Here is a 242,415-nt window from a genome sequence, read left to right on the forward strand (position 1 = left end):
GTGTTCCCTGCAGCCCAGACTTTTATCTGCTTCCAACCAGCACGTCTTGTGAAGTTGATTAATTGAACATTTGGGACAAAAGGGAAACTTTTTATCAACTTCTTCTGTGACTAACCCACTGTGTGAGGAGTTTAGGGAGATAAAAAAAAAAAGCTGCTTTGGTTTATCTCCTCATCCAAAAATGAGAAGTGTTTGCCAAGAAATAAAGGTATCAAAATGTCATATTGCATGTTGGACCAAGAACGATAGCGTGGGGTCTGGGGGTGTTTGCCACCTGCTTTGGGACAGACACAAGGGGGAGTTTGGGGTAAATGTAAGGTCACGGCTGTCAGCAGTGTCTCAGTTATACAGGCCAAGTGGGACTGCTGATATGAGGAGAGCAGAAACTACAGCGATGACATGATGGGGGACCCGGGGGTTATGCAGTCACACTACCACCATCTTCATCCAGCATGGCGTTTCAGCTGTGTGTGTGAAGAGCTGTGTGTGTGTTTGCGTGAGTAAACATTCCTGAGAGGAGTCTTCTCTCAGGACTCTGTGATGCTCCCACAGAGGAAGCCTGTCCACGACCCCTATAAAAAGAGAGGGATGCCCACTTCCTTCAACCCTCAGGCGTGCCAGTCCTGCCTCGAGGGAGAGGGGCCCCATAATTTATTATTTGTTCCCCTCTTGTTAAGGAAATACTTTCTCAATAGCTCACCCTCCTTTGTATATTTTTACTGTTCTTATTTTCATCCTTGATTCAACCCCGTCCTCTCTTATTTATTTGCTTTGTAAACACCAGCTTGGTTCATTACGTCCAAGCTGCCATGAAGAGACTTACAAAAATTACTTTTGTCCTCACTGAGGACAGTGTTTATTTGTCTGGGTGAACCTGAAGGGGGGGGGGGGAGTATTTTGGGGATACCTATGTGTAGGTGACAGCTGAGCGGAGTCACACAAGCTGACCTGGACCACCGTTACCTCAGGCCTTAATCTGATTCCTCTGCTGCAGATTGAAGATATGTGGACTCAGATGTCATAATTTATCAGCCTGGCCCTGCCACTCTTAATGTAAAGACATTTCCGCACCATGTGAAGCTAATGGGATGTTATATCCACAGCACATGTTGTGTGAAATTGTTCCTTTCAGCAAACCATCTTAAATATTCAATCTCACAGCAAACGTTACCCAGAGGAACCAAACTCTGCTTTATTCCCAGCAGAGCCTTCTTTGTTTGTTAGTGTTGGGCAGGTTCGGCTGTTTTCTCAACCCCCCCCCCCCACATCCATCTGCAGATCCAAGAAAAAAAAGGGGATGAAAAGGCCAAGCCACTGGCTGACCACTGATCCATGACTCCGCCTTCAAATCAAATTGTCCGGCTTCAAGGATCAGAGGTGCCACAGTCCTGCCCCGGGCCGCTCGGTGTCACTGACCGGCTTCGAGAGGTTAACGCGCATTTTCCTCAGTTGTCAAGGACGTGTGACGAGGGCAAAGGAATACAGAGGAGCACAGAGGTCACTCACAAATATCAAGTCTTTGAAATACTTAATTGTGTTAGAAAAGAAGCTGCGGGAATTAACACGAGACATTTGACAGACTCTGCTTTAGTAGTAACATCAGTTTGTTGAGTAAAAGCTTGTGTGTGATATTCTTCGTGTTAGTATTCATTACAAAATATGATTTTGAGTTCTATAAGGGGTCCTGTGGTTTGCTTTATTTTACGCAATAAGCATTCTCTAGGTCTTTTTTATATTATGTTGTAAATGGTCATGAGATTATTAAACAATCTATTGTCATTTTGAGAATATTCTATTTGTATTGAATAGAGTGATTTCCAGTGTACCATTGATGTTTTGTATATTGTCAGTGTGACCATCACTTCAGACTGAAATATCCCAACAACTATTGGATTGTCACGAAACTGGTTCAGAAAATCATGATCCCTAGAGAATAAATCTAGAAGACGTTTTTGATTCGTTGACTTTCCATTTAGTGCCACCATAAAGTTGATAAAAGTGTTTCTTGTGAAATATATCAACAATTACAGGATGGTTTAGACATGTTCCACTAAGAGATACTCGTAATCATAGGTCAAAGTGTACATTTGTAAAATACTTTAATATGCTAAACAAGCTTCAGCTGTATTTTGCACTTCGTACGAATTAACAAATGCGCAAAGCTTAGATGGTGAACATGGTAAATATAATACCTGCTAAACATCAGTATTTTTTTTATTATTATTGCAGGCAAGTTAGCTTCCATTTGTTAGCCTTTAGCACAAGCACTGTGCCCACATAAAGTCTCACAGACCCGTCTAGTGGGGCTTTGTTTCCTTGTAAATCTATGCTGCTATATTTTTTTAACCTCTTTACAAGCACAACATGTCTGTTGTTTTTCTGGATATTAATTGTTACCTCTGCTTAGGAGGCTTAGTTCTTGGTTTGGTTTGTCATGAGGATTTCAGAAAAACAACTGGCAGCATTTGATGAATCTTGGTGGAAGGGTTAATCATGGGTGAAGAAGGAAGATACAAGCGTAATTTTTCACTTAAAAACATTCTTGGTGGAGGTCTGCACTTGGGTTTTTTTTATATTCCCTTAACCTCAATTTGCCTTAAAATATTTTTCCTTTAAAACGTATCCCTTCACAGATATTATTAGAGTTGACTCCTGCTACTTGGATTAATAATGTATTCCCTTGCAAAGCTGTTTGAATGCAGGTGATTTGTCCTGTAAAGACGCACATCTAAAAGAGAAGGATAGATGATGCATTTCCTGAAAGTCAAAAGTGTTATTATTGTGGTGTATTTCCTTGTTTTGCAAAGCAGTCAACCACCTTTCCCCAAGAGGCAAAGAATACAAAAGTGGGAAAACACAACTAAAAAGGAAGCCAATTTTCTCCTATGTTAGATACTTTTATATTTACGACGATGCAGAGCCGTCTCATGAGATCAGGAACATTGTGTGGTTCATTTGCTCTTTAAAGAAGAGCACTGAGGGGAAACAATATGTTCTACCTCCTCTCCTCTCAGGTCTCTACTGAGCTTTGCGGCCTGAGAAAAACAGACAAATCTGCTTCCTCCTGAGCCGGCCATGTTTTATGTCGGCACAATTAAACAAGTCACTGTGTCCAACCGTTCCCAGCCCTCTTTCCAGACACTGAACTCAATTATTACAGAGGCCGACTCCTCATCACCGCCAGTTCACTGAGTGTGGCTAATCTTATCTGATCTGTTATTAGCAGCATTTTTCATCTTTATGGCAGACCTAACAAGCCTTTGAGATGGTTAATAGCTGGGAATGTTTGAGTCTCACGTTGAACATGAAGATGAATGAAAGAAGGATCACTGAACATTAATCACTCTGATCTCGCTCTGTATAGTTTTATAGTGCGGGGAAAGTCTTAAGCCCCAAGATTCACAAGCAGTTCTCATGAAACAGAGACTTTCACAAAAGAAAATCACACAGTAAGGGGTGATCTCTCAAGCAAATGGTTTTATTTCATTTAAATCTAAAGCACATTCTGACGCTTGGGCAGAAGCGTAAAGAAAAAATGATTTATCACAGACAGCTTGAAAAGTCGTGTAGAAAATAAGGAAAAGATTACAGAGGAATGCAGATGCTTATATCTGAAACGACAGCAAATTGGGACATTGATTTTCAAAGGAGGAATAATGAATCACACCGGCTTTCCTTGTAGAAACATCCAGGTGCTCTTTGTGTAAAAGCAGAAAAAGCGTCATGAACCATTTGAAAAGCAAACAGTGTGCTAAAGACTTGACTGTCAGTTATAAGTAAAACTAAACACGAATGCATGACTGTAAAAGCAAAAGGAAAGGTCGGAGGCTTTTAAGTACCAAAAGTAGAGCTGTCGATATGTTTGTTAACAGTGAAGGGGTCAAAGGTTAAGAGCCGGTAATCAGACAGAGTTTGGGTGATGGACGAGGTGGTATCAGAGGAGGGATGACTTCACGGAGCCGCACAGTTAAACTTGTGTGTGTGTGTTTGTGTGGAGATCGTTCTTCAAAGAGGAGACAACACTTTTATGAATCATATCAGGGAGCTGGTAGAGATAAAACCCACTTAAGGAAATATCTCAGACAGACACTGAATGGATACACACTCATCGCCCGGCCCCCATCCTCCCACCTCTTTTAGACAGCTCCATCTTTCTTGGAGTCTCGAGGTCATCTGCCAGCGACCTGTTATCACCGCCCGGCTCAGGCCTCCAGACGGCATTAATCTGTTGCGATAAGTTCTATTTTAATTGCTGTGTTGGTACCTTAAGCTTCATCCAAGTGTGTGTTTCACGGTTCTCTTTGGTTTGTTTTCTAATCCATGTGAGAGGGAGCATCCAGTCTGACTCTCGAGTCACTGGCCACACAGGCACTCCTCTTCTTCCAACAGACTCCTAAACCAGAGGAATACATTAACACATAGAGTAAAGGGGAGACAATAACAGAGAGAAAGAACATTGTAATTTATTGAGCTTCAAAGTTGAACCCTTTCCATTGGGGAGTTGAAGCTGCTACTGTATCTATGCTATTGCCAAAGCTACCAGGCTCCATTGACAAAGAGTTGGATCGCATAACTAGGAAGTTGTTGCCTCGATTGGTTTGTGAAATCGAGTTATTGTGTGAATTTGTTGTTTTATAAGATATGTTTGGAATCACCAAAGTCACACAATAACACATATTATCCGATTGAGGCGGTGGTAGACCAGCAACCCCCCGTTTTCTCTGAGGTGAAATGACTGTTTTTGTCAATGGAGTCTGATGGCTTCGGCAAAAGCATAGATCATGGGTCTTAAAAGAGGTTTTGAGCCCAAAGGATCCTCAGATTTACTTGAGCCACAAAACTATTGTTTGAGAATGTTTTGAAAGTTGTTGGTTATTTTCAAAAGTTTAAATATGTCTGAAAATTCACATTTCAGTAACCTGAATCCAATGAATCCATATTAGTAGCAAAGATGAATCAACCTATTTGTAAATAAACACCAAAAGAAGCTCAGCTACTAAATGCTCCATTATGTTTACCAGCTATCTGCTAACTGTTTCTGTCTGTTGTTTGGGACTTTCACTGAAAACAGCTGCCGGCTGCATCTGGAAACGCTGGTGTTGAGGGAGGTGAGAGTGAACCAAAGCAGGGAAGTCAAGAAAACTAAAACAGTGAAGTGAAAGATGTTATTTAGCGCAGTAGGAGCGCTGACGGAAGTCTTTGATTCACTATTAGTTCAAGAATTATAGCAGCTTTAAGATAGGACCTTCAGTGCACTCATCCACCTCACTTTACTTGAAAGGATTTAGTCCTTCGTTTAGCTACTTGTTGCTGAGTCATGCAGCAGCAGTACAGCAGAATGAATTACAGTGTAATATGGTTCACATTAGCAGTGAGAAAAAGCAGCGAGCATCTGCCTAAACTGCTCTAAGATGCTTTCACAGGCGATAAGCCACCCGGTAATGGCAGCCTGGGGTCATTAGGGTCTGTTGTGCAGACAGTTTGCCACGGCACGGAGAGAGTAAACATTTCTTATTCATGGTTTTAATCACGGATGACAAAACATCCAGTAAATAAAAAAGGGAAGGGGAACAAAGTTGGTGTTGACTGTGAGCCTTAGAAGTCTTTGGGACAGTCTGCTGGGTAACGAGAGGGAATTAAAACTGTGGCGAATTTAGAAATGTGTGTAAGGGGAGGCTGACATTAACAGGCTGGCGTGGAGAAGAGCTGGCGTAGGCCCAGCACTCAGCGCTGACAGTGTGAGGTCCTCTCTGCCCATTCTAATGAGCCATTGTGAGGGTCTGAGCACAGCGGGGCCCCCTGGGGGTCAAATGCAGTCAGATCTGCGATGGAGGGGCCGGGAGGAAGTCCGCGGCAGAAGGATGACATGGTTGAACTGCGTCAGTCCACATACCACCACCACCAGATGGTTAAACAGCCTCAGTGGAAGACGGGAGGGACATGAAACGTCGTCAAGGTCACATACAGGAAACTGCATCATATTCAGAAGCCGCTTCCTGTGACCCCAGTAATGTCAGCTCTTTGTTTTTGCAGAAATATCTTCTTATGGACAATGCGGATGTCCAGGTGACTTCATATGAGATAATATTGGACCTATACACAGGATCTTGTGGAAATACTCCTTGCATTATTCACAGTGACGCTTACGCAGAGACTTCTTGTTGATGTTGTGTAAAAAAACAGGGACAATGGACAGGTCATTTTTCACGTGTGAGTCATGATTGACTCATACAGTACGTAAAGAAAGTCAAACAGAGCATCAAGCTAATTTAAATCTAATGAGATCATCGCAGGGTTATAATATGCTTTGCCCCTACATTTCATTCTTCTCGACAGGTCTAAATAATGCGTGGCACCGTAGGGGACATCGGTTTTCATTTGAACCCTACAGCAGAGATGGGAATCTACAATATATGCCATGGAGTACTTTTTTTTTTAATTGCAATCAGAAAGTAGAGCATTCGACTATGACACCTTTGACAGGACATGACAAACTAATCAGTGAAACCACCTGGTGCTGTGTTTTTGTTGGCAGGAAATGCTCCATGTTCTCCAGAAAGACATGGCTGGTTCATAGCCACACTGTGACCGACAGTCTCACTAACAGTCAGACCTCACTGTCACAAAGCCTTCTTGAATGTTAGGGGTCTCAGTTTGTAATAACAACCTATAGCTCTTTTAAGAGGGCAATAAGAGTTGTGACGATCAGAGCTGTACATATGGAAGCTCTGAGCATTACGTCAGTACTCATACATTATGGTTCCTTATGCATTTTTCTTTAAATGCACAATATGTAATTGTATTGCCTCTAGGGGTCTCTCAATCCTTACAATAACAAAAGACGGAGTGTGGTGTTGTCGCTGTCGTCATCAGAGTCAGCTACAGTATTCACTGAAGTTCGTTCAGGATTAATTCATTGTTCAGGACATTTTTACGGAAAGATGAATTATCCTCAGAGGTCTTCTCCTCGCCAAAACAAACGGACCAAGTAATTAAAACCGGAAAACACTTCGTAAAACAAACTCTTTGTTTAATTACTCAATCATTATAGTGTACATTTGTATGCTTCCAAGCTCCCATTAATCATCAATTGCGCTCTAAACTGAAAAGCCAAGTTATTATACAGCAGTTTTACACAAAAAACATCAGCATGACTGTCTGACCTGTAGGCGGTTATTTCCATGTCTCGGGCCATCTTCTCGCTGAGCAGCTCTTTGTAGTCCTCACACTGCTCCTTCATCTGCACCTGGAAGTCTTCCTCCTGCTGCCGCATTTCATCCAAAGTACCCTGAAACACACAGACACAGCATGATGGGATTAGAGATGAATATACTGCATAACCACTGGTCCTTCACATTTTATGATTAGTCTTTTATCAGTCGACTCTCAGACCTCTAACTCAGCGATCTCGTCCATGTACGCAGCCTTCTTCATCTCAACCTCGTCCTCCAGCTCCTCGTTACACTTCTCAAGCACAGCGAGCTCCTTTTGTAGCTCTGCAATCTACAGAAACACAGAATTAAAGACTTCTACTTAGTTATATGGTCAGTAAAAACATAACATTGAGATGTTCCCTTCAGGGTCACCATCATGTTTTTGCCCACCATATTTAGCTTCCCAACAACTGAGAAATACTGTATATCTGGATTTCTAGCTGCATGATATTTCACTTTATTCGCCAGCTAGTTGCTAGTTTTGTCGGATTATGTGAGCTTTTAAAAAGACTTAGCAGTGCTACTCTACAGATGGCAATGTCTGTCAGTCATTCAGTGCAGACATTTTTGGTTCAGACTGAAAAATCTGAACAACTATAAGATTGACTGCCATGAAATTGGTTCATAAATTCATGATCTCCAGAAGATGAATACAGAATATCTTTGTGATCCTTTGACTTTCATTTTGCCCACTATAAGTTTGATGTTTGATATGATAACAAACAATAACCTAAAGGATAAATGGGATCATTCTTAGTGGGTTAGTCACAACGACCAATCACATTACACAGTTATTTTATCCTTTTTGTAACATAAAACTGACTTAAATTTGGCTCTAAGAAACCAAAGTATGCAAATCAACCTGTACTAGACAGATAAAACCGGTTTCTTTACTTCTGCACCCCCTCCTGTGTCAGAGGCTGTGCCGTCCTGCCGTGAGTAATTACAGCAATCACAGAAATTCAACAATTAGCTGTCACAGCCAGATGGGGATCCAGGCGGTCGTCTTTCAGCGAGATCATGTGAGCAGAGGAAGACCCTGATGATGACTATTAAACCTGGGCGAGTCACTTACTCCTACCCTCAGTAGTGGCCCATCAGTGTCTGCTCCATTATATACATTTCTGCGTCGGGGCTGATTTCACTGCAATCTGTTTGTTTGGCCATGTTGTGTCTCAGTGAGAAACCAGACCCGAGGCATCCATCAGCGGCGAGAGAGGAAACAGAGCAGATCAGGCCGAGCTGTTCATCCGTCAGGCTGGATGGAGCAGAACTGAGCACTGCATATTAAAGAAAAGTAGATGATGTCGGGAGAGCTCTGCTGTGGTTACAGAGGCTCACTGTTTATTTAAAGAGCTGGAGGTAGAGCCGCAGTAATGAGAAGCAAACCGCCATGTTTGATACAGATGTGGTCTGACCACTGATGGATGTCAAAGAGACCAAAGTGCAGGAAGAAGAGGAATTTTCTCTGGGTCACCTGCTGATTTTACCTGAGTCATAATTTCCTGTTTCGTCTCTTTTTTTAAGATTCTTCCTTTCATCACAGCAGCTTCATTTGCAACATCGACATGGACACATATTTAAGACAAGAAACAGGGCAGGTAACATTACAATAAAAAAACAATATGAAAACCCTTTAAGGTACATTTGATCTGGGATTAAACTCTGTATTTTATTTTAGGACTGACTGCCGTCTACGTCCATCTCACTTGCCATACTTTGCTATTTCACTCAAAACTCCCGTACTTTATTTTTCTGATGATGAAAGATATCTGATAAAGGTTTATTTTCTCTCTTCCATTTGCAGAGGAAGTCTCCTGTCAGTGTGTGTGTGTGTGTGTGTGTGTCAAGTTTTAAGACGTTTCCGATGCTGCAGGCGCTTTGAAAGACTGTACTTAAGTAACTGAGGACACAGAGGGCAATAAATCCTGTCTGAGCTGAAGCCGAGCCCTTCACATCTCCCGCTGAAAGTGTCCGCAGAGTAAACACTCTGGTCAGCAGGATCTCCCACACTGTTGCTCCGCTGTCACTCAGCTGCTCTCCCCTGCCTTCGCCTGCTGTGGGAACCCATTCATTTTAAACTTTTTGTTTGATTTAGGAGCTGATGGCCAGTCGTGGGTTGTAAGACTGTCAGTAAGGAGCTGGGAAACGTGTCCTGGGAAGATCTGAATCAGCAGGCAGCAACATTCATTTGAATGATGGGTCAATCTGAGACTTAAAGGGTCAGTTCAACCCCCAAAAATACAGATTTTCTTACTCGGCACTATTTTAATTGAACGGAAACAGCTAATTTTTATGATAATCGCTTATTCACTTTCTTGTCAAGAGCTAGCTGAGTCGATTAATTCGTATATCTGTTAATGAAAAATCCAGCTAGCACTAACTGCTGGTTTACATAGCTTAGCATAAAGAATACACATGGTGTTATAATTAAACACATAAAACATAATTTTTTGTGATGCAAAATGTATTTACATTTATCAAGAAATGGCAATGTCTTTGGATCTTTCGTTCAACATGGAGGCATTTGGACCAAAACTGTTTTCAGATTCAATCTAACAAGGGGTTAGTAATTGATATACAATATAATATTTTGGGTGTAAAGTATTCCTTCAGTTCAGAGGTGAACAACAATATTTTCAAAGTGTGCGTGGCAGTGGATTCTCAGAGTCTTGTCAAACCAAACCAAATCCTAAATGTGTCTTAATGTTAGCACTACTTTGTGTGGTCTGCGTGAACAGACCCTCTAAAAACGAATGAAAAAAGTGAGAAAGCAGTTGGTCCTCTCACCAGCTTCTTCACTTCACTGACGTCCTTCATCTTTGACAGGTCTTTCACCGTTGACCCTGTAGCTCCTCCCACTTGCAGTTGTTTTCCATCACCACGGGGAACCACAGCAGAGGATGCTGCACCGCACTCAAACTGCAAAGACAGAAGAAGTGGAATGAGTGCCGCTGTGAAACTTCTGACCTTTCATTTTGAGACTGGAAATGCACAGGAGCATTGAGGTTAGCGCTTTCTTTTGGGCAGTAAGTGCACTCTGACAGGGGAGCAAGGAGCAATCAGAGCCTCTCAGAGCGTCTGATGGCTAAAGCTCTCCAGCACATTGCTGATTAGATGGAACAAATGCAGCAGAACAAGCTACACGAGGGTGCACAGGTGTGTGGGAGCCAGCCAGCAATCACCATTACTGTTCAAAACCCAATAGCAATCATTTTTAGCATCGAGACAATTGCGTTTCATAATCGAGGCCAGACAGGACGGTGTCCAGCTGGCGGGAGGAAAGACATGGGGAGGGGGAATAGATGGGGTATGGGGGAACAAAAACCATCAATTTTGACAGACACACAAATATGTAAATACAAATATATACATAGGCTGAATACCCTGCCTCTAAATGAAGGACACAAACACACACCAGCGTCCACTCCAGTGCTGCAGAGGAGCCTGGGAAGGCGGCCAGCAGTCTGATTACAGCCCTGACCTCTGAACCGGGCAGACATCCTCGCCCCAGAGGGGGTCAGACCCACCGGAGCTATAGTCTGACCCCAATGCAGCACGTCACACACACATAACACACACACACACACAGGTATACAAAGGCATGCTGTTCCTGGTGCAGTCCTGAACCCCTGATTCTCAAGTTCTTCCCTGGTGTTGTGTTAAGAGGGAAAGAAAACAAGTGGGAGTATCGTTGTGTGATTTGTGAAAATTGAGATTTACATCTGGACCTGAGCGCAGCGTGTCAGAGGGAGAGGAGGGGGGGGGGGGGGGGAGCGGTGGTCAGTAGCAGGGTGAGGATGGCAGCTGCTGGTGGAAGAGATGCTCAAATCCTTTTTACTCACATAAGAGAAGCAATTAAAAAGTCAAACAAAAGTTATTCAAACTTATAATGAAGTAAAATTACAGAATTATGAGAAATAAAGTATGAAATGTAAAAGTACTTGTCCCTTTCAGTGATATGTAATAATGTATGAAGTTATACGTTTATCAATACTGATGCATCGAGGTGCAACTGTCATTTTGCTGTTGCTTGTTCAAGGTTTATCTGGTGTTTCATTATAGGCAAGTCGTTTTGTCCTGTGGTTGCCACACCTAGGGGTCGACCTCCCCTTCAAAGGGTCACAAGATAAATCTGAGGGGTCACGAGATGATTAATGGGGAGAAGAAAAGAGAGAAGAAAAAACAAAGTTCTGCCACACAAGTTTGTATTCTTTTTTTGGACTTTTCTCATGTATTTTCTGTTTTGTGTGAATCTAGGTATATTTAGACAGACACTATAGAAAATAACGTTTTTTTTGTTGTTTTACATTAGAGCATGCAAACAACTAGTAGAGACTTAAAATACAAGTTTGAACCTGAAAAGTTACATTTTATAAATCCATATTTAATGTATTTTACCAAGATGTTTCTTTAACCCAAAGATGTAGTTAGTGTGTCCACCATTGGTGTGCATGAGTTTGACTGAGGTCATAGTATGATGAGAACTAAAGTCAGAAATAACTTTGTTGTGATCCGACGGTTGTTCACAGACATGCTTCTGTAAAGTATCCGGCATTAAAAGGTTTCCCCTTCATGACATGTTTATGTATTTTTTGTTGTACCTGGAGGCTCTCAGCCAGCTGGCAGTAGTACTCCTTCACATCCAGGGCCGCAGTGATGTCAGGGACGCCAAATGTAATAGCTCTCATCGCTCCTGTCGTCCCTTCATCTGGCTCCAGCATGCTCTCCACCGCCTGCAACATGGCAACACACACAAACACACAGAAGTGAAGTTTATGCACATCATGCACACAGAGAGTACTTTTTTTTGTCAGCTAAACTTCAATCGCTGGATACACATCATGCCATCTACTGTTGTAGTTGGACTGGGGGGGGGATCTAATTTGATCTATTGTATATGTTTAATAGTTTTGACAAGAACAATTCATCCAATTATATTAGCATATAACATGTTTTCTATGTAAAATCTTGATAACTTAAGCTGAAATACATAATGGTAGTGCAGTCGAAGTGGTATAACATGGAAAATAGTCAAATGAAGGTACCCTTAATCATACTTAAATACAAAACATTAGTAAATGTACTTTGTACCATTCCCCCTCTTCAAATGCACAAACACATGCACTACATTTTAAAGCCTTTACAAACATGAAAGACCTCAACATACATGTATTATACATAGCCCCTTGAGTAAAAAACCCACATCCATTACAGAGAAAATGAACTGTTACAGAGCTGCAGCGGCAATCTAACATTTCTCTCCTTTCCCCTCCACCCAAATAACGACATGGCTGCCGATTTGTCAGGGGAATAGGGGGTATCTGGAAGTGGCGATAATAACAACAGTTAATAAAACAAAGGGAACTTCTGTTTTCATTTGGTATTCAGCTGCATTTCCCGGACTGCGAGTTATCGAGCGTGTCCCAGAGGGAGTGTGTTAAACGCCGGGCGGCCGGGCTCTGCAGAGGGAAACGCAGAGTGATGGAGCTGGTCCCGCTTCAGCTGCCTCCCTCCCTGCCTGCAGCCTCCAGATCTGACACTGGGGCGCGTCTGTCATCTCCTGGCGACGTGGAGAGCATTGCAGAAGGTGGAGGCAGCAGGGTGTGTGTGTGGATGTGATAAAGGTAATCATGTGCATTGGACATGGTTGACATTTTGGAACATGTACTGTATCTATTCACCTTAAAGCCAAGATTGCGTGACAGATGTCTCTCTCATATCTTTGTGTTGAATATGAAGGTTTTTTTTACATAAATAGCCAACATACTATACAAGCTGTACAGATGTTAGCTTTGAGCTAGCCTTTTTGTGTGTTCATGTATATCTATTTTTAAAATTATTATTATTATTATTAAAATTAAGACTTTTTTTGTTGAATATATAAATATTATCGTGAATGTGGATAAATACTGTATTTTAACAATACGGTATTCTGTTTTTCACATTTGTTATTTTTTATTTGTTATTTTTTTGAATCTGTTCGAAATAAAGATTGAAATGAAATGAAATGAAAATGTATATCTATGTTCTTACTATCTTCTTAATTTGAGACATTAACGAGAGCTTTTAATCGGTTTTAGGATCTCAGCTATGTATGTTTCTCAAGATCAAACCTTAAATCGGCCAGCTAAAGCTAAAACCTACTTAAAGGGGACCTATCATGCAAAATGCACTTTTGTACGTCTTTTATACATGAATATGTGTCCCCGTTGTGTCAGGGAACTCACCAAGTGTCAGAAAACACAACCCTCTCTCTTTTCCTCCATACCCAAATCTCTAAAAACGGGGCTGCAACGGAGCGGATACAGACTGATCCAGATTTTAAATTGTTCTGACGTCAGAAACAGGGAGCTCCGCCTATATGGGCAACTCTCCACCTATCAGGGGAATGGGGGGTTGGGCCACGGCCATAGAGTGGCGAAGTCCCTCCCCTTCCGGTGGACCTCCATGGGACCTTATTTCGGAAAAATGATGTATTGAAGTCGATGGAGAGAGAAAGATTATCTTTCGATCCCGTTTGAATTGTGCCACGAATTACACATATGTTGTTTGTCAATTTAAAAGATCATTTTGCAAGTCAAAAAAAAAAAAATGTGTCGTAAAACTGTGAAGTAACACATTTGTTTGTGTGAAACGCTCAATGAACTACATCTCTGGTCAACAACACACGTCACCAAGATGGCCGTCACTACTGTCTTGTCAACACAACGATTGACTACTCACTATCACCACAATGAAACACGTCCTGAAGAATGTCATGCAAAGCTGCCTGCCTGCCTTCCTTTGATTCTCTCTGAACTGCCCGGTCGTTTTAATGTTTAATGTCAACCATTTGTGCAGATAGCATGAAGTAGAGAAGATCGCTAGCGTTAGCGTTAGCATTTCTCCCCCGGGCTTAAATTGTGTATTATAGAATGATCACACCGGTGACAGTACTATTCAAAGGGTTCACGAAATATGACTACTACTCTTACTGTTTAACATTGTGGGTTACTTAATGTTACTTCATGTTAAGGCTAATAAAAATGACAAGGCTGTAATGCTAACTAACGTGCTAGCTACTAGCTAGCTTGATCCAGAGACTCCTGGTCCTTTCATCAGACGGGAAGCGAAAGAACGAGCAAGACCCATTGCTGGTATAATAACAACCTGGTACTAAGCACACAGGCATCTTGTTAAAGTTATCTTATCTTAGCCAGCGCCATATAGATAGAATCTATCTATATGGCGCTGATCGTATATATACGGTATTATACGTATATCGTAGTGTCTCAATTGTGACATCACTTACGCGACTCTGGGATTTGTAGTCTTTCTAGTTACGTATTTTTCATAGTCTTATATTTCAACAGTTTTACGACAAACTGTGACTTTTTTGACATGGAAATGATTTTTTAAGATTGACAAACATCATATGTGTAATTCATGGCACAATTCAAACGGGATCGAAAGATAAGTTTTCTCTCCCCATTGACTTCAATGCATAATTTTTCCGAAATAAGGTCCCATTACCCGGAAGTAAGTGGGCGTGACTTCGCCACTCTATTGCCGCTCGAAAGCGCTGGAGACGCTGTAGTACATATGCCAGGCCTGTAAGTGTCGCTGTAGTCTGCCACAAAAGCAGCGAAGAAGACTTCTCACAGAATCTGCCCTTGCAAAAACAGGGCTGGAAAAGAGCAAATAGAGCGAAATGAGGCATGGCTAAAATGCATGATCTGTTTGGTATTTTGAAAAAAAAACTTCACAGACATGTTTTATATAGGTATGGCCCTACAATATATTATTCAAATATAGCATGATAGGTCCACTTTAAGTTATACTCCTACACAGTATGTGTTTTTTTTTATTTCTTTTACTTCAGGAAATTATCTTCACATTGGCAGATTTCTTCCATACAAACTGTTTTGAATCAACCATCTCCTTTTATTTTTTTGCAATTTGAAAGAGCCCTTGTCTAAATCTCTAACAATGTTAATGTAAATAACAAAGGACTCTGGGAAAATGGAGATGACCCCCAACTCTCTGACTGGGCTCAACCTTTTCATCTTGTCCATGTTCGATTATGAAGCTGATTCATTAAGCCCTAGAAAACCTGCACGTTTTACTCAGAAAAAAAATATTAGCATGAACTAATATTTTACTAGTATCTTTGCCTCAATTTCTGTCTTTCTGATGACTTTCATTTGTGTGCAATGGCACTGTCTAAAATGTGCTTCACATTCTGTCCTAACACCAAGCAGACATCGGTCTTAGTTTAGCCGGAAACTGTAAATGAGAAAAGAGAAACTCTGTCCAAAGGTAGAATTGACCTACCAGCATCTTTAGTTCACTGAAAAACAACTAATGTCATTTGTTTATCTCTGCACTGAAAACTGTATGAGGACTGAAATGAGCCAAACACATTCAATCATGGCCTAACGTTTCCTCGTTGCATGATACACTAGATAACACATTTTAATCCTCTCTCCATATGTTGCTGTTGACGGGGCTTTGTTGGCTCTGCATCAAGGTCATCCCAGCTGTGTTTGTCACCACAGGGCTGGACATTTCTCCAACTTCCCTGTCTAACCTAGGTGCTACATTTTAAGTCATTTTCAAGACTATAAACAATTCCCGTTTCATCTCACTGCGGCTATATTTCCTCTCTCCCCCTCACCGTCTTGTGCTGGGCCTCCATGTTGGCCAGCTGCTCCTCGTAGATAGCCACTTGCTCCCTCAGCGCCAAACACTCTGCTGTCACAGCATCGACATCCTGCACAGAAAATCAAATTAACACAGGCAGCAAGTAAAAAAAGTTCAACTTCATTTCAGGAGGTGTCTGAGAGGAACACTGCAGTCTGAGCAGTAAATCACACCACAGGTTGATGAAAAGTAGAACAAAAGTCTTTGTTCCCACCCTGAACAGCCATTTCAGGAACTATCAGCACATCCACCTGTTTCACTGAACAGCAAGTAGACACCGCAATGCAGAGGAAGGGGGAGGAGGAGGAGGAGGAGGAAGATCAGAAGGAGGCTAACTAGACACAAAGCCCAGTCCACCAATCCATCCACCAGTAGGGGTTCTCAGCTCATCTAGTCTTTTTAAAGCACCCGATTAATTTGTGTTGGAGGCAATTACTGTGGGTGCATTTACTTTGAGACTCACGCAGGGAGAGTTTGGTGGAGAAGATGTGGAGCCTCGCTGGCAGGGTGGCAGTGTGTTTGATGGACAGCAGTAAGCTAAAGTAGAGAAGTCCTGCTGCTACCTGTGTTCAACAATCTCCCAGTAGCTAAGGAGAAACTTGTTGTTACATTCTGTGCAGCTTTAGCTAAAAGCTGTCCGTCAAAGAGGCTGCTTTCCTGTGTGTGAGGATCCACGACTTCACCAGCTCTCCAACAGTAAGAACGTTAAAACTCACTTTCAGGATCATTAAGTTACATTAACATTTCCAAATCCAGTGTTTGTTCTATGCCCTGATGAGGACCCTGTGAACCGGTGGGCGTTTCAACCGATATGCCTGACTAAATAAAGGCTTTTAATATAACTTCTCTCCTTGTTCTGCCCAAGAGTGCGTGAAGAACATTTACTTTTGTCGTGCCCATTTTTTTTCTTTTTTCTGTTCCCATCATACTTTATGAAAACAGACTGAGCACCAGGCCTCCTCATTCATCTACTTCATTGTTTAGCACTGGCTGGCGTAATTATTGTTCCTACGATTATCCTTCACCACTGGAAGAGTCCGACTCTACCAAAAGGTACTAACCAGGTTAAGCTGATGACCGATAATGCTTCATTTGAGTTGATTAAAATGATAAATTATGAAAGAAAATAACCACTTTACCAGGTCTATGATAATTGTTTGGATTACATAAAAGGATAGAAACAGGTAACTATAACATGTAAGAGGAGATAGATGGTTATTTTGTCAAGCATCCTTCATAGTTAAGGATATAAAGGACACAAGTGACATAGCAAAACATCAATTGTGCATCAGTGGCAACTTAGTCTGCGGATGCAAAACAATACTGAACTAAAATGTTTAAAATCCCTTTGAGACAGTGAAAATGGAACAGCTTGGGTCATAAAAATGGAGTAGAGCTGGCTGGAGACAAGCGATACAATAGTCGGCATTTGACTCTAAAACAAGCCAAAAGTGCCGTGTTTCATCACTGTCAGTCTCCCATTATGCTGGGAGGACTGCAGCTCGGAGTGGGTTGAGCTGTGCAGTGCTCGCTCCTCTCCTCCGCATCTATGCTCTTCCTCTACCTCCCTGACAATTTCCCACCAACTCTTGTCACCATGCAGCTGCTTCCAATTCAGCACCAGAGAACTGAGCCAGCAGGAACATTACGGCAACGTATTACAGCCTGCATTACATCTGTAAGGGAGGAATTATAACCTCCATCGCATCTGGCCTGGCTGGGAGGAGATGGGCTCTGGTGTGTGTGTGTGTGTGTGTGTGTGTGTGTGTGTGTGTGTGTGGAAAAGTTGGTGTCTCAGGTTGCAGTGGGCCATCAGCCCAGACTGAATGACTGCTGGTGATCAACACTGATTGGGCTACAGAGCAGCAGCTGTGCAGAGTTTCAGCTGATTCACCAGGAGGAGGAGGAGGAGGCTTTACAACACTGCCATCTAGTGCTGAAGGTACATCAGCACAACAAAGGTCTGAGCATGTGCAGCACAACTAAAGGAATTAAAGATTTACATATTTAAGTAGACTTATGGACTTAACATTCAGCAATTTGTTTAATGAGTTTTAGAGACATAGTAATTACCAGGCATCTGGGGGTCTAATGAACGGTGCTAGTGGTTGCATTATGGGTAAATGTTGCATATGGGTAGTGTTTTTGGAGCTTAACCCACACTGGTGACTAAAACTGTATCTCAGCTTCTACTATACAACTGTTTGTGTCTTTATCATGCAAAAAACTGAGGACAATCTGCATCTGAGGACTGTTCATGTTTTATGGAAAAAGTGTATTTGTGTATTCGTCACCCTTGGCATGGAATATGTTGCTGACTTGAAAATAATGAATTGATTGTTAAATGCTTTTAAATCCAAAAGTAACCCTTACCTGGTTATTGAAACATAGTTTTGTTTTTATTGTTTGTGTTATTTTAAAGAGGACCTATTATGATTGTTGGGGTTTTCCTTTCCTGTAGTGTGTTATAAAGGTTTTTGTGCATGTAAATGGTCTGCACACGCTAAAATCCCAAAGTTTCTCTCCCACACACTCCCCCCCCCCTGCCTGAAACGCCTCCATTAAACTACTTTGTTTACTTCTGTAACATAGTGACATCACTATGTAACACTCGTGCTCCCATTGGCTAGCACTCCAAGACATTGTACGTGATAGGCTAAGGAGCGGGACATCTCTTTGCGGTTGACTAATCACAACAGGAGTTGGCCAGCTAACCAATCAGAGCAGACTGAGCTCTAGTTTCAGACAGAGGGTGACAAGAGGTGCTGCAGCACAGGCAGTATGAGAAAGATAAGGACCTTTTAAAACATTAACCTTTATTGTTATTATAACATGTTATTATAACATGTTTTACCTCAGCGACATCTTGCCGGTCCTGCTGCAGGAGGTTCCTCTGCTGAGCGGCCTTCTCATACTCTGTCACCAGACGCTCCAGCTCTTTCTGCCGCTCCTCGGTGTCACACAGGATCTCGTCCTGCAGGGAGACGCAGAGACGACAGTGATGGATGTTGACAAGGTTATAGATCAACCCCGCCTGTCACTGTACAAACTGAAGTAAAATTGATGGGATGCGATGGGACGTGCAAAAACATTATAGGAATGTCACACAGAGAAATATGCACAGACACACCCAGCAGCAGCAGTAACTTACCCTCTCCCTGCGCAGCCTCTCCACCACAGCATCTAGACTGAAGTGAGGCAGGACCACAGAGGAGGAGCTGCTGGAGGCCTGCCGCCTGCTCAGCTGCTCCTCCAGATCAACTATCTGACATTCAAGAGACTCGTTCTCCTCCTCAAAACAATGAGCCTACAGGGCACAGAGACAGATTATTAAGGTATTATAGGTATACACTGTATATATAAATAATGTAAGTAAGTGCATTACTCTAGGACTGTACTTAAAGTGGACCTATCATGCTATATTTGAATAATATAGTGTAGGACCATACCTATATAAGGCTTATTTATACTTTTTTTTTTTCAAAATACCAAACAGATCATGCATTTTAGCCATGCCTCATTTAGCTCTATTTGACCATTTCTAGCTCTGTTTTGCAAGGGCTGATTCTGTGAGAACAGCACCATCTACAGGCCTGGCATATGTACTACAGCGTCTCCAGCGCTTTCGAACGGCAATGGCCGTGGCTGTCTCCTCCTGATTGGTGGAGTTGGCCCAATAGCCGTAGCGCCACCGTCCTGACGTCAGGACAGTGTTCAAATCTGGATCAGTTTTTATCAGATCCGTTGCAGCCCCTTTTTTAGAGATTTGGGTATGGAGGAAAATAGAGAGGGTTGTGTTTTCTGACACTTGGTGAGTTCCCTGGAACACCGGGGACACATATTCATGTATAAAAGACGTACAAAAGTGCATTTTGCATGATAGGTCCCCTTTAAGTACAAACGTGGGGTACTTGATACAAAATGAGCACAACCTTAATGGGCACCTATAATGCTTTTAGGGGGTTTTCCATTTCCTGTAGTGTGTGTTATGTAGGTTTTTGTGCATTTAAATAGTCTTCAAAGGTTAAAATCCCAAAGTTGAGGTCAGAGGGAGGCAAATATGAACCTGAAAATGAGCATAATAGGGCCCCTTTAAACATGTACAGCAGAAAAAACAGTATATAGTGTACATTAATGCAGCAGTTCACTTTCTATTATATATTAACCTATATATTTTACTTAGGGATTTGAACGACGACTTGAACTTGTGAAGCATTTTTACAGTGTAGTATTAGTACTTTTGCTGAAGTAAAGGATTACAAATATGTATTACACTGGTATATTCTTTATGTAAAGAGTTAGATTCACTTCTTCATTTAGCAAGGGGCAGAAGAAAGATAAAGTGCTGATGTGTCTCGAGCAGTTTGTCCTCACCAGCTCAATAACCCGGACCAGGCGGTCGTTCAGGGCACCGATGACGTTTCTGTCCTGGACAAACCGGCTCAGACCCTCTTTGTTGAGCGCCTTCGCAGCTACAAAGTCTAAGTTGTCACAGTCACACTCATCTATGGAGGCCCCCCTGAGAGGAGGATACAAAGTACCAAAGACAAGAAATGAAGGATCCTGGGGGGTCATTTGTCCACCTTCAGGGATAGTTAATGACTTTAATAAAGAAAAGGTATAAACACAGTAAGTGTTTGACCACAGTGCAGCCTCATTCTGTTAATGCTTCAGTGCTTCCAGCCCTGCCTGTCACGGTAAATTAACATGGACTGATGTAATTATTTCCATGAGCACAAAAGGAATTTGTACAGTAGAGCTAGGAGGGAAGTGAGAAGAAGAAATGGTGATCTACTTTCAGACCATCCGTAATGGTTTTCTCTCCTGTATCTTTTTGTAGATTGTAATAAAAAGAAAAAAAACATTCAACTTTTAAGCAAAAAAAGAAATACATAATATAGCTATACAAAGATGAAAAAGCTGTAAAAGAAAAAAAGAAAAACATTTCCCCACCCATTACACAGGTGAGATGTTTTTCACCTGTTCTTAACAAGCTTTACTTCCATACTTGGACCATATTTGATCAAACTTAGAAAATGGATCACCAGAATGTTTTACCCCCCATACATTTTTCATCAACATTCAGGAGAACATGCAGAACCCCTCAGATATGTTACCCCAAAATGTTTTTCCGATTAAAAAAAACCAACTTCTTATAAGACATATTCTCAGCAGAAAAACTGTCACTAATTGATCAATATTTTTTAAATTGGTAAAGTGCAGTACAAATACTGAAGCTGCCCTCCACCCAGAGCCCCTCACTGACCTGACGGAGGCCCGGTACCCCCCCGCACACTGCGCACTCGACCCTCCATTCCGACTCCAGCGTTCATCCTCGAACAGCTTTCGGTAGGAAGACACTCGCAGCATGGCCATGGCTCTGTGAGGTTCAAACTGGACTAAACACAACAGGGAGAAAGTGGCAGCAGGTCCAGGGCGGGGGGGTCTTATACCGCAGGGACGGAGAATGTAGCGTGGAGGTGAAGATCTCTCACCGTGCACTGAGCGGACTAAATATACCACGAACATCAGCCTGTAAAGATTTCACATGTACCTGAAGAGTGAGCTCCTGAAAAACCTTGTTTATCATCTGAATAACAAGCTGTCAATAATAAGGCAGGGGTAAATGGAAAACAAAAACAGCTTTATACACAGTTTTATTTCTGTTAAATAAATAAAAAAAAACTCTGAAGAGTTGAAAACAGGTGCGAGTGTTTCCTCATGTACCTTTTAAATGTACCTTAATTTTATGAACAGATTGTGACAAAAACTGAAGACACGATGCAGTACATCATTTTGAACAGTAGCATAAAACAACAAGGAAATCAGAGGTTATCGATTATATTGATTTGAAATGAGGATAGTTCTTCTAAAAACAAAGTGAATAAATACATAGAAAATGACTGATCTGAACCAAATCTGAACCACTGGGAATTATTCGTACAGGCCGAGCCTCTTAGTGACAAAGCTCAGCTATGTTAACATCAGAGGAAAATAGTGTATTGATGGCAATAAGGCAGAAAAAAACTACGCAAGAGATGAGCAACGTCAGCCGGACTATACATGACATGATTATCAGTGTTGTTACTTTGTCTCTAAACAATAAATCTTCTGAAGCATCTGAGAAGAAAACCTCTGGGCTTTTTTTCTGACATGTATACACTACAGGAGATACAGAAAAATGTCATACATGTAAATATTTTTGTCGACTAGGAGAACTAACGCTGACATCTCTTGGGTAAAACTATGAAAGAGGAAATGGCTATTACACACAGCATAAAAGTTCCTTATTTCAGTAACCAGGAAATGTCTTTCAACAGTGAATACAGAAACAAAAATGACCTTAGTGGCACACATGAAACAGTTTGTATCCTGTAGAATAATGGGTCATTATATCTTGCACCGTGAGTATTACACATTTGGTTTCACTATGGGGAACAACAGCTGTATCTTGGCATCGCACAGGCCTAAAATAACAAAAATGTGCTTTAAGATGAGGCAGAAGTTTGGAAATAGACACATAAACAAACACAGACAATAACAGTACCACCTTCATGACAAACTGTAGGACACATTTACAGATTTGCATCACTATACGGACAGTCAAACACCCATGAGACAGGGAAACAATCAGTATTACACAGTTTAAGACACCGAGAATCACAGAGGGTGACTCTTTGTTTGATTCCGGTTAACCAGGAAGTTAGTGTGTTAACAGAGTGTTTTGTAACTCAACTACTGGCAAAACTAGATGTAGGGCTCAGGCTTTGAGTTACAAAACAACATCAAACGTCCACGACACAGTTATCTATGACATGATTAAAAAAAAAAGCGATGCATTTTTAAAAAGAATGCAGAACTTGAAAATAAACCACAGAAACCATAAAGTGTTGCAAACATGGAAAAAAATATATAAATAACAGTTAAAATACAAGGATTATGTTAACCAACAGTTCTCGAAGATATCTATAATGTTGTCCCCTCAGTTAAAATGATGATTGTCATGATTTATCTAAAGCTTTAACATTCTTAGCGATACATTTTCTATAATTATCCCATTTCAAACTATTTGAATTAATTGTATTCAGTCTACTTCTTAAAACTTCAGGAATTTTCTTTTAGTGTAATTTAGTATTTTGCTTAGCATCTCTGGATAGGTAGTGTTTTCACATTCACACCACTCACTGTTCAGGGGTTGTTTTGGCATGGTAAGAAGTCTCAGTTAAGGACAGCTGAGGTGTTCACAAAGTGCAGAGGCAACAGTTCAAACCTCGCACAAGTACTAACGAATCCACTGAGCTGTCACACTGTGAACAAACTGAAGATCGGACACTTGGTCTCGAGTTCCTCTGACATGAGAGTTTGTGAAACGGGTTGCAAAACCTCTGCACTGGTCTCCAATAGATGATAATGTAGCACGTGGATCACGTTACACAGCGTCCAGCAGGTCCATAGCCAACAGCAGGTCAGGAGAGGGATTTCCTCCACACCTGACTGTTGTTGTGAGGTACCTTTGTCCTTGGTTACTCCTCGTCTGCAGCCATGAGGAACCCCAGGATGAAGTCGACGGTTTTCTGCCGCTCGTGTGGCGTCTGCCTGCCCATCAGGTTGGGAGGGGGTCGGATGAGGAGGCTGGCAAAGAGTGTAGCTAAAATACAAGAGGACGAAGACACAACTTATTTTACTTTAAAGCCAGAAATATTGAACAATTTTAACTGATCTGTACAACCAGCACTTAGCCTTGTGGTAAAGTTATTTAGCAGAAAGGCTGCCATGAATGTAATGTGCACACAATACCTTTAAAAGCAGCCAGACTCTTAATTAAATGTTTAAAAAGTTAAGTATTTCATTTCCTACATAATTATTCTGCTTGCACTTAAAACCCTGAATGGTCTGTCTTTGAGCTATATTACAGAACTCTATTCTCATACAGTACAGCTACACCCTCAGATCTGCAGATCAAAGCTGCTAACAATCCCACGGTCTCTTTGAAAACTTTTAGAGACAGACAGTAGCTGCACCAACTCAGAGAAATAATCTCTCTGAAAATATAAAAGAATGTTGAGGAGGTTTCATACCTATGAGGCTGGCAGTCAGGTTGTTGTTGTGCGAGTGTTTGAGGAGTTCCTTCAGGAAGGCCATTAAGTATCGGAACACGTTGCGGTGAGCGCGGGGCAACTGGGAGATCAACTGTCAAATGTCAAAAAAAGATTAGTCGAACACATTACTGACAAATCCTGGGATAATGCAAAGCTAAAACATTTCCTAAACACTGCACCTGTTTGCAGAGGCGGCTGTCATGAGAGCAGTCGAGGCACCGCTGGTAGAGTTCGTAACAAACCACCGGCTCCGGCAAGGCCTCCAAGAAGATCAGCAGAGCCTCGGCTACAGAGTGGTTACAGCCGGCTACTTCAACAGTCAGGGAACAACAAGCTCCTTTTTATCCTCATGGTAATGCTAATAATGCTAGCCCATCCTCGTCCATGAGTTACAGGTTTAATATGCATCTTTTCCGTATTAAAATGTTTAAACGACACTAGACCTATGTTATTCTCGACTTGTGTTCTGACATTATATCAAATGATTCCATATCTTTTCTAACCTAGAGAGGAATTTGTCCTTTTAATCAAGTTAATCCATTTCATTTGCACGTTGTCTGTCAGAGGCATTCAGAAATTGACTTTTTTTATAAAATGTGTTTTAAACTTTAAGCCACATTGTTCCGATATACATTTTAGATCCTGGTTGTTTTGGCTATAATACTACTATACATTTTATACGAGTGAAGGATTTTAGTCATTGGTTGCCTGGAACCTAAGTAACTGTGAAACAGCTTCAGAGAAACACTGATAATAAACATTAATAATGTATTCGAAGCAGCGAAAAACCGCCTTAATGTAGGAATCTAACCAGAAGAAGCTGGGTGAAATAATTATAGTCATCCGTTTTTTGTTATTGTTTTGTATGAAAGTAGCTGCTCTTTTATCTTCTGTTTTGTTTGGCATTGCAGTGTTTGCAGGACTGGGTCTGTGGGCCCGGCTTTACAAAGAAGGATACAGATGGATTCTGGGATGCTCGTGTCCAGACAGTCGATGATGCTCTGCAGCTCCTCTTGCAGGCCTGGCGTCTGGAACAAGTCCTCCTGGGAGACACACAGGGACAAATACTGAACATTTAAAAACATTTCCCACCAGTACCTCTGTGCTGGTTTATCTTTTCATAAACCAATATACTCACAAAATAAAAACATGTTGCAACTTCAGTTTTTCTCAATATAGTGCAGCCCACAGTTTTACATAAAAAAAGCACAACATGGAGGTGAAAGCAATGCTTACCCCATTTACATTTTGCATATCATGTATTTTGTTTTTGCTATGTTTGAAAAATGTAATCTTCTTAAATGTTTTATGTGATGGAAATTAGCTCAAAGCTAAATCTGGCACTGTTACGCTTGACACATTTTAATGTTTTAAGTGTTCATTACTGTGCATTGTCCCTGCTAAATAAACGATGAAAAAAACAAAACTGATCATATTCCCATTGTTGAGGTCTACTAGAATAGATTTACATTGTTCAATGTTCCAAAATCACATTGGTTTTCTCATACAGCATCTCTGTATAGCATGTGTATTCACTCTCTGTCCTAAACGGCTTGTTGGAGCTCCTGCCCCCCCCCCCTCCGTATGAGCCCAGTGTGCTCTGATTGGTCAGCTCGCCCACTCTGTTCTGATGAGTCCACCACCGTTACAGCGGAACATCAGTGATTATGTGTTACAATGGCGTTTGTTAGCAACCAGAAAATGACACCAGTAATGACAAACAGATGAGAATGCTGTGTGGGGTCTGGGTGCCGTGTTGGCGGGACGTTGTGGGGCTCGCTGCTCCGCCCTTTGGGGCTCGAGGAGCGGACAGTGTGAGCTGGATTACTGGTGTTGTTTCCTGGCTGCTGCATGGGGTCTGCGAGACATCGAGACACAGCGAAACTCAGCCTGAACTCAGCCTGGCTGTGAGTTTGTGTGTGTGTGTGTGTGCTCAGGCTGAGTTCAGGCTGAGAAATCCGCGGAGCTGCGGCTGAGAAAAGATAAGACTGTGTGAGTGTGTGTGTGTGTGTGTGTGTGTGGAAGTCCGCGCCGTTAGGTCACTATGACCCAAGAAGAAAAAAATTGAAAAAGACAAATCTCCAATGAGGCGTTCTGGGGCAGCACAGACAGATCTTTTCTGTGTTAGAGTTTTACTCGCTACAGGGTGTACTTTGAGGGTTTGTGACTCTGCAGACCGTTTACAAGCATAAAAAGCTACATAACACACAAGGGGATGGGTAATAACCGGAAAAGCATGACATGGGACCTTTAAAATCAATGAGTCATCTAAATATTGATCAGAATAATTGTTCTTATCATTTGGGCCATAATCCTTCTGCCCTAATTTGGCTATATTACTCTTTTTGAGGAAACATTTTGGGGCAAGCACATAAACAAAAAGAAACTACAATATAATGACAACACCCCTCACGTCCATGGAACATGGAGCTGAGATTGTGAGTGTTTATCAGTTGTAGTAAACGTTTTATCAGCTATGGCCTGCTTACCTGATCACAGGACCTGGTGAAGAGATGGTTGACAAGAATCCACACTTCCTTGGGGATCTTCAGCGGTTTGTCTTCTGTACTTGCACCTTCAGACATCAGGAAGCTAACCTTTGACCTCTCCTGATGACAGATAACACAATTTGTTTCACACCGACACATTACATTATTTCCTAGAATAATATAATGACTTTCTGCCATTTAATCACTTAAAGAAAACATATCGAAATGAATGACGTATTATATCTTCAAACTGTGTGATTCCTAGAAACTTCTCGAGTGTCTGCACATGAGACATCTGATCAATTAGTGACGGAGAAGGAGCCGCTGTGAGGTCGAGATTATCTCTGTGATGTGGAAACTTGAATGAAGGAGAGACATTTTAAAAAGGGCAGGATATCACATTATTTTTGTCTCCGCTAATGGATTCCCGAGCCTCAGGAGAGACGTCTAAAAATAACCACAGATAGTGAAGCTGCACAGAAATGCAGGGGAAACTGGAGTGGGCCTTTAATGGGGGGACGACGCTAACATGCAGAACTAATATGATAAACTGTTAATGTTTCAACTCCAAAAGCTTCTACTGTGAATCTTCAGTGTAGTAAATCTTCCAGGGGGGGATTTAAGACCAAGAACGTTTTATAATAATATATAAATTGCTACATGGTTAAGAAACGACACCCCCAAGTGGATGTTACTTTATTCAGCTGCTCAGTTTTTACACTCGTAACAAGTTGTGAAACTACTTGTCGTTTGGCTTCAGTGTTCAAGCTTAGCTGAACAGACCCTAATACTCTTCCTCATGAGTTTTAATCATGTGAATGAGGGAGCTGTGCAGCCGGGGTGACCTGCTGTGAAATGGGATTTAGTGTGTTTGCGTGTTTACATTTCATTGGGCTGGTGTACCCTGTCCTCAAAAGGGCCGGAGGAGATTTAATGGCTGAGTGATCCACACACACAGATTATAACCCAGCTGGCACAGTGAGGTCTGTTAGGTTAACAATTGTTGCCCTTTCCGGGAAATGTAAAGCGAATATGAAACTGATTCAATTTTCTGATTAGCTACTGAAGACATGTTTTAATCAACCTGTGCACAATATTGAAGCGGAGAAGAACTGCTTGTTCATGGAATAGGAAGTATGGTTTATTTTATAAGAGTACAATTAGTAGATGATTAGCTACGAGATTATTTAAGCATAAAGACTAAAAACGGAAACAAATTGAAAGCCTGGTTCCCTAGAAATACACCTACCAACACCTTTAAAGCTTAATAAGTAGTTTGCAGCATTTTGTGCGATGACAAGCCTTGAAACTTAACTCCACTGGATCAGATTTCAAGTGTCCCAGGGTAATTCCCTCCAATTTCTAGCTGCATACTGTACAAATCGTTCAAACCAAAAATTGGTATCCGGCTTCTAATCTTATTCTCAGAAAGAGAGTGAAAGATAATATTTGCCACAACATTAAAATCTTCCACTCCTTTCTGCTTGTTGGTCGGTAGGATACCAATTTACCTTTTATGAGATGAGTGTTTGAGGAAGGTCAATAAAGTGTCATAAAGCAGACATTTGGTTTTGATTGACCCCGATTTGCCCGATAGCTAATCAGTATCGTTAATATGTTACCTTATCCATGAAGCTGTCCTCTTCCTGAACAAGAAGTCAGCCCACAACCACAGTGAAGAGTTGGAAAGGAATGATCAAGGCAGCAAGGATGCGATGATGGGAAACAAGAGAGGAAAGAGAAAAGAAGATGGAAAAAGATATGCGTAAACACAGAATCAGAAGAGTAGATATACAATAGATTGTACTTTGATCAAAGGCACAAGGCCAGTAGGAAATCAAATAGTGCAATTAGAAATGCAAAGGAGTACTGAATGATAGCATATGCCAAAGCAAAACCAGATTAAGTCAAAAATAGCATTTTGGAAACAGACGGAGGTGAACTTGTGAAGATCATAGCAGTGTATTTATAAAGAGCTCTAACTTGAGTCAGTTTTCCCTGTTCTTTAGGAGCTCCCTTTATGAGATGTTGCCACTTCCTTGTTCCCTTGGCCCAGAAATATACAGGTTGAGACATTTCATGCGCTCCAAATTTAGACTCTGTGTGACTTAGTTTACCCTGGGGGGGGGGGGGGGAACAAGCTCTCACACGTCCCCACTCCGGTTTCATGTGGTGAAAAGCGACAGAGTGAGGACAATCTGAATGTAAATACGGTGTGTAAAGGAAGGTTTATGTTTCACTATCTGGTCTTTAACTAATCTGAGGAAAAATATGTCTGTGTTCACTAATCGTATCGCTGTAAACAGGTCTGACTGGATCTCCTTCTCCCTCACCAGGTCGATCAGCTTGGTGATGGGGATCTCTCTGATGGGCTTCTTCATGCGGCACAGGGTCTCCAGCGAGGTGCCGAAGCAGCTGGGCAGGTAGTTCCCAGAGATGGTGATGAAGTAGTCTTTGCCCCGGTCCAGATGGAGCACCAAGATGTCCTCTATGGCGTCCTCTCCGGAGTTCAGCAGCGTGACAGAGTCTTTACTGACGTACACCTCCAGGTAGATCTCCAGGGTCTCGTCTGTTCAGGAAGATGTTTTATTGAAAGATTAAAAAACGTGTAAAGGGCATGATTCTCCACAATAACCAAAATGACTGGGTTTGGATAGGAATGGAATATATGAAACGGCGTATCTCTGTTAGGATGCAAATAAAGGTGACTGTATTTCGTTACCATTACACCTTTTTTAAGACCCTTTCCATACATTTTAAGACCTCATCGCCACTTCGAGTTTTAACCGGTTACATTGGTGACACACTTTACTATATACAGTATTGATTGTCCTTCCTCCTTATCTTCCAACCATTACCCCATAACGATGTTGTTTAACAACCGGCGTAAACAGACCTTCGCGCGCTATCAAGCAGTGAGCGTGCAATGTCCTGTTCAGACGTCAAATCCAACGGGATGCCATAAATAAACTACACAGAATCACACTACACACCTACGCAATGATTACATTCAGGCAGACTTTAGAATACAACCTCTTTGGACAATTTATATACTTATTGAAAACAAGCTACAAAATGTAATACCTTGGAAAATGCCGTTTAATACTTTTTAATAGCCTTCATTTTCGCTAAATTGATTTATCAAGTTTTAATACTTTTTAAGACCCCGCGGACACCCTGGATAGGGATTATAAGGAGAGGAACAATTTTGAAACACACTTTAAACTAAGTGGGCTCACACAATGTTCTTATTTCATATGTAAAGGGGAAAAATATCAAAGTACCAACCAGCGTAGTTTGCTCACTGTTCTTGTTACTGAGAGTCATTCAAGAGTGAATGTGGAATTTGTATGTAGGTTAATTTAGATGAACTCATGAGTAGCTGCTGCTGCTGCTGCCCCACATTTCAATCGAGCAACACCAATGTGCCAAACCATCAGAGTCCTTGGATGATGACACCATTTCCCCAGCCTCAAGGCATGACTTTCACTAGATGTTGTTCCTCTTTTCAGATTTACATAATACAAAGCATAAGACATAAAAGTTGTCCTGGAGAATTGTGTACCTGATCATAGGGCTGTGCAATTAATCGTATTTTAATCTCGATTACGATTTTGGCTTGTAACGATTACGAAAACAACGTAATCGAAATAAAACGATTTTTTTATTTTTTTTTTTATTGGTTTTTCAGTTGAATTATATTTAAAGTTCAGGGTAATCAACTGTTAAAAACATACTGTTCCATTTTTCTTTTTTCTATAAATGGATGTTTTCAAAGTAAATGGATAATCGTTTTTAATAATCGTGACATCAATTATTGACCACAATAATGGTGATTATGATTTTTGCCATAATCGCACAGCCCTACCTGATCACAGATCTAAACTTGAGGTAATAACCCTAGAGACATCAAAAAAAGAAAAGGGGAGTTTTCAGACTTACTGGGCTCTAAGAATCCATCGCTTGGCTCGGCACGGAGCCAAGACTTACAATACTGCGTGTCGTTGAGTTTGGGGATGAAGGCGAAGTGACAGGGGACCTGCCCGTCATTCGTTATCAGGAAGTGCTCCTTCTGAAGCTGGCGGAATTTCACATTCCCAAATGAGAACTGCAGGACAGGGAAAGAGAGAAAACATTATCCACAGGTTCCAAGCGATTGCTTTTTTATGTCTCCAATTTTTTTACGGGAAGTCATAACAAGCTTCTTTGTTTTAAAGGTCATCAGTGATTAGTGCGTGAGATGATATCATGAAGGAAGGATCATAAGACAGTGTGATGAGTATGATGAGTATTGTTTACCTCTCTCCTGCTCAGCGTTAAAGATGGAAGGAAATCATTCTCCATTCTGTCCATCGCGCGCACAATCTCCTCAAACACCTTTTTGTGGCGCGGCTCATTTACCACCTTGACCTGTTACACAAATAACACACAGCCATATTTAGTCATATTTAAGTCAGAGCAGTGCATTTTTTAACTAAAACCAGTCTTTGTGTTTTTGTTTTGTGTCACTATAGCTTCTCACCCCCACAGTGAAGAGAGCACTGACAGGCTTGTGGTCACTAGTTTGCAGCTCCATGTGACTCCGGTATTTGAGCTGCTTGATATTGTTGCCCCTCCACAGGATTCGGTCACACCAAGCCGGGACACGGCACTTCCCACTGCAGGAAACAGTTTCAGAGGCAGAGTGAAGGGTGAGACCTCAGACACACATACAGTACTGCTGACTCTGTGTTAGTGTAACGATAAGCTGGAACAAACTTCCTGACTGGCAAAAAAGTATCCGGATTCCAAAGAACAAAAAAAAAACAGGACAACTTGGCAAAAACAAAACAGAGCCCCGGAGGATTGTTTTGTATATGGGGAGAAAGCAGAAGGTACTATACAGGGATCAATGTTTTCACCTTGAGTCCCATCGATCCGTTTTGGGGTCGTACTTGTACGTGGGAATGAAGTTGATCTCTCCCTCCATGAAGTCTGTGAAGGCTTTCTTTGTCTGCCTCTGAATGTTCAGCTACACAATGGAAAATGGCAACACATCAACGTTTAATTTGGTGAAGGAGTCCAATCAAAATCAGTAATCATTATCAAACAGATAAGTCATAGAGGAAATAATGGCAGATTGCAAACACAGCGAGTGTAGTTATCTTTAGCAATCTGTATAATAATGCTATTTGCAAAACAGCTTCCCTTATTCATTTGCCAAACTTCTATTTATCATCAAATATTTACTGTTTTATTCATGTCACAAATTAATATTTACACATCAAAGGTCGCAACAGACACACTACAGCTACAGCTTAAGAGCTAAAAAGCCTTAGGTCAGAAATACTGAATACATAACAAATGACTCAAGTTATTCTAAAACTGCTGCAGAGGGAAACTGTTATTAAAGAAACAAACGGACTGACATGGGATTTTCTTGGTACGTAATATTTATCACAAAAGCCATTATTTCTAAAAACCTGCTGATAAGTAAAAGTGGTGCTTAGTTTTCAACAGACTCTTACCTGATCAACATCCTGAAGCTTTTTTAGGTCATTCTGAGCAATGTGATGTTTGACCTCAGCAGCATCGTACAAAAACAGACGGTAGTTCAAATCCCCGAGCCAGATTACTACACTGAAACACAAACAGAGACAAAGACGGCTTAACACAACAGAATCACAGTAACACGTTTGTAGTGATAAGGATTATCCTCGTGAAAACTCAAATCATGTCAACAAGACTGGTAGTGAGCAGCTTATGTTTGTAGAGACGGAGACATTGACAAGTCAGTGTATTAAGTAATAAGCTCGGCAGTATAGAATTATTAAAAGGTAGTTTTGTAGAATTCTGAAAAAGTTATCAAACCATTTGAAACCAATAATAAAACACAATATTTTTAACACAATCTTAAACTGGCGATACAAGCATAATCCTGAGTTTGCACTTTAATTCAATGATCTCCCTCTGGACATTTAGTGGCTGAGGAACTCACTCGTGTTTGACGATGCTGAGAGGGGGGTGGTCCAGTAAGTGGAAGGTCATGCGGGCGCAGATGTCTTTATAGTCCTGGTTGCGGCGCTCAAAGTCTTCTACGTGTGCTGCTAGATGGGAGTTCACGATGCAGAAGCTAGTGTTGTGGAAAACAAACCTCACTGCCACACCTCCTTTGTTCCCCTGCAAAAAACAAACACACACGAACATTAAAGGATAAAAAAAAAATCAAACTGAGGCTGCTGTATACTGTAATCAGAACAGTTTCACAGTATTACATTATTATTATTATAACAATACAAATGTACTGTAAGTGCCAGACAGCACTCATTTATGGCATTTATTTTAGTAGATTAGCAAATTTACTTGGTATGATAACCGTCGACTTTCATACGATTCATATATCTTGAAATTGCTGCAACATTTGTTGTTCTTAATACTGAACATACAGCCATTTTACTCCTTGACCTCTTGCACTTTAATGGAAAACAACACTGCACATTTATCTCAAGGTTTCATTTCATTTCATTTCAATCTTTATTTCGAACAGATTAAAAAAAAATAACAAATAAAAAATAACAAATGTGAAAAACAGAATACCGTATTGTTAAAATACAGTATTTATCCATATTCACGATAATATTTATATATTCAACAAAAAAAAGTCTTCATATTAATAATAATAATTAAAAAAAATCATATGTGTCCGAAAGGGAGTAGGAGGAAGCAAATGCTTATTAATTCCCACCCCTTACTTGATCAATGATTGTCCTTTAAGTCATTATGCAAGTTATTCCTACTTACATTTACACATACATATACAATAATTAAGGTTACTTATTACTATGTGTATTGTGAGGCAGTTTGTCTGAGTTTGGTGTGAACAAACCATTTTCCCCATGATTCCCGTCCCCACATGCTCTGCAGCCACTTCTTTGATGTGGTTCTTGTGCATCTTTTTGACGAAGATCACAAGCATCATCCCGACAAGTCGTATGATCCGGACCTGTAGACATTTAAAAAATAAAAAAGACATTACACCAGTTATATTTCTTCTTAATCTTTGTAATATTTGTCTATCATGTTTATTCACTTTTTAAGATTCTTAATATTAAAGAACTTATATTTATAGACATTTACTGTTATTTTTCATGTTCAAATAAAAAAAGAAACAAACATATTCATTTATCACCATCAAAAGGACCTCAAATGGCTGCATTTTTAATGGAGTTTTTATCGAATTTGCTTTTGCAACAAGCCAAGCCCTACACATTGTCACCGATTCTTCTCTTAAAAGGTTTTCCTCCCCTCCTCTACTCACCCTTTTGTACTTGAATTTTGAGGGCAAGCACCTCTCGATAGCTTCGACCCACAGCTGCTCTTTGGATGAGTCCATGTAGAAGAAAGCTTCAGTGCTCAGGTCCAACTCTTGAAAACTGCAGTCATAAACCAAGTCACCATAATGGGTGTTAGTGAAGCAAAAGTATTAAACGATATGCATGACTTCATGTTCAGAAAAGGTACTGTAAGTTATATTCTCACTGACCCCAGAGCATAGAGATCTGGAGGCTCTGTGTCGCTGCAGAGCCACGGCTCGAGGCTGCTGTCCGGTGCCTGGCCGTTCACGTTCCACGTACCTGTGAAAATCCTTTAAAAAACAAAAGCAGTATTAATGCACATTGTGGGGTTGAAGTGTCCAGGAGCAGCATTGTTGTATGTCTTTATCACCAGAATGTTCATACTTTTAAAAAGGACCAACTCAAGACCAACAGTTTTATTTGAGGCTTTTAATTTAACTTAAAGGTGGGATAGGTAAGTTTGAGAAACCGGCTCGAGATACACTTTTTGTTATATTCCATGGAATGCTCTTAACATCCCGATAGCAATGAATATCTCAAGTGCTTTGACAAAAAATCCATTAAAAAATGTCATCTGTGGAAGCCGTGATACTGTAAAAAGCACGACCAATCATTTTAGCCGGCCCGGCTAAAATGATTGGATGGCCTCTGCCTGTCAGCCTTCCATCTGTGCACAAACTTATCTCGTGCCCTCATTGGTCATGTGCGCGTTCGTGTGTGTTGGAGGAGGGGCTCTGTAAGGAAGTGGCAGATTTTCTCCGGTTGTGTATTTTAAATTCTACGCACTCGAGCTGGTTTCTCCGAAATGACCTACCCCACCTTTAATGTAATCTTATTTTGTTGTTATAAAGTGCTTTTGATAAGAACAAAGTTTCTCTGTCTATGGATTTGGAGGAAGATGGGGTTGATAATTGTTTGTTTGCGAAGCATTTTGTGTTACCTTTTGTGTATGAAAAAAGCTCAATCAATACAGTTTGATTGATTGATCGATCATGAAGCTGCTGCTCTCACCTGAAGTTCTGGATGTCCACGTACTCGTTCTCCTTCTTGCCCAGGCGGTGCTTGATGAGGTATTCTCTCTGTCCCGCCTGGCTGGAGAACATGGCCTGTCTCATGCTGTTGGTGGTGGGGCTTTCACACCAAGACATGGGCCTGTCGCCGCGGTCAAACCCTGACCTGAAGCTACTGCAATGGAAAAAGTAATTATGATTTAGCACCAGAAATAAATACATACTTCACTTTGGGATAATGAGCCTCCTGGAGTCAAGTCACATATATAAAACCAGAGCAGTTTTTAACAGAAACTATATTTAGCCAGCTCCAGTGTTTGCAGTAAACCTGACACGGTGTAATGAAAGGTCAACTTACTCCGGTCGGGAGTTTTCTCTGGTCTGTAGGGAGACAGCTCTGTCTTTAGGGATTGGTGGAGGAGGCAGAGGATTGGATGGAGCCTGGGAGGCTTTGCGAGGAGGTAGAGGGGGAACCGGAGGAGGATCTCTAACAGCAACTATGCGGTTCTGGTGGTTCTTCTTTTCCTCCACTTTGAGAGCGTGGTTGAAGTTATCCTCGAAGCCAAAGTCTGATGCGAGTGATTGAACTGGATCTTCAGAAACAGGAAATGAACGGAAGATACCATTTTAGAGCAGGAAATGACAACGGAAGATACAATTTTAGAGCAGGAAATGACAACGGAAGATACCATTTTAGAGCAACCTATAACACCTAACACCTATAACGGCAGTGGCTCAGTAAGTAGGGGCTTGGACTGTAGGGTCACCGGTTCAAGTCCCCGACCAGACCTAAAATATGGAGTGTGGACTGCTACTTGGAGAGGTCCCAGTCCACCTCCTGGGCCCTGCCGTGGTGCCCTTGAGCAAGGCACCTCCCAATTCTAATTCTAATTCTAATTCTAATTCTTCTAACACACTTCAGGGAAGGGAAAACCCCAAAGAGCATAATAGGGCCTCTTTATGGTAGCTTCCAAATACGATTTTTGTTAAGTGATGGATTTTTCTAAAAGTTACCACAGTACATGTGTACATTACCTGTCTTATTAGTTGACCTGCTATTGTTGAGGTTGGGAGGCAGTGCAGTGGTAGATTTGGGGGGGTTGACCCCAGAGCCCACTGAGTTCACCGTCTTGTTTGCTCTCTGCGGTGGAATGGGGACTGGGCCCCTCAGGACTGTTGGTGCAAGGGGCTCCATGGTTTTGGGTTTCTTGAGTATGGATTCAACTGGGAAAAAACAGCTTTGTCAGTATGAAGCCAAACTACGATCAACACAAACGTACTCATCCAGAAGTGACATATTTCTAGTGATTATTTTAAGCTGTGTTAAAAATAAACAATGAAATGTGTTACAGCTTGCTCATGAAGGATGGATGTCTTTTTAAACCTCTGACTCAACGTGCACATCCTGTTTCAGCTGACCTCACTGAATGTAAATATGCCCACAGATATAAAGAAATAAGCCAACACCCATAAGAGCAATGTTGTCAAGTAGAGTACACCAGCGGCTCCAACTGGCTTGTTGCCAAAAAGAGTAAAGAGGCCAATGTTCCACTGTAATATCACTGATTACTAGGACATTACAGGTATCAACTAAAGAATGAATGAGTGCTATCAAAGTAGTAAGAGAGGAACAGGATGAACAGGTTCTGAGTACAGAAATAATTAACAGCTCACTGACCCGTGTCCATACCGGAACAAAAGGCATTATTTCTCAAGGGTACAGCTTAGTGTGGTAGCAACTTAAACTAGCATCTTATTAAAAACACTTAACATTCACATCAGAAATGCAATTAGGCAAAACCCATGTTAAAACTATTCTTTAAGCATTTACAATATATAAGACAATCACAGGTACCTCTGTATCGAGTATTATAAATCTTAACAACGTCATGATATTTTAAGATTTTAGAAATAGTTGCCACAGTTTGCTCATTCAGTTGAGGAGTACGAGTAACACGGCGACAATATGAATGTAAGATGAAAGCACATTGACGTAAGCCTGGGGGTTCTTTAAAGGGGGATCTGATTTCAAAGAGACTCTCCACAACCATGTGGACGGCAAGTACACACAGGAAATCAGTGAGCGCTGTAATCCACCCTCAGTGAATGAATGTTAGATGAGTGATTTAATAATTAATCACCCAACAGCCTTAGACTACAGACAGTGACGTCTTACCTTGTTGCTGAGCACTCTTCACCTGGATGAGGAAGGTCTGAGTCCGATCATCGTTCTGCAGCTCTAACAGCAGCTCTGGAGCTTTCTCGCCTTTGATTCGTATCCTAATGCAAGCTGGAGAAGAGTACAGAGAACACACACACTCACATGTTGGACACCTTTAGGTTTTGCATACACATTCAAATGCCTTCTGTCTAGAAAACAAAAGCATAGTGATTTAAAGTGAACCAACACGGCATTGTTTCAAATAGCCCTGGTAACCCATGACAAGCGTCTGCTACTAAATACAGAGCATTTGGCTGAAGACATGCTCTAAAAATGCGGGTGTGTGTTGCAACAAATGCCATGTTTAGCTCTCTTTTGTTTCCACAATTAAGGCCATATTATCTGCATCTCTGTTTGAAAACACAGCAGAAAGAGTCATTAGTTAAATGTGAAGATAGGTAAGTCATACTTACATGTTTCTAAGTTAATAAGAAGAGCCTCGGCAGCCTCTGAAAAGAAAGCGGCAAGATAATTTAAACGGTGCAGTTCAAAGGTTGGTTGTGGGAGTAAACCAGAGTGGTTATAAATTATTTCAAACTCAAGTTGTCATCGTCGTCTTCCAGGTCGACCGGAAATGCTCTTTGGACTTTCACTTTAACACTATACTAGTTATCAGCAAAACACTAGCTATCAGCAAAACAATTATTGTAGTAGTAGTAGTAGTAGTAGTAGGTAAGGTGAGGATAATCTCTATAAACATGAAGAAAAGATGGTGGCAGCTGACAACATTTGATTATACTTTACAGACCTTAAAATATTGTGAACTTGATATTAGGGGGGAAGAAAAGTCACATACCTTGCAAAATGTCAAAGTGACCATTGATGGGTATAGACAGCTCAGCGACTGGACGAGACACAACAGCATCAGGGTTGGCGAAAACACGAAATCTACGTGAGAAAAGCATAGACTTAACATCAAGTCTGAGACAATGTTATTAATAATCTGCAATTAAATTAAAACATCTACATCACAAAGCATATACAGACTGTCTGCAGCTATTTCTTTTATTATTCTTATATTTTATAACAGCCAGTTTCTTGCAATTAGAATTGTGTTTCATGCACTGAACATTTATGATATGAGTACATAGTAAGTAAGGATTAGATTGTAATCATCCATTGATTAAAATGTGAATTCTATACTTACACAAATCTGAAATGCACATGCACGCATGCAAAAGCCTCCTTTAGTCTAGCAAGCAGTCAAGGTGCTTTAGTTGAATATGCAAACAATAACTATCAAGTGTCAAGTCTTGTTGATAAAAGTCCAGTGTAGCAACCTAGCACATATTCTGAGGAGCTACACTTTGGGTAGTTAAATAATTAATATGAACATCTTTAAATCTGGGGTGTGGGTGTTATTGTGGGCGAGATCATATTTCACTCTCTAACAATGGCTGACTAAGAGCCAGGGTCAGAGCTGCTCGCTGGGCACTGCCCAGTGCCCACGCTTCCCCTTAGCTTCACAATAACTCTGATTACTGTTGAAGACGGGAAAATGATTCAGCCCTTCTGCTGTGTCAGAGTGCAGATCTCCAGAGTCTGATGTTGAAACCGTCATGACAATCAATAACTGACCAATGAGGGTGTTAACTAAATAATAAGAAAAATAACACTGTGTGACACTGTTAGCAGCATTAAATACTTGTTTTTATAAATGTAATATAGCTAGAAAAAGTCCTGCATCAGCGTTAAAGTCTATTAAAATATGAATTGTGGCAAACATAAGTCTTGAAATTATATCAATAATTGTAACACAGGAATAACTACTCTAACCTTAATGAGATATTGCATTAACAATACATATATTTGGCATAAAAATAAACACAAATTCTTCAGACACTTCAACTTGCAGGGTTGTTGTATTTGATGTGCTTATTCTGGGTTTTTTTGCCGAAGAACTTCACTATGACAGGCTTATGGGCCGGCTATGTTATATAATTTCCGTAAAGCACCAACTGAAACCCTGACAGCTTGGAGTCTCCATGACTCTTGAGTTTGGTGTGTGTGGTTTTAACACGGTTAGCTGAGGACGGAGCACATGTGAGTCTCATTACACTCCAGGACTAACTGAGGAATTCTGGATAACGGTTGAGCTGACTGCTGGTAGGGGCAATTGCTTTCTCCTTCATGCTAGTTGACACCCATTAAAGCGTGCTGCAAACACAAACACTGATAGTTTATCACACCCACAACATCCTCTTTTCAAATCAAAAGCTGAAGCTGCCAAGACAAATTAAAATCCTGTAAGTAAACAGCACCAAGGACTGTCCGTAAGCTTAGTCCATGAAGAGTCACTGATGCATGCAGCAACACATTTCTTATAACTGGAGATACTGAACCTTGTTTCCACTATAACATAGACCATTTGTTATCGGTCCTCAGGTTCTGTCTGACCATGTACAACACAAGATAAACCGACCCTTTTCACCTTAAAAAGCTACATATTCCTGGTGTTTTTTCTGAAAGTACACCTGACCGGAGGGATTTAGCCACACAAACCGTCTCTCACAATATAATTATTTTGTAATGCATATCTATCTAATCTATTCTTTTGATTAGACAAGACAACCAACACGTATACACAATGCCCATAAGACAAACAGCGAGTATTTACATTCAAACAAGGAAAATAAGTTGTCAAAAAAATGTGATTTGACAAGAATAAAGCAAAACCTATAAGGGAAGCCGATGCTGCAGATAAACATCTAAAATATCAAGCTGTTCAGGAATGCTTTAAATCCTTAAATATCTTACTCAATGTATCTACTGCCTGACACAAATACTAAGATGGTCAGCCATCAGGTTCTCTGGTACTTACATAAATTCTCCACTGCGCTCAATTAGAGACAGGAGTCTGGGCTCCTTCTGGCCAGCCCTCAGCTCCTGAGCTTTCACAGTGTGAGCATCACAATCAAGGAATCATCATTACTGAGGGGGGAAAAGGCGCCTGGACATCACAAGCACTGAGATTTTATTTTAACTAACCGCAGACAGACAGAGAGAGCAAAGGTGTCACTTCAGGATTATTAGTTAGTTTGCGTGTGGTTAGATTGAGGATAATCAGAGTTAATGAAGCCATGCCGGTTGAACATTAAAAGGCAAATTCATGTGATACATGTCAATTCATAAGGCACAGAAGAAAAGAGCGGCAAAGGTGTTTAGCTGATGAACTTTTAAAAAAGACAAATAACGTTATTCTGCTTAAAAACATAAGGATTTAGTTAATTTAACAAGATGAGACTGGTCATATTGGAGTGGTTAGTAGTGACCTGATTAAAAAATAAACTGTATCTATAAAATAACCATGTTGCGAATACACTCATGAGTAAACTAGCTACTACAATACAGTAGAGGAGGAAGAAGTACTCAAGTCTTGTACGTAAGTAAAAGTAGAAATGCAAAATGTAGGAATACTCTGTTACAAGTAAAAGTCCTGTATCCAAATGTTACTCAAATTAAAGTACAAAAGTATATGCATCAAAATATACTTTAAGTCCTAAAAGTACTCTTCTTTATGCAGGTTGGCTCATTTCACAATCATATATAGTGTATGTTTTGGTTATAATTATTGATGCATTAATGTGCTTTTCATAGCTGGCCATGGTAGAACTACTTTCAACTAATTGTGAATGTAATCCAGGTGTGTCTAAAGTCGTTTATGAATAATCTATATCTGCAAAGTAACTAAAGGTACTACATAAATGAATTGGAGTACAATTACAATATTTACCTCCTGAATGTTTGTGGGGTAGAAGTCTCAATTAGTAAAACATGTAAGTGAAGTACCTTAACAATTGTATTTAGGTACATTACTTGAGTACATGTACTTAGTTACTTGACACCACTGCACATATGTGGTTGGAAGTGAACTGATACAAAACTGCATTTATAAAAATAAACCATGTGAATACACTCACACGAGTAACCTAGCTCGTACACTACAGATCATGTCTGGTTATCAAATACAAGTTAGCTGCATTGCTAACTGACGTTAGAGCTAATGTTAGCCAACAAGCTAACGGTAAAGCAAATTGACAACATGCACTGAAAACAAGGCTGTAAAATTACTCAAAAAGGATATTGCCAAACAATCCTCGCTGCATAGTCCCAGAGAGGACTCCATCCTTACCGATATATGACAAATGGCTATTTATCATGGGTTATTGTTCTTTGAGTCCAGACACGGAGAGAGAAAGTTAAATTCCCACCCGGTGCAGCGGCGGCCTTCCGGGATGACAGCTGTTCGGTGGTGGGGTGCTAATGCTAACCGATGTTAGCCAGCGGTGGTTGGACGTGGGTAGATGTTCAACAGAGTCAAGACATCAGAGTATCCCGGTTAGTGTGCGCCATTCTTACAAAAACAGCTGAGTATCCGTTTTCCTTTCTGTGTCAGAGAACAGGCTGGCAGCACGACATGTCTTGTAAATTGAGGCTGATGGAAGCTAGCTAGCCTAGTTACCGAGAGTTTGGGAGGTTCACTCCCCTTCTTCTCCTGCCCTCTCCCTGCTCAGTTATTCGGCTTCATCATCTGGATTTCTGGCGGCGGGTGGCAACAAGTATGAGCGAAATAACGCCACCTTCTGCCCTGGAGTGTGGGTAGGAAACCAAATGTAGCTATCAGCCGTGAAGAAAATCATGTGCAATTCGTAAATTCATAAGAATATCAAATGTATGCTTAATCTGTGTGTCTTCTTTTGGGAGTGTGGGAGTATGCCAGTGGTAAATCAATTGAGGCAGCCTAATTTGGCTTCCGGTGTTGTGTCAAATGATGCACCCCCATCATGAAATGCCCCCCTTGTCACGGGAACGCGCATTTCTAAATGACACGTTTACACCATAGACTGTATATATAAAGGTTTACACCTTAAAACGATGTTTAAAACAAGTAAACGTTCAGGGTTTTTATTAATGGTAATTTTCAGACTGTGAGTTGTTTAGTGGTAGCTCATATAGTCTTGATTCTTGTGGTTAAACTTTTCGCTCCGTATTTGATGGTAGTGGTGTCGAAATTCATTCGTCACTTCCTTTTCAGTTTTTGTTTTTTTTAATCTTTTTTTTTTCTTATTATTGTTACGTCCTGTCTGTATACACGTGCTTTAAAATGTATTGTTTAATTTTACATATTTGTCATATAATAATCAAAATATATGTTTACAAATGTTACATAGTCGTTGTAAGCATATTTTTGCCACGTTATGCACCCCTTGCTATCTTACATAATAAAAGTGTCACATTCATGAAACTTGCTCCATTCATTGGTACTAGTCCTACAACTATACCCTGAAAAATGCTTGAGGGTGGGAATAATATAAACATATTTGGGGGGGGGGGGTGCATTTTATGACAGGCCTGGTTTATCATCCGAGTCAGAAATAAAACAAATATGGAGTGAGGGCTAGTCCTGCAATTGTCCAACACATTTACATACACACAGTAATTAATAATACATGTTGAATGAAATAAAGAAATAAAGTGACATATTATCCATACTAAAATTGTGTACATTATCACACATAAAATAAACATTCATTTTGAAGATTAGAGTCCAGTGACATGGTAAGCAATCAAAGTCAGTGTGAACAACATGTCATATTCATCTTTAACCCTTGTGTTGTGTTCGAAAGCTGTTACCGTTCATGGTGTTCGCGGGTCAATTTTGACCCATGATTTATCTCCATCTCCAAAACACTCCAAAATAATGACTATCATCCAATATTGTTTTAACTCCATCATAACCTTTAAATTACAACAGGATTGTTTGGTCATTATTTTGGAGTGTTTTGGAGATGGAGATAAATCATGGGTCAAAATTGACCCGCGAACACCATGAACGGTAACAGCTTTCGAACACAACACAAGGGTTAAAGATGAATATGACATGTTGTTCACACTGACTTTGATTGCTTACCATGTCACTGGACTCTAATCTTCAAAATGAATGTTTATTTTATGTGTGATAATGTATACAATTTTAGTATGGATAATATGTCACTTTATTTCTTTATTTCATTCAACATGTATTATTAATTACTGTGTGTATGTAAATGTGTTGGACAATTGCAGGACTAGCCCTCACTCCATATTTGTTTTATTTCTGACTCGGATGATAAACCAGGCCTGTCATAAAATGCACCCCCCCAAAAGATGTTTCTATTAATCCCACCCTCAAGCATTTTTCAGGGTATAGTTGTAGGACTAGTACCAATGAATGGAGCAAGTTTCATGAATGTGACACTTTTATTATGTAAGATAGCAAGGGGTGCATAACTTGGCAAAAATATGCTGACAAAGACTATGTAACATTTGTAAACATATATTTTTATTATTATATGACAAATATGTAAAATTAAACAATACATTTTAAAGCACGTGTATACAGACAGGACGTAACAATAATACAAAAAAAAAAGATTAAAAAAAACAAAAACTGAAAAGGTAGTGACGAATGAATTTCGACACCACTACCATCAAATACGGAGCGACAAGTTTAACCACAAGAATCAAAACTATATGAGCTACCACTAAACAACTCACAGTCTGAAAATTACCATTAATAAAAACCCTGAACGTTTACTTTTCGTTTTAAACATCGTTTTAAGGTGTAAACGTGTCATTTAGAAATGCGCGTTCCCGTGACAAGGGGGGCATTTCATGATGGGGGTGCATAATTTGACACAACACCAGCCACTTCAGTAAAAACTATTTAGCATTTTTGCTCTCCTTCATTCATTTGACAGCTATACTTGAGAGGTGTTACAGTAGATACAAGATGTATGATCAATTTTTAAAATGTGATGCAGTATCAGGCTACTGAGCTAAATGCAGTACATTATACTTAAATTAGCTTATTTTATTTGCCACACCTTACCAGCTACAACATTAAAAAAAACTCCTAATAAAAAAAGAAGGATTCATAATAAATTAAAACATTTAAAAAGTGTCATTTTTCATGATGAATATTTTTTACTTTTCACACCCAAAACATTTTGCTGAAAATATTAAACAATATTTTGAATTCAGGGCTTTAACCTTTTTTATTAGTAGGCATTGTAGTATTTTTAAAGAATGGTTTGTAACTGTTACTCAAAAAAAGCATCTACATTTGTGCAAGGACTTTCTAGGAAACATCACTTAAAATATACCTAATTTCTCACCCTACTAAAACAACTATTACTATTTACAATGTTGATTGTACACTATATACTGGTTTGACATTTTATATGACATCTTAAAACCAAAACAAATATGCAGAAAACTTCCCGAGGCATAATCATTTGTCCCATTTGTTACATTTCATAAAAAAATACCTTCATGAACAAATCTTCTACTGTTAATCTTCATAACCAATTCATGTAACACATTGTATTGAACTCTTTATTGTTAATAGTCACTTTGACAAAAATGACAAAACATGGATAAAGAAGTTACATTATTTTGAAAGTCAATTTCAGTCCAAAACTTTAATGTAATCAGAAGGATTATTTAGCAATAGTTTCAACTGTACATGTGACTTCTCTCAGTTGTTGTAGGTTTTAATCTTATGAATGGCATAAGGGCTGGAGTCTCGATGTGGCCAAATGTCTCCGTTGGGCAGGTCCCTCGTCTGTTCCACCTCACGTTCAACCATCTCGACCGTCAAAGTGGAAGGACTGAGGATTTCTGTCGTGCGGTAGGATTGTGTCAGGCAACGGAAGGACGCCGTGTCTGAGATGTCATCGTCAAAGAGATCCTGCATGAGTTCCTTTCGTTTCCTGCGAGAAGCTTCCAGCTCCTCCTTCAGGTCAGAAACCAGATCTTTAACATCCCTCACCAGTGTGGAGCGTACACCAAACAGGCAGAGCAGGAAAACCAGACCAGCACAGATGCCAACCACAAAGTACAGAGCCACTCGCTCTGGGAAATCTGAGTGAGAATGAGACGTGTGATGATTGTGAATCACACTAAAATCAAAATGTGGCATGAGACACTGAAAATACACAGATATCCATCCTGTTAAACATCCTGGCCATACATATTTACATTGTTTTGTACACTTTTAACCAGTAAGCTTGTGTGCAAATAGAGATATTCAACATTTAAGATTTCAGAGTTGGCTCTGGATAATAAGAGAATAAAAAAAAGCTTATCATGCTTTAAACTGTATACCCTTTCTATGATGACGTAAAAAAAGACTTTTACAGCTTTCATGCATGTGCCGCTTCATTTTAATTTACTGTAATCAACTGAAAGGGAGCATAAGGCTGACTGATGTAAGGATCAACACAAAAATCTACGACATCTTTTAGAAAATAGTAAGCAGTCATCTGAATATTTTTGCACATTCTGTATTACTGCATAGAAAAATTGAGGAGAGCTCCACAATGCAGAGAAGAAGAAAGATATAGGCTTATACACTTCTAATTATTTCCTTTGCTTTGTGTCACTGTGTCAATTTTGTAGGACTAAAACATGCAATCCAACCTTACAGGCCTTTTTAAAGTATGATCTACATGTACATACATGCAACCCTATAGCCTGAGGTCTACAGGCGTCACTGCACATACCCAACATTTTTTCAATGATCTCCAGAGAGTTGGTTACGAGCACATTATGAGGCCTGTAGGTGGGGCCAGTGTACCATCCGCCTGCAGGTGAGAGGGGTCTGGGCTCAGACACCAGTCAAAGTCTGCTGCATGTTACAAAAACCTGTGCATTTGGAGTCTTTCTCTCACCATGTGTGTAGTCTGAGATCATGAAAGGATCAGTTGACCCTCGACTAACATCTTCCAGAAGATACCGGGGCACTAAATAGAAAATTTGACATTTTGAAAGGTGATGCGTACATTTAATAATTTAAACTTTATTTATATTTGAGTTGAGCATCAACGTGTATTTACAATAACATTGAGTGAATTACAAAATAATATTGAAGGAAAACAAAAAAACAACTCATAGCTATACTTAGAGAGAAAATGGGAAACTATTATAAAAAAAGAAGAAGAATCAATTAGAGAATTTAATTTGATAGACAGATTAGGATAATTAAGATGTTATATAATAGACAGTTGTGTTAAAAGCCCTAGAATAGCGCAATAAGAGAAGTCAATTTGATAGATGCATTTCATATTAAAATGCACAATAAAATACAGTTGTATAGAACCATTACGTGTAGGAGTTTGAACGTTTTTGAGGTAACATTTCTGAAATGTCCCTAAGATATAAATGTATTTTAAGGAGGTGCTGTATGCAGTAACATCGGGTTTGTAACATACCACAAGTGAAGGACACCCGCAGGTGTTTCCTGGTGCCGGGGAAACACGGGTCCCCAAATGTTTGGGTGTCGGCCACCAGTGAGCAGCTCGCTCTGCTGTGACACCGGCGTGACACCTTCCTCAGAGCCGTGGAGGACAGACACTCTGAAATAAATAAAGTTTAGTATAATAAATAATGGTTTTATTCTTAGAAATCTGATTATTATTAACATCATTAACTGGTATAAAATCTAAGCTCGTTTGTATGCTAACAAATGAACCTTCTTTGTTTCCTGTTAAGTAAAAGAATAAGAAGAATTTTAAGCAAATTGTGCTTATTGTGTGAATTATTTGGACAACCTGTTTTTATTACTTTGAATATACATTTGTAACAGTAGTAGTTTGTCATACAAATGGTTTCTAAATTTGCCATCTCTACGAATCATCTCTTTTAATGTTTAAGACTATTGTATTTATGTACACATCATCCTTGATATAACTAAACTAAACCAAACTAAAATAATAGGACCCACTAATTACTCCCCACTTATGCCTAGAACTTATATTGGTTCCACTATATCTTCACTAGCAGATAAGAAGCAGGTTTCAGACCCATGTCATTGTGTGATCCAGGTTCCTGAGGACAGTGAGGACTGCCGTGCAGCAGGTGTCCGAACGAGGCTGAGTAGATGGCGAGGACGGTGTCGTTTTTACAAGTCAGCCTCAGACGCTCATTCTCACACACCAGCCTGCTGCGGTGGTGCTCTGAAGAACAGATAACATGTAAACACCATTAAAGAAAGGAGTATTTCCATGCAAATGTAGTAAGTAGACTTGGCATGTCTTAGCCTTTATATATACAGTCTATGGTTTTAGCTCATGAATGACATCTTTTATGTGAAGGCTAGGCTCCCTGTCGCAATATACCGATAAAGATCATAATTCAATTTTATAAAACCGAGATAATAAAATTATGTTAACTATCAAAATATTATAATATAGTGTAGATAATCCAGTACCTCTTAAAGCACAAATCAAATCCTACATTTCCATTTCCAAATACAGGATTTCCATAGACCCCTTTTTTTTTTAGGTATGCTTTGCTTTTGGGTGTCGTAATACGTTTTTCTGCTTAGTAAATTATGTCAGTTTTTACAAACAGGGTAATGCTGCCCGCCATCTACAGTAAATAGTACACTGACTATGGATAAGTAGCCTATACAACCCCACTTCACAACATTCAAACTATCTCTGTAATACGATAAAGCCTAGATTGTTTGCATGATAATCTTGAACATGCCAAACAAACAATTCTGCTATTGCTTCATATATTTTTTTTAGCAACTAAACTGAATGAATTGTTGGCACACTGACACTACTGTTTTAGTCAATGATTCTCCACATTACAAATATAGGACCATGGCAACATACCTGGTCTGCACTTGTAGGAGACTAGAAGGTACTTGCTGGTGAGAGGACAGGGGTCCTGCCCAAACACTGGACTGAAGACAGGGATGTGACAGGACCGCCGATCCTGACACTCTGACAGCACTTTCTGCAAGGACAGGGAAACTTGTTGACTACAGTATACTCTAAATCTCCAGAGCATTTTATTTAAACATAGTCTGATTTCACATTCAGGATACCTCGGTAGCGACTGGGGAAGTGCATTCGTTATCCTCCTCTGCAGTTGTGTTTGTGTTTGCAGAGGGACACAAATGCAGATTAGGAACACGTCGTCCATAGAAAGCCGAGAGGACGGCCACAGACGTCCTGGAGGGACACTTGATGATGAGCGTGTCTCCTTCACAAGCATGAGCTGTGTGGTTCTTCAAGATGTTGTGAAGGTAGACTACAATAAAAGCAGTTGGTTAGCATACAACTCCTGAAAATCTACATTATTTTTGTCCTGACACTGAGGCTATTATCTTGAACACGTGTTTTTTATCTGTCCTGGTCTACCGTGAAAAGCACATCCTGAGCGTTCTACTGATATAGCACTGACAGAGAACATCTTGGCACATATGGCAGTAAAGGAGATTATTGATCAAAATAAGTGGTCATATAATTTATTTTATTTACAAGAGTTTTAGCTCAAAATGTTAGATCTTATTTTCAAGACTCAGTCCTTTGTAAATACAGTGGGACCTGCTTTTTCTCATTGTGAGACATTTTAGATTTTCTTCAAAATATTTTATATTTGTTTCCAATGTTAATCAAAGAAGGACATTGACTCAACCCTTGTATGGTGTTCGGATCTGTGGGACCCGTTTTCATTATTTATCTAAAGAAAAATTATATCAATTATTTTTTCAAACTCACACTCAATGGCCTTGGCTCATTTTCTGTGAAGAACATAAATCAGAACACATTTTCAATGACCACCCACTGTACACCCCCCTACACATTTATATTACATACAGGATGTTCGGGTATGAAGGAGATGTCTGGTCACCAAGGTGTGTGTGTGTGTGCGTGCGTGCGTGCGTGCGTGCGTGCGTGCGTGCGTGCGTGCGTGCGTGCGTGCGTGCGTGCGTGCGTGCGTGCGTGCGTGCGTGCGTGCGTGCGTGCGTGCGTGTGAGACTTTTGTGTTTCTGCCCCTGCCATTCCCGCACCAGGTTGCAACATTGTTGATAAATGCAAGCACCGACACCTGTCTGCTCTCACATTCCTGCATTATGTCTTGCGGGAACCAATCTTAATTGTGTTCCCACTCTATCCCATCTGCAAGTTTGGGGCGGGACACAATAAATAAAGCTTCGCCAGTTTGGGTCCTTATCACAACTGATCAAGATGGCCAAAAGATTCTCTGCTCAGAGGGCCTTGCAGATGATTTTGGAAGAGAGAGAACCATTTGATGATGATGTAGAGGAAGAGGAAGAGGTTTCAGAATGTGAGGATCACATTTCTGAGAATTCTGAGTCTGACAGTGACTTTGAAGAAGAGGATGAGAGCATCAGCTAGTTACTAAAGAAAAGACGAGCCACAGGACCAGCCGGTCAGCGGTCAAAAAAACAAGTGGCACTTTAATTCATTAATGTGATCTAACAAATGTAAAAGGGCAAATATTAACCATGCTGTTTATATTGCTTGTAATTGGGATGAAGTAAACATCTGTTGAGTATTTTAACATAAAATAGTTTGATTGTGTTGAATTGAAACCCAAAAAGGCAGCGGGTCCACCAGACCCACGAACACTGGCTGAATAACAAAAATATGAACACCACACAAGGGTTAATTTCTGCTAAAGAGGACATCTTTGTAATATATTTCTTATACCCAATTACTTAAAATATGGAAGAAAATCTGTTAAACTTACTTATTAAACGACAGTTTCAGATTTGCTTTTCATTAAGAAGGCATATGGTTTCCCTTCCCCAAAAATAAAGTACATTGTGACCTATAAGATGCTTTTTTTAGCTCGGCCCTGCTTCACTGGGTGTAACTCTGGATAATATTTTGACTACATGACCACACAGACAAACATAGAAGACAACAGAGCATAGACTCTAAAGTCTCCCCACCCGTGTGTGTGTGTGTGTGTGTGTGTGTGTGTGTGTGTGTGTGTGTGTGTGTGTGTGTGTGTGTGTGTGTGTGTGTGTGTGTGTGTGTGTGTGTGTGTGTGTGTGTGTGTGTGTGTGTGTGTGTGTGTGTGTGTGTGTGTGTGTGTGTGCTTCCTGTAATTGGCCCACTGTGTTGTGTACGTGTGAGTGTGTGTGTGTGGGAAAAAGAAAGGCAGTACCAGGCACTCACTCACAATGAACTATTATTAAGCCCCTTAGAGCCTGCAGCCGCACACAAAATGGAAATCTATGATGAGGTCAGATAGAGAGATACACTGCAGTGCTAACAATATATTTGTTTGTAGAGATACCTTTGACATTGTCTGAATATATCAATGTTACCATAATGCCATCCATCATAATAGCCAGGCTGCAGTTTGTCTAATGCTTTAAAGGGATATATTATTTGAAGGTCTAAGTTCAGCACCCTCACTCTGGTCTTTAACCATGAGTTGCAGCAGCTGTTTAGAAAGCAGGATATGCAGAAAAAATTAAAGGATGCTTAATATCTCTCAGAAACTTCCTTTTCAGTTACAGTTAATGGCTGAAAAACAACTGTTCAGCATTTTAACCTACTCAAAAAAGAATAATACTTTTGACATTGAAAACAAAACACTTACGAGTGAAATCGGGAGCTGAATGAGCGGTGTGAATCTTCAGGGCCAAGAGAAGAGATAAGAAGCAGTAAATCCATGGCACTTTCATTGTGTATATCCTGCAGGAGAGACCTCTCCTCTCCTCGTTTTGTTTGAGTTGTCGTGCTATTGACTGTCCGGGAGACGGCGGTCAGTAGGTCAATGATGCCATTGTGTTTCCAAGAAGCAGCCACCCCCTTCCAGCAATAAAAAAATATCTGCAGTGCAGTTAGTTGATATCTAAGCTCCATGTTTAGGGGGATGCATTTACATTTAATCTGTAGTCTTTTGATTTAAAGCTCTGCTGCATGTTCAAACGAGAATAATATTGCAGAAGAAAATCAAACATCCTTCACTTTATACGAGATTAAAATGCTGCAAAAAAGCCTATGGTGTGACTTTTTTTGGTTGGTTGTTTTGGGTTGTGGAACTAAGTTAGTTCATAGTTTAACCTTTTGGGAGATTTTGCCCTAATTTAATTATCGATTTTATTTTTGTATTTGCAGTATTACAGACTGTTCGATGAGAGCATTAATGCCTTTTTCATGTCTGTGTATTAAGTATTAAGTTCAGGAGCTTCAGCAAGAATGCAATTAGCTTAGCTTCATTTAGCTTGGCTTAGCTTAGCAGCAGGTGGGAGCAGTTGACCTTCCTCTGTGCTCATACAAGCACACCTGACAACCTCGCTGTAGCGACAAGACTCCAGTAAGTCACTGCGGTTTGCTGTTGTTTGCTAACATTTACTTAAGACATTTTAGATTTCTGTTATTATTCTGTACGAGCCAACAACCTGTTAAGTTGCTGTCCAGCTGTCTCCCCCTGCTGCTAGTCTTTATGCTAAGCTATTCTATTAACCTTCAAGCTCCATCTTTATACTTGACTCACCAACAAAATAATGGTATTCATATTTTTGTCCTAATCTCTTCTAAAAAATAAACAATAAGTGTATTTTCTAAAATGTTAAACTAAATTAATACCTGATGAATGCTATTTCCAAAAGAGACCATCTTCCCCCGAAAACGAAACTCATTGTAACGTGTGTGTGTGTGTGTGTGTGTGTGTGTGTGTGTGTGTGTGTGTGTGTGTGTGTGTGTGTGTGGGTGTGTGGGTGTGTGTGTGTGTGTGTGTGTGTGTGTGTGTGTGTGTGTGTGTGTGTGTGTGTGTGTGTGTGTGTGTGTGTGTGTGTGTGTGTGTGTGTGTGTGTGTGTGTGTGTGTAATATAAAAATCAAGACTCATTCTCTTGGACTGGGTTCTGTTTAAGGAGATAAGGCACTTTGTTTCCAGGAGGTCACTTCCAGCTGTGTGTGTGTCCAGCGGAGATTTCTGCATCTCTCGGGGCTTTCCTGTCTTTCTGTCTGTGGAAGAGGAAGTTAAAGGTCATTGACAAGTTTTTTCCACAAGTACTCAGGATATCTCTCCTGTTGAATGTCCTCACAGTTTACTTTAAAAGCTGTGATTAACTTTAGTTTGGTCTCTTACCAAACTCTGTGTGTGACAGTTGTTGTCATACCAACCAAACACTGACGCATAATTCATGAGAACTGTGACATTATCAGCTACTGCAGCCACTTGTGATGGTGAATCAAAGTTAATATATGAATGGCCCTCTAGTCATTTATCACACAGGCTCCAAAAAACACTCCCTCCATAGCAGAGTTATAATGGAGGGTGAGAAGGACACACTTTTTAATAATGTGCCTATGTTAGATTGACACTCCCACCTCATACTCCAGTAAATTCCTTTCACCTCCCATAGGAAGTGTCAATAGAGTGACTAATTATTCCCTAAAGCGGTCTACTTGGGAGAGGGGTGGTACCAGCGTGTGGAGGAGAGATTATCTGCAGACATTTGGACAATCCCAGGCCATAACCTCTCTGACTTTGCAGATATTTAATAAAGAAGAGGAGGATACTATATTTTTTCAACAACTTTCTCTCCCTCTTTTACATTTCCTGTGATCATTGAGTGTTATTCATCACATTTCCAGGATTTGTTTGGAATATCAATGTTTTTAATGGCACTCAGCCACCTAACAAAAATCGCACAGAGCGTTAGTCAGATCTGTCTTTCTTAAATTCCTAGAGATGCGTTGCATAACTCTGCCCATGATGTGTTATTTCTTTGGGGAAGTCTGAACCACAGCTTGGGGATTTCACCAAAAACAATACTTTCCTCTTTACTGTAAATGATAGTATTACAAGAAACGGAGATACTGAACTAAGCCCTCACTTCCAAACACATGGGCTATGAGTTCAAGATAAGAGTACATATTTTAATGTAATTACTAATCATACCACTTTGAATATTAAATATTAAATGAAACAGAAGTAATATTTTGAATACTTTCTTGACACTTCAACGCATGCAAAACAAATCAAAGTAAAATGTGCCTGTTGCGTTACTGCAAATACCTCTGAAATATCCCCTTTTTGTTTAAAAAGAATAGTGACAAATCCAACGTGATCTTTTCCCTGAGTAGAATAAAGTAGAAAACAATTAGCAAAATATATACCATGCGGTGGGCGATTACAAGTCCTTCAGTATAAGTCAAAATATTTGCGTATATTCAGGAAATGTGCTTTAAGAACAACTAATTAAACTAATTTTAATGCTGAACTACTTATCTCAATGTCATGTTATTATTCCATACAGTAAATACAGTATTATAATTACCACAGTAAGCTGATGGCAAGATTAGCTGTTCTTAATGAATGACAAAACATTTTTTAAATGTATTTAAAGGAACTTCTTACAATAGATTTTAGCTGTTTGGAATTGAATACAAATGACAACATTTCTGAATAAAATGTATTGGAGTTAGTGTGTCAAAAATATACAATATTGGCAAAAAGTACTTAGAGAACTCTAAGTCATACTTGATAACTTGCGTACATTTCCATAAGGAGAAATCTGAAGATGGGTTAAAGTGAAATCTAGGTTAGGCTATGAATGATATATATAAACCAAACCCTTTGTAAAACCCAGAAAATAGATAGGAATGAAACTGGAAATGTATACGGTAACTGATGGGAAGATTTCTGTGTTAGAAAATCAATCTACTTGTACTTATATAATGTTAGATATCTCATATTACTAGTTGATGAAGGCAAGGCAAGGCAAGGCATGTTTATTTATATAGCACCTTTCAACACAAGGCAATTCAAAGTGCTTTACAAAAATGGAAGACATTAAGAAAATGGCATTTAAAATCAGTCATTAAAAAGAAAAGATAATAAAATAAACATTAAAAGAAAAAATACATGGATAAAAGTTACAGTGCAGTTTAAGATGTGAATAGTTCAATTAAAAGCAGCGGCAAAAAGAAAAGTCTTCAGCCTGGATTTAAAAGTAGTAAGAGTTGCAGCGGACCTGCAGGTTTCTGGGAGATGACTTACATTAAAACCATTATTTTTACTTTCTGAAATATTATTTCATATTTAAAATGCTAATGTTGAATTTGGGATCAGCCTTCCTCCTAATCTAATATTCCCTTCATACCTAACAGTGTTGGAATGTGAGTGATCCATAATGAATCCTCTGAATTTGTGTGTTTTGACTCACACGCTGTTATCAGTTCCTGTGTATTGCAATAAGCAGAGGAAACTATTTTAGGCTCATAGATGTTGCTTTGGGTATATAAGAGGGAGTACCCCGCCCATCTCTCTGGATCCTCCCTCTCCCCTCACTAGTGAAGTATGTTCAGAGCGATAGCCTCCTCCTGAGACAAAACAAACTGAGCCAGGAGGTGTTACACTTTCTCCACAGAGACCATTTAAACCAGAGCAGCACCTATTCACTGCTATCAGACTTCTCTCCATACAGCGCTGTGGGTGCAAAAAGACTTAAGGAGAAGCTTTGACTGGAACAAGGAATACAACAACAACAAAAAGTTGTATTAAATTAGTTTTGGGACAACATGGCACTTCGACAGAACTCTGAAATGGAGCCAAGCATCGAGTTGTTTATTAAGGTCAGTCATTTTCAATTTCAATAATAACTTAAAAGGAGAAGTTGGCTGGAACATGTGAGGGAAAGTCAATTACACCTGAATTCACTGTCAAAAGAGCCTCTTGTGTCGACAAACATTAACCAGTTTTTCTATTGCTTGTTATTACCTGTTTAATGTAACTGCCTCATATCCTCCCTTTTAGAGGAACATATATATTTATGTATTTGATTTAACCTTCGATTCAACCGGGAGGTCCCAATGAGATTAAAAATATATTTTCATAGAAGAAAGAAAACACAAAATTCTCGAACTCATATTGCAGAAATCAATTCTGTTTTGACAGTTTTACTAAAACAACTTTGACATCTTAAGGAATCGTATTCTTTCATTTTGGATTAAAAAATATTTCTCAATTGAGTATTTCCTTGCAGGGAAGCAGAAAACACAAATGCCCTGTTTTAAAATTTCACTTCAGGAATTAAGGCAAACAAAGGATTTTCTGATCACTTATCAGTATTGTATAAGAGGCCAGAGATCTGCACCATGTTGTATGATCAATCAGAGGACAACTCTCATTTTGATGGGTGCCATTTAAAGATACTGTGTGCTGCAGATGCTACAAGTGTTTCTTTCCCTGTTGAGTGTCACAGCGCTTATATTTTATCAGTGAACTCTGACCACAGACAGACAGCCGACCTTATCATTGCACAGCCAGACGGAGCTGAGAGCGAACAGGAGGACTGGTACACCCGCTTTACTTACACATATTTTCAGTTGTAAACCTCTATATCAAGAAAAATTATCAAAAACAAAAAAATATCTTCCTTGATGTTAATAGCCAGACAATAACAACACGTGGAATTTTTCATTCTATTGGTACACAAACCTGTTTTTGTTAAAGGCATCTGTGCAGAGACAGATATAAAACAAGGTCAAGTGAGACTAAAAACAATTGAAGAAAGTACAATATGCTGTAGTAGACGGTACATCATGTCTCTTATGGGTAAGGGTTGAAAAATTCAACAGTTAACATTTAGGCTTTCTGCTGAGAGTGACATCAGTCTTAGGTTTTCACGCGCAAGGAATTTGCATTGGTGCAAATACAGGAAACAAAAGCCAAGAAAAAACGCTATATCACATTTGTTTAGTCTGTACCAAAAAGTAGGAGGATTATAAACACACACAAGAAATAGTAGAGCTCATAAACCTTATTTATACTCTTCAGGCTAGCTGTTTCTTTTTCCTTTGCTATGCCAACAAGCTACTGACTGTACTCATGTTTACCGAACAGGCTGAGAAAGTGGTATCAAACTTCCCATCCAACTTCAGGAAAGAAAGCATATCATTTTTCAAAATGTCAAACTTTTCCTTTGACATCAAGAGGGAGCAGAGCTAATAGTTGTTTTCCGCCACAACACAATGCCTGCTTTTCCCTCAATGGAGGAAACCGCCTGGACACGCCTTTCTTTCACTTTTAGATGTGTTTAATAGCGGATCAGAGGAGAAAATATATTGTGATTTGCTATAACACTTCACTGGCTATAACAGGACATTTATGGCTCATGTAGTCGTATACTTAACATTTACTTGTTTGTGTTTTTCAGGCTGGGCATGATGGGGAGAACGTGGGGAACTGCCCCTTCTGTCAGAGGCTCTTCATGGAGCTGTGGCTGAAAGGAGTGAAGTTTACAGTGACCACTGTTGACATGAGGAAGTAAGCCCCCCTCCGTCAGAAACACTTCCTGAGCATCTGGTCTTGGGGACTTTTACACAGGACTCTTTTAAGAAGCAAATGAGAGAGAGAACTCAAGAGTAATGCAAATAATTTCTCACTTATCAATAGGTGTGTTTCTCCCTCTGTCTCACAGAGGTCAGAGGGAGGAGCCGTAAAGCTCCATGTACAAAGAGCTCTGTGTCGCTGTCAAACAAACACCTTCTTTAATTGAGGCTTTATTGTGTGAATTTCTCAGCGTCATTACTGGTGAGCAAATAAGATCAGGAAACTTTGAAAGGAAGCTGATAATTGAATGATTCATAACACACACACATACACATACACACACTTTTACACAGCCGACCACTCCCAGCACAGTGTGTTTTTATAACTAAACACACAGCCAATGTTAAAAACATTAATCTACTGAAGCACATTTGGTTCTGACAGCCTCGATAACACCACGCTCTCAGTTTTGACTTGCTTGATAACAGTAAGATTAAATACATTTACTGAATACATCTATAAGAAAGACATCTCCCTGCCCTACTTCTTCTTCATTTTTCAAATACCTTTTCCCTTATAGAGGTTTAAGCTGATTGCAGATGACAAAGAAAATCTGCAATATAAATGTCAAACTTAAGGGGGTAAAACGGGCCTTATCTAAAACACATCGTCCATATCTCTTATTTTATTCCTGATATCTTCAACTTGTGCAAATTATACCTTTTGCTACAGCATGTATTCATGACAGGACCCACGTATTTTACTTTCCTTTTGTCTGTATCTCAAAACAAAAGAGAAACCAAAGACAAGCAACCACAAAAGCAGAGCAGATACTGTACCACTTGTAATGCATTTTTTCTACTCTGTTGCAGAACCTTTCAATATTCCGCTTTTCTGTATTTTTCTGAAAAATGTATTCCTCTTTCTGCCGTTCTCTTTCATCCTACTTTTCAAATGTAACCAATATTGCATAATTCTTTCAAAATTACATTTGAGATAAATAATTCCCATTCGACTCCTTACTATATGATGCTTATTCCACATTTCTGCGTCCTCTCTGCAGGAAGCCCGCTGAGCTCAAAGACTTGGCCCCCGGCACCAACCCTCCTTTCCTCCTCTACAACGGCACCCTCAAAACAGACTTCATCAAAATCGAGGAGTTTCTTGAACTAACAGTGGCACCTCCCAGGTATTGTTGCCGCTTAATCACTAAACAAATATTAATCAGGTGTGATTGTGACAATGGCGTATTCTCATCAAACACGTTCACTCCCTTTCTCGCCTCCCCCGCAGGTATCCTCATCTCAGCCCACTAAACAGAGAGTCTTTTGATGTGGGCGCTGATATTTTTGCAAAGTTCTCTGCTTTCATCAAGAACAGTCCTAATAACACCTGTAAGTCGGACATTCATTAATTTAAATTTAAATAATATTTGTACATATCCTCAGATAAGCCTAGTAGAATCCATAACCTTTTTTAAAACCCATTATTAGAGACTTGCTTTTATTGTGATGTTGTTATTTATTGATTTTATTTGTATTTATTTTAGGAAAAGAGATCAAATATATGTTTAATATGTTATCACTAATAACTAATGGGGTTTTAATTCTATCTACAAAACATGTGATAAGCCTCTAAAATATGGTAATATTCCATAATAGACTTAAACAGCCAACAGTGTATTAAATAGTAATTATTAGCATCAACCAATTACTTAACTACTTGGTCCTTATGTTGTTACACATGTATATTATTATATTATTGGAATTGTATTTGTGATACTTTGATATGTGGGCAGTCTGGTTGTTTGAGATAAAGCTGTTATATTTGTTTAGTTAATTTAACCTCTTGAAATCTATTGAATTTTATAAACCTATAGATTTTGTATGGCCATTTATAACGTAAAAAGTAACTAGAAAAGATCAATAAAAGTCAGATAGAAGTCAAAAGTACAATATTTTCCCTCTGAAATGTAATGGAGTCGATGAATAACGTGCCATAAAATGGAAGCACTCGTGCACTTTACTTGAGTAATTGTATTTGCAGTTACATTACACCACATACCATTACAGAAAACATCATCTCTGTGTTTCTGACCCTCCAGTCTACGAGAAAAACCTGCTGCGGGAGTTCAAGCGTCTGGACAACTACCTGAACTCCCCGCTGCCCGAGGAGATCGACCACAACTCCAGAGAGTCCGTCACCGTCTCCAAGAGGAAGTTTCTGGACGGGGATCGCCTCACCTTAGCCGACTGCAACCTGCTGCCCAAACTGCACGTCATCAGGGTGAGACTTCGCATCTAATGGGTTTTCATTCTAGGGTCATCTCTAGTAACTATAGTTTAGTCTAAAGGCAGTGGTGCAAAGTATATAAGTACATGTGTGCTTTCTCCACTTCAGAGGTCTCATATAAAGACATTTTCAATGAGTAATCTTTGAAGTTATTCAATTTACTCACAGTGGAAAAGCTGTGTCTGACGTTTGAGTCTTTATGAAAATAAAGTAGTTTCCAAAAAAATAAAATAGGCCTTCTTAAGAGTCAAGTTAAACGTTTGGCGTTAAACGTTGAGGCAAATTGTCTACATCTGTGCCTCTTCATTGGTTGGGGGGTGTCTTGAGAATTGTAGTTCTGAATCCTATATTGACTCAAAGAGGTCGCTGCTAGGTGGAATCATTATTTGACTACACTAGACAAAACTCGCTCTATGAAAACGTGTACTCACTGCTACAATTCTGAGGAACTGACTTGATACTTGACAGAGGTTGTATATTGTACTTTTTACTATACAATTAATTTATCTATGCATGTTCATTTGTATTATAAGATTTTACATTAAGAAAAAAAGGTATGTTAAGGTTGTATAAAAGTATGCATTATTAGAGATCAAATCAATATTTTACCACCGGGCTTGTGACTCCTTACAAAACAATGTGTGTGGTTGTGGCCCCCTTGTCACCATTTATGATGTTAATTAGTTTCACAAAAGAGACATTTCCCATCCAAACTGTCTGCAAACCAAAGAGGTTAAACGATCGAACATTTCACAGGAAAAGCTAAACCAATAATACCAATGTGTGTATCAGAGCTGTTTTATTTTCTTCTTTCCTCTCTGATCAATCATCTCACAACCATTCAGATATATTCATATTTTTCCATTAATGTGTCATTATGTCCCTGAATTCATGTTAAATCAATGCCAAGTACTTTTGCTGCATTTATTTTATTAAAGGTACTCCACTGTGATAAAGAGAAATATTATCTATATTTTAAATCCACTACATTATTATGAAAGTTATAGTTACTTAATGACCATAAAAATGATGCATTGTACTATATTAAAGTATACTAAACTGTTTAACATGGTCATTTTACATGAAAATCATCTGAGTACTTTCTGATATTTATGAACATAGTATTCTTTTATAATTAAGATTTTCCTTTCTTTGTATTTCAGGTTGCTTCCAAGAAGTACTGCGACTTTGACATCCCCGCAGAGTTCACAGGCGTGTGGAGATACCTTCGAAACGCCAGCGAGAGAGAAGAGTTCAAACAGACATGTCCAGCCGACATTGAAATCGAGAAGGCTTACTTCAGCGTGGCCAACAAGAGGAAATAAAACCTTGGATTCTCTGTAATTAAGTGTTCACTCAGTGTAACTGTGTTGTGATCTGTAGAGGGCGCTACAACCTACTAATCTGTGGCCACAAAACAGACACTATTCCTCCTTAAACCTGTATTTTTTTTCCAGTAAGACTCTAGGACACGCTGAAGTAAAACGTTTTATTGGTTGTATGTATCCACATCCATAGTCACTCAGACAGATCTTCAAGCCATATTGAAAAGGCCAAATGTACAATTATTGTTATTGTGTATAGTGTAAATAGATATTTTCAACACTTTTTTGATCAATCACCCTCTTTAAAACATATATGATTGTGTTAGTGTGAGCAGCAGCTGCAGAAACCTCCACGTACAGTTATTTTAATGCAAACCATGAAATACACTTCTGTATCTGATTATCGCTGTCACACTAATAATAAATATCAAAATGATTTGTCATAATCTTGTTTTTTTTTTGTGCTGACTACTAATACTATAATGCTCTTTTCTTTAGGTACTATAGATAAAAGAAACATCTTTACTTTGAAATATCACAACCAAAACAGGTTTCAATAATGGCATTTCTGATATTCAAGTTTATTTTCAGCCACAAAAACAAAGACAATTTTACAACTTCAAAAATATAACTTTTGATCGTTCGGTGTAGATGGTGAATTAACTGGTTGGTAGGGGAAAAAAATGACGATGGAGAGGAAAGGCGTGGCCGACCAGGCCGTGAAGAAATCACAGCAAACGTCCTGCAGCGGCCGGGCTTTAGTTGGTGACACAGTATTTCCAGAAACATGCTGTCAGGGGGTCAGAGAGGGTCCGACACAGAGCAGAAGTCACATGTGAGATTAACCTAACTCTAAATTGCCAACACTGTGAAAATGTTCATTTTTCATCATCACAAAACCACATTATGCACTGAACAACACAATCCCTTAATGCATGACAAGCATGAGTAAAACAGTTAAATAAAGATAAGTAAATAGACTAAAATATAATAAATAAACTACTTTAAATCATTACCACTGTTCATCGTCCAGTTATTACATTACATTTTATTTTAAATATTAACCAAATACTTTTGTCATCATCATTTGTTTAAATTGATATTATATTCTACTTTACTATATACTATATTCTACTTATATACTATACGTTGTTTCCTTTTCTGAATCTAAGGGTCTAAGGAAATAGATGTTTAAGAAAAAGTATAAATCAAATCTTGTCTATGCTGTGGTTCCCTTGCCTTGCCTTGTTGCTGCTTTTTGGGTTTCATTGTATGTAAACATTGATTTTAGAAAAGCCCAATACAAATAAAAGTTATAATGGTTATACATGCTATAAGCCTTTGTCAAAGACTGCAAATAAAGGGCAGGCGTGTTGAATGATTGATGGAAGATAATAAGAGTCACTCACTTCTTTTGTTTGTTTTTGGCAAGTTCTGCTCTGATCTGAGAAAACCCTGAGAGCGAAGCTTGTCGGCCGCCGCCAGCTTCAAGACGGCTTCTCTGAGATCCTCCACCTAAAAACAACACAGAAAACATGAAGAAAGCACACGCAGATAACATGATGAACTCTGATCTAAAGCCAGAGCTGTAACTGTAACTACGTGATCACATTTACCTCCTTATTTTAACCTGTTCACAGTTATTCATATATTTATTTGAAGGATTACTCTTAAAAAAAAATGCGGTTTAGTTCCTGCATAAATTCGTTCAATCTCAGATTCTGAAATACTTTCTCTTTATAGATTTATAAAAATAATCAGAATTTATTTTCAGCCCCATAAAACAGCCTTCAGATTGAATTCATCTTGTTGCCTCGCAGTAACTACTTTTTCTTCTGCGCAATTTCACTTCTTTGAATTGCTATAAAGATATACAATGCTTTGTTATTATCAGCCTTACCATGTTTGCAAACTTGTCTTGTTGTATTGAATCTTTAGCACCTTCAAAACATAAAAATAGAAGTGCAATCATTATCTTATATTATAACCATTTTGTGACCATTTATCTGCAAGATATTTGTGTTATTTGTACCTTTATTCCAAGACTCCCTTCCTCCATTGTGCTGCATCAGTAGAGGATACAGATTATTCACCTCTCTCTGCTCCCCCTCAGCCGTGTCGGGTCCATCATCCACCTCTGACACTAATTTCTGAATGAAATCTGTTGAAATTTAAAAAGAAAATGTGCTTTTACTTCAGCCTGTCATTATGAGATTAATATCCCTGCAGTGAGTTGAACAGAATAACTTGTCAAATGTATTTTTGGATCATTTTTCAAAAGCCATATCTTAAAGAGCATGTAAGAATACAAATATTTGAGTAAAGATAAGATAATAACCTCAAAGGAAAATTAGGAATAATATGAACAGAGTTTGCTTGAGATTAGATCAAATGTGTATCATCATTCAGATACATTTCTCACATAAATGCAGACGTGCAAAGTAGTCAAATTGCCCTTAAGAGTGCAGCATTTTAAAATAAATGCAATAATATCAGAAGAGTCTTACCTGCCTGTGGCTCCAGGTCGATGTCGGGGTAGAGAGGTAGAGCATGTGTCCGTCTTGCAGAACAAATCACAGCCAAGAGGTAAAACACAGCGACAGAAATCATGGTGCCTCTATCTCTAGATGGTCAGATCTGGATTATAACTCTGCTCGGTAGAGAACTTCACTTATATATCCTCAGTGGCCATCCATCACAACCTGATCGATACATTATCATCACACCCAGTGTCCTTCTTAATGGTTTTGACGCGATGGATCAGGCGTCACAGACACAATTTAGGGGCCCCTGTCAATTGAGCCGGGGACTATCTGTGCTTGTACAGAGAGGCCTAACAAATGTTTACTCTGCAGCAGTAATCAGCGGCTGTCCAGAGCTCTGATGCTTTATGTCGGACATGTTTCTGTGTGATGGGCTGCTCAAACGTGTCATCGCTCATGTCTCAGGTACACAGCTGCTGGAAAGATGTCACTGTTGGTTTCTATGTCACTTTGGGTTGAATGACTGACATTTCTGTTAATTATGACTGTGTGATGAATCAAACACGTCACAGTGTGGTAAATACTTTGCAAATGTTGAGTTGAAACAGCTTCTTTCTTGTGCCAAGCTTTAATGGTTTCCCGTCTCCTCAATATTTTATTTCTCTAAAGATTTCTATTTTTATTCTTACTGTTTCGAAATAAGCATATTTAAGTTTTCTGAAGGCTTCTTACCCTGCTGCTTTCGGTGTGTAAGTCGCATTTCGCACATTGGCCCAACTACATCAAAATGATGGCAAAAAGTAAAATCTGTGTGAAAAATAAGATTAAAATGTTTATTTGTCAACTGCTCCACTGATCTTTTTCCTTTTACTGTTCTGACTTTTTTACCCATTATTTTTGTTATGCTTTATATTTTCTTTCAGAAAGGATTTTGTTTTTATTTTGTTCACTGTTATCATCTTCTGTCTTTATTGTAAACTGTTATTGTCTATTTGATTAAATGTGTTAAATGTCTTGTTTTCTCTTCTCTACAATGCTCTTTACAAAGATGGCTTTTTTGTTCTCTATATAATTAAAAAACTGTGCCTACAAAGACTTACAAGACAAATTAGGATTTTATAGAAATAATAATAATAATAATAATTCATTTATTTTATATAGGCGCCTTTCAAGGCTCTCAAGGTCGCCGTACAAATACATAAAAAACAAGATACACAATAGATAACACCAGCATAAGAAACATAAACAAGACAATGCAGTATATAAATCAATCAAATAACCAAATAAATAAAAACAGAGGATGTGTGATGGATAATGATCAGGGTGGACATGCGAGTGTGAAGAGATATGTTTTGAGGCGTGATTTGAAAATGGGGAGAGAGTCAGTGTTTTGCGGATGTCAGGTGGGAGGGAGTTCCAGAAATGTAAGGATAGAAAGAACATCATCAAATTAAAATGTTGGTTTGATGATGGCGCTATATTAACATTAAAAGTCATATCAGTCTGATAACTGTTGAGATATTTCATGTTTTAGAGCCATACCACCTTAAAAGAATGATCTAAAAAAAAAAATCTGTCAGACAAGGCCAAGGGTCAGAGGTCAGCCCTGATGGCCTCAGGAAGAATCTTTTCACATTGCAGATCTCTCGTTTTCAGATGCAAAGCCCAACAATTCCCCTCTGCCATAAAGAACAAATATGAGTTTAAAATGCTGCACTTTTAATGAAAGGTATTTGAGAGAACAGGCGGTGTCACGTGTCCATTGGGGGAAATTACAGTTTGAGTTTGATCAATAATCAATATTCACCTTTATGTGAAAAACCTTAATTGTAATGAATGTCCCAACATTTGTTATAAAGTCTCGACACCTAACATTACATCTGTCAATAAGTTCTTAAGTTGCTGCTCATCATTTTTAGCCATGGATGTGTACTAACCTAATTATTTGTTTTTAACGTTTATTTGTATTACTAATGTGTGCTTCTCTTCTCTAAATTGTATTCTTTATTATTGGATGTCTTTTTATATCTGCTATGCCACTTTTCGCTGTAACAACCTTACATTTCCCTACTATGGGACTAATAAAGGATTTCTGATTCTGATTAATGTATTTCTTGTTTTCGTTAAGGCTTGTTTCTAAAAATAAAAAATATCAAAACAAGTCAAGAGTTTTTGGCTGTTCAAGGAGGCTTTTTGTCAAACTGAAAGGCACCTAATGCTCTTCAGATGAGTGTGCGTGTTATCAGGTGATTTATAAGGTTGTCTCCACATCGATGGAAACAACAACATTTGATACATCTGTCTGCAGTGCAGTCAATGAGAAAAGGTAAAAGTACAGCAAAGTTTGGTTTTAAGGTCAAGCTGTGACTTTAAATTACTGGACATATTACTCATCAGGAAAAGGAAATAATTGATAGTCCCTGTCAAAACCTCATACAGGATTTATTTTTGATTTGTTCAGCTATTGAATTTAAAGTCACATTTTGTGCATTCAAGCTAAGGTAGCTAAATGTAAATTATGTAGAGTAACAATCTGTTCTGCAGGAATGGCTGTGAATAACATCTGAAAACATTATATCAAGATACAACAGTGAGTGACACATTTACATTGTATAAAACAAAATTACATTAGCAAAACACTTTTACCAAAGAAAAAAGTATTTAACATTAACAAAAACAAATTAACAAACTGCGAAACACTTTTACAAAGCTAGAGACACATTTACATTTTATAAAACAAAATTACATTTTATAAAAAAACAAAATTAAATTTTATAAAACAAAATTACATTTGCTAAAACACTTTTACGAGAACTGAGACAAATTCACAAGTCCCGAAACATTTTAACATTTCCCGAAACACTTTAACATTTGCCGAAACACTAGAGAATCAAACCGGAAACGGAATGTCCATCATACCAGAAGTGACGTGCAAGTGATTGACACAAACTTAGGGTCCCATGTCATGGCCATTTCTACTGATCATAATTCCATTGTTGAGGTCTACTAGAATAGATTTATATTGTGCAATTTTCCAAAATCGCATTGGTTTCTCATACAGCATCTCTGTATAGTATGTGTATTCACTCTGTGTCCTAAACGGCTTGTTGGAGCTCCTGCCCCCCCCCCCTCCCTATGAGCCCAGTGGCCATCTGCGAGACAGCGAGACCAGCCCGAACACACACACACACACACCCGCAGCCTGGCTGGGAGTTTGTGTGTGTGCTCACACACAAACTCACAGCCTCGCCGCGTCCCGCCGTCTCAGGGAGGAGAAATCGGCGGAGCTGCAGCTGAGTGTGTGTGTGTGAGGAAGTCCGCGGATTGGTCCAACTGTAACGGCTCCGCGGACGTAACGTAACGGCTCCACGGATTGGTCCATTTGGACCAATGGGACCATTTGGGTATGGGCACGTCACTGTACCCAGGAAGAAAAAGAGAAATCTCCAACGAGGCGTTCTGGGGCAGCAGACAGGTATTTTCTGTGTTAGAGTTTTACTCGCTACAGGGTGTACTTTGAGGGTTTGTGACTTTGCAGACCGTTTACATGCAGAAAAACCTTCATAACACACAAGGGGACGGGTAATAACCGGAAAAGGATGACATGGGACCTTTAAGTTTGTTTTGGCGGATAGACCGCCAGATACCTATGGACGGTACGAGTGTGTTTATGGTCGTTAAACATGTTTTGTCCGTTCTGTGGAAACCACCTGAGCCATGTGACACGGTTTTGCTCATCACGATATACTGCGCACAAGATAGTTACCGGTTCTCCAAGTAGGAAGTGGAGCTGTGCCTTATTACGCACCGCCTTCGCTGTGTTTAACTTCATTAGAACAGCTAAAGAGCGACTGCAGGCTGCTTCGTTTTAACCACACACACACCTCTACACACATTTAACTGCCCGATTATTCCCCCTATTACTCGTTTTATGAAGGAGATGTCTGGTCACCAAGGCGTGTGTGTGTGTGTGTGTGTGTGTGTGTGTGTGTGTGTGTGTGTGTGTGTGTGTGTGTGTGTGTGTGTGTGTGTGTGTGTGTGTGTGTGTGTGTGTGTGTGTGTGTGTGTGTGTGTGTGTGTGTGTGTGTGTGTGTGAGTCCCCATGAGGGGAATCATTCATTTTAGGGTGAAGACTTGGTTAGGGTTAGGGTTAGGTAAGAAAATAGAGGTCACCTGTCACCATCTAGTGGTGGCACGGGCACGGGCACATGTTTCATATCTTGGTTAATTTAATAAAACCAATGCTGTTATTAGAAAAACCAATGTTGTAAATTGTATGTGGTCATGAAGATCGTAGGTCATGTAGAATTGGTGCACGGGCCGAAGGATCTGTGGATGGGTGTGTGTGTGTGTTATTCGACATATGGTCAAATGTGAGTTTTTAATTCTGGAATATGTGTAAGCTTAAGACTGGTTAAGGCTGAGGGGATCCTGGGGGAATGTGATCTAAAAAGTCAGGAGAATAAAGGGACTCTGGTTCCCAGTGGGAGGAGCAGCTGGAGCCAGAACCAAGTTCTAGAGGTGAGCTGGTCTTGGTAGGGGGAAGCAAAGGGGGAAGTATGAGATAGTTTTTGTGCTTGTGACTGGGTGTAGGCTGAGGGGATCCTGGGGGAATGTGATCTAAAAAGTCAGGAGAATAAAGGGATTCTGGTTCCCAGGGGGAGGAGCAGCTGGAGCCAGAGCCATGGTCTTGAGGCGAGCTGCTTCCCGGAGCGGGCTGGTCGGGCAACGGGAGCCCAGGAGACGGGCCCCAGGAGGGATCAGAGTGGGTTAGTGAATGGGTATATGTGATCCTCTTATACCCCTTTCACACCAAGGCTTTTCCCGTTCTAGCTCCGTGCTAGAGCTTTTCTGGTTCAGAACCGGTTCTTCGGTTCAGCTCCCGCTCTGTTCACACCGCTCAGAGCCCGACTGGTGCTGCCGCTGCTGCGTCATGACGTCACAGTTTACGTCGCTGATTTTCTCCCCAACGGAGCTCACAACAACAACGGGCCGGGGACTGCGTCGGGTCGATGATCGTGTTGCTTTTAATCATACAAAGCCAGATTAAATTAAATAACGACTTCTCCAACCTTATACTTTTCTCCAGAGTGCCGTGGTTCATTGTTTATTAATGTGTTTCAGCGGCATTTACCGACCGCTGCAGTGCTGGCTGCTCTTCCACGGGAGTTTATTCTCCCGTTAGCTCCGGGTTAGCTCACACAGCTCTAAAGTATTCACTGTCTGACTGTCACACAAGCAGCTGATACATATCCCCAATTCCCCATAAGTGAATGTGTGTCAGTCTGAATTGACGCTGTTTGGCATCACAACGCTATTATGAAAGTGTCTCTAATATAAAATGGGTGATGTTAGCATAGCAACCGAAGTTAAACTGACTATAACTTGACTACTTGTTGCTATCCTATTGTGGCATAAGCCGTTTTCTACAGGCACATTTTACCGGCGTATTTTTCATTATGATTCTACTTATGATAGTCGGACATGACAACCTGTGCAGCCCATGTATTGATTCCATCCGATAGCATGCTATAATACAAAACAAAACGTCTGCCTGCTCTCCACAATGATCAATAACAGCGAACGGATGGTTCAATGAGTTATGTACAGTGGTTACCGTTTCCTGGGTCAGCCTGGGGCCATAACGTTTTATGGCCCACCCTGTGGCGATCTGGAAAGCTAGAGGGTTAAATGGGGAGTGTGTGGGTGTATGTAGTGTGTTTTTGTAGTGTTGTTGCAGTATGATCATGTTCGTATGCATCCAGTTTATAGTGTTGGCATGTATCTGTTTGTGTGTGTAATCAGTTGGGGTAGATGGTTTGATAAAGGCAGAGTTGTCTTGTCTTGAGCATACCTGGGGGGAAGATATGTGTGGCAATGGCTTTGTCTGTGGTGTATTTATGGTGTTTGGCCTGGATGAGTGTGAGATAGTGTTTTGTAAGCTTTCTGGTGGCTGGTTCCAGTGGCTGATAAGGTGTTCTATGTATGTAGTTAATAGCAGTGTGTGTAGGCTGTCCATACTCTCCACGTCCACTCAACTGCACATACTGGGCTCTGGATTTGAAAATTAAAACTGTGTGGGCTCTTACCTGGGTAGGTTGTAGTTGGGCCTGGTGAAGACGTTCCGGGGGGTTGTGGTTGGAAGTCTTTGTAGATTTATTTTTGCAGGTCCAAGTAGGATGGTTGTGGGTATCTCCTTTTTAGAGTTCCAGGCGGTGGTTTCGGGAAGGTGCAAGGTCCCAACAGTTTAACGGCCCGTCCACACGGCGGCGTGCGTTGAAGCATCAACGCTTCTGCCCATTCACTTTGAATGGGGTGACATCACGCTTTGCCGAACTGCATTGTGGGAGCGTTGCTTCGCTTTGCTCGCGTTGCTCGCTTCAAAAGTTGAGCAATGTTCAACTTTTGAACCTTCGGCGGAAGCGTCAGCCAATCAAATCATATGCCAGTACAAGCTCTAGCCAATCAAACCGCGTGCTTGTGTGTCCGGGGCGGGAGATTAATGTGATTGGTTGTTGGTCGAGTTTCAGACAAGCTCACCAGCAAGCTTCAACGCACGCCGCCGTGTGGACGCTGCGTAAAGGAAGTGTCTGTTTTGTATAGGACAGATAGAGTGCTTCCATATGAGAAAGGTTTAAAAAAGCTTGCATTTAAAAGCACTTTTATTTGTATTACTAATGTGTGCTTCTCTTCTCTAAATTGTATTCATTATTATTGGACGTCTTTTTATATCTCCCTTTTACATTTCCCTACTATGGGACTAATAAAGGATTTCTGATTCTGATTAATGTATTACTTGTTTTCGTTAAGGCTTGTTTCTAAAAATAAAAAATATCAAAACAAGTCAAGAGTTAGGGTAAGGGTTAGGGTTAGAGTTAGGCATGTATTGGTTATGGTTAAGGTTAGGATAAGTCTCCAGGAAATGCATGTAAGTCAATGTAATGTCCCCTGAAGTGATGTATACGTGTGTGTGTGTGTGTGTGTGTGTGTGTGTGTGTGTGTGTGTGTGTGTGTGTGTGTGTGTGTGTGTGTGTGTGTGTGTGTGTGTGTGTGTGTGTGTGTGTGTCAGCTCTGATTGTATGTGTTCGGTGTGTTTGTTTATGTCCGACACCGGCATTTGTTTTCACAGACTCAGTTCTCGTAAAAGTGTTTTAGCTAATGTAATTTTGTTTATATAAATGTAATTTTGTTTTATAAAATGTAATTTTGTTTTATAAAATGTAATTTTGTTTTTATAAAATGTAATTATGTGTCTAGCTTTGTAAAAGTGTTTCGCATTTTGTTAATTTGTTTTTGTTAATGTTAAATTGTTTTTTCTTTGATAAAAGTGTTTTGCTAATGTAATTTTGTTTTATAAAATGTAAATGTATCTCAAGCTTTTGTCACTTCTGGAGAGATGGACGCTCCTGAACTGTCAACGGGGGGGAGGGGGGGTTTATGATGCCGTTTAAAAAATAAAAGGCCGTCAGCGAACCGGCCTTTCTGCGCGACTGTCACTGAGACATAGGGGCCGTTTCTCAATCGCGAGGATATTGGCTTCCAAGCCAATATTTCAGGGATGCTACGTCATCGAGAACAAGGACTGTTCCAATCTCCAGCATACTTGGAATTCCACCGAGGCCGCGTCCTTGGTTTGGGGGAAATTTCGAGGCTGCACATGGGTAGACTTTGCGTCCTTAAAATCCCCACAATGCTTTGCGCATGGACCAATTTCCCCAAATCTGTGGCGGAAGATGTAAGGCGGGGCCTCTCATATGACGCACACCTGCACACTTGCTAGCCTGTTCCACTCTTCGTTTTCCGAATAGCAGGAAGTATTCTTGCCTTGCTTCTGAAGCAAGATGCTCGGCTCGGCTGTGCTACCAAGCCAGCATCCTCGCGATTGAGAAACGGCCAGGGTGTTTCTCAATCGCGAGTAAAGCTGCTCCAGAGCCACTATTTCAAGCATACTACGTCATCGAGTGCCGCCGAAGTACTGTTCCAATCTCCAGCATACTTGGAAATCTACCGAGCCCGGCGTACTCCGTTTGGAGAAATATTGAGGCTGCACATGAGCAGACTCCGCGGTCTTAAAATCCCCACAATGCTTTTGCGCACGGACCAATTTCCCCAACTCTGTGACGGAAAATGTAAGGCGGGGCCTCTCATATGACGCACACCTGCACACTTGCTAGCCTGTTCCACTCTTTGGTTGCGGTCGAATAGTCCATTTAGCTTAGGAACCTTCCTAACGGAGTGAAATGACCCGGAAGTCCCTCAGTGGCAGCCATGATAAGTGTCGTTCGAATTCTCTAAATTAAAAGGAAAGGAGGTTTCAAACTTCCTTTATAACCTCCTTTAGCTTAGGAACCACTGGACCTCCCTAACCGAAAGGAGAGGAGAAAATGCTGCCCCACAATGCCTTGCGGCCGCGGCATTTGCCGTCACACAACAGTCGGCCGTTCACGGAAACAACCGATTATGAACGAGAAATGATATCCTGAAAGTTACGGTTCAAAACGTATGTGGTAAGTTGCCAAAGTGCTTTGTTTTGAACGTTCATCAGTATTATAATCAAAAAGAGAAATATGAACGTTAGTTTTTACTGAAATGATCAAATAAAGTCAACATTTCACAGTCTTTACTGAGCTGTGTGGGGTTTGTTCAACTTTTAAAAAGATGTTTGAATGGTGATATACACAGTGATAGATGTTAAGGACTAACGTTTATAATAAATACATTTGTATTGATTTTAAGATCTTTTCATACAATCATACGTATTGGGATCATTTGTATTAATGTGGACCGGAGGGAGAGGGTGACGAGCATAAGTTTCACTTTCCTTTTTTATTTCAATTCCAACTTTGGTCATGAAGAATATGTTTCTCTGTTGTCCCCGTTCATAAAGCATAAAACAACAGCATCAGAGCATGGTGCAGAGTCTCTAGATGAGTTTACAGTAGTCCCTCGTTCTTATGAAACATCCATGTTGTAGTCCGCTGTATAGAAAACTGTAGTTTCCATAGTTTCCCCACAGCAGCAGGTGCACATTTATGACCTCCGCTGGCGCATCATAAACACGTCGGATAGTGAAAGTGCAGTCGGATTCTCTAAAGTACCGCAGTCTCTTCTCCTAAGTCCTTTTGAATTCTCCTATCCACTATCCCTTAACCCCGTGACGTTTCACTCAGAGGTCAAGGAAAAGACGATAGGGTTAGAACTTAGGAGCTGTTTTTTTAGAGTATTCGACCGCAACCTTTGTTTTCCGAATGCCAGGAAGTATTCTTGCCTCGCTTCTGAAGCAAGATGCTCGGCAGACGCGATTGAGAAACATAGTCTCAATGTGTGGGACGCTGGACAAATGATAAAAAGCGGCACAAAGCGGGACACCTGGTCACCCTATGTTCAACACTGAATTAAAGGAAAAATGTTGATCTTATAAAGATATTCAGTAACAAATATACAAAATAAATCAAATGTAATGTGATATAAAAATGTTCAAAGATAATAACAATGGTCAAATTATGCTCCATTGTAATAATTTTAGAAACAACCTGACACTATATTAGATCATAATACGTTATAATATAATAGTAGTATAATATATTAATTATTATTTTATAATTGATATCATGTTTAATTATAATTGTATTATGTATTGTAGTAGTATTAGCAGTAGTAACATGCATCAGCACAAATAACAACTTCAAATCAAATCTTCAAAATTAAAACTGGACTTTTGCGCAAAAAACGACAAAAATGCACGTAAAATTAGGTCATGTTACAGAGTTGTATTTCTTTCCCCTATTAAATATGAATGGTTGATCTTTTCAGCAGCTTTACCCTAAATATATCATAATCAACCCAGCAATCAGTTAACAATGACAACATAATACAAATAAAAGAACATTCATTTGTTGGCATATCATAACAACATAAACAAAGGAATTTGACCTCAGCAGAGTCACGTGACTTCAGACCCGGAAGTTGCCGTCAGTTTGGAACATGCACCTTGCTGTTAATTAACTCTCCTGACGACGAACAGGAGCAGTGGCAGCTGAAAGGAGAACGGAAGCAGGACACTTTCTCACAAGGTCGTATTACTCCTGCTAGGTACAGTATATATCCTTTACTTGTTTTATGTATGTTGCTAACAAGACGTTTAGTGTAAACGCTACGGAGACAGGAAGCTAACAGTTAGCTATCAGCTGGTAAGACTTTAAAAACTCTCGGATTCAATGTTATGAAGTGAACTAATGTTAACGCTAGCTGTTCAGACGTAATAGATAAAATGTCGACATTAATAAAACGTTATAACATGTCCGTAATGTCTAATCCAAAAGGATGTCTAGTCCATCTGAGACCTGATCAGCTGCTCAACTTGTCTCACAAGAAAAACAGGCTTACGCCATTTCATTAACGAGTTATACTTTTATACTCAACTATATTTCCTTTGTTGTATAGAAATAGTTTAGTTTATCTGTCAGATCGGACAGTGCACATTAATAAATAGGACTCCTAAACCTACTGTCACAGCAGTAAAGTTGTCACGCATTACACACGAGCTACACAGTTTCTCACATAATTATATTTTGTGTATATATAGTCTTTAAAATAGCTTTCATAATACTATTTGTTTGCTCCTTTCGTATTTGTATTCTTCTTTCTGTCTGTATTCACAATTTACCCCATATCATTTCCTCATACGTGTACCTTTGATGATAGGTCACCTGTCATGTTTGTTTTGTATGTGGACAAAACTTAGTAATTTCATTTCCTTTCCCTAATGAACAATTGATCATAGATACAATTGTTCTATTTTTTACAACTAAGCCAGCAGATCACAGTTCAACTTAGTAAGTGCAGCTTCCTCATTTGTTTTAGATACCGAGTTGTGTCACAGCTGCTCAACTGGTTATAAGTGATGGCCTTTGTGGAGCATTGTGTCTCTGCTTTCACTCATCAAGGTTTAGTGTAATGAAGTGTTTTAGTCTTTCCAGTCATAAACGAACATACATGTTACACAGCTGTTGAATATGTATAAATACACACAGCTAGAGAAATTCACCCACATTAAATGAAGTTATAAAATACTTTACATAGGTTTAGTTTATCAAGCATCTCATTTTATAATTAAGAAACCCTTACAGCAAAAGCTCTATGAAAGGCTTTATAAGTCAAATCTTACAATCATTTCTGTAACAAACGTCTAGCTGGTGTAAAGACAGTCATAATGTATTTGTTTGCTTTTCTATGTATGCAAGCTCGCACATTTTGTACAGTTCAGAGTCTGTGAATGATTTACGCCCAATATGAGACCATTAGAGCAACATTAATGTGAGAAAATTAAAGATTAATTCAGATTAATCAAACTATATTTTAAGATTATTCTGAGAAGCATTCCCTTTCAGCTAATGTTTGGCTATTTATCTCCCTTCCAGTGTCTGCTGTCAACATGTTGTCTGAAGGAGGCTCTTTCATGAAGGGGATGGCCATGGGTGCCATCTTCTGCTTGGGACTCTCACTATTTGGTACTTTCAGCCCCGCCACAGAGCACGGGCCGGGCGAACATCATCATCATCACGTCAAGGCCCCGAGTAAAGACGAGCTGACTCGCCTCTCGGACAGTCACGTGCTGGAGTTGGTGAATCAAGTCCGGGTCTCTTGCATCATCATGGTCCAGCCAAAGATCCTGGTTTACTGGGCGACTGCGCTGGACACCTGGAGTAAACACTGTGACAAGGCTGTGTTCTACACCTCTGAGTCCTCCAAGGCTTTGGAGGCGGTAGACTTAAATGAAAAAGATGACTGGGCGAGGCTACGTAAAGCTTTGAAGCATGCCTATGAGAACGCCGGAGATCTGCGCTGGTTCTTTGTGGCAAAAGCGACCACGTTTGCCATCATTGAGAACCTCAAACACCTGGTGCTCACAAAAGACCCCGAGGAGCCCTTCTATCTGGGCAACGCTATGAAGTCCGGGGAGCTGGAGTATGTGGCGTATGAAAGTGGCATCGTTCTGAGTTATGAAGCGCTGAAAAGGCTAGTGAATGTGTTAGAGGATGAAGAAAAATGTCCAGAAAGAGGACACGCCCTGTGGACGATGAGTGAGGACAAGCAGCTGGCAGTGTGTCTCAAATACACCGGTGTGTTCGCAGAGAACGGAGAAGACTCTCACGGAAAGGGCCTCTTTAACAGCAAGAGTGTGGACAGCTTAATAACGGACAGCATGAGGGACAACCCCACTAATGTGGTGGAGGGCTGCTGCTCCGACCTGGCAGTCACGTTTAACGGGATGTCGCCCAATCAAATGCAGGTTATGATGTTTGGAGTTTACAGACTACGTCCTTACGGCCACGACTTCCATGACTTGTTAGTATTTCAACCTCCTGAAGGTTCAGACAACGACTAGAGACTCTTTCCTTTTAATATGTACGTGGCATTTGAAATGTGTTTTGCTTCTATGATGGCAAACTTAACTGTTGAGATGTTTTTCTAATTATGTTTGTAAAATGGATCATGGGTGGGAATAACTCTTTTATGTATATTTGTACCTTTTGCAGTTGGCACAATCAGCACCTGAAATGTGTTTGTGGTGTTGTTGAACTGAGGTGATGAGTGTGCGGTTCTTTTAAATGAAGATCGAGCAGGGATATTTAACAAACTTGTACCATGAGACTAGATTATCTGGAAGTTGGAATGATGTACCTCAGTGTTGACATCTGGGGAAAGTATATTCACTAGGGCTGCACGATGTTGAAGTATACATACAGGTAGATTCTGTAGCCGAAAGATTTCTACTGAACTGAGCTAACTTTTTTGGCGATTTTTTTTCTCGTGTTCCTCGCCCATTTTCGGGACCCTGCTTTGGTTTTGATTGAATAATTGATGAAAATGATTGTGATTGGTTGTTTGCTGTGCATGAAGAACCTGCTTATCTCTCACTGAACTATGAACAAATTCTTGTATGAAAAATTTGAAAGTTGGAGTAATTTATGTTCTATTAGATCTTCCTTTGAGAATAGTCATGTTAAATTAAAAGGTGATTTTTTTCTTTTGTTTCAAGCAGCAAAGAAGTTTGAGCATGACTTGTTTGAGTTCATTTGTCTTACATGATCACATCCTGTGTTGCAATGGCTGAAACAATATATCGTGCAGCCCTAATATTCAGTATATTTCTATTGTCCTGTGTTACTGAACTACTTTACTTTTTCAGTGGAGCTGTCATTGTTCCACTTTAATTTAAAAAAAAAAAATGTGATTATCAGAAGTACTTTTAAGAAATGTGACTTTTGGATGATGATAATAAATCAAATGAATTACTGATTACATGTTGGGCTGCAAACCTGGTAAACATACTGTGAAGGATTTTTGTTAAAGGGAAATAAATGTACCATTAGCTTTGTTAACATTTAGGTTTTGCCTTGACCAATATGTTCTTGTAATCTTGAAACAAAATGTACATATTTTTCTGCAACTAGGCAATAAGAGAATAAAATATTGCAGTTGTTAACTGAAAAACTAAGCGTTGCCTTAATGGTGGTAGATTTTTTTAGCTATTGTATGAGAATTATTTATCTTAGACTTTAGAATATCACCTGAAATTGACTGTAAAGCATTACTGGAGCAAATAGAAGCAGCATAACCAGTCTAACATCTGCACACCTGTATCACGCTTCCACTCCTTCATATGCAAATATCCTCAGATCCTGGCTAGTGAGTAAAGGCCACGTCATTACTCCAACTACAAACTACGTGAATAGCAAGTAAACACAGTCTCTAAAGGGGCTGGAAACTCTGAGCTTGACATTGAAAAGTGCTTGACATTGTAATGGTTATCCTCCTGTAGATTGCTGTCACAAAACAGTTTAGTTGTGTATAGCACAGTAACATCAACTTAATATAATATCCTGGAAGTTTAACCTGAAGTCAAAAGTAAAACGATCTTCTCATGTTTACCAGTTGATGACTGGGCGAGGCTACGTTCACACCTAAAACTGGAAACAATGCATAATAACTGAGATTGAGGTTTAAAGCAAGATCTTTCATTTATTTGTGCATAATGGCAAATAATTCAAAGCCTTCAGCAGGTTACACAGCTAAGTCCTTAGGTGTAAACAGGTGACGTGGAGCCCATGCGAGCACCGCACTTTCTGTGGGGGAGGGGTGTGGGGGCAGGCGTTGCAGGTGGTGATGTCATCATTTATACGTCTTCATGTGCCACAATCCATCATTCAGATAATGAACGTTCTCAATACCAATTCCCTTGTTGACTTTCTCTCTGTTTGAAAAAAAAAAGATTATTATTCATCAAAAGAGCAGAAGCAGAAAGGATGTTTTAATGCTTTTTTTTTTTAAACGTGAAAGAAAGGCTTACATGCTGTCTGCTGACATCTTCATAATGCCAACACAAAGTGCAAATTGTTTTCCCTCCGCCATTATGGCCTGCATCCAGTTGTTAAAGAAACATTTGTACAATGATTTTTGTTGTAGATTTGGAAGTAATAATTAGCTCTATAGCCAGGGTATTTTTTAAGACCCTTTCCATACATTTTAAGACCTCATTGGCAACACACTTTACCTCACATTTACTATATATACACAGTATTGATTGTCCTATCTTCCAACCATTTGGACGCAAACTTGCATTTCCCCATAACGATGTTGTTTAACAACCGGCGTAAACGGACCTTCGCGCGCTATCAAGCAGTGAGCGTGCGATGTCCTGAGGCCTGTACTACGAAGCCGGTTCAACCTAACCTGGATATGTTTGAGTTACCCGGTTTACCTAATCCAAAACAAACGCGCTCTCGCTAAACTGTCCTACGACGCTGGTTATCAACTCGTTAACTCAAGCCAGCCGTGTCCTATCTAGTTAGGTGCACGTTCACATAAAAAGGGTGGTATTTGGAACATTCGACCAATCACAAACATGGACAAGCGTACTGACAGCGCAGCGCGTCATACTTCCTGAATGAAAAGTGAACTATAATATTAGACAAATATGAAGACGTTAAACTTTAAACATCCATGACTTAAACACTTTATCCAGGATAAAAGCCACATAGCTGCACCTGCAAGCTGAATACAGCTGGTAAAAGAAAAAGTGTTTGAATGCATACATTAACAGTTTTATGATATCACTGCCCCCCGTCTAAGACACGAGTGGATCTGACTTTAATTACATTTGACTCGAGTGTTTCGTCAACTTTATGTGTTGCTTAAAATAATACTTCTGCATACAGTATGTGACACTGTGAGTGTTGCACGGCCAGATACGGCTCAAGAAGCTGACTCAAATAAGGAAATATATGATACATTATGATGTGATATGATATGAATGATAATGGGACACATCGACGTCTGCACTCACAGTGCCGCGGACTGTACGTAATGTTACTTTGATCCGGTTACTTATGTTGTGGCAGATATTTAAGTAAGCTTTCTTAACGCTAATGTTATAATAGTCAGATTGCTCTGAAGATGGGAGGGGATATTCTATTCATTTTCACGTTCACACAGTCGGTGATTTTTGCCGGCCGTCTTTCCTGCAACGGCAATTTAAACTGTATTTCCTTTCTCCTGTAATATGACTTGATCGCTTTAAACTCCGCACACTGAGCTCTGATTGGTCAGCAGGTGGTGCTTTCACTGAGTTGATCTCTTATCCTGCAACCTAACCTGCTCCGGACCAGGCTAGCCGTTCAGCATAAGTTACCATGGAGATCTAGCCCGCTAAGAAGTGAACCAGCATCGTAGGACCGGAAACCCAGAGTGTTCCCTGAAGTTAGCTCGCTAAGCGAAAATCCGGCTTCGTAGTACAGGCCTCCGTTCAGATGACGTCAAATCCAACGGGATGCCATAAATAAACTACACAGAATCACACTACACACCTACGCAATGATTACATTCAGGCAAACTTTAGAATACAACCTCTTTGGACAATTTATATACTTATTGAAAATAAGCTACAAAATGTAATACCTTGGAAAATGCTGTTTAATACTTTTTAATAGCCTTAATTTTCGCTAAATTGATTTATCAACTTTTAATACTTTTTAAGACCCCGCGCACACCCTGGGTGTTTCTCAATCGCGAGTACGCTTGCTTGGTAGCACATGTCTGCCGAGCATCTTGCTTCAGAAGCGAGTCAAGAATACTTCCTGCCATTCGGAAAACGAAGTGTGGAACACGCTAGCAAGTGTGCAGGTGTGCGTCATATGAGGCCCCGCCTTACATCTTCCGCCTTACATCTTCCGCCTTACATCTTCCGCCACAGATTTGGGGAAATTGGTCCGTGCGCAAAGCATTGTGGGGATTTTAAGACCGCGGAGTCTACTCATGTGCAGCCTCGATATTTCTCCAAACGGAGTACGCCGGGCTCGGTAGATTTCCAAGTATGCTGGAGATTGGAACAGTACTTCGGCGGCACTCGATGACGTAGTATGCTTGAAATAGTGGCTCTGCAGCAGCTTTACTCGCGATTGAGAAACACCCCCTGATAGCACAAGAACACTTCACAAATATATTTTTGTGAAGTATGCAGCATCATATTTAAAAGGATACAACTGCTGTGTCAGCTGCAGCTGGGTAGAGTTTAGCGCCTGGCGACGTCAGCCCGGGGCACATGATGTTGGCTCCACTTAAGACAAATTTAATGGCTCCTTTGTCTACTTGCTGGTGGGGAAGAATGAAAGGATCTTGGAAAAAAGAGAAGGAAGACTTTTACTTAGCTTTGTGATTAATAAGTCATAACCAAAACATACAAAGGCACACTGCATTACAGAAATGAAAGATCCTTATAATCACTGCCTTCTGAAGGGCAGATATAACCTTTTTTATTTTTTGTTAATTGTGTGCATGGAGCTCCTTTTTTGTTGATGCCTGCCTCTTCTCAGTAAGATTTCTTAGTCCACTTATTTGCATTTAATATTATAAACAACCATATACTAGTTGGCATTTTAGGATCTTACATTTATGCAACAGTCTGAGGGTCGGGTAGAATGGTCCTTCTCTCTGTCTGAAGAAGAGCAGTTCTCCATTCACTGTCAGGATTTCAATGTGTTCATGGCTGTGGGGATAACAATAGAAATATTAAAAATGTAAAAGGCAATCCACTAAAAACACACTGCATTTAAGAAAACTGATGAAGAAAATAACTGAATCATACCATCTCACGATTTTGACAGGGTCTTTTTTTGGCATTATGTGATTGAGCCATGTCTCGATGTCTGGAAACTGTTCCAATAGCTGATTTTTGATGCCCTTGATCACTGATGTTTTCAGCTGGATACAGTTCGACACATTTTCCTTATCATCAAATCTGAAACAGTAAACAGAAAGTGCTTTTAGTATAGATACAAATACAGCCATTAAAAACAAAACAAAGGCAACTGCTCGTCACATGTTCATCACATGGAGGAATCTTTTTGACAACAGAGCTGTAATTATTTTTCAAGTGAAATAACTCATATACTGTAAGCCTAAACATGTGACAAACATACACAACATGAGCTCACTGATTCCACATTGTGGCCAATATTGGCAGTAACCATTGTGTTGGTTTAATTATGATATTTGATTAAAAAACCAAGAGCCAAAAGCAATGACACCCACCGATTACAGATATTTGGAAAGGGGATTCAATTATAGTTTTAAGAGATACAACAGAATGCTCTAACTTGTTTTTTCTAAAAAGTAGATACATAAATACATACATAAGCAAGTGGGCTTTCTTCTTAAATCTCATCCAGACAAATAAATGAATAATAGTGTAATTCTCACTCTCATTACAACTCAATCTGAACAAATAGATAGCTTTACCTAATTAGAAGAAAGGTGAATTTCATCATTGTGATTACTAAAATACAGGGCCGTATTGCTTAGTTAAGACATATGAATGAATAATATCTAGATCACATATGAATGATACATTTGAACAGATATGTTTTCCAGGCCCGGTCTACTGCAATAGCACAGGACCTTACCGATATTATAAAATATGTCTGTTTGTCTCATTAATTGAACTTGAGCATACAACAAAACTAACTTGCTAATCAGTTAGCGTTAGCCACCTAGCTGTGGTTAGCTAACGTTACAACACAGAAATCATCACATACGTACTTTTTAAACATCCTCGTTGGTCGCTGTAACGGTTACCGCGTTCCTCAATTTCCACAAAGCTTGTCCGGACTTACTGCGCAGATATGTGTATGATAAACACAATAAGATAATAGAAGACAGTTCATATATCAAGAAATGCTTCTCTACTTCCACGCCTGTTTAGCAGTGGAGGGCCAGAGTTGTAAGGGTTTGCTTCATTTTACGACAGTTGTTTACGTTACACGGCATGTCTTCTGTCACCCAAGTAACCATTTTTTTATAGAACCTTTATTGAAATCAACAACTGTAGTTCCAATGTAGGATTTAACCACCTTCTATCTATTTTGGGAATTGTCTTCTTTTCCATTTTGTTAACTTTGTTGTAATGCTTGTACAACGTACTTTGAATTAACTTTCTGTCTGACAAACACATAAAACCAACCTTTAAATGTATGTGCATCGAACTATTTAGGTTTTGATATGCTTTTTAAACTTTTTTTAATTCTAAGTAATGGTAACACAAATGTTGTGAAATAATAGCAAGGTAATACTTTATGTGGTCTAAATTAATGTAAACAAGTGAGCGCAATAAACAAGAGTACAATTAGTCTTATGATGAAAAAATATAATAATGTATACATACTGTATAATGATATATATATAGATAAATTAGACAGTACATTTCCCTTTAAATATATTTCTTTATTCATTCATATTTGCTTAATTCATGATGGTAAACGTGACATCAGTCCATGGCGATCAGTGACATGGCGCCATCTTGTGGCCAGAGCAGATAACAGCACTGTTTTCTGCACGAAAAAAACACGCTTGTGCAAAAAGTACTTTTTGTACAAAGTACTTCCGGTGGGTCACCGACTAGCTTTTTTGAGCGAAATTTCCTCCCTGTTTTCCGACGGGTGTTTTAGTATCACATGAGATTATTTCTCTGCTGTAGTTACATTTATTCTGTGAATAAGTATCTGACGGCTGCTTCAGTTACTAACCGCTCATACTTAACGACTGTGCAACGCGGTGAGACACGAGAGGCGAAAAGAGGAAGCAATAGCCGACCATCTTTCTTCTCCTGCCAGTAATAACAAGAAAGAGACAAGGCTAGATCCAAGTGAAGCTGAGTAGTTTACTGTTTATTATCAGTTTTATACTGGTAAAAAGGACCCTCCGTCCGCGTTGAGACACACACAAGCTATCGGACACTGAGCTCATCTCCCGGCGAGCCTGGACGTTTTGGATCACCAGAAAAAGACAATCTGTTAAAGAATTAGTATCCCCGTTTTTTCATGTTTCCAACAGGTTTATCTTCCCCTAATCCCCCACCACCGCCAACCCAGGAGGCTAGACCAGTGGCTACTGATGTCAAACCCGACAGCGGTAACATCACATCTCCGAAGAAGAGGAAAATAAACGGCTCTGAGAGGGAAGACACTGCTGACAAGTCACTGAATTCCTCCTCCTCTTCTTCCTCCTCCTCCTGCTCCCCGCTGCACATCCAGAAGAAGTTGAGGTTTGAGGATTCAGTGGATATCATTGGACTGGATGTGAAAATGGCTGAGGAGGCTGCTGCGGCGGCCGTCGTTGCTGCTTCTTGCTCCAATAACAAAAGCAAAGCCGTGTTCCTGCCCGGTGTCGGGACGGGACACCATGCGAACGGACTGACGAAGCCCGCAGGCTCCTCCGGGACCTTCTCCAACAGTAAACCCGGGGCGGCTAAGAAACTAGTCATCAAGAACTTCAAAGGTAGCACACACAAAACAGTGAGATACTGTGCAATAAGCTCCAAAACATCAGCAATATAAACTTTTATCAAGTCCACAGTGGAACATTTAATCTGTTATTGTGATGTGAGATTGGCTGTAAAAGGACCTGAAGGCTGTAATTCAATGTACATTTAACAATAATAGAAACCTAGCTGAATAATTGCTCTCCTATATGGTCAAATCTGTCAGGAAATATACATTTCCTTAATTGTGTCAATATGGGAATGACTCTAGGCTCAGTAAACAGAAATGTAGGCATACATATTTTTGATATGTTAGAAAAATAATGTATTAGAGGCACTCATTTATCATCAAATAGGTTCTAACAATCATAATAGGACATCCTAATAAGACTATAAAGACTAAAGTAAAACTAATAAATATAGTTTCTAACGGCCAAGCTTAATGTTTACATATAAAATATCTAAAATGAAGTTGTTATTGCTCTCCTGAAGTAACAGTAATACTCCTATAGAGTAGGATTGGGAACTTTAACCTACGTTTTTTTATAGATGAATTTAATGAGATGACTCATTCTCATTATTAATAGTTATAATAATATAACTTTATTATACAGCACCTTTCATACAGTGGGTGCAGTACAAAGTGATTTACAATAAAGGGATGAAAAGTAAATAAATATACACATCCAAAAACAAACCAGTGCAAATCTGAGGCTATAGCATGTCTAATAACAACATTCAATAACCATGTTTATTTATTTTATAGTCAGGACCATCTTGCTATAATAGTTTTTATAATAGCACTGGCTTAGTGGCATTATGGTTCAATGAGGTCCACTGATTTATTGTTATAAGAACTGTTTTGTGGGGTTTTTTGCACACAGAAAAACCCAAATTGCCTGAGAACTACACGCAGGAGACCTGGCAGAAGCTGAAGGAGGCGGTGGAGGCCATACAGAACAGCACTTCAATCAAGTACAACCTAGAAGAGCTCTATCAGGTATCACTACTGACCTGTTCACCCCCCAGAGGAAACACATTTATAACTAAACTTTCCTTTTTGACACTTTTCTTTCTGTCCCCTCAGGCAGTTGAGAACCTGTGCTCCCATAAGATATCTGCCAAGCTTTACAAACAGCTGAGGGCCGTGTGTGAAGACCACATCAAGTCACAAATTGAGCAATTCAGAGAATATCCTTCACTATTTTATTCATCTTCATATTTATGTCTGTGGATCTATCGTAGTATTGCATTGCGTAGTGATGATCATGCAGTCATATTGCAGAAAATATCTTTTCCTTAACGTTGTTCATACGGATGCCTTGGACAGTGTGCTTTTCCTAAAGAAAATTGACAAATGCTGGCAAGATCACTGCAGACAAATGGTATGTTTCATAACTTTTATAAGTGAAGTGGTGGCTTTCATATCCCTTGAAAGTCTGTTTATGTAAGGTCTGCTTTCCTTGCGATTTGTTTGTCAAATGTTCCTGTTTAAATGGTCTTATACTGATTTGAATATTGAACTTCCATGAAGTTGGGGGACTTAAAACATAAATATTAAATGTATTGTAAAGTCTCAAACCCAATTTAAGATCATGGTTATTTTCTCAAAATTAGACAGTTAACTCACAGAAGCCATCTTACAACTGTTTTTATCAAACAGGGTTAGGGTTACATGTTTGAAAAAGAATAACAATGTGAACACTGCTTATTCCTAACTTTTTATGTCTGTCTTTGTTTCACAGATCATGATTAGGAGTATATTTTTGTTTTTGGACCGTACCTATGTTTTACAAAACTCAATGCTGCCATCTATCTGGTGAGTGATCCCTGAAGTCTGCTGTTGTACATTAGCATGTAGCAGATTCATATGTTTAAAAATAAAATTTTGAACAACTTCTGTGGTGTGCAGGGACATGGGTCTGGAGCTGTTCAGGTTCTACATCATCAGCGATCTGAAGGTCCAGTGTAAAACCATCGACGGGATACTGCTGCTCATAGAGATGGAGCGAAACGGAGAAGCGATAGACCGCACTTTACTGAGGAGCCTGCTGAGCATGCTCTCTGACCTGCAGGTAACAGACTATTACTTTTTATATTAATGATCCAAACACTTCCTGTACTAAAAGAAAAGTGATGCTTTAGCAGCTGTGGTATTTGTGATTATCACCTGCACCAGGGTGTGATGAGTTGTCAGTCTCTTGTTGACAAATGGCTTTAATTAAACCTGTGTTCTCTCCATCCCTGACAGATTTATCAAGACTCCTTTGAGCAACGCTTTTTGGAGGAAACTAATCGCCTGTACGCTGCAGAGGGACAGAGGCTGATGCAGGAGAGAGAGGTGATTTATGTGACGCCCGTACTCTGGGCCCGTTTATATTGTTCGTTTCCATGGTTTCTTTTTACAAGACTGGACACAATGTCACACAATTTATGTCCAGTATTATGATATGTTTGCATCTAGAACATGACCTTTATTTTAGTTACTCAGAATGAAACTGAAAGGACTTCATCACACAAGAACACTAACACATCCATAGCTACAGGAGATCTGAATGCAGTACAAGACTGATGAAGGGTTTCCTTCATCTCAGCTGAAAAAAGATTTAGCTTGATTCAGACAGAAAGTAAGAAGAGTAAAATAGATATTTATATATAAATGTTCTCAATACTTATACTGTGTGTGATATATATGCACAATCAAGATTTAGCCGTCACATATAGTTCATTATGTCAGTATTTACATATTTAAATGACATTAAAAACTGAAACACATGAAATGATTGGTTGCGTGAGAGTTATGATTTAGGATTTTTGACTCAACATAACTTTATTCAAACTGGTCTGACTTTCTTTATTAAACAAATCATATGGATTGATGTATTCAAATATGGCTCCTTTCCGCTCTCTTTTTGTAGGTCCCAGACTATCTCCATCATGTCAGCAAGCGCCTGGAGGAGGAGGCTGACAGAGTCATCACGTATTTAGATCAGAGCACACAGTGAGTCCTACACTGTAGTATTCAATGTGCAGTTTCACAAACACAAAGATTCATTTGTAACATGAGTTATTTGTTTTCCCTGTTCAGAAAACCGCTCATTGCTACTGTGGAGAAGCAGTTGCTGGGTGAACATCTCACGACTACTCTGCAAAAAGGTACACAACTCATATTTATGAGTGGACTTTAATCCCAGTTAGCATGATTGTATAAAAATACCTTGCGCTCATGTCGACCCTTAGGAACCTTCCTAAGCAAAAACATGTTTTTAAACCACAGCCTGGCTCTTGAAAGTTTAAAAGCAGCTTGATTCCTGATCTTTCTTGTTGGAAACTTTCAGGTCTGACTCACCTGCTGGATGAGAACAGAATTCAGGATCTGTCTCTTCTCTATCAACTCTTCAGTCGAGTGCGAGGTGGCGTTCAGGTCCTCCTGCAGCACTGGATAGAATACATAAAGGTACGAAGCATCAACGGAGATAAAAGTCTCAAGAAAAAGCGCCATATAGGTGCTGAGCTCTCAGGAACTGTTTGTCATATTCTGTTGCTAACTGCTGTTTTCAATGTCTTGAAAATCAAAACCTAGGCTTTTGGAAGCACAATCGTAATCAATCCAGAAAAAGACAAAACAATGGTGCAAGAGTTGCTGGACTTTAAGGACAAGGTGGATCACGTCATTGACATCTGCTTCATAAAGAACGAGAAGTTTGTCAACGCCATGAAGGAGGCTTTCGAGACATTCATCAACAAACGGCCAAATAAACCTGCAGAGCTCATAGGTCAGCTAACATGTCCCACATTCATACCTCCTCCTGTGTCATGAAATCAGCTGATAATCCTAGTCTTCATGCATTAACACGTGGTACAAATATACTTTTGTTTCCAGCAAAACACGTGGATTCAAAGTTAAGGGCAGGAAACAAAGAAGCAACAGACGAAGAACTGGAGAAGATGCTGGATAAAATAATGATTATTTTTAGATTCATCTATGGTAATGGTTACTTTATTTTACTATCACATTTGTTTGAGTTTATGAACTCTGTGTTCTTAATGTTATGATGTGTTGTCATTGTAGGAAAGGATGTTTTTGAGGCCTTTTACAAAAAGGACCTTGCCAAAAGGTTGCTGGTTGGGAAAAGCGCCTCTGTGGATGCTGAAAAATCGATGTTGTCGAAGCTGAAACATGGTGAGTTTAATCCTTCAGTGTCACTTCTTTACACACACAAACGTCACAAACAACGTGAGATAAATCTCAGAAGGGGACTCTTGATCCTAAATACTTTTGACTTGTGTTTCCTCAGAATGTGGAGCAGCGTTCACCAGCAAACTGGAGGGCATGTTCAAGGATATGGAGCTTTCTAAAGACATCATGGTGCAGTTCAAACAGGTGAGAACTACAAAAGTGGGTTGAATCTGTAAAAGCATCGTGTGAGTTTCATATTGGATTGTTCTGATGGTGAGATTATGTATAAGGCAGTTTAATATTACAGACATTATACTAGGGTGGTAGGGTTTAAGATACAGGGCTGCAGAACAAAATGCCGGTCCTTGCACCTTGCTAATACTTTGTCAAAAGGAATGTCACCTGGCAATTGAATACTTGCTATAAGGGCTGTAACTAAAGATTATTTCCGTTATCGTAAAATCTGCCAATTCCTAATGTATCGCTTATCTGTTGAGTTTATATATATTTCAGAAAATGTACAAAAAAAAGCACATCATAATAGCCCCTTCAAATATATTATATTTATCACCCGAATAAACTTTAAAAGATTCATATTTGAGAAACTGTGATAGGGACAGGTTTATGTTGACTTAAACTGTTAATTTAATGTTAATCTCCAAACTGGTTAATCAGGCAATCGCTTCACCTCTAATTTGTAGGTTACTTTGTAATGATATAAGCTTTTTATACTGGTTGTCTTGCCATTCTTGCTAGATAAAGCAATTATCACTGCTAAAAGAGTTGTAAAATCCTTCCTCATACTATTACTAAAACCTCTGTGCAGTGTTTTGAAATCCATTAAGCTTTCAAACTCTTGGATTTATTATTGGCTTCATGGATCCTGTTTCCTCACCTCACCGACACCTGAAACAGCACGCCCTCACCACACAGGGTTTCAGTTTCTTATAGTAATAACCTAATGCGGAGAATTGCATTTGGCTGCAGGATAACATCCCATGTGTGTCACTTGTTTCTGCGCAGTACATGCAGTGCCAAAACATCCCAGGCAACATTGAGCTGACGGTGAACATCCTCACGATGGGTTACTGGCCAACCTATGTCCCCATGGAAGTGCACCTGCCTGCTGAGGTCAGTGCTGCTGAGCAAATAGCGATATTTTCTGGAAACATACTGTTTTTCCAACCTGCCGTGCAATAAATATAGTGAGTGTTGCTCTGTAACGCCTCTGTTATCTTTATCCAGATGGTGCGACTACAGGAGATCTTCAAGACTTTCTACCTGGGCAAACACAGCGGCAGGAAGCTGCAGTGGCAATCTACACTCGGCCATTGTGTCTTAAAAGCTGAATATAAAGAGGTACATCACTGAAGCCTCTTTCCCACTTAACAAAAAACCCACCTTTATCTGGCTTTTGACTTTATTGGGAAATGTAACAGTCAGACAAATTAAGATGATGGAAACATTACACGCTCATATTTACCCCTATTTTGGCACGTTTTGGCGCCATTTTGTTGTTTACTGGCAATGATAAGAAAGTCTATTGCTTATTTTGAGCTTATTTTATGTGTTTTGAAAACTTGCATATGCCCTAATTTTGGTTATAATATAGGATGCTCTGGTGTTTTGCTCACTCAGTGAATAAAGCTTAATGTTAAACACACTTCACTCAAAATAAATCACACCTGCTGAGAGACAAATAAAGGCATTCTGATTTATTTCTTCTCTTTGATTTTTCTTACAAAAGGGCAAGAAGGAGCTGCAGGTGTCCCTCTTCCAAACGCTTGTGCTGCTGATGTTCAACGAAGGAGAGGACTTCACACTGGAGGAGATCAAACTGGCAACCGGAATAGGTTTGTGTTATCCCATTCACATCAAAGTTTGGTTGGCAGCACTTCCATGAAGAAATAACTACAATAGTCAAGCACTCGTGATGCAGCACCACTGATGTAAAACACTGTCCCTGTGTGTGTTGGTTTACAGAGGACAGTGAACTGCGCCGGACTCTGCAGTCACTTGCTTGTGGGAAGGCACGTGTCATCACCAAAATCCCAAAAAGCAAAGATGTGGAGGATGGGGACAAGTTTTCTTGCAATGATGACTTCCGACACAAGCTCTTCAGGATCAAAATAAACCAGATCCAGATGAAAGAAACGGTATGATACTATCTCACCGTACTTTCCTCCTTTCATGGTATTTGATGAAGTATTTTAACTGAGTGTCTTCCCTCAGGTGGAGGAGCAAGCCAGTACCACAGAAAGGGTCTATCAGGATCGTCAGTATCAGATTGATGCTGCCATCGTGCGGATCATGAAGATGAGGAAGACTCTGAGCCATAATCTCTTGATGTCTGAAGTGTACAACCAGCTCAAGTTCCCTGTCAAGGTGATTAACACAACACTGGACCTCTTTTATTAACAAACATGTTCTAATTGGTATATATGGGTTGATATGAGTGTTCTAAATAATGTTATCCCTGTATCTGTTGTGTTGTTATCTAATTGGTGTACTTGCTTTATCATAAGCAGAGTCACAGGGTTTATTTTGTTATGAGTCATTTAAAACCAGCTGTTTTGCTTTCCATTTTTTACCAGAATGATATTATTATGTCTATATACAGTATCAGTTATAAAGGAAACATTTCAGAATAATATTAACTTGTTTTTGTGGGTCAGGTCAGTACTGAAGTTTGAGAGTTTCAGTCCTTAAATCCTAAAGAATTTTGACTTTATTATGTACCTAGAGGGTGTCAAACTCAAATACACAGTGGGCCAAAATTAAAAAATCGGTACTAGTCGAGGGCCGGACTGGTTCAATGTTTATTGCAAAACTTATTGAAATTAACTTATTGCACATATTAAACCTGGAACTAACAAAGCTTAAATTATTGCCTATAAAAAAAACATTAAACATTAAATAATCAGTTGCATTCATTTCTCATGGCTCTATCTGCAGCTTTTCCGGAGTCATTTCTTATGATTACATTTTTCCACAGGCCAACAACAGCTTCAAAAAAACTATTTCCCTCAAAGAAAAAACCAAACATGCCCTGTTGTCACAAGAAAAAAAGTGCAACAGGAAACATCCATTTAAACTCAGTTTGCTGCTCTGTGATGCTAGTTCAAGCCAGATACTTGGCATCTCATCTTGGGTGCAAGTTCATCAATGTTTGGGGTCAGGCTCTGAGCTGAGGGAATCCTCAGGATTGAGTGAAGGTGTGCGTGCAATATACCGGCGGGCCAGATCTAATAGTAATTAGAAATTATCCTGCGGGCCGAAATTAAATCCACCAAGGGCCTGATTTGGACCCCGAGCCTTGAGTTTGACACATGTGACCTAGAGGGACATTTTATTGGTAAATATTGTTCAGTTGCTGTGGTGGACAAACCAAGAAGCTGAGAAACGGTTTCTAAATGCACTTAGAAATCGTTTTACTGCTATTTTTGGTTACTTAACAGCTGAACAATTAATCAATAACTGCATCATTGAATGGTATATTCAGATTTTCTGTCATTTTCTACCACTCCATAAGCTGACAATACTGTCAAAAAGTTGAATTAATGTTTGATAGGTTGTGGACAAATCTACTGAAATCAGATCCAAACTGGTTTGTACAAGAAAATACTTTTTTAATAGTCATTTACCCTGGGAAGATGCCTTGTCTTGCATTAATCTTCTTGTCACTGTAACAACCTCCCACCTCCAAGTATAAAAACAAGCAGATATACTGGCATGTGCCTCGTGTGTTAACCTTTACCTGCTCTCTGTCCTTTCTTTTCTTTCAGCCTGCTGACTTGAAGAAGAGGATAGAGTCTCTTATTGACAGGGACTATATGGAGCGTGACAAGGAGAACCCCAACCAGTACAACTATGTGGCTTAGGGAAAGAAAAAGTGACTGAGAAAAAGAGATGCAGATGGTCCATTCAGGCTGAGGTGATCGGTCTCTTTTGCTCCAGTGGATGTAAACCATTATCATCTTCAACCCAGCGGCCGACAAGTGAATGGATACTGCTCCACAGGATTTTTTTGTCAGGGTTCTTGTGATCCTGTGGACTGCATGCCCATCGAAAAGAGAATATTGTCCGTATTTCTCAGTGCCTCTGAGAGAGTTGGGCTACCGTGGAAAGACGAAGAAAACACACAGATGTTGTTCCGTTTGCTCTTTTTTTTTAATGGAGAGGAAAAAATATTTATTTTCAAACTTAGATTATTCTTTGTTCATAGTTTGAATCAATATGCTCTTTGTTATTAAGTCACTTTTTGTCTTTCTGTTCACTCAGTATCCCAAACAAAGGCAGACACTTCACAATGCCCTAAATGTAGTACAGATTGGAGAGGAAAAAGGGAAAAAATGACTTTTTTCTTTAGTTAGTGTCAAATTTGGGACTATTGGATTAACATTTATAGTAGGGAATTGCCAATTGGGTCAAATCTGTGTCAAATGTGTCCTCCTGCAGCAAAGTTTTACGATTTTTTTAAGGCCATGTAGCCATCTGATAAAGCTGTGATCATGAACACACAAAGCGTTCAAAGCAGAGTTTGTGCCAAAAAAAAGCACTTATTTTGTTATAGGGTGTACTAAAGCTGCTAAAACACTTCAGTTGTAAAGACAATGCATTTAAGTTTCTTGTTTCTTCTGTCTTTGTACGTTTTTGTACATACTCTACAAAAGTGACATTTTAAATGATCTCATCTGACACTGTCAACTGCTTTTTAGGTTTTTGTTAACCCTTAGAAAGTATACTAAAAGCACAATGACTTCAGAGCCCATTTTCCCATCTTCCGCGGAGTCATACCACATACACACTATATTTTTTTGTATGTCTCCCTGTGTGGCTTGCAGGCCTTGTTGAAAAATGAGGGGATTGGAGGGGATTGCCTCAACACTTGAGGAAGAATATGATTGAGTAAACATGCCCTTGTTTGTATGAGTATTTTAGATTTATTGCTACAGATTAAAATAACTGTTTTAATCAGGTTTTTCTTTTTGTTAAATGGTTTCCAGAGTTAGAAGAAACACTCAAATTCTCACCTGAGAAAAAGTAGCAATACCACAATGTTAAAATACTCTGTTACAAGTAAAAGCCATGCCTTCGAAATGTTACTTGACTAAAAGTACTAGTGCCCAAATAAACGTTAATTTCCTAAGAAAAAGTACTTATGTGGAATGGCCTATTTCAGAATAATATATATCAATGGATTATGATTATTAATGCACGAATGGGTTCATCACTTTGATTTTGCACCTGGTAAAGGTGGATATTTAAAAATATTTGAACTTCTTTATACATACTAATCAATACATAATTAGTTTATTAATATTAGTAAAATTCTCAATCGGCGAGGTTGAGTAGTAGCCTATAACATGTCCTTGTAATAGAAGTATGAAATTAAAATAAATGGAAATACTCAAGTAAAGTACAAGTCCCTCAAAATTGTACTATACCGCAGTAAAATGTAGGCCTACTTTGTAACATTCCGTCACTGTTTATTTCCAATCACATGAAAGCAGCCCATTAGTACGCATGTTTTCAGCCGGACGCCTTAACATTCCCGTGACCCTTTTAAAACTTTATAATCATTAACTGGGTAAAAGGAGGAGATTTTAAGCTAAACCAGTTCAAACACCTCCTTCTGGTTTGAGACTGTCATATGACTCTCATTTCCTGGTACAGTCTGTGCCTCAGCTGCATCCCAAACACCGCTGACTGAGCGTCACTGTCGGGTTATTTTGTTCCATCTCCTCTCCTGTGGCTGACACTCCAATACTACTCTGCGAAGATGTATCGATGTGCTACATTCGTTGTGTTTCTCGTCCTTGGAATTGGTACGTAACGCCACCTTCATTTGTATTTAAATCGAAAGTAAAAACTGAGAAATATAAAAGGTTTTTTGGAAGTGCTGCGATTAATGGTAAACTTATAACACTAGCCTGGGCCTGGTGCTTCCGTGCAGAGGCTAAGTGCTGCTCTGTTAAAAAACGAGATCGAAAATATGTCGTAATTGTCTGTGGTCTTCAGTTGAATTTATTTGCATTGTCTTTAAGGGTGCCTTAAAACGAAATCACCACTATTCGAGGTGCAGTCCAGGCAGTCGTGATGTTTTGCTAATGAAGCTAGCTCAATTGCTAATTGTTACCTACGTCAACAACATCTAACTGGAACACCGCAAAGTCGCTATAAAAAGCTCAAGAAACTATATTTAGCCTCAGATTTGTATTTCATATTATCATGCCAACGTATTAAAAACATATTGAAAGTGATTATAATTTCACCTTTCACGCTGTACTGCCTTCCCACAATGTGTTAGCCAAATTAGCCGTTAGCTTACTCGTTAGATAACAGTTGTTTTGAAGATGAGTTAATGATAAAATCATGAGTCATGTCTGCTGCTAAACAAGGTTAGCCACACACCAATGTTATTTGGGTAAACTGGCACTTTAAAACAAGTAAGCAACAGAACATGCATCAACAATATCCTAAAGGGCTAAAATAGTTAGCATTAGCAACGGTTATGCAGTTTACAGTAAGTTAGCACGTGACAGTAACGCTGAGCTAACGTCATTATGTAGTTAGGAAACGGGCTTAACTTAAAATCAATGCAGTTACATAACATTAAATATATATATATATATATAGATAGATACATACTTTATTCATCCCAGATTTGAAAATTATTCAGTTTCAGCATCAATGTTTTCAGGCACTCAAATATTTCAAAGGTGGAATATAGTATAATCATAATAAAATAAAAATGAACAGCACATATCTGCAGTAGAAAATACGTATATCAGAATGAGAATAAATGAATTCGTCCCACAGAGGGGAAATGTACATTTGTTACAGCAAGTAAAGAGCCAAATATAGCTCAATTAAGAAGCATGCATAAAAATATTAACGATAAAAGTAGACATTTGACAAAATACATATACGTATATATATTTACAGTTATATATGTATACATAGCAGTTATTTATGGTGTATATATACATATATTGCACATACAGTAGGTAGTATTGCATAACAGGGTTGTTATAGTCTTTGTTATATGTGTGTGGGGGTCTACCATATATCGCAAATAATACCCAATATAAAATATTCTGGATATGGTGGAATGTTCTGTTAAAGACCAATATATTATAGCAGACATATCACATAGAAAAGTATATACATTAAATTACAGTTGTGCAATGTAGCTGTACATTTCCCATGGTTATGGAGAGGGAGAAACTAAAACTATGGAGCAGTGAGTTATCTGCCAGCCAGAGGTGATGTGTTGTATGAGGACTTTCATCTAGGTTTCTAGTGGAAATATTTTCGTTATACATTATAACACGTTTAAAAAGGCGCTTGTATAAACCTTTCCCCATTAGACAGGCTCACAACATTTGAGAAATCTGTGTGAGAGAAAGGATGTACCAATTGTTAGTCAGATAGTTTCAGGTGATGTGAGAGTTAGGCCTATGTCTCTAGTTACAACTCAGCCCTTCAGTAATGATACTGTTTTATTACAGCAAGATAAGACCTGTTTGAGTTGATGTCAGTGCTTTATACTTTTATAATACATCGAGCCGCTGTTGAATTGATGACGATGCTTACTGCTAAAACCATATAGTAATGGACCTCGGTCTCTCTTCTGTTAAATGTTATACTACTTCTCAGAGTATGTAGAATGATACAAGATCTTATTGCAAGTATGACTAAAAATGTTGTTTGGAAGTATAGTGTCATCGTAAAATATTACTTTATTGTTTTCTAGTCCACTGAGGTCGACCTGGGTTAATATGATTCTTCAACACATAAAAATAGCTCTTAAAAACACTTATGTGAAAATGTAAATGCCATTGGCTCTGCTCGTTATCCAATGCCTGATAGAGGATGCAGGTACTCGTCGTGTTTGTTTTTCTGAAAATACGTGGCTTCTTAGGGCCGTTCTCATTTCATCAAATTCCCCTCCTCGACTCCCCTCCTCGACTCCTATCCTCGAGACTTAGTCCCGCCCACAGGAGATGGGAGCGGAGGAGCCGAGGAGAGAGGAGGGGAAGCAGCAGGCGGTTAGAGAAATGAGAACTCCTCTCCTCTGAGCGGTCATTTTAAAAAGACGTCCATTATTGATGACAGGAGGCACAGCAGCCCTCTGTCTGATGGACAGATGTGTTCATGACGACTTATATATTTACTTTTAATTCATTGACAGTGCGGTATAATGAGACAATAACAGGCTACAGATGCGGACACATACATACATACACACACACACACATATATATACTTTTATTTACAAGTATTAAAAGTAAGCAGAGGACACCAAACCAACTAAGACCTGTCTGTCCGCTGCATCTACGCACACACTGTACCACACACACCTACACCACACACACGCACCTACACCACACACACGCACCTACAGCTCCTAAAGCATATAATCAGGCTACAGCTGTTGTGTATTTTATTATGTGAAGCACTAAATGGCTTGAGAAAAATATCGACTCTTTGTTTGTAGATATCTACTAAACTAAAGCAAATAAAGAGAGTAGGCCTGTTATACTGAGTGATATATATTATACACACTGCTCTGCTTTCTGCACGGACCTCACAGCTGTTCTCACTGTAAACATCGCGTCGCGATGAAAGCAGTTAATAAAATAATATCCAGGGGATGCATGCAGAGCTGTCATTGGCTGAGATAAGTCCGTCCGTGCGTCACGACTCTTTGAAACATCTCTGTTCCCGGAAATGCATCCACGAAGGAGCCGTGGAGGACCCATCAGTGTATCCTCGGTTATAGCTCCTCCAGAGAGCCTCCTCGACGCTCGATGCTCGGTCCTCGATGTGCATTTAGAGAAGTTAGATGTCCTTCAACATGGCGCGCTGAAATTCATTTCCGGGTCACTACCGGAGGACCGAGGAGTCGAGGAGGGGGATTTGATGAAATGAGAACGGGCCCGAGTCTCTATAGTATATTTGAGGTGTCCACGAATGCCCACTTGTTGTAACTTTAGATTTACTGAAGATATTAAACTATTGAATTACAGCTGGATTAATAATCATTAGAATATAAGAAATAATAGTATTTTTTCTTTTTCTTTCAGCGGTCCAGCTGTCAAACGGCACTGAGGTCAATGTCAAAGACAAAGACAACAATTTATGCCTCTATGCTAAATTAATGGTCAACTTCAAAGTCTCCTATGAAGTCGCCGTCGATAAGGTGAGTGTGTTGTTTTGGTCACAATAACCTCAAGATGACTATGTTTGGTATATTTAGTACATCAGGTTACACAGTGTTATTGTGAAGTAACTTTAGCAGCTCAGCTCTTATCAGCACGCCTCAGCGTGACTGTGCGAGAACACTCGTCTGATCTCTGTCATCATGGAAAGGGGAAATGAGGGAAGGCCCTACAAAAGAGATAGATTCTTGCAATTCAGCATTTCAGTTACTGAGTTTTCCTGCATGGATATCCTGCAATTGTTAAGTCCTGTCTTTTAAAAATAGTTCCCTTTGGGCAGTTTTTCTTCTCTACACTGAAAACATGACTACTTTAATTGATCTTTCTTATCAGCTGGCCTATAAAAGCATTGTATTTCATGTCATGTTTCAGGGGAAGTATTTAAGTTGATGAGGAACTGGTTATCAAATACGTTTAATTGAAGCTTCAAAATCGTTAACTCTTTTTATTTTTTTTATTTAGATGTTCGTTAGGACAATACAAATGTGTATTCAAATAAAGCAAAAAACAACTAAAGATGCAGATACTATTGCATGAATTAAAAGAATACCGTTCCGAGTTTATCTGTCCAAGTAACTAAAACTCTCCTGAGTTTAGTCTCTTTAAAGATAGCTTTTAATCAGTTTGACATCAAACTTGTATAATTAATTTAAATATTGTCACACTTTACTCTCTTTCAGAGTTCAACAGCGGAGTTTGAACTCCCTGCCAGTGTCGCATCAGATGGAAGTACATGTGATGACACAAGCTCAACGTTGAAGCTTAATTTTGGAGAAGGACACTCATGGAGTGTAAACTTCACCACAGAAGGAAAAATCTACCAGGTGGACACCATCACCTTTTCCTACAACCTCGGCGACGAAAGCATCTTCCCTGACTCCACATCAACCGGTAACTTCTACACCACACAGTGCAAACAAAAAGACACATAACAATGAATAAACAATGATCACAGTCTTTGATCTGATGCTGATGTGTTTTCTGAATTTCTTGTAGAAACCACAACAATCTATGCGAAGCCTCAAATCAAAGATGTAGGAGTGGACACCTGCTACTCATGCAAGAGTGAAGACACGTACGAAACTGATTCGGTCAGTCAGACGCTGCGGAACGTGCTCATACAGGCTTTTGTCATTAACAACAGCACAAGTGAAAACAGTAAGTACAGATTGACTTTTCAGGGTTACATTAAAAATCATCACACCACAGCAGCTGGTGAAAAGGCAAGGGGATGAAACTGTAGGGAACATATCAAATCTGTCTGTCGCTTTGTTGTTCCATAGCACAAAAGCTATCGCCTCATTTCATAACAATGTCTCTTCAAAGTCCTGATGCCTATAATGATATGTGATTTTAGGCTAAGATCTTATCAAGTCAAGTATTTCTTTAATGCGATTGCATAATATCATTTGATCAGGTTATCCACTGCAGGCAAAATACCCGGCAAGCTTGGTGGTGTAACGAGGTTTATCCAACTGCGAAATGAAGGGATGTGGTTGATGACAAAACAAATATTTAATCTGTTGAGCATAAATGTTTTAGATCTCGCTAAATATATGATTTCACAATCTGAGCATAAATATTAAATAACCCGGAGATGTTCAACTTCAATCTGGAAAATATTTAGTTTTTACTTGTATAATAACCCCCGAGCATTTCTAACCTGCCCTTGGAGAGGACCGAGTTCGCCTCCTGGGCCCTGCCGTGGTGCCCTTGAGCAAGGCACCGGACCACTGCTCCTAGTACTAGACTCCTACTAGGATGGGTTAAAAGCAGAGAACACATTTCACTGTGTGTGCTGTGTGCTCTGCATGTGTGACCATTAAAGAGGGTTTCATACCTCCCAATATGATTACATCTCATCATGACACAAACATTCTCTCACTGGTTTACATTAATGTTCTATTCTCTCGCACAGTTACTCCCTGTGCTGCCGATGAACCAACAACTCCTGCTGCTCCCACCACTACCGTCCCCCCAACTACCACCACTGAGGCTCCTGTAACCAACTCAACTACCACCGATGCTCCCACCACCGATGCTCCCGTCACCAATTCTACCACCACCGATGCTCCCGTCACCAATTCTACCACCACCGATGCTCCCGTCACCAATTCTACCACCACCGATGCTCCCGTCACCAATTCTACCACCACCGATGCTCCCGTCACCAATTCTACCACCACCGATGCGCCCGTCACCAATTCTACCACCACCGATGCTCCCGTCACCAATTCTACCACCACCGATGCTCCCGTCACCAACTCTACTACCCCTGCTCCTCCTCCGACACCCACCCCGACCCCCACCCTCCCTGCACCCACCACTGGGAAGTACACGGTCCAGCCTGATGTCAACAGCACGGCCTGCCTGCTGGCCGACTTTGGCCTGCGGTTTAAAATCAAAGATGAAGAGGTATGTTCATTGATGCCGAATTACAAGGTTCAGGTTATTTAATTGTACCCGTAGGTAGATTTGGTTTACAGATAGAAGACAAGGGATCCATTATGACACGCATTTGAAAACAACACGGACATAGTAATAAAAAAAAAAGTACCCCTGCTCCAGCACATCTAAAAACACTTTAAACATTTTAAAATCCACTCGTACAAACATGAGCAATCCAGAGTGCAAATGATCAATTGAAGTAGGGCTGCTCAATTAATCGTATTTTAATCGCAATTATGATTTTGGCTTGCAACGATTATGAAAACATAATCAAAATAAAACGATTAATATTATTTATTTTTTTATTGGTTTTTCAGTTGAATTATACTTAAAGTTCAGGGTAATCAACTGTTAAAAACACACTGTTCAAATATTTTTTTTCAATAAATGGATGTTTTCAAAGTAAATGGATAATCGTTTATAAAAATCGTGATATCAATTATTGACCCAAATAATCGATATTATGATTTTTGCCATAATCGAGCAGCCCTAAATTGAAGTACAAATTATCTTGTATAAATCTATAGAACATACAAATAATATGTATTAAATGGATATAAGGGGAGAAAGGAATAAGCATAGTAAGACATGGAACAGGATGTGTCGTTTTTTTTAAATATATATATTTTTTAATTAAGGTGTTTAAGGTCAACGTTGAGGTCAATAATGCATTTGCAATATAAACAAATGCATGAAATACTTATGTGTAATGAGTTTGCTGGGTAATCTTGTTTTGCTTTCTTACTATTCTTATCTGTTTTTACATGTTCTGAGTAAAAGTCTAATCCAGTCCTTTTTGCTGATTTGAGTGTCTCCTCCTCCCTTATTGTCCCCAGATGAACTTTGAGCCTAATGGGACCGCAGTCACTGGGAAATGTGAGGTGAACAGCAGTGAGCTGGTGTTGACGTCCAGCACAGTAACCATCAAGTTCACTTTCACCAATGTAAGTCTGATAGATTTTAGAATAATGATAACTATGAATTTACTGTCTTTTCAAATTATTTAAAGTTTCACATTGCTTTTATCCAGCTAACTAGTTTATATGTGCTCTTAATGTTGTTTAGGGTTTAAGCTGGTTAAGGTGTAGTTGAAAAGTTACTGATTACAGTGTTTCCCACAGAATTTGATTCCCCCCGGCAAGAAAAGCCAAAGGCCCCTTAACCTATTCGGGTGGCCCACGCATCCACGCCCCCCTCAAATAAGAAAATACATGCGAGTTCATGGCTACTGTAGACAACGTTCTTGTTGCTCTGTGTTGCGTTGTTAATGAGTGAGACACACCGGAGTTGAGGATCTGTGGGGTTTATTCTCCCAAAAATATAATTTACAATTTAGGCATTTAGCAGACGCCTTATTCCAAAGCGACTTACAATGACCAATTACAGGGACATTCTCCCTGGAGTAACTGAGGGCTAAGTGCCTTACTCAAGGGCACACTAGTAGTGGTGTTCCAGGCGGGATTTGTACTCGCAACCTTCCAATTATCAGCCCACCTCACTATCCATTAGACCACCAAAATAAAAATTAAAAAAATCCTTTCCTAATGGCTAACTCAGTGTTCCCCTTTTCGTGTTTGAGAGTGTTCCTAGGGGGGATTATAGTGGGACATAATTATTTTTGATGCATATTTTCTTCTTTTCAGGACACCAAGAAATTCCGCCTTCATGCTCTGAACGTCACAGGAAAGACAAGCTCTGGTAATTTTAAGCCTCATATCTACCCACATAAACCAGACCCCACACCGAGAGTCAAGCTTACGTTGACGTTATCTTTCTGTGTTTCTTTTAAGGTGTGGCGTTTTCTGCAGCCAACACCAACCTGAGTCTGTGGGAGTCGGCCGTCGGCAGCTCCTACATGTGTAACAAGGAGCAGAACTACACCATCAGCGCCGATCTCAGCATCTACACCTTCGAACTCAGAGTGCAGCCCCTTGCAGTCAAGAAGGGTATCTTCAGCACAGGTAGGTTATTCTCTAATGTCTATTAAACTCTGCTGACCAAACTGTTTCATATTTAAAGTCATATAGTGGAGAAAAGGCTAATTCTGGTAAAAAAAACAGGATGATCTTCTTAGTTTGTACCAGCACTACTTACAGTATTTCAGTTAAAAGGTTATTTATTCAGAATAGTCTATGTCTGGTCATATGATCATACATTTTTGGATGGTAAATGGAAATGGTATGCGGAACATTTTATTTACAGTATAAAAATAGAGATTAATATATTTGTGAAATTACAAGTGGCACAACAATCACTGTAACGCAGCGTCCACACGGCGGCGTGCGTTGACGCTTGCCGGTGGGCGTGTCTGAAACTCGACCAACAACCAATCACATGAATCTCCCGCCCCAGACACACAAGCACGCGGTTTGATTGGCTAGAGCTTGTACTGGCATATGATTTGATTGGCTGACGCTTCCGTCGAAGCTTCAAAAGTTGAACATTGCTCAACTTTTGAAGCGAGCAAAGCGAAGCAACGGAACCACAATGCAGTTCGGCAAAGCGTGACGTCACCCCATTCAAAGTGAATGGGCAGAAGCGTTGAAGCTTCAACGCACGCCGCCGTGTGGACGGGCCGTAAGACGATCTCAATTTGGTTTAATCCGATGTTTAACACTTGGGATAGTTTTTTCAAAGACGAAATTACGTTTTTTTATGACCTCAAAGCAAGTCTCAGACTGTTACAACATTTTAAGAAATTAGAAAATATTTTGTGACCCCGCCCGGCCCATCAGATTATTTCCACAGGACAGATTTTTTAATTTTGGATCCACTGGTTTAAATCCTCAGAGACAATCCCATTTCTAATCAAGTCCATCCTAGACTAATGTCAATCTTCTTCATCCAACCTACCTCCTGCATTACATCTCCATTTATAAAAAGTGCATCTATCATCTCTCATGCCATCCTAATTCATTTAAATAATCAGTATGTAATGTGACACCTTTTAAAGTGTTTCAGATGAAATGTTGTGTTTAAGCACAGCTGATCCTGCTGTGTTGTTAATCAGAAAATCACTCCTTCACCTGTTGACCTACTCTCTTTTCATCTGCAGCTCATGAATGTTCATTGGATGACACCAGCATCCTAATCCCAATCATTGTTGGCGCTGCTCTGGCCGGCTTGATTCTCATTGTTGTGATCGCTTACATGATTGGTCGAAGAAAGACTTATGTTGGATATCAGACCCTATAAATTCAGATTGCAATCAAAATCACGGGGTTCCCAAACCTGGTCCTTGGGGTTCAATTGTTGAATTGGCAAATAACTATAAAGGAAATCCAAAACTAAAGTCTCTGCTCGGATAACATTAGACGCAGTATTGAAGTTATTGGTCGTTATGAGACTTGAAATGCAAATGGATATATTTTTTAATTGCAGTATCCTAATCGGTCTTTAATGATACTAGAATCAGGACTGAGATCCTTGTTAAAATTGAGTGTTTGGTGTTTTTCTCAAGGACCTAGCTTGTCTACCCCAAATGTTCTTTTTTGTTTTCAAGATGTTTTGTCTTTCCTTTTTTGTTGTGTTGTTTTTGTTATTGAGCAAGTGCAAAATCCACACAACCTTTAGCTACATTTCATAGTCAAATCCAACACAATATACAAAATATAAAGCTCCTATACAGGCACAGTGCTACATTTCAAATAGTCCCTGCACATTCATTTTAACGCATTCTCCAAATGTATGAGAACATTTCAAATGAGGATTCTGCACTTGCTCTCCAGGCATTCCCTTTTTGATTTCATTTGTCATTATTTAATCTTTGTGCACATTTTTTGTTTTTACTTCCGTTATGGTTCAATTTTTCATCCCCGTGTTTATTTACATAAGACATAAAAGAACGTTCATTTTCAACATTTCATTCACAAATTAAAGAAAGATGGTCGATCAGCTTTTCTTTCTCTGTTCCCTGAAACTCCTTAAGAGGGATGAAGGTCTAGTCTATTTTCAAAGTAGTCAAGGGAAATGTAGCCCATGTTTTCCCCTGTAGAGCAGGAGGAACCTTGGATTTATTGTCCTGATTATGTTGCTACAATCATAAGATGGTCAAATTAAAGTGTTTGTTGATTAAATCTAAATTGACCTTTTTTAATGGAGGACATTTTGGTTTCCCAGGTGGCACCAATGACCCTAACGATGGCTCATTGGCATTAAAGTGCATAGACAGGTCATCATTAGTGGTATTAATTACACCTGTGCTTTTCCTGCTGTATCAAACATGTTTTCAGAGGTCTCTTAAATTTGCACACGCTCCAGTCAGAGAATAGAAAGCGCACTTGTTTTATTTTCTTACAGAATACATTTTGGCATTAGGTTTAGAAAAGGGAAAGTTTGTTGTGTAGATATTCCCCATCATGAAGATATCTACATCTAAATGCACTAAAGCGCTCTTTACTTTTTTGCATTATATTGAGACACTATCTAATCTGTGTATAGATTTGAGGGCTACCGCTGGATCAGGGCAACGTTAAAAAACCCTGAAGACATTGATTTGGCATTTCTCTGTAACGTTGAATATTCATGACTGAACAAATACCGTTAAAACAAAATGTCCTAAAGTTTAATTCATGAGTAGTTTATTACAATAGTTTGACATTTTCTTAAATATTTGCTTGCTTTCAGAGAGTTAGATTACAATAATTATACCGTCTGTATTCAATATTTAGCAGGAGACAGTTAGCTTAGCACAAAGAGATGAAACAGTTAAGAAGAGCCTGGTCTGTCCAGAGGAAGCTACTAAAAAGGCACTCAGAAAGCACATCACTCCTACCAAAGCCGTTCCCTTTAGTGAAAATGAATGCGTGTTTCCAAAAAAAGTAATGGTTTCTTCCTTGGCCAATGCTGCATGTTTCTACCGAGTCACAGGCCAGTCGTTTTTTCTGTGAAAGATAATTTAACCAATCTGAAAAACAGAATGTTGGTGAAGGTAAACCTGCCTACTGGAACATCTAAAGCTCACTTTTTATGTACTAAAATGTTTATTAAGAGTGGCATTGGTCCTCTCATCTAACTCCCTGTACAAAAGCACAAAGGGAATTTCCCAAAATGTCAAACTATTCCTTAAAATGTTCTTCTTATCCAATCCATCATCTCTTGGTGTGGTTTGCTCCGAGAAAGAACAACCCCTCATTTGTCACAAAACAAGGATTAAAGAACCACTGAAGTATGTGATGTGATCTCATGTAAAATAGACACAAATCGTTGGCATACAGTTGTGTTTTCATGTAGTCCCTCGTAGAAAGAAGCTGAAAGCAGGTTTTCAGGCGCTTGAAGGCGAGGGAATAAGTGCAGATTGCAGAATCAGGGACAGAGGAAAGCCCCAGAATGTGTGTTTCTGTAATAATAGAAAGCCAAGGTTACACATGGCATTAGCTGTGTGTTGTTGCTTAATTCTAGCATCGAGTGTTGTTTACTGTTGGCTTTGTCCCAGCTCTTCAGAAGTGGAGCAGAGCAGACGGTAAACTGCACTGAATACAAGTTTTTCTTTTTAAAGTTGCTTCCAAGTGATTGTACATGTGTACGAAGAATCGCTCCTAATCAGATATGAGCTTTGATTTTTGCTTGTGATTGTCTTGATGTATTTCAGCTTTGTATAAACTCAGTTGCCTTAATTACAAAGATGGTTTTGCAGCAATGGTATAAATGTCATACTGTTTCTCAAGGTTAGTCTCTCTTGTTCTTAATAGCAGATTCATTATAATTATAGCTGTGCCTTGCTCAGTGATAGCTTTCTGTTTTGTTCATTCAGTTACTCAAACTATATATATGTTTTGGCTTCACCAGTGGAGAACATTGTACATTGTTCAGTAAAAGGGAATTTGTGCTGCAAGACCATCTTGTTTAAGATCAATTAATGTGTTTTTGTGGATACATTTCATCTCCATTCTCTCACGCTGTTATAGATATAATTCATTGTATTTCAAATTGTGTGTCAGACTGAAGTGAAGCTTTTTAGTCTTTTAAGTTTCAAGGAAATAAAAGTGTTGCTGCCCTGGACGCCTGAGTAAATATTTATTCCTTTTCTTAATCTCTCACTGCTTTAAATACTTCTTCAAGTCAGAGCAGGTTTCCTCTTTCCTTCAGCTGGTGTAACTATTATTTATTTTGGTTCCTCTGTTGCGAGACGTTCACCTCTCTGCTCTCTTCACTCCCGTCTAGCTGAGGATTGCCAGGCTGACGGGGACAGCTTCCTTGTTCCCATAGCTGTCGGAGTTTCCCTGCTTGTTCTCATTCTTATCGTTCTGCTGGCCTATTTCATCGGGAGAAAGAGAAACATGACCGTCGGCTACGAGTCTTTCTAGTTTAACTCTCCTCATTCAGATCTTAAACACTTAATCTCTGCCTTTGTCTTCAAATGTGTTGTCATTTCCATGTAGTGTTTAGTGCTGTTGTCTATCTGACCGTATTGGTGAAAGAATGGTAAGGTGTTTTGGGAAATGTTAAATAGATAGATTTGTAAGGTTAATATGAAGTTTGGAAACAGACTCAACATGTTATCTAATGTGTCTTTAAGTTCAAAATCAGTGATGTACAAATAAAATGTAGGGCTTATTACTGGCAACCTTAAATAAAGTCTTGCATAATTAATTAACAGCTGTTAATGTACTGAATATATCAAAGTCTAATAATATGAAGAATAGTTTCACTTTGCTGACGCTGCAGAAAAGTGTTTTCAATTTTGCACATTTCCCAAAATGTCTGACTATTCTTTTACGATTTGGTTTTTGCTCATCCTGCCTGACATGAATGTTCAACAAGTAATAACCACTTGAGTGATTTCCTTGTAGTGCCTGTGAATATCTAATAACCATGACCTCTAACCTGATACACTTTTGTAGGTTTCTTGCTGCTCTGCCTTCTTCTGTCTCTCTTTTTGGACTGTAAATAACTTAAATCTCTGTCTGAATAACATTTCCTGCTGACTGAACCACTAACCTGCTGTCTGTCTGTCTCTCTGTCTGTCTGTCAGCTGAAGAATGCTTCCTGGACTCTGATTTGAGTTTTTTGGTGCCCATTGCAGTGGGCGTGGCGCTCAGCTTCCTAATCATCCTTGTGCTTATCTCTTACCTGATTGGCCGGAGGAAGAGTCGCACTGGCTACCAGTCTGTATAATCCAACCTTGCTTCTTCTTCCTCTTCCTCTCACTTCCTCTCCACCTTTTACTTCCCCTAAAAGCACCTTCCCTGCCCATCAGTGCATCGAAAGCACCTCAAACTTCCTGCTCATAACTTATTTCTTGTAAAACTTTATCCCAGCAACCAACCCCGATGGTTTCCTTTGCTTTAAAGCCAATAACTAAATCAAGTATCAAAACGTATATGATCAATATTGCATCGTTTGATTGTAGATTGCATGTTTTAAAAATTACATTTACGGCTTCGAGTAGCCGTCCACCTCACCCCCCCCCCCCCCCCCCCCCCCCTCCTTCTGAGAGGCTTTTTCCCCTCTCGGTTTCTGTGCTGTATAATAATAATAATACTATATGTGTAAATGACTCTCTTGTATAGAATGATTGATTTTTGATGATGTGAATGTAATGAGCAAGCTCCACTATTGTTATTCACATCCCAGGCTCTGCTGTTTTAACGTCATTTAAACTGAATTAAACACTTCCTGTTGCTCATACAGTCACATAATTGTAATTTGATGAAAGGGACACTAACTAAGACACTTTACCAGCAATGGGACCAGTTTGTTATTTTAGGTGAGGTTTCTGTCACTTGTGTAAGAAAGATTTATTTTCTTGAAATGAACACTAATCTTAAAATATTTACAATTGCAGTATTTGTTTAATTGGCCTCATCATGGTGTTGTTCCATTTTAAGTCACCTCAAAATTCTCCTCTCACCTGTAGTACTATGTGTTTGTGCATATAGTTCAAGTATAAGTTGCAGGGTGTTGGAGAAAGCCTCCTAGATGGTACTCGGATCTAAAACGCTACATTTGAAAATCTCAACAGTAATGTCTCTTTCTAGAAATCATGGCTGGTCACTCGGGATCATTCTCAGACCTTGTAGGAACTATTTTCTATTTCACAAAACTATACCCACCATCCCAGAGAGCATGCACGCATACTTCTTCTGCAGTTCGGATGTTCTTTTGAAGAAATAAAATACTTCCTTCATGAAACTCTTCAAACATGGGCTTTGGATTATCTGAAGTAACAGATTTGGGATTGCTGTGAAGAGACATTGCTCTTGAGTTTCTTAAATGTATAATTTGGGTGTTTTTTTCAATATAGGCCGAGTGCCATCTTGTTCCATTTTTACTGAAGAAGGCAGACATCTCTACAGCTTAAACCCCAACATTTGGCAACCTACAGAAAAACTATTTATTGATATATAGTACTACAGGTATAGAGGAGAAGTGAGTGTTATTAATTTCGGGCGAACTATCCCGTTAATTTAAACCTACGTTGGTCACCAGGATCCAACTTGGTTGAATGTACATTTCTCCCTGCACTACCCTCCATGTGACAGTTCAGAGACATCAGCAGAGTGGAGACCATGAGTAATATTTAATTTATACGATCCTCAGTTCTGTACATTCGATCGCTCCCCTCTGACAGTTTTGTGCCTTTCTGTTGTGCACCTTTGAGTTTCTTGCTTAAAGCTTGTCTCCACCTGATGAGGATTGTGATATGATGAGCTTGTTTAACACAAGGGGGGGGGGGGGGGAATCAAATAAAGTTTCGTTCTTGTTTTGTCTCACTGTCGTTCTTTTCTCCTTGTATAGTCGCTGTAGAGGAAGCTGCTGAGTCTTGTGACTGAGCTGAACTCAAAGGTTAATGGTTGTAAACATTCATACTGCTGAGGCACTCAAAATGTCCTTTCAACTTTGATCAACAGTGTGATTGTTTGTATAACCTAAAGCATGACTCACTGGCATTCAGGGGGTTATGCAGGTTAACACACAGAGGTCCCACCAGTTGATTTGGTAAATAGTAAACGGACTGCATTTTATAGGGCTTTATCCAGTCATGTCTCATCAAAGCGCTTTAAATAAACAAGTCATCATTCATGCAGAGGAAGAGGCCACCATACATGGGGTCATTTGGTCAAGGAAGCTCGCACACACACACACACACACACACCCCACCTTGTGAGTTGTGGACATTGGCTTTACTTAAATAGTATGGTGTCCCTCAGACCTCACTGTTGTAAATTCTAAGAAATACAAATAAATTCCTGAAATATCTAAAAACCTATGTAAATAATGTCCTACTTATATATTGTGTTAACTGTAATTTCGCCCTCTAATAGTGTTTTATTTGGCAGATAGTTTACAGATTTTTACATTACGGTCAACATTTATATTTTCAGTCTTTTAGTTCTGTTTTCTCTTCTATTTTCGAGATGTTTATAGTGTATACTTGTTTATTTTCTACTCTTTTTTTAATTTCTAATTATGTCCAATACTTTGTTTTACGTGCTGCTGCAACGAAAACATTCAATATAAAGAATATCTTATCTAAAACAGTTTTCAGGGGAATTAACATTTCCCAAAAGGGCAGGTCCGGTTTCACGCTGAGAAAATACTCACATGGCCACTTTGGACTAAACTATCTCCAAAACTGCTGAATTAATTTGTGCAAAGTTTGTCTAAAATAGTCATGTTCGCCCTGATGACCTTGGTGTTACCCTGAATTGCTATGATTAACTTTAACACATGTATGGTTTTGAGCGAGATGTCTATACAACTATAGCAATGGATTGGCTATACATTTGGTACTGATTTGTTACACCATCAATATGACTGAACTAAGTTATAAGATGATCATACAATTAGTCAAAGTGAATATGTAAATGCATTCATCCCCAAAAATGGCCATTACTATATGTATTAATTTATTTATGTAACTATTTGTCTTTGTATTTATATATTTATTTATTTGTATTTGTTGGTTTATTTATTCAAACCATAGTATTTGTTATATAGTATTATTTGTAGAATTATTCTAATAATTACATATCTTAGTTGAAAGCTTTTTGAGTTGATGTCAGTCCCACGTGGAAGAAAACATACAGTACATACCAGAACATTGTATTTATTATAAGAACTATAATAGGAATAAATACAACATTGATACCATGTTTAGTAGCACGTTTCAGACAGGATTAATGCTATCACAAAATAGTTATTTTCAAAATGGTATACCTCTCACAAACTATTTCACAGTACAGTATGTCTCTTTATTGATCAGTCTTGTGTAGTATTTCATTCTCAAATGTTTTTACAAAAGAAGACAAGTGCCATGTGATGCTTTATCATAAATGTAAATAATATATGTAATAATGCTCTATTCAACAAAAATATAGTAATAGTGTATTGGCAGTCATTTATTATGTATTTGTTACTGTGTAAGTACAGTACAAGTCCTGCTTTCAGTGTTTTCATGATAGGAATTCTTACAATATACAAGTTTGAAAAATATAATTCAAAACAAATTAGTACACTTTGTCAAAGAAAGCAGTGCACACAAAACCATAATCTAACCTGACACAATAATATTTCTAATCACCTAGTAGTGTTTAAAGTCATAATTGGATTTGCATAGCCAGAAATGCTAACTAATGGGCAGAGTGTCATTTAGTTTGATTAATCTTGCTAATCATTACAAAATATCAGGAATTGTAACTCACTCTATGCACTTGTCTTGTGCTCTGCACTGTTTGTGTCGGTGCAGGTGCTCAAGGTTCAAAGATACAACAGAAACACAAGAGGAAATATCTACTTCTTGAGAAATTTGTTTCAAAGCAGAAGATATTTAAGTGAAATAGGGAAATTACATATTTCATGGAAAATAATGGTTCAACATAATCTTTTTTTTCTTGTACATTTTCCTGCCTCATTGTCACAGGAGCATCCTGCTGGCAGCGAAATATGTTGCCTTACGCTCCGATATCCAAGGAGAAGCTCACTCTGCCCAGGTTGCGGTCAGTGGGCGAATCGTTGATGATGCCCTTTCCATGCAGTTTGCACTGCACCACGATGTGAGAGTCGTACTGCACTCCTGAAAAACGCACGGCCATCACCGGTGCAGAGTAGTTGGTCTGAGACAGAAGAAATACACAGGTTCAAGACATTAAAGTTGTTATTTCACTGTTAAATATAATCGTATATATGTTATCCCGAAGCATTGCGTTCTCACTCACTTGTCGGAGCTTCCCATAGTATGGATAGTACATCATTTCAAAAATGCTTTTCGGGAAAAATTGGATTTCTCCCAAGGCTTCTGGAGGTCCTTTCTGAAAGAGGAATACATTATAATTTCAGGAGTGTTTTGCTGATAAGAATTATTACAAGTCAGTGTGTAATGATGGTTACTGTACCTTAACTCCACAAGTCACATTCACTGCTTTGCCCTGGCCAGGTAGGTAACCAAGAATCTGTTGAAACAGTACAAAACAAAAAAGGACACATTTTGGTTACTATATTTTATGTCCTCCAACTAAAATCAAATGGGATGTTTGCCAAAGACTATGCCGGTCAGACGGATTAGCATAAATGATATTGTTGGTATCTTGTTCATGTCTAGAAGTGTGTGGACAACCTCTCATCAAACTTCATATTCTACAGGTTAAAAGTATTCACCTTTTGTTCTTTAACCTGAACTACATCAGTATGTCTTCATACATTATATGAATCGTACATATTACATCCAGAAGTTGAATTCTAAAGTGTATGAAACAAGAACATTTGAATGGGATTGTGTATAATTTACCATTATTGTTAACCAAAGCAAAAGGTTGTGCACAAATGGTGTCATGTATTTTCATCCTCTCCCTGAAATGGCCACAAGATGTCACTGAGAGCTTCCACTGTCCTGTGAAACTCTGTTCCTGCTGTTTTATGTTCCCTCTTTTGTTTTGTACTTTTTAAAGGGCACTGTTTTACAGGTTTTTGTGACTGACAACCGTCTTACCCGGTTCATCCGAAGGAGGATGCATGGCCTGCCCTGAGAATAGCCATAGTGGGGGTCCTGCAGCCCTGAGCATTCCCCCAACCAAGACCTCTTGAACTGGCACGCTTTCCGCTCTGCGCTCTCCTCCAAGTCGTCCTGCATGAAGTATCTGTCCTGTGTGCAGCGGATATTCTTCTTCTCCTGAACGCCATCGTTATACGCTGAAAATGGAGGGCAGGGAGAAAGAGGCAGAGAGGGAGGGAGGAAGAGTGAGAGAGTGAGAGAGGAGGGCATACATAAAACCCTCGCTACAGCAATGCCCTGCCAGACTCAGGCCTCTGATTAAAGAAGCTTGACAAAAGCTGGGTGAGAAAAAAAAAAAAAGTATTGAATGGTTGCACTCTGCCCACAAAGAGGCTTCCCTTCCCAGCATGCTCTGCAAGAACCAAACGGAAAAAGGGGGACAAAGGTACTGAAGATGAGGATTAACTCGTTGCATGCCTGCTTGATTTAAACTCAACAACCTCATCTGACCCCCCCACACATCATTTAACATCACCCCCTAAAATCACACCCACTCACGTTTCAGATACTCATCCATAGACCTCGCGTACTTCTTCCAGGATTTGCGATCAGAAGCGTTGAAGGCGATCTCGTGGGCCTCTAAGTCGGGGGCCATAGTCATACCTGCCAGTGGAGACCCAGAGACAGTCAACTGTGCTGAGACTCAAGTAGAAGCAACAGACTGAAGGACAGACGAGCAGAGAGACGACAGGAAAGGGAGGGTGGAGGATGCAGTGGAGAGGTTTATATTTACCTGGTGGCATCACTCTATCATTATAGGTGGGATGGTAGGGACTAATGGACCACATGAGGCAGAACATGCAGCCACCAAACATGGCTGCCAGAAACGTATAAAGTGCAGCGTAGAAGAGGAGGATGAGACCTGGAAGAGAAGGGAAAATGTTTCATTATTCGGGAGCGTATTTTGGATGCAGCACAAAAGTGCTTACATAACAGACCACACATCTCTGATTAAATCATCCCTCCGATCTGAGGGGAGAAGAACAAAGAACCATTAAGAGTTTACTTTTTTGGCTGTCTGGACTCCAGCTACTGTCCCTTAATCAGGACAGTCGTTCATTTGTTTACTCATACAAAAGCACTGTCCTCCCCTCATACCCGCAAATCTTTGAAGGACAGTAATTAAGTGCAATCATTCAAGTACTGTACTAAAGTACAATTTTGAGGTTTATTACTTGAGTATTTTCCTTTTCTGGTACTTTACACTTTTATTCCACGACAGTTCAAGGGCAAATATGTCACTGCACGACATCTATCTGACAGCTGTAGTTGTTTTTGATGATTCAGACCCAGATTAGTAATAGAACATTTAAATAATTCATCAAATATTATTTTAGGTTAAGATCAAAACTGTATGGATACCTTGGTCAACCTGACAAGCTACACTGCAGTTTATATAGTAACTATAATTCAATGATATAACATCTATTATTCTCAAACGGGAAGTTGTACCAAATGATTTACTTAAGTAGATTTTGAGTGCAGGACTTTAACTCCTTGAGTATTTCTAAACTATGTTACTTTTATTAGTTAATGATTTGTCCACCACTCCTCTCCTGGCATGCAAAACCTTTTAAGGTTACGTATAAAATCTACCGTTATAAACATATGTGAGAACCCTGTAACAAAGGAAACCAAGAACTCTAATTGTTGTGCAATTTTCAATTAACAGTCCATTAGCAACTAATCAAGCCAAACGTGCTCTACATTAAATGGCTTTTGCTGTGCAGGCGATTTCACAGGGGACTAGCTGCAGCCAGCCTTGCGTCCCTAGAGCCACAAAGGACTTTCTGTTTGAGCTCAGTGAGAATTCTCCCAGCTGTCCTTTCACTCAGGAACACAGTGAACCTCCGGTTGCCATCGTAGTGAAGGTCTTTTGCAGCCATAGAGGCCTGGCCAGCTCCAAGGAGCCCCCATCACCCTGCTCTGGTATTGTGTCCCCTGTTACACACTCGTCTCACAGGACACACAGACTCTAGCTCAGGGCCTTTCTTCAACACACACATGGGCCCCACTCCTGCACACACTGTTTTTTGAAGCTGAGCTCTCCCTAGGATCCATCAATTTCAGCTTATGCAAGGGACACACACTTTCCTTGGGTATTCTTTCTACACTGAGTTGGATCATGTTTGACTGGCTGGGGGAGGAAGGGGCTCAGCAGCGTCACATGGCAGTGAATACCAAGAGGCTGCTCCATCATCATTGACTCAACAAACTTGTCTATTCTGTCGTTTACTGCCAGATCAAGTTAGCCAAAGCTCAATTTGGCAGTAAGCTGTATAGATAGGAAAAGAAGAGCATCTGTTTCACTGCAACTCAGGGGCCATACCCCTAAGTTCAGCTATGAGGTCGCCGAGGCTTTGGGAAAGAGGCTGTGGAGAGCATGGTAAGATGTAGAGGAATGTGATTCCCGGCCAATGCGAGGCCCGGGACAGTGAGCTCCCGCTGGGAAAACGTCCCCAGGCAGTCTGTTTTTGTCGGGCCACACTGAATTGTCCATGCACCTATGTAAACATTGAGCATAAGGACACACACACACTCGCAGCACAGTGAGCAGAGTCACTAGACTGCAGAGACATTAAACTAATCCTGAGTGCATCTTTTAAAGAGATTCAAACACCATGTCTGCTATTATTGAGACTATTAAAGCATTTCAAATTAGATCTGTAATTATTGGACACATGCAGTAAAACAAAAAGGAATCTTTGCATCAATCAAACACCCCCCCCCCCCCCCCCCCCCCCCCCTTCATTTCCAACAACATAAATCTTCTTAATCATCAACTCACCCCAGCTCTTCCCAGAGCGACCCATGAATTCGCTGGTCTCTGCATTCCACAGGTACGTCTTGATGGCTTCTATTTTCTGGTGGAGCGTCCTCTTGGGTAACGGCCTGCGCTTCCATTTCTCAAAGTTCAGGTCTTCCTGCTCTAGAGGCTTGTGCTCGGCCAACTCCTCCTGCTCTTCCTCCAGCTCTTGGCCATGTTTGAGTATCACTTTGTGAGGCTGGTGGAAAGAAGAAGGAGAGAAAAAGCCCTCACCACACATATTTCACAACTGCTAAGTTCTGCAGCCAACCTATTTTCTTTTCAAATCACTGCAGGAAAAAAATGGCATGCCTTCTGATCCGAGTATGACCGACGATATAACCTGCCAGAGAGTGCTCTGCATATTAATGAACTTCACACTGACCGTCCTGTCCCCTGTTTCTGCAAATTATAAACCCGCTGGTGACCCCTCTGGCTCTCGTTGGGAGATCTGACCTCCTCTGAGTGGACCCTCCTGCTTGGAGCAGCAGCTGCAGACAGCAGATCTGGAGGGTCACTCTGACAGCCAGATGTTACTCACTGACTCTCAGAATCCACAGGCCAGGACAGACAGATCCCAGAGGAACCACGGGACGCTTCAGAGAGTCACGGAAAAGTCACTTCATTCGTGAGAATTTGGCTTTTAAAATAATAAATTGTTATTTTTTGCTGCTATGCTTTGAATCTCGTGCCAATAGATTAATGAGTTAATAATAACTTTGCTGTTATATTGGCAGTTAGATAAAACAACTTCAGTGCTAGTGGGAAAGTTTCCTTAATTACTGCATTCAGTGAATAAAATGATTATTAATTTATACATTTTACATTTTAATGTAAGCACTTACAAGACCTGGTGGATGATTTTTAAGGAGCGTCTCTTCAGCTCCTCCCTCTGTGGAACTGGGCTCCATGTTCTTCAGGAGGAAAAAGCACTTGTTAAACCAATCACATCTCCAATACCCTTCACTTAGAGCGACACACCTTTACATCTGCGAACTTCCACAGTTCAACACTTGCAGAACTTTTCACCACACTCCCAGGTTATCTGACTTAATCTGCAATCAGACACAATGAATATGTATTTCAGTAAAATTAAAATGTTGATGAAAAATTATTCAGACATACCTGAAGTTTTCTTGGCAAAAGCAACGCTTCTTAATACGTCGGAAGCCCTCCTCACCCCGAGAGAAAAAACAATGTTTGTCAAAAAGTAATTGGGGATTTCATTAGAAAGTTTTAGGCTTGCACAGGGGACCAGTTATGGAGAACCTCCTGCAACTAAGCGCGCATCGTAGTGAATGAACGCAGGATAGAGAAAACTGGGGGTGGGGTACAAAGTGCTTTTTTTTGGACCTAGAGACGTTTTGGCATTGATCCGGGACACAGCATTGCATTCAGAACACGCACACCATCAGCCATTGTCTGCTAAACTGGGCTAAACTGAAGCAAAGCCTGAATACAATATTTATGGCTTATTCTAACATAAGACACATGTTGTCAATCATGGCCTGGCTGCAAGGACTACTGTACCGATAAAAAGGACAGTTCACGTGTTTATTAAGTTGTGTATTACACATTTTTATTGAGGGGCATGTGCTTTACATGAAAGAAGATAACCATAATGTGAATATCAGTGATCATCTCTTCGCATGCATGCATACTGACACAGTTGCAAACACCTGCAGCTCCATACTCTGCTGCAGAAACTGCTTACCATAAGCTCCCTCTGGGGAAGTTCAAGTTGTCCTCTTCCCTGATCCTTTCTGCACGCCGGTCACGTAACATGCTGTTACCCCCATCTAAAAAAGTGTGAGAGGGGGACTTTTTTTCTTCCTCTTTAAATGAAAAGAGAAATTGCGTCATGGAAAAAAAGCTGTTCTTTGAGATCCGCGCGGCAAAAACGTGCAAATGTTCTTGTGTGTGTGTGTGTGTGTGTGTGTGTGTGTGTGTGTGTGTGTGTGTGTGTGTGTGTGTGTGTGTGTGTGTGTGTGTGTGTGTGTGTGTGTGTGTGTGTGTGTGTATGTGTATGTGTATGTGTATGTGTTAGTGTGTGTGTGTGCGCATTTACAGTGAAGGCCAATGATTCGTCTCAACCAAATAAGGACATTTGCTGATAAGCAAAAGTCCCCAAAACATTTTGCAGAGAAAGCCTAGAACGACTTCATTTCATGCATCGGTCCATGCAGAGGAATTATCTTATTCTTCTAGTTGTTGTATGCCATTTAAAGTGTCTTGAATTATATATTACATGCATTGTCCCTTAAAGAATTATACGCATTTGTGCAGGGCGAGCTCCATGGGTTAACCTGCTAGAGGGCCCCAGGGATGAATGAGATGCTGGCCTAATGGTCGGCCTGAAAACCCCCACAACTTTCTGTTGCCTCTGAACAAACTTCTCCCTCAAACAAAGCATTTTAAAATAATTCTAAACTATTTAAGAATTGTATATAAACTTTTTTGAATTAACATTTTACCTTTACCTTTCTTGATTTACTGTGTTTCATCAAGTCTTTGCCTGCATGTTTTGGCAAGTAAAGGTTTGATGATTATGATGTTGAAAAGTATTCCTGCCATATGAATTACATTTGTGCATGTTAAGCAAAATGACATTGTGTATGTTTGCATTTGTATTTTAATGACATTTAAAATCAGGCAACTGCGTGTACTACAGCAGCAGAATGAGGACAGTGAAATGTGCAACGTAAATTTCAATGTTTTTACTAATCCCAAAAAAGTGACTGTGCTTTATCTAGATTTTAGAACAATATAATGTGCCCAAGTCTTTCCTTGATACAATAAATCATATTTGATATAGAAATTATTATTTCATGTTAGATTCCCAAAATGAAGCCCTAAAGGTGGTTTGAAACCCTTTTGAATTGATAGCTAAAAGGTCCAAATTCTCCTAAATGCATCGAGATGCAACAGCCTTTTCAATGTGACTGTTACATTTCAACAAAGGTAATGAAGAAAGGGTTAACACTAAGAGGCGTACCTGAAAGCAGCATACAGTCACTTTGTTAGATGATGAATGTGCTGCTCCCTGAATGTCTCTTTGCTCTTGGCTGCTCTCTCTTAGTTAGACTATTTAACTACTTCAACAAAATATGTAATAACTGTACAATTTTGACTTGCTATCTGGCTGCTATCACACTATTTTAAACATGTTACACTTGTTTTTTCCAAAAAATACTTTTACTGGTACTATTGTAAATTGTAATTTGTGTACTTCCTATCTTTAATATTATATGCATGCATCTTATTTAATATTTTGTCATTATACTTTTGCTGTAACAATGTAAATGTCCCCTCTATGGGACTAATGAAGGTATTCTGATTATCTTGATCACAATGTAGTATTTCTGCCAGACGATGGCGCTAGAGGCTCAGCCTGAGCTCCAACTTTTACTTTCTCACACACCATTACAGGAACTCCAAATATATGTGGTACACACAGCAGTATGAAAGAATTTAAACACAATCCAAATGATTTATTTGACGTGTGATGTAAAGAATGCTGTCACGTCGAATTCACCCCTGCTGTCAGTGATTTACCGTCTGGTGGTGACCATTCATGCTATAAAGGGAAGTACTCAGATCTTGTACTTAAGTCAAAGTAGAAGTACCAGAGTAGGAATACTCTGTTACAAGTAAAAGTCCTGCAATCAAAATATTACACAAGCAAAAGTACAAAAGTATTGTCATCTAATTATACGTAAAGTAGCCTACCAAAAGTAAAAGTAGCCTACTCATTATGCAGATTGATCCATTTCAGAATAATACATTATATGTTCTGTTTATAATTAGGCCTATTAATGCATTGTTATTATTATTATTTATCAAGCTGGTCAAGTTTTAATTAATTTATACTGCAGAGTTGCTGGTGAATGTTACTACAGGTGTAACTAAAGTCTTATTTAAGTGTTGATCATATTTAATATTACTAATCCAGTAAAGTATCTCAGAATTGTACTGATATATGATATAAATTATTCTGAATCTGAATAATGAGTAGGCTACTTTTACTATTTGTACTTAAAGTATATTTTGATGCTATTACTTTTTTACTTGAGTAATTGTGATTACAGTACTACTTTTACTTGTACCAGAGTACGCCGACACTCTGGTAGGCCTACTTCAAGTAACGCCAGTGAGGTATTTTTCTTCTGTAGAGAGTGGGGTATGTGTGTGACATGCGCACACACAGCCAGCAGCAGCAGAGACCCACCGTCAGGACACCGACTCACCGAGAGCATAGAGACCGACAGACGCCTCTCAGCGGCGGGGATGTGACAGAGAGAGGCTCGGAGGAGACGGAGGGTTGACACAGAGAATGCCACAGCAAGCCAACACGCTGCCTGCGTTAGCTCACCATTGTACTCAGCTTGCTGTAAAATATAAAGCGAGCAGCAGTGAGTCGTGATTGTCTATTTTTTTTTTTTTTTGCAAGGGGATCATCCTGCGTTAAACATCCTCCAGCCAGCATGCCTTCTGCTCAGAGCCTCCAGTCCAGCAGCATGCCCCTCTCTGAAACCAGCATAGGTAGGTAGGTGTGTGTGCAAGGTCAGCCGCAGCAGGTTTTTATCAATTAAATAATATACTCGGTAATGCCACAATGCGGAGGTTTCACTCAATGCTGAAAGGTTCACTTAATTGTGCCTACTCACTTTTTAGACCACCCTTATTTGTTGTGTTTTCTTGGTAAGAAACACTAAAGGCATGTTTTTATTTTCACAGAACACTCGTTGCATCACCAGACAGTCTGTTGTTTTTTAAGTCCAGGCCGCAGCACGTCACTGCAGGTGCGGCGACGTTGAGAAACCACAGAAGCCTGAGACTGCCTGACAGACCATAGCATGGTGTGAGGCTAACACCATTAACATTAACGGTATAAAATGGTCTAGTTGTGTAGAGGAAAATCCTATTTTAAACATTTCTATTGCAGTCCATGGCAGGTGATCAGTGACTACGTAGAATATCGTTGATTGTTTGGGTCAGTCTACTACACAGCTAATTGCAGCAACATCCATGTTTTGCTTTTCCAGCCTATGGAAAACCATTTCAGTCAATGTTATCAAAATATAAGTCTTTATAATGAGCAACCTTCTTTAAAGTATCTCAAATTAATGACTTAGTTTCTCAAAATAATGACTTGGTATTGCAAAAAAAGGATCAGATAAGTTTCTAAAATAACGTGTTTGAAATAATAACTACACACTTGTTATATTGAGAACGTTTCTTATTATTTTGAGATCCATCACATTATTTTAAGGTCTTACAAGATCTTTTTTCTTCACAGAAAGCTATGTTTTTCTATTTTTTTATTTACTGGCAGAAGATGTCTCCCGTATAACACTTCCTTGTACAACAATTATTGAGAAAGGTATGTAGTAATTTGCATTACTGTACTGGAGAGACATAGATGTGTTGGTGGTGTAATAATATTGAACAGATAATTTCACACAGACCATATGAAATCTGTTGCATGGGGTGTTTTCCAAAGATCTACTATAATACAATGATTTGAGTAATTTATTAAACAGAAGATATCCTACTTACATGAGTAGTATTTGCTTCAAATCATAACTTAGTACCAGACACTGTACTTGTATGTTGAGGCCTCTGGTCTCAGTTAGAACTCCTAAAGTAATAAGCAAAGTCATGCTTTTGAGTAAGAGCCAGATCAATAATGTTTTTGTTTCAAACTAATATTGACAATCAGATAGTATATGCAGTTTCAAAGTGGTTTCATTACATATGACATTTGACTTCAAAGCAAGGTTTGGATGATGTGGAAAGAAATGTGATATCATGGAAACACATAAACACAATTTAATTTCACTAATGCAAAACAGCCAAATGGGTTCTTTCAATTAACTGTAATCTAGAATTTGAGAGCAGGAAATGAACCATGCAGTAGGAAATATTATTTACATTATAATTGTTATTGTCATTTAAATCCCAACCTGGCAAAATCATCCATACATTTCTAGATCATTAAATTCCGGAAGTTGTTGTTATGCCGGCACCCTGGGGAGAAAAACCTGACTGAAGTCATTCGCTTTCCCTGCGCAGTGATTTTAGTTAAACAGGAAGTGGTGAAAATACATGCAATAGATAATCAGTGGGACCTTACTCTACAGAATCTGCTAAAACAAATGCATCAGTAAAGTCATTAAAAAGACTGCAATGAGGGGCCACTCCCTTCCCCCTCTCTACAGTTTGTAATCTTTGACTCTGACTTGAATATTGTCAGAGATGATATCCTGCAGCTCTCTGATGAAATAACATTATACAGGAGTTTGAGGTTCAGTGGTTTTAAAAGAAGTACATTTGTCGAGGCTTATCAACCCTTGAATGGTTGTCTTTGTAGTTTAATATGCATATTCAATATGTTGTGGTTCTTTTACTTCTGACTTGCAAACCTCTCACACTGGGTATAGTATTTGATATTTGCTCGATGCTTTTTTGTTGGATTTGAAACCGTTCTTATGTAAATGAGGCCCCTAAAAGTATTCACTCTTATTTTGACTTTCCAAAAAACTGACTTAATACGAGCACATGTAACGAGGGGTTACGTATAGTAACCCTTGTTATATAAACACAGGCAGAGCCCTCTACTGGACTCTATGGGTACTTCCCCTCGATCCTATCATGCAAGCATTCATCCACTGAGACTTTCTAGACGTAGCCGGCCCCGGGGCGGGCATACCTGAATGCGCGCGCATCTCACCGCATAAAAGGAGGCCTCGCCTCCTTACTGTCATCCTTTACTTCTCTTCAGCAAGCAGCATAGGACAGACAGGGCCCCTGAGTAGAGGGCTCCGCCTGTGTTTATATAACAAGGGTTACCATACGTAACCCCTCGTTATATCTCTCACAGGCTGTTTGAGACACTGAGTGATTACAATAAATTGCTAATGTTAAATAATAAAGTAAGTGTTTTCACATGATGCAGATTTGTTTAGTCTTTCCCTAAAAGATATACATAGTGTATACATTTGCCTTTTTGCAAAAAAGCAGCATATACCAAGATGCCCTGCCCTATTATGCTAATGTTCAGGTTCAAATGTGTATTGTGTGTCTCTACTGTGACATGTTTACATGCTTTAATGTTCAAAAAGCTCTTTATTTTTCTCATACTGCCTGTGCTGCAGCACCTCTTTTCACCCTCTGTCTGAAACCAGAGCCCAGTCTGCTATGATTGGTTAGCTGGCCGGCTCTGTTGTGATTGGTCAACAGCTTAGAGATGTTCCCGCCCCTTAGCCTATCACGTACAATGTGATGGAGAGCTAGCCAATAGAAATGCAAGTGTAACAAAGTGATATCACTATGTTATGGATGTAAACAAAGGAGTATAATGAGGCGTTTCAGGCAGGGAGGGAACTTTGGGGTTTTAGCCTTTGCAGACCATTTACATGCTAAAAAACCTATAAAATACACTAGAGGAAAAGGGAAAACCCCAAAAAGCACAATATAGGGCCTCTTTAACAGAATTACGACTATAGTCTTTAACTACTTTCTATTGCAGCTTGATTTATGAATTTCTCATCATCTCATTTCTCACAGCAGTAATGTTTGCTAATGTGTCGTCTTTAGGTACCTTTAAGAGGAGGAAGAGGAAATCCATAATAGTGACGGTGTTGCTGCTCATTGTGTCTGTGCTCATCCTCATCTTCGGCCTGGCAGCGACCACTAGGACGCAGAACATCACAGTGGGCGGCTACTACCCAGGAGTCATAGTGAGTACACACCTGAATGCAACAGCAGCCTGTCTCCAGTGATACTGAGCGAGGTGTGAGAGAAGAGAGGGAGTTTTCAGACTGCTCTTCCCGCTCGTGATGAACCTAATTACTGAAGGTCTGTGATGGGTGACTCTCCCGACATTCATTATTCAGCACTGTCATTACGGGCTAAGTGAAGCAAAGCATCTCAGTCCATAAATGTGTTTTCCTCACAGAACTCGGCTTTTAGCGTTGGGCCTAAAGTGAAGAGCAATCAGCCTGCTACATTTCTAATGATGCTCCTTCTGACTTCAACCTAAAATTCATAGTTTCAATTATTGAAGTCTGCTGTAAAGAGCAGAGATTTAGAAAACATGCATTCTGTTTATCTCTGAGATGATTTTCTTTTTAATTTCTGAAATGTTATCCATGGCATGAAAGAAACACCTACTTGGTTTATCTCACTAGGCTACAGAATCAAAGCTTTATATTAAAATCTGATAAATGTTAGGGGGGTAAATCACGAGTTCTATCAGGATATTTTCTAACATGAGTCTGCAAAAAACGATTTTGATTGATAGCCTGTGATCGCTATGAGGCAATATCACATGCCCTTTAAACATTAACAGTTACATTCGTATCAACTCGCAAACTTAAAGTGGACCTATCATGCTATATTTGAATAATATATTGTAGGGCCATACCTATATAAGGTATATTTATTAGGGCTGTCAGTCGATTAAAATATTTAATCGCGATTAATCGCATGATTGTCCATAGTTAATCGCGATTAATCGCAAATTAATCGCACATTTTTTATCTGTTCTAAATGTACCTTAGAGGGATATTTTTCAAGTTTTTAATACTCTTATCAACATATGAGTGGACAACTATGCTTTATATGTTTGTTTATTATCATTTGAACAATGACAAATATTCTCATGAATATTAAACACAACAACCTGAACATTACAAATATTCGCCTCAATTCAACCTAGAACCTCTCTCATACAATACTGTGTGTGTGTGTGTGTGTGTGTGTGTGTGTGTGTGTGTGTGTGTGTGTGTGTGTGTGTGTGTGTGTGTGTGTGTGTGTGTGTGTGTGTGTGTGTGTGTGTGTGTGTGTGTGTGTGGTGTGTGTGTGTGTGTGTGTGTGTGTGTGTGTGTGTGTGTGTGTGTGTGTGTGTGTGTGTGTGTGTGTGTGTGTGTGTGTGTGTGGTGTGTGTGTGTGTGTGTGTGTGTGTGTGTGTGTGTGTGTGTGTGTGTGTGTGTGTGTGTGTGTGTGTGTGTGTGTGTGTGTGTGTGTGTGTGTGTGTGTGTGTGTGGTGTGTGTGTGTGTGTGTGTGTGTGTGTGTGTGTGTGTGTGTGTGTGTGTGTGTGAAAATGTGGCGGATCGTTGGAGCTATGTGCAGCTCAAGGCATATATGCCTGTGTGTATGAGCTGTGTTGCGGCACTATCCGTGCTGAGTGTGCTGTCTGGCTACCTGCATAAAGTCAAGTGCTCGGCACAGTTGTCGGCGAAATGTCGCTCCTCTGTTTTCATTGAAACAGCTCCTTATATCCGTTAGCTCAGCTAGCTAGCACCAGATGCTAACAACAACACGTAAGGTGTGCTTCGCTCGCGCCACACATACACACACCCTCCCGGTCCTCCCGATGGCCAGTCCGGGCCTGCCGGTGAGCGTGGAAGTGTGGTCTGCCACAAGCGGGCAGCAGGAGCGGGGCTGTCAGCATCAGCTTGTAGATGGTATTTTAAACTCGATGCGCTCTGAAACTACGGCGGCCGAGGACAAAAAATACACATGCGTTAATCACGTTAAAATAATTAGTGGTGTTAATTTTTTTTTGCGTTAACGCGTTATTAACGCGTTAACTTGACAGCCCTAATATTTATACGTTTTCTTTTTCAAAATACCAAACAGATCATGCATTTTAGCCATGCCTCATTTCGCTCTATTTTGCTTTTCCTCCACCTTTGCATGCGCTGCAGCTGACCACGCCCCCCTGCAAAGGAGGGGGCCGAGTTACGAGCGTCGTGTTACCATGCTGTTACCATGCCACGGCAACCTCTCATTCCCCTGATAGGTCAGCTCCGCCGTCCTGACGTCAGAGGAATGTTCAAATCTGTATCAGTCTGTATCAGATCCGTTGCAGTCCCGTTTTTAGAGATTTGGGTATGGAGGAAAAGAGAGAGGGTTGTGTTTTCTGACACTTGTGCCCCTTTCACACCAACGCAACTCCGGTTCAAGCTCCGTGCTAGAGCTTTTCAGGTTCAGAACCGGTTCTTCGGTTTAGCGCCGGCTCTTTTCACACCGCTCAGAGCCCGACTGGTGCTGCCGCTGCTGCGTCATGACGTCACAGTTTACGTCGCTGAGTTTCTCCCCAACGCCGGAGCTCACTTCACAACAACGGGCCGGGGACTGCGTTGCTTTTAATCATACGAAGCCAGATTAAATTAAATAACGACTTCTCCAACCTTATACTTTTCTCCAGAGTGCCGTGGTTCATTGTTTATTAATGTGTTTCAGCGGCATTTACCGACCGCTGCAGTGCTGGCCGGCTGCTCTTCAACGGGAGTGTATTCTCCCGTTAGCTCCGGGTTAGCTCACACGGCTCTAAAGTATTCACTGTCTGACTGTCACACAAGCAGCTAATACATATCCCCAGTTCCCCTTAAGTGAATGTGTGTCAGTCTGAATTGACGCTGTTTGGTGTCAGTCTGAATTGACGCTGTTTGGCATCACAACGCTGTTATGAAAGTTTCTCTGGTATAACATGGGTGATGTTAGCATAGCAACCGAAGCTAAACTGACTACTTGCTAAGCAGTTTTCTACAGGCACTTTTTACCGACGTATTTTTCATTATGATTCTACTTGTGATAGTCGGACATGACAACCTGTGCAGCCCATGTATTGATTCCATCCGATAGCTGCTATAATAACAAACGTCTGCCTGCTCTCCACAATGATCAATAACAGCGAACGGATGGTCAAAGTAAGGTACAAATAAACAGAATCACACGAAGCCTGGTTAGTGTTGCCTGACTTTATAAAGTGTGTTTTTTTTAACAAGTGTGTGGTTGCGTTCTAGTCACTTTGCTCAGCACTACTGCTTGTTACAACTTTTATTTGCCGTACTCGCCTTAAGTGTTAGCTCAGGTTAATCTCGCCCCCCTCCGACGTAAGCGTGACGTATGCGGTTCTTGCTTCTAGACGGACAACTTTTTGGTGCTCGAAACGAACCGGATTCCGGAGCTATGACGCTGCTCCGCTGCGGTGTGAACAGGAAAACCCGGTGCTTTTCAAGCACCAGCACCGAACCGGCCCTGAAACACCGTTGGTGTGAAAGGGGTATTGGTGAGTTCCCTGGAACACCGGGGACACATATTCATGTATAAAAGACGTACAAAAGTGCATTTTGCATGATAGGTCCCCTTTAAATACGATTTTACAATTTTATTTCTGGACTCAACAATCTATTCTTTAGAAGAAAAACAATAGACTGCCTGTAGTTCACTGTAGAGGGCTACTGTTTCTCTCTTGTGTTTCTTTATCAGTTCAAAAAACACATGTTTAAAATCTTTACACATCCATTTTCCTTTAAAAAAAAAAAAAAAAGAATTCAAGGATTACTCAAGATAGCTTCAAGATAAATGACTATATTAAAATGATGTGTTTTTGAATGGTTATTTAAAACTGTCCACTGAGTCAGAAAGAGACTAACTACTTAAGTGGGTATCCCCAAATGTTTTTGTGGTGACCTCAGGGACAATTACAAGAGCAGCTGTGGAGGATCTGAGGGTTTCTGGAGGATCATAAAACGATAGGGAGCCTGGGAGATAAAAGGGGGAAAAGCCATTTAGTGTTCTAATAAACTAAGAAATGAACTAAAATAAATTCTAAAAGACACAGGGGGCCAGAGTGGGTTGTCCGAAAGTTTAGAGGTATAGATCTCTCATTTTAGATCAACACCACTCTCAGATCTGGAAGAAACTGGTCAGATGGATTCAGGTGCAGTTGAACGGGGTTAATCAATACTCAAGCAAGTACTCAGTACAAGTCAACAATACAAACCCTGACTGTGTTTGTGGTCTTCTTTTATTGCCCCATATTTGCTTCTATTCCTATCCTATATCTTCATGTGGTATATAGGTCTCGTGGGTACAGTGATATGTTCCTCCTATCATCTTACAGTTTGTTTTGGTGTTAGGGTCACAGGGACAGTTTCCTACAGTTTATTTTGATTCAGCAGTGTTTGTTGTTGTGTAACATTGCTCAATACCTTTGACAGCTGCTACTATTACAGTGATACTTTTGTTATTCTACTACATTGAGTTTGTTAAAAACCCGGCATCAGCCTAATGAAGGTTTGTAGTTTTGCAATGACTGTTGTTGTTCGGCCAGTATAAAGAGTGTTACAGTGTTACATAGACAACATAAAATAAAAGCATGAACACTTTCCTGCATCCTGTTAGCTTAGTGGAGGGCTCAGCTTCACTATGTTGCGCAAATGATAACAGTAGTTTGGGTCAATTAATTCAATTGACTTTTTCAGTATTTATTTTCGAAAAATATGGAACAAGCTCCCTTCAAACATTAAACTTGCGGACTTAGAAATCAGGGCTTATCTTAAATACGATGATGTATAGCTGTATTTACTTGAAGAATGAATGATTTTGTATTGTTGTTTATTGTATCTACATATATATCTGTATAAATCCAGATCGATTGATCAATAAACTTAGCTTTTTTCACTGTTTTTCAGCTGGGCTTTGGCTCTTTTCTGGGAATCATCGGCGCTCATTTGATAGACAACAAGAGGCAGATGGTAAGAGGACTTATATTACCTTTTCCTTGTCTGGACTGTTACAGAAAACTATCATTAAACTGCGTCTCAGTCCCAATTACCCAACGACCTGATTATGTTGTTATTGGGGTGACAGACAGAGAGGCTGTGAGTCCCTCTTGGCCTGAGGCGGCTTGCGTAGCGGAGCCTGGGCTTCAAGGGAGATGCAGACAGAAATAGCTACAGGGTGTAAGCTGAGGAGGACAGATGCCCATACAGGAATGTGGGGAAGGAAACTGCAGATGAGGGGAGCAGGTGGGAGGTGTGCGGTGGGGACTGTCAGGGCTCAAATGAATGATGAGTTTGTACCGCGACACCTTTACCGTAACGCAGCAGAGTTCAGATGGCTGGAGTCCCACAACTGACCCGGCTACGACACCTTACACCACACTGCCCACTGCCCACTGGTTATTCCTTATCGCATTTTACTATACAGAATATAATGTGTTGAAATAGTTTATGGGTCGGGGTAGTATAGCCAATTGGTTTTTAGATTATTCCAGTTGTTGCAGAGCTAAAATGTTGAGTAAGTAAAACTATTTTGGTAATCTATTTATAATTTTTTAAGGACAAATCCCAGACATTCACTGCTCACACCCTCTCAAGTGTCAATATGTACTGGTTTTCTTCATTTTGTATCATAGTAAAATGAAATGCTTTTAGACTGTTGTATATAACACTCTCTGATTAATAGTATAGTGATGGACATTTATCTGTATTTTAGGTTTCAAATTAAACATTATAGTAAGGTAAGGTTAAATTATTCAACACATCTATAGGGAGTATTGCTTTATCATCCCGGGTGAGTTTGATCAAATTTAACTGACTTTAATTCAAATGTTGCTAAATGCCTGATACCGCTTAAATTCAATCCAGTAAGAAAAGCACAGAACAAAATAACAGAAATTCTTTCAATTAAAAAGGCTAAAACTATTCTGACTCTGACTACAAAAGTGTGTTGATGAATGACAAGATAGAGGGAGAAGCTAAGAAAAAAAACACCCACAAACCTTTATCCCATCACAAATGTCTCTTTCTAAATCATTTGCCACTGAATGCATTCATGTGAGCGTCACAGAAACCTTGGCGCCGGCGAACAACCCGGTTACCTCGAGGTGTTGGATGTTGTGTGTCAGCTTCAGAGAGGGTGGGCTAATGTGTAAGTGAATACATACCGCTTTCATTGAGGAGTGAAAGGAGAGAGTTAGGCGGATGGGGAGAAAGCGGGGAAATAAGTGTTTGGAGTTCCTTTTAAGAGCCGGGCAGCGTGCCAGGCTCTAACACTACTGCTGCAGCTAGGTGACCAGCTCAGCACTCCGTCACTGTTGTCCTCTCTAACAGCCCCCCCCCCCAAAACCCCCCCACCCCATCCCATTCAGAGCTATTCATACTCAGAGAGCAGCACATGGGCAATATGATACAGGTTACTGTTGGAAGGGAATCCGATAGAAAAGTGGCGAGTAGAAGCAATTACAAAATCAAAGTGGTGCCTGATAGAGCTCCAACGAAAAAGACAAAAGAAAATTGCCAAATATTTCAATAACTGTTCATTTGGTTGAGTCATTGTTCATGTAAAAAGGGCTGTAATGCTGCTTTGAGCTTCTTATAAATGGAGATTTTCAGCTTTTCTCTATTATATCTTATTGGCCTGCATACCTTTTGAGTTTTGAAATGACTTAACGAAACATTTAAAGACATCACATTGGACTTGAAGCTGGGATTGGAATGTTTTCTGACATTTTCATGACCAAACAATATCAATAGCCGCAGTGCCTAAAATTGAGTTTATAGTCTTCTGTGACAAAGAGAATCATAACCTTGTGATGAAGAGTGATGAAGAGCTGCTGTTTTCTTCCACAGTTAGTGGCGTCTATTGTCTTCATCAGTTTCGGGGTAGTGGCCGCCTTCTGCTGTGCTATTGTTGACGGAGTGTTTGCTGCCAGGCACATTGTAAGTATCACTGAAGCTTCTTCTTATTTAACCAAACTGATAAATTATGAATATGGATAACACTCACTGTCCGACTAATCAATGCCATCCCCATTGAAGCTTAATATACTCTGTCTGCATTACACATAGATTCAAACGAGGGCATTGCTCACATATGGCCAGTCTGTAGGAGAGGCTGCACCCTTCTTAGCAAGGGAAATATATTTTGTGGTTGAGAGATATTACTCTCCATGACGCAAGAACTCGAAACAATAAATAACCACTAATGCACTCTTGAAACAATTATGTTAAAATAAGTTATGGCTTTTCGAATAGGGGGATCGGGAGGTTTTTTATTTGCCAGTGACGTCAGTGAAATGGAAAATTGGATATTTATTTTCAGACATTTGTTTGTAAACTGAGCTGCAAAGAGGCCCAGTGTTGCAATGAATATGATGTGATGCTCTCAGAGCAATACATTCAAAAAAAAATCTCTCTATTTCTTGCATTTATCTACATTGTTAATTTTGCTTTAGTATGCATTTGTATCATAGACTGTATATAGGGTTTGTACCAGTGATGAATTGTGCAGTGAAATCTAAAGAATATTGTTTATTGTACTACAGTGTGTACTACAATGTTTATTTTATTATCTTTTCTTTTTAATGACTGATTTTAAATGCCATTTTCATAATGTCTTCCATTTTTGTAAAGCACTTTGAATTGCCTTGTGTTGAAAGGTGCTATATAAATAAACTTGCCTTGCCTTGCCTTGCCTTACAGGACCTCAGGCCGCTGTACGCCGGCCGCTGTGAGTTTCACTCCAGTGAGACTTCCTCTGAACGAGACGTAAGACAAATATTTCACTTTCTATTTACAGAAATCGAATGCATCCTCAGTGTGTGTGGGGAATTAAGTGTCATAAGTCAACCTTAAGTGAAAAGACTAATAATTTGAATTAACTTTTGACCCTCAGGTGCCCTGTCAGACCTCCTCACGCTCCCCCTGTAACCTGCATGTGAAGGGCAACACCTGTTACTGCTGCGACCTCTACAACTGCGGGAAGTGAGTACACCCAACAGCCTCTCCATCACTGGCTCCTCACTTTGCTGTGTTGCTTTGACTGTTTGGATTTTTGACGTGTGCTGATGTGCCATTTTTGTGGGAGATTCGTTTGCACTGCAACGTTGATTGTATCAGAACAAGTATATGTTTCTTCCCTTTCAACCTTTGTTTCAGAGAACATCCTCTTATGGGACTTCAGAATAAAGATGTATTGAAAAAGTTTAGGAAATCATCCATGATTTGGAAGTAGGTCCCTTTTTTTCTAGAACCATATTGGCCATTAATTATCAACTCATGTTTTTCATTTTCTCGACACGTGATTGGAGTAACTGTGTAGTGTGTCAGTGACGTGACTTACTTATGTAATATGTGTTTAGGATCCCATTTCCCCTGCATGTCATGTTTTGCGTCTGACAAAGCTAAGCATGAAACCATATAAACATTTAATGTCATGATTATTGTTGTCAAAATATATGCTTTTCACAAAATGATCATCCTCTTATTACATTGAGTAAGGAAGCATATATTATTATTGCATCACAGATAGAATAACTTGTTAAGTGGATATCTGTTTTTAGTAAAAAACTAATTAAGAATAAAGGAATCGTAAGGTTTCTTTGCATGAATAAACAGCAACATTATTAGAGTCTATTCCTTTTTACATATTTCCTGTTTTATAAAGCGGGCTCTTTTTCACTTCTCTACTATAATAGTGATCTTGACAGCTTTTTCAATAAATCATGAGAATAATCACAACTATCTCAATATTAAAATCCATTACAGTCAGAGTAATGTGAGGGTTTTTTATTACGATAATGATAAAATCATATATCTTCCCACTCTTAAACACCCACCATGTCTTCTGTCCTTAGCTCTCATAGACTCATTTGTTTCTATAAATCAAAACCTACTTGTCTTTCATCTTGCCCTGAACACAACAAGCCATAACACTTTCTCTGTGACTTGTGTGGCTTGACTGTATGCCCCCTCTCTGTTCCGCCCACTGGGCTAGCCGAGTGGAGCTCATTGGAGGCTACCATGAGTACACGGATGTGAAGAGCTGCCAGGACGTGGTGCACCTCTATCACCTGCTGTGGTCCGCTACGATCCTCAACATCGTGGCGCTCTTTCTGGGCATCATCACTGCTGCAGTGCTGGGAGGCTTCAAAGACATGGTGGGTACATGTGCTGCATTCATGTGGTGTCAGAATAAAATGTGTCGCAAAATTCATGTGAAAGCCCCCTTCATAAAGTTAATATGAATTCCCGTATTGCACTGCATATCAATTATTTTTGCTTATATGTCATTTGGAACATGTTTTTAGGTTGTAGCGGTCTGTTGCTGTCCAAGTATCTAGATGTAATGTGAAGAAACAGTTTAATGGTTTTAGGGAATGTACTGGTGCAGCAACAAGTCTGAGACAAAAAAACAAAACATGTTCTTCCACATTAAAACTAAAAGCTCATAAACACACCAACGTCGGTAGAACAACTCTGAGAAACCGGACCATCCAAGGTGCACATTGAATGCAGCATTATATTTGAGATTTGACCATGAACAACTGGGCTACTTTAAGTGTTTGTTCTAATGGGTTTTTGTTTTGTAATCCTCTGGTGTTTGAATTAATGGAAACTGATCAATACTCTTCATGTCCTTGTCAGACTCCGGCTCCTGCCTCAGAGTCTACATCTGAGCCTGAAGCCGTCACAGCTCCAGCCCCCCCTCAGCCTCCTCCCTCCACCACCTCCCTCACCTCGTACTACAACACTGCCCCCTGCCTGCCGCCGTACACAGCCTACGACCTGCAGGTACAGCTACAGACCTGCACTGCTGGTCTTCATCAACCTGGGTGGTTCTGGGGGGGGGGGGGGGTCCAGTGGTCCTGTAACACTGTGCTTTGACCCCCCTGTGGCCCCCCTGCAAAATAACAAATCTATGATAATGCAATTTGTAATAGTGTTGCAGCCTGGGCCTAAGAAAAAGGAAGTTTTTTGTTGTTGTTATGTAATTAAATAAATTAAAACTAAGTTACTGAAACAAATTCTGTTACTAAAACAAATACCAACAAAGAAATAAAAATAAAAAGTGTTTATTACCCCAACTGCATTAGTAATAATGGTAAATTAAGTAACTAAACAAAAATTGCAACTCAGTCATTGACAAACAATAATACTTCCTTTGTGCGCGATAACTTTATACTACTAGTTTAAATCTTGACCACTGTCTTTGTCTCCGTTGTCCAGCATTACATTTGCCCCTCTCATTCAATAACTGGCCCCAGCAGAGCCCCCCCAACCCTGTCAAACTTCAGTTTTTTAATTAAGGAAACCTACAAACAACCGTTATTCTGTGCATCCTTAAAAAAAACGAAAAAAGAGCTTTGAATGTAAAAATGGAAACTGAAACAGTTAATTCTAATAAATGTCCTTCCTGCAGGGCTCCTACCTGTTCCCCGACTCCTCCACCCTGTCGGATGACTCCCAGTCGGGGGCCAGCCACCTGTGGCCCACCATGGTCCCTCCACGATACTCTCCTCCTCACACCCACCCCGACGAGAAGCCTCCACCCTACAGCCCGTAACACACATCCAGCAGAAAGAAGGCACCTGGAACGTTAGCGGGTGTTTTTCAGATGCTGATTGAGTGGCGTGAATGCACATTTCCTCTGGGCTTTTCCTCACAATGAGTGTTGGAGGAAAGGTGGTGAGGAAGAGGAGGAAGGCCACAGAGGGAACTCACCTTGAGTTCAGCCCGACACCAGGAGTGTTTGTCGCCCCTGCCTCCACTCACACATCAAGAGAGAGACCACCGGTCCACAGCAAGGACTGTTTACACATCTATCTGCCTTAATGCAAACGGGCTTCCAGCGCTGCAGCTCTGGGTCTCTGGACTTATTCTGTACTAGGTCAAAGTTCACCTCTCTTCAGGACATATTGTAAATGCTTCCTGCCTCAAGTGGCACCGATGATAACGTAAGGAGATGACAGCTACAAGATCAAACCCGATACATGAATGCTTTTGATGTCCCCCCAGAATATGAATCAGCTAGAGAATTCAAAACTGTAGTAGGCCGAGGCAGTTTCTTCTTTAGCGATTAATTAGGCAATGTTAGCAGTAATGAAGGAATTACAATGCTCATTATGAATGTACAGCAGTATGATACTCAGATGCTCTCCAGCAGTTTAGCTATACAAACAGATGATCAACTCTTCAGTTTGTTAAAAAAACAACTTTTGAACCATGTGCTCGCAGAGCAACACGATGAAGAAATAAGCTATTCTGCAGTAGGGCGGTCAGTTACACTCCAAACTATTTATTCTATTTTCACGATAAGCTGCAAAGCAGGTAAGCGTATATTATCTTGCGCTATATAAGTAGTTGTGATATCACATCTGAGTTCAAATGTATAGTCTCTGTCAGGAATAAACACGAGGCAGGCCGAGCGGGAACAGTCGGTGCTGGATTCACTGACATGAGGGGAGATCATGAAGGGTCAAAGGACTGGTGTTCTCTGAGGAAGAGTGAAGGACAGTAAACTTAGTCCATGTCAATGAGACAGGTCTCCGTCAGCTGTTATCACTGCTTTTTATAATTTAAACTACACTCTCTCAGGGGCTGATTGTCAGTTCCTTTTCGTCTTGCCAGTAAAAATGTTTTGTGTAATTGAAATGGTGTGTTTTACTTTTTAGCAAAACTGTATGCACGGTTGCTTCACCACTTTAGTCTTTACCAAACATATAAACTTCAATAAGATAAACCATAGTGCAGTGAGTTCACCGAGGGTGAATCCTGTTGACTTCAGTCATCCCAACTTTCCTCTTGTGTAACCATGATGTTTGATGGTTTGCCATGACAACTTGATGCAGCCATTAATGTCATTTTCTGATCTTAAAACTTTTGATAAATTGGTGATAGTTCAGCTTTCCGCATATCACCATCAAGTTGATTTTATTTTTTTTGTTGCAAACCTTGTTTTATGACCAAATGCCTGACACCTATTTGTATGAGCTAACACAGCCATTGATAGCATGCTAAATGATGGATGTTTGTTAATGAGTGCAACCTCTGAGCCAGTAGCATGGCTGTAGACTTCTCTAGATAATTGTATTACATTGTAAAATTGAAAAGGGTGTAACTGGCATTAGGTTTGAGAAGTTCATACTTTTTCAACAGGGACTAGTCAAGTTTTGGGAAAGTCCATCCATTTCCTTAAGTCTAACACATTGAAAATCTAAAAATGTTTTCAATCTTTGATATAATCCAGACAATGGAAGATTTAGAAACATTTAAAAACACAGGGAGTTGACATAATTAATAACAAAGAAGGAATATTTAAGATTCTGCACTATTTCTCCTTGAGCATTTGCTCTTAACTCTTCCAACATCTTCTGGAGCTTCATAGATATGTTTTTGTATCATGTGTGACACGTGATATATTTTACTCTCAGCATTTTGACAAAGACAAAGTGACAGTTTCTATGATTTTCATTTTGTACATCACAATGACAACCGTATAGCAGATGTTTATATGCTTACGTAGTGCAAGACAATTAAGTGAAAATAGTAAAAGAATAATTTATTTATCATCAGGAAACCCCTTGTTGCTAATTGACAGAAAAGGGACATTTTGTACAATGCCAACAGAACTGAGTGTTTAATATCTATTTCATTTTATCTACAACTATGAACCTAAAAGATACGTCTGAGACAGTATTTTAAAATGAAAGAAAAAGACATGAACACAAATGCACTGTACATCAAACGCCAATGTTAATGTGTTAATTAAAAAAGTCCTGCATGATTTTATTGAATGACATGAATAGATATATTTAATTGTTAGCACTACTCATCACTACATTTTGACACAATGGGGAAAAAAAGTTAAAAAGTCCAAATGTGAAAAAATAATCTGCTTGATTCAACACTAAGTGCTTTATGTCTGGATTAAATAATATCAACCACATTTGTTTGCAAAATCTGTCGCCTACACGGTGGACACGGCAGATAATAGCATAAAAAAACAAGGAAGGACAGGAATTGGAAATAAAAATGTACAGGTGTATCAAAATAAAACGGGTGTTCAATGGAAATGTCCAAATTGCGTTTAAATTAAATGATCATTGTATAACTTCCCTGCCACAATATCCACAAGTGGGATTGCCAACAATCACAATGAAAAACTAATAATCATTTCTCTTTGCATTATTCCCATATTGGAATAAGGAGTGATGTTAAATGTCCATTTAAAACTCATGGTTAATGCATCAGTTGATGAGGGTTTTAACATTTGAGCAGCCTTGTTTTATTTCATTACGGGTCACATCCTGTACTTTACAAAAATGTGTTGAAACCGCTAAAGAGCATTTATGCATCCTTTGAAAATCCTGGTTACACACTACATGATTTAGGTTTCATATATTTAAATAGGTAAAAACAGAATTTATATTTTATGAAATGGAGCTCAGTGGGGTGCCTAATGTCGGAAACTGATCTAGAATAGTATGACCCAAAGGTTAAAAAAAAACATCACTGTAATAAGAGAATGCTTTTATTGCAGCTAGTGTGTAATGCCTTCATTTCTGGGGCAACTTTTGAATCCTGCATGAAAATGTTAGCATCCATATAAACTATTGTCGTTGTGATTTTACAGCGTGCGAACCACTATCATTATTTCTAATGATAAAAAAAGACAGATTACAAAGGCAGAGAAACAGGAGTAAAGATTTGGTCACATTGCTTTTCCGTCCTAAAACTACTCGCTTCGTCTCCTTTTCACTTCAACAAGAGGGACAAATTCAAGAAATCTCCAGCTGGCTCTGGCAGATGCACAGATCAGTCTCTGCGCAGCACATTATTCTAACATGTATTAGCATCATTAGTACTATATTTAACCACACAATTAATTCAAAGGAAAGGCTAATGTGACCGTAGATTATTCCGATACTATTGAGCATTACAGATTAATATTGTTGACCTGGAAAAAGGTTATGGGGTACCCTTTAAAAAGGCACATGTAATGGAGCAGCGGGGGTTGCTCAGTAGCTCTCTGGTATAACAAAGTCAAACTCCGTGGCTCCCGGTGGAGGAGAGTTCACGGCTGAGCCCCGGTGGGCGTGAGCATCGGGCGGCATGCGACTGTCGGGCTCGATAAAGATGTCGTCCCAGTTCAACATCCTGGTCTGAGTGGAGGAGTGCACGTCCTCACCGGCGCTAGTGATGTGATGCACGCTGCCGTCCTCCGATATAACCGGGACTCCTTCCTGGCCGTCGTTACTCCACGAGTACGACTTCATCTGCACCGTCTTACACGGCAGGAGGCGGTACAAGTTGTTGTCCGTCTCGTCTTTCTCCTTCCTGCCACTGGGATCCTGGTTGTGCGCATGCTTGCAGTGTGTGGACAGTAACTGGTAGTTCACGAACATGTCGTTGCACATCAGGCACTGGTACCTGCGCTCTCCTGTGTGGTGGATTTCATGTTTAGTTCTGTACTCGGCCAGTGCAAACACCTTGTTGCAGTAGTGGCATGGGTACTTCTTTTCCCACGAGTGAGTGTTGAAGTGACGGCGCAGACTCGTCAGACACACGTAGGGCCGCTTGCAGACGATGCAGACGAAAAAAGTCTTCCCGTCCATGATCAGCTCGTAGTGATCCTCCAGCTCTGTCTTGAACTTCTTCTTGTTGGGGCCGGACTTTGGTGAAAGGGGTATTTCATCAAAGGTTTTCAAAGGTGTTGCCATTAATGCTCTCTTCCCTCTATTAACTTTAGAGCCTCCTTCACCTGGATCCTCCTTCACTGGGACAATGTCGTAAGTATTTTCTCCAATATTGGCGTAGACTTTACACCCGGACGAAATTGAATCGATCTCCGTGGCTGTGTTGAGCGTGACTGTCTTTTTTGCGACTAAAGCTGATTTGGAGCTGTTGGTTTGATTTGACTGGCCATCAGACACGTCTATGATCTTTATTTTGAAATCCCCTTGCTGTGACGAGGCAGAAACTTGCTTCCTTTGGACGCCTATTATTTCACTGCTTTCAGAGGACTGGGAGGCACTCATGTGCTCAGGGGTGACTTTTGACCTGGCGGGCGTTGTGGGAACACTTCCTGAGAAAAGTCTGGCAGGAGAGGATGAGCTTTTGGAGCTGTTGGTGGAGTTGTTGGTGGAGCTATTGGTGGAGGTACTGGCGGAGCTGCTGTTGGAGCTGCTGTCTGGACTGCGCAGAGGGCTGCTGATGGGAATAACGGGTGGTGGACAACTGATGCTGAGAGGCTTTGCAGCGATGATGTTAACGGGGGCTCTGGCTTTCTCTTTCAGTTTTGCAACAGCCTGATTTGATTCCTCATTTTGCGTTGATGCTGCTTTTCCTGCATCTGCTGCTTTTCCTAAATCTGCTGCTTCCAAATCAATAACCTCTGAGTTGGCTGTCTGATTGGCTGCTCTGGTTTGAGCATCCGTTTGTGAGACAAAGATAACATCTCCGTCCGAGTCCTCGTCGTTACCCGCTGACTTGCTCGCCTGGTTGAATTCCTCTGAAGATATGGAGAAAGACTCTGAGATGACGGGCATCACCTCTGGAGGAGTGTCACTCTTGCTCCCCGTCTCCTTAGACAAACCAGGAAGACCCTTAACTTGTGATAAAGGGGATCCCAAGTTTGCAATGAACTTGACTCCCAGAATTTGTCCAGCACTGATGAGATCCTCCAGCATGTCGGAGCGGACACGGACAATCTTGGAGCTGTAAATGTAATTGAGAATCTGCTCAAAGATTTCCGCTTTGATGAAATTTAACTCGATCACTTGTCCAGCGACACTGAAGAGCTGGTGGAAGTACGTACTGGAGGCAGACAGGATTGTTTTGTGAGCCCTGAACTTCTTGTCCTGTATGATAATGGTGACATCACAAAATAATCCATGGTTTCGCTGCTCGTTCATCGATTTCAGCACAGTTGCTGAATACTGTGTGTCGGTCGCAGTTATCAGCTTCAGACTTCGCATGGCTGTGGAAAGGAAAGAAACAAATTAGAATCTAATTTCTTAAGTGCACATCAACAGTCACTTAATAACATTACGGTGAAGGAGAGAATACCATTTGACGCTTCTGCAAAAAATATAGGTGTGGCTCAAATTCAATGTTCAGTCATATCCTGCTTTTCCAGTTCCACTTTTCCTTTCCAACTAACTGACAAACGGGAAGTCAATCAGTAAACAATTCCGGATAATTCTTTTTTTGAGTTTGAGCAATACTGAATGTTACAGCTAAGTATTAGCTTGCTTTAAGTTGTTGAATCGTTGTGTATCCACTGAGAGGTGTTTCTATAAAGCCTGAACAATAGATTTTGAGGTCACTATCAATTTGAGAGTAAAAAACTCTGGTAGACAAACTGTCACAGTGACACTTCTAAAATATGTATATGTCTTTTCTGTGCTAAAGTGTCTTACTTTATTGTCTTTAGTGTCTAACTTATCTGTACAACAAGCTAATACCTAGTCTTCCTGCACTAACATAAATGGGTTGGACAACATTTTGGGAGAAAGTTGCTCAGCATAACACTTCTAAGCAACATCACAAACTATGGGCTTCAAAATCACCATAAAGTCGTACCAGAATATTATTAACAAAACTTAATGAAGGCACACAGGGTTGTGCTTTAACTTCACAATGTAAACCATTACACAATTCCATAAATTGAACAGTTCTTACTTTATTTCAGATATACTATAAGTTTTTACATTTTACAAATACTTACACATCTTTTCACAATATTAATTTCATATGTTTATTGTTATGTCATTACATTATTACTTATGTTTTGGGACATTTTATTTTTGAACATAATTTGAATTTCATTTTCTCTTACATTTATTTTATGCGATAATCCAAAATCATTGCAAGTGACAACCCAATAATACACTTTATTCTGATTGAATCTGGCTGCTGTTATGGAACAATTACACAATGATTATATATAGAAACATACTTTCAGTTCCCGAAAAGCTGTGTTTTAGCCTTTGATGCTTCAATTATATCATGATGTTAGTGAACAATAACGTCACCTTCGCTTACGTTAACGTGGTTGTCAAAGTTGCAGAAACTACATTAAATATAAGCCTCGCATGCCCCTGCACGGCTTCACAACACAGTTTATTAAACTTTAATGGGTAAAATAGCTGGTTTGGTGTATCCATTATGTGTTTAAAGTAATATTGAAATGCATTAGATAGATGGCGAACAAAGGTAAAGCTGCTTCCTCATAATGAGAAGCGCGGCCTCCTGTTTAGCATCCTGTTAGCATGCTAGCTTCAAACACAACAACAATGAATGCGTGAAATCTTGCAACATTAAATAACTGCACATAAAAAGCCTTATGTTTACCTGCAACCCTGGTGTTTTCTGCCAAGATAAAGCAAGACCACTACCCCCGGCTGCAGTAATTTAGCTAGCTAATGACACAATGGCTAACAACAGACAGCTCTCCCTACAGCTGCAGCATCACTGACCGGCAGCCACAAGGGGGCGCCATGGCGTGGTTTTAACTACAAACACTGCATAATTTAGAATAAATAACACTACACGATATCATGAAAATAAAAGATTTATTTAGTAATCGTAAAAAGAAGAATTATTTAGTGCCTGGACGTGGTTTCAGAAAGAAATGTTTACTTTTCCCACGCCGGGATCCTTTCCAGTTCCACCAAAAGTTAACGAATCATTTTTAGAATCATGAATGAGATTTACTCTGCAATCATTTCTAACACGACAGATTTACACTTAAATATATGCTCCTTTTGTATCTCAGACATCTTTTATTTTCCTGCACTATAATTCAAATATCTCGGGATGCTTTCCAGTATTGTTTGAGCAAAACACTCCGGTTTTAACATATGATAATATAAAATGTGTCCTTCAATTTGAAACAGAATTAATTATAAACAATTATTTCATCCACTAATGTTGCTTCCAGTATGCCAGTATTTGTTGGTTTCTTAATGACATGTAACTGTACAATAAATCAATTAAATGTTGCAAAAGTAAAAAAGCCCAACCCTTTTACCAATTTCTACACACCTTAATTCCTCGTTGACCACTTGTGTTTTGTTTTGTATAATGCCCTCAATTTGAATTCATGTTATGAACACTAATGTGATGTGGCTTTCTGATGTCTTTAAAAACAAGTGTTCAATAAAATTGGCAGAAATAAAACTGACCGGGATCATTGTTAATATAACCGGTTCACCCCCTTCAGAATAAAAGCTTAGATCTCTACAAAATAAATTGAAATAATAAAAGTAAAACAGTGTCTGTTAAAAAGATTAAAATACCTGGTTGAGGTTCCTTTATGGGGTCAGGGCCTGCAGAAACCCCCACGTTGCGTTTAAATTCTGCATGAAGCTTGTCCGACATGCTCTTCCTCTTTCTTCCCTTGTATTGATCATACTCCCAGGCGTGTTTGGCTAAGTAATGCCGCTTCATGGTAGCGTCATTAAATAACACCCTCTGACTGCAGATGAGGCACGTTGCAGTCTCAGTCAGATCCGTGAAGAAGTACTCCATGGCCAGTGCCTCCTCAACCTTCTTTTTCACCGGAGGACTCACGTTACTTTCCACGCTAGAAGAAGACATCTTGCTTAATGGAGGTGTGCTGTCAACACAGTAGCTACTTGAGAGTAACTGTGTTGTTGTGTAGCCTCCCAAACTGATGTATTGCGTGAGGTTGCTGATCGGTTAAAGGTGTATGGTTTTGAACTTCCGGGGTTGTGCTGTTCTCCCCGCCGAGAAATGCGCGCACCTCGCGGGAGCGCGCACAGCGTAACAAATAGATGCCACTTCCGCCGGCTTCTTGAGTCCAATAAAACTTTGATTTATAACCACTTCAGATCAGAGAGATGTTTGACTATAGAAGAACCCCAAAACAAGATATTGTACCATTCTTAACCGTATCAACACTGTTTACCCTCCTGTGGAAATGTGTGAGCAAGTGTATGTGTGAAGAAGTATATCATTTTACCATTTATTTGATTATATATAATTTAACTTGTAATTAGATTCCATATTTGAATATTAAATTAAAACATTCGAGAGAGACTTTGCTTAATGGCGGTTTATTTATTTAAAAAATAAATAATTCAAACACTAAATGCAAATAAAAAAGTTAACTGACATTCAAAGCTAATAATCTTGTGCAATTTGCATGTTGTTTTATAAGACAACTATTAGAGATGTTTTACTGTGTTGAAAGAAAATTGAAAAACCACTCATTCAGCACAAAGGAGGTTCTTCATTTACCCCCCAGAGGTGGGAGAAGTACTCAGATCTTGTAGTTGAGTAAAAGTAGAAGTACCAGAGTGTAGGAAGGAATACTCTTCTACAAGTAAAAGTCCTGCATTCAAACATTTACTCAAGTAAATGTACAAAAGTATTAGCATACAAATATACTTAAAGTACCAAAGGTAAAAGTACTCATAATACAGATTGGCCCATTTCAGAATAATACACATCATATGTTTTGATTATTGATCATTAAAGTGTTATCAAAGCTGGTAAAGGTGCAGCTGGTTTTAATGACTTTGTATACTGCAGGGTAGCTTGTGAATTTACTCCAGGTGTAACTAAAGTCTGATTTGTTGTTTATATTTCACATAATTAATCCAAATCTGTAAAGTAACTAAAGGTATTGTAGTGGAGTAAAAGTACACAAGTTACCTCTGAATTGTAGTGGAGTAGAAGTACAAAGTAAAATAAAATGGACATACTCAATTAAAGTACAAGTATCTTAAAAGTATACTTAAGTACAGTGCTTGAGTAAAAGTTACATTAATAATACACAAAACACACAATGCATAAATATATATTTGGTCACAGACTCAAAATGCCCCATGGCTGAGTCTGAGATTTGTCCAGGGTTTTTCTTCTTCTTAGTTCGGTAATAACCTGTTTCACGATGCATGTAGCTACTTATTGTTCTCTGATTTAATATAATTTTGCATCTTGTTTTCCAGATCTTCATACATGTGATGCAAATTACAAGCCGAAAAAGTTCCCTGTGTTTTATGTCCATCTTTTCATCAAGAATACAATACATGATTGAAATATATTTGACATTGAACTCTAAACCGATGCCTCGTAGGAGTGACCACACCTCCTCGGCTCTGTAGCAGTCCATGAGGAGGTGCTGTAAAGTTTCGTTCTCCTCACAGTTAACCATTGGACATGTTTTAGTTTTAACATAGCAGCTCCATGAGACCACAGCTCTGACCGCAAGTCTGTTGATCGAGATTAGCCACCTCACGTCTCTCATGCTCTCCGAAAGCTCTTTACATTTGATTAATTTCAAGACTTTACTACCTTCATCAGATGTTAGGTTTTTGTATGTTATAAAACCTCCATATTTGAAATAATTTACAATTTTAAAAATCACTATTCGGTAGTCCGATCCAATCTATGTTAGATTGTTGTATGTTATAAAACCTCGATATTTGAATAAATGTGCAAGTTCAGTTATGAAGTCACTATAAACTAATTTGTAATAGGGTCCATTTCTGGCTCTGCCTCTTCTTTTTTTCCATCCCATTTTTCCATCCTCAACCCAAGGTGCTTTCCTATTTATTGCAGCTGTAATATTTTTTACAAAGGTAATTTTTAGTTTAATGCCCAGGTCTATGGCTCCCAGGCCTCCATATTCCTTACTTTTGAATAATAAATTACGTTTAGTGACTGACTTCCCTTGTTGTACCCCACACCAAATTGACACACTGTTTGTTTAATTGCATAATTATTTGGGCTGGTGGGGGGAAAATATTTGCTAGAAAAGGGATCTTGCTAAGTAAATGATTTTATTATGTTTATTCTTGATTTATAATTTGTATTTTTATTCTCCCATTGTTTAACTTGTTCTTTGACTTCACTTAGTTTGATCTCCCAATTGAGGTCAGCACAGTTGTTGTTACAAATAGTTAAAGGTGGGGTAGGTAAGTTTGAGAAACCGGCTCGAGATACACTTTTTGTTATATTCCATGGAATGCTCTTAACATCCCGATAGCAATGAATATCTTAAGTGCTTTGACAAAAAATCCATACAAAAATGTCATCTGTGGAAGCCGTAGTACTGTAAAAAGCACGACCAATCATTTTAGCCGGCCCGGCTAAAATAACTGGATGGCCTACCTGCCTGTCAGCCTTCCATCTGTGCACAAACTTATCTCGTGCCCTCATTGGTCATGTGCGCGTTCGTGTGTGTCGGAGGAGGGGCTCTATAAGGAAGTGGCAGATTTTCTCCGGTTGTGTATTTTCAAATTCTCGCGCCCTCGAGCTGGTTTCTCAAAATTACCTACCCCACCTTAAATCCAAGTATTTTAATTAATTTTTTCGCTTGAATGTTTATGTCGCGTTTAGCATCGTCGGCGCCAATCCAGACACCTTCAGTTTTGTTATGGTTTAATTTTGCTCCTGATGCCAATTCATATAGGTTTAGGTGGTTTGTTAAAACATCCATTTCTTGTTGGTTTTTCATTATAACAGTGACATCATCTGCATAGGCGATGGCAGTTATTTTGGGCGCATGGCCAACAGTTGTGTTATATTAACTTGTCATTGTTTATTAGTTTAATTAATGGACTTATGGCTAGCACGTATAGAGCTGCACTTAGAGGGCACCCCTGCTTAACCCCTCTTTCGACATTAAATGCACTGGTTAACACTCCGTTTACATTTATACAGACACAAGATTTAAAATACAGACACGTAATCATGTTTATGAAGGCTTCAGGAAATCCGTAGGCCTTCATCACCGACCATAAGTAATCTCTGGATAAATAGTCGAAGGCTTTGTTTTGATCAAGTCCAATAATAAAAAAAACGTTTTCTTCTTTTGGTTTATTTATGATTTATCTTAAAATTGATAAGTTGTCCCACAAGTTGACCTTTTATAGCACATGTTTTCTCTTTATCTATTATTTTATCTAGTATATCTGTTAATCTATTCATTATTATTTTTGCTAATATCTTATAATCAGTATTAGTTATAGTTAAATGTCTGTAATTATCTATATCAGTTTCATCGTTTTTTTTATATAGTAGAGTCAAGACACCTTCATAAAATGAGTCCCCCATACAACCACTGCTGAGACCTTCATTAAACATAGAGGTCAGTAAGTTTAAAACATCATCAGATAATAGTTGATAAAACTCAGTGGGCAGGCCATCAGGACCGGGACTATACAAACATTCAGCTCTTTTACCGCCTGGATCACCTCATCTTTTCTAATTTCACCGAGAAGGAAATCAAAGTCTTGGATGTTGTACGGAGGGATTGTTCCCAACAGAGTTTTAAAACAGTCCGTTTCAATGTCTATTTTTTTATATGCTTCAGAACATAAATCTCTTATCACTTCTCGTTTCTGTTTTTCATTATACACAATACAACCTTCTTGATTTTTTACACATTTGATGAATTTACTTTGAATTTGTTTTTGGTTGATGTTAATGGCTTGTGCCAAGTTGCCTCTTTGATCTATTTCAGATGTTGTATGAATATTATATAATAATTCCTGGTTTAATTGATCAATTTCAGTTTTTAATTTTGACATATTTTCTTCTACCGTTTTAGATTTAACTTTAATCTGCTTTAAATTAATATATTGTTTGATTAATGATTCATATTGACTCGATACCACTGTTACCCACTGCATCGCTCCTTGCCAGGGGGGAAACCACAAAGTAAGACAAAGTTTAATGCAAAGGGTTTGATAGTTTTTTTTATATATAGTAAAACATTTTGGGGAAAAAAGTTTCCCTTTACTAAAAATGTCACAATTAATATGTCATAATAACTACAAACTCTAATATGCTTATAACCAGGGGTGCACATAACTTTTTTAGTGAGTTACTCAGATGAGTACCAGGAGACAGCGTTTGGTACTCACCCCACATGAAGCGTGGTTTTAATAAGTGCAGTCTTCCTCACTGTCCTCCTCAGTGTCTCCTTCACTGTCCTCTATTTACACTTCTTGCATGCTAGATGATGAAGATGCACCTCCCTGTCTCTTTTTAAGCCTCCGCTTTGCTTTCTCCAAAACTTGTTGCCAAAACTGTGAAGTCCTTGCATTTCCTGAGGCCAAGTTGAAGGATCAAATACTAAGAAATTATCACATGACTTGTAGTCATATCTGATTTCAGAGGAGGGAAGTAACAAAGTACATTTATTCAAGTACTGTACTTAGGTACAATTTATGCTACTTTGTACTTCTACTCCACTACAGTTCAGAGGTAAATCATGTACTTTTCCTCCACTACATGTAGTTAATACATTTTAGTTACTTCACAGATCTGGATGAATGATATGAAATATAATCAAGTCTTAAATCAGACTTTAGTTCCACCTGGAGTAAATTCACAAGCTACCCTGCAGTAGCCTATACAAAGTAATTCAAACTAATTTTTAAACACTTTAATGATCAATAATTATAAAACATATCATATACATTATTATGAAATGGACCAATCTGCAAAATGACTACTTTTACTGTCGCTACTTTAACTAGGTGTTGATGATAATACTTTTCTAATTTTACTTGAGTAACACTTCATCCACCTAACCCTGTCTGATTTCAAACTCTTCCATTAACAGCCTGAGTAAGTTTGCAGGCAGCTGTGTGTTTTACTCCACTTTGTTGTAAATAAAACTGCAGCAGCTTGACCACAGAGCGTGAACGTTGTGATCAGCTGATTTTGCGCAGTTCTCCAGTGTGTGCGCGGGGCACAGAATGTGCACAGGGGAGTCTCCCACTGCAGCCAGTTGATGTAGTTTTGGTACAATTCGGTTGTACACACCGACGTTAACAGCAGCCCCGTCTGTGCACACGGCGACCAACTCTGTCGTCCAGTGATCTAAGCCTCTTTCTCCTGTGAAGCTTCACAGGTCCGTCGGTTATGTCCTGCGCGGCACAGCCAGCACCCAGTTCAATCAGTCATAGAAAGTCCGAAGATTTTTGCAGGGAGCGAAACGGCAAAGTGGCTGCTTAATGTCTTTGTTTTTTTTGGACATGTCTAATAATTTACTCCACTGAGTGTTGACAAGAAACACGTATAGACGAAATATGTGTTTTTGTTTTGATAACCTATCAGGTACGCAAAGGCGCGTTGTGACACAAGTGACGTTACGCATTTCAGATTGTTGCCGCGCATGCGTACCTGCGTACCAGTTATCTGCTTATAACCCACAGACTGCAGTCAGCCAGTAGAAAGTACAAGCGGAACTATGTGCACTTCCGGTTTGGTAAGACCGGTGTGTATTTTCGACGGACTCATGTCGACTTCCTGTTATTGGACGCTTTGCTAACGAAAACACGAACGCGTGTTCATTTCTCTCTTAATATTCCTTTAAAAAGTGAATCTTGAACTCTAGTTTGTAGCTTAGTTTTGTTGAGAGTCCAGATTGGTGAGTAGCGATGCCCAAGTCGGACCGGTCGAGCCCTGACGGCGGCGCCGAGCCTCGCAGCCCCCGGGCCCGCAAACCGCGGTCTCGGTCCCGGAGCCGACACCGCAGCGGCAGCCGCGAGAGGAGCCTGTCTCCGTACAGCTTCGGGCCCAAACTCCCGAAGCCCAGGAACCGGGAGAAGGAATACGAAGAGCGGGACCGCCGGTTCAAAGAGGCTAGAAACATCCGGAGGATTCGCATAGGGAGCCGGAGCAGGTCCCGGTCCAGAGAGAGACACAACAACAACAACAACAACCCGATCACCAACAACAACAGCCACGGCGGGCACTGGTCCGAGCAGAGGGAAGCACCGGGGAAACACGGCGGCTTCAAAGAGGATTATTACTACGAGGAGCAGAGGGACGACGCGCAGAGACAGAGACAAGACGCCTTTATCGCCAGGTAACACTCAGATAATGATTCCATCAGAATTCCTTTATTATTCCAACACCGTTACAATAATGATAGAGACAAAAATAAAAACAGTATTTAGTAAAGTGGCATGCACAAACGTATTTATTATATAAAATCAAATAATAGTTGAAAAGTAATGAAGTAGCTGCAGGATTACTTTATTAAATACTATAATTAATAGTAGGGGACCCTCAAAATATAGTCCATAGTATGTGTCAAGCATATAAATGATGGAGTCAACAATTCACGTGGCTCTTTTTAAACGGTAAATACAATCAGTAAAAACATACAACATAGAGGCTTACAGCACTGGAAATGCTAATACAAATCAATTAAAAAAAACATACATATTACTTAGCAAGAAGATAGCAACAGGTTTAAGCAAAGGCAGTCCGGACACACAGAGTTGTACAGTACAATTGATTGTTTTGGTGTTGATGTGGAATTTGTTTTTCTGTTGCAGGCGTCTGCAAGAGAGAGAGAAGATCGGTGAGTCAGGTTGTCCTGAAGTTTGGGGATATTCACCGAGAGTAAAAGAGCCAGAGTACGTCAAGAATCTCTCAAAAAACAATTTTTTTTATTGTATGATATTGTTTTAAAATTCAAAGAACCACACATTTGTTCTCCAGAGTTTTATACGTACATACGCTTTTGTATGTTTCGGTGCAGAAGGTATAATTTTCTTACTTCTGTTTTCCAATAGCTCTGATGAATTCACTCCAGTCGAAGACGAGAAAAACAGCAGTTCAGAATCCAGCTCAGAAGGTAAAGCACACAGTGTTTGGATGTGAATAAATTACATTAAATTGCCTACTGCGAAATGACAAACAAAGTTATTCTTCACAGACGATAAGAAAAAGAAAAAAAAGAAGAAGAAATCCAAGAAAAAGAAGAACAAAAAGCACTCTGAAGACAGCGAGCTGGAGTCAGATTCAGATGGTGAGACAGACATACATTCATTTAAGAAATAATAACCTTTCTTGATTTTTATCAGCTGATATGTTTGTCATTTATTTATATTTCAGAAGAAATAAAGAAGAAGAAATCCAAGAAAAAGAAGAGCAAGAAGTAAGTGCCGAAGCGCTGCTGCATATCCGCTTTCTTCACAAAACAATGAATTAAACAAACCCACTTTTTTCCTTACAGGTCAAAGAAGTCCAAGAAGAAGAAGGAGAAGGAGAAGAAGAAGACCCGCAAGGAGTCCAGCCACACCGGCAGTGAGCAGTCAGAGGAGGAGGAGGAAGAGGAGGATCCCAACGCGGTGCTGTGGGTGGAGAAAACCTGCATCGACGAACACATGGTCGGCCCCGAAGCCCCCCTCTCTCAGCTGGAGCAGGACGACAAACCTTTAGAGTAAGACTTTTTATTGCACTTTATGTTCCTTCAAACAATACACAATTTTGATGGAAGCACTGCAGCAGGTTGCCTGATAACACGTGATATTGTAATGCTGACGAGTCCTTTTTGATGACAAAAGGGCAATCTTCTGTTGTAATTGCAATTGAAGAATACCAGTAACTCCTAAGTGGATGTCATCAAGTTTCTTGTTTTGTCCAATGAGTCCTAAAACACCCAAGAAAAATAGTAAATGTTTTCAAATGTAAAAGTTGGAAGTGGTACCAGGGTATTTTTGTGTTTTTCTGCTTGGGAAATACAGAACTGATAAGACAAATATTTTTGATTGAATTAGTTTATTATTCACACAGCTCTTGAATATTTCCTTTTTTCTTTTTCTTATGAATATGATGACTTTTTGAAATATATAAAAAAGATATATGATGAACTGGTTTTGGATAGTTTGTTGGATAAAACACAACATTTGAAACTGGACTCCCAAAAGAATCATTGGTGTTTTTTCTTATATGTTACAGAACTTATTTTCTTCATTTATGACTGGAGTTTAACAAATGCATTTTTCTCTGTCCAGTTTTGGTCATGCGCTGTTGCCGGGTGAAGGTGCTGCGATGGCAGAGTACGTGAAAGCAGGCAAACGTATCCCGAGAAGAGGAGAGATCGGTCTCACCAGCTGCGAGATCGCCGATTTTGAGAAGTCTGGCTACGTGATGAGTGGCAGCAGGTACGTCATGTTTAGGAGTAAACTCACATTGGAGTTGATAGGATTTTAACTTTCTGGATAATTGGTGATAGATTAAGAATTTAAAATATATGTCTATTTTTATGAAAGAATATATATTTATGTACAAATAAATATATATATATATATATATATATATTTGTTAGTGTTCACAGACAAAATAAAAGCTAAAGGATTGTATTCCAAGAACACTATCAAAGATAAGCGAAGAGAAAAAACAGGACATATTTTATTAAATAAAATAATATCTTAAGATAAATCACATATTTACATACCAAATAAGACACAGAAAATGGGGATAAAAGGAGTCATTTACGAATAGAAATATAATTCCGATGTGAAAGTCTGGGAACATTGATGTTGAGCTTCTTCTGTTTTTATTTTGATACTGAACAATTTAAATGTAACCCCGCAGACATCGCCGTATGGAGGCTGTGCGTCTGAGAAAGGAAAACCAGATCTACAGTGCCGACGAGAAGCGAGCGTTGGCGTCCTTCAACCAGGAGGAGAGGAGGAAGAGGGAGAGCAAGATCCTGTCCAGCTTCAGGGAGATGGTGTACAGGAAGACCAAAGGCAAGGAGGAGAAGTGAACATCACATCTGTTTTTTATACCTTTTACTTTTATCTTGAGGTATTATTCTTGTGTTTCGGGAGAATAACCCCATTCAGTTTGAGTTAAATGTACAGTTTTGAGGGAGGTTTTTAACTATAAAGATATGTTTGTAACTGAGACTTTGAGAAGTACTTTGTCGTATTATATTCTCCATCCCATGTATTCACTGGAAAGTGTCTTCCCTTTTAATTAAATCTTTATTTTCTCTTGTAAATCGTTTGTGAATCATCCTGATCAGAACATTCAATAAAATGTAATAGTGAAGTTTTGGTTTTCACAGTTCTTCTTTCAATTTTGGTCATTCTAGGAGAAACATTTCGAATCAATCATGAGTGAAAAAGCAAAGATATTAGAAACCTATGATACTATATTTTCATATATTTAAAAAAATGTATTACATTTTAATCACCTAAAATAATCCTGTCTAGAATATGTTTTTCTACCTTTCTTGTTTGTTATCAAATCACGACCTCAGATTTTTCATAACCGGATTGATGAAATTATACCACGGTCCAATGATTGTGTTGATCAGTGTGTAGGTCATTAAATTATACATGTAATATTATTTTTTTAAACGAATAGTTAAACATCAGTTCCTCTGCTTCACAAGTTCACTGGTAGATGGTTATTAAAAAAAATTATATTTTTAAAAGACAAAGTGATGTCTTAAGAGTTGTCTTGTGTGGTCCAAACAACATTCAACTAATTTAAAAGAAAGCATTCATTTCTCACATTTGAAAAGGAATTTCCTAAATTATGAGAATCTAAATCATTGATTCCTTGCAGATGACCTTTTATACAGATTCTACAGACTAACGAACACATCTGTCTGGTACAGAGCCCTGCAAAAATTACACCATAACAATCATGTTTTTTTTAATTAAAACAAGACTTAATATTGTTTCTGATTGCAATATCAGTCAAAAATAATCACAATTCAATTTTTAAATCCTTCTGCCCTGCTTCTAAATATAATTAGTTTGGAGTTGTTTTGAAAGCTACAGCCTTTAAAGCATGAGGAGACATTTATATATATATATATACAAAATATTACAGTGTCTAGTCTCACTAGTATAGATATTAATATATTCCTTGGGTTTCCCCTCGTGCGATATAACATCTACAATACGACAGGTGTAAAGGATCTCTTGTCTGTTGCTTATGAAATTCACAAATGAGCCGAGAAGCCTCTGAAGATTTTCAGTGTGGAACAGTTTAATTAATAACAGGGACGATTGCCTTAAAAGACTGAAAAAACAAACAGCTGGATGTTAAATATAATCTTTTATTGTACAACGTTCTTCTCTCTCATCAGGGTCCTTATATCCGTCATCATCAGTTGATGTTCTCGAGCCCCTGTTGAGAAAGAATAGTATTATATTTAAAAACAATTGAAACAAATATTAAACATTAACCAATAATTTCATTTTTTGAGGATATCCCTGCCTTCAAAACAGCTATAGGTTTTAGTTTAGTTGATGAATGTATGGAAATCATTATCTAGGCCTGAGGTTTAAGCATGTTCTGCTGTAAACCTCAGTGTACGTGCTATTTTACAGGTTGGAAAATATGTCATTAGAAAGACATTTGACTCTCCGTAAATCGTGCAAGAAAATACTAAATGATATTGATTCAACAAACGTAATCTTTGCTTATTTAATGTCTTATATTTGTTTCGCCTAGGCTTGTATTGTCAATGTCTTACTACAAGAGAGGTTGGAATCTGCTAGTTAGGTGAGGGATATGTTTTACTTAAAAACACACTAATAAATCCTCCAAACCTTTTTGCATTTTATATTAAAACAGATTTATTTCTTTGTCTTAATGTTACTTACCAAATATGTAATATGGCATTTTACCTATAAATAGCAGTTCTTAACATTTCTGCATGTTGTTCTTTATTTGGGGATCACTCAACAGCAGCAGTTCCCTTTCACCCTAAGTTAAATACTATTAAAGAATGATACATAATATATTAAAAAAAATTAGAATGCAATTATTATTTTCCACTTTCGTTTGTTTCCTGAAATTAATTTCCAGAAGACTCAAGGACAAAGTGATTTTTACCCTTAGAAATATTTGTATAATTATTCATTAAACCAAACGTTTGTTCTCAATTTTCCAGCAATTAAACTCAGCATTAAACATTTATTTTCATAATGTGCACACATACACCTTTCTACATTTTGGCTGAAAATGTGCACATCACTGAGATACAACCGGTTTGTAAATACAGACACTTGCAATATTAATGCCTCGCTGAGACACACTGAGCTTATTGAGCAATAGAAGAAAAAAAGGACATATTTATATAAATATAATATTTCGTTTGATTGTTATGCTCACTTTTCTCACAGAAGGTTATATTATTATCATCGACACATGGACACTAACCTTGGAGTCAAAGTAGTCTCCAGTTCCCGACACCCGCTTGTCTCTCTCCAGCAGATACCACTGCCAGGGCTGCCGAGCGATTCTCTTTTCCTGCAGGAGAACACAACAAGTATTGAATCAAGATGTTTTAAAGAAAAAACATTCTGACAGCACTGTTAGCTTGTTTCTTATTAGTTACATTAGCATCCTGCTCACCTTTCCTCCGTTTGTGAACCTGTGTACATATGTGGTGGCGATGCCGGGAATGATCAAACATATGGTCATGGCCGCCAAACCGGGCAGGATTTCATACCACATGATTACAGCCGGAGACTTTCAGCCCACTGAGAGCAACTTTGATTACAACCGAGTCGCCCTAACAGTTTATTTAGCTAGGAAGCTAACAAAATGTCAACTCTCCTCTGACGACCTATGTTCATGTTCCGCTAGCAGAACAAGGAGAAGACTTCCTGTTGGTTTTTTTTTTCAAAATAAAGGTGTCAGCGCTTTATAGATGAAAAAAGTCATTTTTTACTTACTACTCGACTATTTTGCCGTCAAGCGTTACATACATTCAGATTTTCCTTTCGGTTCCTATATTAGAGATACGGTTGTAAAATATTTAATGCATTGGGAATTAGTACATTTAAGACTATCTATACAGAATCATAACAGAAAGGTTTAATCAGCAATAAACACTCATTGTAATCACTATTTCGTACACTCCTTTAGTTTGTGTGAAAATCCTATCACATACAAAATACACAGCTCTAAAGTATTATCTTAAGCAACCCAGCTTTTATTTTGAAGGTTATAAAAAGGAAGTTGAATTTTCCCGATATCTAAAGTCATTAAAAAGAAGAATACCTCAAAATAAATAACTTTCCGGTCAAATTAAAACTCACATACACAACAAATCGACACAACAAAAATGTGAAACAATTTAAATTATTTAAATGTGAAATTCACGGAATACGATTGTTTTCACTCTCATCGCCCCCCTCTGGTGGTAACGCCAAACTGCAGGTCCGACCAGAGGAAGTTACGGTTAGTTCTGTTGCTACCACACGGCTAACTTGCTAAAAAGTAAACAAGTGTGCGGAATGAGATGAGATACAACTGCTTGACGAAGTAGATTTTCAACCATGAAGGAAGATAAGGAAAACGCTAGACCGAAGGATAGAAGACTGGAATTAAATTGTGACGATGGAGAAAAGACGGAGAGGTCCAAGGAAAAGAAAGAGGCCATGACAAAGGTAGAACTTGCTAGCTCCGTTAGCTACAGTTGCTATACGTCAGTTATTGTTATGGTTACGAGTTATCGTAACTATTTAAATAACAACATGTTTTTACTAGCTGTGTTTTGTCTGATAAACCAAACATAGTCTACTTTGTAATGTTTATAGTGAGTTACACAAGTATTAATATGACTAACCCCAACTTTAAGTCAATATCAGTCAACCCATTCTATGTTAATTATGTTCCTACTTCTTTATTGCACAAGTAAAAAAAACATTACAAAGAAGCAGTTTTTGGCAATGAAAATGTCCCACGAACAGTGCTTTAAAAATAAATGTATAAAAAAGTAAAAAAATAAAATTAGAAGACTATATGAAATCTAAAATAGATCCTTAAATACATATAAAATAAAGAAATATACATGAATGGTAGACAGTTAGCCTATTTCAAAAATGGTTAAACTGAATATAAACATGAATGTAGTATTCATTTCAATATATATTTTATTCTAATTTCACTATGTGTTATTTTCTTTACTTATCTGGATGTCTTTCTTTCCTTCCTTTCTTACCTTATCTTTGTTCTCCCAGCTGTGATGATATATTCAACTTTCAATTATTTCAAAGATTGTGATCAGACGGTTACCACCAAGTCTGACCAAGGAGGAGCTGGAGGAGCAGTTACAACCTCTCCCAGAGATGGACTACCTGGAGTTTTTCTCCAACGACACCAGGTCATTTAATAAAAATATGTTTAGTTATTTAAAAAAAGCATGCTATTATTGACTCTAAACATGTAACCGACATTATTACTCTTTCCTTTCAGCCTTTTCCCACACCTCTTTGCAAGGGCTTACATAAACTTCAAGCACCAAGAGGATATAGTTCTCTTCAGAGATCGATTTGATGGTTATGTGTTCATTGACAGCAGAGGTATGAAGCTCACACATTTTTCCCTTTAATATTAAGGATTTCCCCCGACATGGCTTGAGGTTAGTCCACATTTGTTTTTAAACAGGACAGGAGTATACTGCCGTCGTGGAATTTGCCCCTTTTCAAAAGACTGCCAAGAAAAGAAGTAAGAAAAAGGACGCAAAATGTGGAACAATTGCTGAAGGTAAAAAACATATAAGAATATGTTATTAAGAGAGATATGGCGATGGTTGGACCTTTTTTCCGACCACAAAGAAAATGTGTTTGTCCTCTAAAAAAGCTAGAACAACTGTATCATTTTGAAATACTTGATATTTACATTAATATACAAATATGTTGTTTTCTTTCAGATCCTGATTACAATAAGTTTCTTGAAATTTACAACGGCGATGACGACAAGATGGCATCAACACCTGAGACCCTGCTGGAAGAGATTGAGGCCAAATCAAAGGAACTTGTTGGTATGTGAACAGTCCCTTAAATAAAAAAATGCATCCAAAACATTATTTTGTATCTGTAGAACAAACACACTCTTGGAGGAAAGATTTCAAACATGTGTTTTTCTCAATTTAAGCTAAAAAAACAACTCCTCTGCTGGACTTCCTGAAGAATAAACAGGTAAATTTAAAGGCGGGATAAAGTGATTAACGTTAAATTGCATGATCAGGGCTGGCTTCATGTTGTGTTTGAACACTTTTCAGAGAATCAGGGAGGAAAAGAAAGAAGAGAGAAGAAGGAGGGAGCTTGAACGCAAGCGTGTGCGTGATGAGGAGCGTCGCAAGTGGAGGGAGGAGGAGAGAAGGAAGCGCAAAGACACCGATAAGATGAAGAGACTCGACAAACCGCTGGAGAAAGACAAGGACCAAGTGAAAGAAGAACCAAAGATTAAGGTGTGTGCTGCAGTCAACTAAAGCAGTTTAAAAGGTTAAATCTCCAATATTTCATGATGTCTCCCATTTGTTTTCAAATGTTTAGCTCCTGAAGAAGCCAGACAGAGCTGAAGATGCTGATTCTGAGAAGCCCAAGGAAAAAACCAAGAAACCAGAGAGGCCCAATAAAGAGGACAGACCCATGGGGGGTGCTGATCATAAGAGGCGTCAGCACATTGATAATAAGGAGGATCGAGGAAGGAAGTTAGTAGCTATAGTTATATGGTTTTTGAAAATGCATATCTCACCTTGAACAGAATGCTCAGACAGGATTTGTGCTTCACACAGAGGTGAGGAAGACGGGAGGAAGGAGTTCAGGGAGCGCGACCCAGACCGAGACAGAGAGCGCGATGGAGAGCGCGAAAAGGAGCGCCGCCAGAGGGAGAAGGAGCGCCTCAGGCGACAGGACGAAGATCGCCGGAGAAGGAGAGAGCGCGAGAACACTTTCAGGAAGGATAAAAGGCAGGATGAGGCTAAAAAAGATAAAGAGCGGGCCTTTGAGAAGAAGAAGGGAGATCACACTGGAGAGTCCAGTCGCTCTGAGAGGTCAGAGAGGCCTGCCAAAGACCACAAGAAGGAGGAGAGCCTGAAAAGAGATCGGCTACGAAACAAGGTAATGACTGTGTTTGGAAATCACATTCTAACATACTGCATACTACATACTTGTATTCACTGCATACTGCCAATGAAATACTTCTTCTCTGAATAGCATAACCGTATTAGTATACATTTTTAGTTTATGATAACAATACTGTTATATTTAGAGCCAGTTACCTTTCAAATCAAGTTATATTTACAACCATTTTCAGTGTTATACTACACCCAATCAAAAATAAAATGGAATTAAATGTCAGTATGCAATACTCAAAAAGGTTTGGCTTATATCGTCACGGTTAATTGCACTTATCTTAACGCGCCTTAGATAAAAGTGTCAGCTCAACGTACTGTAATGTATTTCTAAGAAAGTTGTTTTCTTACATCAGGACCGGCCTACCATTCAGCTGTACCAGCCCGGGTCCAGAACCCGCACTCGAGGAGGAGCCGAATCCAGCTCTGCCGACAGGAAGCCAGACACCGAGACGGAGAAAGTGGCTGACAAAGGAGACGATTGAGCAGATTTCTACTTATGGCATTTTAAGTTTGGTGAGGAGAGGGGAGACAGGCCTGTGAGGCTCGGAGCAGCAAGGTGGCGCCTCAGGGCGACGGCACTGCAGCTCGAGCACCCGGCTCTCCCAGTCTCCGGGGCAGAGGAATAATTGCAGAGCCTAGCAGTGCCTGAATGTGTCCCTCTTTAGTTGTATTTGTTATGTAAGGTAACAGTAACCTTTGGAAAGAGTTTGGCTGTTGGGCACATTGGGTGGAGCCAAAGCTTTCTTGGACCACGTGAACTTAAAGTGACCTTATGTCAGTATTGTTTCTCTCATGTCAAGTGTTGCAAACGGTGTCTTTTCAAACATATTCATCCATATCACAGTTTTTAATTTACCAGTTACTCAAAATGTCATCAATGCTATCAATATTGTTCGACTCTGTCTTGAATGAGATTCTGTATTAGCACTGACATTTTCAGTTTCAAGTGTTCACATGTCAATCTTCCTCTGCCTGGGGAACTTCAATTAAAGTATGTAACTCTCATATTCTGTTATAGGCATCCACATATGCTGAAGTACATAGTCTGTATTTACAGGTTTGGGATCATGTGTTTTGTTCATACAGTGTCTGAGGAGAAATAGCCATTTCTGACTAGACTGCCATGTGACAGCTACGCCTGCATGCAAACTTCAATCAGAGGGATCAACCTGTGGCCTTCGCCCCTTTTTCTAATCTGAAATTCCCCTTAAACATTCATGTGTGATGCACCAAACTGAATACAGCATGAGAATGATGTAAACATTTTTGACTGGATTAAAAAGGTATTTGCTTAAATGTACATGCTTTGGTTTCTTTTATTAAAGTGTGGGATTTTGAGCTAATTCATAACACTAGACGTTTAGTTTTGACCTGTTCAAATATTCCTATGGTGGAATACGAAATGATTTGATTTCATTATTTGAAATATCCATAGTTTAAGAACTAGATTTCACAAATGCACCTCCCTCATGAACACAAAATGACCTTAAATGCAGATCCTGCTTTAGGTGGTGATGTATTTCAGTGGTACACAAACAAATGTGCAATACAATTTCATAAAAGCAGCCACAAACTACTTAAAATAGTTTTATGAAGTCCTATCTATAGTATATATTTCTATTAGCTATTCATATGAATTATTTGTAAAGTAATGAGTAACTAGACGAGTAACATCCTATAGTAGTAGAAGAATAACTAAGTATCAGATAAAGTACTAAGGATAGAACATATACCTCAGCATATAATGATATATAACTGTTTTATAAAAGGAAAAACATACATACATAGGGTGTGAAATGCATCACAAATTCAAATATTACAGACATAAATTAGGGTGAAAAGAGGAAACAAGGACAATTAAATAAACAGATACATTTGTATTTATAGAATATAATTTACATGTTACAGAATATATGCCATATTATACATAGCTAAACAAAATTGCAATACCCGGCACATAGTAAATAGCAATATTTTATTTTCACCATTTATAAATTGTTCATAAACTCTGAACAAGAGGTGAAACTTTTCAGCACATCAGGTTACCTTGGCACAAACATTATATTTTCATGTGAATATCTTGCCTATCCATCAGCTTGTAACATAAACTCTGTAGAATGAATGCAACAGGTTGCAACATCTCCAACACAAGCCAGAGTCCATGCTGTAAACACGCATCATGCCTGAAGGCCCTGAGATGCAGGTAAACATCCCCTCCGCCTGGTGTCGCTGTCTGTAGAACGTTCAGCCCGTTCGGCGCGCGCTGATTGGATAAAAGCCCTGACGCTACATCCGTCTTTCTCTTCGACCACCGCCATAGTTCGGGAAAGGATTGTGGGCAAAATGGTAAATGCAAAATCGTTAAACATCCTCTTCTACAGCCCTTGTAAACCTGCACCAATATGTTGTGTGATTAATAGATGTATCACGGGTACCTCATAGAGCTGTATGTTCTCTAAAAATATTTTATATGATGACTTAAAAGGGCTGCTAAAAGATGCTAGCCGGTACCCACTCTGTTGAGCTACGCATGTTAGCTTTAACTTCCTTTGGACATGCTAGATGCTTTCTTATAGTATTTTAAGATTTATTTAAAGTTTTAGACATGCATCATTGGTTTGTAAAAATGTGTTGACGTGGTGTTAATGGCGACCTTTGTTGTTTTTCCAGTCGTCCCACAAGACGTTTAGGATCAAGCGCTTCCTCGCCAAGAAGCAGAAACAGAACAGGCCCATTCCTCAGTGGATCAGAATGAAGACTGGAAACAAGATCAGGTGAGATTATCGTGTGTTTTTGTATACTGTGCATCATGTTTTGTGAGGGTGGAAAAGCGTATGGTCTGTACATGTGGACGCGCCGTATGGAAGTGGATTTGTAGTCATTGTGAGGTCACAGCAATTCACTTCTTTACACTTAGCGAGTGTATTGGGTACATCTATCTTGCATTGATGTAAGTTTTAACATACCATGCTCAACAAATATCAAACATTTGATAATAGCTACCATACTTCATTCTGGGTTGCAACTGAAATTGATGGGGGGGGGGGGAAACTTCCTCAAAGATGGAGCCATTAAGTGGTTGTCAGTCAAAACCAAACAATAGTCACATTATTTCTAAAAACATCCATGTAGCTGAAACTGCCTAATCTGTTTTGCATTGAATATTTTAAAAATATTTGGCTATTTTTTTTGTTACTCCATTCGTCAACTTATAATTGCTGCACTACTTTAAAGGCCGCTAAACTGCTTTTATATTAGCATAATGGTACACTGAATAATGTATACCTAGGCCTTACACTCAATATTTATAAGTAATGATACTACCACTACATAAGTGCTATACAGTTCCTCATGTAGCATTACCTTACTTTATTTATTTTCTTGTGAGGTTAATTGGTACGCCTTATGTATTCTACAGTTGGATGAAATAAACCCATCTAATACGTTACAACTAATGTTCAGTCATTAGTAAGATGACAGAAGTTGAAGTCACGTAAATGTCGTCCAAATATACTAATGCAATATCTTCAAGCTAGTACATTTCAGTTTAAGCTGTAATGGATGCATTTAAGAGGCTGATTTACTGAATTCTGCATCATACTTGGATGTTTATAATCACCTTATAACTTCAACAGTAAAGTTTACTAAGCATTCAAAGGAAGAGTAAAATAGGACAAATATCCTCCAAAGGTGTAGCAGATGTCCTGTATGAGAGGTTGTTGTGTGTTCTGTATTTATTATATTATAAATTGTTTTAAAATCACTCTTAAGTGTTGAGCTGTCTCATCCCTAAGTGCAGAGAGATGCATAACTGGCTGGCTAATGCAGGTTAGAAGCAGGAACTTCATGTCATGTAAAGCAGGTCTGCAATTGCAGCACTCTATTTCATTAGAGTGTTGTCATTATTCCTGCTGAGAGTATCTCTGCTGCAGAGCCCTGATTCCAGCTCACCATGGTGGTGATGAGGAAGCTCTGTAGCTGAACATTCACTTTGTCCCAAATGGCTGATCTGTCCACATGTTCACCTGGTAGATTTCCAAAATGTCTTGTATGGAACAAGCACGCATAATGGCTACAATAATTTGGTCCAAGTGAAAATAAATGATGCATGTAAATATGACCTCAGAGGTTAATTTATAACTATCACTCAGTTGTCAGGGTGGTGGCCTTTTGAAATCGGAGCAGCATCAACATATTTTGCATAGCTTCAACTGAACCCACCCTTCATTTGACTGTTTCTAATTTGAAATGCGAATCCTGGTATACTGTTAGGTGATTTTAGACTACAATACAATTCTGAAAATGTTACACTGCACAGATCTGTAAATATTGGCAGATACATTTCAAATGAAAATAATCACTGGTTGCAGCCTTTAATCCACTAATAAATGGATATTTGTATGATACACAAGTACTTGAACACTGCTAACCTCCTGCTTTTGATGTTGAATTTCAGGTACAATTCCAAGAGGAGACACTGGAGGAGGACCAAGCTTGGCTTGTAGACATGGGGGACCGTGGATCCCAGCCTCCCTCCATCCCAACATCTGCCAGGACCTCCAGCTGCTGGGCCTGAGCACCGGGGGAGCCATGTTATCTGGAGCAGCCGACGTTTTTTACATATACTCTGGTTATGCTCATGTTTGACAATAAAACATCTGATCAAACTTGATATAAGGCTTTGGTTCATCTTTTTCTAATCCATTTACAGGCTGAGTGTTTTGAGAAAACATCACATGGGGAGTGGTAATACTGACACATTCTGCAGAAGAGGGGCTCTGTGAAGGGGTTTCACCCTTGACCACAGCAGCAAATACTTCTGAATCGTGTTTTTTATGGGAGATCGTAGTTATTTCTAGTTGGTTAGAATCTGAACTCTGACTTTGTTGCTTGTGCCAGAGACAGCAATGCTATTTAAGAAGTGTAATCTAGTAGCAAGACCTACGATGAAATGTTTACACAAGTGGTAAAACTGAGGGAAAAATGTGCCACATCAGTGAACAGGAACATCTAGTTGTTACAAGCAGTGCTGGGTCGGCAGCAAGAAATGTTTAGAAAAAGGCTCTGTACAGGCAGTAGGCTTTATTAGTTCAGTGAGTTGCCACAATCATTGAAGTGCAGTACATCAAATGGATGCTTTTCCGTGAGTGTAAATAGAAACATTGATGCCCTATACTAAGTATTGTCAAAATAGTGCAGTGATCACATAAGACAAGCCATATCTATTTGGTGACCCCCTCGTCACAGTAGGTGACATGGTGTACAAATGAGCAGTTGCATTTAAAGGCATGAGGTGAAAGTATTTAAAGTCATTGACAAATATTTGAAAATGGTTATCCCTTTTTGGATCACTGTTCATCAAACATTCAACGGATAAGGAAATCTGTAAAACTAAATATTAAAACGAGTAATACATGTTGATTTAAAGCAACACGCCCTATAATGAGCATTTTGATGAATACTCTTAAGTAGCCTACTCTAAGACTTTTACAGATATAGGCAGAATGTTTGCTTCATTAGACTGGAAATTGAAGAGAATGTAAAATAATTCACATATTTGAAGGCCTGTGTCAAACACTCAGCTTTTGTTTCCAAGAAATGAAAAGGATGGTAGCAGCTTCCTTAGAGAGCCAAACCCCCAGCTGCCCCCCCTCTTAGTCCGGTCGAAGGAGTGCATATCATCTGTCTCCCCATGATCGACCTCATCATATGCGGTCAAGTTCATTGCGCCAGCGCTGTTGTTGTTGACATTTTGTGCACATCCTCCGCAGCCGTGCTCGTCATCCCAGGTCCCCAGCAGCTCCTTCATCTCCGGCGGGGCGTCTCCCGGCAGATACTGCCAGGCTCTCTTCCCATTGTAGTCCATGGCATCTACGTTGGCACTGAAGGCTCCGACCAGCAGCTTGATGACCATGAAGTGTCTGTGCTGGCTGGCCACATGCAGCGGGGTCAGCCCGCCGCTGCCCCGCACATTCACGTTCACCGGGATCCCCGCATCTTGTGCGAACCGCAAAAGTTTGAGCAGAATCTCGTCCTGTCCTCTCTTGGCCAGCCAATGCAGCACCGAGTACCCGCTGATGAAATCCCTCCTGGTCAACAGATAGGGGTCCTCGGAGATGAACTCCAGGAGGGTTTCATAGTTCCCCTCCACTGCAGACAACATCCAGGCGTGCTCCATCAAATACAGAGCCCAGTCTGCGGCGTCCTGCTCGGAACACACACTGTAGGTCTGTGAAAGCACGCTGCTCAGCCCGCTGTGCGACGGGTTGCTCAAAAGCAACTCTTTCAGGTATTTCTTACGCATAGCGGGTGTGAGAGAGCTTCTCTCCGGAGCCTCCCTCTGGTGTGCCCCCGGCTCGCAGCTGTCAGTGACCTCCAGCTGCCTCTGCAGCCGCGACCTACGCTGGAAAGCGCTGGGCATGACCTGCATGCCATACCGAGAGAGTCGCTCCACAACGCTGCCCTGTCTGGACCTCCGGCTGCCGTGGGTGTCGGTGTTACTGACCGCTGGTCCACGGCCAGCTTCACCCGATCTGCCCTCATTCATGCTGCCCGAGTGAGCTCAACGCTACTTCCTTTATTTTAGACAACACACCCCGAAGATATCAGTTTCCCTCTACTCATTCCTGTCATGGGAGGAAACGGTATTAATATATGTAGGCCTATAAACTCATGTCTCAACACCCAGGCATGTAATTCTAATAGTCTTAACATTAAGTCAAGTTCCTCATTTGAAAGTATATACACACAACAGGAAGAATGCATTCCTTCAGTACGATATACCAATCAGTTTTACTCTGTGTATCCGGCTCCCCCCACTCACCTGTGTCCAAAGTCCGTCCAATTGTATTGACCATTAAACCTTAGTATTCCCCTTCCAGTGTAGTGGGTGAAGACACAAAATATGGATTTATGGTTTAAGGATTTCTCAAGCTATAGAGCCAAGTTGATATCCTCTTTTCCTTTACAAGAGGAACTGAGACAAAGTTCATTCTAATCTCAGGCTACACCAATAGGGAGACTGCCTCACATGTGACCACTGATGGACTTCAAAAGCAGGAAGTAAAAACATTGTTACTCCCTTGACACTTAACCAGCCAGTCACCCATTATTAAAAACAACGCTGTTCAGCAAATATAAGAGGTAAAAGGGACAGATAAAAACTTTTATTTCAGTAAAAATGTAGTCATAACAAAAACACGCATCAACATTTAGTCAGTAAAAGATTCTGAAGGAAGTTCAACCGTCAGCTCATCAAGTGTTTGTAGAAAAGCGTCCAGTGCCGAGCAATCGTCTGGAGAGGGGAAATAATCTGGAGAGGGGAAAATACAGCAAAGTTAATCATACAGCAGGTTAATGATACCTGTAGTTTTAAACGTGTGCACCATACTTAATGGCTACACCTGCTAGACAATTGTAGCTTATTCAATGCTGCATGTTGCCATTAAAAGCTTTCCCATTCACGGGAGATAATGTTGCCCGAAGCCTACTATTTGGAGTGCATACACTAGTAAATTATTAAAATGTGATGCTTTAGCCAAAACAATCTGCACTTTCATTAATAAACAGATTTCAGTTATGGCATGAAATTACATATACTGTGATAACATTGTATCCACCCTGTGCTTCAGAGAATTTAACATTGACCAATGCTCATGTTTTTGAATCCATAAATATAGATGTGAAGTCAATACCTGAACGATTTGGCATTTTTACAGGAGACAGGTTTGGAAGTGGGGCAATCTCAATAAAGTCCTCCTCAAACAGGTCTGGAGCCTGTGGGAAACGGGCCAGACCAGGCAGAGCAAAGCTACCGAGAGGAATCAAGTCCTCGGGTATGCTGTACCTCTCAAACTCTGGAGGAAAAAAAAAAAACACAACTTTTTTCAAATACACATTTCAAAACTGTAACACAGCAACCGCATGGGGGAAATGAACATTATACATGTTGACCCATTAACATGTGACATGTGCATTTTTCTTATGTACAGATGGGCCTCAAAGAGCCGAGTCCTGCCGAGTCCTGAGGGAACTATTATTGGACTCAAGGAATCAAAGCTAATCTGATTATGCAGTGATTTACACAGAAAGTCCGTTCTGATTGTGAGGTGGTGAGGATGATCTATGAACTCTGACTTTTATACCAAAAATGAATAAACTCTAACAAAACTGTCAGTGATGAAAGTGTTAATTACCTAGCGGGTCATAAGGGATGCACTTTTCAATTTCTGCATAGTCCTCCACTTTGGTCTTCTGTTCTGAAGCATGCTTGACTTTGGTTTCCTGTAGGGAACAAAAGATTGTGTCAACACACGTGTTGTTTGAGGCATTAAACACAAGATAGCCCGAGTACTTTCTGAAATTGTAACTGTCGTTTATTCCAACCTGTGGTTTTAGGGTTTTCGTCTCTCGTGTGTTTCTAGCAGGGGTTGAGATTTTTTGGTTCACAGCACCAAAAGCTTTGCGACGACTTGGCGTGATTAAACTGTTGGCAGTCATTAAACATCCAATTTGTTCTAGTTGGGGGGGGGGGAAAGGCAAAAATATTAAAGCATGTTTCTATACGGATCAATATTACTGCTAGAAGAAAGACAAATCTTCAAAAATCACAAGGTTGGCACTCATACCTGGAGCAGACTGAATCCGCTGGCGCATCTTCAGTGTAGGCGGATGAAGACTTGCCATTTCACGCTCGGCAAAGATTATATGGGCCATTGTATCTGAAAACACAATCTGATATTAGCTACTGCATGACATAATGTATCACCATGGAAGAGACTCTGCTGTGGCAGACATTCGACACATAGCAAGAGGAGCATAGGTAACATTGCTGCCTTCACATGGCTATTTTTTGCAAGTGCAGGCTAATGGGACACTTGGAACAAAACCATCATTAATGCTTTTGGAGCCGAATCAGTGAGGTAATGTTATCAGCAGAAGAACATGGTAAACAATATCGATATCAATTGTAGTCATATTTACACAAACACCAAGGCTTGGCTCTTTATCTTGAAAACGATGCATCAGGGGATCAGGTCCTGTGAAATCATAACTAGTTCTAGTAGTCCCTGTGGCTGTGTTTACTCGGCATCTGACTGACAACATTTAGGAATAGTAAAGTGTACTGCAAATAATAGCCAATATGGCAGTGTTACAGCACTTAACAGATGTAGCTACCATTAATGAACGACACTGACTCTCGTTTGGCAAGTTGGCTGTCTACGTCTGCCTACCTAAATATTCCGTTTTTCATGTAACACTTCACTCTACATCTTCATGATTGTTCTGTATTAAGCTCAATAAAATCAAACTTAGTTTTATTTGTTTTTCTCATGGAAACGTTACATACAACCTTTGCAAACATAACAATCACTATGCTAACAATAATTAGCTTACTTAAAATGGTCACATTTAACCATAACTAGCCAACATAGTGCCACATGACAGGCAGCTAATAAAGGTTAACGTCGATTAACCTTCGGTTTTACTTATTGAGGTCAAGTTATTGAACTATTCTTGAGCTAAATGTAAGACAGTTAGTTTAGCTTAGTTAGTTAGCTTGCGTTAGGCATCTTATTTTCATTATCCCTTTTCTAAAACGTAAAAGTGTTAACAAAAGACGCAACAGTAACGTTGATATACAGGTGTTAGCATTAACGTTACCTCGGTGTGGTTAGCGTCTTCGGTTGCTGCTTTAGCTCTCGAACCTCGGAGTTGTTATGATATTGATCTGGTCGTAGATTCTGAGTGACCGCGGCTCCTTTTTAAATTCGCTGCCTTCTTTCTATTGGTCGATGTAGCACAGAGGATTTGAATGGGCGTTACCAACAAAATAATTTGCACTACATATGGATTAAATAAAGGTTGATAAATAATCATAAGGTGGAACTTCTTATATGTATGTTGTTAATATTTTAAAGTCATATGAAAAAATTGTAATACTGAGAGTTTTTTCACACTAACCACAAAGTAATTAAAACCGTTTGTAACGTTCATTGACTGTGGTTCACTGCCATTCGCACTGGACGACACCATTACGACCTTCTGTGGGGGAGATCAGTGGGCAGTGCTTTTTAAAAATCATATTAAATTGACTTCTATATTAAAAAAACGAGGCGGATTGTTTATAATTGTAATATTTAAATAACACCCAATGTGAGCCCTGTCATCATATTATAGTATAATTGCAAAATATCCCTTTGAACAATGGTACATTCCCAGTAGGCCATCTTTCGGTGTAACTTGAACGTTGCAGCTTCCTCTGCTAACAGAGAGTAGTAGATGTTCCGTCCTCCACCTAGCAGCTACCACCATGGCGTCAACTGAGATAGCAAGGCAAGCGGTGAGTAGCCTCATTTTACTCTGGGTGCCATTGTCACTATGAACATAAATCTCTGTTATTTCTTTGCTGGCCTATATGATATGAAATATATAATTTTAGCGTTACGAGGGAGAATTTAATTTGGAATAGGTAAACGCAAGCTATCATCCGTGTTTCGTGGTTTTATTGAAACCCAAATTGAATGTAACGTTGCTAATGAAACGACATATGTTGGCGGTTATCCATCACAAATCTGATGGTGCGTTTCTAAATCTCTAAGTATATCCGGTTTTAAAGTAAGGCCTGCTCATTCGTTGCATTCTTTGAAATATATTCATTCAGGTATTTACATTGTTATAAGCTAACGCCTACAGATATCCTGTGCTGATGAGCTTAACATACCTTTCAAACAAAATGGTGTTTTGTTGAATGTACTGTGTTAAATACTTTGTAGTAGACCCCTTATTAGCTAACTGATAATAAATCCATCGGTAGTAGGCCATTCATTCTTAACGCCCCCATTTCAGCTCAGCTACGGTGCTCATTTCCGTTATGTTGTTTCATGCAAGTCCCGTTAACTTTCATTCGGGCGTTGTCTTATATTCATAGAAAACATGGACAAAACGGAGCCAGTTATATGCATTTAGTCCGTGCAATTTTACAATATTGTGTAAAGTGTGCTCGTTTCTTTTATTTAAGTGGAAAAGAAAGCCTCTACACCAAAAAAAGTGCCCAGAATAGCAAGGTTTTGCACTTTGATTTCCATTGTGGCCACACAAAATGAAAATGATTGAGAAAACCTTCTGTGTGTAACTTGGCTGTGAGTGTTTTAAAAAGCAGGAAAGGTTTCAGGAATGTTGCACTTGCAGCTGAAGAGGAAATGCTGTTTGTTTAGTCACAATACCCCCAGTTTCCCAAATACTCCCATAGCTGTTTAAACCCAATTTTAACTATCCAAATAATCCACAACTGTCCAGTAGCATCAGTTTGACCCGTTTATTTTAAACTGACCCGCAAACGGAATGTTTTCCTGTCAAAGCCACATTGGAAAGCAACAGTGTGTTACGCTAAGCCACATAATGGCTGGTTGGCTGAGGTTTAGCTGGTTTAGAGCTCTTGCTTTGCCATATAATCTAAATTCTTTGCTTTCCTGCACCTCATAATGCAGACGTGGGCTGCAGAAATGAGATTCGCAGGGATTGAGATACTCACCAGCAGCCACCCGCCCACACACACATGTAACAACAGTGCTTTTACACATTGGTGTTTGGTGTCACTCTGGTCCAGAGATAGACTGTGGACAAACAGAGTAAAGTAGATTGAAAGGGAAGTGCAACTGGCCAAAAATATGGAGTTTAAGGGTTCAAGTCAAAGTGAAACCTCAAAAACCAAAAAAGCTAGCTGTATTAACTTGACTCGATCAGCTTTAAGTTATATATTTATTGTCAAAGCTTTCTGTTTTGTTTTTTCAATTATCTTGACACATACGACAATGCCTTTCCATATATGTACATTGTGGTTTCGAACTGTCTCGTCTGTGGGAAGAAAGTTACTGCTCAGCAAACAGGAAGTGAGCAACATTGCACCTGAAATCAGACTAAAAAATGTAGAGCAAATATGGTGGAACGTGTGGTTACGAGGAAATACAAATGTTTTTTAAATAAGTTGTTATTTATCCACTTAACAACCATTTACAGAGTTGTAAATGTTCATTATAAAGTGTTAAATAGAAGTCTGTGTATTTGTACAGTAATGAGAACACAGTGCCGTAACAAGGCAAATTAATGCAATGTCAGTGACATGATGTTGTTGATTTCCTTTTATTTTAGGGTGAAGGTGCTCGCACTGTCCCTCTGGCAGGCCATGTCGGCTTTGATAGCATGCCTGACCAGTTGGTCAATAAATCTGTCAACCACGGATTCTGCTTCAACATCCTCTGTGTTGGTGAGTATGTCATGCGTGGAAATGCTTTTACTCTCTCTCTCTTTCTCCTTGGGCTAAAAGACTACTTATTTGCTTCACTGAAAGTCAGGCTTTCCCACAAGATGCAAAGCATGTTGCTCAGTATTTGATGCGCTTAGATTCCTTCGGGCAAGTCAGCATTCGCTGCCATGATGAGTAAGATGCTCTGGGTTAAGATAGGAACTTCATTATTTAATTTAAGTGTACATTTTTTGTATCAGTATGGCTGTCACACTATACAGAGCAAGCCTTTTGTTGGATTTGTGAGAACACTGAGAAATGGTGCCTGAGATGTTTTATATGGACAAGTCAGTTCGGCTTCAATAAGTGCTTGGATTATTCTGTCAAATACACTCGGGTACCTTTTTATTAGATGCACTCAAATACAACTAATGAAATCTAATTCAACAGTCCCTCACTAAACCTGAGCTTTTTGCGAGCGATGATTCAGTTTGTGTTGAAGATGGCGTTGGTAGGCGTTGATAAAACTTTATGGCCATTTTTGGTGCTGTTTCATTTCAGTGTGTTGTGGATAATACGAAGCTTTGCTTATATTTTCCCCCTTTATGTGTATAAATGAGTGCTGGTTAGAACTTCAGATGTTTAGGAAACATTGCATTACTGCCTGCCACACACAGTCCAACTATATTTGTTATTTGGAATTATGTTGTTTCAGTGGCACATCAAATTGCCAAGCAGCAATGGAAAAGTACATGTTTTTTTCCCCACATTTTGGTTTGTTTTTCCCAATTACACCTTCTAATGTTAGTCTACACAGAGAGGAAGGCATGTCACCAACACACTGAACTCTAGACGGATATTTTGTAGATCACATTTCTGGTGATGCTACAGTTTTACTACCAGCAGTAGCAAACATGACAATTTGGGTTCTAAGACCCTGTATGCTATCTATTTTAGGATGTATTCCTATTTAGAGGTCTAGTTACATAACTACAATGTGTGTCTTTAAAGATTTTCATGAAAGGAAATGCCTGGTGGGCATTTCTAGTGGCATGGTTTTGACTTGCCTCCAAGCTGAAGCTATTTTGTGGTGTTTATTTCTGTGTATGGGTGAAAGGCAAAAAAGCAAACAACAATGTGTTACTCATAATTTAAACAAACCATATTTATTTGGTGGTAATACCACCAGGATGTCTAAGCTCTCTTGAGAAATATAAGTACAAACCAGTCCAGAATATGGAACCAAAAATGATGCTATACACTAAGAAAAGCATTTGTTGTAGACAGCAAATGCTATTGTGTGACTCACAAGTGCAGCGGTTCAAAGTAGTACAAGCATTGCTTGAGGCAAAGACAAGTGATCTTGTGTTTTGTATAATTTGGTTGTGGTTTAAATTTCAAAGAGGGAATCAAAGACGTGGAGATGTTTGTTTCCGTTGGGCTAAAAGATGATTGGCATTACTGCACATGGTTAGTTATTGAGGATTGGTTTGCAACTCTTTCCTGTTTACCCCTTAGTTTCTAGGTTGCCAAATTGCCTTCAGCATGAGAGACTGACTAAAACTGAGGTCAGAAACAGGCAAAGTGACCGTTGATGCATCAGTTTCTGTGGATTATGAAGGAACGATAAGATTTGGATCATACAGAGATATCCTATTAAAATAGGCTAACATGCTTAGACTGTAGGTCAGGCTCAGATGAATAAAAATAGAATTTCTTACACAGGGAGCTCTGAATCTGAGTCATCTGACTGCCTCTCAAAGTAAATGGATGTTAGGATTCATCAGTAGATAACAAGCCTCTCCTTCTGCTATTTTGAAAATTATATGTTTAGCTTGGAGCATCTTCAAAATGTCAAATGTAATCTACTTTATCACTTGATAAGTAGCAGTTGAGAGTTCTTCAAGTATCATTTATTGTCATTCTACAACACTGGGTTGCAACAGAATGCAATTGTATTCTATTTATGCTACACAAGAAAAACAAACAAAATCAATGCATTTTTTGAACTGCAATCAAAGTGAGTTTAGGGTTAAATTAATCCGAAGCTGACCATGTGTCAAGATTATTAAATATCTGTTAATTTTGAAGGATGCAGGGTAAAGGGATAGACACTAATAAAAAGTGCCTCACAAAGGTGTCTATTAGAAACATTTCCCATATAAAATTGCTTGTTTCTTGCCTTTTTAAATTTTTTTATCAGTTCACAAGTAACTGTTAATGTATTTAGATTTTTGATCAATACTCTAGACGCTGTGTATCTTTCAAAATGATAGATATTGCCGTGTTAGTGGAGTTGAAGTACACATTTTAGTGTGAAGGAAAACTTAATCAATGTCTCTGCGTTCCCAGTAACATGAGGCATTTTCTCTGTGTTTTCTAGGTGAGACGGGTCTGGGGAAGTCCACCCTCATGGACACGTTGTTCAACACCAAGTTTGAGGGCGAGCCCACCCAGCACAACCAGCCGGGAGTCACGCTGAAGTCCAACACTTACGAGCTCCAGGAGAGTAACGTGCGCCTCAAACTCACCGTCGTCAACACGGTGGGATTCGGAGACCAAATCAACAAAGAGGACAGGTAAATGGTACTGGACACATGGCCCCAGTTTGAGGTTTGATCAAAGAACACTGGATTCTTTCTCTTCCTGACAGACTCTTTGTGAGCAGTAACCAAAATCCACACTTGATCGTGCCGACTAAATTCCTCACATACAATGAATCTGTGAGAGCTCTGAACATTTTTGGAGCTCAGGTTTCATTCAGTCCTGATCCTGATTAAATTATACCCAAAAAATGTCAAGTCTGGTCCCCATTTCCGTTTCCTCAGCAGTTTTGTTGTACATTTCTACAACACGAATAAGATATTGTTATTTTTTCCAAGTATTTAAACAAGACTGCTGTAGAAATAGGTCTGAAACTATTTCATCAAACATAAAATACTGAACCGAGCTTACAATCCACAACCTAAATGCTATCTCTGCTGCTGAGGTCAGTTCAGGGTGAGATGTTATGTGAGCTCCAACTCTGTAAGCTCTCTGTAATAGGAAGGCTATGGATATTTCCAGGTTTCACAGTTTGTTTAGTATCAAAATGCAAATCATAAAGGAAGTAACTTAGACTTACTGCAGTTTGCACATGCACATTCTCATTGCCATGAGAACTGCCCCTGGCAGAAGGCCCTCTGGTATGTACACAAGCTGTGTGTTTCTCTGTGTCTGTGTTTGTGTGTTTGTTTGTGTGTGTGTTGGGAGGGGTAAAGCTTCCTGGACTCCTTAAAGTTTGGGGTCAAACCTCTTTCTCTGCCATTTTCTATAGCATGTATCCTTTCCTTTGCCCTCTTTTTCAGATAATATTTAAACAAATGTTATTGTATAAGTCTATTAATTGAAAATGAATAAACATTTGTTATATTAATTGTTATACTCTAGAAGAAAACATTGTGTTTTTTGCATCCCTGAGAACAATTTTAAAAGCTTGATGTATAGAAGTCCAATTGACGAGCGTTGCCTGAATGCTTAAACATTTAAGGCACATATGGGATTTTGGGGGCAGGGAACCCAAAAAAGGGGTCAGTGTGTCCTTTTCCAGTCAAGTGTGAAATGTTTTGGTATTGTTGAGTAATAGGAAAATATATGAGATAATGTAGCAGTGTATCCAAAGCAAATAAGGTATGCTAAAAAAAACCCTCCCTGTTTCTTCTTTTTCTGACAGCTACAAGTCTATCGTGGAGTTCATCGATGCCCAGTTTGAAGCGTATCTACAAGAGGAGCTGAAAATCAAGCGCACGCTACACAGCTACCACGACACACGCATCCACGCGTGTCTTTATTTTATAGCACCCACGGGACACTCGCTCAAATCCCTGGACTTGGTGACTATGAAGAAACTTGATAGCAAGGTGAGCCTTGCTTCACTTCCTAAAACGATTATCATTATCAGCAAGAAGACATTTTTATGCATTTAAGTTTCCAGTAGAATCTGCCATATTTTTTAAGCCAGGGGATAACTTTTCAGAGACCCACTTTCAATTTGAGCGTAAAAGGAAAGGGATAGTTGCACTGCAGCAGCATGATGCTAAGAAATTACTATTGTAATGCTTAAGAAACATAAACAGACCTACTGTAAAATGTCAAAGATATACTGTAGGTAAAGCCTTTGCCACTGCGTTGGTGTGTGTCGCATTTTATCTATCTACTCTAGTCATGGGTCATGAAGTCTTTCTAGGCCATCTGCCTGCATGCTAATTGGCTCTGGTCTTGTTACTGCGGCGGTGTAGGTCAGCTGTGAAACCACTCAGCTCAGTGACTGCATCCTCGTTTTTTGTGTGAGGGTCTTTCCACAGTAGCTTATTTGCATGGACCTCCTGGCTTCTGTAGAAAGAGTCGGCTCAGTGTTTGCCAGAGCAGCTGATCCCTCTGGCGAGTGCTCACAACAGCGTGATCCAGAAAGCATCCTCCCCTGTGTACACATCCACCTAAGGGAGGGGGGGGGCTGAAACAATACTCTACTAAAGTGTCCACGACCAAGCTGAATCCTTACTACACTCAGGGGTGCTGTTAAGTTTTACTTGTTCAAATGCCCGTGAGCTGTGTTGTTAGTTAAAGGGGCCCACAGCTGGAGAGCTAATACTGTGGGATTGTGTGGGCGACAGGACTCGTAGAAAATAGTTGGGTGGGAGGGAAAGTCTCATTTTTTCTATCAGCAATTAGAATGACCCATTTCCTGTTTCCCGGATAGCATACTTGCTGTTGAAATCATTCTATTAAAAACACCATGTTTGGAGAGCTTTTAAGTGATATGGAGCAGGAGATGGAAGCCTTCTGCTCCATTTGCTGCTCTGCTTATAACTCTGTTCTTAAGAATGTGTAATTGTCTGCAATCCACAAAGGCCTGGAGCTAGATAGAGGTACTGTGATGTGTTGAATGGTGAAGAGATGTTCAGTACCCATTCCTTAAGGACATTTTAATTTAAATATGTTTTACAATCCTTGGCAAACAGTGATTGAAAACACAAAAATAAATAGTTATCTGTGTTTTGTATTCCGTTACTAAACCTGAATGCTGTTCAGCTGAGGCTACTACTTCTAAAAGACCAGCTTTATCTGATTTGCAATGGCTTTGATCTTTTGGCCCTTTTTGTAGAATACATCCACTACTTTCTATATTTGAACTTAATTAATGGCGTTTGCAAAAATTGACAGAAAGACATCTATTTATAGGCTGCCCATCTGAAAGTGTTGTCTGCACCACCTTGTCATTGTGTCAAAGTACTTATGTATAACGTTAAGTTTAAAGTATACATACATATTAAAAAGGGGGTAGGACATGATAAGTATAACATTCTTAGGGTCCTTTTGAGACTGCCATACTTTATTGTGTTGTTAATTGATAGTTTGATGTATGTGTTTGCTGTGTATTCTTTCCTGTTCAGAAAACAAACCAAATTCTTTCTTATTTCTCAACCTCAGGTCAACATTATCCCAATCGTTGCCAAGTCGGACGCCATCTCCAAGAGCGAGCTGGCCAAGTTTAAACTCAAAATCACCAGCGAGCTGGTGAGCAACGGGGTGCAGATCTACCAGTTCCCCACTGACGACGAGTCTGTGGCAGAGATCAACTCCACCATGAACGTAAGGCTCAAAAACTACATCACATGTTTTACACAGGCTCATCTCATTGAATAAACACAGAAGTACGGAAGATACATTAATAAAAATTCCTTAAGAATACATTATTTTCTGATTGACCATAAATATATATCTATCCATTCTGTGCGTTCACACATTTAATTCCAAGACAAACGGGTGTTAAAATACATTTCTTCTTCTTGTCCAAGGGGGATTTTTACTTTCACCCTGGGCAATATTTTATTTTGTATAACAAACAGAAACATAAACACTTACACAATAAGACACAAACAATCAGATGATGTGAACATTTTTTGAGATGCTGTTTGACCCAATCTTTATTATTATCTAACAATATGAAATCTCGCACAATCAAGTCCACCTGACCATGGCTGTGTTAATGGACTGATTTCTGTATCATACTTCTTTTCGCTTTTAACAGTGTTTACTATAGATTCCGTTTTGCTTTACCGGCAAGAACAGCATGTGATGTAGAATCAGGACAGACCTCCTCTGTGTGTGCTCAGGCATTCAGGAAGCCGCCTCATGCTGGGAGGAGTTTGTTCAGAGCGGCACAATCAGCCCGCTCACTCTGCAGGAAGCTGCTGTGTGGGAACGAGCCTCGGTCACTGACAGATGAGCCGAGGCTCCCTTAACTGTTTGCTGATCTGTGCAAAGGCCTACCCAACTGATTGTGTTAGTATGCTGCCTCTGGGCTGTTGTATGATCTGATCCTGACCCTGTTCTGATATAGAAGTCAGCCTTCCTCTCTGAGCTGCTTCTTGCCGTGTGTAAAAATAGGCTCCTAATGGTCGAGTTATATAATAAATATAACACGTGTTTCTCTCTTTTCCCTTTGTGATATAATGCTGCTTAGAAAAACGTGTACGTAAGTTAACATGTACGAATAAGATGGACTTTAGTGTAATAACTTGTAAGCAGAGATGTAATCAAAGCAGAACAGCAGCATGTAAATGTGCAGTTTTGTTTGTTTTGTGGGGAGAACTTGAGAGATCCTGCTCAGCTCTCAGGTGTTTCACGGAGTACCAACAATGCTTTTCCGTCTGCTCCACAGAGCCATTTGCCATTTGCCGTGGTGGGGAGCACGGAGGAAGTGAAGATTGGGAACAAGATGGTGAAGGCCCGGCAGTACCCCTGGGGGACCGTGCAGGGTAAGCTGAGGTCACATCCTGCACAGGAAATGAGAGCGCGCTGCCTCTCGTCAGAGCTGCTGCAGTTATATAACCTCATTTAGCAGCTATTAACTCCTGCAAATGAACACATATTATGTCGCTTAAAATGTTTCTTTGATTTGGTATTGTGTGTAATGTATTGCAAATAGATGGAGTGTAGATCTGAAACATCACACTTACTGTATGTGCCCTTAAGCTTTCAAATATCTAGTTGCACATGAGGTTCATTGTCATTTGATTAAGCGTTACTTCTGGGGTTTTAATTTCACATCTATAGATCTGTGTTGAAAGCATATCCCTTTCTATACATAACCTCTGAGGGTAAATAGGGCTATCATTTCCAAAAACGGCCCTAAAGCTGAAAGTCAACACTTTTACCTCACATTCAGTGTTCCGTTTTACATGCAGCAAAAATCAAGGAAATCTAATACTTACAAACTGCTCTGTATGATATTTCTGTCCAGAGGCTTTATTTGTCATTGGATCTATTTACTGAGTGAATGTGTGCGTGCATAGTGAACTCACATGGTGTCACACGATCTGAGGGGGGTGTGGAGTTCAGTCCAGTAACACAATCAATAGACGAGCCACAGGACAGGAACACTATTCTGTTCTGGAAAATACTCCCAAGTTATAATTCATTAGGGTTATTTGTTTTAAATCTAAATGTTATGTGATGCTAGAGATATATAAGGCTCAATTTCCTATGGTAGCTAGCGATTCATCTGCTTCATTTTTTATTATTTAATAGTTTGGTCTATAAAATGTCTGGAAATAATTTTGCAAGTCCAAGGGGGAAGTCTTTACATTTCTATTTTGTAAGTCCAAAACCCACAGTGATTCCGTTTAATATGAATTAAAAAGCTGTTTTTTGTGAGGCTAAAACTGCATTTTCTGAAATGTTTACATTCATTTCTATAGATTGACTTATCAAAAGCCAGCCTATCACAGCAGCTCTAGTAGTATCTGTTTGCACCTCTCACACTATTGCATAATACATAATGAATAGGATACCATGTTGAGTGAAGCACTTTTTTGTCACTCACTATGATGTGTGTCTTTCACAGTGGAAAATGAGAATCACTGTGACTTCGTCAAGCTGCGGGAAATGCTGATCAGAGTGAACATGGAGGACCTGCGAGAGCAGACTCACACCCGCCACTATGAGCTGTACCGCCGCTGCAAACTGGAGGAGATGGGCTTCAAGGACACGGACCCTGACAGCAAGCCCTTCAGGTACGACTGGAGAGGAGACCGCTCCCAAACAGCTGGACCTCTGCTTACTGCTCGCTTTTTTAATTTTGCATTTTTCTGCATCCATATATCATTGAAACTTTTTTACCTTTGCAAGATTGTATCAGTCTGTGTCTTGTTGTCTTTGTCTGTTTATTAATTGTTGTACTCCCTTTTTCCTTTGTCAGTCTGCAGGAGACATATGAAGCGAAGAGGAACGAGTTCATGGGGGAACTGCAGAAAAAGGAGGAAGAAATGAGACAGATGTTTGTCCAAAGAGTGAAAGAGAAGGAGGCTGAGCTCAAAGAAGCCGAGAAAGAGGTGCGTCCTTTCATCATCATGTTCATCACTTGTTAAGGGAAGTTTCTGCCTTTGCATTTAATAACCTAAAAGCATTGTTTGTCTCACGATAGCTGCACGAGAAGTTTGACCGTCTGAAGAAGCTCCACCAGGACGAGAAGAAGAAAGTGGAGGACAAGAGGAAGTCCCTGGACGACGAGCTCAACATGTTCAAACAGAAAAAGACTGCCGCAGAGCTCTTGCAGAACCAGGCCCAGCAGGCAGGGGGCTCCACCACACTCAAGAGGGACAAAGAGAGGAAAAAGTAAGTATTGTTCTCTTCTTCCTGTGCCTTCCTCACATCTCTCTGTACATGTTAGGGGCTTCAGACCACCTCCAGTGGTTTCAGGATTGAAAAGTCTGGATGCTATGGAGCCGTGACGAACAATACCACATGTTATTACATTGACCTTTCATAATGTTGATCATTTGCCAAAACAAGTACATAAATATAGCTGCCACTATGTGAGAAGTTGTTTGTTGTAAAGCCTTTGGGGTCTTTATGTTGTGCAGTAGACGGAAATGTGTAGCTTGATCCTGACAGAAATGCAAACTCATTAATTCGACTTTATGCAGACAGAACTTCATTTCCGTCTGTTCCTCTAATATCACTAAACGCTTAGTGGTTTCTTTGTCAGCACTCGTTAATAATCCGCTTTATATTTGCATAATTTAATGCTTCAGAGTAGTTAAAGGCTCGGGTTAAGCTCAAGGCAGAGGAGTGCTCCAGTTTGCCCTCTATATAATAACGGAGAATATGTTAAGCATTGAATTCCTCGCTAAGAGAGCTGACCAGAATTCATAATTTATCACCATTGTGGAAAATTACGAGGAGCAGAGAAGGGGAGAGACTGGTGGAAATGACTCCCTATCCTCATCTAAATAGTTGAACAATAGCCAACAGTCAGAAATCATTATCATGAAATGAAACCCCCCTTGAACAGATCTGTGTAAATGACTTTATAGCATCTCTGTCAACAATTACTTGACAGTTCCATTAGCTTGAAAGGGTCACATCAAAGTTCATAATTGTTTAAGTGGAAACTATTTGACAGTGGCCACTCCTCTGGTTTCAATGAATCTAGAGTATTAACTTTCAATGTTGTTTCCCTGACATTAACTTTGTTCCTTCCAACACTATATCAATAGTTTCATTATGCCATGAGAGTACGAGACTGTTTGTCGCAACATGTTTGTCAGTGTTGGAAGCCAGAAGTGTTTTTGTGTGGTTGAGGTCTATGTCTGTGGCTCCCTTCCTGTTGGTAATCAACTGCTGGTTTTGTGTTGAAGCTGATGTGACGACGTGCCTGTTAAAAAAGGAAGAAGACACTTGCACTGAGAAGGTTCTTGTTGCTTTCTTTTTTCTTCCCTGTTGTTAATTTTTTTTCTTCACAGCCACTTCTTTTCTTTATGAGCTCTGCCTGGATACATTTTCTCTTCCTAATGGGGCCGCTGTGCCACTTTGTCTGTGGTACACTGGTTAAAACTGACTTTCACTTCAAGCGTTAACACAGATAATGTTTGTTTATCTGTCAGCGTTTTCTTCAGTTCCCAGTTGACACAGATATTGATGAGTGCTTGTAAATCTGTCCTGTGAGTGCATGTGTCACCTATGTTGCATCCATAATGTTTTCCAGTTAACTCCTCCTACTTGCTGCATGCTGCATGGGGCATCTTTTCTGGTAAGACACCACCTACGAAATATAACTAAAAAAGATATTAAACTTTAATTTCTGACAAGTACATGAATAAAGATATAATGTCAAATATTCTTATAAACTCCTAAAATGCATTTATGTAGGAATAACGACTTAATTGATATAACATTTGATAAATCAAGTCTTAGACGTGGAAAGTAGGTTTTAAGGATTTGATTTTTCTGACATTGTCCCTAACATTTTTTTCTTAAATGTTATTGTAGAATTGGTCTTACATTTCATTTAAAGTAGCATAACAAAGTATTTAATTTGACTTGCCTTAGACATCAGGAATCCTGTAAAAGGTCCTCAAACTGGGAACGTTCCTACACTACCAAGTGTCTGAGGAGTTAATCTATTCTGCAGATACTCTCCATTTTTTTCCTTCATTGACTCTGACTTCCTGCATCTGGCCTACATTTAGAACAGGCTATATTTAAGCATTTAATTACAATCAAATGAACTTTTTTCCAAACTATTATCTAAATGAAATGCATTTAATGTAATATTTGAAGTTATCTAAATGTGCTACAATATGATAAATGGGCACAGCTATTCAGGTATGTGAGAGTTGCGGGCCTAAAGCATATCCTTGCTAACATCTGTGTCAATCATATCCTTGAGCTGGCAGTGTTTACCGTCCTTGTGCTGCCTCCTAAATAATCCGGTTTATTAGATCCCCACACACCCATTTGATATACTGCCCCATCTGCCTCTCAAAACCCACAACAGTGTCTTTTTTGTGGCTCTCCAATGGCCTTTCCCACTCGCACAGCCATCACACAAAGAGCCATTGAATGCTGAAGTGAGGTCACAGCAGAGCAGCAAACACCCTCAGGGCCCATCGCTGTTTGTGGAGATGACATGTTTTGTTGATCTCGCAGCCATATGACGACCCTCCTCCTTGAGTGGATACATAAGCCAAATCCACAGAGGGGAGATGTTGTTGAGACTCAACCGCTGGGGAGGGTCGAACAGAACAAAGACATCTGTCTTGCAATCTGTAAACTCCTCAAGCTGCTCAGGACTGTTAAAATAGATGCAAACAAGCTGCTGTTTGATGAGGAAGACAATCAGACACATTGTTTAAAGCTCAGGCGGGACAAAACCTCTACAAAAACCAAAACGATTCAAAGAAATAGATGACTGTACTGCCACCCTAACTTCTAAACTTTTTTTTGAGCTGCCTTGAAAGCACGATCTGCTCGAATCTGGTCACTAAAGTTGATGTGATGTCACCCATGTGAAACAGTGTTGATGATTTAACTCAAAGGAAGCATTAACAGCCCTTCTCTCTCATTTCCAGCTTAGGATTCCTGTAGAAAAAGTGCTCCCTTGTGGCCGTCCTGCTGTGAATGAGTTTCCACCCCATCATCTTTTTTACAGAGCCCCATCCTTCCCCCCGCCTCACCCTCACCCAACCCCCATAATTCAACCCTCCACATGCCCCCCCCCCCCTCCCCCTGCTCTCTGGAAGACGCTGGGCATTGCTATCAGTTTGACATCACTCTGTGTTTATTTTGCTGAATGATGCTTGTGTGGTATATTGTTTATACAAGCCGTTATTTAGCTTGTCTTTTTATAAACATTTACAAAATAATGCATTCCATGTTTGTTTTGTATTAAAAGATTAATTGCATGATGGAGTGAGCTTTTAAAAACATATTAACATACATGACTACCTTTGTGATGGGCAGAAATGTGTTGAGGGTAAAGTGAAACAGTCAGAGGGCAGGGAGAGTACAGTGGTCAAAGATCTGATTGGAGGATGGATTAGGTTAATGTTGATCCATCTTTAGATAAAAGGACAATCATCTAAGTGATTACTTGTCTTGACCTTGCAAACAACAATTACCAAAATACTTTAAATCATTTAGTCATTGGCTTCAGATCCAGCTCAGGGCGGACAACAACAGAAAAGTTCACTGGAACATTTTGGGTGATATTTATTTTCCCCCTAGTGTTCACATTTTGAGGCATATACACACATAATTGCATAATAAACACACACATTTTTGGGGGTGTTTGTTGCGGCATATACCATACATTTGGTGGTTATTTTTGACATAGATTATTTGTTATTAATTTCAAGTTATAAGATCCTTAAGATTGTAGTCCTGATTGAATGCATAACAAGTTCTAAAAAAGGGATTTGATTTCATGACAATAATGAGGAATATAACTTTAAAGGTTACTTATAATTCCCTCAGCAATATAGACTTAAATGAGTAAGAATTAAATAATTGTTTTTATTATTTTTGTCCCTGTGCTGAAGCTGTTTCACTCTACCCAGATGCATGAGTAGTTAGTGAGCCTAATCTCTTTGCCACTTCTCCCATACCTCATTTATTGTCATGTGTTACGTGCATACATGTATTAGCTTTCACATTTGCACTTTTTGAATACCCAAATGTGATGTTTTTTAAGGTATATATATATTAATGTTGTCAGTGCAATTGTAACTTTCTTTTTTACTTTACTTACTATTGAAGGCACATTTGAAAGTCGATCTTCATGATGTTCACATTGTCCTGCAGGGACCACTGTTGTTTGTATCAGTGTTACACACAAAACAAATATTATCTTTAAAGAAATAAAGGCCAATTTTTCACCAAATATAACAACTGTGGCCATAATCATTGTGTATGACAAATATTGCTGTAACGTAGGAGACCAAATGGGGAAAGTGGGAATGCTTGATTTGCATAATGAGGCTTTTCAGTTGATGTTTGTAAATTGGAGACATTAATACTCTCTAAATCGAGACAGGAAATTCATTGATCTGATCAGTTATTGCTTGTTTTTCACCACTTCAAGGTTGCTATTATTGTCTCTTGAAAGAGAACACAGTCTTGGATTCAAGACATTCCTGCACCCTGTCCTCATGATTCCAGGGTCAAAATACATCGAGAGAAAGAGCCTCTCCTAATCCTCGGCTCACTGGTGTGTGTGGTTTCACTTTCCTTCGCAGTAATCCCTGGCTCTGCACTGAGTAGCTCCTCAGCCCTCAAGCTTTGCTGAGGGAGCGGCCTTTGTGGGTACTGAGTACCTCAAATGTGACCAGCGGCTTTGTGGACCCCGGGCTTCAGGGTTTCTTAATCATTACCTGCTCTGCTATCATATGAATTCATGTGTGTTTCGCTGCAGCTCTAACCTCACCCCCAGCAATCTAATTCTTGCTTCTTGTGCCTTTTTGCTTTTGTTTATATGTGCACTGTTTGTGTTTTGATGTGACTAACACTTTTTCCACTTGATTTGGTGCACTTGTTTATTTATTGGCATATTTGGATAATTATTAACACTTTTTCTCATTCAAATGTACCACAGAGGAAAAGACAATCACTAGTGGGCACAATATAATCACAATAATAACTCGGGATGTTATGCTTAATATTTTTGTTTTAACAACTATTATCCCAGGGATTTTTACCACCTAATTTTGTATTGTGATAATCAAACATTTTCTACCTGATATTAGATGAACTTCTAAATCTAAAACCTGACCCATGATTTTTGTTTTTCTGCTTTTCCACCTCTCTAACTGCTGGCTTTCTCTCTCTTTGTCTCTTTAGCTTCTTTTAATCTCTCTTGACCACCTGAAGAGGGGATTGCAGCTTCGGCAAGAACTAAGCACCCTTTACCTCTTCCAGTTTTTTCCTCGCTGTATCAACCCTTTTTTATTCTCCCCATCGCATCTCTTTTTGTTGAATATGGCCTTATGTGGACTGGCATGGTATTTCTGACCACCTATTGAAGCTCTAAACCCACGCTGGTTGGGAACCGGGCACAGTTTCAATCTTTAATGTCTTAATGTATATAAAGAGACTCTTGTAGTAAATAAAAGCTGGGGTTCACACATTTGCAGGACTCATAGGTGAAATCATTATTTGATCTTGCACTATGCATTTGTCTTTTCAATAGGATTATAAGTACATGTGTACATTAAAAGGAGAGTTTGGATGTTTTTAAGTTGGGTTTCATTAAGTACTTCTCCTAACTCGGTGTATTACCTACAGTACATACACGTCTCCAGTTTGGAGAAACACAGTTACATTCAAAATAAACCTAAGCAATGTACTGCTGTGGACAGAGGCACTATTTTAGCCACCAATTTACATCGATTTTACTTGTAGTCAGACAGCCATTGCTGACTGGGAACTGATGTTGTTTAATACATTTATGCACTCTCCACCAGACTCCATTGACATTGGTGTCGATGGTCTATCGCTGCCTCAACCAGTTAGTATGTTGATGTGTGAATTTGTTAAGTATGGATCTAAAGAATTATCAAAAATATTCTAAATATAGCGACACGTAAGGGGGCAAAAAAGTGTTTTGCTGTTGCCATGTCCAGAGCTGTTCATGCTTTGCTTCAGTGTTCGAACTGTCTGTTTCTCAAATGTAGGGGTGTGCCGACCAACATCTGTAGGTAATAAACTGACTGTGTATAAGTGCCTCAAGCCTACTTTAAACATTTCTAACTATTCCTTATAAGGGATTAGATGAAACATCAAAGCTTATTTGAAAACGAAACTCATCAAGGACAGAAGCACTTAATGCACTATGTGTAATGTGTTATGGATATAATGAGTTATCACGTTGTTTTTCTTAAATCTATTCAGTTAAAAATGTATATCTCCTGCTCTCTGATTTTATGAACATTACAATTAAATTAAGAGTCATACTCATGAAAAATCCAAAGCAATATTTCTACTTAGCACTTCATTTGATGGTGCCCATGTTTACATGTCGCTGTTAAATACCATGGAGGTCACATGTAATGGCCTTTTGTTACACATTGTGCTTTAATATTCACAAGCCTGTTCTATTTTGTTTTGTTTTTGCATGCATCTTTTTATTTCATTACTGCTGTGATCTTTGACTTTTGACTTGCTTGTTTTTATCCCCTAATAATTCAATTTTGCAGTCTATTTCAACTACATTGCTGTTTTTCTTCAAATGGTGCATTTTATTAATGTATATTTGCTCTGTCCTATGTTTTCAACTCCCTTTGCCAAATCTTAGTATAAGATGGAGTTGAACTGAAAACCAGATGGGAGTATTAAAAGTATACTGATGCATTTGTATAATTTATAAGGATATATTTTGTGTATTGAAGTGGAGACTTGTTGTTTATTACCTATGACCTTTGGACGTGACTCTCTGAGTGTAAAGTAACATTTTGGTGTCAAAAAATGCCATACATTTTTCTAGTATCAGTCATCACCTCTTGTAGTCAAAAACTCTCCCACACTACAAATAATTAAATATCTTACTTTAGTTTGATTCCATTGATGTACATTTTCAATAAAAAAATATGATCCAGAACTATAACGCCCTTGTCTTTTATTTACAGTGTTTGCAGCTCATGGTTGAACTAAATAATATTAATTAGCACAGTAGTTTTTCTGTGCTGGAAGCTGAAATGACCTGTAATCACCAAATATTATATACGAACAGTATTTATTTTATTGTAATTAAACTTGATCTAATCATGGGCTTCCCAAATACATTGATCAATTTTGTCTTAGTTTGTGTATGTGTAATACTTAGGCAATATGATTTTGAAAACCAGACTTTACTTTAACACTAGACTATTTTTTACAGAACATTAAATGCAGAAGTTAAGAATGTTGTGAAGAATTAAGCTGTAGGTAAAGTGACCACACCGACTTCACCTTGTGTAAATAAAGCATCTAAATAGACGATTAAGTGTTATAAAATACTTCTTATTACTGTAAGGACTACTTTTGTGCCTTCATTTTTAGTGAAACTGCAAAGATTTACTTTCAGTCTCTCAACTGATGGATAGCATTTAGCACATTGCTGCTGAAGATGTGTATTGTAAACGTCAGTTAGGTTTTTTACACATGTCATATATATAATATGAGACCATGTATTGCTTGCTTTATCTGGGTTATCTTCAAATATAATCCATAAGGGTTAGGAGTTAATACATTTGTATTTATAGTGAGGTTATTATATTTTAATAAAATAAGATTAAGTTTAATAATGATATACTATTCTTTGATCATATATTATATTTTACATATGTTCCAATTAAGGTCTATTAATTACCAAAGACTATTTCAAAGGTTACCGACGTGCAGTGAGCAGGCAGTGAGTGACAGCAGTCCGGCCGCAAAGCATTCTGGGTCATTTCGTCGTAACAGACGCCATGATTTTCTACTGTAGCTGGAGCAGAAAATGGAGGCTTTCTGCTAGTTAGCGCAAGTTGAATGGGTATCTGTATCTCTTAGCAGGGTTCAGTGCAGCATTTCAAACCACCCCTTTCGGATATAGCACTTGAAAGATACAAGGTTACATGACGAGCTGAACGGGCTGAACCTGATATAAAACTAGTTATATGAGCTGCAGTGGCGCTAGGTTAGCAGCTAGGTAGCAGCTACCCGCGGGTTGCCAACGTTATCTAGCTAGCTGGAAAAAGCTAGCACGATAATAATAACCGGCTGATCATTAAAATACATTCGCTGTCACATACTCAGCGTGAAGACAGAGATATAAATCGGACCAAAGGCTACACCTTGAGGTATGGATATGACACAGCTTACTAGTTGCACATATACATGTTGATACCGGTTGATACATGTTGTTTAAACGTATTTGCTTGTAAAAGGTGGACTGTCGGCCTACTGCGTCACTCTTTCTGTGCCTTGTTTTGCTATGAAATTCAGCCATTATACACCTCTCCTTTAACATCTTATGCTATGTTTTTAGTTGTGCAATATAAACTTTAGTCTAGGCACATATGTTGTGTTTCAGTCACCTGATGCTGCTGGCGTTAGTTCAGACAGATTGTAGCTCTGTATGCCATGTTGTGTTTGTTTATTCCATTCATTCATAAAATGTCTCACTCGGCCTCAATAACAGGTATGGCCTGGATCTGATTTGGATGGTGCTGGTGATGGCAGAGGGCACCTACACTGGCGAAATGCCCTCCTTCGACCCAAGTCCTAGTTCTGAAGCAAAAAAGAGACCTACTTCTTCTGATGGCAGTGAGTGTACATTTTGTTTGTGTAGTCTCAAAAGTTGTTGTTTTCAAAAGTTTCCATTGCCATGATGTTATCTACTATCTTCTATGTGTTTCGCTGTTACAGCTTTATATCAAAACATGCCATTCTATATATTTTATTTCATACTTATAGATGAAGTGCAAAATTACACTTTTATCACTTCACATAGTTAATATTTGTAAACAATGAGGCAATAGCTAAAGTTATGTTTATAAATGTCTTTCATATGCATATGATTTTGCACTGTGAATGTTTTTGATATTCAACTTTGTTATATCACACTTTAGATTACAATAGTAGACTATATTATTCTACAATTTTTTCCTATATAAAAACGATATCCTGACATTTAAAACATGTACCTCTACATCCTCTGTTTTGTGGAGGTGGTTGATGAGACATCTCTAAGCATTTCTATCAATCCCTTTTTTTACAGTCTGCTGTGCCTACTTTAGACATATCACAACAAACCGTTAAATGAAATGAATTAAATCCCACATACTAACTAGTTTAATGGGACTTTCACATATCAAATCAACCATTTTGTGTTTATCTTGATGATAATTTATGAGTTCAAGCAGGGCCAATCTATTCAGTTACATTTTTTACCGATGTACATCTAAATATTTTTAGATGTACATCGGTATTGGCACTACAAAAGTTGCATTTGTCCACCCCTACATTCCACTCAAGTAAGACATCCTTATTCTAAAAATGTACCCGTGTGATGTTATTGCAGGAGACGAGCCCATGAGGAAAATGCCTGTGACAAAATTTGGTTCCCGACCTCGATTTGAGCCTGTACAGTTTGTCAGTGGTGGAAGCAGCGGAGGCAATGGCGCTGATGAGAAGGAGAACGATAAGGATCGCAGGAGGAGTGAGTCACACGGTTCCAGATCGTGGGACTCTGAACACTCATCATACAGCGGCAGAGCTCAGGGCTCATCCTCCCTGAGGCCTGCTTTTGACCGAGTGCCACCGCACAGTTCTGACTCTTGGGGTTCCCAAAGAGATAAAGACAGAGAGATTTCTTCAGGTAGCACGAGCGAGTTGGGGTATGGAGGACATGGGTCCACTTCAAACTTCATGGCAAAAACACAGAATGACTACTCGGCCAAGTACGAAGCCCACTCTTCTCAAACTGCAGATGCCTATTCTCAGCCCCACAGATACAATGGATACGGGGGAGGAAGCAGATCAGCAGGCTGGGATTCGGGACGTCAGGGTTTGGGGTTCAGTCATCAAGACCGGCCGTCATCAAGCAGGCCATTCAGCCGAGTGTACAACAGCCCGGGTAGGAGCAGTCCTACCACTTCTCATTCGGGCTCTTCATCGCAGCCTATTTCTATTTCAATATCTCAATCTTGTCTAGATGAAAAGCAAAGGCTGGTTTCCAATGTAGCGTTTGCATTGGCTGTTGCTTTGAAGGATCCTTTGGTTATGACTGGAACTGAGTCGCCAAACTATAATTTCATGTTGAGCCGCAGCATTCAGGCCTGCAAGACTAATCCTGAGTATATTTATGTCAACCTGAAGGACATTCCCCAGGCAGACCTACCGAAGAACAGGAAAGTACCAACAGACGGTTACGCCTGTGAACTGAGATGTCAGGGTGTGTATCTTGCTACCGGATACTCTGGAAGTAAAAATGGAGCAAGGGACCGGGCCTCTGAGGCGGCTGTGAAACTCTTCCTGAAAACAGTCGAGGTTCGTGTGGTGCAGCGCAAATACAGGCACTCGGTAGTCAGTGACATAGTTGTGTGCCAGATGCACGCTCCAACCCCAGGGTTTTTACCTGCACTTCGAAACCCTGAGGATAAACCGACCCCGAGCTCCAAGGGCCAATACGAGCCTGACAAGCGGAAGCACTGGTCAGAGTTTGTGGTTATTGACAATGCTCACGACGCCATCTGCATACTCAACAATTCTGCAGCTTTTAATCGCATGAAGGTAGACTATCAGTTTGACATGCTCCCTAACAACATTGCTTGGCAGTGCAGTGTTTTCCTGCAGGGGGAGTTGGTGGCGCAGGCTACAGGTACCAAAAAGAGCTCAAAGCATTCAGCAGCTGAAGACGCAGTGAGGAAACTTCGCATGAACCAGGCACAGAGAGAGCAGCAACAACAGCAACAACCACCCCAATTCTCCAGAGGAAATAATCAATCAGATTGTGGTGGGCGCTTTGGGACACAGGTTGGCAAAAAGAAGCATCTCAGCGAGTTGGTCATCCTGGAAAACTCTGACAATGCTATCTGTATCATTAATGACACAGCTCAGTTTAACAAAGTGACTGCTGATTACAAGTTCACAGCTCTGCCTGATCATCGCTGGAGGTGTGAAGTTTACCTGGAGGCACAGTATGTAGCTGCAGGAATTGGACCCAAGAAAATAGTTAAGCACATTGCAGCAAAGGAGGCCTTGGCCACCTTGAGGCAGACGCAGGCTGTGGTCAAATCCAACCTAAGAAAGGAGGGTCACAACGACGCCATATCCCGATCCCAGATCCTGGCTCGCTCTGGAGAGGAGGCCACAAGGCAGGAGATTAAGGAAGACAACATAGGAAACCAGCTGCTCCGCAAGATGGGCTGGAAAGGAGGTGGGCTGGGTCGAGACGGGGAGGGCATCGCAGAACCAATCAAAGTAAAGGAACAGTTCTCCAGAGAAGGTTTGGGTTTGGACACAGACAAAACAGGAAATCAACTAAGCAAGCGTGACATTGAGGGCATCATTCGTAATTATGCCAGTTCAGACCGACAGGACGATCTCCGCTTCTCCACTGATATCAACAACGATGAGCGAAAGCAGATCCACCAGATATCTCAGAAATACGGCCTGCGGAGCAAGTCGTATGGACAGGGATGGCAGCGGTTCCTTATCGTCAGTCGCAAAGTGCACAAAGACCAGCTGATTGGTCAGCTTTTACAGGAGGGACAGGTGGGACGATATGAGCTCGTGAAACCTCAGGCCTCTCACTGATTTGCATGTTTGGCAAAATTAAATAAAAAATCATCAGACATCTGATTGGACTTCAGTACATATCACTCTCAAGTGTAACTTCTGTATACTTGTTTGTGACAAACGTACACACGTAAATAAAAGAGAGGCCTTCAGGGATCACTCGTTGTTTCTGCATCCCTTTGCCATGAACTGTACTTCAGCTTTAGCAGGAGCTCTACGATTGAGAAGAAGTGATTTGTCTTTTTTTTCTCCTGCCATTCCAAGTATTTTTGTTTTCACTTTTGCACAACGAGCTCATGTTCAGTTCTCTGTCGCTTCATGTTATGCAGATGTTCTGGATATTTTATGAACTTAAAAAGGACTTTGATGAATTTTTCACCAAATTCTACTTTTTGTTTCATGGCATTTTAAGGAACCTGGCAAAAATAATGCATCATTTTACTTTTTTAATATTGTTGACTCATGATCATCAACATCAAACTGTAGCTAAGAATCAGTCTCACTGTGGTGATACATCTCGATCTCTCTACCAGCAATGTCAGTCATTCTACAAATATTAACTGCATCCATTATCAGAAAATCCTCACATGGAAATTGTAAGCTGTGATCTTTGTTCAATGTCAGATGTGTTGGTTTATGTGAGTACAGTCAACCTGTCTGCTTGTTTTCACAGCTGTAATGACTAAATAAATTAAAACTCATAACTATAAGATGGATATTTTTGTACTGTGAGTAAATAATGCAACAAAAACAACTGATGTATATTTATTTTATTTACAAGAAAATGTACAGGTTGTTAAATGGGTTACCAGTGCAAAGTCTTATAATCAGAAAACAGACACCATCCTGTTTAAACAGTATCATCAGCTTATTACGTCAGCTGATATGTAAGATTGTAAAATAGCATAGAAATGTTCTCACTCACTAAATGTCAACATCATGAAACTCTGTGCAGGAAACAAAGTTAAGTTCCCAGAAAGGGAACTAAATGTCTTGTTTCGGTGTTGAAGAGGGACATATATATTCAACAATATCTTGAACTTTCTTAAAATCTAAAGGCATGGCCTTACAAGAACAGTTGAGTGAAAAAGACCCTCAAGGCATCTGTTTTGTTAGAGGGATGGATGTCCATGCCAGTTTATTGTATCCCTCTGAAAGGCTTTTACAAAAAAAAGAAAAGGAGTGAGGCCACTGAAACGGAAGAAAAAACACCCCTGAACGGCTTTCTTTGTAAATATGAACTGTCTGTGTCTACACAGCAAACCACACAGCAAGCACATCTAATTAACAGTCACTGTCATCCAACTAGTTTACTTCATGTGTAAATAAACAGGTAGAAAAGTGACAACTGAGAGATTGGCTTTTGCCTTTTTTTGGAAAGAAAAGAGTTGGGGCATGTAGCAAGTAACCCAGATATAACAAGGTACATTAACTTTTAACAAACATATGCTATTGGCCAACAATAGCAATCGGCAGGAGTGAATGCCACAACACAACAGCATACAAACTTAGCGACAGTTATGGGACAAATATACTGAGAAGGATTTTAAGATGTGTCATTTTATTTCTGTGAGATCAGTCGTTTTCTTGATCCGGGGCTGGACTCTGTTCAAACACGAACAGTAACGGGGGTCAACAGTCACGCCAACTCTGTTCAACAATAGCAGAAACTCTCTTCTCGTACTCCCGCTTGTTTTCCTGGTACAGCTGGGCTGCTTGGCTGTTGGCTGGACTGTTTGGGTTTGGCTCATCCAGTAAAGACTTTAAATATACAACAACAAATGTCAGAAGGTTAGGTTTCAAATGACTTGTACTTGTTTACAATAATAATAATATAGAAAATATTTCCAATTGTCAATAGAATTATCCCAATCTGCATTAGAACACAATAAATTCATCTGCATAAAGCTGTGGCAACCTGCTGCCTGTTAATAACTACAATTTATTTTGAATAAACTAGAATATACCAAAAGCATATTTTTAATAAGTGTTACTTTATGCACATCCTAGTTTTAACAATAGATGTTGACTGAGTTTGGTGAGATCAATATCAGTTTACCTCTGCATCGAAACCAGTACCAATATCTGTCTTTTTTTACTTTACTTATTTAAAGATAACATCATAATGTTTTTAGTGGGCATTTAGACAATGAACTAAGAGTTTTAGAAGTATTTAATTCATATAAATTAAATTTAAGAGCAGCAGATACAGAGATACTTCTTGTAATTCGTGGGCACACCAATAACATTTTTTATTTGAACTTTAAAGTAGTGTCGCATAGATACGTTGATATCATTTTCCTATGGCAAATCAGGTTTTCTGGTCTAGCCACACTGATTTTCTTGCAGTGTTACTGTTTGACTATAGATAGAATCGGAGGGATGAAACCCTCTTTAATGGACACACATGCAGAGCACACAGCACACACAGTGAAATGTGTTCTCTGCTTTTAACCCATCCTAGTACCAGGAGTCTAGGGTTGCGGTCCAATAGTCCAAAAAATCAGCTCCTAACGTCTAACCCTATCGTCTATCCCTTGACCTCTGTGTGAAACGTCACGGGGTTAAGGGATAGTGGATAGGAGAATTAAAAAGGACATAGAGTACTTTAGAGAATCCGAATGCACTTTCACTATCCAACGTGTTTATGATGCGCCAGCGGACGTCATAAATGTGCTGTGGGGAAACTACAGTTTTCTATACAGCGGACTACAACATGGATGTATAATAAGAACGACGGACTACTGTAAACTCATCTAGAGACTCTGCACCGTGCTCTGATGCTGTTGTTTTATGCTTCATGAACGTGGACAACAGAGAAACATATTCTTCATGACCAAAGTTGGAATTGAAATAAAAAGGAAAGTGAAACTTATGCTCGTCACCCTCTCCCTCCGGTCCACATTAATACAAATGATCCCAATACGTATGATTGTATGAAAAGATCTTAAAATAAATACTGTATTTATTATAAATGTTAGTCCTTAACATCTATCACTGTGTATATCACCATTCAAACATATTTTAAAAGTTGAACAAACCCCACACATCTCAGTAAAGACTGTGAAATGTTGACTTTATTTGATCATTTCAGTAAAACTAAGGTTCATATTTCTCTTTTTGATTATAATACTGATGAACGTTCAAAACAAAGCACTTTGGCAAGTTACCACATACGTTTTAAAATGCTTAATAAGCACCGTAACTTTCATGATATAATTTCTCGGTCATAATCGGTTGTTTCCGTGAACGGCCGACTGTTGTGTGACGGCAAATGCTGCGGCCGCAAGGCATTGTGGGGCAGCATTTTCTCCTCTCCTTTAGGTTAGGGAGGTCCAGTGGTTCCTAAGCTAAAGGAGGTTATAAAGGAAGTTTGAAACCTCCTTTCCTATCATCTAGAGAATTGGAACGGCACTTATCATGGCTGCCACTGACGTACTTCCGGGTCATTTTACTCTGTTAGGAAGGTTCCTAAGCTAAATGGACTATTGGACCGCAACCTAGTACTAGGAGCAGTGGGCAGCTATTGCACAGCGCCCGGGGAGCAATGGGAGTGGGGGGTGGAAGAGGGATGTCCGGTGCCTTGCTCACTATGTGTTTACTATTGTTTGGCTGATGACACAATATAGTTTTCTCTTTATATTGCGCAAAATCAAAAAAGTCTGGCATAAAAGAAGGTTAGATTACCTGTATTGAAGTTAAGATTGAAGAGACATCGTACGTTGGACTCCAACGATTCTGGAGTATATCTAAGCATATGCTGCCATCTGCATACACTGCAAAGGAGAATGCAGAATGTAAAGCTTTTCAGGGTTCAATCAAGGATAAATATAACAAATGTAATTGCTGCGATTGAAATTTAGTGTAAAATACAAGGTACATACCATTTGGATGAAACATTTTGGAGACAAATCGCACTGTTGGAGGTTTATTTGGATATTCCTCTGTGAATTCAATGGTAAGTTTGAAGGTTCCTGCAAGTGAAACAAATAATGGCATAGTATGATTTGAGATAAAAATAGTGCATTACAGTTATAACGTCAAGAAGAATGTTTCATGCATGTATCAACTTGACAGAATCTGGTTGTTTTAGTGAGGTTGAAATAACACTCCAAAGCAGGATTATGTCACTTTACTAACTCAGCTTCCAAAGTTACTGATCAGAAACTGATTATAAAAAAAGGCCAACTAATTTAAAACAGTTATTTCATTGACGATATGACTACTATCTACATTTTACATAGCCATTGTTATTGTGAATTATTTTAGCCATTTTAATCGTGTAGCAAAAATCTGATATCAGCAGCCCTTGTTTTTAAATTAAGTACATTGTGCTTTAAGGAGGACTTACCATCTTCAAAGGGTGTTCCCTCCGGTCTAAAAATAGAGGAAAAACCACATGGGGACATAAACAACAATGATATCACATTTATTTTATGTCCTAAAACCGGCATTGACTACTTCTACAAGTTGTCAATGCCTGTTTATTACTACTAGTTTGTAAAAACAACTGATAAATGTCTTTCAAATGTATTATTGTTATTATATTAACAAATCCTCTTCACTTACCCAAAAATTACAGCGTTCCACACCATGATATTGTTTTCTGATGGGGCCCCACTAACTCCAGCTGGAGGATCTTCTTGCAGCCTAACAAATAAAAGCACAGTGGTATCTCAAATTACAGGTGACATTATACAGAGTATTACACATAATTACAAGTCAAGGTTTTACAACTAGAATAACAGCGTAAAGCCTGATGGTGGTCAACTGGGCAAGTCATTTTTAATATTCAAAAATAGGAGTGAAGACTAATGGAAGAATCAGCAGGCAGGCTATGTTAAATATAAAAGCCGGAATACAAGCTCTAAGTTGTATTGTAAACCTAGGTGGGCAATATTATGCTGAAGGAGGGCTTAGTTTGCAGATTTCCCAATGGCTAACAGTCCACCAGGATTTACATTAACACAAGAAACATTATGCTATAAATATGCTTTTTATTAATCTGGAATGTTTGTTTTTGTAATGTGATAACATCAATCTCACTGTGGTAATATTGTAAAGTGATAAAATAATGTTGTCTTTAATGTACTGCCCTACCTGAGTAAAATGAACAATGCCTTAAGAGATTGGCTGTTCCTTTTCGACGCCCCACTATAAGTCATTCTTTAAAACACTCGTCTAAAACTGCTTTTCTACTTGATACCATAGCTTTATATAGCCTTATTTTGGTTTTCACTTAGTCTATTTGTTTCCATGCATCTTATGATACATTCATATGTGTTATTTGCCTGATCATACTTTATGAGCTATGATAATACTGTATCTTCTTTTCCCATGTTTACATTGCTTTGTTCTGTTTTAAGTATGTACAGCACTTTTCTTTTTACCTTAATTACCTAAAAATAAATGTGCTATGAAACTTAAGTTATTTACCTGATTGGCCATTGTTCATTAGTCATGTTGTGAAAAATAGTAAGGATACTGTAGTGATTGATTTAGACAGTGGGCCAGACTGGATTAAGTCTTGGACCCTGACACCACCAGTATTGTTTCGTTTCGTTGGAACATGCTGTGGAGATCAGGGATAATAAACCATGTGCCATGATCATAGCGGACTGTGCTGGGTGTCTGCGGGGTTTTTAGTCAATGCATGGCAGATGGTTGCTGATCCTGAGGCTTAGATAGTGATCTATCAGGGCCCAGGAATAGGAGCTCCCCTTGATCAGTGTGTGTGTGTGTGTTTGCACACTGAATCCACCCAAACGTGAAGGGCCATCTGGTCAATGACTCTAACTGTATCCTAAATATTCAGTTACAAATACATCCAAAGGAGACATTTTAAATGAACGGAGCCATTGACCGTTTCTGTGAAGGCTCCAGGAGAAGTGAATATGTTACCATTTTTAAAAATCGCATAGTACGAAATATTTATCTACGAGAACAAGCAGTGACCATAAATTACACAACGTTACTACTCCTGGGTGCCTTGCCAACGATGGCTACCAGTAACGTTTACAATTATCCTAACCTTTTAATAGAATGCCAGTCAACTTGTTAACACTACCTAAAATAAGCAACAGATTACCTATTCGAAGACGCGGTTATAATCCGCCGGTGTTTGTGATTTTATTTATATGTTTAAGTTTCAGAATGTCGATCAGGCTAACGCGAACAAGCTAGCCTAAGGCAGCTAATGTTAGCTTAAGCTAGTGTCTGTTTTTTTCCGCTTACCGTTTAAAATCTCTCATTAAACGTCGTCTTGCTGGAGTTGACATCCTGTTTACACGGAAACCTAAATCCTTGGCATAAAATTGAGCGGCTCAAGTGTGGGGAAATGTTATTTTTTTAATCGGTGTATTATTTTAACTCCTAGCTCGCTAGCCAACGAAAGCTAGTTTGTCAAATATTTGGCTGCCTCTGCTAGTCTAAGGGCGCTACCACCGACACTAGAAAGGGGACATTCACATTCACTGGCACTAAATTGAAGAGTCCTATATCCACATAAACAAAGACAACATCATCACTTAACCTGATATTTTGCCACTTTGCATTTCTCCTTTCATTAATCAATTTTCGCGCGTTTAAATATAACTAGAGTTTATTTAATTTGTTTAGAGAACCCCGTCTCTGCACTTGTGCAATTCCACAGCAAATTACGTCATATGTTTAGCACCCATATTTAGTTTGTTGGGAAGACAGAAAAGATGTGTATGATTTACGGGTTTCTCATTCCATTTCTACGTATTTTAATTATTTGCTTCCCAATTCATGGATATACTGAATCCATATACAAATTACTACTTAAAGTATAACCAGTGACTGATGCTTACACAGGGTATTTAAGGCTGACACCCTGTATTCAATGTACAGTACCGGTGAAAGACCACTAGAGGGTACCTATTCCCTAGTGTAGTGTATTGTGGAAAAAAAACATTCATCAGTGGAGGTCTCTTTTAAATGTGGGTAAAGGGCCCTATACTATCCTATGTTTGACATAAGGTGATTGTCCTATATTGTGTTAGTAGTCGCAGTAAGGCATACGATTGGGCTGTTTTAACCTTATCTACAAAATGTCGAGCCTTAAGCAAATATATATGGATTCATTTAAAGAAACTGGCATCTAAGGGGTTAGAATAAAAAAAAATGGATAAGGTACTTCGTAGTAATGATCAAGATTGGACTTGGTTTTAACGTTAAATGGGAAAATAATATTACTGATTTGTATTGCAGTATTGTGACGCAGACACATTTGTCCTCTAAAAATATTGAACAGCTTCCTTTAAGCGATGTGCAATGTAACGTAAACTAAATCGTGTTGTGCTTATCATTATAAAAATACTATTTCTAATGACTCAAAGATAACGTTGATGGGTTTATATAGGCCGCTTTCAAGCTCTTGGCGTCCCTCCCATATGGTCTAGCGGTTAGGATTCCTGGTTTTCACCCAGGCGGCCCGGGTTCGACTCCCGGTATGGGAACAGACCTTTTTCGCAAAATCTCAAATACTAATAGGTCATGTGTATTTGACCACTCAAACAAACAATTAATCTCCTTAAGCATCATATCATATTTCACATATTGTGAGTCTTTTAGCTTAAGATCATTTATTATTACAAAATGTGCTCATCATTTCCAGGGAACATACTGTAGTGTAGACCACGCCCGTTGAGGAGTTTATCCTCAATTGCTCTCATCTCACAAGGGCTTGGACCTTCCCGGAAGATGCCAGCGGCCAGCCTATTACCACTTATCCCTGTGCTAACACTTATCGTAGTCAACCAAAATACAACAACAACTTCGACTTTAACCCAACTTAAACACTATGCTACTAACCGAAATGTTTTATTTCGCAATTTAATTTGACTAAATGTTGTTTCTGTTGACAACATCGGTCGGTAAACTGCCACCTTTACCGCGTTAACTAAACATTAACATTTGCCGAACCGTCGCTCGGATACCAATTTGGTTAAAGGTTAACTTAGTTAAAGTGCTAAATGAATTTGTTGACGCTGGATTTCACGTAAATATAGCTAACCAATATCGATTGTGGATAAAACATTTATTGCTCACAATTTCTTTTTATAGCATTCCGCGGAGAACAAATAACTTTTTTTCATTACGTATTTCAATCCACCATCTTCATTTGAAGTGTAATGCTCCAGTGTGAAACACCTAGTGAATCCTCTGGTCTTACTACAACTACCAGACTACAGCCAAACTTTGGTACGGGGCCAATCATTTCCCAGGAAAATGTGACTGCTAGGAATTCCCCACACATCAGTCAGCCCCTGTCTGTCGGAGAAAACTGCAACCTTGTGTCGGGAAGCCCAGGAAAGCAGCAGCAGGAGGGTAAAGCTGACCGGTGACTGTGTGATGATGGAGCTGTAGCACCGTGTGTCTCCAACTCAACCGGGGATTATAATGTTTTTCTAACGACGCCGTGTTTTCATGAGGACAACCACTAACTGTCTGCATAAAGTCAGGGGAAATGCTGTGCTTATGAAAACTTCGACTAGGGTAAGTCCTCAATCAAACATGTTTTATACTTATTAAGTGCTATTTATACAATGTGGAGTTTATAGTTGTTGCTTTATATGTGACTTTCACTGGCTTTTGTAGAATATTATTGCAGTTTAGACTTTTTATTGTACTATCTACAGTAAGAAAGAAGTAAGAAAGTTATCAGACTACAAGAAGTTTGACTGGGCTCATATGATGTTAGTTCAGCCCCTAGGATACATGACCTGCAGCATACAACTCCATAGTTTGCTGCCCTTTGTGTCAGTCAGCCTGCATGTGACTGGACTGATGTTTGTGTCTCTTTGTGTCTGTGTGCTGAACATCTTGACAATGATGTGCTTCATGTCCCTTTGGTATTGACATTTCTACAGCTTCAACTTTCATAATCATCCAGTTGTGTAAAACAAGTTTAATTAAAACAAACTGGTTATCTCTTTGTTTTGAGATGTTTAAAGTGATCAGTATAAATATGTCAACTTGGAATCTTGGACATTTTAATGGCCTTTAAAATCACACAAGTATTTCCAGATATTTCTCTATAGCAGCCTTTAATTATCTGACTCCATCATGTGTCACTTATTCCATTGAAGAAGTCTCACTGAACATACTGACTGAAATAGGAGAGAGTTAAGATACATTCTCATAGAGCTTCCTCGAAGTGCAAACCCAAATGCTGCTTTTCACAATTTCAACAAATATATGTCTGCAATGCCTGACATAGTGGGTTTGTTTCCACATTATAGTTGATCAACCTTATTTCTGTGGCAATCTAAATGTTTGCCAGATGTTTACATTTTTCAGTTAAGATGCTTCTATCATGGGACAGACAAACAAGCTCTCATTGGTCCACTGCCATTGCTCCCTTCAGAGTAGGCGGCCATGACGCAGAGGGAGGGGAAGAGTTACGAGCTCTTAGCCTGTCAGTCCCCACTAGAGACAGGACCAGCTGGACCCACCAACCCTCTCTCCCCTCCCCTACAATCCTCCTATGGTGGGAACACTGGGCAGAGACTTGTAGATAATTGGAAACTTCAATCCACTGAAAGCAATTATCCACAGCAGGACTTTCCAAATATACTCCAGTGTGGAGTTGCCTTGTTTGCTTCAAGCATGGGCCCTTGTTTCAGACACATCTTGCTATGCTTCTGCCCAAACATTTAGCTTCTCTTTTTCCTCCCTGTCAGCTCTGCTTTGATAGTTTTAATGCTGCGTGTTTGTGCACACTGCACACTGCAGACTGGGGTTGAGGCCAAAGCATTTCCTGGTAACCTTCTTATCCTGTGACAGTGATGTCACCATCAGCAGACATTAATGGAGAGCTGTCCTGTGCTGTTCTCAGTGACGAGCAGCCCCTCAGACATTAGACACTTCTTCTTCTTGCCCAAGACGTACCCGCCTGCCTTAATGGGCTGCTAGATATTGATTTGGCTACACAAAAAGAGTATCTGAGCTTTTATCCTATTTAGAATGCAGCACTCTGGTTTCACAAAAGCTTTCAGAGCGGCCTTGCAAGAGACAGGGAATCTTTCCCTAGAATATGTGGTAATCTAAAAACAGTTTTACCTCCCTGCAACACTGTGAAGAGATACCGTAAATAAGTATTTAGGAGCTAATGTGACATTATCTAAACCAGAGATTTAATGTTCAGTGTCCACAAATGCAGCATAACTTGTACATGATACATGCTACTCTTGCAAGTTTAAAAAGAGTGTGAAACGCTTCCTAAGGCCACCATCTTTGTCTGATGATACTTTGTGACTCAGTGTAATTTGGCTGTGTGAAGAAATAACCACAAGATGGCAATGTTCATATGCTTTGACTAAACAAACAATCATATGAGATGGCTGACACCTCAAATGACTTGCAGAAATGCAGGAACCGACTTGTGAAAAGAGAAATAAAACTGTTGTACTTCTCTTTTTTTCATGTAGAAAAAAAATACCTCAGGTTTGGGCTGTTTTCTGTTTAGGGTGTGCAGAGGAACTGCCGTTTGCAAAGTTCCTTAATAGTACGCATGTCGTTTCACCACCCCAGGCTTTTGTCACCTGAATATCACCTTGTCGGACATGTTTGATTGCTACGCAGCAGCAGTAAACCGTGGCCGCTCGACCTGACGTCAGAGAGTAAGGAGAGCCGAGGGAAATTCCACCTGTAACCTCATTCTGCTCTCTTGCCGCCTGTCTCACCAGCATGTGACTTTGGAGGAGTCATCCTGCCTGAGTTTCTCCATGAATATGCGCTTTGTCATGATGTAATGCAGGGCTATGGTAAATCTATTTTTAGCATGTCAGGGGACAACTTTCCTTTGTGTTGTGTTGTGCATATAAGTTTCGTTTTGTAAAATAAGCTGGACACGCAAGGTGGAAAATACACTCATCTAGTTTTGTCTAAAAAGCTAGCTATAATACATTTTTGCTTTAAACAAACAGACATTACATTGTGTTATTTTCAGTTAACAGAACTGAAACCCTACAGACCAAAGAACACATTAGCTTTAATATACTTATTTATTGATACTGAAGTGTAGGATGTATCAGTATAGTCCAACATGTCCACCCTAGCAGCATGTTGACATCATGAGATGAGGTAACCACATTACTTAGATATTTTTATGGTGCCTGCAGAGGTTCAAGTAAGCACCCAGTGTAGTAAGCTGTATCACTGATGTATGTGTAATTGCACTAAGGAGTGATGGATTGGGTTGTAATGTTCTAGCTCACTGTAGTTTGACCAGACAAAGTAGCTCCTCACAAAAATAGAAACTGGCTTAGCGTGCAACTTTAGCACATAATGGTATTTCACCCTGTCATTCTTCATGTCTGTTGGAGCTAATGAGGTAGCAGCGAGTTGTTCACGGAGGCCTTTCATGAGTCAGCTCAGCCAGTGGTGCTTCTATTCAAAGAGTGAGCTTTGCTGGAAAAAGTAAAAGGACCATTCCTTATTTAACTTTCAACACATTCTTGAGTGGTGAGTAATTGAGTTTACAGAATAAGCATTGAGCTCATCACATCTGTTGTCTGTCTTCACCGTCAGTATATTTATTGGTTATTTTTTTCCATTTGCGTTAATTTGAGAGTGACAGGCAGTCCTCAAGCTTGTTAAATTATTTAACTGCATGCAGCCAATGGGTATTATAATCTAGGCCCTGAGTGACAGAGCAATATGCTCTTAGGGCCTTGTGGCATTTTATTAATAATGAGCTTGAGATAAACTACAGCTCTCAGGTTAAAAGCTGCTGGAGCAGGCAGGCTCTTGGGTCTGGGTTTGCTGGTGTGACACCGATGGACTTTTCAAAACCTCAGTGATTGTTTATGATAAGTCGTCTGTAGGAACAGCAGTTATGCGGTTCAGTGACGTGGCGTAGCAATGAATGCTTTCTGCCAGTATCTGACTGCAGGTAGCTGTTACAGCCCACAGAGGTGTGATGTGGATGATCTGGATTGTTGGCCTGCTCTCTCTTTTTAATAATTCATAAGTTTCAGTCTGAATGTATGTGGATTCGGCAGCAGTAGACCTACTACAACAGCCATCCCCCATTTATCTGTGTAATGCCAGGCATAGCAACAAATAAATCAGAGGAGAAAGACTTTTTCTTTTTTGTATTTCAAGAATGAATTCAAAATGTTGAGAATACGTTGGAAGTACTAGTTTTGAAAACAAAGTTGAGATGTTGAGAATAACTCCAAATAATGAGAATAAACTACAGACTTTTGAATCTAAAACTACACAGCATGTATTCTGAAAGTTTGACCTTTTGACAAAAAAAATGTCCTTTTTTTTCTTTAACCACAATGTCTGGCACTAATACTCGCTGTAGCAACTGTTTGATGCATATAACATACACAATTTAGGCCAACTTTATATTTTTTCAACCAATAAATAGCTTCCATTCTAAACATGCAGTGCAGTATATTAAGAACAGGAGAGAAGAGGAAAATATGTGTTGCTCTGTTTGGTGGAAATGTGTTGAAGCTATTGACGGGCCGTCTCCACGGCAGCGTTAAAAAATCTTGAAACGCTTCTGCCCATTCACTTTGAATGGGGTGACGTCACTTTTTTTCGCTTTCGCCGAAATGCATTGTGGGCAGGCGAGCGGAGATTCTCAGGATTTTCAAGATCCAAAGTTGAACAATGTTCAACTTTTGAAGCTGAGGAGGAAGCGTCAGCCAATCAAATCCCGTGTACGCAAATCTGACAGTTCAAGCTCTAGCCAATCAAACGGCGTGTATGCTGGGAGAGACAGACCGCAGGTCATTTCCTCATATTCCAAAACATGGAGGAGAAATTAGCGGTAGCGAATCAATCACCCGGTGCTTTATGACCAGACCTACCGGGATATAAACCAGAGGAGCCAGGCATGGAGGGAGGTGGCAGAGACAGTGGTATGTTTTCGCCTGTTTTGGGGAGTTTATATCCAGTTTACTTCGGGCTTTTTGGCTTCATATGTCGCGGGCGGGAGATTCATGTGATTGGTTGATCGCAAAAAAATCCCCAAGCCTCAGATACGCCCACCTCCAAGATTTTTTTAACGCTGCCGTGGAGACGGCCCGTGAGTGTTCAAGTTGCATTTTGAAGAGAGTTATTAGATTATATCTCAAGAATAGCTCTCTTAGAAGTCAGGTGTGTGCATGGTGTTAAACCATTGAATAGTATCTGCTAAAGGCCTGTGGTCTGAGCATCTTGCTGCTCCGAGGTGCTACTGAATCACTCACACTGACCAAACACAGCTCTTTGTTAGTTCTGTATGTCATACTATAGTCCCACTCAGTCAGCACCGTGAATCATCTCATATCCTGCCTCAGCTCACGATGCTCACCGTCCAAGAATAATGAAGTTTTCAAAGCACAATAAACTGTCAGCTTTTTAAAGAAACCAGATTGCTGCAACAACACATTCTGACCTCCACCAGCTGGCACGGTTTCTAAAAACCATAATAACTGTGATATTTGTAACTCTGTTACCTTCAGCATTTCACCCACTTTCAAACCTGACAGAGGTTTTTTGGGTGTTTTCTGCAACAATAATTCTCTTCCTTCTGTGTCTCTTGTGGGGTGCCCTTCTGTCTTGTTAGCTTGCATCTCACATGCTCAGCCTGTATTTGAGCGGCTTCACCAGCCATCAGACGACCTCGAAGCTACACAAATAATTCTGTGTGTCCTCAAAAGGCTCCCATATCTCATCCTGTCAAGGGTTGTTCTGGCATGTTTGTCAGGTTGTGTGAGTCCACAGCACTCCAAAATAACTCTGTACTGAGTGATCCGGATCTGCTGGGTGCAGTCTAGTTCTAGGACAGGCCTAGATACATGGTGCCATATAAATCAAGTTCAAGAGCAAAAATATAAAATGCATTGAAGAGTAATCATAATGTTCTCCAGTGCTCCAATTACTACACTTTGACCCATAAAATAAGCTTTTGGCTAATATAACATTTATTGTCACAGATATTTTTGTAGATGAAGTACAATTAGATGTTAAGCTAGGATATAGGCCTATATAAAAAATAATTTGTTATATTTGAAAATGTATATACATCGCAAAAGGTACAATCTGTTCTTGTATGCTTTTGAATTGAATAAAAGCTGCGTCTGCTCCAATTTCCTTTTTCAGGTACAAACTGTTCTTTATTGCAAAAACGCTGACAAGTATTTCTTTACTTGTATACATATCATATATGTTGGCAGCAACAAAAGAAATCAATAGTCAACATGCTCGCATAAAAACAAACCCTCAGGTATCTTTTGCTGTCGCAGGAATTAGTCTGCTTACCTACCTGCGTCCCCGGAGTCCTTCACGAGCTGCTAGCTTGACAGCTATGAGTGCTAACATTTGTATTGTTTACATCCATTATTATATGTTTATGTTCATAATGACAATTTGTGGGGGAAAGGCTTTAGAGGTAGGCCTGTCAGTGTTGTCAACTTGGTAACTTTCTTCCTATATTTAGACTATTGAAGCTAGTGCTGGTATAACTTTCATGGGAAAGGGGTTTGCAACACTGGGTGGGGTCTCTGGTATTTACTGGCAGGCCTCGACCGCACCAGCTTTGTGGTCCACAGGATGGCTGGGCTCTGCCCTTTAATAATGGTGACAAAGCACAACATGGGGCCATTTAAGCCTGATTCTGTTGTGGTTTTCCTCTCTATGCAGATCTCGCACAAAAGAGTGCATATGTTTTCATTCTCAGGCTGCAAAAGTGTGTCTTTCAGTCCGCAGGGTCACATGGCTCTGCACTGATCACTCACCAAGGCTTTTTTGGTTTTGCTTGAGTTAATTCACCACCATTGTAAAAATAAAACAAGAACACATTGTACTTCTTTGAGACAGTCGTTTTGTGTTTTCACACTGTGGGCTGATTTTAATTAGATCCCCCTGACATGTCACGAAGCACCCCCCAATTTTAACATCTTCACTTTTATTGCTTTTCCCCCAGAGTATGGATGTGATTTGTTGTGCAAATGTGGGTTAGTTTGTGTTCAGTATTATCAAAAGATAATTGGAAGGATTGTAAATTCTTCGGAGAGAATAATTGCAAACAGTTTTGCTGCGTTCACCAGAAATACACAATAACACATTATTCACATTCATGAGGCTTTGCAGTTTAGTCTAGATTTGAGGCCATGAGTTGTCCTCTCCAAACACTGTAAACCAAACGATGTGTTTCCTGTAAGAAGTGCAGTTTATATAAATGGATGTAAACACAGTTAAAGCCAATTTGTGATTTCAGCCTACATGTGTACAAAATAGACAAATTGTGACATTCATTATACTCTACCCTTTCCAATATGCGTTTGGTGTGTTTCTCAACATAAACATATTCGATCCAATAGATTCCAATCTTGGACAATGTCATTAAGATTTCCCAGAATCTTCTTCCTAAGAGTAACATTTTGTTTCAGGAAACTTTCTGAATACGGGCCGTGGGACTTGACTTGTTAGTCTTGAATTGGGTTTAGATTGCAAAGACTCAAGAAGACTGACTTGGTCCCACCTCTGGATTCTCCCACTGAATTATTCAATGAAACATTTCCAGGACATGTATTGACATTTAGCTTAGTCACATTACTGTTTGTAATGTTTCCTCTAAACACAAACTACCAGCCATTTCAGAAGATCCTGGCACACAGAGGAATATCTGCGCTCTTCAGTATTCATTGAAGGAATTTGGATGTTTGGATTACATTACATTACATTACATTACATGTCACTTGTTAGATGCTTTTATCCAAAGCGGCTTACATACTCAATACTGTGGACAATCCTCACAGGAGCAATTTGGGGTGAAGTGTCTTGCCCAGGGACACAACGACATGCTGACTGCAGTGGGGTTTGAACCTGTGATCCGAACATCAACGCACAACCCACTGCACCACACGCCTCTGCCCGCTCATCTATTTGTTTGCTCCTCCTACACAGACTTTCTGTTTGGAAATATATTTTCGACACAGCTGATTACCCACAATTAACAGATCACTGGAATGTAGCGCGCAGTGTCACGAAAGTTTTCCTTTCTTTTTTGTGTGGAATAAGTTGAATCGGCGCATCAGGATTTCACAAGCGTAAACATTAAAAACTCAGTACTGCAACTCGGCATATTGCACGCTTCCTTTGATAGCTTTTTTTTCTTTCATAGTAGATAAACTATATGTGCACATATAAAACAGATTTCCTTCTCTGATTTCTAAGACCTGTAAGAAGTTCTTCAAACTGGTGTTTGTACAGAGATGTATATGATATTCAAGGCTTACATAAAGGGAGTAACTCAGGAATGAAATGTGCTTGTGTACATGCATGTGTGTGCTTTTGTATGTTTACACAGTTGTCCTGGATTGTAGCAGAGCTTCAGTGCATTAGCCTTAAGAGTTTATTTCACAAGAAGTGAAAAAATGTCCTCCAAGACTTCGTGGACAGTATTTGCAAAGGCAGTGGTGATAAAGGAAGCTTATTTGGAGTAACTTTTCCTCGTAGCAAGGCTATCAATTTGCTCTGAGGCAAACAGCTGCACTGTGAGCTGAACTGCATTGAATGGAGGCCAGGAAGAATGAATGTGATGATGAGAGCACTCGGTGGAGAGGAGAGGGTGATTTGGGTGTCCATGACAAACAGACCGTGCTGCAGTTGAGTTTAATGAGATCATTTTTGATTTAATTCTCTTCAAGGCCAACTTTTTGCTTATTTTTTGTTCTTTCCCAACAATGCCAATTTGCATACAGCTTGTATTTAAAATATTTGATCTTTGCTTGCTTGTTGAATTTACTACATGGGGCTTTTCAGTGGAAAACGTGAATACATTGATGCACACTGAGTGTGAACACTGAGTGCTCACCACAGACCAGCGCTTCCTGTCTGCTTGAGCGTCATTTCTGTTAAAGATTATTATCAAGTCACAGTATGTCTCAACACTGAACTTAAAAAGATACGTATCTGTCCGAAAAAAGCATTTTTCACACTTACTGCAGCTGATCTGTGACACTTTCGGTATATTTTAATAACACCTTAAATGAAAAAATGTGTGACTTGAAGTTGCTTGAGTTGAAATTGCATTGAATGAATGTTCATAACCATGGCTGTAACCAACACTATTTTCATTGATGATAAAAATGCAGATTAATTTGTTGATTGATTGACATTTTAACATTTTGACAGTTCCTTGCACATAAATATTGAGTTTAACAAGAAAAGCAGGAATATTTCAGTATGAAAACAGCAATTTCTACTATTGTTCAATGAAAAACTACTTTATAAGCTATCAAAATAGTTGCAAAAAACATTTCCGTAGATGGATTAATCGACACCTCAATTTATCATTGCAGCTCTCATTCACAGCAGGAGTTTTACCATGATCATAATCACTGCATCTTAAAGAGGAGGAGGTGGGGGGGGGGGGGAGCAGTAGAGGTAATTCCGCCTCTGAGATGAAACGCTTTCACTCATACCTAAACGCAATCGACTTTATAGTTTCATCTCTGCACCTCCCACTGGTAGAAGTTGTTTTATGAGGCTTTCTACAGCAGGGAGAACTACTCTCCCACAAGTCAACAGCTAAACTGGCTCACTGACACCACAATAGACTCACAATTCATTGTAAAGGTTTTTAATGGGACACACAGAGATGTGAACTTTACTTCTGGGCTGCCATACAGATTTTAATCAGCCTGCCTGGCCCGTATTGTATGGTCAAAGTCTAAAAGTGAGTGCATACCTGTCCAACTGTTTACCTCCAGCACTCCTCCGCCTCTGCAGGAGAAACCCGTCTATCGTCTTTCATGCTGTTTGAGGTGTGGCTCTCTGGTTGGGCCTCTCTGTTCTCCCCTCCCCCGCTGCAGCACGGTCCAATCCCTGCCACAGGTTGAACTCACCTGAAAGCATTTGCATTTTGGGCCGAGACTCGTTGCTGATTGGCCAGGTGTAAGGCACTCTGCCTCAGGGCTCCACTACCAATGGCGACAGCGCTGTGTGACTCATAGGGAGAGGACAAGTTGCTTCACTACACTTCTCCTTTTCTGCTTCCAACAGCAGCCATTGTCTTTTTTTTTCTCCCTCCTCTCCTCAGTTTTGTTTTGTTGCTCTGAGAAAGAGGTGTGAGGCCAGCCAGTGGTCAACACCTTTAGACAGCTTTGTCCCCCTCTCACCGCACCTTGGATTATTCCCCTTTTCGCCTTTTGTTTTCTATTTTTCTCTTGATTTTCATTGGTTACTGTGATCGACACTTGTTCGGTTGCTGCTATGGACATTGTCACCCGAACCCTGAGTCTTTGAGGTTAGTGATGAATTGTTCTCCTCCTTTTCACCTTTTACCCCTTTTTTTGGCTTTCGTTGTGAGTTGAAATGTTTTTAAATTGGTTTCTGAGAATGTAAAGTTTAAAAAGTTAACATTTTCTGTATTAAAGGGACATCATGTAGGTATATTTGTGAGTTGCATTTGTTATTGGACAGGTAGCTAGGTAATTAGTTCACTGTAACATGTACCTTTTGGCTTTACTGTACCATTTTTATTAGCACATTTGACATGTTAAGGTTTTGTTAAAGGAGCTTTAAAAAGCGATGCCAGTTACAATTGATATTTAGGTAAAAGTTTTCCCCCTAATGTCTTCCAACCAACTATGATTTCAAATTTTGTGCTCGAAAACTGTCAAACATCACACGGTGTATATAACACATAACATGACACACAACCTTTGAACATGGTAGTTCTATATATTGAGCTATTTATATTTGGTTGCGCACATACAATAAGTTTCCTCAAACTTTGTTGACACTTACTACAGTTGGCAACGCATGAGATCACGTAAAAAGTTTGTAAAGTTGTGTTTGTCATTTTAGGAACTGATAGGATAGACATTTTGCTGATTTGTTTGGTTGTTGCTTTTCTTTTATGAACTGTTGCCTTATATGGTGTGCTGGAGCAAGGGCGGGAACAGGGTTTTGCAAGCCCCTTGACCAAGCCCACATGTATTTGTCATGGTGTAGTAATCAGTAATTACACATCATGTTGATTTCAATCCTTGTTGCTTTGCTTTGTTTGATAGTCTTTATTTAAAATGTTAAATGCTGCATCAGTTGGCCCAGAAACTACTTTTGTTTTGCTGTGGTTACTCTTCACAGTTTAGCAAGTCTGTCCTGCAGTGCTTCATGCATCAAAATCTCCATTTCATCCAAACAAAATGTTGCTCATCTTGTAAAGTAGAGGCCAATAAGGTCTCCATTTCAATTCAGAGGGAAGTTTGAACCCACAGTATGTTGCTTCCTCTTTTATGTCAGTGTTAGTTAACCTTCCCTAAAGCCATTTTTTCCATCCATCAGCCAGTTCAATTCTTCTTCTTAATGTTCTTGAGAATCTGTTTCTAAATGTTGCTCAGTGCAGCAGAGATAAAAAAGCACACTTCCTGTTTCACCAGAAATCTATTCTGCACTTTTTTTTTTACCACACAGGACATTGTGCACATACTAAATCATTGAATAAACACGACTACAGTTTGAGCAATGTCTAGGTTTCACGCCCACTTTTTCTTTTCTTTAATCTGCGTTCTAATGCTGCTGCAACGTGACTGCATAGAGCACTGTAAAGCCATTAGCCAGTGCACATTTATACCCAACTTTGGTCAACACTTTTATGTAGTTATATGCAAAAAACCAAAGCTAGTCATTGTTTCATCAGTTCAGCATTCAGAATTGATTTTGTTGATGTAATGTTTGACGTAACTTGGAAGACAATCAACAGAGACTACTTCAGAGACACGAAACGCATATATCTATATCCTTTAGGCTCATTTGCTAAACTATTATTAGGTTGGATCAATTGGCCTTGCACTTGATTTGTAACACCTGTTGCACATGCACCCAGTGAGTGAATAGCTCTGTTGTTGAGCAGGTACGAGTTTGCATTTGACCTAACTTTTTCATCCTACTCATGCCCACCCTTATTTGGATTGTAAATGAGGCCATGGTGCCTCAGAGGATGAACTCATACTGCGGGTAATGTTTAGCGAGGCATTTTGTTTGCCTCATTCAGAGGACATACAGGCTGATGAAGAGACAGAGAGGGGGCTGGACAGTAGTGTCAGGTAGGCTCCTCTTACAATACAAAGTCAACAAGTCTTAGCCTGTAATTAGATCATTAGGCTTGGGCAAGATGATGGAGGCGTTGCAAGAGAAGGAAATGACGAGAGGAGGAGTTGGGGTGGAGTTTTTAACTATAGTCCCAGCATGCGTTAATATGTAAAAATTGAGGATCTATTTAGTTTCATCTTACAGGCCCATGGATCAAATACAGTAAACACAGTGCTATCTTTGTATAGTCAGGTACAATCTGTTCTTGTATGCTTTGAATTGAATAAAAGCTGCGTCGGCTCCAATTTCCTTTTTCAGGTACAAACTGTTCTTTATTGCAAAAACGCTGACAAGTATTTCTTTACTTGTACACAATACATATCATATATGTTGGCAGCAACAATGCTACAATTATGCATTTGCAAAGGCTATACATTATATATATATATATCTGTTCTCCATGTGGAGTAACTAAAAATGTGTTAAAGCAAAGAAAACTGAATTTCATGTTTATCTTAATTAAATATTTTGGGGTGCAGAACCCTGTGGACTCATAGTGAGGAAAGTGAATACAAACACACAACTTGTTTACCCACTGTCATTATCTTTCATATACCTTCCAGTAAAAGGTTATATAACAAAGAAAGAGCGTGGCTGTTTGTTATATTACTCAGGGATGGATTTGCATCATGTTTTCAGGCCAGATTATTTATTCTTTGCCATTTAATTTCCATAGCACTCTGGGCTTCTTAAAGGAAGTGCAAGTGACTAGAAGTTTGAACTCATGTGACCAACTGGAAAAAACTGGGTGGGGATAGTTAATGTGTAACACTCTCCTCAACGGCTACTGCCAAGGTGCCACTGAGCAAGGCTTACCCTAACCCTAACCCTAACTCTAACCCTAACCCTAACTCAGTAGTTTGAAGCCAATTGTGTTTCTGTGTGTCACAGGTACACACAGGAAACCCTCCCTTGCTAAATAAAGTGAAATCGATTGAGCAACTGACTACCCGTGTTGCAACTGACTCTCTGCAAGCTGGGACTGGCAGCCCGTTTATCTGAAGAAAAATTACGAACTCGATCTGTGATCATCACATCTAAACTCAGAGCCCAATACAATAGTGTTTCTATGTCTAGCTTTAATCTCAGCCCTTAGATTCATGATTTGTGGCGGAGAAGCGGTGATGGTTCTTGTTTTTCCCTCTTGTGGGAATAAGCCTTCAGACTTATTTTCTAAGAACTGAAAAGGATGTGATGTAATTCTGGACTTCTCAGTGATTACAAACCTATTTATGATCCACAACATTTGATCGTTGGCTTAGAGTATTTTTATGTTTGTTCTAGAGGTTGATGTACACTGAAAACAACAAGACAGCACTACAATGTTTCAAAACCACGTGGGATAGAATGTAATTTCACTGTGATGTATCACATTTAAAATACACCAGAAACCGTGAAAGATGTGAACTCCTACGCCTACTTTTATAAGGATCATAACTCCCATCTGGCAGGAATGGGCGAACGACAAGATCGCCATGTTTCAGAGACGGAGAGAAAGAAAGAGCGAGTGCATGTGTGTGAGAGAGATGATATGTGGAATATCAGGTCACACCTTTTGATAACACTCCTGGTTATGCAACGTACAATGCCGGTCAGGGCACAGATTCTTTGCCTGTAAGAGCATGTAGGTCCATGTACTGCTGTCTGGCTTCAACTGCTCAACTTTTGTAGTTACTTTTACATAACTTAAGTATTTCCAAATGATTTCCAAACTTATTTGGATGCAAAACCTTTACTTGTCATGAAGTATTTTTACTTTGTGAATTAAATACTTTGAATGTTACAACATTGATTTACCAAAAGAGGCCTTCCTAAACATTTCTCAAATATAAAGTTATTAGTAGGGCACAGACCTTCACCAAGGCCAAAGTCCTGCAATGTTAACAAAACTGAAGAATAATGAGTATGGGCCCCCTGACTTGATTCTCTCCGAAATATAATCGTGTTTTCCTTGGCTCATGCTTCACCCTTGACCCACGTTTCATGAATATCAGGCTAGTAGTTATACATATCGAACTGGAACTATAACCTCCTTGCTTGAGGTTATAAATACACTCAACATGAATTTAGTTTATTAATAGAATATCTGTTTTTCTCTAGTGAACTGCTTTACTGTGGAAATCATGATCATGAATGTATCTTGATTTGAGTTTTTCTGACGTAGTGGTTGTGTGGGTGGAGGCAGGTTTCATGTGTATTTTGTGGCTGATAAAGGGCAGCATTCAGACCCTCATAAACATTTCCATTACAGCGTTCAGTTGGCTCTGCCTTTGTTTGAAGCACAAATGTTATTTGTAGCTGTATGATAATTTGAGTAGCATACAGCTAGGTGACTGCTATAAACTACTAGCACTATTCTATATAATGCAATGGCCTGGAAATACATGGCAATGTTTTCTGTGGGTTCCACACTGCTTGATGTAACATGGCTAAAAAAAAAAGGTTTGAGATGAATTTGAACTTAAAACTGACATACTTAGTGGAATACGTTTTAGCTGTTGCTAACTCCCCCACACTCCATCAGGCACATTTTAACATCATGTTGGCTTTAATGCAGTATCACTTAGTACAAAGAGGCATTCTGACCCAGGCAAAGAGGGAAATTGATTCCCCACATGGTTTTTGGGAGACTTTGGGCCCAGACACCCAGCTGCAGCGGTGTCTGAAGCCTCAGCAGCGGGCTGTTGTATGGAAAACCCACCATGATGACTCCAGCATAAACTACTGAACTCCTGTCTGAGTGGAAAGGTCTCTTTTGATGGAGGGCAGAGTTAAAGTTCATTTATTTATTTATGTCTGTTTTTAAACCTCTCCCGCTTTTCCTTGATACTTTGCATTTTATTTGAATGTCCCTTTTTCCCCTTTCATTGCCTTCTCCTGCGTGTTCATGAAATGTTCCATGGCCAGAAATGAAAGGACTGTGGCATATATTTAGGCATTTCATTTTGATTAAATTGATCCTTAAAATATGTCACATTTACAAGCATGAAGGTGCCTTTTTGGTGAAAAATGAAAATGTGTCATGACATGTGGTTGGTGTGGTGGACACGATGTGTGACAAACAAGGGCCTGAACCACACAGTTTGACAGATTAATGCCACTAAACAAGTCAGTTCACACACACAGAGCTGCCTGCAGAAATGACAGACTGTTGGGATAGTAACTCTACAGTTATATCTTCATTTCTTTCTGAAATTCAAGCTTGAAACTGAAACATTTAACATCTAAGCTTAATGGCTGACAAGAGTATTATTGCACAGTGGTTCCCAATACACAACCAAATGAAATTTTACTTTACTCTCACATTCTCACACACACTGTTTTTCCCCTTTTACCAAGTTCATTGAAGATTGTTTCAGCGTTACAACCTGTTCAATATAAATCTGTAAGCAGTAGGCTTAGCATAAAGACTTTGGACGGGTAAGGAGCTAACCCTCTGTCCAAAGATAACAAATCTTCAAGTACCTCCAAAGTAAACTTTTTTTTTTTTTATCTTGTTTGGTTTACGCATAAAAAAGCTGAAAGGTGTGTACACGTAATCTTTTGGTATAATAGAAGGTTATTTATTTTCCATTCTGTTTGTCTGGCTCTACAGATTACACAAACAATATAACATGATGATTAATAAGATCTATGGTGCTAGTAGACAGCATTTAGCAAAATCTTAAACTATTAATTCAGTCTTTAGTGAAGCTATATTCACATTATGTCACTATTATTAAAAGTGTCTGACATTATAACGGTATATTCAACTTTGCAATAGTAGTGCTGATTAAATAATCTCATGTTCCAATTTCTCATTAAGTCAACTTTTACAAATAGTTTCTTTGAATCCTCCAGGAAAAGTAACTTACTACACAGGCAGAAACAGTCGTCAGATTATGCTTGTTGTGCTCTGTCTTCCACATGCGTCCTTGCACATACACACTGGGCCTTTTCTGAGCTGAATGAGGCCCACCTTGTCCCTCTGTCTTGTACCACAGAGTCGACTCTACAAGCCTTCTCCCTCTGCGTGTTCCTAAGCAACAGCCACTCCTTGTTTACCTTTGCGTTTTTGCATTGTGATTCTCGTCAGAACAACATAACCCCGGCCCCTCGAGAGGCTGATTGTCAGGCCTTTTCAGTCAAAGTAGTTTTGAAGCCACGGTTTTTGTGTATAAGTCATTAATGTCTGTATCCCCCTTGTAGAGGGCCTTTTTTTATTACCTTACTTCCTTGTTCTACTTCCCACAAATAATTATTACAGATCATTAATACGGTTAAATAATAATACCATGTAAATATTTTCCTTTACAACCAGACTGGACTCCTGACGCTTTGCACAGGAAGTTTATTGTCCTCAATCTCCTGCCCCCGTGCTGCACCTTCCTCATCGCATGACTGTCATAAACCAGTGTTTCATAAAGGCTTCTCAAATATTGACCAGACTGTCCTTATGCTTCCTTCACAGGCTCAAATACTTCTCCAAACAGCTGAAATTAACCATTTGATTAATGTTTAGAGCAGCGGATATACATTATTTTGATGTATAATGCACTAGTGCACTAGTACAGTAATCCTATTTTTCTTCACCTTTTTAGCAGTAGTTAGGGCAACAATGTCGTGATTTTAAGATCAGGTGACTAAGGTGCAAAAATGATCTAATACCTAAAGCATGCACTCCAACCATACGTCTGGAGTTGTAGTTTAGGCTTGTTAGTTCAGTCACATGGCCTAACCGTTTCTGTACCTATTCAAAGTATGCAGCTGACGTCATGACTCGGCACTTCTTCTTCTTTGCCCTTAGATCGAGGAACGGGGCAGGCATAACGTTTACTGGCTTTGAGATTAGAAACATTGGCCAGTGATATCTAATACCACACTGACCTAGTATCCAATTGTGTGAAATCAGATAAGCTCTCTTCAAGGTGCTATAAGCTGTCTCGGTGTGAGTGGTCCTATCTGCGAGGCTTTACGGGGGATCAGATGGAAAGAGCTGATTTAGTCGTTATTAGCTGCTAATCTGATGCTTGATCTGAGGGAATCTTAAAAACAGCTTTGCTAAAGCTGCAAATTAGCATTTACCATAGGGTTTTTAACCTCTTTCCACAGAGGACGCTTTATCATACATAATAGATACGAATATACTGTGTGACATACTGTGAGCAGACAGTGTTTATAGTGGATTTAAAGAATTTATTTAACATAGAACGTCACTTTATTGCAGAGAGCAAGCAGCCAGTTATTCTAGCCAAGCATTGAAAACAAGGGGAAGCACATAGATAGATAGACAGATAGATAGATAGATAGATAGATAGATAGATAGATAGATATGTGTCATTTGTTGTACTGTATTGGAATTGTTATGTCACAGCAGTAGCAGGTAATCAGCCATTGCCCAGTATTAAAAAATACACAGTAAATGTATACATGTCCGCACTAGAAAATTACACAAACCTGGCTATTAACAACAACTAAATCGGACTTCCAACACATGGTAAGTAGGCATTGTGTTACATTTGAACAGAGCCAGGCTAGCTATTTCCAGCCTTAATGCTAAGCTATGCTACTGGCTGCTATGCTAAGGGTATACATTGTATCATCTGCCGTGTGTAAGAGATAATACATTTTACAGCGTAGGTAGACCGAATGTTTGGAAATGCATGTGTCTATAATAAGAAAATGCAGAACTATTTCTTTAACAAGAGTTTGACCAAGGTTTATTAAAAGACAGAGACATTATTTCATCTCTGTGTATCCCCTATCTCTGCATGCCTGACTCCGGTGGACACATCACTGCTTGTGTCCAGACCTGTTTGGTATGCAGCTTCCTGCCGAGTCCCCACCTTCACTCTGACTTTTTGCAGCGTTGGAAGAAGTACTCAGATCTTTTACTCAAGGAAAAGAAACAAGACTGCAGGGTACAAATACTCTGCAACAACCAAACGTCCTGCATTCAAAATGTAACTTTACTAAAAGTGTGAGCATCAATTTATATTAAAAGTCCCATAGTTAAAAGCACCTATTGTTGATACTTGATTATAACTATTGTTGCATTATAGTATTGATAATTATTGTTGCAGCTGGAAAAAGGCTGCTTTGATAAAGTTATATGAATGGGCAGCTTTATCAATGATAATATATCTTAATTATTAGCTGATTTTTATTTTTGTATTAATACAAAGAATCTGCAAAGTAAAAAAGTAATAAATCCACAAAAACGAAATATTTGTGTGGATTAAAAAGTAACATTTATGCCATTTAGTGGACTAGAAGTATAATGTAGCAAAAATGCATGTAAATACACAACTTATGTACAGTACTTGAGTTACATTCCACCACTTGATAGTAGTGCTCCATATGAACATATGCTGCAAGGCTAGCTGGTATCCTTTCTAGTTCATACATCACAAAAGCTCCAACTGGAATGTCTCCCTCTGAGAAAATAAGCTGTTGTGGGGAGTTGCATAAACTGATGGCTGCTGTCGAGGGCAATAATGTGCGGTTTATAGTTAATAAGGAAAGAGGAGTGTCGTCCTTGTTTTTCTTTCAAGCTTTGTTCAGAGTACACTGCTGCTATGTTTCTGGTATGATGTCCTCTGTTGCTCTTGCTGCTGCCAGTACACCTGTGCCGTGACATGTTAGCTTTGGAATGAATATAAACACATCAGGGATGGGTTTGTGAAGAAGCAGCAGGCACGCAGCATAGCAGCACTGTTTTAAGAAACCCTTCAGGATTTAAGTGTAGCTTTGGTCATGATGTTCTGAGAGAGTTTGTATATGATTCTCTTGCGTCTCTTTTCGATCTTACAGAGAGTTTTTTTTCTTCTGTTGACTACAGCATCCTGCACATGTCTAATGCCTGTGGGAGGCTTGCTTACACTATAAAAAGGAGAGAATTTCGTTTTTCCAGTCTAGTCATGCATCAAATTGCTCCCACACAGCAGCCAAAACAACAGCAGAGTAGCATTTCAAATATGTCTGCAAGAAAGGCCTAAGCAGGGCAGCATGAGGCAACTGACACACACGCACAGACTTGCATGTGTTTTATCCGAACCTTTTGTGTTTTTCACTCTGAATCATTGTGCTTCTAAATGTACACAATTGAGTCAAGACACAATAGGAGTAATAAGGTAACATCAGCAGGTTCACATTGTTTTCACATATACATTTAGAACTTAAGAAAACTGTTTTTTTATCTTCCAGATACATTGGGTGCTGTGTGATTTCCTAATAGGCAATGCAGTGTCATGATGAGATTGCTGCTGTTTGTTACAGTGTCCATTTAAAAAGAAAGCTGTAATATACAAATAAATTGATAAGAAATACATCTATAAACAATGGATCTTCTCTACACGTATAGGCTCTGATTGCGTTGTCACAACATTTGAAAAAGTGTAAAAAAATATGTAATATAGCAGCAAAATAGATTAATAGCATTGTTTCACATGCCTTTTTCTGGTGTATATAATATAGTGCGTCTTGTTTGGGGATTTTTAGAGTGACTGTTTTGTTCAATTGTTTTGCTAAAAAGATTCTTATCATCCTTAAATAATCTTCTTTATCCCATTTGTTAGCAAAGAGTAATTAAGAAACCATTTCAGGGTCAGAGTTGTTGTTTTTATCCTTCTCTACTTTCACTATTTAAAATGTAGAACATAGTTTACATCAGCTGGAAGGCTTCAGACTTTATATTTGTTTTGCCTTGAGTGGTGATTTTGAAAAGATGGCACTTTGATGCAACGTGTCTTTCTTTACATCTTATTAACAACGGCCAGATGCTCTAATAATATATCTATCAGCGTTGTGGACATCACACAGTGCATCAATGTGATGTTTGAGGGTGCAGATGTCTCTTCTGAAACTTTGCTGCAATTTCCTGTCATGTTTTCACAACTTCGGTGCTTCTTCCTATCAGTGACATGTGGCCTGTTGCCACATTATAGAAATAGGCCGCTGGGGGTAGTTTTTGACAAATGGGCTGCATCTGTTAAGTTAAAACCTGCCTCTCTGTGGTGAAAGCGAGTTTCAGATTCCTCCGGTAAGAAGGCATCAATAGTCAAGATGGAAGTTAATGACACGTGCTGTTTTGAAGGATTTGCATGAGGACATTTCCAGGCTAATTGTTTTTTTTATATTAACTAGGAGCAGAAGTTAATTCAACAGATGGGATTTTAATACATTGTTTATGAATGGCTTGTACGTGCTTTAGGGCGGTTATTCTCATTGGTTAAAAAAAAAAGTTAGCCGGGCTGCTCTAGATGCACACTGCTGTTTTTGCTCAGATATTTATATACTCTGACCTACAAGTGAAAACTGTGACAGGAACTTAGTTTGTTCTGAGAATTACTGCAAAAGCGACTCACGGGGCCCGGTGTGTGTGTGTGTGTGTGTGTGTGTGTGTGTGTGTGTGTGTGTGTGTGTGTGTGTGTGTGTGTGTGTGTGTGTGTGTGTGTGTGTGTGTGTGTGTGTGTGTGTGTGTGTGTGTGTGTGTGTGTGTGTGTGTGTGTGTGTGTGTGTGTGTGTGTGTGTGTGTGTGTGTGTGTGTGTGTGTGTGTGTGTGTGTGTGTGTGTGTGTGTGTGTGTGTGTGTGTGTGTGTGTGTGTGTGTGTGGTGTGTGTGTGGTGTGTGTGTGTGTGTGTGTGTGTGTGTGTGTGTGTGTGTGTGTGTGTGTGTGTGTGTGTGTGTGTGTGTGTGTGTGTGTGTGTGTGTGTGTGGAGATTGATGGGTGGGTGGGGGGGTTAGTTATGCTGTCTGTGTTTGCACGCCTTGTGTCAGCATTGTGGGGAAGACATGTCTGCAAGTGGCAGGTGTGGCTCTTAGAAGCCTATTGTGATGCTTTAAATTCACCATCACTGTCATTAACAAACCTGCGTGGGAATGTGAAGCAGGCTTCAAAATGTCAGGAGGTATAAGAATATCTAATTGGCAGTCAATATTTTAGAAATAGATTTTCAGCTTGCTGTTCTCATGTATTGTATTTATGGGTCCAAATCAAATCAGTTTGCATGCAGAATTAAAACAATATAAATATATAAAAGTCTGTGTTTAGATACCAAACTGTGTTGTGATCTTAAAACAGTCAAATAGAAACTGTTCTTATCTTTTATATCTTGTACGTCACTCATCTTCTTATATTATTTATGTAGGAAATGCTACCTGTGTCACAAGCCTCACATCTATGAGAGTAATGTTTTTGAGAAGGAAATAGGGGGAGTTGAGAACTTTCCACTCTTACACAGAGGAAGAAGTTTTCTTGTGAGTGTGGTTTAACAGACAGGAAACAGCAGAAACCCACTGCTCAGTGATGCTGTTCCTGTGACTGCAAGATTCACAGGTCAGTTTGTGGGTGTTTTTTTCTACCCGGTTTTGTCACAGCTTCTGAAGGCTGCATTATTTCTTTTGTGTGCCCTGAAACAAGAAAGTCCAGTATGCTGTGCTACAATTAAGGGCATGTGAGAAGAGAATATATATGACAGAGAACAGCCTCAGCAGACAACATGCCTTTTACATAATGGACAAAAGTGAAATGGAATATGGTCTTTAGAGACATTTCTAAACCTTTGTCACTGTTACTAAACTTCCAACCATCCCTTTTCTCCAGTCAATACTATTCTACCAAAGCTAATGTATAATCATTCACAAAGTGTGAAAGATACAATGTAATAGTTGGCATGAACAACTGTTAGGCATGAGTCCTTCTCCAAGAGCCTCGAGCCTGAGTGGAAAAGTACAAGGTTCGCAGGAGATGAGATTAAATTCCATTCTTGTTCTAAAAGTCCGGGCTCGAGGTGACGTTTTCTTTCATTCTTCATTTGGCCCTGGCACGACTGAGCCAAATGACTCCTACTTTAAGATGCAGTGAATACAGGCTCGGACGCACTGTGCCCTCTCGTTTGTGTTTCTGATGCCTTGTGTTCGCAGCTGCTTGCTGTTAGCCAGTGTCTGTGCTTGCCTCTGTGCCCGGCTCTGCCATTTTATCACAACACGCCTGGTGTGGCCTCAGGATTGCAGTCAAAGCACTCCATTATTCAGCTCAATACAGCGGAGTTTGAAACATGGTGAGACTTGCTGTGTTGTGCAATGATGGGTAGTGAATAAAATGTAGAATGCTCAGAAAATACTGTATACAAAACAGTTTTTATGGTGGTGACAGGGTGCTTATAGCGTTGATGCAACTCCTTAATTACTGTCTTATTACTTAGTACTTAAACTACACTTTGCCCCCTTGTTTTGTTATCTTAAAATATAGGAGCAGTGGAAATTCATGCATACGTTGTCATTTATTTTACGAGCCATGTTTTTACTTTACTATAATTGTGTTTTATAGGCGCTAAAAGTGCTATTGTTACATTCTGGTGCATAGTTTAATGGCATCTGTACAAAAACATACCTCAAAGGGAACTGCTGTACAGAAATGATGACCAGTATTCTCTGATGCCCACTTATGCTATCACAGAGCTCCAGGAGTGAGCTGGAGCTGCATATCACTGAGTCATTTCCTTTACAGGAACCCAATGGATCTTGCAAAAACAGCATGTCTGTGCTGACAAGCATTCAATAACATGGTAGTGGTCAGCCCACACATTTTCTGCCATCTTGCACACCGTTGTCTCTGTGAATCGCTGAGTTGGGAAAACTAAACCTTCGCAGGACTCATTTCAGGTTTCCTCTTAGTACTGAAATGTGTCTCTCAGCCTGCATGATGAAGGGCAAACACACTGCCTCTGTCAGTTTGAACCTGACAGACACCTGTGTGGGAAAATAATTTAAATACCAGAAATAGCACCTGTGCTCTGACATCTTAAGTCCTGTGACTGCTGAATCACAGCCTCCCGAGAACACTGCTGAACGTCATGTCACCTGAACAAATCGGCATATTTGTAACCTGAGCTGAAAATGGCTGATAAGTAAAGTTTGCCCTGGTCCTATTCTCGCATCTCACAATGTTTGCACTCACCACATGCAGGGTGAGTCATTGCATAGTCATTCAATTGGCTTAAATTACCTCCTTTCATGGTCAACAATGAGCTCAGCTGAAGAGACTTAAGCGGGGGAAGTAGGGCCTTCTGGGAATGCACCATTTGTTCATGAATCCTGACTCTAATTGGTTGTTATTGCGACTGGCAGTCACCATGCTGTAAGGGTGGAGTAGGCCAGTGTTGCTTCACTCCTCCTCAGTCTGCTACACACCAGCCTGCCATATCTGACAGACAGTTGTAATCGCCAGAGTAGAGGATATTGATAAAAAGATAAAATCACCATGGTCACAGAATGTATCAATGCTATCAGCTCTCCATATTAGTGATACTCCTTTGGACTTATTTAATGGCCTGTTGTTAATTTTATAATAATAATAATAGGATTAAAGAATAATGTAAACACTCGCTCGTTGCTGTACTACAAGTTTCCTGAGGCCAAGGAGTTGACTACCAATTGCATGTTTTTAATACAAAATTGTGAAAAAAACGTTCAGGATTGCTTTACTTAAAGCTGCGCCTATCAGTGTTTTTATATTAGCAGTGGATCAAACGACAATGTGAAAGGAGTTGAAGCCCAAGAGAATTATCCCCAACTCTGCAGTTCCCCTCAGATTTATGTTCTTTTTTTAAAGTATTTTTAGCTCATTGTCTTGGCTCTCATCAGAGTTGTTTCCAGACTCTGCTGACTGCTATTTTCAGCTCAAAACACTAGAAAAAAACTCACTGTAAGCTTCCTGCTTAGCAGCAAACATTGTACAGACATAGTTAATGACTAGCCTGTCAACATAGTGGAGCATTTCGCAGCTTAACAGTCAGATATTTCCCAGAGGAGTTGGTGGAGACCAAAACAGAGCAGAAAATGAAAGTGACCAAAAAAAAGAATGCTAATGTCTGCTGGATGTGTGCTGGATGTGTGCTGACATGTTTGCCATCACAACTTCATAAGGTGAGAATACATTAATATTGTGTTTACAGCTTCTTGAACTGCTCCCAAAGTGACAACAACCATTTAAAGCTGCTTTGAAATGAATCATTGGTCACATTATTAAAGAGCTAGGTAGGACTTTGACTTTGTATATAGTTTTGGCACTAATATTTTGAATTGGAATATTTCATTTAATTAAGTTGTTAACAGCGAAAGCAATAAGGATTTTTTTCTCAAAAAGAAAGCTGAAGAGAAGGGGGGGCCATGGATTCAAACGAATGACACAACTATAACACATTTCATGCCGTAGATTTCTGGGTCACTAACCAGGATGCCCTGCCTGGAAACTAACCACACTAAAATACTCAAGTCAGGCCCCACCCATCATGAGTCACAGGCAGTCTATTTGCTCCGTGGACGAATATGCATTGAACTTTGTCGTAAAATCCCTCCCTTTGCTGTTCTACTCCTCTTCTCCTCTTCATGACGTAGTGAGTTCTCCTACAACCACGGCCCTGTGCTGGGACAAGGCAGCTGTTGTCATGTGTTCAGGGATAATGTGCAGGCTGCGTCGGACTAATGGCTGGCTCTCTTGTTTTCCTGTCTGCTTTTAGCACGATGCCAACTGGGCCATTCAGATCAATGAGGCCCTGACACAAATGCAAACACTGGCACAGGCTGATATTATATTATGAATACAACTGAAAACATAAAGACACAGACACACAGCAAACTGGACAAAAATACAAAACACAGGACAAGAGAGCAGAAGAATGACTGTTTACGTCTATCTTTATCTGATCTGATGGTCTGTTTCCTGTCATCTCAATCCGTTAAGCCGTTAAGCCGTTAATGACTGGATGTTGATCATTAGTTCTAAAAAAAGTATTTAAGCATTGACAGGTTTACAATACATGATAGATTTCTCAGATTGGAAGCTAATAACAATACAAAACAGGAATGAACAAACACAATTCATTAAAAAAAATGTCCTCACGCCAGATCACAGAGGCCTGCTGTTATTGCTTATAAACAAATGGGTCCTAAGTGAGTTGTAGAACGACTCCAAATTTGACAAGGTTCCTCTCTTCAATAAAAGCTGAGAGCTTTCAAAGGCATGAACACTAGCACATTACTCATCCCCTGTGTGATGTGTGAGGGGATGCCTCCAACATTCACTTCAATAAAAGACTTCTCCAAGCACTGAATGTTCATCATTTAAAAAAAAAGTCCTTATAAGCTGACATTTTGACACTAACAGATTCATAAAAGTCTATTAAAAAAAAACACAACTGTGACGAAAAAGAGGAACTAAGAAGCTCTTATTCAGAGGACGCCTGGTGTTCTAGCTTCTCACATGTGGGGAAAAAAGGCAGCCAAGCTAAGCAGGGCAACTTCAGAGAGATCCTATATGATACAGGAAGCTGCACTTTCACCTCATCCCACACGGGGTGCCTGGTCTTTAGAGAGGGCAGATGAGGGCATCCATCCGCTGTAAATGTGTTTGTGGTCCATTTGAAATGAGAAGTGTTTTTCCTTTGTTTTTTTATCATGATTTATACATCTTCCTCCATTTGGAAGCCCCGTGCAATACATCCCCTTCCTTTCTGCTTGAGTCTGGTAATAGCTTGTCACACTCTCCAAGCACAAAAACATGCCAAAAAAGATCAGGGCACCAAAAAGCTCCAGACAGATGGCAGCAGCATCCCGCTTTGGCAGAGGTGGGCATGGACACTGCCCAGCAAAGACAACAAGAGGGGCTGACTGGAATGAAACACTAGCCTTCAAAAAGATTTAGTTTGCCCATCTCTCTGTCTGTTCTGCCTCCCAAAGCGGTGCTTTCCAGACCACGGCCACATGTTACTATTCTGTCTGGACGCTCGGCAGGAAGATTAACTAAATCGTAAAATGCGTTTGGCCCCTCTGCCCCACAAGCTGCTCTGAAGTTCAGCCCTCCTTTATCACCTCCTCTTCTTTTACCTAAACTTCAAAATACAACCGGGCCTGTTATGCAACCTTGTCACTCACACAGGCATTTCAAAGCAAATGAGCTCCACCCTGCAGCAGCGGAAAAAGCAGGGATGGTGTGTGTGTGTATGTGTGTTGAGGGGGTGCACTAAACATTGCCATCTCTTACTTCTCGACTGCTGCCAGCTCTTTGGTCTCTGGGAAAAGAGGAGTTTGGAGGGGGGTTTGTAGCCCGGGGGTGTTCAGTTATTCCTCAGCCCCTCCCGTCATTCAGCCCTGAAACCTGTCTTTTGGCTTGTTGGGACCACACCTAAACAGACACACACACCACACACCAACAAGCGACAGGACCACCAGCGTCCCTCCCCCGCTGCTTGGGATCACAGTAACTCCCCGAGGGTCAACACAGAGGGGCTTCCAGAGCATCATCAGACGAGTGATCTCTGTGTGTGTGTGTGTGTGTGTGGAGGGAGGGTTGGCTTGGACCCTCTCATGTGATCACAATGTCAGCCCCCGGAGTCTCATGATCAAGGGGTGTGTGCTGAGGGGTGTCTTCTCTTCAGGGACGGAGACACAGCTATGAAATCAATGAGAGGCATTTGTGATGAAATCAGGATCAGTTGTGCACTGAGGCCCTCCTGACTGTAAGCTGACGTGTTGCTATGCTTATTTTACAACTCAGAAAGTCAATTGATCAGGCAAAAGAAAGAAAATGTGTTGGCAACTATGTCGTTATTGATTTGAAAGATGTTTTTCAAGCAAAAAGGCAAATCGTTGTTCTTCATTATAGTCAATTGAATAGTTTTGGGGTCTGGATTGTTGGTCGAAAACTATGACATGGGTTTTTATCCTTGCACAAGCACTCTTGCACTGCTGTCCCTGCCTCTCTTGTCTCTCAGTGAAATGGCACTGATCTAATATGTCTCCTGACCTCCGCCTCTATCCCTGTGTGTCTCTGCAGGTGTAGATGCTCCAGGCGCAGCGGGACCCAGCCTCCGTGTCAGAGAGGGACGAGGCTGCTCCCACCTGGGCCACAGCTCTCCTCTGAAACTCTGCTCGTGGTCGCTAACCGCACAGATTAGAGAACAGGAGGACGTCGACAGGGAAGCCATTTTGTGAGGTGAAGCTGAGGAGCCAGGATATTTTAGGCAGTTCGCTGCCCTCTGAACCAAACATGACCACTGCAGTGCAGCCCAGTGAACTGGTGTTCGAATTTGCCAGCAACGGGATGGACGAAATCAACCAGGTACGTATCACACTGGGGACACCACATTTAAAGTATTCATAGAGTCTGGTACTTTTAAGATAATCTGTTGAATATCTACAGACAAAGAAAAACTATTATAGTTGGACTTCTATAAATACTCTTTAAACTATAAGTATCCAAGTAAACTGTTACAAAATCTTTTAAAATCTATTTTCTTGTTGCTTTTATGCATAACACTTTGAGACTATCTTTTATAATTCGAATCACAAGATCAGTGTTGGACCGCACATCTTTTTTTAGATCTAGATATAGTGGATAAATGTACGATTTCTCAGAGCAGGGCAAACAAAATGTGTGTAAACAACATGAGGTAGGATCAGCTTTGGCTCAGAGCCTGTGATCTTTAACTGCGACAACATGTTGGGGTACAAGGCCGGCCCGAGGTGAGGATGGAGGTCTGGGAAGAGGAGTGTGGGTGGCCGGGAGCACAGAAATGGAAACGTTGAAAAACCTGCAGCAAGGTTAGGGTGCGTGGGAGGCACAGGGTGGGGCTTGGCGATGAATTTGTTTGTGACACAAAGGTTACTGTGTGTGTATTCTTTGTGAACATATATGTCTTTTCATTGCCTGGTTAGGTTTGCAGTTATCTCATCCCCACAATCGTGTCTGAATCCTGTGGAGCAGGATTGATTGTAAGTGTAGATTCATCTGTGTTTATGTGCTGGTATCTGTGTGTGTGTGTATCTAGTGACAAGTTGTCACCAGATCCCTGAATAGCTCCAGTTCAGGCCTAACCTGACGGACCAGTTGCAAGGCAGCTTGTAAAGGATGGGATAATTCCACTTCAAGGTCTTTCATTGTTCCAGCGCTACAGTTTTGTTCCTTGCTGCACCCACTCAGCCTGTTATGTAAGCATTATGCCCCTATTTACCAAGTCCTGCAAATAACCCCCAAAAAAGGAAAAACATATTACTGCAGTTGCCATTTTGTGTTTGCTGGCTGCTGTAAAGATTTATTTTGGCCATAATAAAGCTGTTGGGGCTCAGTGAAATCATAGAGTGTGTCTTTAATGATTAGCCATGCTGTATTGGTTTTTAAGTCAATAAGTAGCTCCCAAAGCTGTATCAAGTAATGACTTAGCTTTGTGATTTTCAGCACTACAATAGAAGCCATAAAAAAGTCATTTGAAAATACAAGAGAAAGAAAGGATTCCTACGTTTGAAGGACATGATAATATCTCACGTGCTAGGGGCTGCTTCACTTCTAAAAATCGGTATAATGAGGATATTGAAAGTGTGCAGACAGTTAGGCTCATTGTGGCTGGGCAGGTAAAGCAGAAGAGAGCGGGGTGTGGGGGGAACAGCTTGCACAGATGCTGTTGCTTTCAAAGGCAGAATGGGGAACTCAGAAATGCAAATGGGCCCGATTCTTATCGCTACTGTTCCTCTACTAGAAACACTATTCAAGTCAGCAAAGAGGAAGAAGCAGTTAAAACGTTTATGATGTTCAAAATTATTTGTCAGGCATGTTGGCGACGGGTGTCCTAAATGCCCTTCTTTGTCACAATTTAAACCTCTTTCTTCCACAGTGAAAATCTTCCACAACGTAACGTGCTTTTCAAATCCACACTTGGTTTAAATGACAATTAAAAGCTAGTTTGAAGGTGTTCCCAGCTTAAACAGAACCCAGTTAACATCAAAACAACAGCAGAAACGGCAGCCTCAGACGTCTCATGCTCTGTCAGCAAACTGTATGGGACTTTCTGTGTGGGGGGGAGGTGGGAGATGCTGCTGTTTCAGGAGCTCAGCAGACCAATAGTGAAAATGCCTTTGTCTGTCTACACTCACACACATCTCACTCAAGGACAGCAAACATCATTCAAACCCAGACAAGGAGACACAGTAGCCTCACTGTCTAGCTATCTGATAACATGTCTACTATTAATGGGAAATATCCAGTGTATGTCAGGGAGACATTGACTGTAGTCAAAGCAAAACTCTCGGTTTTTATTAGCCCCTTTGGGTTTTCTAGCAAGATGCCATTAAGTGTTTGTTGTTGATCTTCAAAGTTAAGATAGACCTCTTGTGGAGCCATCACAGACGGCTACACTATGTACAGTGTATTAAATTACTAACAGGCCCAACCTTTTAAACACAGTGTCCAAATAATGAGCTGATTTGTTAATCTACTGGTTAAAGTGTAGCCAAAATGTGTCCATGGGCTCCGTTGCCCGCTCTTCCCACCCCCACGGCTCAAAGCCCAGACACCTGGTATGCCCCAGAGGTCCAAACCAACAATGGACACTTGTGTAAAGAGACAGATACGCCTTTATTCATGTCCCTCCTACTGCACCTTCTCTCTATCCTGCTCCATCTTTAATAAGGTCATGTCTGTTAAAGTATTTTCATAATTGATCTGCCGGCTATTACCATACAATGTTTATTTGAGGAGGCTAGTTTTTATTAACTGCTGTTGTATTGAATGTTTTAAAAATATGAGAGTTTTCTAGATGATGCATTTTGTTATTTTTAGGGCAGCATTGTAAGTTACACTCTGATTATACGCAGTATGATATCAAGAAGGTGTTTTCCCGGTTATGCATTCATCTAACTTTAGTTTGGACACGGAAAAGATTCTCAAAGGATTCTCTAAATCATGATGGGTTGAAATAGTTCTAGTAACTGAACATTTGTATTATATTTGTAACTGTTTCAGTGTGGTTTTGAAACAAACTACACTGTTTCTTGGCACTGACATGGTAAAAGTTATTATTTCAGTCAACTTTGAAGTGTAGTCTGCTGCCCTCTGCTGGTGGGGACTCTTAGTTGTTCTGCATCAAAGAGGTGACCCTTTAATTGAAAACAACAGCTATGATTATGGCGTGAAACTTTGTTGTTTCTGATCTTCCTCTAATGTGTTTCCTTATCCGAAACGCACACCAAAACGGACAGAGGGTGACTTGGCTCTTCAGATTATAAAGCATAGGCGATATTGGCCAATATTTAAACAAATAACTTGACTTTATGTTTTCATTAATTTTTTCATTTAACTGTTTATTTGAACCGGGACAGTGCACATTAATGAACATTTTAAACAAAATAATGTTTTTAAATGTAAATGAGCCGGATTTTTAGCTTTGAGCTAGTTTCCATCCGTAGTCCCGTCACATGCAACATTTACGAACATAACATTTATATACATGGCAAACAGAAATACATGATATGCAGAAAGAGCATACAAGCTACAAGGCAGTACAATGTAGCAGCAACGACATATAAAGTGCAGTACTCTTTGAAATCAAAATATGAACACATCTTGCTGTAGGCTAATAGAAGCAGAAAAAAACACAAGAATGAGAGTTTTATAAATCAACATGACTGAATTAGGCCCCATTGACACGAACCCAGCGCATCAGTAAGCACACTTGACCCTTTATTTCTGTGAGGAGCTCTCCAGTATGTTGGGCTTCACCGTTGTTTCAATGGTTTGACCCGAGCTCCAGTAATTCCCAGTGTCCCCCGGGCTCCTCCTGCATCAGGCTGAGCCATCTCTGAAATGAGTCGGCAGGGTTACAATTCCCAAAGCACATTTAGTGCATGATGAAGGGTGTGCTCGCCTGCAACTCACGATTGATCCATTAACATTCAATTGGGCTTATATAATATCTGAGCATAAGATTAACTTCTCAGGAGAAGTAGGCCAAATCAAACAGCTGGTTCCTGTCCTCTCCAGCGGGTCCCGGTGGACCGCTGCAACACCACAGAAATGAGCTCTCCTCCATGCGCCTCCACATTAGCTGAAATTGAGTATGAATCTACGATATTTTACAAGGCAATAAAGACAAGAGACCAAATCTGGTTATAACATTAATCTGGTGTCATCTGGGGGTTTTTATATTGCATTTATGATGTGTAGTAGAGGAATTAATGGTGTTTTTATTGCATCTACACATACGTATGTGCAGAGACCAGTCAGTCCCCTGCCTCCCTGTGTTGCAGTGTCTCACACCTTTCTCTCTCTCTCTCTCTGTGTGTGTGTGTCTCTGTTCAGCTGGACGACCCGTCAGTATTTCCAGCAGTAATCGTTGAGCAGGTGCCTTCAGCCGATCTGCTGCATGTCTACTCCGGCCTGGAGTCGGACGAGGTGACCAACGGCATCATGGTGGACACAACTCTCCATGTCGTAGAGGAACAGTCCATTTTGGTGGGAGGGGTCGACCTCTCAGGTAAATATATTTCACTTAGTTTTATTTAGAGGGATCTGGTCTCAGTTTTGTGCACATGTAATACATTAGTCTTCAGTCAACAATGATTTCAAATGTGGATGTCCACATAAATCTCAGTTTACACACTTGGTCCCAAATTCACCACTAAATATTTTTCTTTTTTCAAAGTCAATGAAACAAATGTTGATCCACTGTATGTTGCACAAGTCCATCATTTCCAAGTAGAACTATGTGATCTAATTATAAGGAAATACAGACACTGTTCAATTGGTACACTTCAAATTAATGAATTACATTGAGTCAGTACACAGAAGTTCCCTTGCACCCAGGCTTACAACTCGGCATGTAGTGAGGACAACATTTCCAATAATAAAAAAGGGCCACTTAGGTGCAGAACTCTGCCAAGGCTGCTCACTTAAGTGAAAAATAAAGTGTGTACAGTATGTACCCTGTGACCCTGATACACTCCAAATTCTGCTGACAAACAGATACATCAAATATAATGGACCCTGGGGGAAGTCAATCATGGAGAATTCATTATTTGTAATGATTCATTATTAAATACCACATGCCTCTTTTCATTATAATTAAAAAAAAATAAGCCTTTTCTTTCTGGGAAACTCCTTAAAAACCGGTGTACCTAGCCCCTTTTTACTTATTTTTATGATGTCTTTATTTAATTAACAACAAAAATGTCTCTGTTTTTGCAAATATTCCTCAGCACATGTTAAACTGGTCGTGATGTTACCTTTAAACTCATTTAAGAACAAGAGATTAAAAGGAGCCTGGTAGTAATGCTACTAGTCATTAACTGTATCAGACAATGACACAAACATATTATTAGATTATTTCATTTAGATTCATTTGCTGTCGTCTGTTGGACAGAAACTTCAGTCTCTGGCCCAGAGGACAGCATGGAGACGAACGAAGCTGCTGCAGCTCTTCTTAACATGGAGTCTCCAAACAACATTTTGGACGAGAAGCGCATGAGTAAGTTATTCTGCATATATGATCATGTCTTGCGCATGAGATTAATTTTTATAGTCTATTCATGGTTTGTCTGTGTTTCTCTTTATCGCTTGTTACTGTGTAGTTCACTCTTACGGCACCCTGCTGGAGTCGGACTTGACATACGCTCCTCTCAGGCCTGACCAGATGGATAATGGTGGGCTGGACATGTCTATGGATGAGGACACTTCATCTATGGATGAGATACCCCAAAAGTGCACCTTAAAACCTCAGAAGAAAAACAAAGGTAACGCTGCAGTTCTCTTTAAAAAAAAAAAAAAAACGTTCCTATGGAATTAAACTGCATTCTCCATTACGTTTCAAGAACATTTTATAATTTCCATGATTACAGTCGCGGTCTTTAAAACTAGCTTGTTAATTTTCGTAAAATATCTTGTCTTGACTTGAAAAAACCATTAAATAACATTCATTTAAGTTATTGTGATAGATAGATAGATAGATAGATAGATAGATAGATAGATAGATAGATAGATAGATAGATAGATAGATAGATAGATAGATAGATAGATAGATAGATAGATAGATAGATAGATAGATAGATAGATAGATAGATAGATAGATAGATAGATAGATAGATAGATAGATAGATAGATAGATAGATAGATAGATAGATAGATAGATAGATAGATAGATAGATAGATAGATAGATAGATAAATATTTCTGAAATAGAAATAAAATAGCATTAAAAAGTAAAAAAAAATATATATATTTATACATGGATGTAGAAAATATACATGTAGAAATACAACTTTCCAGTAACAAATATAATGCAGGATATTATTGTGCAAGAAATGGATTATGAAATGGATCATGAAAATAGCTTTAACCTAACCTTGATTTTACACCGGACTTGAACTGCTTTGACTTTTTTGAATGTTTGAAGTTGATTTGACCGATACTCCTTCCTACACAGTCTTTTGCAGACTGATTAGAAACTTATATTTGATATCATGAATAAAAGTACTCAGGAAAAAAATAAGGTTTCCCTCCCTATAATTAACAATGCAGTTTGGTTGATTGGGAACGTTATTTTTCCTTTGTTACCTTGTACTGTTCCTTCAGTCTAGTAGGTAATTATAGGACTCCACTGTGACCATTCAACTTATAACTCAAGCCTTTATTTGAATCACAGTGCGGAAGCCGCGGGCCGTGCGTCCCTGCTCTCCCATCACCACCCCAAACCTGCCACTCAGGAAGAAGAGCAAAGAGGGCAAAGGTAAGCCTCACTAACTTGTCCGCTTCTCTGTAATGAGCCAATAAAAATCAAGGTCTCCTCTCCTCTTGTGTACGCTCTGTTTCCTCCTGTGGAGTGTGCAAACAGCAGTCCTCCACCCCTGCTGTCCGGCTGGGCGAGTTAATGGATGAGCGGATCTCACAGTGCCGTGTTTAGCAGGGAAACAGAAGTGATTGCAGTCTGGAGGGCACATTGGTGCTCTGCCGATAGAAGCGGTCGAAAACAGTCCATGTGAACCCTCACTGCAAATATAGTGGGACACAACGAGAGGGGGGGTTCAGCTGCACACATATACATCACCTTGTCACGGTGTCTGGGATTCAAGCGGATACCGGGAGCGTTACTGATTTTAACCACTTTTGGCTAAAGCATCACACAAATTAGTGTAATATGCTCCGAGGCTTGATATAATTAATCCCTTCCAAGGCAGATGTGCACACATACAACTGATACGACAATGGTTATAGTTTCTCCTGCAACCCTACAGCTGCCATATAACATTTTTTAAGCAAGACTCAAAATGACTACATTAATTATAGATGTCTATACCACAGCTCCGAGGCCCCTCCATTGAATGTCTGATGTGCCTGATTGTTAACAACATGCCTGAATTTAGTTCCCACTTTAATTTGCAGGCAACACGATCTACCTGTGGGAATTCCTTCTGGCTTTACTGCAGGATAAGAACACCTGTCCCAAATACATCAAGTGGACGCAGCGGGAGAAGGGCATCTTTAAACTGGTGGACTCCAAGGCTGTATCAAAGCTGTGGGGAAAACACAAGAACAAGCCTGACATGAACTATGAGACCATGGGAAGAGCTCTCAGGTAAACACACAAACAGGCTCTTTTTTCTAAAGCGTTGTCCTCATGCATATTAACACATTTGTTTTATGAAGATGTTGAATTTGAATGATGATAATGGGCTAAACCGCTTTGTAGGAGCCAAAAGGCTGATTTAGCTGCGTTTGGGTTTTTATTATTATCATTATTTGTTAACATTTCACACATTTGCTTTAGTTTTTTCTGGCAATTGCTAAATATGTGTTCAACCTGTTGTGCTTGTGAAATGACAAAGAGGGTTGACTGGTTGATATATTTTCTGTAAGCATGGCCTAGTTTAGCCTCCGAGGGAATTGTTTTATTTGGAGTTTAGTCGCTACAAGCTTCTTTTCTTCCCCCTCTAGGTACTACTATCAGAGAGGCATCCTGGCCAAAGTGGAGGGGCAGCGGCTGGTCTATCAGTTCAAAGAGATGCCGGCTGATCTGGTGGTGATCGAGGACGACAACACGGGCTCTGATGCCCACGCCGGCTACGGGAACCAGAGATCTACCAACGGGCGGTCTGTGGTCCGCGGAGGGTCCAGAGGGCACGGGAGGGCTCACGGTCAGCACCAAGTCTCAGTGAAGCACATGAAGAAGGAGCCCATTGATGAATATCTGTACCAGGACGCTAATGGAGATCAGACTGAACTTCTTCAATCTGTCCACATGTTGCAGTCCTTCCAGGGGTCGACTATCCACGATCATTCTATGAGGTAGGAGATTGAAAAAGTGACAGAAATACCCAAGAAGACACAATTTTCTGTAAAAAAAATGGTGCTAGTGTATCATTTATACATCTGTAACCTTATATCACTCAATATATAGTGTATATAGCTTTAGAGGTGCAAGTAGGCGGATGATGTAAACTTTGGATTAAGACCAGGTATTGTTTCAAAAATGATGAACAGTTACAACACCAGTACTCTTAAAGTGTTACTAAAGCAATAGAATACTTTGTTTAAAACCGTTTTATTTTGATATCCATAATGTGAATGCGAACTATGTTTACAGAAAAACTAATTTAGACATTCTTTAAACATTTTATCAGACGTCACTGGCATGTAGTCATACTTAAAAACGTTTTGGTGGCATTTCGTCAGTACATTTTTTCCAATTATTGCAACAGTCAAATATCAATATTAGTTGGGACAGGATATGTTCAGAACCAACAGGATGCTTTGAAAGCATAAATATTGTGTTTGCTCTGTGAAGCTTATTTATCCTGGAAATTCACAAATTCGTGAACCCCTTACTCACACACAAAATTAATAGAATATGGTGCCCACACACAAACACACATGCACTTCTCCTTGAAAATGGCATCATATGACTGACTCAACCCATGTCGACCTCTTATTAATGGCTGCAACTTGAAAGGAAATTCAATTCCATGTTGAAACCTTGTCAGCTTCCAGAAATGTAGATAAACTGTTTGCTTAAACCTTTGAAGAAGAAGGATGGACACAGTTACAGCAAGACACTTGTAATATGTATATACACTAATCTAATCCAGTAGCCTGCAGTACATTCCAGCTTTGTAAAGATTATGTTGAGGATGTCAGAGAAGTTTTAAGTGAACTCTTTGGTTTTCTTTGTTTATTAGGATGTTATACCTGTGTAAATAATGTATTATCAGTCATCACGCTTTTAAAGCTGGTAAACATTGACTGCAGTTAGGAATCAAGGAGAATAATGACTTCTGCCGTACAGCTGACGACGCTGTTTGTTATATTAATAAAGGCGTTAGTTCTGCTGTTTAGGAACACAGGGTAAGCTTCTCACTAGAGTTCCATTAAAACATAATCCTTGTCTATATTTGCAAAGATACAAACTGAATATTCAATTACAACCGCTCCGTCAGCGAAGAGGGAGAAACACGGTTCAATATTTGGTGCATTCTTGTCTTTCCAGGGCTCCTGCATCAGTTCCTATGGTCCTGACATCTTCTGGCTCTCTTCAGTCCATCCCCCTCACCACTGTTCTGGCCAACGGGGAGTCCTGCCACTCCTCCCCCCCTCGGGTTATTCTCCACACCATGCCCTCCTCCACAGCAGGCAGCAAAGATGTGCTTACGATCCAGGCAGCGTCTCTCACAGGTGGAGCACACAGCCTGCAGGATGGCCTCCCTCAGCACCTCCTGGTCACCAGTCTGGGCTCCACCACCTCTTCCTCTTGTACTTCCCCTACAGGAGTCATGAGTTCCACCCCTTCTCACCTGAACGGCCTCCCTCGCCTTGTCACAATCAACACCTGCGGGCAGACCATGGTGGCACAGCAGTCCGGCACCGTTATCGCCACGGTGCTCAAATCCAGCGACTTCTGTGGGATGCAGGTCAAAGAGGAGATGCTGGACCCCAGCTACTTCCATTCCATGGTGAACGGTGATCCATCACTGGCGGCAAATACGTTTGAGAAAGAAGAGATTGAGATAGGGGAAGCAGAGCTGCAGTACAGGACTGTGATCATTGATACCAGTCAAAGCCAGGGCCATGAGGCTATGAGCGAAACTATAATGAATGGACATTACTCCCAGAGCAGCAGCCCCGGGGAGGGCCTGACCCCTGTGGAGGAGCTGGAGGTGCGAGGGGAGATGTCCCTGCATCCCGAGCAGGGAATCAAATGTCTGCAGGAGCTGCCACTGTCTGTCCAATTGCCGGCAAACTTTATCCAGATAAAGACAGAGCCGGCAGAGGCTTAGGGCTGCAGGACACACGCTGAACCAAAAACAACAATTGAATCCATTTTAACAACAATGTTTTCCTTTGGTACCGCATTGATCGGATCAAAGATCAGAGCGAGGGATCTTGCATCATGTTGCTCTTAAAGGTTGGTCAGTTCAGCCTCAGGATTTATTGTTTACTCACATATTTTGTGACCATGTGCCTAATTTTGAATAATCAAGGGAGTGTTTGGATATTGTAAGAAGTCACTTTTCAGATATCGGATTACCTTCCGTTGACTTTAACCCCAACACACACAAATACACCGAAACACACACTCACATAAATCACCCCTCTAGGAGAACAGCCATGGGATATACCAGGGATTCCTGTCCACCAAATGTGCCAGTTATTTTCTTACCTTACATCTCAATGGACTTGTATGTTTAAAGAGGAAACCCCGACAAACCAAAACCGGGGACTGAATGCCAAAAAGGTGCAATGAAATCAGACTTCTAAGATCGTGCAGAGGACATGTGTGTTTTTCAAAAATAAACCACATACAAGTGTGGATGCTGTGTCACAGTGTCCTATCAAGTGGATGAAAAACACATCTCAGAGTTTAATGAAGAGTGCCTTAAAGGAAGTTCAAACAGCTCGAGACTCTTTCGTGGAAAGATATGGGAAAAAGATGAAAGCGGACTTAATGGCTTTTCAGACTTTCTAACTTTTAAGGACTTATTACTCATTTATTTTGGTATAAACAGAAAAGGTATGCATTTGCTCTAATACTCCTGGCCTTAAAACACTGTGTTACTATGGAAATGGGCATTTTCTGTTCACCAAGGACGGTCTAACATCAAAACTGTTTGTATAGAGCTGCAGACTGGAGGCGCAAACAGAGAGAAATAATATGCAGTAAAAAAAAAGGTTTTATCAGCCTCTTGTTTCAGAGGCTCCAAGGGTTGAATCCTGTTTATATGAAATGGAATATATATGGATCTATATATTGTGTATATATAGATAGATAGATATATACATATAATATACAATTGAGATTCAATTTTAAGGCCATAGTGAATTTATTTATTTTGTGAATTTCTAAATTCTGTATAAACAAAAGGCACATTTGTCTTCTATTTACATGTGTAAACATGAGGGAAAATATAAAGAATATGAACGGTAATACCAGGAAGCTTATTTGGTATTTTTTTTAAGACCAACATTTTTCATTTGTATAGCATTCCGTATAATCAGCTTTTCTTGAGTTCTGAACTCAAGAGCGCAGTGCAGCATCATTATACCCCTGTTATATTCTCTTATTGTAGATATCCTCTGTTGTGTCTGATTTAAACTTGTACTGAATGTGCTTTGGTTTCTTCTTTTCAGCAGACATACCTCTTTTTCAACAGTTTAACAGTAAGGACTATGCTTTCAAAACGTGTTCTCTGTACTGCATTAAGTATCAAATGTATCAATCAGTATGTCTTTATTATATTTTACGTTTCTTTCGTTATTTGGTACAAAGACGTGCCAGTGCTGTTTTGAAAGCTCCTCTCCTCCTCTCTCACCTCATTTCCTCTAGCCTTGTCTCCTCTTCTCTCTAGGACTGCACAGTGAAAATATGCAAAATACTATATCGTGAATATCCCGAAAACAATATTACTTGCAAAAAGTAAACATAATAACCTACATTTTCTTCTATTTAGAACAAAAAACACAACCAATGAGAGTTACATTTAAGCTGCAATTTCCGACTCATACTTACTAAATAAAGTATCCAAGCCTTTCACGATATATTGAGCGCTCAACGTGACTTTGCAATGGCGATTAAAAACGCTGTATGTTGTGCAGCCATACTTCTTTCCTCTACTCCTCTTCTTCCTCTCCTCCTCTTCCTCTCCTCTCCTGATCTCGGGTCAGTCCAGTCTGTGCCTTCTCTATTTGTTGTCCCACTTATTTAAGGAACTCTCGGGCCAGCCATCTTATTGGCCCCTCGGTTCTGCCGTGGATGAAGCCATATTGATCCCGAGTGGTATCACAGCTAAATTAGTTGTTTTTTCCCACCCGGACTGTAGCTGCAGAGTGAGGACATTCAGACGAACTGACCTCCATCCGCACCGGAGCTAAACGCTGCTTCACAAACCCTCATTAGCCAAAGGGCTCTCGGTCTGCAAAGACACTCTGAATGTATACTAATTGTTTAAGTACATGCAAATCTTTGACAATCAATAATTACACTGGGTTACATTTGCATAGAAATCTGTCTTTGATTGGGGATTTGCTGCTTTTAATTTTTTTGCGTTGTATATATTACGGTATCCTGCCCTGCCTTTTCTCTAAAGCACTGTTGTCTGTGAGATGTTGAGGTATGTCCACTGCTTATGTTTTGTTGCTTCCGTTGTCTTGGTGTTGTCGATTGCCTTCCTTATGCTGAATATAGAGTAGATTTTTAAGAAAAAAGTCAATGTACTAATTAAAAATGAAATCTTCTTCACTGAATATCCTCCTTATTTGTCCTTTTTGTTGTAGGCAATGTGGTTTTTAAGTTGGGTGAGCCACTGATTAAACACCACATTTTTGGATAATTAGACAAAAAACAAAATTAAACGTACAAACACCTCGAAATGGGGTTCTTTTGTTAATTCATTTCTACTGTTGAGATAATAAAATTGAAGCATTCCTTCCTCAAAGTCATTTTGTTGGGCTGTCGCAGCTCAGAGGGACATTCGACCACATGGCATTTGAAGAGAAATAAAAAGCTACTGTAGGGGACTGGATTGCAGCCATTAGCAGGCCAGAGACTGATTGGACTGTACTTAAGAGCACTGCTGCTCCAGTTGCTGTGGGTGGATGAATACATTAGCATGTGACGTGCCCAGAACTGCAGACAGAGGAGTCTGTCACCACAGCTTGCAGAGTGAGGAGTGTGTGCAAGGGTTACACTGACTTGGATTGATTCTTTAGAGCATGTGTTATGTTGATGAGTTTGTGTGTTGGGGGGATATATTGGATTGGATTGACTGTGTGTGTGTGTTCAGGGTCGTGGAGGAGGGGGGGGGGGGGATGTTGAGGAAGCTGTCTGGCAGCAAGGCTTGCCTACTGTGCCTGGCTCTGTCGACACCCACATGCACAGCTGTGAACCACACAGCCTAATCTTGCCATAGGGTTAACAAACGCAAAACACAAAAACACACATTAACACACACACACACACACACACACACACACACAAACAAGATCAGCATTTCACCAACACTACCACCTTCTTTACTCCAGAAAACATCTTCCTGAGCCTTGTGCAGGTGTCAACATGGTTTGAAATGAGTCTGAAATCAGCAGCCCTCCATAAAATCTAAACAGACACTTGGCTTTTCTGTTCAGCCGCTCTTCGATTTGCCTGCCGTATGGTGGACGGAGGTTGTTATTGATTACTAAAATAATGAAAGGCTACTAGCAGCCGTTACGGCCGTGCTATTCCTTTGGTTGGTGAGTCAGAGACCCTGAAGATGGAGCGAGAGCCACGTCCTGTGAGAGGAGGACTATTTCTGTGTCGCCTGCAGCCACTGACACAGTGCGAGTGTTTACTGCTGTGCCATGCTGCCTCTCACAGTGGGAGCAGTTGAAGGATGACGGCTGACATTATTGTGCCTCCAGCCTGTAGCAGGAACAGTACAGGGAGAGCTTATTTAACCATCAGGTCACCGGAATGGCTGCAACATTACAGAGAACATGTGTTAATGATTGCAGTCTGATGACCAGTCTGTTTAACATGTCAACATGCAGCCAAGGTTACATTTAAATAGACTACATTTGAGTAAATGTAGTAAAGGACAGTAGGTGTAACATAGTTTGAAAATGAATAGAAAGGTGAAAAACATCAGTGTCTGGTTTGATATTGCGGTAGTGCCTCTCTCTGTACACTAGATGGCACTGGTAGTACATGTGTACCGAGCAGAGCGGTCTGGATAATTCCTTCAGGTTACTCATTTAAATACAGACACTCCTCATACATTGGTTTTCACTCTCCTCCGCCCCAGAATAGCAACTCATTGATCTAAATGAATGGGATATTTTTTTAAATGAAGATAAGCAGCTGGGAGTGAAGTTTCACAGCATTTTTGATAAGTAACAAAAGGAATTAATTCACTTGTGAGCTTCAATGATAGTGGCCGTTCCTCAGGCCAGGTATGGTGAAATCCTTTGAACTGATAAACCTGGTAGACGCTCCGTATCTCCATTTTTCCCGCAGAGCAGTCGATCTTGTTTCCACTCCCCATCATATCAGTGATAAATAAGTGCTCGAGGGGGGTTTTCCTTGAAAGTGCATAAAATGCATGAGAACAAATTGTGCAGGACTTCATTTGAAATGTTATAATCTTTCATTTTGGTCTACAAGGAAGTTGTTTATTGTCACAGACTCACAGGTGTGCCTCTTATCTAATGAAGACGGTATTGAACTGCATCATACTCGGTAGGAATGCAAATTAACCTTCATTTATGTAGATACAGGGGTATTCAAAATCCCTATAATAATAATCAATTCCATTCAGAGGAGTTAAAGTGTTTGCATTTCCAGAGGAAAAACATCCCTTTTCAAGCTGAACTCCAAATGTCTGCCTTGTTTTTCTTTCCTCTCAACATGTTTGAAACGGTCTTTAAATGAAGCTGCTGAATATGTCGTAAACTAGGCTTCATAAACCTTATTTACATTTTATAATCTGTTTACATCTGATGCAAACAGATTCAAAAGCTGTCGATTTTTTTTGCTGTGGGCTACACTCGGCTGGTTTCCTCGAGATGCTTTCAATGACCTCTGGAGATTTGATTTTCGCATACCAAGGCATGGATGCACTTTTTTAGCATGCAATAACTGGACTGTGATCTCATGTAGGCACAGCTGCAGTATCACCACCATCCAGGGTCTTTTCTGGGTCTAGGATCTTTTAATTTTTGAGATGTATGTCCTTTAAAGTTTGACTTTCATGGTTAATATTGGACTTTTGTCCCATCAGGCACAATGAGACTCAGGGAGCCGGTTGTAATATCTGTATCAGCCTCTCCAGTCAGGGTGAGCCTTCCCTTTCAGACCGGCTCTCAGGGCTTCCATGGCAATTTACTCTCAGGACTACACAAAAGAGTCCTCAAAGTCCTCAGAGACCTCGGAAGATAAAAAAACTTACAGCATCTTTAGAAGAAAAAAAGAAACACTTGACACTATTTTCCAACATTGTAAAAGCTATAGCTCTACAATGATAACAGCAGTAACAGCGTGCTGTATGCATCCATTTGAATAAACACTCCATAATTTGATGTGAAATGCGAGACACGGTGAGAAATGAATTATATAAAAACTGATTTTATGAACTTTTCAGAAACGCCTCGGGGGCTTTGCTGTACACTTGTCAGTTTATTTGAAGTATGTTTGCAATTATTGCATTTGTTAAATCATGCCACTGGTTTTTACTTGACACGTTGCTTTGGGCTATTGACATTATTGATTTAAAAATAACAATACGGTTGCATTGTGAACTCCATTTATGAACATATCCATAAAACATTTACATACAGTAATATCTTTCGCCCTCTGTTTCACAAAATCCATTTTGCTGCCAAACATTATTGATATCACTGACATTATTATCACGCCGAGCAAACATGAATCAACATGCAGCTTTACTTACCAGGCGATGTGCTTTTATATTACTGCACTGAAAAAAAAGTGGAGTGACATTTACTTAGAAAAACCTCTGTAACAATATTCCACGCAGAAATTGTAAGTAAATTTAACAACCTATATTTCAAGTAAATTCTACTTACAGTTCAGAAGTGTTTCTAACAACAGGTACACAAGTAAACTTTACTGTGCTTTCTGTTTTTGTTATTTAAGTGTACTCACTATTGCATAGTATTTTTTACTTAAATATATAAGTAATATTTACATAATATTTCTTCTTCTATTTAATTTTACTCACTATTGCATAGTATTTTTTACTTAAATATATAAGTAATATTTACATAATATTTCGTCTTCTATTTAATTTTACTCACTATTGCATAGTATTTTTTACTTAAATATATAAGTAATATTTACATAATATTTCTTCTTCTATTTAAAAGTGTACTCACTATTGCATAGTATTTTTTACTTAAATATATAAGTAATATTTACATAATATGTATTCTACCTTTAACAGCAATACCCTGTTAAATATGGGCATACAAAACATGAAACAATGTACTCTTTAAAACAGCAACTTTATGTTTTGAAACACTGGTACCAGCCAGGACTAAGCAACAGTTTACAATGGTTTAAACATATGCAATCTGGTGCACACAGCACCTACATCGGTGCAGCTAAACAGAATGGTTAGAACACTTTTTACCGATAGTCTCAGTGAAGATGAAACATTCTTAAAACAACATTCTCTGGCTGATCCTGAGGACAGAATTCACAGTGATCTATTTCAGTACATCTCAGATAAAATGTCCAATGACATTTACAAAAGTGTCATTTTTATGGAATAGGATTAGGGCCATGCTCAAAACATTAATTATTTTAGTTTTCAAGTCAGAATTCCGACTTAAAAAAAAAAAATCACATGTGGCCCTGATCATATTCAGCACATCTATACAGTACAATGACTTTGCAAGAAAACTAAGTGCAATCACTCATCCCTGACATCCCTTGCTTTTAGTGTTATAGACAGGGGTGCACATAACTGGTACGCAGGTACGCATGCGCGGCAACAATCTGAAATGCGTACCGTCACATGTGTCACAAAGCGCATTTGCGTACCGACGTACATGTGAAGCTTTTCCAGAAGGCGGTTAGATCACCGTGTCTCCGTGTGCACAGACAGGGCTGCTGTTAACGTCGGTCTGTACAGCAGCCCTGCGCTAAAACAGCTGATCACAACGTGCACACTCTGTAGCTCCGAAGCTCTGTACTCCACTACCCGCCCCCCCCCCCCCGTTTTTATATAAATAAATCGCCAGAAGTTGGAGTACCAAACACTGACTCCAGGTACTCATCTGAGTACCTCACTGAGAAAGTTGTGTGCACCCCTGGTTATAGAGAATAATTACACAATATGAAGTTGTACAGTGGCCCTGAGAATTCAACGCACTCAAGAAAACATACAAAACACAATCAAATGAAGAAAAAATCTTCACCAATTTGACATGTGCCTCATTGAGCTGCAAATACTCAAAGCACAACAAATGAAACTGTTTCCAGGGGAAACTAAAAAGTGCTGTGTCAAGAACCCCCTAAACAAGGTTTTGAAACATTATCTTAACAATATACAAAACATGTAGTTGTACAAAGTGGGCTCAGGCAAAACATATGAAAAAGGTCACTGTTGCTAGACACCATAAATACCAAGTATTTCCTCTGAACTGCAAGTTGAAGAAACACCTTTGCATACACTTAGGCTACAAGTTTGTTGCACAATGCATGGACTTTTGGAGACATCTTCAGGACATTTAGCTCAAGAAAGAGCTTCTGAAATACCTCAAAAGTGTATTTCATCTTCGGTGGATAACTTAAGTTCATTGCATATATGAAGCCCATGAGCAGAAGGCAAGCCTTTGACACACATCTGCAGTCATCAAGAACCTCACTTCCCTCGATGATGATGGACACATCGGCAGGGCCTTCGTGTGCTGCACTTCCACGGAGGACAACTATTTTCATGACGTGCTCAGCATAGTCCTCTCTGACGATTTCTTTGCTCACATCCTGTCAAAACATGTGAATTGGTGTTGAGATACACTATACTGTACATGTTTTCTTTTAAGTGACTGAATATGCAAAAGGTGATTCATTAGGTTAAAGTGCTGGACAATCAATCAAAATGTTATCGAAACTGCAATATTGCCTACAACAATTTTCAAATCGCAGCAGGTGCGATATTTGTAAAAGGAAAAATGTGTGTCAAAGTAGCATTTTAAATGTAATATTGTCGTGCTGCAGAGATGCCTACACATCATATTCTACAGTCTAAAGAAAACATTTTTGTTTGCTACAAATCCTCGCAAAAATCACACCATGATCATTTAAAAAGGTTTCAATGAAAATGAGAATAATGATGATCATTTCCTGATATCGCAATTGCAATATCAGTTAAAATAATTGCAATTACATCTTTTTTTTTTAATCGTTCAGCCCTAGTATTTAACTAACTATTGATTTTATAGTTCCTTTCCTTTTGTAGATAAAGACGAGGTAAGTTATGTAGGGAATTTGTAGTCACTTTTTATTTCTTGGTTTAAAAAAGCTGCTCTGTTCCAAGCAGGAAGTAAAAGCTGGTATAGTACTGGATTCAGTTTAGCAAAAATGAGGTGGGATCGGAGGTTTAAAGGCTCAAATCTTCAATTCTACTGAAAACCAAATTATGAATCAGAATGTAAAAAAAGATCATTAGAGAAAGAATGAAAAAAAGAATGAATGGAATAAAGTAAAATGTTTGCTTTTATTTTAAATATATTAAATACCAATTTATTTCATCTAAATGTTAAACTTAATTAAAAAGACATGCCTTTTCCACATACTAGCATGAGTCACTAACCTGTAGAGATATCCATTTACAAATATTGAAGAACAGACAACATGTTTATGGATACAACAATCATCAGAACATTTACCTGGTAGTCTTTGATGAGTTCCTCTGTAGACTCTCCAAGGAACTCCATCAAGCAGCGGATGATGGCATCTCGTCTATCTTCTACATGTAGCTGTTAAAACAGACAAGTACATTATTGTAGAGAGAAAGCAAAAGATGTTGCGTAATGGTCAATTGAACCTGCTACAAAAGAAGGCACCAACTAGGTGCAAGGATGCAAAGCAGGATCAAGCTGTGCATACAAATGAGTTGATAAACATTTAACTTAAAACCATTTACATGTTTTAGCCTGTAGTGCTTTAACAATCCTGTCCTTTTGTTAGATTCAAAGCTACATGTTTTGCACACCCATCTAGTGGAATCTGAAAAAAACACAAATTAATTCAATCTTTAAACCTCTTGAAACTAAACCATGTTACAAAAACATTTATGTCAACTTAAACTTCTAACAGTACTGAGTTGATCAACTTACTCTGCATTAGCTGTCGAAGACAAAATTGCTGAATGACTCAATTTCCCTTGGTAACCTGTGAAATATATAGAAAGTACATTATAAATTAATTATGTAAATTACAGAACTTACTGTCTTGCAATTTATTGCTTAAATATGAACACATCAATATACATTCAGAGCCATTTTTATCATGTAAAATGTTATTTAAAAAAATAATTCTATCACACATGTATACATACAACTTGTCACTGCATTCAAGGCTAATCAATACGCAAAGTAAAAACAACGTAATAATACTTTTATCCAAAATACAACCCTTCAATACAATGACAGACCTCCGGTTCTTCATAACTGCTTTATCCATAGCTTCTTAACCTCCTTGTGTTTTTCAAATTTGAGTAAATGTATCACTACATTTACTCAGACAGCAGAATTTATACCTCTCTGAGCTCTGCCACACCATCTCCCTTCCTCCGCCACCCAATGCACACTAAACGCTACTTAAAGGCTGTGCTAATCTGCTATTTTTCGACAGTATTTACATTTAGCTTTGTTTGTATGGTGTTGGCTGAAGACTAAGTGTGACCACATAACTTATCGATGTGACTGAAATTTGGTCGGTAACAGATTAAGAATGTTGGTTTTGACGACTTTTTTAATTTACCTAGCCCTACACAATATACAATTATTTGTAAAGTTACCTCCATGGTCAGGTGTCTTGTCTTGCTGTTGTAACTTGATGCTGTTGTACAGTGAGAGGGCACTGTAATTTCAACAGGCTGCTGGAGGAAAACACCAACCATCAAATGAAATGTTGCCTAAGAACAAAAACAAAACTGAAAAGGGAAGGGAACAGATAAGCATGATTAGCTAACATAATGCAAGCACATCTAGTTAGCCCTATATCATTAAAGTCACTGTTACTATAGAAGACATTGCAATTAATATAAAGTAAAAAAGGATGAATATATATATATATATATATATATATATATATATGAAAGGATGAATATATATGAGACACAGAAATAGTATTGTTATCAGTGGCGGCTGGTCAATAAAGGGCGCCGACCTTTTCCTCCCTAGTGGAAAGTGTTTTGTTTTTCAAATAATGAAATAAATAAAATGAAATGTCACTAATCATCAGAATGTAACTTTAATGTACAATAATGTGTTTTAAACCGTAGGAATACATTCTCTGAGTATGGCGTTATTTTTATCTCTTGTCCTGGGTGGCAGATTACGTCACTTCCGCCGCCTAAAACCCAGGAGCTAATGGTACATTAGCAAAACAAACGCAATTTGTTTGTGTGCAAAAGGTGCACGTTCCCCTCAACTGTTTCAATTGTATTGTTTACTCTCAGTACAGCACCACTTTCCGAACAGGAAATGCACGCTAATACAAAATAAAATCGCAATGACACTTATTATATATATATATATATATATATATATATATATTTTTTTTTTTATATAAATAAATAACGATATCTTGTATAGTTACACCCGCTAGACAACAGTGGCGGGTTCGACAAACAACCGTGTTGGCCGGGTGCACCGCGGCGGAGGTGGGGAGGTTCCAGCCCTGAACCTCTACCCCGCTGCGGGACCCGTGGGACCCGTGGGACCCGTGGGACCCGTGGGACCCGTCAGACCGTGCGTCGTCGGCCGGCCGGGAAGGAAGAGACACGCAAAGTGGGGGAAGTCCCCCACCCCAACGCAGCACACCCTCCCGGTCATCAGAGTCGAACCCGCAGTTCGGAAGAACCAACCGCCAGAGCAGCAGAACTAGGCCGTGGGCATGGTGGGTCGCGTTTGCCATTCGATCACAGAGCGGAGAGGAGAAAAATGCAACAAAAC

At 39.7% G+C, this 242,415-nt stretch overlaps 22 protein-coding genes and 2 non-coding genes across 46 annotated transcripts; 13 read left to right on the forward strand and 11 right to left on the reverse strand.

Annotated features, from left to right (window-relative positions):
* Positions 1-3,512: 3,512 nt before the first annotated feature.
* Positions 3,513-21,275, reverse strand: vimr2 (vimentin-related 2). Its single transcript, XM_034138353.1, has 10 exons — positions 21,166-21,275; positions 20,274-20,418; positions 19,051-19,206; positions 18,754-18,873; positions 15,874-15,969; positions 11,819-11,950; positions 10,005-10,136; positions 7,393-7,503; positions 7,164-7,288; positions 3,513-4,393 (listed from the first exon to the last, which is right to left on the reverse strand). The coding sequence occupies exons 1-10, from the start codon at positions 21,273-21,275 to the stop codon at positions 4,354-4,356; spliced, it is 1,167 nt and encodes a 388-aa protein (XP_033994244.1). The 3' UTR covers positions 3,513-4,353.
* A 247-nt stretch (positions 21,276-21,522) lies between these two features.
* ocrl (OCRL inositol polyphosphate-5-phosphatase) lies at positions 21,523-41,803 on the reverse strand. 7 transcript variants are annotated; one of them, XM_034136862.1, is made up of 24 exons: positions 41,137-41,803; positions 39,874-39,953; positions 37,849-37,940; positions 37,474-37,501; positions 37,008-37,123; positions 35,867-36,055; positions 35,190-35,424; positions 34,833-35,006; positions 34,010-34,111; positions 33,785-33,899; positions 33,353-33,469; positions 32,465-32,646; positions 31,995-32,106; positions 31,389-31,498; positions 31,010-31,145; positions 30,787-30,897; positions 30,430-30,595; positions 28,821-29,056; positions 28,110-28,133; positions 26,488-26,607; positions 24,957-25,041; positions 24,178-24,308; positions 23,978-24,089; positions 21,523-23,547 (listed from the first exon to the last, which is right to left on the reverse strand). In XM_034136862.1, the coding sequence occupies exons 1-24, from the start codon at positions 41,176-41,178 to the stop codon at positions 23,423-23,425; spliced, it is 2,940 nt and encodes a 979-aa protein (XP_033992753.1). In that variant the 5' UTR covers positions 41,179-41,803; the 3' UTR covers positions 21,523-23,422. The 7 variants fall into 7 exon arrangements, with proteins under 7 accessions (XP_033992753.1, XP_033992745.1, XP_033992736.1 ...); XM_034136854.1 differs by having other exon boundaries at positions 24,178-24,305; positions 37,008-37,121; positions 37,466-37,501; XM_034136845.1 differs by having other exon boundaries at positions 37,008-37,121; positions 37,466-37,501.
* Positions 41,804-43,357: 1,554 nt separating this feature from the next.
* si:ch73-335m24.2 (protein eva-1 homolog C) lies at positions 43,358-50,602 on the reverse strand. Its single transcript, XM_034136297.1, has 8 exons — positions 50,469-50,602; positions 47,932-48,137; positions 47,717-47,840; positions 46,898-47,050; positions 46,307-46,450; positions 45,767-45,838; positions 45,599-45,679; positions 43,358-44,957 (listed from the first exon to the last, which is right to left on the reverse strand). Exons 1-8 carry the CDS (start codon positions 50,551-50,553, stop codon positions 44,572-44,574), a joined length of 1,251 nt encoding a protein of 416 aa, XP_033992188.1. The 5' UTR covers positions 50,554-50,602; the 3' UTR covers positions 43,358-44,571.
* Positions 50,603-54,193: 3,591 nt separating this feature from the next.
* On the forward strand, positions 54,194-60,217 carry clic2 (chloride intracellular channel 2). Its single transcript, XM_034138354.1, has 6 exons — positions 54,194-54,455; positions 56,039-56,148; positions 57,218-57,343; positions 57,448-57,548; positions 58,259-58,440; positions 59,610-60,217. Exons 1-6 carry the CDS (start codon positions 54,402-54,404, stop codon positions 59,769-59,771), a joined length of 735 nt encoding a protein of 244 aa, XP_033994245.1. The 5' UTR covers positions 54,194-54,401; the 3' UTR covers positions 59,772-60,217.
* Positions 60,218-60,266: 49 nt separating this feature from the next.
* On the reverse strand, positions 60,267-62,381 carry urp1 (urotensin-related peptide 1). The gene is made up of 5 exons (XM_034138355.1): positions 62,279-62,381; positions 61,804-61,932; positions 61,672-61,712; positions 61,181-61,286; positions 60,267-60,561 (listed from the first exon to the last, which is right to left on the reverse strand). Exons 1-5 carry the CDS (start codon positions 62,379-62,381, stop codon positions 60,530-60,532), a joined length of 411 nt encoding a protein of 136 aa, XP_033994246.1. The 3' UTR covers positions 60,267-60,529.
* A 9,830-nt stretch (positions 62,382-72,211) lies between these two features.
* Positions 72,212-75,756, forward strand: c1galt1c1 (C1GALT1-specific chaperone 1). The gene is made up of 2 exons (XM_034138034.1): positions 72,212-72,346; positions 73,675-75,756. Exon 2 carries the CDS (start codon positions 73,689-73,691, stop codon positions 74,640-74,642), a length of 954 nt encoding a protein of 317 aa, XP_033993925.1. The 5' UTR covers positions 72,212-72,346; positions 73,675-73,688; the 3' UTR covers positions 74,643-75,756.
* Positions 75,757-76,253: 497 nt separating this feature from the next.
* Positions 76,254-80,561, reverse strand: mcts1 (MCTS1 re-initiation and release factor). The gene is made up of 6 exons (XM_034137462.1): positions 80,354-80,561; positions 79,401-79,553; positions 79,204-79,301; positions 78,797-78,930; positions 76,608-76,675; positions 76,254-76,511 (listed from the first exon to the last, which is right to left on the reverse strand). Exons 1-6 carry the CDS (start codon positions 80,362-80,364, stop codon positions 76,430-76,432), a joined length of 546 nt encoding a protein of 181 aa, XP_033993353.1. The 5' UTR covers positions 80,365-80,561; the 3' UTR covers positions 76,254-76,429.
* A 1,069-nt stretch (positions 80,562-81,630) lies between these two features.
* On the forward strand, positions 81,631-91,228 carry cul4b (cullin 4B). The gene is made up of 20 exons (XM_034137992.1): positions 81,631-82,087; positions 82,955-83,070; positions 83,158-83,261; positions 83,386-83,455; positions 83,816-83,889; positions 83,983-84,145; positions 84,322-84,411; positions 84,989-85,071; positions 85,159-85,226; positions 85,409-85,527; positions 85,654-85,846; positions 85,954-86,058; positions 86,143-86,253; positions 86,369-86,454; positions 87,274-87,381; positions 87,496-87,609; positions 87,998-88,103; positions 88,234-88,406; positions 88,483-88,635; positions 90,036-91,228. Exons 1-20 carry the CDS (start codon positions 81,631-81,633, stop codon positions 90,129-90,131), a joined length of 2,589 nt encoding a protein of 862 aa, XP_033993883.1. The 3' UTR covers positions 90,132-91,228.
* Positions 91,229-91,904: 676 nt separating this feature from the next.
* Positions 91,905-106,629, forward strand: lamp2 (lysosomal-associated membrane protein 2). 3 transcript variants are annotated; one of them, XM_034139072.1, is made up of 9 exons: positions 91,905-92,078; positions 95,343-95,458; positions 96,158-96,368; positions 96,474-96,635; positions 97,396-97,892; positions 98,762-98,869; positions 99,569-99,623; positions 99,716-99,886; positions 104,088-106,629. In XM_034139072.1, exons 1-9 carry the CDS (start codon positions 92,033-92,035, stop codon positions 104,228-104,230), a joined length of 1,509 nt encoding a protein of 502 aa, XP_033994963.1. In that variant the 5' UTR covers positions 91,905-92,032; the 3' UTR covers positions 104,231-106,629. The 3 variants fall into 3 exon arrangements, with proteins under 3 accessions (XP_033994963.1, XP_033994970.1, XP_033994978.1); XM_034139079.1 differs by having other exon boundaries at positions 104,899-106,629; XM_034139087.1 differs by lacking the exon at positions 104,088-106,629 and adding an exon at positions 100,981-103,925 and having other exon boundaries at positions 91,906-92,078.
* A 1,331-nt stretch (positions 106,630-107,960) lies between these two features.
* Positions 107,961-114,024, reverse strand: atp1b4 (ATPase Na+/K+ transporting subunit beta 4). Its single transcript, XM_034138801.1, has 9 exons — positions 113,849-114,024; positions 113,569-113,637; positions 112,706-112,922; positions 110,651-110,779; positions 110,416-110,520; positions 109,855-110,054; positions 109,262-109,318; positions 109,085-109,177; positions 107,961-108,982 (listed from the first exon to the last, which is right to left on the reverse strand). The coding sequence occupies exons 2-9, from the start codon at positions 113,632-113,634 to the stop codon at positions 108,821-108,823; spliced, it is 1,029 nt and encodes a 342-aa protein (XP_033994692.1). The 5' UTR covers positions 113,635-113,637; positions 113,849-114,024; the 3' UTR covers positions 107,961-108,820.
* Positions 114,025-116,965: 2,941 nt separating this feature from the next.
* On the forward strand, positions 116,966-132,596 carry tmem255a (transmembrane protein 255A). Of its 3 annotated transcripts, none has more exons than XM_034138299.1 (10): positions 116,966-117,265; positions 120,323-120,465; positions 125,213-125,275; positions 127,154-127,243; positions 128,006-128,071; positions 128,199-128,287; positions 128,462-128,533; positions 129,294-129,462; positions 129,950-130,096; positions 130,725-132,596. In XM_034138299.1, exons 1-10 carry the CDS (start codon positions 117,208-117,210, stop codon positions 130,866-130,868), a joined length of 1,041 nt encoding a protein of 346 aa, XP_033994190.1. In that variant the 5' UTR covers positions 116,966-117,207; the 3' UTR covers positions 130,869-132,596. The 3 variants fall into 3 exon arrangements, with proteins under 3 accessions (XP_033994190.1, XP_033994189.1, XP_033994193.1); XM_034138298.1 differs by having other exon boundaries at positions 116,966-117,135; XM_034138302.1 differs by lacking the exon at positions 128,462-128,533 and having other exon boundaries at positions 116,966-117,135.
* Positions 132,597-133,057: 461 nt separating this feature from the next.
* Positions 133,058-139,058, reverse strand: zbtb33 (zinc finger and BTB domain containing 33). Of its 2 annotated transcripts, none has more exons than XM_034138277.1 (2): positions 138,607-139,058; positions 133,058-136,283 (listed from the first exon to the last, which is right to left on the reverse strand). In XM_034138277.1, exons 1-2 carry the CDS (start codon positions 138,905-138,907, stop codon positions 134,323-134,325), a joined length of 2,262 nt encoding a protein of 753 aa, XP_033994168.1. In that variant the 5' UTR covers positions 138,908-139,058; the 3' UTR covers positions 133,058-134,322. The 2 variants fall into 2 exon arrangements, with proteins under 2 accessions (XP_033994168.1, XP_033994176.1); XM_034138285.1 differs by lacking the exon at positions 138,607-139,058 and adding an exon at positions 137,660-137,801.
* Positions 139,059-144,571: 5,513 nt separating this feature from the next.
* Positions 144,572-148,144, forward strand: nkap (NFKB activating protein). Its single transcript, XM_034138312.1, has 8 exons — positions 144,572-145,160; positions 145,636-145,716; positions 145,876-145,937; positions 146,019-146,111; positions 146,198-146,240; positions 146,319-146,525; positions 147,100-147,249; positions 147,683-148,144. Exons 1-8 carry the CDS (start codon positions 144,730-144,732, stop codon positions 147,855-147,857), a joined length of 1,242 nt encoding a protein of 413 aa, XP_033994203.1. The 5' UTR covers positions 144,572-144,729; the 3' UTR covers positions 147,858-148,144.
* A 929-nt stretch (positions 148,145-149,073) lies between these two features.
* On the reverse strand, positions 149,074-150,718 carry ndufa1 (NADH:ubiquinone oxidoreductase subunit A1). Its single transcript, XM_034138326.1, has 3 exons — positions 150,470-150,718; positions 150,275-150,364; positions 149,074-149,236 (listed from the first exon to the last, which is right to left on the reverse strand). The coding sequence occupies exons 1-3, from the start codon at positions 150,569-150,571 to the stop codon at positions 149,216-149,218; spliced, it is 213 nt and encodes a 70-aa protein (XP_033994217.1). The 5' UTR covers positions 150,572-150,718; the 3' UTR covers positions 149,074-149,215.
* Positions 150,719-151,275: 557 nt separating this feature from the next.
* upf3b (UPF3B regulator of nonsense mediated mRNA decay) lies at positions 151,276-155,283 on the forward strand. The gene is made up of 10 exons (XM_034138335.1): positions 151,276-151,509; positions 152,119-152,225; positions 152,318-152,424; positions 152,510-152,608; positions 152,775-152,885; positions 152,999-153,042; positions 153,126-153,314; positions 153,400-153,557; positions 153,642-153,966; positions 154,337-155,283. The coding sequence occupies exons 1-10, from the start codon at positions 151,399-151,401 to the stop codon at positions 154,463-154,465; spliced, it is 1,380 nt and encodes a 459-aa protein (XP_033994226.1). The 5' UTR covers positions 151,276-151,398; the 3' UTR covers positions 154,466-155,283.
* Positions 155,284-156,220: 937 nt separating this feature from the next.
* On the forward strand, positions 156,221-158,655 carry rpl39 (ribosomal protein L39). The gene is made up of 3 exons (XM_034138347.1): positions 156,221-156,329; positions 156,654-156,757; positions 158,440-158,655. The coding sequence occupies exons 1-3, from the start codon at positions 156,327-156,329 to the stop codon at positions 158,486-158,488; spliced, it is 156 nt and encodes a 51-aa protein (XP_033994238.1). The 5' UTR covers positions 156,221-156,326; the 3' UTR covers positions 158,489-158,655.
* On the forward strand, positions 157,839-157,970 carry LOC117489682. The gene has a single exon (XR_004556614.1). It is a non-coding gene; the product is annotated as a small nucleolar RNA SNORA69 (small nucleolar RNA).
* Positions 158,656-159,050: 395 nt separating the features above from the next.
* sowahd (sosondowah ankyrin repeat domain family d) lies at positions 159,051-161,026 on the reverse strand. Its single transcript, XM_034136269.1, has 2 exons — positions 160,807-161,026; positions 159,051-160,609 (listed from the first exon to the last, which is right to left on the reverse strand). Exon 2 carries the CDS (start codon positions 160,528-160,530, stop codon positions 159,562-159,564), a length of 969 nt encoding a protein of 322 aa, XP_033992160.1. The 5' UTR covers positions 160,531-160,609; positions 160,807-161,026; the 3' UTR covers positions 159,051-159,561.
* A 94-nt stretch (positions 161,027-161,120) lies between these two features.
* On the reverse strand, positions 161,121-163,762 carry pttg1 (PTTG1 regulator of sister chromatid separation, securin). Its single transcript, XM_034136279.1, has 6 exons — positions 163,647-163,762; positions 162,611-162,703; positions 162,369-162,499; positions 162,179-162,266; positions 161,678-161,839; positions 161,121-161,295 (listed from the first exon to the last, which is right to left on the reverse strand). Exons 2-6 carry the CDS (start codon positions 162,696-162,698, stop codon positions 161,195-161,197), a joined length of 570 nt encoding a protein of 189 aa, XP_033992170.1. The 5' UTR covers positions 162,699-162,703; positions 163,647-163,762; the 3' UTR covers positions 161,121-161,194.
* A 533-nt stretch (positions 163,763-164,295) lies between these two features.
* Positions 164,296-181,651, forward strand: sept6 (septin 6). 6 transcript variants are annotated; one of them, XR_004556418.1, is made up of 11 exons: positions 164,296-164,325; positions 166,134-166,248; positions 168,611-168,806; positions 169,940-170,126; positions 171,697-171,858; positions 172,931-173,027; positions 174,116-174,284; positions 174,470-174,602; positions 174,695-174,885; positions 175,911-176,302; positions 177,624-178,938. XR_004556418.1 is itself a non-coding variant. In XM_034136257.1 (11 exons), exons 1-10 carry the CDS (start codon positions 164,296-164,298, stop codon positions 175,912-175,914), a joined length of 1,284 nt encoding a protein of 427 aa, XP_033992148.1. In that variant the 3' UTR covers positions 175,915-175,963; positions 177,624-178,938. The 6 variants fall into 6 exon arrangements, 5 of the variants coding, with proteins under 5 accessions (XP_033992148.1, XP_033992133.1, XP_033992118.1 ...); XM_034136257.1 differs by having other exon boundaries at positions 175,911-175,963; XM_034136242.1 differs by having other exon boundaries at positions 176,258-176,302.
* Positions 181,652-182,395: 744 nt separating this feature from the next.
* Positions 182,396-187,023, forward strand: nkrf (NFKB repressing factor). The gene is made up of 3 exons (XM_034137138.1): positions 182,396-182,867; positions 183,209-183,333; positions 184,091-187,023. The coding sequence occupies exons 2-3, from the start codon at positions 183,231-183,233 to the stop codon at positions 186,325-186,327; spliced, it is 2,340 nt and encodes a 779-aa protein (XP_033993029.1). The 5' UTR covers positions 182,396-182,867; positions 183,209-183,230; the 3' UTR covers positions 186,328-187,023.
* Positions 187,024-187,064: 41 nt separating this feature from the next.
* Positions 187,065-192,736, reverse strand: ube2a (ubiquitin-conjugating enzyme E2A (RAD6 homolog)). Its single transcript, XM_034137143.1, has 6 exons — positions 192,544-192,736; positions 190,879-190,959; positions 190,661-190,686; positions 190,194-190,283; positions 189,997-190,085; positions 187,065-188,070 (listed from the first exon to the last, which is right to left on the reverse strand). The coding sequence occupies exons 1-6, from the start codon at positions 192,585-192,587 to the stop codon at positions 187,942-187,944; spliced, it is 459 nt and encodes a 152-aa protein (XP_033993034.1). The 5' UTR covers positions 192,588-192,736; the 3' UTR covers positions 187,065-187,941.
* Positions 192,737-193,718: 982 nt separating this feature from the next.
* On the forward strand, positions 193,719-193,790 carry trnae-uuc. Its single transcript has one exon. It is a non-coding gene; the product is annotated as a tRNA-Glu (tRNA).
* A 261-nt stretch (positions 193,791-194,051) lies between these two features.
* Positions 194,052-233,976, forward strand: elf1 (E74-like ETS transcription factor 1). Of its 7 annotated transcripts, none has more exons than XM_034138618.1 (10): positions 194,052-194,829; positions 221,255-221,539; positions 222,136-222,192; positions 225,551-225,725; positions 226,584-226,715; positions 226,819-226,980; positions 227,888-227,971; positions 228,625-228,817; positions 229,177-229,527; positions 230,726-233,976. In XM_034138618.1, the coding sequence occupies exons 2-10, from the start codon at positions 221,468-221,470 to the stop codon at positions 231,510-231,512; spliced, it is 2,013 nt and encodes a 670-aa protein (XP_033994509.1). In that variant the 5' UTR covers positions 194,052-194,829; positions 221,255-221,467; the 3' UTR covers positions 231,513-233,976. The 7 variants fall into 7 exon arrangements, with proteins under 7 accessions (XP_033994509.1, XP_033994533.1, XP_033994500.1 ...); XM_034138609.1 differs by lacking the exon at positions 194,052-194,829 and adding an exon at positions 204,271-204,589; XM_034138634.1 differs by lacking the exon at positions 194,052-194,829 and adding an exon at positions 204,272-204,589 and having other exon boundaries at positions 226,620-226,715.
* The last annotated feature ends 8,439 nt before the right edge of the window (positions 233,977-242,415 follow it).

This window comes from Trematomus bernacchii, unplaced genomic scaffold (assembly GCF_902827165.1).
Source record: "Trematomus bernacchii unplaced genomic scaffold, fTreBer1.1, whole genome shotgun sequence".
Classification (NCBI taxonomy): domain Eukaryota; kingdom Metazoa; phylum Chordata; class Actinopteri; order Perciformes; family Nototheniidae; genus Trematomus; species Trematomus bernacchii.

Coding starts and splice junctions, on each gene's coding strand:
- urp1 (XM_034138355.1), bottom strand. CDS start 62,381: ATGATTTCTGTCGCTGTGTTTTACCTCTTGGCTGTGATTTGTTCTGCA. Junction 61,713..61,803: donor AAGGGAGTCTTGGAATAAAG/GTACAAATAACA, acceptor TATGTTTTGAAG/GTGCTAAAGATTCAATACAA. Junction 60,562..61,180: donor GCCAAAAACAAACAAAAGAA/GTGAGTGACTCT, acceptor ACCCCCTGACAG/CATGTTTCTGGAAATACTGT.
- elf1 (XM_034138618.1), top strand. CDS start 221,468: ATGACCACTGCAGTGCAGCCCAGTGAACTGGTGTTCGAATTTGCCAGC. Junction 226,716..226,818: donor TTTGGACGAGAAGCGCATGA/GTAAGTTATTCT, acceptor GTTACTGTGTAG/TTCACTCTTACGGCACCCTG. Junction 227,972..228,624: donor GAAGAGCAAAGAGGGCAAAG/GTAAGCCTCACT, acceptor TTTAATTTGCAG/GCAACACGATCTACCTGTGG.
- ocrl (XM_034136845.1), bottom strand. CDS start 41,178: ATGGAGTCCTCTCTGGGACTATGCAGCGAGGATTGTTTGGCA. Junction 37,122..37,465: donor TCTTATTAACTTAGAAACAT/GTAAGTATGACT, acceptor ACTCTTCTCCAG/CTTGCATTAGGATACGAATC. Junction 33,900..34,009: donor CCAGATCTCTATGCTCTGGG/GTCAGTGAGAAT, acceptor TTATGACTGCAG/TTTTCAAGAGTTGGACCTGA.
- mcts1 (XM_034137462.1), bottom strand. Junction 79,302..79,400: donor CCTGTCAAAATCGTGAGATG/GTATGATTCAGT, acceptor TTATCCCCACAG/CCATGAACACATTGAAATCC. Junction 78,931..79,203: donor CCTCAGACTGTTGCATAAAT/GTAAGATCCTAA, acceptor CTTTTTTCCAAG/ATCCTTTCATTCTTCCCCAC.
- cul4b (XM_034137992.1), top strand. CDS start 81,631: ATGTTTCCAACAGGTTTATCTTCCCCTAATCCCCCACCACCGCCAACC. Junction 83,262..83,385: donor CAAATTGAGCAATTCAGAGA/ATATCCTTCACT, acceptor CGTTGTTCATAC/GGATGCCTTGGACAGTGTGC. Junction 88,407..88,482: donor AGATCCAGATGAAAGAAACG/GTATGATACTAT, acceptor GTCTTCCCTCAG/GTGGAGGAGCAAGCCAGTAC.
- tmem255a (XM_034138298.1), top strand. CDS start 117,057: ATGCCACAGCAAGCCAACACGCTGCCTGCGTTAGCTCACCATTGTACT. Junction 128,288..128,461: donor GACCTCTACAACTGCGGGAA/GTGAGTACACCC, acceptor CCTTTGTTTCAG/AGAACATCCTCTTATGGGAC. Junction 129,463..129,949: donor TGGGAGGCTTCAAAGACATG/GTGGGTACATGT, acceptor TGTCCTTGTCAG/ACTCCGGCTCCTGCCTCAGA.
- c1galt1c1 (XM_034138034.1), top strand. CDS start 73,689: ATGTTGTCTGAAGGAGGCTCTTTCATGAAGGGGATGGCCATGGGTGCC.
- atp1b4 (XM_034138801.1), bottom strand. CDS start 113,634: ATGGAGCCCAGTTCCACAGAGGGAGGAGCTGAAGAGACGCTCCTTAAA. Junction 110,780..112,705: donor TCGCTCTGGGAAGAGCTGGG/GTGAGTTGATGA, acceptor CTTCTCTTCCAG/GTCTCATCCTCCTCTTCTAC. Junction 108,983..109,084: donor ACTATGGGAAGCTCCGACAA/GTGAGTGAGAAC, acceptor CTTCTGTCTCAG/ACCAACTACTCTGCACCGGT.
- clic2 (XM_034138354.1), top strand. CDS start 54,402: ATGGCACTTCGACAGAACTCTGAAATGGAGCCAAGCATCGAGTTGTTT. Junction 56,149..57,217: donor ACCACTGTTGACATGAGGAA/GTAAGCCCCCCT, acceptor TCCTCTCTGCAG/GAAGCCCGCTGAGCTCAAAG. Junction 57,549..58,258: donor GAACAGTCCTAATAACACCT/GTAAGTCGGACA, acceptor CTGACCCTCCAG/TCTACGAGAAAAACCTGCTG.
- sowahd (XM_034136269.1), bottom strand. CDS start 160,530: ATGAATGAGGGCAGATCGGGTGAAGCTGGCCGTGGACCAGCGGTCAGT.
- upf3b (XM_034138335.1), top strand. CDS start 151,399: ATGAAGGAAGATAAGGAAAACGCTAGACCGAAGGATAGAAGACTGGAA. Junction 151,510..152,118: donor AGAAAGAGGCCATGACAAAG/GTAGAACTTGCT, acceptor ATTATTTCAAAG/ATTGTGATCAGACGGTTACC. Junction 153,967..154,336: donor GAGATCGGCTACGAAACAAG/GTAATGACTGTG, acceptor TTCTTACATCAG/GACCGGCCTACCATTCAGCT.
- vimr2 (XM_034138353.1), bottom strand. CDS start 21,275: ATGGCCATGCTGCGAGTGTCTTCCTACCGAAAGCTGTTCGAGGATGAA. Junction 20,419..21,165: donor GGGTACCGGGCCTCCGTCAG/GTCAGTGAGGGG, acceptor TCCTCCTCTCAG/GGGGGCCTCCATAGATGAGT. Junction 19,207..20,273: donor TGGTCCGGGTTATTGAGCTG/GTGAGGACAAAC, acceptor TGTGCCCTGTAG/GCTCATTGTTTTGAGGAGGA.
- si:ch73-335m24.2 (XM_034136297.1), bottom strand. CDS start 50,553: ATGAAAGTGCCATGGATTTACTGCTTCTTATCTCTTCTCTTGGCCCTG. Junction 47,051..47,716: donor CTCCTACAAGTGCAGACCAG/GTATGTTGCCAT, acceptor TCTGTTCTTCAG/AGCACCACCGCAGCAGGCTG. Junction 44,958..45,598: donor GATCATTGAAAAAATGTTGG/GTATGTGCAGTG, acceptor ATTCTCACTCAG/ATTTCCCAGAGCGAGTGGCT.
- sept6 (XM_034136227.1), top strand. CDS start 164,296: ATGGCGTCAACTGAGATAGCAAGGCAAGCG. Junction 173,028..174,115: donor CCCCTGGGGGACCGTGCAGG/GTAAGCTGAGGT, acceptor TGTCTTTCACAG/TGGAAAATGAGAATCACTGT. Junction 174,285..174,469: donor CCTGACAGCAAGCCCTTCAG/GTACGACTGGAG, acceptor TTCCTTTGTCAG/TCTGCAGGAGACATATGAAG.
- nkap (XM_034138312.1), top strand. CDS start 144,730: ATGCCCAAGTCGGACCGGTCGAGCCCTGACGGCGGCGCCGAGCCTCGC. Junction 145,161..145,635: donor CAAGACGCCTTTATCGCCAG/GTAACACTCAGA, acceptor TTTCTGTTGCAG/GCGTCTGCAAGAGAGAGAGA. Junction 145,717..145,875: donor CCGAGAGTAAAAGAGCCAGA/GTACGTCAAGAA, acceptor GTTTTCCAATAG/CTCTGATGAATTCACTCCAG.
- zbtb33 (XM_034138277.1), bottom strand. CDS start 138,907: ATGTCTTCTTCTAGCGTGGAAAGTAACGTGAGTCCTCCGGTGAAAAAG. Junction 136,284..138,606: donor CATAAAGGAACCTCAACCAG/GTATTTTAATCT, acceptor TCCTTTCCACAG/CCATGCGAAGTCTGAAGCTG.
- ndufa1 (XM_034138326.1), bottom strand. CDS start 150,571: ATGTGGTATGAAATCCTGCCCGGTTTGGCGGCCATGACCATATGTTTG. Junction 150,365..150,469: donor GGTTCACAAACGGAGGAAAG/GTGAGCAGGATG, acceptor GTTCTCCTGCAG/GAAAAGAGAATCGCTCGGCA. Junction 149,237..150,274: donor GAGACTACTTTGACTCCAAG/GTTAGTGTCCAT, acceptor CTTTCTCAACAG/GGGCTCGAGAACATCAACTG.
- nkrf (XM_034137138.1), top strand. CDS start 183,231: ATGGTGCTGGTGATGGCAGAGGGCACCTACACTGGCGAAATGCCCTCC. Junction 183,334..184,090: donor ACCTACTTCTTCTGATGGCA/GTGAGTGTACAT, acceptor ATGTTATTGCAG/GAGACGAGCCCATGAGGAAA.
- ube2a (XM_034137143.1), bottom strand. CDS start 192,587: ATGTCAACTCCAGCAAGACGACGTTTAATGAGAGATTTTAAACG. Junction 190,960..192,543: donor TTAATGAGAGATTTTAAACG/GTAAGCGGAAAA, acceptor TTTATTTGTTAG/GCTGCAAGAAGATCCTCCAG. Junction 188,071..189,996: donor CAATCTTAACTTCAATACAG/GTAATCTAACCT, acceptor GTATATTTAAAG/TCTTTACTGGATGAGCCAAA.
- rpl39 (XM_034138347.1), top strand. Junction 156,758..158,439: donor AAGACTGGAAACAAGATCAG/GTGAGATTATCG, acceptor GTTGAATTTCAG/GTACAATTCCAAGAGGAGAC.
- lamp2 (XM_034139072.1), top strand. CDS start 92,033: ATGTATCGATGTGCTACATTCGTTGTGTTTCTCGTCCTTGGAATTG. Junction 92,079..95,342: donor GTTTCTCGTCCTTGGAATTG/GTACGTAACGCC, acceptor TTTTTCTTTCAG/CGGTCCAGCTGTCAAACGGC. Junction 96,369..96,473: donor CCCTGACTCCACATCAACCG/GTAACTTCTACA, acceptor AATTTCTTGTAG/AAACCACAACAATCTATGCG.
- pttg1 (XM_034136279.1), bottom strand. CDS start 162,698: ATGGCCCATATAATCTTTGCCGAGCGTGAAATGGCAAGTCTTCATCCG. Junction 162,267..162,368: donor CGAAAACCCTAAAACCACAG/GTTGGAATAAAC, acceptor TGTTCCCTACAG/GAAACCAAAGTCAAGCATGC. Junction 161,296..161,677: donor AAAAATGCCAAATCGTTCAG/GTATTGACTTCA, acceptor TCCCCTCTCCAG/ATTATTTCCCCTCTCCAGAC.